This window comes from Carica papaya, chromosome 5 (assembly GCF_054855325.1).
Source record: "Carica papaya isolate Zhongbai chromosome 5, ASM5485532v1, whole genome shotgun sequence".
NCBI lineage: Eukaryota > Viridiplantae > Streptophyta > Magnoliopsida > Brassicales > Caricaceae > Carica > Carica papaya.
In genome coordinates, this window is record NC_142313.1 from 1429988 (window position 1) to 1661370 (window position 231383).

Consider the following 231383-nt stretch of genomic DNA (forward strand, 5'->3'; position numbering starts at 1 on the left):
AAACACACTTAGTGAACTGTAATGTAATCTGATTTTGTTAAAAAATTAATTAATTAAAGTAATTTTGTAATAAATGAAAAATGCTATTTGAATAATGATTTTAAATTAAATACATTTTATTTAAATATTTTTTTTATTACTTATAATGATTTGTTGAATTTTAAAAAAATGTGAAAAATATGGAAGGAAAATTCAGCAATATATTCGGGGCCTTGTAATTTGTGAAATTCAGTAAATTATTACAGCGGTGAAAATGACACATCATCAATTCGTACTGTTTAATAAATTAATTTTTTTCCCACTCCAAAAAAAAATAATTTTAAAAGTTTTAATTCTTTAGATAATATATATTTATATATATATGTTACACGTTTGTATTTAAATTATTGTTTTATTATATTTTTATTATTTTAATTATAAGAATCTAGAAATACAGTCAAATAGGTAGAGTCGAAAGTCAAACCCGTTACGGGTTAAGTTTAACTCTCTGTGATCAAGTAGGAAAGTCCCGACAAATAAAGTCGTTCAAAGCTCGATTAAGGTGGCAAAATTTTTAAATAACACCTGTTAATTTCATGCAGTGAAATAAATAACAGTTCGAAACGTTATGATTTTCGGTAGTGTCGTTTTGTTAATAGTTAAAATGTGTTTTAGCTTCTAGGTGCACATTTATGCTGACGCTTTTAATGACAAATTTAAATTTATTTTTATGAATTTAAAAAAATATGCATTCAATGTATTTCATAAAATAGAAATACATAAATGTTTGCCGGATTTTACGGTCAAGCGTTATCATATAATAACTTTTGTGACGTGTTAGTAAATTTGTTCTCTCGTATATTTTCATTTTTGTTAAAAGTGAAAGATATATTTGATTCAATGTGCTGTTTATACTGATAGTTGTAATACCATGTGCTATATATTTACAAAACTTATAGAATAAATTGCTAAACTAATTCATAAAATTTGATATTTAATATTTTTTTATTATATTTTAGTTCACAATGTTCTCTGTTTGTTTTAAAAATTCGGTTTTATTTCATTTTATAAATGATCACAAATTTTTCTCTCAATATATTTTCAGTCAACTAAAATTATAAAGTTTTATGCATAATAGTTATATACAGATGACAAGTAAATCAAATAATTAATGTTTTTTTTTTCAATAGGTGTCTCAATCATGTTATAGTTGCATCATCTTAAAACGGTACGTAACTATAACTTTTTGTTATTTTTCTTTTATTAAGATACGTTGAATTCAATAAAAATATTTTTTTAGCATAAAAGTTTCTTACAAGTTAAACATATTTAGATTTTTAAAATATGTGTCAAAATAATGATTTTAACTAATTAGTTAGATTTATAAATTAATAGTAATAAATAATATTGTTATTAATTTAGTTAAATACTTAAGATAATTTTTTCTTTTATTTTATGTAAAATAAATTGTATTTTGTAAAATGATTTAAGAGATTAAGTTGTTGCAAATACTTAAATGGTTATAATAATATAATATTTTGAAATTAGTTTTATGAATTTTGAATGATTTATTATTTACTTCATACATTTAAATAAATTAATGATTATTATATTTTTATGATAAAATCCCACTTGGTTATTTACATTGTGGTAAGACTTGAAAAGTACATATACAACAATGGGATTAGAGGCTTTTATGTTATTGCATAGTTTTTTTTTTCTCTAAAAAATAAATAAATATCATATATTTTGGGTTTAGCCTTTTAAAAATTTTGGGCAAACATGACTTTGCAAAAAGATATTAATATTAATATAATAAAGTATAGGGATAGAGGAATTTTACAATTAATTCACCTTATTCTATATGATTTATTATCTTTATAACATCTTTTCTATTTTTTTAATTTAATATAGACACGAAGTTAATATTTTTTTTTTTGTTTTTACTATTGTTCATTTAATCTATCTTTATATTCATATAAATAAACTTATAAATTGATTAGATTGATGAGCGATATCACTTTATATATAGTGATTATATTAATTCATATATTTATGTTTTATGAATAGAAGTCCAAATAGATGAATATGATTCCATATAATGATAAATATGTAAAAGTAAGTTTGATTATATATATTTATAATCTTAAATGAAATGTAACAACATAGAGATCTATATGTAAATGTATTATCTATTTAGACGTGTTCAAATTACAATTTATTATAATGAGAATGTAGATAACCTTATTCTATTTTGACTTTATATGAAATGAAATTATAATCATGAAATCGACTCGATCAGATTATACATTATAAGTTCATAACTTTAGCTTTTTATATATACGTGTTTATTATTATAAATATATTCATATTTATACTAGTAAATATAACATAATATATTAATAAAGTAAGCATATTTATATTGATAAATATAATTATAATTATATTAATATAATAAAATAATTTATTCGAAATCAGGTTGTCTAACCCATAAAATGGACACAGTTAAAAAAACAAAAATTCAAATTTGTTTCGGGTTCAAGATAGATTTAGATTTGTACTTAATAGGAGTAGGTTGTAAAGACCTGAAACTTAAATGAAAATAAATTCATAAATTAAATACGGAAGTGATTAATAGAATGAGGGTTTATATTCCTTACATAATAATTTTAAATGTTCAATAAGATTACGAGAATGTTTATTCTAAAAAACATACGAAAATTAAATAAATAAAACGAAAAGCAAATAACTAAACATCTTAAGATAACATTCACTAGCATTTGAAGGGAGTTCGGATAGCGAACTACTCACAACCCTCTTACTGATTGAGATATAGATATTGATCATCTTGATCTGAAATAGTTAATAAAATGGTGAAGTATACTAGTTCAGTAAGAATATCACACTAATCACAAATACGAAAAACTGGCGGTCCTATGTGGTCGAATTTTTTTTTTTGCACTTTGACCCCCTGTTTCTAATTTTTCTTTAAAAAACACCCTCATGAACCCAAATTTTTACTCGTTTTTTCAAAATTATTTTTGATTACATCCCTAACCTATTTTTTTCAATAATTTAACAAAATTAAATTAGATTAATTTATAAATAAATTTTTTATTTATTTTTAAATTGCCAAAATTGATCATGGACTAAATTTAAGGTCCGGGTAATACAACTCTCCCCCTTTAAGAAAAAATTTGGTCCATCAAATTTGTCACCCTCTTACTTAGTCAAACAGTTAGGGATACTGGGCTCTGAAGTCTGATTCTAGCTCATATGTAGTATATTTTTGTTTGTGATTTTGCCATATGACATTGACAAAGGAAATTTATCTGTTGCAGAGTACTCTGCTTTTTTGTTCTACAATGCCCACTGGTACCTCCTCATAGGATAAATATTTCTGAAGTGAATGGGGCTCGTGGGGCAGGATGTGTGAGGGTCTGAGTTGTACTTGCGTAGCATAGATACATGAAACACATTATGAACCCTGGATAGCTCTGGAGGTAAGACCAGTCTATATACGGTCATACAAATCCTGTCTAAGATCTCAAATGGCCCAGTGAACCGAGAATTTAATTTTTTTCTCTTGCCAAATCTATTGATTCCCTTAAAAGGGATGACCTTGAAGAACACTTGATCACCTTTTTTAAATTCTAAATCCCTCATCCGGGTGTCCGCATAACTCTTCTACTCGTTATAAGCTGTCTAAATGTTCTTTCTGATCTTAACTATATTGGCTGTAGTCTCCTCCACAAGATATGAGCCAAATAATTTTCTATCACCCACTTCTTCCCAACATATCGACGACCTGTTGGGGCAGCCATACAATGCCTCGTATGGGGCCATGCCAATATTTGCTTAGTAACTGTTATTGTAGGCGAACTCTATCAAATGTAGGTAATCATTTTAATAGCTTCCAAAGTCTAGAACACAAGCTTGAAGCATATTCTTCAGTGTGCGAATTGTTCTCTCTGATTGTCCATCGGTTAAATGGTAGAATGTAGTACTAAGGGACAGCTTCATTTCCATAACTTGCTGAAAACTAGACAAAAATCGAGAAGTGAATCTGGGGTATCTGACGGATACCACTGCCACTGGAACTCCATGTAACCTGACTATCTCCCGGATATACATTATTGCTAGCTTGTCCAAATGGTCAGCCATTTTGATAGCCAATAAGTGAGAGAACTTTGTGAATCAGTCGACCATTACCTAGATAGCATCATGCCCCGTGCGTGCCTTATACAATCCTATCACGAAGTTCATTGTAATATACTCCCACTTCCACTCCAGGATCGATAATAACTAAAGTAAACCACCTGAGCGTTAATGCTCAGCCTTAACCTGTTGACGTATTAGATACTGAGAGACAAAGTCGGCTATCTCTCTTTTCATCCCGCTCTACCAAAATCGGGGTTACATACTTTGATACATTTTAGTACTTTTAAGATATATGACGAATTTTGAGCTGTGAGCCTCTATCATGATGTCCTTTTTTTAGTTCACTATCATCTATAATGCAAACATTGTCATGAAAACTCAGCAACCCATCGGCAAAGACTTGAAATTCTAGATGTACTCCCTACTCTGCATCTTTTTTTAGGGTGACTATGGTGGAATCAGTTAATTGTGAGCTTCTTTTATTCTCTGAATTAATTCGGGTTGGACAGTCAGGTGGCCCAAGCGTGTAACTCTCTTCAAGTCCTGAAGTCATATATGTTGTGCGACCCCTATTACCCTATATTCAGAAACCATTAGGTGAGCTAGCATACTTGTAATTTTTCTACTGAGTGCATCGGCTATTACGTTGCTTTAACCCAGGTGATACAAAATATTACAATCATAATCCTTAAGGAGCTCTATCTAATGCCTCTGATTCATGTTCATATCTTTATGAGTGAATATGTACTTCAAGCTCTTATGTTCAGTAAAAATCTCAAAGGTCTCCCCATACAAGTGGTGGTGTCAGGTCTTTAAAACATGGATAATGGCGGTAAGTTCTATGTCGTGGGTGAGGTAATTTTTCTCATTACTCTTCAACTGCCTGGACCCATAGGCGATAACCTTACCATACTGCATCAGAATACAAGTAACCCTAAATAGGAGATATCATTATAAACTGTATATCCACATGTCCTACTCGGTAAAGTCAACAGGAGTGCAGTAGTTAACCACTTCTTGAGTTCTGTAATGCTCTTTTTCCAGTTCTTATTCCATTTAAACTTAACATTCTTCTTTGTGAGCTAAGTCAAAAGAGCGACTAGACTATAAATTTTTTCCACAAACCTGCGGTAATAACTTATTATTCCCAAAAACCTACAAATCTCAATGACTGAAGTTAATTTTTCCCATTCGAGCACTACCTCAACTTTTTTGGAGTTCACTGATATTGATATGATATGTCCTAAAAAAGTAGTATGTTTGAGTTAGGACCCACACTTATTCAATTTTGCATACAATTTTTTCTCTTTAAGAATCTACAAAACCTGAGTTAGGTGGTGAGCTTGTCCTTCTCTGCTATTTAAATAGGCCAAAATATCATCGATAAACACAATGACAAACTAATCTATAAATTATTTGAAAATCCTATTTATCAAGTTCATAAAAATAAATGGTACATTGGTTAGTCCAAAGAGTATGACCAAGAATTCATAATTTCTGTACTTGATTTTAAAAGCTGTCTTGGGAATGTCCTCTACCCTGATCTTTACCTGGTGGCAACTTAAATGCAAATTTATTTTTGAAAAGACCTGGGCACCTTGCAACTTGTCAAAAAGGTCATCAATTATAGGGAGGGGATACTTGTTCTTGATTGTAATTCTGTTTAATCCCCTGTAGTCAATACACAATCGTAATGTCCTATCATCTTTCCTTACAAATGTGACTCCAACACCCCCAAAGAGATACATTATATCGGATGAACCCATTGTCCTACAATTCATTGATTTGTTTCTTCAGTTCTTCCATCTCGATAGGCTGGGTGTTAGGCTGAAAATCTTTAGTGAACTCAACTTTCTTATCCACCGACAGTCTGGGTAGTTCATCAGAAAACACATCAGAGAAGTCTCCTACTATCGAGATATTTTGAATACAAACTTCTTTCTTAGGTTTGCCTAATGTAGAGATGACAATAAAGTTAAAGCACTATGTAATGAGGAAATTACTATGAGTAAGTAACATTTAAAATTTTCATTAACTTATAAATGGCTTTTCGTTATGAGGATTGAATGCAGGTTTCTTGTGAAAGTAATCTACGGTGGCGTGGTACACCGCTAACCAGTTAATCCCTAGGATTATATAAAAGTTTTCCGTGTCAATTTCTATCAGGTCCACAATCAATTTCATATATGTTATGTCTATGATACAAGCTTTGTATGTAACCTTCCGTAGTAGTGTCTTACTTCCAGGAGTAGACACAAACAACACAGAATCAAGTCTTTCCAGAAATACATCTAAATTTTGTGTAAAAGTGTGTGAGACAAACGAATGTGAAGTACTAGTATCAATTATAATATGTGCAAAGTAATTACAGATAGTGTACGTACCTTGTATCACGTCCGAGTTGCCTTCAACATCCTGTTGAGTGAGGTTGTAAGTTCTGCTCTGGATAGGAGGTTTGACCTGATTCTGATTCCGCGGGCATTCTCTCGCGTAGTGTTGGACATTCTAACATATGCGACAGGTATTGTTAAGCTAATAACAGGGTCAGTCGCCATAATAATTACCACAGTACTGACAAGTTCTACCACATCCTATTATTGGAGCCTGAGGAGGAGCTTGAGTCACTGACCTATGCCTCTTGTTCTGTTGAATCGGTACAATAGGTGCTGGTCTCGGTGTAAAACTGGAGGTCTGTGATTCTCCACTGTTGGAGGAAAGATGCGAAGGTTCATCTCTACTAGTTATGCCTTAACTAGAACAATTGAGTACGTACTAAGCTCAAATACGTATAACTGTTGTCTGATATCAAGATGGATGCCCCGCCTGAACTTTTTTGCCTTCATCTATCATGCTCTCAGGGGAATACTGACCCAACTCAAGGAACCTTCAGGCATACTCCGAGACAGTCATATTACCCTAGACTAGGTGTGCATACTCTATTTTCTTCAAATGTCGGAGGTGCTCGGCATTGAAGGCCATCATAAATTATTCTCAAGTGACTGGAACAGGCAGGGTGGCCTGCTTAAGCTACCACCAATGGACTACTTGAGCTACCACTAGCGGTTTGCCTCTCCCACAAGCATGTAGGTGGCAAGTACAACCTTTTATTTGGGAACCACCCCAAGAGTCGCGAAGACCTTCTCTGTCTTAGCTAACCAATACTTGGCCTCTTCAAGAGAGGATACCCCTCTAAAGGTAGATGAGTTTAGTCTTTTGTACATTTCAATGTAGTTTGAGTCCATCATTAGTGGAATTGGGTCCCGCGGAAAAGGAACTGGATTGTGTTGGGGAAGGACCGGGTAGCCTTGTGGTGATGCCAGATAATACGGTGGAGGCACCATATTATACTATGGTGGTGTCGGATAGTATGGTGGAGGAGTAGGGTTGTATCGAGGTGACTCCGGATCTTCTCGCTGTAAGGGTGGCTCAAATTATGACAACGAAGGAGGGTCAAACATCTCTTTTCTTTTCGTTCGGGCCTGCTGGGTATAGCTGAGTATTTCTAACATCTCAAAGAGTCAGTCAACATCCTCTTGAAGTGAGCCATCCCGGACTCCTTGATTTAGTGGGGGTCTTCCTCTCATTGTTTTCTTGTACTTACATTTCACAAGAAAAGGTTGAGCGATAATTTGTATTTTGTATTTTTAAGTTTCTGTGTAATGAATGGTTCCGAGGAACGCGGCTCTAATACCAACTATACAAGGCTCGGAACTTAAATAAAAATAAATTTATAAATTAAATGCAGAAGTGATTAATAAGATTAGAGTTTACATTCCTTATACAATAATTTTGAATGCCTAATAGGGCTACAAAAATGTCAATTTTAAACGACAAATAAAAATTAAAGAGATAAAACGAAAAACGAATAACTAAGTATCCTAAGATAACTTTCACTAACACTTGAAGGGAGTTCAGATAGTGAACTACTCACAATCCTCTTGCTAATCAGGATTTGGTTTTGGTCCTCTTGATCTAAAATAGTTAATAAAATGGTGAGCTACACTACCCTAATAAAAATATCACACTAATCACATATACAGAAAATTGAAGATTAGTAAAAAATAAAAAAAAAACAACTGATGGAGCTTTTGCTTTATTTAAATACATTTAAATTTGAAGATGTTTATTTAATACTTAATATAATGAATTTTCTAAATACAACTTATGAAGATCCATATCCATATCACTTTTTACTTTCACGCATAAAAGAATAAGAAATAATAGCTTTCATTTCTTACCTACTTACTGGTACTCTTGGGGGTCCATAGAGGTGTTCTCCCTACCCGTAAACCCAATATCCAATTTAAATAATTAACCAGTCTGTCTCCATAACCCGTCCGGTAATAGGCGCCAAACATTCTATCGCCTTGATACCCCATTTGGTATGAGGGTAAACCATATCTTCCAAATCTTTCTAGTAAGGGACTTCCCAACCCCGTTCGACTGAGGTAACGTTTACGATAGTGTTTCCTATGTACCGAGTCCGTCCGCATTTTTTCGGATACCTAGTAAATCTTTTACATACATATTTTTATCAACAAACAACTAACAAGCGCATACCAAATATCTTATTGTATATTCACAGATTAATCAAATACTATTTAAGCAAATAGTACGATTTCATACCTCAACAATTAAGAAATGTAATTGGGGCATTTATGTCAAATTAATTGAAAAAGTAATTTAAAAGTAATAATTATAATCATACGGTGAATCAATCAAACAAGTAGAACAGTACAGGAAAATAAATGAAAAATCAAGACAGTTGTAAACTAACCGGTTCTGGTTCCACTAGTAACGGAGAATAGGGTGAGGGATCCTCATCTGGATTAGTGTTTTGAGATGTCTAGCTGTCTATTACACCTCTTAACGGGTATCAGATTTCTTGAATTTTTTATGTGGAATCCAAAACACTCATTACATACTTAAAAATAACTAAAAAATTCAAAATCGGTGTCAAAAACTCATTTCGACCAATTTTGGAGTTCTGGCACGGCGGTACCGGCTCCGTCGCCCATGATAGTGGTTTGCCTCGACCTTACATGTTTTGGTCAGTTTTGGCTGATTTTGGTTGTATCCTTGCAAAAAAACATGTTGAGGACATTGGTTGGCCAGGAAATCACAAAAAAACCGAACCTACTGGAGGGGAGAACCTCCAGGTGCAGCGGCTCTATTGGTCTTCCTTCGCGACTGAGGTTCTTTATTTGGCTAACCTGCACAGAAAATGACGGTGAACACAATGATCGAAAAATTACGAAAAAATGAGAATAAGAAAGGGGCTCATCGGAAAAATTTTAGGATTTTGGCCACGACAGCTTTGGCGAGCTTTGTCCGCGATTTTTGGCTCACTCCGCCATTCCTCTTGCTTCAGTTTGGCAACACAGGTGCTAGGAATCAAATTTCGAGCATATAGGGATAATTTTTACCTTTTCTAGTGTCTGATGGTAGCTCCGGTGCGACCGTGGTTGGCGGTTGGTCTCCTTCTCTAGCGTCTGATTCTTCTTCTTCGATGGGGACTAGCGGATAGGGTTCAGGTTTTCGTGTGATGCGAACTATTTATACTCATTCCGCGTTGATCTGGATTGTTCATCACGGTCGATCTCGTCCGTTTGATCGCGCCTAAAGAATAAATGAATCTGAACCGTTCATTGCGATTGATTTCGATCGTATGATTGCGCCTGAGAGAAAAACGAATTCGAACCGTTCATGTGCGCGGGATCAATCTTGGACCGTCCGATCGTGGGGCACACAGATCGCTAGTGTGGCCTCTTACGTGGCACCGGCGTCAGCGTGCCTTGCCACGTGGCGTGCTCCAGTTTTTCAATGCTGCTGATTGGGGAATCCTACGTGGCCGAACTTTTTTTTTTTTACATTTTGACACGTGTTTCTAATTTTTTTTTCAAAAATACCTTATCGAACTCAAATTTTTATCCATTTTTCTCAAAATTATTTTTGATTACATTCCTAACATATTTTTTTCAATAATTTAACAAAATAAATTAGATTAATTTATAAATAAAATTTTTTATTTATTTTTAAATTGCCAACATTGATCCCATGCCAAATTTTGAACTCGAATATTACATAGGTCAAATTTGGATTTGATAAAAACCTGTTTTGTACTCGCCATGTTGGCATCATTAATTAAAATAGTTAAAACAAGAATTGGATCCACAAAGAGCTTATGATGGGCTTTTAGGCCAATAAAAATATTGTTCAAATAAGGCCCAATAAATTATATAATTACCAATAAACCCCACAATTTGCTATTAACTAAAAAAAGGACGACAAAACAACGAGAGGTGCAAAAATCGGCAACCTCATTTCCATACGTATATTGAAGAGATTACTTTCTATTTGTTCTTTAAGAATTCAAAAAGATTTTTTGATGAAGTAAATAAGATGATGTAAAGAAACCTACAAATTTAAAATTTATTTTTTATCAATAATTTCACGGGTTCAAATCATGTTTTCGCAAAAAATGTAGGGCTTTTCTTTTTAAGCAGGAGGATAGGACCGCTATATTATCACAGACAATTATAATGAATATTTTAAATTATTAAATACATTAATTTATTGTGAATAAATAGTAGGAATCGAACTCGTAACTTCTCATTGACAAAGATAAATTATACCATTCGATTATATTCACATTTTTTTTTTTTTACGATACGAATTTTTGGATAATATTTGTTCAAAATTATAGCAGATACTCTCTTAAAGATAATTTTATCAAATTTTACAACCAAATTAATTACAATTACCAATAATATAATATATTAATAAAAATAATAATAATTTTTTAAATAATTACAAAAAAATATATACAAATATAAATAATACCGACACATGTTGCATAGTAATTTTTCAAAAGAAATTAATATATTTTTTTGTAATTATATATTATAATTAAATATAATTTTAGATATTAATTCAATTTGAATTTTAGTGTAGGAAAATAAAATTAATGTGATAATGCATATAATAATTAATTATTTATTTTTATTTTTAAATATAAAATTTTTAGTTAATTATAAATTATACATTTTTAAATATAAAAACAATTAATGTGTTGTTGACTAGAAATTATGTAGTATATAATTGTTAAATTTAAAAATCATTTTGATAGTATATATACTTATTATATATTTTACGGTCTTACTTTATTTGTTTCAGTATTTTTCATTAATTTTGTTAATATATTTTTTATATTAATAAAATAATACTATTAATTTTTAAAATTTTTGTATAACACGTCCATTATTTTCCTTTTTTTTTATTTGTTAATTTTTTTTAATAAAATTAAGTAAAATTATTTTTTATTGCATGAATATCTATTTTTACATATTATTTGTTAGTTATTATTTGTAGTTTTTTAAAACATAAATTCAAATAAAAAAAATTTATTAAACACGTAATTTTCTATTGGTTAAAAAAGAAAAAGAGGCAAAGAGAGAATCATGGAGGCGCGAAAATCAGTGACCTAATTTATCCATTTCTGCTTCCTCAAGCAGAGGATAAGGAACCTATGCTCTTTGCTTTGCAGTGTTAATGGCCGTATCAGTCGCCAACTGCTGCTTCTCTGCGCTCAGTTCCACCGTTAAAATTCGTTACCCTATCTCCTCCCAATGTCGGTTCGCCGCGTCACACGGGTCACTGAGTCCACTGACTCCCAAAACCACCATTCGTAAGAGACGAGGTGTGGAGAGAAGCCCGTCTTCCCCTGCTAAATCTATATCTCAGGTAAACCAATCATGCTAGCTATTTCTCTCTTCTCGCCATCATCTTTTTTGTGCTGTTAGTTTTGGAATTCACAAGTCGCAGTTGTTTTTTTTTTTTTTAAATTTTATTTGGATAATAATTCGGCATTTTGATATTTTGAGCTCTATTTGCAGTTGTTTGTTTTGAACTGAAATGCCGGATTGATTCAATTTAACTATTTCTTTTTATTTCTTTCTGGTTTTTAATACCAGCAAGACTCGGCTCCCGAGAAGAAATCTCCTAGAAGATTAAAATATGAGAGAACCAAGTTACCCGGTGATGGAATTAGTGGTAGAGGGGATAGGGGAGGTTTTCAAACCGCGGCTTTTAAATCATTTGGCATGCAAAGAAAAGATAAGGAGTTTCAGCTTGATTCAAAGGAGCCACAGGTATATTTTCACGAGGATTACATAGCCTGAGCTTTTGCTTCTTGCAATTATGAGATTGTTAAATCTGGGTTGAGCTAAATTCGTGTATTAGCTAGTTACTTATGTAGGAAGCATCGGCTTGCATAAAGGGACTTGTATTGCTTGTACCTAGTTTGAATTAACCTGATTTATTTATCCAGAAACCTGTATTTTAGCAGTCTTTCCAACTTCAATCACTATTAATGACTTTGTATAAAGCATGTCATTTATGATATGTGAATTCTAATTTCAGGTTGAGCCGGGGAATCTTCAAGACACAGCTTTTCTTAATGCTGTTGTGAAGGTAACACTTGTTTCATCTTGTTCATGATAACATTTTAGACCGGTTGTCTACGTGATCGGTTTACCAATAGATCTGGGACTATTCCTCGTTAGATTTTAACTCTCATCTTATCCAGATCTACTTTATTTTAGAACTTCTATTTTACAAATGCCTTTCCCCCGAATATTTTTATATGTAACATTAAGCCAGAGGAGGGTATGGAAGCTGTTTCATTGGAAATATGCATACTCTCATCAATCTTAGTTTTGGAATAGTAGGTGCTCCAGAGCTGACACAGATCTTTTTAGATTTTAGTCTAAAACGTGATGCGAAGTTTGAAGGATTCTTGGTTTGTAGGGAAAAGATATTGCCGTTGCATTGCCTTGGTTCCTATCACTGTCATATCCGTCCTCTTCTAAAAACAGAGGATTTACATTATCAAAGTTTATTTATTTACATGATTCCGCTTCAAATGCATGAATAACTGAGGGTTTTTTTCCCTGCATTTTGAAGTTTTTATTGGACCCATTCGGCTACTTTTGTTTCTTCAACTCTTTGTCCAGGTTTATTGCACCCATACTGCACCAGACTACTCCCTACCCTGGCAAAAACAAAGACAATTTACCAGCACTGGAAGGCAAGTTTAAAAATCTTACCTGTTTGGAATTAAGCATGTAAAAGGATTTGATGGGAAACAAGGTTGAAGTCTTAATAGTTTTTCTTGTTTGCTACTGACCTGTGCAAAGCTTTGAAAGAGAAAGGTTAACTCTTCTTTTTCTGTTAACATTTTAGTTCACCTGGACGTTCTACTCTGCTGGTTGTTTAAAGTCAAACATTAGATCTTATTCATCAATATCTTTTCTTTTCTTGAAAGGCAGAGATTATATACTTTTTGCGGCATTATTTTGATACTTTCCTTCTTACAGTGCATTCATGATTGGGAATGGAAAACTTTTGACTAATGCACATTGCGTTGAACATGATACACAGGTATGCTTTTTGTAAAGCTTCATTTAACTCTGAATAGGAATTTGAGATGTTTTTATGTCATGGCTATATATTTTAGTCCTCTACAGAACACAATGCTTCTTCCTCTAGAATTGAGATTGTCAGCGGTTTGACTTGCACTTGCTTTTTCTTTTCCCCCTCTCCAAAAAGAAAAAGGAACGAATCAAATGAACAAGGCACCGAGTGGGTGCCACCCAAATACACAAACTATATGTAAAGAAAGAACAAAATATGTAAGATGTTCCCTAAATCCTCTTCAAATAACAGAGGCCGATCATTGAACAAAATACTCGGGGAAGGGAACTACCAATCTCTGATGCTATGAGAAAAAAGATATAATGCCATCAAAACCCTCATGTTCTTTTCCTTCCAAATGACCTATATGATACCCAGTGGAATAAGGGAGGCGATCTTTCTCCTTGTGCACCCGATGGCATCCCAAGCCAATAATTTATCCATATTCAAACAACTGACTTCCTTGGACAAACTTAGTAAGGACAAAGATAAATCTGATAGCATGATACCCTCAACACATTATAGGAGGAGGTGATTGGGGAATTTACCCCCTTTCAAGCACATTAGGCATCCATTAACAACGAGTCCGCCACGCTTCCTTGAGTTATCTAGAGAAAGGATTTCGTAGTTGCTTGATTACAAGTTGTGATGCAGGGAAATTAGGGTGATTTGTCTACTAAGAAATTGGAAGAAAAAATTAGATATCATACTTAAGGTTCTTAGGCATCATACCTAAGAGTTGATCCAATCATACGATTATTATGAGAAATTCTCAAAAATATTATTGATTACTTGCATGATCAATAAATAAAATTACAAAATTATTTATAATAATTTTTAATTAACTATGCTTAACTAGAATTAAATTAAGAAATAGGAAACTAGTAAAAATAGGAATACTAATGTTAATAAGAATAAGAAACTAATACCAATAATATTAAGAAGTACTAATAAGAATAAAAATCTTAAATTACTAGACTATAATAATACTCCTAAATAATAAAATAATAAACTCCTAAATAGCATAGTTGTTTTATATTTAGTATAATTATAATTCCTAATATTTTAATAATTTATACTTTAATTCCCCAAAATCGACCATGATTATGGTCTTTTGAGTATGTAAATATTATGTGTATAAAAAACAAGATCGAGTTCTAATTCTACCTTGCATATGATTGCATGTGAATTCTAATTCCTCAGTGTTGCAAGGAATCTTCAGTCTTCTATGTGAATTCTAATGCTTGGGCATTACTTGGAATTGTCAGTCTTCTTTGAGTTTGGGTTAAAATAGTAAATTCAGTTTTTCGTATAGACAAATATGGAAGGTGAAGGCCCCTCCCAGGGTAGCTTTTTTCTCTTGGAAAGCAGGCGGTGGGTGTATTTTGATGATAGATAAGCTGAAAAGGAGAGGAAATGTTATGGTAAACTTGTGCTGCTTATGCAAGAGGGCGGAGGAGATTTGCAACCATATTCTATTTTGGTGCCCCATTGTGAATGGCTTGTGGTCTATGACATATATGATCCTTGGTTTCAATTGGGTTATGGCGGGTACTGTAAATGATTAATTATGAGCTTGGAAGGGATTGGCTGAGCGAAAAAATATTTGGGCCTTATTCCTCTCGTGATCTTTTGGTTAGTGTCAAGGAAAAGAAATAGGGAGGTTTTTGAGAGGGTGGAAGATGTTATGATACGACTCGAGAGAAATGGTTTTAGATCTTAGATTTTTTGGTTATGGATCAACTGTTATACTCCATGGAGAATTTAGGAGAATTAATTGATATATTTACTGACTTATAAATAATTTGGACATAGGTTTGCACCCCTTTGGTGCCGATACTTAATGATATGTTTTATATTTGTTATTTAAAAGAAAATTAACTTTTGCTAGGATTTTATTTAATTTATTTATAGTCAATTGGATGCTTCTGTATTTGCAATTCTTTGTTTTGTTTGAACTCATGATCTCTTTTAATTGTAGTCATGATTGTGATGACAGGTTAAAGTGAAAAGAAGGGGGGATGATACCAAATACGTGGCTAAGGTAGTTGCTTGAACCGGAAAGGTTAATGCTGAATTTCCGGTGTTTCTTTGCAGTATCTTTATTGGTTTTTCCTAATTCTTTTTGTTTTTAATAAATAGTGGTTTTCCTAATTTTGGGAATTCTCTTTATGTACGTTGACTAGCCTGCTTGAAAATTTTGATCTCCTCTCTTCCCTGCCCTATCAGTAGAACATTTTGAGATCATGTATTTGGATTGACATGTGGAAGTGAATGAGTATCAGTGGTTCTTGGAAATGGAGATGAAATTGCAGATATCAGTATTTTTAGGTGGTTCCATTAAGACTTCATAATGCCTTCCCTCTCCCTCCTCCCCCAAGAAAAAAGAAAGTAAGAAGCAAAGTAAAAGTCCCTTTTAATCAGTTTACCTAAAAGTAATAGAACTCCTTTTTAATTGCTCAGACTATAATAATTGTCTTAAATATGATTTTGTTGATCTGCCATATAGATTGCTAAGTGTTTATAAGCACTATTGATTTTTTTAGGGAAACTAGAATTGCAAACACAAGGCACCAGAGGTTGCCGCATGAAACAAGTATACTTAGGAGAAGCAGTTAGTCAAAATGTTTATCTCTTGATCCTTACCAAAAAAAAGAAAATAGAGGACTAACCTAACAGGGTCCTACCCTAGGTGATGATTTTGATTTTATTTTTTCTATATTTTTTTTTAATTTATATCATATGTTACAGGGGAAAGTTTACTTATCTATTTTTTTCTTCATTTTCTGCTTAATAAGCTTTATTATTTCCCTTTCCCTTTTCTTTGGCATCCCACATTGTGCTTATAATCTAATTAGTAGATGTTTATCCTTTTATAGCCAAATCTAATTGGAAGATTACTTATAATCAAGTATATACTAGAAGCATATTTAGAATCTGTTCTACTACTTCAGTTTAGATACATGTCAAAACAATTTGAGTTAAAAACTTTAAATATGCTTAATGGAAATCAATATGATGTTGTAACTCATTTTTCTCTCAGTGCATTATGTACAGGTTTTAGCAAGAGGAGTTGACTGTGACATTGCTTTGCTTTCAGTAGAAAACAAGGAATTCTGGAAAGGTGTAGAACCACTCCAACTTGGACGGTTGCCACATCTTCAGGTTAATATTCTTAGAGAAAAATACAACTAATAAAGAAAATATTGAAGTTTCTAAATCCTATCTAATCTCAAAATCTCCTAATTCTAACTGATATTAACTATGTAGCTTGAAGAATTTAAAAATACTCAAGTAGCATAAAACTAATATAGAAAATATCAAGAGTTTCTAAATTCTAAATAAGCTCAAATCTTCCTAAATCTAACTAATACTGACTAAACACGCTAAAGAATTTAAAAATACTAAATATATCATAATAATTAAAAAAATTTCCCATCATTAGAAATGTTCCACTTTAACTTCTCACTTTGAATAAGCTTCTGTTGCTAAGGAATTGGTTTTCTTTGTTGATGTTCTGCACGAAACCTTGGTTTGAGCTTTTCCCTTTTACTGGTTACAAGAAACTTTTTGCTATGACCATTCAATTGTGTGTCAAAAACTTCGATGCAAACATTATATTTGTGCTTCAAGATGACGTAGCCATATGTCCATCTGATGCAAATCTTACATCATATGCATAATACCGTGAGAAACTACACCTATCCGTTGAAACTAACAGACTTGAAGTATGGTGTTAGATTGCTTATTGGGTCCTTTAATTTCTTCCTCAAGATAGTTCTTCCTTCAAATTGGAGTAATGTTCTGCTGTCATCTTTATCACTAGTCTAAGTTATTTCGTTTTATTAGTAATTGTTTCCAATTTGATAATTTCTAGAAGTACTTTGCATTCTCAGTTCTGAGTGTATATATATATATTCAGAAAAAAAGGAACTTGCGAACTGTTTTCTAATGCTTTTGATTGTCAGGATGCAGTAACTGTCGTGGGATACCCCCTTGGAGGAGACACCATCTCTGTGACAAAGGGTGTTGTATCCCGAATTGAGGTTTGACCCATCCTGTAAAAACAAAATCACGTTCAGGAATTTCTGTACTGCATGTATAATCATTTTGATGCTCTGATTTATGCGTTTTTAACTTGTTGGTTGAGTAGACTACTTCCTTCTGATACTTCTTTATCACAGGTTACATCATATGCTCACGGGTCATCTGATTTGTTGGGCATTCAAATTGATGCGGCAATAAATCCTGGTAAGTAAATTTTGATATTCGTAAATCTATACTGTTTAACATGAAAACTTCACAGTTTAATCTACTTATGGAAACTGCTTATGTCTACCTGCCTCATATTTAGCAATTCTTTTTTTCCTTAAAAAGTAAAAGCATAAAGTTTGTATCACTGTGATAGCCATTGCCTGTACTTGCTATATGGTAGGTAATAGTGGTGGTCCTGCATTCAATGACCAAGGCGAGTGCATTGGGGTGGCATTTCAGGTAAAAATACCTGAAACTGCATTAAAATTATATATATCACGTTTGATATGTCATGATGTCAGAGTTTTGTCCCCTACTCTTTAAAGTTGTACTGTGTTAATTATCTTGACATATTGGTGTTAGTTTTATCAAGACTTATAATTTCTGGACTTTCAATCTTGCTTTTGACAAATCTTTTCGTTATTTTCCTCTATTGTATTTTTACAAGACATTTCCTTTTAGGTTTACAGATCTGAAGAGGCTGAAAACATTGGATATGTGATTCCAACAACAGTTGTGTCTCATTTTTTGGATGACTACGAGAAGAATGGAAAATACACTGGTAGAATTTTTTCTTGCTTCACACTGAGATTATGGATTTCTGTGAATTTTGTGCATGGTTCTCTTGTGTTGGCAAATATAGTTGTTTACCATGGCTTCCATATTGACCAGCAGAAGGCAGGCATCTCAGAAATATTAGCACATTAGGAATTAAGTGTTTTTCTATCGTCTTCCTTGAGGCTAAAACCTCTTTATTAATTTATGATGCGAGTAAACTCTCTGTGATTCTGCAAGCCCCTCTTGTATTCTAGTAAATCCTAGAAGCTAGGTATCTGTAATAGAGTGCTGTAGGCTTTGTAGTTTATGCATCTAATGCCATCTTTATCTTTCAAATCTATTAGGATTTTTGGCATGTAACTGTACTTTTCAGCTACTCGTTAACCATGCTGATTGTGAAAAAACATACTTGGAATCTATTAACAAGTATTTAATGCATTGCTTTCAAGGTTTCCCTTGCCTTGGTGTATTGCTTCAGAAGTTGGAGAATCCAGCATTACGTTCATGCTTAAAAGTTCCCGGTAACGAGGTATATCACTCAGATTCTTTTGTTTATTTTACTTTTTATTTTTTTAAATAAGTTTTTTTTGTTTATTTTGCTGGTAAAAATTCAATGATATTTATCATCTGCTTGAAATTTAGTGTCATTTTCAGTGTTGTATTTTTCTTTATGTTTGTTACTTGTCTGAAAAATTCATGTGAAGTATTAATGCTTCCTTAGGTTTTGTCTAGGATGGGACGGGAAAATTGCATGAGAAGTGATTTTTTGAACTTTTTGAGGGAAGGAGTTGAGGAACCATGGATAGAAAAGAGTGAAGTGGAAAGTAGTTGAATTTGTTGTGCTGAGAGGATGAAAAAGCAATAGGAAGTTGGTTGCTGAAGGCGCTGGTAGTTGAGGAAGAAAAACAAAAATGTCTAGGCAACAATCTGACATACATATGCTGTTGGACTATCATGTCTTTATGCTCAAGTTTGACCTATTTTAGCATTAAAAGGGCCCTGAGTATTGTTTTAGTTCGAAAAATGGTTAAGATTGTTTTATGGGTCTAAAGTTGTGATATTGTAACATAGGAGTAGTGTGATGAAAGAGTTACATGTTAGATGATGATGGATGGGGTTCAATGCAAGTGGCATGTAAAAAGATGAGGACTTTGTAATGACATTATTTATATTGCCTTTATAGAATCGGTAATGCTTTCATGCATCTGGATATAATTAAACTTCATCTAGTTCAGAAACTTAATCCTTTTCAGGTGATAAATCTTAGATAAGTTCAGAATAAATCTCCATTCCACCTACATACGGGCAATATTTGCTGAGCAGCTCAATTAATTGTAGTAATGCAAGCCTAATTTTGCAGGGTGTGCTGGTGCGAAGAGTTGAACCTACTTCTGATGCAAACAATGTCTTAAAGGAGGTATGCTAGTGATTTTTAACTTTATGATCTTTTCATGCTTCTTGGATGTTTCATGTGTTGGAAGAAAGATATTGCTAATAGGAACTCATGGTGAAAGTTAAAAGAAAGATGAATTAGCCTGCAAGAAGAAGCTTTACAAGAAGTTTTGTTGAGTGAAAACTTAATGGTTAACAGGGCAATTTTCTTCCCAGAAGATTTCAATGGATCTGTGTCAGGCACAAATTAATTGCTTTTCATATTTTTGCTATTAACAAGTGCTTCATATCTTCTTTTTTTGGCATAACTTAAAATTTTTTAAGAATTTTTTATAACAAGGACTTTTCTCACTATTTTTGCATGTGGAATTTTGATGTCATGCAATTGCAGGGGGATGTTATTGTAAGCTTTGATGATGTTCATGTGGGATGCGAAGGCACAGTACCCTTTCGATCAAATGAGCGTATTGCATTCCGCTACCTCATTAGTCAAAAGTAAGGACCCAGTTCTCTATTGAGAATAATTGAAGAATTTCCATATCTTCTTTAGATTTTTCTGTTTATTTGGTTGCTATAAAGGTATTCATGTAAAACCTATGTAGATTAAGAACTTCACTATGAGCATCCCGTGGGTTTTTCACAGGTTCAACTTGATGTATGGTATTTGTCCACTCCTGTATGCTTTTGTTATTTTTGTAATTATGTTTAGTGGACTATCTATCTGTTCGGATCTTTTTTGAAGAGTTCAATAAATAACTTATCCATACTTTTCTAAGAGGCTACTTTTGGTTTGCGCCTTAGCTTATGCAATTTCCAAATTTTTATGATGCCTTCTGTGGCTGTTAGACCATTGATCTTGCTTATGAGAAATAAGTTGGAATGCTTATTAAACTCATGAACAACATGCTGTAGCATTATACTTGTTGTTCCTTTTCCTGGATCTTTATGCTCATGACTTTTCATTAATCTTTTCCCCTTTAATGTCCATCTAGTGCTCCTGTGATATCTCTAGGCTTTGTCAAGTTACATCTATCTTTTAGTTAATGATGCTGTTACACAGATTTGCAGGTGATATGGCAGAGCTTGGTATCATTAGAGCAGGGGCCTTTATGACACTTCAAGTGGTTTTGAATCCTCGAATTCATTTGGTATGTTATTATCTCCTGCCTCTGCAGATAAATAAGATGAAAACATATATTTCTCTGCCAGGTTGAGAATCAAGTCAGCTCCCCCTATTTTTCATCACATAGCAGTTAATAAACCATATGGACCATATCGGGGTCTTTTCCATACAGAGGAGTGTCATGCTGCAAGATGCAATATTACTATTAAGATCTAAGACTACTTGTACTGATTGGAAGTGTTCATCATCTAGTTTCGAGAGTCTATTTGATAATAAACTTAATGTGGTTCTCCTTTGAAGTTGCGAGTTTTCTCCAAGGTTTATGCAAGATGAGAAAAAGGGATTGTTCATAATTGTTCAATTAGAATGCTCTTAATTGGATCACTTTATGAGTTTTTTATGTATCCATCTCTATTTTCAATTTTCATGTTCAGATTCTGTCTTTTCTGAAAAACAATTTACTGCTCATGTTTCAAGGTTCCTTATCATATTGATGGAGGTCAGCCTTCTTATCTGATAATCGCTGGTCTGGTGTTTACTCCGCTTTCAGAACCTTTAATAGAGTATGTCTGTTTCATTTCCTCATACTTAGGAGGATCTATCTCCTATTTTTGTCATTGTGAGAGTAATTTTATCATGTTTTCCTTCAATCTTTTGGTTGACAGTGAGGAGTGCGAGGACTCTATAGGAGTAAGTTTGCAACAAACTTCTTTTAGTTTGGTTTTGATTCTTACCTTTCTATGTTGCGGAATCTGATTTCATTTGTCTTTCTTCTGGAAAGTTGAAACTGCTGGCAAAGGCGCGGTATTCTTTGGCTAGGTTTAAGGGTGAACAAATTGTCATCTTATCACAGGTAAGCTGGATTTCTTTACTTCTGACCATATTGCATCAGTTGACTCTGGCTTGAATGTTGGTTCTGTACCTCTTTAATTGAACATGTGAGATTTTTTTTAGGCTTATTATTTCTTTCCGTTCCTGACTCTCAAGTACACGTTTGTGCTATGACTAGTTGAAAACATTTGATAATTCAGGGTGATACTTTATCTTAACATTTAAAATTGTCACATTTATTCAACCCCCATAAGTTATAAATTTCAAGGTATTTAACACTATGTTTGAGTAAAAATTAGTATAAAAATAGTTATTAGAAATAATAAATAATTCCCTTTATCAGCACAATTACAAAGTTAACTAGTAAGCTCAAAAGAGAATGTTTTCCTTATAAATTTTTTTGTGTTTTTCTCCTTCCTTTCCCCAATTTAAGAAATGAAAAATTAGAGTTTGACAGGCAAAGATATTTGCCTCAATCCAAACATAGTGCAAATGAAAAGTGAAATCCTCAAGTAGCAAGATACTGAATGGACTAACGGATTCAACACATCTCTACTTTGAATTACATGTAAGCTTTTGAAACCAAACTTGGATATAAATACTCCTATTTTAAATTTGTGATGTCAAATTAAAACTTAGTGAGAGTAGAGAACCGTCCTTGTATGCTCTCAGTTCTAAGAGCTGTCATCAAATTTCCCACTGGTCACTTTGGAGGAGTTTTGTGTTGTTGCATTGGTACACGTTGACAAAAATTGAAATCTTTTGGTTTATTTACTGTCCTTTTCTTATTAGGTGCTTGCAAGTGAAGTTAATATTGGGTACGAAGATATGGGCAATCAACAAGTAGGTTATATATTTCTAGCCAACAGCTTTACATCGCTCTGCCAATTTGTGTACGTTTACTGAAGGGAAAACTTTTCAGGTTTTGAAATTCAATGGAATTCCTATAAAGAACATCCATCACATGGCACATCTTGTGGATAGTAAGTGATAACATCCCTTGCAAAAAGTTTCTCTTTATTATTTTTTAATGCTCATTATGAATACTGTGCTCGGTCAGAATGCAAGGATGAGTATCTTATTTTCGAATTTGAAGACAATTACATTGCTGTTTTGGAGAGAAAAGCGGCTACTGCATCTTCCTCTTGCATTCTTAAAGATTATGGCATTCCCTCTGAAAGGTCTTCGGATCTACTGGAGCCATATTTAGATTCACCTAGTGACAACCAGGCTCTGGAACAAGATTATGGGAACAGCCCCGTTTCAAATTTGGAAATTGGCGTTGATGGACTCCTTTGGGCATAACTGCGAAACATCTGGATGTTAAACTGGATCTTTTCGCAGAACAAAAACACAAAGGAGAGTGCAGGACGCCAAGTTATGACTTCAACAGCTTCCTGGTTCAAGGGCCATTAAATTGGGTACTTATACTTCTTTCCTCCTTATTTTGTTTCTCTCTAGGGAGGGTTGGGTTATATTACTTGATTGCAACAGTCTTACATCTATATATCTTTTCAGGGAGAGCATGATTTTGTGCTTAGGTTATTGCATTCAGCAGCCTTGAGAGCGATTGACATAATAATTTTGAATAATAAATTACATTAACTTATTCATTATTTAATTCAATATATATACTGGATAATTTCGTTAATTCATATTTTATCTTAAAGGAATATTATTTGATATCTTACAAATACAAAAAATTATGTTGTTATAATTCAATAGGAATATAGTGTTTTCTTTGGATAAATTATCACTTTAATTCTTGAAGTTTGATATTTGTTATAATTTAATCTTTAATATATTTTTATTATAATTAATTTCTAATGTTTCTATTTGTTTAAAACGTTCAGTTTTATTTCATTTTGTGATAGAAAAAACTAAAATAATTATCTCATGTTTGGTTACTCTAAAAAATAGTTTAAAAGAATGAATTTGATTGATTAATTAAATTGCTTGAAAGAAAATGAAGTTCACCAACCAAGTTATCCAAAACCAATATTTTTGTATAAAAAATGACAGGTGAAAGTGAAGAAAAATATTAAATTTGCACAAGCAGTGTTCGGTGACGATGGAAGGTGCGGAAGCGGGTGATCGGAAAGAGAAGCTCTTTGCGGGAGTGTCCGAGTGATATATGTATGTATTTACCTGCAAAAGAACAAGAAAAGAGTGCAAGAAAACAGAGAAAAATGAAAGCTTTTGGTGTGCGTTAACGGTAGCAGAGAGGAGAGTAGGTTAGGGTTTCTCGGGAAAGAAGACGAGTTTAAATACTCATTATGTCCCCGAACTCATTTGAGCTCGAACGCACCAAATCACTCTTTAGTGAAACGGTGCGTTTTGGTGTGGGCCGGGTCAACCTGTTTTCATACAGGTCTGATAACATCCCCCCTCAAGATGGAGAATAAACGTTTTCTGCTCTCATCTTGATCATATGCTCATTGAGAAGCCAACTAGATAGAATTTTAGTGAAAATATTTGCTAGTTGTTGCTTGCTGCTCACATGCCTCGTAACTATACTCTATTCCTGTACTTTATCTCTAACTAAATGACAATTTATGTCAATGTGTTTAGTTCTTTCACGAAACACAGGATTAGCAACTATATGTATGACATCTTTGTTATCACAATATAGGTCTGTTGCTTCTAAATTACACACTTTTAGGTTAAGTAAGTATCTTATCCAAGTTAGCTCACAACACACACTAGGTATGACTCTATATTCTGCCTTTGCCGAAGATTTATAAACTGTTTGTTGTTTCTTAAATTTCCAAGATATCAATGAATTGCTTAGAAGAACACAATATCATATAACAGGGTTTTTTGTGTTTGGGCACCCCGCCCAATCACTGTCAGTATAAACATTTAGTTTTAGCTCAGATGTATATGAGTAAAATAAACCTTGACCCGGTGTATCCTTAACATGTCTTAGGACTTTGTATGCAGCCTTTAAGTGACAGTCTTTAGGACTCCATGAACTGGCTTAGAACTTGAACAGAGTAAGCCAGATTAGGTCTTGTCAATGTGAATCGTTGTATTTAGTACTGGCTCTCCTTCATCATTCGAAAGTTTAATATTCTGGTCCAGGAGGGAGCGATGAGGTCTTGCTTCTTAGAACCCTTGTATCTTTCAAAACTTCTTATGCCATATTTCCTTTGGCATATATGAACCCCTCTATTTGATTTAGCAGTTTCAATGTCAAAGAAATACTTTAAATTTCATAAATTTTTAATTTCAAATTTCTTATCCAATGTTATCTTTTGTTCTTTAATAACAGATTCATCATTACCTGGTACAATAATGTCATCAACATATACAAGTAGCACGGTAAAGCTTTCACTATTAGTCCGTACGAACAAACTGTAGTCGGCATTGGATTGCTTGAATCCTTGTTGAGTAATAAACTCAGAAAATTTGGTATACCACTGTCTGGATGTTTGTTTAAGCCCATACAAGCTTTTTTGAAGTATGCATACTTTCCCTTCTCTCCTTTAAGGATGCCCAGGAGGAAGCTCCATGTACACTTTCTCATTTAAATCTCCATGTAAGAAGACGTTGCTGACATCTAACTGTTGAAGGTGTCATCCTCTAATTGCAGCTAGAGCCAACAATACTTTTACGGAGACGATTTTGGTCACAGGTAAGAATGTCTCGTGATAGTCTAGACCTTCTCTTTGAGTGAAGCCCTTAGCAACAAATTTAGCTTTGTGTCTTTCAATGGTCCCATGTGTTTTGAATTTCACTTTGTAGACCCACTTACATCCTATTGCTTTATTCCCTGCCAGTAAATCAACTACTTTCCAAGTCTTGTTTTCTTCAAGAGCTTGGAGTTCGTTTCCCATGGTATTTCTCAAGTTTGAGTCTTTGCTGGCCTCTTCATATGAACTTGGTTTATTATGGGATGCTACATTAGGTATATACTTCTTGTGTCCCCCCCATAAGTCTATTATATGCAACTGTGTTTGATAGAGGAATGACACCACCATTGCGGACTTGTGGATCAGACAACTCTATGCAATCATTGTTCCCTTGAATTTAATCACATATGTAGTCCCTTAAGTAATTTGGTGACCTCTTTATCCTCGTTGATTTTCTCCTTGGAATCTCATCGTTATTCATATGGCCTTCTCTTATTTCTCCTTCCCCATCAATCATTTCTTGATTGTTGGATACCTCTTCTATCTGTGTGAGGTCCCTAACCTCCATATCTGGACTATCTCGACCCATCACTTGGTCCCTGGTGTTGTCTTGCACAAAGGTGTTTGATTTTAGTTCGTTTATCAATATATTTCTAGACTTATGTATAGTCTGCATATCCTTTATACACTTCTTTTCTTTGTGAAGAAATATTTTTTTCATGAATTATTACGTTTCTAGAAATAATAACTTCATTGCTCTCTTCATCTAGCAATTTGTATCCCTTTGTACCAAAAGGATACCCTATGAACACACATTTCTTGCTCTTGTATCAAATTTTCGTCTTCCACTCAATAAAGTATATGCGAAGGCTAAGCACCCAAATACTTTCAGGTGACTATAATTTGATTTTTTTCCATGTAGAATCTCAAAAGGTGTCTTCCCACCTAACATAAAGGAGGATGTTCTGTTAATTAAATATGAAGTAGTAAGAACAAAATCGCTCTAATACTTGGTGTCCATTACACTTTGGAATTTTAATGCCCTTGCAATGATGAGTATTTGTTGATGTTTTCTCTCCACTCTCCCATTCTGTTGTGGAGTTTCCACACAACTCTTTTGATGCATGATTCCCTTACCATTATAAAATCTATTCATTTCGAATTCTCTTCGTTATCAGTTCTAATAACTCTTACTTTACTGTCAAATTGAGTCTCAATAAAAGTGCAAAAATGTTGCAAATGTGAACTTGTGTCGGCCTTACTTTGCATCATATATACCCAAGTACATCTAGTAAAATCATCAACAATCGTTAAAAAATGTGTAAACCCATCATAAGAAATTTCATTACAAGGTCTACAGATGTCACAATATATTAAATCAAAACATTGTTTTGCTTTATTACTGCTATCAGAAAATGAAAGTTTATGCATTTTTTCTAATTGACATACATGACATAACTTAGAGTCTTTGTTTGCTAACATATCAAAATCAAGACTAGATTTGAATAAAAGGTGTCCAAGCCTATAATGCCATATATCAAAGTCTCTCTCCTCTTTGCTGGAGCTTTGTAGTGTCATTCTTGTAAAGATTAGTTGACTTGCGTTTTCTAAATTCTTGGGTTGTCTAAGCTGATATAGTTTATCATTAATCTCGCCCATCCCAAGTGTCTTCCAGGTCAAACGGTCTTGGATGACACAATATTGTAAAAAAATTAGACAACATCTTTTATATCCTGTATTAACCTTCTTGCAGATATTAAATTAAATCTAAATGAAGACACACATAACACATTGTTTAGTACTAGCTTATCACTTAATTTTACTACTTTTACATGAGATACATCTACACTTTCTCCATTTAGTAATATAATTTTAGATTTAACATTTGATGTTATCTCAGTATATAATTATGGTGTGTGTACTATGTGATCTGAGGCCCCAGTATCAATTATTCAAGTTGTATGTGTGTTAATATTTCTATCTATTGTGCATACATTAAAATAAGAAAATATATAAGAGAATGTAGTGAATTTCTGATCCTGAATTTGCTCCGAAGTTGTTTGTACCATATTGACATTAGCTTGACTTTGTTGAATAAAGACTATAAGTTGGTGGAATTGATCATTTGTCAATAAATTGTGCTCTTCTCCCTTGAGTTCAATTTGTGCATCAACAGATGATACTTGATTGATAGTGGGTTGTCTGATCGTGTTTTGGGTCCTTTGTCTATTTATTTGGTTCTTATCTCTATAGCATACCTCAGTCGTATGTCTTGATAGATTGCAATTGGTGCATATAGGTCTATTTGGATTGACCTTAAAACATTTTTTCAAAGAATGTCCAGTCTTCTTGTAATAGGTATAATAATATTTCTCCTTGTTTGTGCTGACAATTCTCTGTGATTTGTTGACCTCTTTTATACTTAAAGCCATAACCCGGTTAGTGATAGATTTCAAAGAAATTTCTCTCATTTTCTCTTTTTATTGGATGATAGAAAATGTTTTGTTCAAACTAGGAAGATACTTCCTTGCGAAGATTTGGGATGTTAAGTTGTTATATGACTCATTAAGTTCTATTAAAAACCTCATTGTGTGATCCCTCTCCTGGTACCCAATAATCGGTTTAAGTCCCCTACACGTGCAGATGAGAATGAGTTCATAATTTACGAGTTCATCAATCAAAAATTTGAGTTTTGAAAAGTAAGCCCGTACTGGCTCTTGGTTTTGAATGAGTGCAGATATCGACTGTTTAATTTGATACATACTAGTTGTATTTTGCTCATAATGTTTTTATTCTAGTTCATTGTATAGTTGATGTGCTGTTTGAGTATAAAATGTGTTAATCTTAATATCAGGTGAGAGTACATTCTATATCCAAGTAATCACCATATCATTGCATTATTTCCAGTGTATTCTCAATGGATCTGTTGGATCTGTAGGTTGTGTTAGGATTCCATCTATAAACCCTATTTTATTTTGTATACTTAATGTCCGTTCCATGGAAATTACCCATGTGTAATAGTTGTTGTCATTAAACAATTTTGGGATAAAAATCGCCGTAGAGTTTAGTGATTTATCAAGATAACTATTGACATTTGATGGATCCAGATTTGTTATGGCCAAATTCCTAAAGTTTGGGTTTGGGTTTCAAGTGGTTTGTTAAGAAATTTGACTCAATTCCTAATATGCTATGATACCATGAAAGAAAATGAAGTTCACCAACAAAGCTATCCAAAACCAATATTTTGGTATAAAAAATGACAGGTAAAAGGGAAGGAAAATATCGGATTTGCGCAGGCAGTGTTTGGCGACGGTAGAAGGCGCGTAAGCGGGTGAACGAAAAGAGAAGCTCTTCGCAAGAGTGGTTGAGTGACATATGTACGTATCTACCTTCAAAACAACTAGAAAAGAGTGCAAGAAAATAGAGAAAAATGGAAGGTTTTGGCGTGCGTCAGCGGTAGCAGAGAGGAGAGCAGGCTGGAGTTTCTCGGGGAAGAAGATAGATTTAAATACTCATTCTGTCCTGAGCTCACTTGAGCTCGAATGTACCGAATCACTCTTTAGACAGATATTGTGTTTTGGTGCGGGCCGACTCAACCTGTTTTCATACAGACCTGATAACATCGATAACATATTAGTCAACTCATTCTTTTAAATTATTTTTTAAAGCATACAAATACAATTTAATTATTTTAGTTTTTTTTTTCTGTCTGAAAATGAAAGAAAATTGATCGTCAAAACAAATAGAAAATGTTAAGAACTAAATTGTAAGGAAAAAAATATTAGAGATCAAATTGTAATAAATAAGGAACTTGAAGGATTAATTTAATATGCTATTTATTTTTTTTTAAAAAATGCAATAAGAACATATATAGTAACACATGTTACTATAACACATGATAACAAACCCATATGTGGAGTTGGTGAAGATTTTCATGCTGCTGTAACACATGATATCAAAGCAATTACATACACATGCATACATGTATAAACATATGCATATAGCGTGGGCCAGATCTCGTAGTTGTAAAATATACACATCCCCTTACACAATAAGATTATTATAGGAAGATTGAGTGCATCTATACTATGTATAGATATTTCTTCTAGTAGTATATGAACAATAGAACGTCCAAAAAGTTCTTAGTGTAGGTTCTCTTTTACTTAAAAAAAAAAACTTAATCAAACGCCGAAGACCTCCTCTAATGGTGAAACGCAAATCACAAACAAGTCAATGAACAACTATAATCATAAAACTCTGTTAATCGGTTGGGAGTAAGTCATGGTGACTCGATCTTTGCTTATTGTTTACTTTATTGACGTGTCGGCTTTAAATTCTTTTAGGAAAATATAACTTCACCCATGATGTTTGATTTTATTGTCATTTGTACTTTTTTTGTTTACTTTATATAGAACTATTAGTTTTTGAGAGATATTAGTGTATGTCTTGAGTTTCCAAGCACCAACATGTAGAAGTTCAAGGAGGAAAAAAATTAGAGAAGAGAAAAGGGTTAAAAACCCTTACCATTAACTTACTTGAAGAAAAAAATTTTAAAAAAATTATCCGTGTTAATATATACAATATACTTTTAATTAAAGATACGAGAATTTTAACTGTTAAACTATCGTATGTCTTTATTCCGTACTTATTTAGGTCACCATAAACAGTTTTGCCGAGTATTACTAGCACCCAGTCTACAGTACTTTAGGAAAATTAGTTATTATGTTCATCCCAAAAGTCACCACCATCTGCCTTGACAGAATATGAACCTTCAAGAAGTTTATATATGATATGTAGTATCAAATTATAACAAGAACCACATAACATATATGTATATATGTGTGGTGTGTGTGTTTTTTTTTTCTTTACAGAGGTACGAACAATAATGGAGGTTTTAGCACAATGCTCAGCTGAGATCTAGTGGAATCTCCATCCTAGAATTACCAGAAACAACGACCAAAACATTCTGTTCTTTGTAAGCTTTCCCATTTTTATACTGTGTTGAGTGAAGAAGCTCTCCCTTGGAAGAACTTTAACCCATCAATCTTTGGTGTACGAGGGTTACTGGTTTCTCCACTTGCCACCACCAAAAACCTGGAAGCATACTCCACCTTGCCAGAGTCTCAGATTTCTCGCCTTAATCAGCTGTTTCTTGCTTGCTTCGTCGTAGTTGGCCACTTCAACTCATCTCTGCTATACTGGGTGGATCTCGAAATGCAAAAGCATAGTTTAGGTACCGCGGAAATTGGTTCTTTAGGAGATAAGTTGGGTAGGTGGAGGGAAGCTCCATGGGAGGTAGCTGACGGAACTGTTTAATGAAATATTTCTGCCGAGCAAAACAGTCTTCTCTTTGAAGGAGTATGTAAGGTATTGATTGCACGGTTAGGCATGCTGCTGTCGATAGACCAGAAGGTCGGTCCTGCTCCTACTATGATCACAACTTGTTCTTGTCTCATTTTTTTTTTTCTCAAGTTTTCTCAATCATGTTTCTTTCCTTATAAGCAAAAACTAAATGAATATACACACACTATACACAGAGAGATACATAAATAGATAAATAGATGGAGAGAGAGAGACAAGCAGACAGAAATATATATATTTATGTGGGCATAGAGCATATATATATATATATATATATATATATATAATTGGTCGTCCTGCTTTCTACTACGATCACAACTTGTTCTTGTTTCATTTTTTTGTTTTGTTTTTCTCAATCAGGTTTCTCTCCTTTTAAGCAAAAAACTAAATGAATACACACACTAGATATGGAGGAATAGATATAGAGATAGATAAATAGATAGATAGAAGGAGAAACAGAGAGACAGATAGACAAATATTTTATATATGTGCGAGCATGCATGGAGCATCAAAATTACAAAATTGATATAAATATTTCTCTCAATCAGATTTGCTTACATACAAACATATATATATATATATTTGCATATATAAATATGGGTGACGAGTGTGATATTAAAATATTTTATATCTAAGTAAATAGTTGATAACTCAGGCCAAGTTCTATCTTGTATTCCATCTAACAGAACATAGATATATATATATATATATATAAATGCATACACTCTTTTCTAGGAAACCCATAAAGAAGTTACAAAATCAACAGATTTTCGAGTAGAACATTTTGACTGAAGATATCAAGCATAATCATGCTGGGAAGACAGAGCTGTCCTCGAATAACAAGAATAATTAAATACAGAGAGCATGGGAGAAACATATACCTATAGCTATATATTATGTATTATATATTATATATATATATGTATGGAGAGAAATAGATATATATATATATATATATATATAGTGAGTATCTAGAGGAGTGATTTGATGTCAATGGCTATCCTTTCAGCATCAGCAGCAGCTCCATACAATCCTTTTCTTGCCAATCCAACGCAGTACAAACCATTCTTTCCTTTCCAATGATTTGGGTAACTCTGTTTTGTAGCTCCATCCTCATCTAACATATAATCATCACCCTACACATACGTACATACATACATATATTTATATATATATATATATATATATATATAATTCTAACTTATTGAATTTTAATAATAAATAAATTTAATTACCTTTAGCCACATATGAGTCGATCTCTTGAAGCCAGTGCAGAAAACAATGGTGTCAAAATAATGTGACTCGCCATTCTCAAATACCACCTCCTTATCTCTTATGCTTTCCATGCCAGGCAATACCTACATGATTTAAATATAATATTATTGAATTTCTTCAGCATTATAAGAATTAAACATATATATATATATATATATATATATAAAGAGAGCAGGACGTGTGTCTGAAAGTCAACTCATTGTTGATCGCCAAATTAATTATATCTTAATTATAAGTCAAGTAATAATTAATTACTGATTAAACACTGGATAAGATTAGTTATATCTAACTATAATATATAAATATATATATACATGTATTCATTTATCCAAGCTTATTTTACTTGTTACAAAATTATTATATATATATATATATATATATTACACTAATACAAACCTGAATATGTCGAGATTTGATCTTTTCGATGGTACCGACGTCGAGCACAGGATACTTTCCATAGGCGACTTTCATGAAGAACGGACCCTCTTTAGGCCTCTTTATACCGTATTTACTCAAATCGCCATACACCATTTTGCTCATCACCACCATTATTAAATCTACCATGTTTGCAGAAATGTATTTCAACATTTTCAGGCCTACGAACGCCATCCCTCTTGACAGAATATGAACCTGCATCATCCAAACAATATCTCATGCATACCATGCATGCATACATAATAAATATATATATATATATGTTTGTGTAAGATATATATGTATGTTACGGGGCTACGGATGGCAATGGAGGTTTTGGCGCCTTGTTCTGCAAGCTCCAGAGCAATTTCCATGCCGGAATTACCCGACCCAACAACCAAAACATTCTGATCTCTATACCCTTTACCATTTTTAAACTGTGTCGAGTGTATGACTTCGCCGAAAAATGACGTCAACCCCTCAACTTCCGGCGTATGAGCGTTCGTAGTTTCTCCACTCGCCACCACCAAGAACCGGCAAAAATACTCCTCCACCTCCCCGGTTCCTAGATTTCTCGCTTTGACCACCCATTTCTGCATTGACTCGTCGTAGCCGGCCTCCTCCACCGACCTCCTGTACGCCGGCTGGATCTTGAAGTGCGAAACGTAGTCGTTTAGGTACTGGAGGAAGAGAGACTTGGGGAGGTAAGTGGGGTAGGTGGCGGGAAACTCCATGTGAGGAAGCTGACAGAAACTTTTGGGTAAGTGGAGATGGACACGATCGTAGGAGTATTTTTGCCAGAGAGAAGCGAAACAGTCTTCTCTTTCGAGGATTACGTAAGGTACTGTTTGGAGGGTCAAGCATGCAGCCATGGCCAGACCAGAAGGACCAGCTCCGACTATGATCACCATTTTGTCTTCCCTTTCTTTGCTCATTTTTTTCTTTGTTAATTTCTCTCCATCTGTATACGTGTGTGTGTGTGTGTATATATATATGTGTGTGTGTGTGTGTGTGTGTATCTATGTATGTACGTACATAGAAGACATACACAGATACATATTACAATTATATGAATACATACATATAATGATGGGGCAGGATTGAAAAGAACGGCATCATACATACCCAATTAGTGACATTTTTTAACTTAATTATGTTCATAAGTTAGAGAAGTCTAATTGAATTAATGAAGCCTATTAGTATACTCACCAGTTTTAATTAATTAGTAACTAATAAAGTTCTTATTCATAATTAACCTAATTGAAATTCAATTCCACACGAGTTAATTAATATTAAATCTTGATTAAGAATAAGTAGTTGCAGCCATTTCCTCCCTTTTTTTTTTTTGAAATCTCTCTTAATTCATACTATATTATATAAATATATAAATAAATTATGAGTAATTTAAAAAAAATTAAAAGGGTTTTTAAATTCGAAGTTGGATTTCCTAAAACTAAATTATTAATAATTCTTTATTAATTAAAGTTGGCATTAAATATTATCCATAACCCAAGAAAAAAAGAAATTTAGAAAGTTAACCGCAGGTGAGATCATCTTATATTCAATGTATATATATATATATATAAATAAATTATGAGTAATTAAAAAATTAAAAGGGTTTTTAAATTCGAAGTTGGATTTCCTAAAACTAAATTATTAATAATTCTTTACTAATTAAAGTTGTCATTAAATATTATCCATAACCCAAGAAAAAAAAGAAATTTAGAAAGTTAACCCAGGTGAGATCATCTTGTCTTCAATGTGTATATATATATATATATATATATATATATATATATAAACATTTATATAATCCAATGACATTAAATATAGTTTTTTCAAAGGATAATTTGATTTATTTATTTTTTTATTTTGTTTCATTGAAATTGGTAATTGAAATTGTATGACGTATTTAATTTAATCCATTGGGAATATGCTTTCGACTTATATCGAAGCAGATATGCCAGATTTTAGTCTCGTTCCAAAAAATTAAAATTCATAATAATTTTTTATTATAATTTAATCCATTATATTTTTTTATTTATTTCAAATATCCATTATATTTTCTATTTTATTTTAAATATTTATTTTTTAAAAAAATTATAATAATTAAATTATATTTAATTGTTTTATAAAATAACTCAAATAATTTTAACTAATTATTCTTTAAAGTGTTCAAATATCATTTATCAATTTAAATTTTTTTATTAAAAAATAAAATAAAAATAGATTTTCGAAATAAATAAATAGTCAATAATAATAATTAAAAAATTATTAAAATTAAATTATAATAAATGGAAAATGCTGAAAATTAAAATAATAGAGAAAGTAAAAGTGTAAGTATGAAAAGAAAGAGAGGCAGGCAGGCAATACTGACATTACGAAGCAAGAGTCATCTGCATCTTTTTGCTTTGTCCCCTCACTCTCTGCTTCTTTGAAATTTTTGCACTACACCAATTACACGTTCACACCCACATATACATACATACATACATACATACATACATACACACACACACACACACACATACATACATAATATTTAACTGCATGGCTTGTTAAATTTTTATAATTTTAAAATACAAAAATTTTCAATTATATTCAACATATTTATAAACTAGGCTTAATTTCTATAGAAATTTCTTGGATATAAAATTTCTAAATGCATCGATATAAACAAGGTGTACACAATACAAAGAAATTAATATAAAATAATTGTTACTATACGGTTAATTTTTTATTAATATAGTTTTTTATGATTGTATAAATAAAAATAAATTATTCGTGTTTTATTATACAAAGTAAAAGTAAAAAAAATAATAATTCGGAAGTTTTTCGAGAAAAAAATAAAAGAAGTAACGTAAATTTGTAGAATTTAAAGAGTATTCGATCTAATTTTTAGTAACGAAATTTATTCCGTTATTAAAAGTGATTGTTTTTTTAAATTATTTAGAATGTAAAATTTAATTTCAATAAATACATTTTCATTAACTAAAAAAAGAAAAATGATGCATCCATGATATATACATATACATATATATATATATATATAAACACTAGATAATAGTGTGTTATATGGGGAGGTGTATGTATAACCTAAAAAGAATAATATTTTCGAAATCAAACTTTTTTATCATAATTTTATTTTATAAATAAGAAAAAAAGAAAGAACAGATGGGAAGAGTCAAATGGCATAGTGATAAAGATGAAGAGTTGATCTCGCCACGTTATAGTGATAAAGATCTTGTGTGTGTGTGTGTATATATATACATACATATATATATATATATTATGTATAGATATATGGATCTGTATATGTATGTATGTATGTATGTATATATGGTGGGTCGACTAGTTCAGACGGTTGAAATTAAGGAAGACTTTGAAAAGTTGGAATTTTACGTGAAGTCATCAAATTGTTGTAAGCACGATCCACACGGTCAATGTATGTATTTACGTATACGTGTTTAATTAAAGTCAACATTTTTTTTGTATTTTCTTAATAAATGTGTAAAAAAAATTTATTGAATTCATTACATTAATAATTTTATAATATGATGGTTTAAGTTAGTAAATTATCAGAAAACTATAGATTATATAATTATATACGTACAAAAATCCACTCCGTAAAATTTATAAATTATATTAAATTTATTGGGTCGATTTTTATATATTAAAATTAAATTTTTCTATGCTATAATTAAATATAAATTTTACATATAAGAATAGTTATTGGGGTATACAAATTCATGTCTGCTTATATATATATACATATATATATATATGTGCAATATATTTATTTTAGTTAATGATTAAGTGAATGTCCAACCAATAAGAAACATAAATAAAAATGGGCCTTAACTTTAAATATGAATAGTCCGAGCCCGGCCCAATAATTAAGCTGGCCCAAAAGTGTCTTATGGGCTTTTGATCTAACACGTGGCAACTGGGCAATTGACAACTCAAACCAGATTTCAGATTTTTTTATAAAAAAAAAATTAAAATTCGAAAATACAAAATTTTTAAAATATAAAATTTTATTTAAAATCAAAACAACGTATTTAAAATCTTATCAATTTTAATAAAATTTAAAAATTATATGTGAAATTTCATAAAAGGCAAACGGCTATAAATTTTCAATATTTATAAATAACTTGCACTGAATTTCTTAATTTATTTTAAATGTAAGATAAAAATTTATGTCGATCTTTATTGAAAATTACGTGTATTAGCATGATAGATAAAATAATGACTCAAATTTTTCGAGACGTGTATTTTTCGGTTCATATCTAAAAATTATATCGGATCAAGTTATTCAGTTCGAACGAGATGAAATAAAAAATTATTTGGTCTTATTCTCCTTCACATATTAAAGACCCGAAAAAATTATTTCGTTTTAGTTTGGTCGTATTGTGGTAAAGTCTCATCTTATGTGTTGGTCGAAGTGACAATAATCACGTCGAACCTCAAATATGTTCAAAGATCCTGAAATGATCTTCCAGTTCTGGAGAGAATTTGCAAAACTTCATTTTCATCAAGAATTGAACGGAATTTTCTCGTATTTCGTTGATTAAAATAAATCAATTTGTATTAAAACTATAATTAATTAATTAACTAATAATTAGTTAATCCTACTATATCTATGTTCTCACAATTAATATAATATAAATATAATACTTTTACATATTTTAGTCTTTTAGAATACTCTATTTATCAAATATGTTAGCCCACAAAATAAAGAAATTTTCAAATGAGAAAAAAGCAGAGGTACTACCCCAACCATGTGCTACACAAGAAAATTACACAAACCAATCTTGTCCCTTAGCCAAAATGCAGAGCTGTAGAGGCCCCATTTTATCTTTTCTAACATTTAGCAGCGCCAGCACTAACCCATTCCTCACCATCTTCACCTTCTCAACTTACTTTTTAAGCCACTTAAATAATCAATTTCCTCTCCCCCACCTCTCTGAAATTACACACTCACACAATCTCATTATACCTTCATCATTAAAATGGCTTCCTTTTCTTTGGTTTTCAGAATCTTCAGTATCTTCTTCATGGGTTTCTTTTCTTCCTTAGCTTCCACTAAATCATTACCATCTGAAACACATGTACAAACATTCAACAGTATATCAGCAGCACCTGCATTGTTGCCATATCCTCTTTTAGCTCCATCTCCTAGCTCATTATCTCCAGACATTACTCCACTATTTCCTTCTCCAGTTGGTGACCCTGCCATGGCTCCATCTCCAGCTGACTCTTCCTTTCCCACAATTCCTTCAAGTCCGAGTCCTCCAAACCCAGATAATTTTCTGGCTCCTGCTCTGGAAACAGGCGTTTCGCCATCTGGGTCTGCCTTGCCGGTTTCCTCCTCAGCCTCCTTGGCCACTGGAAACTTCATCATCATTCTGGGTTTGATCATCTTTTCGTTCGTGCAACTTTCTGGTGTGTGAACTGTGAAGTGCTACAGTTGAACAGCCCTTCAATAATTGTTATTAGTGCTTCTTCCACTTTTTTATAGTTTGTAACATTTTGTTTTGTTCTTTTGTTTTTGTTTTTTTCTTCTTCTGTGGCATATGGGTTTATTATAGATGTTAGGTTGATGATGTGTATGGCATTCTTGTGAATTGCGAGAGGTTAATTGTCTTAGAAGATATGATAAATAAATCAAAAGTTAATTTTTTCTTCTCTTTGTATATTAATAAGAAACGAAAAGGCAGAATGAACTTAAAAAACAGGAATTAGATTAGATTAACTTCAATAACATTACAACTATAATGATTCACACCAGAAACTAACAATGGAACTGGGATTTACTTCAGAAGGTAACACTGTATAATCTAATTTTCTAAGGCCTAAGCTGAGTTCAACAGGGAGATATTTCTCCAAGTTTACTACTTTTAATCTGAACTGTGTTCTACATGTCATGTCTAATCTAGAGAGGAACAATTCTAGGTTGTGCCTTCGAGGATCCAGTTAACAGTTTTACTAAATATCCATCTTTCAATTTGTTGAACTCGAAAGGATTCCATTTCTTGGGGGGCGAATCTTTAGCAATAGACTTCCTTAGCTTCTGATTCTCATCCTTGAGCACTTCCATGGCAAGACACAACTGTCTTATAACCTCTCTTTTCTCTTCATCTTTTTGCATCAATTGTTCTTTCTGAGTCTTGTTTTCTTTTTCCACTCTCTCTAGTTTTTCTCTTAAGTTGGTCACTTCACCTTTCTGCATGATCAGTTGCTCTTTCTGAATCTTGTTTTCTTTTCCCAGTCTCTGTATTTCATCCCTTAAATCGGTATCTTCAGCTTTCTGCATGATTAATTGCTCTTTCTGAGTCTTGTTTTCTTTTCCCAGTCTCTGAATTTCATCCCTTAAGTTGGCTGCGCCATCTTTCTGACGGGTTAATTGTTCCTTTTGGGCATTGTTTTCTTCTTCCAGGTAATGCATTTCCTCCCTGAACTTGATTACTTCGTCCCTCTGCATGATCAGTTGTTCCTTCTGAATCTTGTCTTCTTCTTCCAGATTCTGAATTTCTTGCTTTAACTTCGTCACTTCACCTTCCTCCACGATCAGTTGTTCTTTCCAAGTCTTATTTTCCTCTTCCAGCTTCTGAATTTCCTCCATTAACTTGATCATTTTACCTTCCTGTATGATTGATCGTTCTTCATGAGTCTTGTTTTCTTCTTCCAGTCTTTTTATTTCGTCCCTTAAATTGGCTGCTCCATCTTTCTGCATGAACAAGTGATCTTTCTGAGTCAGATTTTCTTCTTCCAGTCTCCGAATTTCTTCCTTTAACTCGGCCACTTCACCAATATGCATCAGTTGTTCCTTCTGGGTCTTGTTTTCCTCCTCCAGTCTCAGTATTTCTTCCCATAAGTTGGTTAATTTCTCATTCTGTGCCAGTTGTTCTTTTTGAATCTTGTTTTCCTCTTTCAGTCTCCTTATTTCTTCCCTTAACTTGCTTGCTCCATCTTTCTGCATCAGTTTTTCTTTCTGAGTCTTGTTCTTCTCCTCCAATCTATGTATTTCTTCCATTAACTTGGTCATTTCATCTTTCTGCATCAGTTGGTCCTTCTTGTTTCCTTCTTCCAGTCTTCGTATTTCTTCTCTCAATTGGGTCACTTCATCTTCTTTCTGCATCAGTTTCTCATTCTGCCTCTTGTTTTCTTCTTCCAGTCTTTGCATATCTTCCCTCAGTTTGTTCAATAATCCATCACAGACCTCACCCAGAACTCTCTCTTCTTTCCTTTCTTGCTCAAACTGAATTCCATCATCCTGCTCCGACTCAGCTTCTTCAGCATCTTTCTCAACCTGGATCTCATCCTCCTGCTCAGGATCCTCAACTTCTGATTCAGCATACTCCTCCTCAGAAATTTCTGAGTACATATCATCAGGTTGATCCATTGCGCTTACTAACTTCCCAAGATAGCTCTTGGTTGAAGAGAATGGAGACCCCAGTGTTGTTACCAGGCGAGCTCCACCATCTGGCTTAACCAGATCATATCTTTCAGCTAGTGAGCGGTGAGCACGATAAAAATCTTCAACCATGCTAATAAGCTCAGGCCGTTTCTTGTAATACATTTCAGCTCGTTGAGCAAAGGAATCAGCATCCTCCTCAATCAATTTCAGCATTGCTTTTGTCTTTGCATCCAGCTCTGCCAAGAATCAACATCACCAGATCCAGCAGGAAATTAGTTTTTAAACATAGGCAAACTGGTAACTCTCAAGATTCAGAGAACTTCATCTTCTAAAAGATTCAATTGCTGAACAAGTCATTACAAAGAATAATCGCTTACTTCTCGAAGACATCAAGCATTTAATTCAGAAAATAAAGATAGATAAGGGACAGGTAATATCATTCGCATCAAAGAAAAAAATTTTTAAAAAAAATGGTGTTGCTTTGCAACATGTATGCCCACATGGCTCACCTAGAAACCAAACTTCTTCAACCACACAATTATTCCCCTTAATCTTGAGGGAAGATTTTTTTTTTAATAGTAGATAATCTTGATAAGATTTACTGCTGGTAGATACTCCAAGGATTAAATTAAAGTTCTTACGTTGGTAGAAAAGAGAAAGCAAAGACAAAGATGCATCTACAGGGCCTAATTGGTAAATAGCATAAAAAATGAGGTCCTACCAATATTTAGTTCTTAAAGAACTTAGATTTTGTTAATAAGTTGAGTTTCTTTTGATGCTTAAGCTTAATTTATTCCCGGTGGGTCCAGAGTAATTATTAGCTAATAAAGAGAGCTTTTAACCTTTCGGAAAATAATACATGATCTTTCAAAAGGACAAGCTAAAAAGTTAGAAAAAATTAATTTGTACTTGTTGGATTTCAGGGTACACAAGCAAACTGAGGACCACAATTTCCTTAACACCTAGAATTCCCACTTAACACAGCCACTCTCTACGTACAATCATCACATTTGTGACTGCAAATCCCCATCACAAACGGGGTCATGAAGATAAGATATCAGCTCTCCACAACAGAGACTTCTCTCTTGGCCTACCACTAAATCATGCCCAGTGGAGCCCTCCACAACATAAAGCAACTTCCTCTGCTCAGTGCCATAGCCAACGAATCAAACTGGCTAGCCTGAGAAAATATATTATGCTTAAGAGGTACTATGTTTCTAATTTTTTAATTTTCATAGTAGTTCATTAACTTTGGGTTGTATTACTTACTATGAAAAATTAGAAGATTAACCAGAAAGATATTGCCTCCAAAAAGTTTTCTGAAAACTATATTAAAACTTGAAAACCTTACAAGTAAATCAAGGTTGCTTTGCTTCCTTTTTATAGCCCATAAATGTCACTATAATGGCATGCACATTCCCCTAATAATGATGGAACCTTCTCCTTATAGCTTTGTTAATGGACAAAGCTTGCATAATGTAATCATCAATTCATGATTTTCATCAGCACACCCCAATAAATAAACTGTGGTAGGGCCCCATCAAGATTCAAACAATATTAAAAGTAGTGGGTACTTTCTTTTCCTTGTCATAAAACACTATTTGAAGACCAGAAACTGTTTGTCTGTATTCACCGAAGTCATCAAGCAACCTACCATTATCCCCGGCCACAGTTTAGTTGTCTACTGTAAACTCCTATTTTATGACACAAACCCGAAATAGTGGGATATTGACAGAACATAAGTTTTTCAAATTTTCAAATTTTCAAAAGTGTATCAGACCGCTGGATTTCCAAACGGTCAAAAGAATGGGAAGCAATGAAAAAAAAGAACAAAAACCCATCTATTCTTTTTCTTGCAAGAAGCAAAAACAAAAGCCAATCAAGCCAAAAATAAAGCCAGATTTTCTCTTTTTTAAAAGAAGATGAAGGGATTTTTACCATTAAGAGTAGATTCCAGCCACGGGGATCTCCTTGAATTGTTGCGACTGTCAAACCACCACCAGTGTGATGTGTCCTTCACCATATCCACCATTTTCTTCTACGTCTTTACCTATCCACACTAAAAGCCACAAGCCAAAATATCTCAATGCACAATTTTTTCTTCCAAAACTCAGAAACCAAATGATCGAGCAAAACTACTCCAATCTCAACAAGTGAAGGAAAAAAAGAATTTCTATTCAACAATTAATTTAATTTCAACAGCAGCAGAAGACGCATTCCGATCACTCCAAATGGCAAGCGAGTAAGGTTTTATAAAAGACCAGTGGGGTTATTATAGTCATTTCAGTCCCCGGAGGAACCATGGCGGTATATCGATGTTTCAAAACGCCAAAACGCCTGCCTAAAAACCGCATCATCCACGGAATCCATGAGAAAATAAATTTTAAAATTACCAAATTGCCTTCCTTATCTGGTTATCGTGCTCAACCTGAACCAGACGAGTAACTCCATCTCCTAAAAAAAAAAAAAAGCCGAGAAACCTATCTTTTCTAAACAACAGAACAGGAAGAGAGTGCAACAACGTAACAACAAACGAAGCTAATACATAATACTCGAAAATGGATTATCAGTTTACATACATATGCATACATATATATATATCGGCGTACATATGTAATATAAAGGAACAGAAAAGGTACCCAAATCTTCTTCGTCTCCGAACTTGTTCTTCGTCGGAGAGACAAAATCTGAGATAACCTTCTTGATTTCTCTGCTCCCCGTCTCTCGCTTCCCTCTCCCTCTCTTGCGCTGATCTATGAAATACAGAGTAAAAACAGAGCAGTCTAGTGATAGAGTTCAAATGCACCTCTTCCCCCCGGCTGATGCGTGGGTTATATATTTTGTCTGCTTCTAGATTCCAGAAAGACGTTTATCCAATAATATTTTGCCACGTGGAGTTAATGACCCCAGCGCCTGAGGCGGAGCTGCAGGGGCGGTGGGTTTTAAAACCTTGCCTTGTACAAATAGATATTTTTGGCTTTTCTTGAAGACATGAATTTACATAAATGCCTTTCTGGGAACCACGAATTTACATAAATGCCCCCACCTTCGTGCCCGCAAGATTATGGAGGGAAAAAAAATTAAGAAATTAGCAATTAATTTTCTTTTCAGATAAATTAGAGGCGCATTTTTAAATTTTGACCATTAATAATGTTGCCATAAATTATTTAATATTTAATATAATTTCAAATTAAATTATCAAATCTACCATAAACATGGAGGTCAGTTGGTAATTTAGTAAATTTATGGGGAGAAAAAAGAGAGGTAAAAAAAAAAAAAAGCCTAAATTTATGCATTGAACCTGAATTGCGTGGAATAGGGTCCCAAAGGGTATATTTGGAATCTCATGAAATATTGGTTACATATATATATATATATATATATCTCTCTCTCTCTCATTTAGGCATGTGGAGCGTTTAAGAAAAGAGTCAAAGTGGACATAACGGTCGAAAAAATTAGATGACACATTCTATTCCTGTCGTATCCTAAACATGGTCAGTATTTATTCTTGTTTGTCTGATTTATTCATGTACTGATTTTGTCGCGTTGGTGATTTTTTTTTTTTTTTTCAAAACAAAAATTACATATATTTTAATTAATTAGAAAATATATATACACATTTATTGTAGTATAAATCTTTACAGATAATTATATAAATATTTTTTCTTGTCTATTTATTCTGATATTTTACTTGTAATTAATTTAGACAGATTTTGACCAAGAAGTCAAAATAGTCAACCAAGGTAGGACGATCTGGATCGTACCATATATATATATATATATATATATACATGTATCTACCTCCTCGGAGATGGAATTAAGAGACACATATGCCTCGGAGTAATGTGCATTATTAGATAGAAGAAAAGCATGGGATTCACTTCCGCTTTACAAACAAAATCACAGTAGTGCCTAAAAGTGAGGGAATGTGCATTTCACCTCTGCCCAAGTATAGACGCAAAAAAGTTAATTCCTCTACATAGACCTATTAAATATAGACTCTGTGCGTGTATATATATGTATATATATATATATATATCTTCCTGTATCTCTCGTTTTGTTTTCCTATTTCTCCAAAATATTTACAGACATAGATCCTCTAAAGATTCAAGTTTCATTATATACTTCCGTAGCATTTTCATCATCATCATCAGTGAAGAAAATTTCCCGTCAGCGAGTTGGGTTCCGGCCGTGTGAATCCTCTGCCGCCAAATATTGGCCGCATGTAGGCGTCGTCGAATTTTCTCCAGTAATAGTGAACTGTGGTTGTTGGGGTGGTGAGGAGCATGCGGAGACTGGTTGGACGTGTAATGCTATTGTGTGCAGTGTCAGATCCTAAGCCCTGTCCGTTGGCGAGAAGTGGAAGAGAAATCGACTTTGGACTGGACAATTCTGAAGATATGCTGCTCGATGCTCTGTGAGGTGCCAACAAGAACTTTACAAGAGGCTTTGTCAGCAAACCAAAAACCTGAAAACAATGTTTATATTCATGAGCATGCTTACATGGTTTTACAGAGGATGCAAATTTATTAGACGTCTCCGATCAGTAGTAAACAACGATAATAATAATAATTTTAGTACGACAAATATTTTCGTAAATGAACGATAGGAAGTGAAGTACAGGGGCAGTAGGTCATTTTCCTTACCACCGTACTAAAAAGAACAACTGTGATGGTGCTAGTGATCATAATGGCATTTCCAGTCAACTGAGTATGCCCTGACCTTGTAAACTGCATCGGACAATGTAACATATACTCGTTAGCAAAAAGAAAATGGAAGAGAAGATTTACTTGAGCTTCACGAAATTTAATAGTATTAGAGACCATCATAAGGTAATAATAAGGGCAATGATATCATTCACAGCCGACAAGATCATAAACCATTTGAAAAGCTCCAATGTGTTCAATCTTTGACACCCCAACTTCATAAGCGGGTGTTTTCAGTACTTGATATTCACATAATAAATAAGAAGCATGATGCTGCTTTCATCTCTTGCTGATGAGAAAGGAAATCGGCACTTCAGTTTTCCAGTACATTCATTTTCCTACCAATCTTTTGTTTTTTGAACAAGAAGACAGCAACGGTATAGCCAAGTCAAATTTAACCAAATAGTCTGAAAATTTTCCAATCGCCTGCCCAACATTACTCTCACCTATGTTTTTCATCTTAGGTTAAAGGACACCTCAGTTTCCATTCAAGTTATACAAAAAATATGAATTTGGCAATGACAATTTAATCAACTGGTGAGCTATTCCTGAAACCGCAAAATGACAACATTATCAAAGATGTCCAAAAACTTACATGATTATACGCAAGCGCCACAGAGACAGCACCGCGCATGAGGCCCGCCCACCATATTGTAACCTGGATTAAGATAGTTAAATTAATATGTAACTAAGCAGCTTATAAATGAATCAAATAAATAAATATTTCTTACACTCAATACCAGAAAATCTTACCTGTTCCTTGAACTTTATTTTGTCACGCTGAGATTTCTTGGCCAAGTTCGATAAAAAGGACAATGAGAAAACAGAAGCTGCTCTTCCAACCATAACCAAGCCGAGCAATATTGAACTCACACCAACTGATGTCCCAGGACTGAAAATAAGTTTAATGATGTTTAAATTATAATCACAATCATAATTACTTGTGCAGCGTGAGAACTATATTTTAAGCTCTTTACTTTAGGATAATGAGACTGACATTCTCTAAAGCGATTGAAAGGGCTAAATGGAGGAACGCATTGGAAATAACATGCAATCAGAAAAGAAGGAACTAACAAGTAACACTTATGTCTAATACACGACTTGAAGTAGAGACAGAGTAGTGATATGCACACATACCTCTTGCTCACAAATCCCCACTTCTCAATGTCCAAGGCATCCATTCCAACATACATGAAGATGAAAATCTCTGATATAAAAGATAATGTTGCAAAAGCATGCCTAACAAGAAAGGTGTAAAAAATGTTAAGAACAATTTAATCCACAGTTGAAAAGGGAAAATAATACCATATGAAAATAGAACACATGTCTGAACATTTAACGTACTTGGTGGTGATTCTGGAACTTTCTGTCACATTATGCCATGTATAGTGCGACATGACAATCCCACAGAAGAACACAGTAAGAATGCCACTCAATTTGAACAGCTGAACAAAGCATAGCAATTTCCAAGATAAATAATGGTAAACAAAGTTGAACTTTCAATCTAAACAAACCACCAAGCAGATTTCATAAAGCTTAGTGGTCAGAAGAAAACTTACTTCAGCTATCATATATGAAAAGTAAGCCATGAGCATCATAAGAGCAACTTCACGATCAGTGGAGTGCCTGAAATGAAGCATCAGATATTTTAGTTTCCAAAACCATTGAATATAATTTTCCTATTTAATGCTCTAATACTTTATTGTTTGGAGGGTACTAAACAAGACAATTTTTCTATAAGATCCAACAGGAAGAACTTTTTCTCTGGCTTCTTCTGGGAGACTAGATTTCTTCTTATTATAAACTCTGAGCTTTTTTGAACAGTTTAATGAATATAAAAACAATTTTATTGAATTTATGAACACCATTTCCAACATATCCTGAGCAGAATATTTTGCATATAAAATCCCAGACAGTATAAGAGTGCAATAGTTCTAGAAATTGATAGTATCAGCAAACTCTGAGAAGCAAGAATATAAGAGGTTCATAATCTCAGCTATCTACAATATCTTACAACTAAAATCAATTTCACCTAAAGCTCCCTATTCTGACTAGATTATTGACCCATAAGTACCTGCCAAAGTATAACTTCTTTATGATGTAAGCACTTATCAATCCAACCTGCAAAAGAAAGTGAAAAACTAATATAAAAGCTGGGATACTTCATATGGATCATCTTTATAAAAAGGAGACAGTACAAGCCCCAGAAGACAGTTGGCTACTAAAGCTAAATATAATGGTGAAGAACAAGACAGAGAAGACAGTAAAACCTATTTAAGAAAAATAAAACTTAAGTAATAGGTGGAAATGATCCATTAATATGCTAACCAAATGGCTACTGAAGGAAAATAAGCAATGAATTATTAAACTAGCTGAATAAACAAATTTTACCATTGAAAGAAGGGCAATATATTTTAGATCATTGACCTCAAGATGACACTCACCTATTGTACACAGCATCGGAGAACATAACAGATATATACAAGGACACAAGTAATGGAAAAGATTAATAAGAGAGACTCACCATTACCCCCAGCAAAGTACTTGTAGTAAATAAATATAAGAAATTTCCAATCAACTCTATTAAATTGCTCGAGGTGATGTGAGTCAGGTCAAATCGCTGGATTGCGTTGAAAAGCACCACCGACGTAGCATCATTTACAACACCTTCCCCAAAGACCAAACTGTAAAGGAAAGGTGTCTCATCCTGATTAATAACCTGCCAAATCAAATACGGGAGTCAGGAACTGAAAGTGGCGAGCTTCTCACCACTTTAAAGAGACATGTTTATACCTGCAAAGTGCAAACAGAATCTGTGGCTGAAAAGATTGCTCCAAGGGCTGTAAGTAAAGAAACAAATAATGTGAAGCATGTGAAGAGGGATAACAAATTGAATAATAAGTATAATCGTATCAGGCCAGTAACGGCTATAAAATTAATGTTAAAGGATATAGCAAGTACCAAGATAATCCCTCATGTCCAGAAAACCAACATTCAGTTTTTGGAATAACTGCAGTGAACCTGAATCAATAGTCTAAAAGTCAAAACCTTGATAAATCATAGAAGTAGAACAATACCAACTCGCAAAAACTAATACATGGACCCCTATCAACAGAGTGTATGCCCTCATTTATAAACAAAAAAGAAACACAAATTTCATGTAGATATCCATATCATAATTCGAGCATATAACTGAATTTTAGAATGATGCATTATCAACTTAAATTTCCTTTTTTTTCCCATCAAGGAAACAATAGGAGGCAAATAGCACCCTGAATTGGAAATCTAATAGAAAATGATCATGTTAACATCCTTAAGAGCATCAATGCGTATATGCTATAGATATATTCTGAGGAGTTAAACATAAACATTGTCTAAGATATTCGTCTCTTTCTATTCTATAAGAAGCAAAGTCATCTCTTTAACCCTCAATATTAACAAGGAAGAAGGATACTATAAAATAACATTTAAAAATGATAGGTTGTCAAATGATATAATGAAGGGAGAATGTCTCTTAAAACATAGAGCAATGTGTGGTTTTCTGCTAAAAGAGTTAGTTTATTATCGTTACGATTAAAAAAAAATATGAGTTCAAACATTCTATCTAAAGCCAAGACATAATGAGCCTGCTGTAGTTCTCAACAACATTCTGCATTAGAACCCATTTATGCATGAGGATATGAAGAAACACGCATGCTTGTGAATGTGACGCCAAGACAAACACAATCAAGTATATCATGGAACCATTTAGCATCCAGTAATGACAAATGCATGTTGAAGGTTTGACAATTGTTTAAACAGATATTCTTGAAAATGCATACTCATCCTTGAATTCTACATATTTGGAGTATTACCTATTGATATGATGGTGAACGATATAAGGGTACCAACAGCACCAAACAAAGTTATTGTCATAAAATTTCGAAAGAACTGCTTCTTTTTTACCTGGAACCTGATGCATAAAAGAAGATCCAAATCATCAAAGACAATAATAATGAAATCTTTTTCCAGTTTGAAAGGTATTTTTCATGGAGAAAAACCATAAAGTGAGCATTGTGAAATATCTATGTGAATTAACAGAACAATTAAACCTGGGGTTCCACAGTCTAATAATGATTTATCTGAATAAGCAAGAAATATTGTTGATAATGATAATTGTAAAGCTACAGACGTAGCAAGACAATCATAGTTCCTGACAACCCTACAGAAGCACCAATATGTTAAGCTCTTCAGCAATGCAAATCATCTCAGAAAGATATAATGGACAATGTAGGACCTTAATAATACTCCAGCTATGAGATGGAGATTGGAATCAGTTGGACTATCAACTCTAAATTCGGATGTAGCCATTGTAATTAGTTGGACTATCAACTTCTATTAAAAAATACGTGTTGAAAATGACTCCATATGGCAAGCCAGTTTGCATAGTAACCAAGAGCTAATTACCCAAAATAAACATAGACTTAAAGGTAATAGACTATATTTTTATAGTTATAATACTTCAAAGAAAAAGTGAAGTAAATCCATTCAACAAAATGACATTTCAATCCTGACTTACTCGAGGTTGACCATGTGGACCCTCGTTCTCAATTTATACCAAGGAGATGAAAAATACATTTTAACATGTTTACAACATCTCCCTGTACGGGAAAAGCTCAATATCCTAGAAACTTCAATACGTCTAATATGATTTACAAATAGAGTTGATAGCCAATATGATAAGCAAACAAAACGCCCGTCATAATAATCTGAAAATAAAAAGGAAATCTGCTAACTAACCATACAAGAGCCTGTGCAAATAGAAGATTCCAACTGATTACAAATTCTTTCAACCTCAAATATTTAAATAATTTGCAATATTTAAGCTAGTTTCCAAAGGAAACCAAAAGGGTCTATCATTAATCCGGAGTAGAAGTAGATAAAGGCAAGCTTACCCAGCATTGAATATTATAGGTGGAAGAAGATATATAAAGAAAAGTTCCTCATCAAATACTAGAATGTGTGAGCTCTTTCCTTCAGTGGTTAGTAGCAGAATGATACCAGTTCCAAGGCCCTGAAATTAAACCCAGAAATAATCATCTCCATTTTGCGTAAAGACAACGAAGCAGTCAACCAAACAAATACAAACTAAATAAATACTGTTAAGAATATTTGTTGCTCGGGATGCAAGAAAAGAAACTCACGATAGCAAGTGCAGTAATTGACTCATTTATCCATCGATTCTTTTCAAGAAGATGGCCAATCACAATGCAAGCACAAAGAAGTGCCACAAACAAAGTTATTGAATGAATGGACGCTGGTTCAGGTTCTGACTCCATTCCTGACCTCATCAGAAAAGAGCCTGCTTTGACAGATTCACTGTTTGTAACACAGATAAACACAACTTGGTGAATAAATTCATGAACAGAGAGAAACAACTAACATGGAGTTGAAAATTCTGACACTGTACGAACTCTCGCTGAGAAAACTAACATAACACTCAGGAAAAAAATATAGTGCAATGGATGCTTACCTAATATCTCCGAATCCCAATATCAATCACCAATCAGAACGACATAATATAAAAGTGAACAAAGAAAATCATGCTGCGTTACATTAGAAGCTGTTGACCAGGCACAATAACCAAATTCTTCATCTAAGACATTCTGGAGAAAAAAAAAATAAAAGCACAGTAAGAAAAACAAGGGTCTCCAATCGATCGTCGCGCGATTGAATTCAGTTCCCGAGATGTCAAGCACCGAACTGTTAGATAGAACTCTAAGAATTGTATTGCCTTCTGTTTCTTTTTTCTTTTCGTATACTTTTCTTCCAGATTCTCATTTCTCAGCACTAAACAAGAAAGCAAAGCCCGCACTGAGGCTATACCACAATTTTGGCCGAAGCTAAGTCCAGTTACAATTACTCCTCTTTTGCATGACAACTCAGTTTCTTCAAATACTGAATATTAAAAAGAAAAGAAAAGAAAAACCAGCAAGCAAGCAGACAAACAAACAAACAAACAAAAACTTAAGAGCGAAGAAACCCTTACTTCCCTCACAACCAAACGAAGAAAATAAGAAAAAAAAACGTTTACCTCAAAATCTCCACGACCTCTTGTATCGCGAATTCTTTGCTCTCCTTTCAACGCGAATATCTACAAAATCTTCTTCTTCAAAATAAAATTTCTCCAAAATTTTTACAGATGAAGAGAGAGAGAGAGAGAAAGCGGGAAAAAGAAAGCGACAGGTTCTGAGACGGAATATATATGGACAGAGCAAGGAAAGGAGGAGGGAATACTAACAGCAAAAGCCGCGACCGAAAAGAAATGGAAACTGTGCTGTTTTATACGGTGTAGTAAAGCACTCGGGAAAGAATCTTATACCGTAGATCGCCACCGCACACTTGTTAATCAAGCTTTTATTGTTCGCGAAATATCTTCAGTGGGCCCGAACTAAATTCTACGCTACGATTAGGCTCCAAATATGTTGCATTGAACGGTCAGGATCCGTTGTTCCGTTTTGACGTGGGAACCATCCAACTACATTCTCATACCAACCGTTTTTGAAGTTTTTAAAATTCAGCTTTAACAGAAGCCGATCGAAATTCGAACTCTTTTCCATATTCGTAGGAATTTCCTTGTGCGATGCAGCGGTTTATTTAAAATATATTATATATTTTTAAAATTATAAATATAAATCTCATATACAATACATATTATAATATTAATATACTTACTATAAAATTAACTATTATATTTTAATATTTATAAATTTTAAATAAATAATTATTATATATATTTTTAAGATTATTTTTTAAAGTATTTAAATATTGTATAAGCATTTTAGTTTCTTTTGTTGTGTAATTAAAACAAATGTTTAAAATAAACATAAAATTCATGTTATTAAATTATTAAAAATTAGATTATAAGAAAATCTAATTTTGATAATTAATTTAATAATTTAATATAATAAAAATTATAATTATTTATTTATAAATTTTAATTAAGTAGTATCATATTTATACTGTAACGACTCCATAAAATTTCAAATGAAATTAATTATAAATTAAGTGCGGAAACAAAATAAATAGTTAGGTTTATATTACTTACATAAATATTTAAAGTATAAAATAGGCTACGAATATTATCATTTTGAGAGAAATATGATAAATTAAAGAAATAACTAGAAAATAAATAAAATTGGCATTCTACTCGCAACCTTCTTGTGGATTGGACTCTGGATCATGTTCCTCTTGATTTAAAATTGTTAATAAATGAATGAGCTACACTAACCCATTAAGAATATCACACTACTCACCGACACAGAAATGAAAGTTGGTAGAAATAATAAAAATAACTAATATAGCTCTTAATTTAGCAAAATTGTTTATCATAAATAAAATCATTTACTGTCTACTTATCGTAACGGGATTACCAAAAATAACTTATAGAGACAATAACATAACACATATCATGATTTCATATGCAATTAGTTTGAACAACAATTTTATATGTTATCAATCTACTGGTATCCATGGTGGTTCGTAGGGATGTCCTCACAACGCGTGAATTATTTTCTTTAACATTTTCAATTAACGGGTCGTACCCATATTCCGTCCGATAAGATCATCAAATTACTAAACCTCAATATCTCGTCTAGTATGAGGATGAAACGGGTCGTCCCCATACACTGTTCGGTATGAACGTCAAATTATCAAGCCTCCATATCTTGTCCGGTATGAGGCAACGTTCACGGTATGATTTTCTATGTACCCGATCTGTCCACCATCTCCCAAAATATCTAGTAGGGTTGTCATTTCATCTATTTACTTAATCACAAAATTTTCCATTTACCTTTAATCTCCAGTTTATTAATTCAACCGTAATCACATAAAACAAATAATACATGCATTCAAAACTATAAAATTGTTCAATCAGATACTATCATGCATTCAAACTATAAATCAATCAACATGATCAACAGTGAATAACTTCCGATTATAACTCAATTAATAACTTGTAATTAATTATGGATATTTTCTAAATTACATAAAATACTCTATTATAATTAATTAGACTTCAATTCCATAATGGATAATAAGGTGATTGATTATTACTCAAATTGATGTCCGAAATGCTAAACTTGTTGACTACGCCTACTAGCGGTCCCCGGGTTCCCTGATTTTTTTTTTCGGTATTTAAAACGCGCTACAGGTACCTAAAAATATCCCCAAAAAAATCAAAATCAGTGTTCGGGCCCCTTTTTGGCCAATTCCAGAATTTCAGCACGGCAGCTCTACCGTGTTCCAACGATGGCACTGCCGCCCGTTGTAGTAGTTTGCCTCGGGTCAACTGTTTTATGTCGGTTTTGTATCAATCTCTGTGATAAAATATGTTAAGGGGTATCGGTTGGCCGAAAAAAATAAAAAAACTGAAACTCACCGGCGGTGGGATTCTCCGGTGCGACGGCTCTACTGGCTCCCCTTTGTGGTTTGATGTTTTGTTTTGGTCAACCCGTAGAGAAGGAAACAGTGATTACAATGGTGGAAGAATTACACATAATAGGAATCAGGAAAGGCCTCATCGGAGGCTTTTTGTAATTTTTGGCGGCAGTGACGCCGAGCTTTATCCGCAGTTTTCAGTTAATCCGCCGATCCTTTTGCTCTGATTTGGTCATGGGAGTGTTTAAAATAGAATTCCGAGCAAATAAAATTTTTTTTACCTTTTTTGCAATCGGAAGTGACTCCGGTATGACGGCAGGTGGCGGCGGCTTCTTTCCTGACGGCTGAGTCTTCTTCTCCGACGGGAGGGGGGAGAGGTCTGTCAATTAGGGTTAGAGTTTGGTGTGAAGAGGGTTATTTATATTTGTTCTCTTTTAATCTATGTTGTCCATCGCATTTGATATGAACTGTCCGATCGTGACTAAATAGGGAGTGACTAAATAGGGCCGTTAATCGCAATCTGATCTAAGCCGTCCGATCGCGTTTAAATATAAAGTGGATTTGTAAAGTTGATCGCATTTAAATCTGACCGTCCGATTGCGTTTGGGGAGGAAACGTATTCGGGTCGTCCGTGCGCGCGGGAGCGAATCTGAGTCGTCCGATCGCAGGCACGTGGATTGCCCGTGTGGCCTCCCGCATGGCACTGCGTCAGTCTCCCTTGCCATGTGACGCGTTCTGGTTCGTTAGAGTTACTGACTGGGCATCTTACGTGGCACAACTTTCCTAAATTATGTTTTGACCATCAGTTTTCGATTTTTCTCTCAAAAATACCCTTAAAACCTAAATTTTCACCCATTTTCCCAAAATTATTTTTAATTTCATCTTTCACCTATTTTTCTTCATTTTTATATTAATTAAATTTAAAAAATTATATTTATAAATTAATTTTAAATATATTAAAATTAATTGGGTATTACATATACATTGAACAGTTTAAATCAAACTCATACTCCTCAAATTAATTTATTTACTTATGATGGAGTTTTTATGAATTGGGTGAATATATATTACGTAATGTATTTATGTATAAAATATTTTATGAATAAAATTTTGGCATCTGCAACATGATGGTCTGGTAATTAAAATTTTTGTATCATATTTAAAAATTACGATGTCAAACTTCACTAAAAACATAAAATTACATTACTTCATAGTATGTTATGAACTGATAATAATTAATATATAATATTTAATTAAGTAAAATTAAAAATTTATTTTACTCATATGTTGATCGGGTTGTAACGATTAAATTTAACTAAATATTAACGAGGACGTTACGTTTATTATTAAAATTACCATTATACATGATTAAATTATTTTAATTTAAATAGTCACTATAAATTTAAAAATCGATTTACTCTTTTACTTAATTAAAAAAAAAACTAATATCTAAATTACATTATTCATATATTCGTAACAACTAAAATAAATTATTACAATTCACAATATTTTAATTTACATATATAGTTAGTGCATTTAAGGGATAATAATAAATATAATAATTATTTTTTAAAATACATGACATAAATATATAAGATTATATAAGATTCGGATATAGATTTCATTAAATTTCATACCAAATTATTTAAATGAGTATCCAAACAAATCAACCCAAAACATAAAAAAATTAAATATTATTAATTAATTATTAATGTAATTCTTATTTTAGTTTTAAAAATAAATTAAAAGGGGGGAAAAGAAAAGCCTTCATATTCGGATTTTTGACAATCAAAAGTCAAAAGAAGAAGAAAAAAGTAAACCTAAAGGTGTTTAAAGACATCCAAACATAAAAGCTAAAGTGAGAGAATCATTAAAAAAAAAAAATTAAATATATATTTAAAAATAAAAATAAAATACAAAATTTATATTAAATATATATATATATAAATAAATTTTATTTTCCATATGTTGGTTTAATTTAAATTCAAATTATATATATATATTAAGATTTTGGAATTCAGAAATATATTGTAAAAAAATTAATTATTTTATCTAAAATTAGAAAAACAAAATGGTAGAATTATACCATTAAAGACAAATTATAGAATTTAAATTTAAATTTAAATTTAATTAAAGCATACAATGTATTTATATTTAATGTTTAAAATATTAATATATATATATATATATATATTAAATATGCATAAAATTAATATTTGCGGATAAATAGAAGTAATTGACCGAATCAATTTATTTAGAAGACAATTTAATTTAATTGTTTAAAACAAGAAACTGAAAACCCGGATTTTACTTTTTGGATAAGGCTACGTGGGAGCCATTTTAGTACATTGCCTGCTCCAATGGCTGACCCAGCACGCAGAGCGAGAGAGAGAGAGAGACACACACACACACACATACACACCCATAAAACTCACCACGTAGGCCAGTAGTCTGTCAAGACGCCAACCCTAACTTCCTGTCTGCGGTCTCTCTCTCTCTCTGTCTCTCTTTCTTCTCTGTACTGGTCTAATATCTCTGCTTTCGTCGGTATGGGTCTCAATGTCCAGACCCGGAGTCTGGTTTCGTCATCAACCTGAGGAGATTATCCGTGAAGTGTTGTTTTTCTCGAGGTTTGATTGTTGATCTGATAGTATTTTCGTTATTAATTGGAAATGATGAGCGCGTGACGATGTTTTCGGTATTGTCACAGAAGGGAGATCTATGGGGTTTGTTTGAGTTTTGTTTTGTTTAAATTGTAATTTACGAGGGTTCGTTGGGTGTTTTTTTAACTTTCTATTGAATTTTTATGGTAGTGGGTTTAGTAGGTGCTCGTGATCTGAAAAGTGGCAGTTGATTTATTATTTATTTTGGGAAAAATTTACTGATTCAGTCTGGAGTTTGGATCTTTCACCTAATGGATTTTGTTAAGTAGCGGTTACCCAGTTTAGATTTTCTGTATATGAAGTTGAGCTTTTGGGGGGTGATTGGATGTGGGTTGACTGGGAATCTGGAGGAAGTGGAATTTACTAGATAGGTTTATTGAGTTGTTTGGGTGGAATTGTGAACTGGGTTGGCATCAATGTCGATCAGGAGTATTATTCAGGACATGAGAGATGAGCTTGGGAGCATATCTAGGAAAGGGTTTGATGTGAAATTTGGGTATGGAATGCGATCGAGGTCTCACCGGGTGGTTCAGGATAGTACCGTGTCAGTTGATGCCTTGAAGCAGAGTTGTTGGGCTAACATGCCGCCGGAGCTTCTAAGGGATGTGCTGATGAGGATCGAGGAATCTGAGGGCAGTTGGCCTCCTAGGAAGAATGTGGTTGCTTGTGCTGGTGTTTGCAGAAATTGGAGAGAAATAATGAAGGAGCTTGTTAAAGCCCCTGAAATTTCAGGCAAATTGACTTTCCCTATCTCTTTGAAGCAGGTATAGCACGTCATCCTTTGTCCCAATATGTGTTGGATGTTATTGCATTTGATAGCTTTGCACATGGATTATCGCTTGTTTGTCATCTTTATGGTATTTGTCTATTTCTTTCATCATTTTTCGTGTTTGATTATTGCATGCAATATTGGATTGCATTTTATAGCGATCTAATCCCTCACAAAAAGTAAGAAATTCTGCAAATTATTTGGTATTGAATATCATATTCTATATTCTTATACGTTGTTTGTAGCATCGCTTTAATGATTGGAATGGGGTTTCTTGTAATCTTTACCGATTTTAGTATCTTGTTGAATTAGTAATCCCGGTTAGTGAGTCTACCATGTATACTGCATCTTATCATTGAGGGATGCAACAAATGGTGGACTAGGAACACTGTAAGCTTGTTCTTCTTTGGAGTTTGGTTCAAGGTGATGGAACTAATTTGTCAAATATTGTATCACCTGATCAATGTTGTTATTACTAATGCTGATTCCTAACGTCCATGATATGTTCTAAGTCAAGCCTTTCAAAGAGTCTTTGGTCTAGTGTGATATTGAAATGATTGATATTAAATTTGAACTAGATTGCCTGGCTTGATATGTTGTTGCTATACTGAATATAAGAGTTGCAAGGTTTTGATCAAGCTGACCATCCTTGCTTCTAGCTTACCCGAGTTCATATAATTAAATTAATGAATACTCTGATGTTCTAGATGGAACATGCATAGGGTTGGAAGAAGTATCTAGTCATACACTTAAGCTTCCTTTCAAAATACCTTCAGGAATTTACTATTTCCAGTCTTCCAAATGCTATCAAATGTTTTTCCTTAAAAATATTTATTTTTTCGAGTGGTGCAGAGTATGCAGATGGATAAAAACTAATGAAATCACATGTTCCCTTTTGGGTAATGTTAGTTTGCATAAATGGCTTATGGTAGAAGGATTATACATTTTATTCCTTTTATTTTTAACTAATGTTTTAGTTTCATGGTTATTATTTTGCAGCCTGGTCCAAGAGGTTCACTCCTCCAGTGCTACATTAAACGGAACCGTAGCAACCAAACGTATTACCTCTATCTTGGCTTAACTCAAGGTATGGAACCGAATTCTTCTATACTTCCATGTGTATCTCCATTTTTTGGTGATATTGTCTCATTTGTTGCAAATTGAGTCATCTGTATGAAGCATATTTGCATGCATGACCTCTTAGGTTCTGGCCAAAGCTAGGCAGGATGGTTCTTTTGGCTTCTACAGCATTAAAAGCTTCTTTGTTCTTTTAGGAGAATCCCAAAAGCTAGCTACCTCTTCCCTAAGATGTTTCTGACAAATGTCTTCACTAGCTGTTAATGTTGAACTCTTTTGCTCTCTTGTTTATCCCCTGGCAGCTTCAAATGATGATGGTAAATTCCTTCTTGCTGCACGAAAATGTAGACGTGCCACTTGCACAGACTACATCATCTCACTAAATTGTGATGATGTTTCAAAAGGAAGCAGCACCTACATAGGAAAGTTGAGGTGTGTTCGATTTGGATGTGATCTTATTTCTTTTTCCTATTTAGTTTACAGGTCTCAATTGTCACATCTCTCTTTGTTTTGTGACAGATCTAACTTTCTAGGGACCAAATTCACAGTCTATGATTCTCAGACGCCAAATTCTGAAACAAAAGTTGTCAAGAGTCGGTCTACAAGGCTTGTTAATATGAAACAAGTCTCCCCTAGGGCCCCTGCTGGAAATTACCCTGCAGCCCACATCTCATACGAGTTGAATGTCCTGGGTTCCAGGTAAGCAGATTCCATAATGATGAATTTCTTATCATAGACATGATTTGAATGGGAAGGATGAATTCTCTCTCTCTCTCTCTCTCCCCCAGGAAGTGTTGATTTTTTTGGTTTATTTGTTAGTTTTCCAATGTACTTACTGAGATCAATTTGTTGTGGGACTAGGGGTCCAAGGAGGATGCAGTGCATAATGGATGCTATTCCTGCATCTGCTATTGAACCCGGAGGTGTGGCTCCAACACAAACTGAATTTCTGCAAAGCAGTTTAGATACTTTTCCCTCCCTCAGTTTTTTCAGATCAAAATCCAACCAGGGGGATGGTTTTCAGTCTTGTCCTTTCCCTGTACAAAAAGATGGAATGCTGGTTTTGAAAAACAAGTCACCCAGGTGGCATGAACAACTCCAGTGCTGGTGTCTGAACTTCAGCGGGCGAGTAACAGTGGCTTCAGTTAAGAATTTTCAGCTTGTTGCTTCTCCAGAGAATGGACCTGCTGGACTGGAGCATGAGAATGTCATTCTCCAATTTGGGAAAGTGGGAAAAGATGTATTCACTATGGATTATCAGTATCCCATCTCAGCTTTCCAGGCATTTGCCATTTGCCTTAGCAGCTTTGACACTAAAATTGCCTGTGAATGACCGAGGAGCAGGTACCATACCTTGAACAAGTGTTGTACAAGGCATTCATAAAATAGTCTGATATTTCTCTTCTTTCTAATTATATTCGGTGAGTAAGATGTTTTGTTTGTCACCTAGAAGTAGATGTTTTCATGCTAAGTTTTTTGATTTCAAATGCTGGTTTCTGCTAGGTGCATTGTTTTCTGAAGTACATGTGAAATTCTTAGATGAGTTGGAAGAGTACGCACTTTTATTCAGTGTTTTTCTTCACTAATCCCAAAAGTTCCTTCTGACTGGCAGGCACAGCAAGAAGTGGCACGAGTTGGTCACAGATCGGGTTCTTGCTACGCAGAATTTGGCCTTGATGCGACCAATCCTCTAGATAGTCCAATTTATTTTCTTATGAGGTCTAAGGTTTTTCACTATTAAATTCCTGTTGTACATAATAGCTGAACCATGAGTGAAACATTCACCTGCGATGTTGGTTATGCTCTCTCACTGACGCGCTCGATTCGTCGAGTGTGAGAAACAAGACATCTTAACCTGAGTGATTCCTTGAATTTTCCAGTAGTCTTCCTGACTGAGGGCCATAGTTAATAAGTTCAAACGTTGCTTCTGCTTTCCCTTCTAATTATGCAATTCAGGACTGCAAAGTCCTGTTAGAGAGGCTTTTTGGGAAACAGTTTTTTCCTTCCTTTAATTTTTAATTTATTTGTTTATGTTTCTTTGTTTTCCAAAAGGAAAGAGGGGGAAGAATGCTGCCTTGCAGTTGGTAAAAAGTGTATTGTGTTTGTGGTGGAGTGCATGCTACTTCTGTTAAATGAGAAAAGAATGTTTTTGAGTTTGCTTGGCAATCATGGACATGAGCCTTTTTTCTTCTGAGCATGGCTGATAAACTGTGGTTGTCCAGTGAAGTATAGAATTGGCCTTCAATGGCATACAGTTTTGTATTTTGTATTTCTTATAATTACTGTGCTGTTTTTATTTTTTAATTTATTTTTCATTCCTTAATGTGGACCGAGGTATTCTTTAATTAATATATAATCAATATTATAATTTAATAAATTATTAATATTACAATTTCAGAATTTTTAGGGGTTGGTTTTGTTACTTTTAATTCTATTAAGAAATACAAAAATAAAAAGTAAGAGAAGAGAAATGAGAGAAACCCTAATTCCTATCCACAACACAACACAGCTTCTGCTTCTTCCATAAACACCCTCTTCCCTAACCAGCCCCACCACCTTTCTTCTGGTAACACCAAGAAGGAATTTTCTCTTCTCTGCTCTCTCCTTGGTAAAACAAACAAGTCTGGTAAGTACTCGTATGATTTGTCATAAAACTTTTGGTAATCTTGATGAAATTTAAATACAGTGTTTCGTCCGCCTCCGACGGACAAAAATATGATTTGTCACAAAAATACAACTTATTCATAGGATAATATTAACTCTAATCCAGTCCGGAGTCTCTTTCCGAAATCACCACAATTCAAACCGGGCGATAGTCAAACAAAAATTACTGCTCTCAGTTAGTTAATTCTAGTTATCAACTACTTCAATGAGAGTTGTCTTGTAGTCACTCGGAGCCAAAAATCCATGCAGATTCATCACGGTTGCAGCTACGTTGGCCAGCCCCCCATCAGGAACATCCTTCCGGAATCTAACCCCGGGTGCCAATCCAGGACCTCCGATAGCAATAGGCACCTGTATGGTTTTAATGTATAATAGTAAAAGATCAATGAGAAAATAATACAGCAATTCAAAGTCCATTTCTAACATAACTGAATCTGAACATTCTGCAGCTAGGCCTCAAAGAATATTTGGGGGAAGAAAAAGAAGAAATACTACTTGTATAAAATGCTGATAATGATTGAAGATGGAGCTTTGAAAGACTTACAGGTTGAAGAGTGTGAGATGTGAGTATCTGAATGTTGCCGTTCTTGTCAAGAAGAGGCTTCCCAGACTTATCTCTCTTTACCATGTCCTCGGCATTGCCATGATCTGCGGTAACAACATATATTCCCCCAACTTGCTCTATCGCATCAAGGATCATCTGCATGAGGAAAAGTTCTGAGTAACGAATAAGAAAGAAAAAATGACTTTTGATCCGTTGGGCGACTCCATGGCATTACATCTTACCTTTACACCATCATCAGCAGCCTTGCATGCAACAATTGTTGCCTGAATGTCTCCTGTATGCCCCACCATGTCACCATTGGGTATGTTAACGCGTACCTAAATAAGTACAGACAGAAGGAGGTGTCATATGTTTGATTCTCAATTTCTTTTTAACAAAACACTTCCAAAAATACCAAATGAAAAACTCATCATTTACTTGGTGAAATTTGCCGCTAAGGATAGCATCTCTCGCTTTCTCAGCAATTTCCTGTGCTTTCATCTTAGGCTGCACATTGAAAGTGATTCCACTATCACTTGGAATTTCCACGTACTCCTCCATGTCCTTGTTAAAGTACCCAGAGCGATTTCCATTCCAGAAGAAAGTGACATGACCAAACTTAACAGTTTCACTGTTGGAAGAGAAGGAAAAAGTGCGGATAAGTAATATTTGTTAGGGCAACTCCACAAACAAGGTGGTGAAAAAATAATTTCGATTTATGAATTATGAGCCTAATTTCCTCATAAAAAACAATTCCCTTGCCTAAACGGACAGGCAAATGAAGCATCCAACCAACACACATGAATAACATCTGGATATTAAAGATTTACTAATAACTCACCTGCAAGCAAAAGTACGGACACCGTTATGCACTAAGTATTCACCAGATGTTCTTTCAATCTCCGGTGGAGAGACAAGATATTTACTTGGAAGCTTCAACTCCCCATCATATTGAAGCATTCCAGCATAATGGATTTTTGGGAATCGAACTCGATCAAAAACGTCAAAATTTTCATACTCAAGTGCCTTGGCAATCATTACCATACGATCTGCTCTAAAGTTGAAGGTAACAACTGCATCACCATCCACTATAGGACCCACAGCCTGCCCCTTGTCATCAACAATAACAAAAGGAGGAAGGTATTGATCATTAGCTTTGGTTTCTTCCCTCAATTTCTTGACTGCTTCAACAGCATTCCTAAATTTGTATGGAGCTTCACCAAGAACTTGGGCATCCCATCCTCGCTTCACAACATTCCAGTCATTCTGCCAGGAAAAAAAAAGAGGAATCCCATGAAATGTCATCAAGCCAACATGTCAATAGAGTAAATATAGCCAAGGGCACATATATATTAGTAGTCGACCCAGAAGTTGTTCTCAAGGAATTACTCAAGAAGGATCCGCCAAATTTAAGTTTTGAATACATCATGATCAAGAAAAATATTATACGGACGACAAAGAGCAGCAAAAAAGCTTTTCATGAAATCAACCACTTCGCTACCCCAAGAAAAAAAAGGTTTAGTTCGAGAAATAAGAAAGGTATTTGTACTATCTAAGACCTAAATGTCAAAAACGTGATTCCCACTGGCAAGGACAATAGAGATTTTACAAGTAGCTTCTACCAAAAAAATTATACCAGAAGTGGCCAGCATTCTACATACTTTCAATTTCAATATCAACTCTTAGAAAAGATATTCACCAAATCCATCTACTATCTTCCTAGAAAAAAACTCTATGAATAGAATATCTTTGCGCTGTTAGTACCTCATAACGATCCATTGTAACATACATTCGACCTCCGCCAGATGCAATCTGTGCATCGACACCCGTCTCACGTAATTTTGCAAGGTCGTGCTCAAGAGTTTCTACAAAGCCTACACTTGAACCATCCAAAACATCACGCCCATCGGTGAGAATATGAACTCGAATTCTTTTAGCACCACGCTCACTGGCTCCCTTTAGCAGCAACTGCATAAAATAAATAGAAAAAATAAGAATCTTCATTTGAAAAAATGAAACTTGCAAGTTGACAGTGATTCCTCAACTAAAAACACTAACCTGCAACTGATCAAGTCGCGAGTGGACTCCACCATCACTCAGTAAACCAATGAGGTGCAATGTGCCGTTTTCAAAACATTCTGATATGAACTTAAAGCCTTCCCCATCGTAGATTTTTCCAGAGGCAAGAGCAAGGTCAACAAGCTTTGCACTGTATTTGTAGATGAACAAACTTAGAAACAAACAGATAACTGAATATGCCAAAAAAGACAGTTCTTGATTTATTGAAACTTTCTATTTAATGTTGACATAACAAAAGTATAAATTCCCTATGAATAAGCTTTAGTTAGAGATATTTGTTAACTCTGTGATACCCTTATAGAATAAGCTTATTTAGAGAGGATGTAGGTCAATAAAAGGCACTACATGATTAAAGAATTGAGACAAATACTGGATTCAAGAGTATGTTTCATTTAATTATTAATTACCGGAATATAGTCTATAAGGTAAGTCGCAAAAGACAGATCCACAAGGTCTTTTTTGGATGAACATCTAGCAACAAAGCGGCAAGAATGCAGAGAGGCATAAGCCTGTCGATATATATGTTTTTAAAGAGGAAAACGTTTGGGAAGCTTACCCTTGGGCATAAATGCGCCCAGCACCGAGAGCATTATGACCAACTTCACTGTTACCCATGTCATCTTCTGTTGGAAGCCCAACAGCCATACCATGAGCTCTAATCAATCTCCACTTCTCCGGCACACCCTTTAAAGATGAACAGAAACAGCATTAACAACTACTACAACAAATAGAATTATTTAAAGCAAAATTTTCAATGCATTTGAAAGGATTTCCACATACAGAACTTTTAATTAAATTCCTTGAATTAGTATCTAAGAAACATTGGACTTTCCTTTCCACTTGTTGAACTTTAGTAATGAATGAGGCCAGTAAGATACTAGTGACTAAATTGTCATTGAGGAAACTATAAACGAAAAGCCACTAGTTATAGGTACAGATAGAGAAAATACAAAAAAAAAAGGATATGAACCCATAAATTGTAGAAGAATGGTAGGCAGTCCAGATCAGAAATACAGCATGAGCAGATAATCATGTAAATAGTTAACTGCAAAAAGAGAAGAAAAAGGAAAGGAAAATACATTTTTGAGGGAGTCCATGGTGGGCGTCTCTGCAACATGGATGCAATTGTATTTATCAGGATTGGCCTCCCCCCACCCATCCAACACCACCATCGCTATGATCTTGCCCTTAGGAAGCTTTGGGTGATCCTCCAATGTCCAGTTCACTTGTCCTGAGCTCCCCATCTCTCCTTATCTGGACTGCAAGGATTAGATCCATTCATCCATTCACCCATTTAAATATTAGATACAAATATTCCATGAAAACGCCCAAAACAATGATATGTAAAATTAAAAAACAACGAAAAACCAGAACAAAATATCATTTACACCACATAAACAAAAAGATTGAGGTAGAAGAAGTCACTTAATTTTGCATACCCTAAATCAGTAAATCAATTAATAGGACCTCTGATGTTAGGTAGAAAAACACAGCTTGGTGGAGAAGACGGATAATAGAAAACAACACTGCCTATAATATAACACTATAATATTATATACATATATATATATATATAAGCAGCCAAATATCAGTATTTAGTTTAACAAACAAAACTAGAGTAGCACACGGTAAACTAAAAAGAAACCGTGTATGATAGTATCCAGTTTATTAACATTATAACCGTTACTAAGGTAAGCCATGCCCACCCCCACCCCCCTTCTTTCTTCCCCCCTTTTGTAATCCATACAAGGAAGGGACACCGATCTGTCTCATTTCCTAAAAGTCAAACACATGCACAGCAACCTAACAAACCGGGGAACATAAACTTATTTGAATACGAATAGAGATTGAAAATCGACGACTAGCAAGGAAAGAGATGTTCATCAAACTCCATCTCCTCACCAATCAATCTGATTCAAAAGTCAAAATATCAGCATCAATCCATGAAACAACTATCAACGAGTTCAAAATGGTATACAAGGAAGGGACACCGATCTGTCTCATTTCCTCAAAGTCAAACACATGCACAGCAACCTAACAAACCGGGGAACATAAACTCATTTGAATACGCATAGAGATTGAAAATCGACGACTAGCAAGGAAAGAGATGTTCATCAAACTCCATCTCCTCACCAATCAATCTGATTCAAAAGTCAAAATATCAGCATCAATCCATGAAACAACTATCAACGAGTTCAAAATAGTATACTCACTATATTGAAAAGAAAAATCGAATGATCGGAAAGGCAGTAGCTTGAGAACGACGAGGAACTCGTGATGCAACGATAAAGGATCTGAGATGAGAGATGGTGAAGACAAGGCTGCAGTTTAGCTGTTCAGTGGTTGGGTCGAAAACTGTCTTTACCTAATTCTAGAAAGTGGATTTATTATTTTCCAAACGGGCCAAGATGAAACTTGGGCTGGATTGTTTGGGCCTTTAAATTTTGGGCTGGACCTATTGGGCCTTTAAATTTTGAGCCTTTTTGAAAAGCTATGGACTCATTATTTTCGAGATGGGCCACAATAAAATATGGGGTTGACTTATCGGGCCTTGAGCTTATTGGGCCTCTTAAATTTTGGGATGGATTTATTGGGCTTTTAAATTTTGCGTTGGACTTATTGGGCACTTAAAATTGGGCCTTGAAAAAGTCGACTTATTATTTTCAAATGGGCTCAACTTATTGGGCCTTTAAAGTTTCCGTTTGACTTATTGGGCCTTTTGAAAATGGTGTGGGCTTATTAATTTTCAAAACGGGTTGAGAAAAAATATGGGTTGGGTTTATTGGGCCTTTAAATTTTGGGTTGGACTTATTGGGGCTTCAAAATTTGGGCCTTTTGAAAAGGGTGTGGACATTTTAATTTTCAAGATGGACCGAGATAAAATATGGGCTGGTTTAGTTGGCCTTTGAAGTTTGGGCTGGACTTATTGGGCCTTCTGAAAAAGGTATGGACCTATGCTTCTCAAATAGGCCGATATAAAATATGGCCTGGGTTTATTGGGCCTTTAAATTTTGGGTTAGACTTATTGGGCCTCCTGAAAAAGTGTGGACTTATTTTAACATGGGCCGGAATTGTTGGGCCTTTCAAATTTGGGTTGGACTTATTGGGCCTTTAAAATATGTGGACTCATTCATTTTCAAATGGGCCAAGATAAAATATGGGCTGGAATTATTTGGGCCTTTAAATTTTGGGTCGGACTTATTGGGCCTTTTAAAAAGATGTGGACTTTTAAATTTTCAAATGGGTGGAGATAACAAATGAGCGGGATTTATTGGGCCTTTGAAATTTGGGTTGGACTTATTGGGCCCTTAAAGTTGGGCCTTGGAAAAGATGTGGACTCGTTACTTTTCAAATGGACCGAGATAAAATATGGGCTAGACTTTTGGGCCTTTAAAATTGGGTTGGACCTATTGGGCATTTAAAATTTGGGTCTTTCGGAAAATGTGTGGGCTAATCAATTTTCATGATGAGCCGAGGTAAAAACAAAGGGGCTGGGTTTATTGAGCCTTTGAATTTTGGGTTGGACTTATTGTGGCTTTAAAATTTGGGCCTTTTGAAAGAGTCGTGGAGGCATTAATTTTCAAGCTGGGCCGACATAAATATGGGTTGGGTTATTGGGCCTTTAAAATTTAGGCTGCACTTATTGGGCCTTTTGAAAAAAGTGTGGACTTATTACTTTTTCAAAATGGGCCGAGGTCAAATATTGGCTAAATTTTTGGGCCTTTTTGAAAAGGTGTGAGTTCTCTCTTCTATTTTCAATTTTTTTTTTTTTTTTGTGGGAATTAACTCAGTGTGAGAGAAAATTAAGAACAATTTATTAAAACCCAAAATTTTAGTCTAAATTTTGATTCTCGAAACACATGCAAATGTTCTCGATCTCTATTAACAAGACGCGATGAGAAAGTTGTCAATCCATTGACGAAACTCTTGACACGATATAATCTGTATACTCAGTTTAGACGAGATCAAACTGAGTTTAAATTCGAGATTAATTAATAGTTTTACGATTTGCATACTCCATTTAGACGAGATCAAACTGAGTTTAAGTTTGTGATTAATTAATAATGAAGAGTTTTGAAGTCACCAAATACAAAAATATATCTATATGTAGACTCTTAGATCATGCCTTTCAATTTAGAAAGAGCATACCCATTTTCTCATAGCCAATTTAATTGTATATAAATTGTTTGGCTGCCCCGAAATATATCTGTATGTAGAAGATGACACGAACAACAATCTAACTGCGAAACATCGACTGTTATTATGCGAGAGCACCGGAGGGGAGAGGCCGGAAAATGATGAACACAGCCAGGATTTTTAAACAGTTGCTATAATACAGTTTACTCAAATATAAACTTGCGGAGATAAATCAAATGAGTAGAAAATATGATTAACACAGGAAACAGCCATTGAGATCCAATGAACCATCGAACTTTTGGGGCGCAAGTTCGCTAGATCAAAAGGGTAGTGGCCCGGCGGGAGGACCATACGGTCCACGAGGCCCACCAAAACAATCTTGCAGCAGCCAACAACAGCACAGGCAGTAGAAGCTGCGGTAGAAAAGATATACAGAAATTATAAATAAAAGAATGAAGGCAATCTTTTTTTCAATTTAATCCAGAAATAAAGTTAGTGCTGCTTAACTCTGGTTGCCATAGAAAAGTGAAAAGTAAAAATCTTGAAAATAGCATGCACGAGAGAAGTAAATTTACCAGGAAGAAATCACACTGCACAAACCATCAACGCACCCACCAGGTCCAGGCCAAAAACCAGGTCCTCCGGGAATGGGACCCCATGGACCGCCTGGCCCAGGACCCCAGCCAGGTCCACCAGGACCCCAGCCAGGTCCGCCAGGCCCGCCAGGTCCGCCAGGTCCCATTTTCAACTTTCTTCACCACCAGAAGAAATGAGGCCACCACTGGCACTGCTACTAGAAAAGATGCCTAGCAAAGTTTAACTAAGATGCTCTGTACAAAAGATATCAAGGTAGACAGACTGCCACTAAACATAATTAACACAAACTTATGAATGCATAGCTTGAATGGGTGTGTTTATATAGTGAATATGAATATCTTAGGCGTTAAGTTTTCATACCGTCAGAAACCTGCCATTCAAAATGCATACCTACTCTTCTATGTTTACCTACTACTCAAACCGTACCATTAGATGGCTATGAGCTCAAGCAAAATTTAAAATGACAAATTTTGCAAACAAACTCTACGGTCAATCACAATATATGCACGTATCAGCAGATTCACTAACACAGAAACTGTTTTTTCTTTAACATCACTGACATATAATGGACATTTTTGAGATAGGATACCGGCACATTCATCATAATAATCCACACGTCAACAGTATGTCTAATTCCTCTACTCAGAATTTTTCTTTCTCTAATTTTGAGGAGGAAAAAGCAATTAGTTCACACAAATCAACGTAGTGAACAAATCTGTCAGTGAATCAAGAAAGGAATGCTTATCCAGAATCGTAGTCCCAATTGACTCGAGCACTCAAACTGCCACAAAATATAAGAGAAAAGACTACATTTTCTGTAAAACTTAGTTCTTTCAACACTAAATCTAAATATCCAGAGAATGAACCCTCCTTGTTGGCACCAAAATGAGATTTTGCCAGGGAGCTTTCTACTTGTTAAAAAGTTAAGCCGACTCATGATTCCCAGATACCCTCAGCTTATGGACAGCCATGGAAGTGAGAATAGAGAGCATCCATAAAGGGAACAACGGAATATGTCGTACAACCAAAAAAAAGTATGTTGCATCTAATAACGAACAGACAAGCATCCATATAGACATTAATCGAATATGCCGTGCAACTAGAAGAGTATGATGCATCTAAAAATATCATCGATTCTACGAAATCCAGAAGTGGAAATTAATGGAAGTCAAAATTTTGTTCCTCAGATTAGCATTTTGGCACATTCTTCCTTGCAACAACAACCCATGTAGAAAATCTAACATGGAGCGCAAAACTGTCGTCGCAGCTCAAGTCCAAAATTGTCATCACAGGCATTTGAAAGCACTAAAAGAAACCAACACCTGTACTATATATGCACCAAACTCAATCGAAGATACTAAAATAAGATCCAAGAAAAACATGAGTAATTAGACAAATTTCTTGCTAACAACACTAGTTTTGAAACTAACAAAATTTTATGCCATTTCATAAATTAAAACAAAAAACTTGAAAATGCCTCAGATTAGCATTTTGGCACATTACCTCATTGCAACAACAATCCGTGCTCTGCTGCACGGTGCGCAAAAAAATTATTGTTGCAGCTCATGCCCATATGTTTGTCCTCATCAGCAAATGATAATAACTTGAGAATTTGATACACAACCCAAAGCGAAATAAACTGTAAAAAAAAATCCAAATCATCAAGGGATTGCCCGACAAGTGCCCCCTTCAGCTCTTGCATATGAATGCTGAACGGAATGGCCAAGAACCTATGTTGATGAAAACCCTAAATCCGGAAAGGAATACAGTTTAAGCTTTTCACATTCACAATCCTTGAAACAAAAAGCTTCTACTTCGATCCCAATTCAGTCACTCGTGAAAAACAACGGATATGATGAAACAAAAAGAAACCCAAAAAAAAAATCAATTGCAACAGTAATGTTCTTGATTTTGTTCCATTTCAAAATACGTCTGGTCGACTCTGCCAAGCAACTCGCAGTACAGCGGTTATAGAAGACAGCGTTCAACACGTTTAAACAAACTATAACCATTAATTAAAGAAATAGCGGTTATAGTCAAATAAGATAATTGAAATACAGATGTAAACTAGGAACTCAGCTCGTAATGCGAAAGCCGGCAAGACGGCGACTGTATTATTAGGGTTTAGTCTCGTCAACATAGAGAAGACTGGGAGTAAGGACCATTTATATTTCGTTAATTTATATTTCTGACCCCTAATTTTATTTATTTCTTACTTTTTACCCGCACCTCTGTTTTTAAATTTCAAGAACACCCCTTGCCCTTTTGCAATAATTGGGCTTCCAAGGGCTTGTAACCCATTTGGGCTTCTAAAAATTTTTGGGTTTAGATCCATATTCACATCTCAGTCATCATCTTTCTATCATATATAATCTCATTTTTCTTATATATATATATATATATATATGTGTGTGTGTGTGTTTGTGTGTATATATTCACGATAAAATATATATATACATATATATATATATATATGTGTGTGTGTGTGTGTGTGTGTATATATATAACATAATGTAAGTTGAACTCTACATGATTGAATTTGAATTTAAGTATTTATTTAACAATCCTCTAATTCTTTTTTAGATTTTGTATGTCATATAATAATTCAATGTTCATATTTATGCCTCTTAAAAAGATAAATTTTTTGTTTTTTTTAATAAATTATATATTTAGTAATTAAGTGATACGTGTACATTAATCATTATAATATAATAAAAATATTTATAAACGATAATATATACGAGAATTTTATCCGACTGAGACTCAATAATTTATTAAAAAATTACGTCTGATAATGTATTTTTAAATTTGGTTATAAAAATTGAACGATTACTTAAATGAGCGAGTAAGTCCAAATTTAAAATTATGTTGGTTGTAATTATTTTTTTTTAGTAAATTTATATATTTATTAATTAAGCAACATATATACTTTAATTATTATAATACAATAAAAATAATTATAATCAATAAATAATACGATAATTATGTTGGATACCGACCCGACCCGACCCGTCTTTTAAATACACCAAAACATTTGAAAATGATTTCCATTTTTCAAAATTGGCGGTGAAAATTGAAGGATTGCTTGAAGGAATATGCAAGTCCAAATCTCAAAGCCAAATTGTTTGTGGTCCATTTTTCTAAGTTCGTAAAAGTTTTTTGTAGTCAAATTTGAAATTTATAAAATCTTTATTTTGAAAATCACTAAGCTTATGTAAATATTATAGCTCATACATATATATATAATATACATATACATATTCTGCTATATATATATATATATATATCTGTGTGTGTGTGTGTGTTTTTCTCTTACCCATTAATAAATGATAGTTGAATTTTGAAAATTTGAGGTTCCTTTTTAAAACAAATGAAATTAAAAAAAAAATAGTATTTAACATGTCATAATCACTAAGCTTCTGTAAATGATTATAGAAGAAAAAAAAAAGTCCACTTATTAAATACAGAAAAATATATATATATTTTCAATTTTCAACTATAATTTATTATTGGGTATGAGAAAAACACACACTTTATATATATATATATATATATATGTATGTATGTATGTGTGTATGAGCATTAAAGCACCATCTTTATCAAACCTGGTTCTCTAAATGCAAAACTTATGTAACGGGCCTTACTTCACCAGCCATCAATATCAACCTCTGAAAATTTTGGTCACATTAATAATTAACCGTCATTATGTGGTCCAATGCATCCACACATATATATATATAATGCATATATATGTGGTTGTAATAATGTCAATATTTTTGTAATTAAAAAAATATTAAATTACAATTTTATTTATAAAATTATTGGGTAGTGAGTAAATGGTCAAATTTTCACATATAATACTAATATTTTTAATAAAAATGAAATATTCTTTTATTTTTAATTTAAAAAGTTAGGAAAAAAAAATATGCTGATAAAGTAAAGATTCCCTCGAATTATAACTTTTTTTATACACCCAATGTATATATATATATATATATACATACACATACACATACATACATATAAGGGTATAAATGTATGTAATGTATGAATGTGTGTGTGTATATATGTAAGTAATTAGAATTTGAGTGGTCCGAATTGAAATGGGCGAAAAGGTTGGGGGTGTGAATGGATGAAAGGGAGTTGTTTGGTTACGGGTGGAGGACCACACCGACCCACGACGGCTTTGAACGAACCGAAAAGCAAACAGGCCCATTCTGATTTATACTTTTCATTTGCTACATATGGATTCCATATTTCACGCCTTATATCTTCCTACGGTCCCTCTTTTTCTTTTTTCTTTTTTTTTTCTCTATCGTACGTGTATATATATATATATATGTACATATAGACATATATATATATATATACATAACAACAAATATTAATTATATTTTTAATATAACGTAAAAAATAATATTCATGAGTCGTTCGCCCGTATATTGACAATAGTTTTTTGACAAAATTAATGTTATAATTAAAGCTAATCATAAAATAAATCAAAGTTAATTAAAGACCACGGGCCGATATTTTCACCAAATTTTGACTGAATTACATACACATATACATATACAAATATGTGGGTGCGCGCGCGTGTGTGTATCTATGTATATATATACATATATATATATAGATATAGATATATAAAGGGAAGCATGCTGCAAATGAATTTGTCATGTAGTAGTGGACAAACTTGCATGGAACTTTCATAAAAGTCTGAACATGTGCTACCACCTTTCTTTTTTTTTTTTTTTTTTTTGTGGGGGTAAAACAATCAACGTCTTGCAAATTAAAAGATAAGATGGTCCTTTTGATTCTTCATATCTTTAGGCATATACAATACATACATAAATATATATATATGTGTGTGTGTGTATATACACAACATGTAATTTAATTTAAAATTTTGAAATAATTGGGTATTAATTAAATTCCATGCATTCAAAATGATAATTTAAAAAAGGAAAGTAATTTTTGTTGGTCATATTCCAAATTTGGACTACCCCAAATAAAAATTCCAACTTTGAACAGTCAAATTAAGTGTAATCAATCACATGGGTGATTTTTCAAGTTTCATGCCTAATTACATCTTTTCACGAACCTAAGTACCTAACCAAATCCAAAGCAATCTACATTTTTAGCAACAAAAAAAAAATAAGAAGAAGAAGAATTTCCAGCTAATTTAATCTAATTAATTACACTCTAATCACCGTAATTAGTTGCTTAATCTCGTATTAACCCACAATTTTAATGTGAAACTAAATTAATTAATCTTCAGAGAAGAAACAAGAATGTCAATTAAGTAAAAATGAATAGTTGATTTTGTGGATGGAAACGATGATTGACTTTTTATAGGTTATCACATCTATGACAGACACATGTTTGTATGTATATATATATATGTGTGTGTGTGTGTGTGTGTGCATATATGTATATATATATATATATATGTGTGTGTGTGTGTATGTGTAATGTAAAGTGAAACTGTGTATAAACTGTAGATGGATTAAGTTGGAGTGGAGGAGGTAGGTGGGTAGGGTAATTAATAAAAAAAAAATGCAGATATACAAGTACAAGCAGTAGCTAGTCGACGTAAAAGGAAGAAGATAAGCTTCTTGTCGGTGATCATCATATCACCTGCATATATATATATATATATATATATATATACATATGATGCGTGTGTGTGTATATATATATATATAGATATATAGATACATGTAGCTGCTGCTGTTTGCTTTTTTGGAAAGCTTTCAAAAATTCAGTCTAGTTTTAAAGCACTTCACTATTTAAATTATAACTACGTACAGGAATTTGATGAATGCATGTAACTAAATTACAATATATACATATATAAATATATATATAATCCTTTCTCCAAACTTATTTTTTGTGGGTTTTTAATAAATTTTTTTTAAAAAAGATTTTCATATAATATATATGAAGATACTAATGTATCTATATAAATTACTATATTAATTTTTAAAGTTTCATATTTATTACCCATTTATTATTAATTTTTTTATTTTACTTGAATTATTAAATATTATAGTGCTATTAATTTTTATTTTTCTCATTAAAAATTATAAAATTGTTTATGAATAAATATTAAAAATAAATAAAAGCTATTCATATTCCACGCCTTGAGAATTTTTTTTTTTTTTTAATTTTTAAAATAAAGTCTACGAGATAGGTTTAATTATGATCGACGACAATACAACTCAAAATGGAAATGACAATTACTTTGACTTGATCTGTAAAATTATATATGATATTTATAATATAATATAATATAATAATATGTATTGTAATTTTAATATTTTTAAATAAATTTAATTATTTAAAAAAACAAAATTAAGTGACAAAAATAAAAAAATTAGTCATTATGGTGTTTATTTTATTTAAAAACACAATAAATTTATTTAAATTAATTATTATTATTTTATTAATATATTAATAAATTAAAATTTTAAATATTATAAATTATTATTCCATAGATTATGGCTGCAAATTGAGGTAAAGTTTTATGGTTCAATGCCATTTTCCTCTCGAGAGTCCCATCACCTTCTCCAACTTGTTTAATTATATAATATATAATATAATATATATATATATATATACGTAATGTTATATTGACATGAGTTTGATGCATATCCTCTTGCAAACATTTTTTTTTTTTTTTTTTTTTTACGTAAATGAATTGTTTTCTATCCATACAAATAAGGTTCTCGTTTTTTTTTTCTAATTGTTCTTTTTGCTTTTTTTGGTTAATTTGCAATTAAATGAATATATATATATATATATACGTATGCACACAAACTCATTTGCTAATGGGTGAATTGTTACAGAAATTGATACATAAATTTTGATAATATCAAACTCATTCAATTTCTAAAACGGATTATTAATTCTAACTTTTTAAAAAATATTTTATCAATGATTATAAATGATTGATTTTTTTCAATCTTTTTAACTTTAATTCCCCGTGTGTAAGTCATAAAGATTGAGAACGAAAATTATATGATCTAATTCGTTTTCAACAGTCATGAGATGATGATTTTAGGGTGGTTATGTTGTCGACAGATACTCCTATGTATAATTGACATCGAAAATTTTAAGTATTATATACATAATTAATCCGATCTTTTTTGTGAAAACTACATGTAATAATAAACTTATAAAATATATTTGTTTAGCATAAAAAAATTCGTTGTTTTTTAGACCACTTCACCTCAATTGTTATTTGAACAAGTCAAAGTCATGTTTTAGTCTGAGTGTAGATATTATTTCCCTTTTCTATGTTTGTAGAATTTTAAAAAATTCAAATATTTCAAAAATATATAGAGATGTAATAATTTATCAAACAAATCACATTCTTTCATATATGTTATATGTTCATTAATAAGAACGCGGTAATAAGAGTTTGAATCTAATTCGAACCGCCCGCATCGCCGCGAGAAGCTCACCGAACCTTATCATTTAGAGGCTGGAGAAGTCGTAACAAGATTTCTGTAGGTAAATTTGATGAAGGATCATTGTCGAAACCTGCACAGCAGAACGACCTGCGAATCAGTTGTGACACTCTAGTTTTGCGGGTCATAGCGAGCCCATTTCCCCCCGCGCAGTCGTGGCGAGATCTCCCTCTCGTCCCTGCCTCGCTCCCGAAACAAGTCACGACGCAAAAAGTGTCAAGGGACATGAACGAAAGAGCGTTCGCCCGTCATCCCGCCCTTTGTGCGCAACGGGCGCTGCGCCGTCCACTGAATTACAAAACGACTATTGGCAACGGATACCTCAGCTCTCGTATCGATGAAAAACGTAGCGAAATGCGATATCTGGTGTGAATTGCAGAATATCGTAAATTACCGAGTCTTTGAACGCAAGTTGCGTCTCAAGTCATCTGATTGAGGGTACGTCTATCTGGGTGTCACGCACAGTATATATTTGTATATTAATAATAAAATTATTCACAATTTTTGAAACTTAATTTTTCTCCCAAATAAACCATTTAGTCAAAAAAAAAAAAACTAGGAAACAATAATATAATAATTTGTCCCACCTATGTATAAATAAAATATTAAAATACAACATAACTTTTTGTATAAATAAAAACAATATTTAATTTTAAATTTTAAATTATTGATATTTAGTAGGTGGCCTTATTTCTCAACTAAAATAATAATAATATATTTTTCACAAATTTAATTTGATTGTCCTTTGCATATTTGAAAATAACTATTAAGTATATAAAATATAGTATAACATAATGTTTTTTTAGATATATAATATAATATAATATAACAATGTACATCAATAAGAAACAAAAAACAAAGTCTTTGTCTAATAGTTTTTATAATTGAAACAAGATTAAGAAATGGTGTAAGATTCACTTTTAGAACAGTGAAATTGATGGTGTATTATAAATTCAAGGTGTGTATATATATATATATATATAATTAACAGTCAATTAAATTGGGATCCACCAATAATTGGTTTAGTGACGTACTCATTTAATATAACTTATTTTGCAATTTATTATTAAGAAAGTTAGATCTTTTAAATTTTAATTTTTATAATATATCATAATATATATTAATTTTGTTTTAATAAAAACATGGCCATCAAATTAAATTAAATTTTAATCAAATATATATATATATATATATAAATATAAAACTTTAGTTTTCAATATATATATATATATATAGGCATTGATTAAGTTTCAAATTGGGTAGAATTGATATGACAAACCTCATTTATAACGTGACCATGACATGAATTAAGTGACCACTAAATGACATGGAAATAAATTTGGCTACTTGTTATTAATTGATACATAATAACAACAATAATAATAATAATAATAACATAATTATATAAAACATATAAAATTTTATTACAATAACAAAAAATTGGTAAAAAAATTTAAAATTTTATTAAAACTAATAGAAATTATAAGTATCAAAATAAAATTATACTCAATTGAAATAACAAATATAACCCTTTAATAATTTGTGACTTTATATTATTTTTTAAAAAATATATATATATACATATACATATGCATGTGCTGCTGTACAATTTTTAACACAAAAATATTATCATACATCTGCGTGTATGTATATATATATATATATATATGTGTGCAATGTGGGTGTGTAGAAAAGGGAGATTAATTAATTAAACTTTAATTAGTAGCTAGCTAGGTTGTAACACTTAATGATAAGGAGGTCGTATTTGTGTCTCTTCCACTAATGAGGAGGCTCTTTTTGGTGAAAGTTTGAAATATATATCATTATAATAATTAATCATAATTAATTAAGTAATTAATTAATTAATTACAACTTTTTATCACGTGCAATTACTTGGGTCTTGATGATGTGAATCATCATCTTCTTACACCATTAAAAAAAGGGTCATGGATGAGCTCATATGATATGGTTTACCATAAAGTAATATAATATATATATATATATATATATATATATATACTGTATGTATATATCAATGAAGTGAGTAAATGTACTTCCATTTGTAAACCCTTGATAAGTAGGCCTCTCTTGTCCCGGTAATAATAAGAAATATATTCACATATGTATGGTTACTTTTTGGGATCTACCTATACATACACACACACACACACACACATACATATATATATATAGTTACTTTTATGATACATTTTAGACGTGCATTTTTATTTTCTTACATTATACTTAATAACAAACAACTTTATTTATTTTTCTTAAAAATATAAATTCAAACTCAAACATATATATATATATATATATAGCAATAAAAAAAAAATACAAATGTTAAAAGTACATAAATATAAATATGTAAAAAAATAAAATAAAAAAAGACCCATCAATTACCCATGTTCCCATTTATGTTAGAGATTTCAAATTTGAATTTTATGTGATGAAAAAGTATTATATTATATTATTGTACACCTATACAATATATATATATATATATGTATATGTATGTGTGTATGTATGTGTGTATGTATACGTTGGGTTGGCAATAATTGAAAATTAATGAAGGTCATTTTCAAAAAAATCATTTAATATATATATATATATATATATAGAAAAATGGTGTGTAGTGATTGAGGAGAATGAATTGAGTAAATGCATGTTGTTGAAGTTTTAGTGATTGAATGAATTAATGCTTCATAAGTTGATTGTCAACATGGATATGTAAACAATAATTGCACTCACGAAGGCAGTTGGAGCTAAATGTGATCCTCTTCCAACCCCACATAATATATTTATTCATCATCAACCTTACATCCCTATACATACACATATACATACACATACACATGCATACAACACCATTCTTGTTTCTCTTTCTAATGTGTATATATATATATATATATATGTTCTTATTTTTAAAAATACCCTTAAAATTTTTAAAAAATATTGGTTTTATTTTAATTTAAATATTAATTTTATTTTATAGAATAATCATCAAATATTCAAACATGTTCAAACTCGTAAAATAATATCAAGATTTCATTTATTACAACTTTTAACTACGAAATTAACGTTTCAAAAATATTTTTTCGATTAAATATATAAAACGTAAAATAATTTAGGTGATAATTAAAGACAAAACATATTTTGATAATTTTAAAATTAAGTCACTTTTAAAAAATAAATTTAATTTTTTACTTAAAAATTTTGAATATCTTAAAATTATTATTATTCAAAATATGTAAATAGACGTATATATTCACCCAAAGGTAATGTGGGGGCTCAACAACGAATAAGAATAACTCGTATTACACATGAAGTCGACTATGTATGTACCGTAACTGGTATACTTAATATTTTAGCAGCTGTGTATATCAAAATCATTAAAAGTAAATTCTTTAGTTTTAATCTTAAACCACTCATCTGGTGAAGCACACTAGTTAATATCATGATTGCTAATGTGGTTCTTCGAGCGAAGATCCTGACGAGTCTAGCGTACTCCGTCTAAAACTCTAAGGCGAATCTTGATCCCTATACGTACGTTGCGTCCGCGAAAATAACTTTAAAATTAGTGGTTTCGTGCATGTTAATCCCTATACGTACGTTCCGGTCTATCAATATGTCAAACGTTTAAAATATTAGTTTGAACGAGAGCGTGAATGATTGCTAGATCAGAACTACTCGGTTCAACCACCAATTTTATATGGTAATAAAATCAATTCGCGCGTATATTTTCGTAACTGAAATTCGAAAACTTTACAATTATTGACTCCGTGACACGTATATATCATGTAACCAAATAATAATAATAATAGAATAATATTCCTTTAAATCAACATGAAATAATTCAATGTTTGGAAAACAATAGTCATATTTTCGTATACTTGACAAAAGAATCAAGCCGCTGCCCTAATTTTGACTTCAATAGCAATGTCACAACTCTTACCCATGATGGCCATGTGGTTTTTGGGGCCAAATTTTTTGGATTTACTTTATTTTATCCTAAATATCACATCCATTAGTCAATTCTATAGTTATTTCCGAATAAAATCATATATATATACATACATACATACACATATATACTAATATCTTCGAATAATTTTCAATATCAATTATATAAATAAAATATAATTTGAAAAAAAATAACACATGTTTCTTAATAATTTATGATACGGAATAAATTTTTCTTTTATATATATATATATACACACATATTTAATTTTGTATGGTCAATCGTTATCAATTATTTTCTTATTATAAGCTAGCAATTAATTAATAATCAATTACGTAATTAATTAGAACATGCATTTAGCTTACCTGTCACACATTAGGGAATTCTAATCCTTGCTTAATTCACGTGTAAGGCTCAATATAAATCATAATTAAGACTAAGTTGTCTAATTAAGCTACATAATTTAATTATAATAATATTAAACAATAATCTAATTACCCAAGTCATCAAATAAATAAAACAATGCACACACACACACACACACACACACATATATATATATGTATTTAAAATCGATATTATTATAAACTAATACACTAAAGGATTAATTACAACTTTTGAAAATTATTATATTTTAATACGGTGTAACAATTAATTTTATTTTTCCGAAAAATGTCATTTGAAAAAATTAAATTATAAATTTAATTTATAAAACAGCATTGACCCACGAAGGTAAATTCTTATAATTTTAATTAACGCGTAATACATACTATATTTGCTTTATATATTATAAAGTATTATATTATATTATATTATATTATATTACAAGCTACAATAATAATTTGATTAATTTAATTCACATACGTCTCCAAGAATTCGAATTTCTAGAAAACATTTGAAAATCAACGGGTGGGCGGTATCACTTGCTAGTATGTATATATGTGTATATGTGTATGTGTGTGTGTGTGTATATATATATATATATATATATATATATATATGGGTGTGTGTATATGTAACATATGTATGTATTACAGCAAAGTCCAAGCCATTCCATTCCACTCGAGGGGGAAGAGAGATTCCCGGAAAAACCGTGCGTGGGCTTAATTATCAAATCTTTTTTAAATAGTAATTAATTATAAATAATAATAATTTTTTTTACTTAATCACGATTTCTTACCAATAAATAATAAACTTTACGTGCAAGACAACTCAGCTCCCTGCTACTTTATTTTATTTGATTATTTAATTATTTAATTATTTAATTTTTCACCACCTAAATTTCTGAGCAAAATTTTTGAATAAATAAAAAATAAAATTATTTAATTTCTAATTAGTTTTCAAAACTGTAGAACGTAAAGACAAGCTTTGCGTTTGCCATCGATAAGGATGCCCGAATAATCAACGGCTGAGATCTCCCCTTTACTAGCTTCAAATCTTCACCGTTGATTTTTTGTTCTCAGTCTTTTTAGACATAAAAGGGACAGGTCCATGGAGTCCATGCTGAGACAGTGCACCCCATAATACCATGTCCTTTTCGTGCTCAGACAACTCTGCCCCTAATTTTACAGAGATCCCCGGCCATGATGTGAGGGGTATTTTTGTCATTTAAGTAACGAGAGAAAAGAATCAATAATTTTTCGTGCATTGCCATGTACGTACACCTGAGGTAATTGTAGGACGTGGACCCCACTCTTCCCCCTTCGACTTTTCTCTCTTTTTTTTTTTTCCCTTTTACCATTAAAAATATATTATAATTATATTTATTATTATTATTATTATTGTTATTAAATCCTGGCGTATGTATGCGTAACTCATTGCTGTCCGTACACTGCCAAAAGGCCTCTCTCATCTGACGGCCTTGATTAAGATGCAACGTGCACTTTCTTTTTTGTACTTCTCAATTTCTATTTTATAATTATTTATAATTATTGTGATTTATTTATTTTGAGATTTAGGAGGGAAACTTTAGTGTGTGATTTAGTTAGTGATATGAATTAATGATGGTTCAAATCAGAAACCGTTGGAGTTGGAGATAAAACAGTGCCGGATCAATAATGCTGTGTGTGCTTTAGTAATTCTGAAAAGGAAATCTTGACCGCCAGTGATGGATAAAACAGTCAAACCGTGATTGGACGGTTGTGATGTCATGATTAATACGGATTTTCACATCAGATCATTCCTCAGTATTTATTTATTTTTTAATTCACTTCTCTTCTCCGTTCTCCCGCCAGCTTGTGGTCCCCGCATTATCCGATGCCTCAGATCCAGCCGTGCAACGCGAATCATGAGATTCCTCCTCTCCATTGTTTCTCCTACACCACCACTACACTTTATCATTTCCCTCGTGCTTACGATAATTTCAATTCCTCGATATATCGGCCACGGTAAAATTTGACCGACGAGATTCTTCAAGTTCTTTGCCACGTCTTCCTGTTGGTTGGCTCCACTCTCTCTCCGACTCTTCTTACATACACCCGTTTTCTGCGGCTGCCCTTCGTTGCCAACGGATAAGATTTCGCCCACGCACCGCCAATCCAACGGCCAGCGGTCCCCGAGTCATCCACGTGTCAGAATATCAGCCGTCGATCGGAATCCCCACAAAACCTCGCATGGACCTTATTTAACCTTGGTTAAAATCTAACCTCACTGAAAGGCGTAACATAAATCCTTATCCCATCTCTGTCCTTCTCTATCTCGTCTCTCACTTCACCTTCTCTCTCTCAGCACGCTATAAGCTTCTTCCTCTGCAACTACGAGCTCCGTTAATGGCGTCTCAGATCTAAACTAAGCAATCTAGAAAAAATTCTCTTATTTTTTGCGGTTTTTGTAAGTTTGTACTGCTCTCTGATAACGACAATAAATCAACCATTTCTGTTCTCGCGCTCGTCGATTATTCAAATCTTGGGGTTTTTTCTTCGAGTAATCATTAATGCAGAAGAGAATGGCGGTGTCGTTCCCCGAGGAGGTGCTGGAGCACGTGTTCTCGTTCATTCGGACGGACAAGGACAGGAACTCGATATCGCTGGTGTGCAAGTCGTGGTACGAGGTCGAGCGCTGGTGCAGGAGGAGGATATTTGTGGGGAACTGTTACGCGGTGAACCCTAGGATGGTGATTAGACGGTTCCCGGAGGTGAGATCCGTGGAGCTCAAAGGAAAGCCGCACTTCGCGGACTTCAACCTCGTGCCTGAAGGTTGGGGCGGGTACGTCTACCCGTGGATCCTGGCCATGGCTACGGCGTACCCGTGGCTTGAGGAGATACGTTTGAAGAGGATGGTTGTCACCGATGAGAGTCTGGAGCTGATCGCCAAGTCGTTTAAGAACTTCAAGGTCCTTGTGCTCTGTTCCTGTGATGGCTTCTCAACTGATGGGCTAGCTGCCATTGCTGCTAATTGCGGGTATGCTTTTTTTTTTTCACTTACATTTTTCCTTTTTTAAGGTAGGTGGGGTGCTCATGGAGGAAGTCATTCTGGGCGTGTTTGTGAGCTAGTTTTTTTTTTTTTTTTGAATTTTCATTTCGTTTTAGCTTTTGCTACTTCTAGTCTGGCTGAGCTACACGGTTGTTTAGTGGGCTTGGCTAATCTCTTAAAATGAAGCTGTTTCATTTTCTTTGTAGCCAAGGAGAGCATTGTTGTGCATTTTGGTCCTTGCTATTTTTGTTGACTTGGATACTGAAATTTGAGCTGTATAATGCTTTGAGTGTTTAACTGCGTTAACTACGTGAAAAGATCTGATCTTTGGTTTCTTATTTCATTTCAAATTGTCGTTCCATTGGGCAAATTATGAGACTTTCCCCTATTCCTCCACCCTCAGAATCGTGCATCTAATCTTTGTAACTTTGAGCTTTAAACCGCTTTTAATTATTGTGATTTTGTTGCTCCTTCGCGGTTGATTTGCTGTGAAAAACTTGCAGTGTGGGCATTTGCTTTCAGTTTTACTTGCTGTCTTTTTCTGCTTTTGTTTCCGCTAGATCTGATGCTTGTTCTTGGAATCTCTTGTGTAGAAAATCTAGTTGAGATCACTGGGTTTCTTTTTGTTCACTACTTTCTCTGTTATGGACGAGCCTGAGGTGGGGCTCTTTTAAGATTTTGGATGTTTTCTCGTTGGATAATGTGGGTATCTGAAAGATTCCTTCTCTTTCTCTCACTTTGTGTTCTAGCAAGGAATGAACTTCTTTATCCTTGGCTCTCAAGTGGAAACTTATAGATTCCGATGTAGTTTCTGTTCTTTGACTTCTGGTTGCTGGAATTGGTTTTTGAATGTTTTAGGTTACCATTAGTGTGTGAACTGTGGAATGTTAACTGGAAAATTTTATTTCCTCAGCAGTAACTACGTTGACTGAATGGATTGAACCAAGCCTGAATATGAGTGTCTGACTTGCTTTTTTTTTTTTTTGAAGTATATGATTGTACGAAGTAAAGTAACTTTGATAACGCAGTTCAGTCATTTTCAGTAATAACAATAGTAGCTGACTTCTAATATTTTACATTAATCTGAACAATTAGTTTCATTTTATTTCGTGAATGAATTATGTAAGATAAATCATTTTATGCTTGAAGATTTTGCTCGTAATATTTGCAGCTTTATTGTTTTTTGTAGTTAATGAGAAATTATCTACTGTTGCAGAAATCTCAAAGAGCTTGACTTGCGGGAGTGTGATGTGGATGATTTGAGTGGACATTGGCTCAGCCAATTTCCAGAGACATGCACATCTCTGGTGTCCATTAATATCTCTTGCCTGAGCTCCGAGGTTAGTTTCTCAGCCTTGGACCGTCTGGTGGGCAGGTGCCCCAATCTAAGGACTCTCCGGCTCAATCGCGCTGTGCCTCTAGATAGGCTTGCTAGTCTACTTCGTCGGGCACCTCAACTGGTTGAGTTGGGCACGGGTGCTTATTCTGTTGATGCTGCTGAGCTGCGGCCAGATGTCTTCACAAAGTTAGCTGGAGCTTTCTCGGGATGCAAGAAATTGAAGAGCTTGTCCGGGTTTTGGGATGTTGTCCCAGGTTACCTCCCAGCAGTTTATTCTGTCTGCTCTGGAATAACATCATTAAACTTGAGTTATGCCACTATCCAAAGCCCTGATCTTATCAAGCTTGTTAGCCAGTGCCCAAATTTGCAGCGCCTTTTGGTAAGTTTGATCTCATACAAAAATTAAGTCTCACCGGGTTATTTTTGTCTGTTGGCTTCTCAATGTTGGGGCTGACTTGCACATGAAAGTAAAATTAGTTTGCTTGCTTGTTTGTCACTGGACTTTAGTGCATGATACTTATTTAGTCTCTATAATGATTCTACTCAAATTGCTGTATCGCTTGATATGTTCTTTATTGTGCTCGAGCTTGCTTCATATCCACTGTTCTGTACTGTTCTCCTTTTGAAGCTATTGATTCTTAAAGCTGATGGAAAATGTATTCGCAGGTGTTTGATTACATAGAAGACAGTGGCCTCGAGGCTCTTGCAGCTTGCTGCAAGGACCTTCAAGAATTGAGGGTGTTTCCATCTGCTCCTTTCGCTGCAGGGCCAAATGTAGCCTTAACAGAACAGGGTCTTGTCTCTGTGTCTGAGGGCTGTCCTAAGCTCCAGTCAGTCCTGTACTTCTGCCGCCAAATGACAAATGCTGCCCTAGTTACTATTGCGAAGAACAGCCCAAACTTGACACGGTTTCGTCTTTGTATTATTGAACCACGAACCCCTGATTATCTAACCCTCGAGCCACTCGATGTGGGTTTTGGAGCCATTGTTGAACACTGCAAGGATCTCCGGCGCCTATCCCTTTCTGGTCTCCTTACAGACCGTGTTTTTGAATATATTGGGACTTGGGCAAAAAAGCTAGAGATGTTATCTGTGGCTTTTGCTGGAGATAGCGATCAAGGCCTCCATCATGTGCTATCTGGGTGTGACAGTCTACGGAAGCTAGAAATCAGGGACTGCCCATTTGGAGACAAGGCTCTTTTGGCCAATGCTGCAAAGCTGGAGACAATGCGATCCCTTTGGATGTCTTCTTGCTCTGTGAGTTTCGGAGCATGTAAGCTGCTTGGTCGGAAAATGCCGCGACTCAATGTAGAAGTTATTGATGAACAGGAATCTCCAGACGCGAGGCCAGAAAGCTGTCCTGTTGAGAAGCTCTACATATATAGAACAGTTGCAGGACCAAGATTCGATATGCCTGCATTTGTTTGGACCATGGATGAAGAATCCGCATTGAGTCTCACTTGACAAACAACCAATAGTCAAGCCTCGTCTATACCAATCAAACCTGTTGGATATCGTAAGTGGATACAGCAGGTACACGCTCTAAATGCTGCTCATTGATCCACATCTAATTTAAACGTAGCTCTATATAATTTGCAGCTGCAGCTTGTGTTGGTACGAGAGATGGTGAGAGAGGAGTGAGGTGGGGTGGGGTGGGGGGAGGGGAGATATAGGGAGGCTCAAGAGCTCAAACTGCCATCATATTTTACTCTTGGCTGAGCTGGGGGATACCAATCATTAGCAAGTAATAAAAAGGGAATGAGAACTCCTCTTTGTTTGTTGTGTATTAAATTTAGAATTGTTTGTTTTGCTTGGGCTTAGTCACCCGTGTATACTGTTTTGCAGACTTCTGCATATCATCTGTATCACTCTTTCCTATCTGGAGGTATTAATTGTCGTATGAACTCTCCAACTTTGTCTCATCAAAATAGCTTTGTTGGGGAAATAAATTTCCAAAACTTTGATACTTAGTCGAGCAAATCTTTCCTATCCACCATTTACATTCCAAACTAATCATGAGCAGAAGAACGGTCAGAGGATTCAAGACCCATCTTTTCTTTTTCTTGAATCAATGTGATTCTGATGAAAGTGATTAGTTCTTCTATATAGATATCCATCTCCTGCTCGAGACCTTGTCTGATGGCAATATTTGTGTATGTAAATCTTGATTTAGACACCGAGGAGGAAAGAATTTGTCTGGTTCTGAAATTAGGAGTTTGGTGTTGTGAGAAGTAACTGTGGGTTTGACAAATTGGGAGAGATTAGATTCGAGTGGAAAGTAGAAATTGAAAATTGTACAGACACTTTCCCATCATTGTCTAACAAACAATTGACCAATTATTACACCACAAGCTCATTGTGTTTTTGCAGAAACTTACTGTTCCTCATGCAACCACCCTTTTTATCATTGAATCCAATACAAATAGAAGATACACGTATACATAACTAAATAAATCATACAAAAAAGAAGAGGCAAATTGTGTGTGTTATGAAAATGTAACCCTCGACTGCTGTGCCACGTGATAGATTCGGTGGACATTGGTTAGTGTCCACAACTTTTTCGCTACATTCACGCTCTCTTTTCTACTCCTCCCGATCATATCTTCTCACCCCCTCCAAAATATTTATTTCCTACTCCAATAATTAATTTTTTTTATAAAAAATTTAAATTAATTATTATTATACCCATAATTATGCTGTGAACAAATTTTTTTATTTAAAAAAATCCCAGTTATTATTTTTTTAAAATAAAATATGGGTATATATTACCCAATTATTACATAAATTCACGGTTTAAAAAAAAAAAAAAAAAAAAAAATTCAATGGGACTTGGGGAAGGTGGTGTAATCAATAATCCCATTCAAAATATTAAATAATTACAAATAATATTATTTTTTTAATTGATTGATGATGGCCACACGTTTGATGATGATGATGATCATCATCATCATCATTTATATTCTCTGTCACTTATGATTGTAAATTCTTGATCATGTATCCTCCTCTTAATTCTTTTTCTTTTTCTTTTTTTTCTTTTTTTTTACTGTTTTTTACCCTCTTCCACATCTCTCTTCAATTACCCACCCTACATATTTTTTACTGCTTATAAACAATTTACATCATTTTCTACTTTGAAATAAACATGAATTTATATATACATATATATATTTAAAGGTGTATGTAATTTAATAGTTTTCATATACAAAAGTGAAAAACAGTAAAAAAAAGAAAGGTGTTTGTGATTAGTAAATCATGATTGAAGGATGGTGGATTCTGATTTCTGAGCAACACCAATAATGCTTCGTATGATTTTGCAGCGTTGCATCTCACTTTAATTTTTATTATTTTACGTTTTAAATAATATATAATTTAATTATTATTTTAATAAAATTTCATACGTTCATTAATAAATATTAATCATAATACAACCACAAAATAATAATAATAATCCTACTCAAAATTATAAATTTTTTTTATAGAAAAATAAACATATCAATAAAATTATTTAAGAGAGGAAGAAGGAGAAAATAAATAGAAATATTTAAGAGAGATAAAGTGAGAATAGCAAGAGGACGAGATAGAAAATCAAAGAGAAAAGATATAAATAAAAAATTGATAGAGATAATAATAACGTATTCAAAAATATTTCATTAACAATTAAACAAACAATCAATATTTTACGAAAGTGTAAAAGGGTTGTAGAAGATATTCTCAAATTCGTCCGATGAAAGACGGAAGAGGGAGTTACCGATTAACTAAGAATTTGAAAAGATCAAAGACCTCTTGGGTTTGAATTTCCAACGGACATTTCTACAATTCTTTTAACGCACCACGTGTAGATCTTATATTTTATATTTTCTAGTATATTATTCTCTATTTACACTCAGATCTTTACAGTATTTTATAATTACAATTAAATCAAAATACCAATTATTTTTGAATAAAAAATACAATAATAATAGCGAATTTTATATTTAATTTAAATCAAGTAAATTTTTAATTAATACATAACAAAAACACTAAAATTTCATCACTATAGAATTTATTAATACGAGAAAATAGTTGATTTAATTATTAACCAAATATGAATTGGGCCGGGTCGGGTAGTCTTATCTCTTAGGATTTAGTAGTTATTATAAAAAAAATTTTCAATGTTTTTATTATAATATAGTTATTGATATTTTCTGTTTATTACGAGTTTTTTTTTTTTTTTTTTTTTAATTTTAAACACTTTAAAAAATAGTTTTGATTAATTAATTAAATTATTCAATTAACAATAACAAAAAGTAAGTCTAATATTATTATTAACATATTAAAATTAGTTTAAATTATATTTTGAACTGTTTTTTTTTAAAGTATCTGGATATAATTTAACTATTGTGTATTTAAAAATAAATTATAATAAATATCAAATTACAGAACTAATTTGATAATTTATCTTATGAAATATATAACAAATTTTTTAATTTTACGTTATATTTTATTTTATAGAAACATATAATTAATATTTTTTAATATAATTTAAGATATGTTAATCTTGCAATAAATAAGATTCAAAATGTGAGTATGATCAGAAACCTGTTAGTTTATAAAAAGTAATTTAAAAAATATTAGAATATGACCCAGTTACGTCAAGCTTTAAGAAAACTGACTTTTCCCTACGGTGATTATAGTCATATACATACAGTCAAGCTAGTCACCCATATAGTCATATACATATACATACAGTACAATGTTTAAAATGAAATTAAGGCCACTTAGAACACGTAAAGGTGGTTGAAGTCAAGTTACGGCCACTTAGAACACGTAAAGGAATTTTCTGAGTCGTCTTCTTCAATCAATGACGAACCAATACGAACCCATGCGAACAATTTTGAAATGACTTCGACTTTTAGAAAAAATCAACACAAAAAAGCCATAAAGCTATAAAAACCAGAGGTGAAAGGAAGAAGAAGAAGGAGAAGAAGAAGAAGAAGAAGAAGAAGAAAGACTGTTGAGAATTAATATGGGGAAGATAGTTTTCTCGCCGATGAAAGAAGTCATTGCTTTCGACTTCACAGGATTTCTCATGGCTCTGCTCGTTGCCATCGCTGTTTTGATCACCTGTCTTGTACCTCGACGGAGAGCCACAGTTGTTCTGGCGCATCGCTGTTTTAATCTCTGATTGTTTTGTTAGTTCATCCTAAATCATCCCAAATGAATGCTTGATTATAAAAATATACTACAGTGAACTTCTGCGTTATTCAATTATCGTTTGATAATTACTGAGATAAAACTCGTTGATTAGTGTTTGCTACTATCAACTCCACTCTATAAATCAAACAATGTATGTGTTCCAACCAATTTTACTACACTTTATTAGGAAACTCTCTCTCTCTCTCTCTCTCTCTCTATATATATATATATATATATATCATTTATGTAGAAGTCAATCAACTGTAAGCTTCTGAGTTGCACTAGGAATACGGAGAAGTGCAGATACGGGCTTACATTAGCATCTCCCCTGAATTCCAGCTGTTTGATTTTGGCCGGGCTTTAGATAATTACGAGCAACTCTCTCGCCCGGACGTTCACGGCCTAGTGACTCAGTTGGTTAGAGCGTCGTGCTAATAACGCGAAGGTCGCAGGTTCGAGACCTGCATGGGCCAACCTATAATTTTTTTTTTAACAAATCTCCCCTTATGTTATTCTAAATTTTCTTTAATTCTACATGTTCTTCATAGAATAGTTTTCCAAAATGAAGAAATATTTTTTTTTTCCTAAAATAACTTTTATATAAGATTATGATATAAATATATATATATATATATATATATATATTAAATTATGTTAAAACAACTTAATCTAATTTGAAGCACAACTTCATTATAGAACAATCTCAAATAATTTCTAATACAAGCATGCTAAAAACTAAAGAAGTGATTTGGACACAAGCACAACTCTATCTAAGTTGTCATTAATGCAACTATGGATAATTCATAGTTTCAAGCTCCTCAATAATGTTAGATCTAGGTATGAACTAAGCTTAGAAACATCGGCAAATTAAGTTAGCGTAGGTACATAACAATCTTATGAATAGATGATCTTAAAATTCTACATTAAAAATGTATATAATTACTAAATTTTATATAAAAGTTCAAATTATGATTCAAAGGTAAAAAAAGTTATTCCGTCAATGACACGACAATTGTATTAACTTCTTTTATCCAAGAATCATTGATTTCTTTTCAAATAATTGTCGTGTTAATACTGTTGCATAGATCTTGAAAAATATGAAGATCCATAAGAAAAACTGTAGCAAATAATCTCTGAACTGCAAAACAATGGCATTTTAAAATTCCAAATTGTGAACTTAATCTCCAATATCCAATATGCCAAGAATCAAACAAGTGTCTGTCATTCAATTCCATTCAATGAACAAAACCTTCCCTCGATGTTACTGTCTACAACACTACAGATGCAGGCTTTTCCTAGTCATGTTCCAAGCAATTATACCTTTACAGGAATCCTATTAATTTCCCATATGGTAACTCAGTTAACAGTATAATCATGAATTGTAATTGGGAAGAAAAGAAAGATGGAGATATCTGAGTTCTTGTCATCTTTTCCTGACTGATTTTAATTTGAATTTTGAATTGACTGCAAAAGATGCTCAATTCTGTATTTCATGACAGGCTGACCAAATCTCGTCTTCTTGAACATCTTCTCCCTTGTTGCTTTCCTTTGGGCTTCAGCTTTTTCTCGCTTTTCCCTCTTGGCTTGAAAAATTGCCTCCTTCTCAATCCTTGCTTTCTCCTCCTCTTCGCGTTTCTTCTCGTACAAGTCCTTCAAACTTGTTTTCTTCTTTATCTTTTTGTCCTTTACATGCATCTGACTACCATATCCTGTTTCCCGCTCATTCTGTAATAACAACACGAGTTCTAAAAATCAGTTCATCAAGTTCTACGCATGCATTTTGATGTCTATTGTTGCATGGGTGCAACGTGTCCAATTTGCAATTTGGGTCTCCAATACCCACATTATTGGGTTTAGAAGATAATAAATCCAGTTGTTTGCCACAATAAGCAAGCACTAAGGGAATTCATTCCAAGGAATATATTTGCATTAGGTCCATTCCCCTGCTGAAATCCAAAACAAATAACCAACAGATTTCAAAATCACCACTAAAAACTAAGATTGGAAATCCAGCATTCAATTTAAAGCCAATTGAACTATTTCTAAATTCTGATACAACGCAGCTTTGACTAATATATAACTACGTGGAACCCAAATCGCATACGGCTACTAGTGTAATAAAAATTCTGAAGACAAGCAAATGAAGGTGACCTCTAAATAGAGGTAAATGGTGCCAAACCTCTTGTGGGCGTGAGGCTGAGGAGAGATCATTTTGCCGGCTTTGCTGCTTTAGAGATTTCTTATACTTGCTCACATATTTAGCATTCTTGTAGAACTCCCTTTGCTTTTCTGATGTAAATCAGGGAAAGGAAAAAAAATTAAACAAACATAATAAAAATTGCAACATGATAAAAAAAAAAAAGCAACCTTAATCTCCTTTTGATGCGCACTATGTTTCATAACCGAACAATTGGATGTCAGATGAAAAACAGAGGCTTAAAAGTTTTTTGCCCTTTAAGCATTTTGGAAGTGCTTTACACTCCTTTCAACAATTTGAATCAAAGTGATAGCAACATATAATAGACTGACAGACCAGACCATGTCTCGAACTGACATTCCTAGAAAAGCTGCACTCATAAGTGGTTAGTGAAGAAGCTCTGCTATTCTTCTCAGATTCGAATACAAATATTTCCTTACCTAGTAAGAGTTTTGAATCTGATCTCAACAGGATTTGGAAAGAATAAGTAGGGAAAAGAAGACATTCACTGTGAAAAAGTGAAAAGATACCTAACAGTCCCAAATTTCATAATCTCATGAACCCCACATACATCACCTAATTTCAGACCAGGAAACACAGAATGTTTCAATTGATATCAACGATTCCAAGAAAGTTAGGATTTTCCCAGTAAAAAATCACTTGACCCCAAATTTTTCAACAGCATTGAATCAATGGCTTTTCTTTCAGAAGCGAAAAAACATGAAAGCTGAAGAACCTTTTTTTTTTCACAAGAATTTACAATGAGCCCCAAACAATACTCACGTATCCCACTAAGTTCAGACAAATAAAAAGCAACGCTAACCCTCCATCTAAATTTACCAAGCAACAAACACAGCGGTATCAAACTATATCAGTTAAACAAATAGGAAGAAACACAGAACATGAGCACCCAAGTATGAATTTTGAGACAGAGTTAAAAGCTAAAAAAGATCAAAATTTTTACTTAATAAGGCCGGATTATAGTGACTGTTCGTGGATTTCGCATTCGCAAAAGCTTCCAGAGAGAGACCACCGCCTCCTAATCTCTGAATATTCTTCTTCTTCATTCTGATCGATTTTGAGAAATTGGTTCTAGAATTTCTCTCTCCATCTCTCGGACCCCGATTCTTCATCGCTGCAACGAATTATCCGAAAAAATTGCCGGAATTTTACTTGTTCGCTGATGAATTAGGGCAAGTTGAATAGTAGAATCGGAGAAAAGGGAAGAATCTTGTAACCCTAATTTTACTTGAGGCATAAGAGGACTTGGGTGTTGCCCGGGAACAATATAAAACATAAGTAACTACCAACCAGAACGTGCCACGTGTCACTGTACATTAACCAACCAGGAGTTGCCACGTAACTTATTTTGAATACCCGCTATATCTAACGCAATTATAATATAATAACAAGGTGGAAAATTTTGGAAAAATCAATTTAATACTTTTGGAAAACAATTTTATTATATATTTATCCTTTAAGTCTCTGTACATAAAAGATTAATCGTTAATTTAATTTAATCTAATGTAAATTTAGTTCGATTTATTCTTACTATATAGCATTAAATTTCGATTAATCAATTTATATTACAAAATTAAACTTTAATTTGACTATTATTATGTAATTAGCTACGATTTAATTACTTTTAATCGATGTAATGGTTTTATTTGATATTTTTTTAATTTAATGATAAAAATTTATTTTATAAAATTAAATATCGATAGTTAAATTTTCTTAAGTGATAATAATAATAATAATTTAATTTATTTAAAAATATACTAATTTTATTATTTATTTTTTAATTTAATTTAACTCTAATTAGAAATTATAATATTTACGAGAATTAAAATATAAATCAAACAATATCAGCACACATGAATCATAATCAATATTAAAATGTGGGGACGACCGTCCATAATGAACGGTTACGATCATCATCTGCAATAACTTTTAGGTATAGAATAGATGATGACAAAGGTCTGACTCTCATCAACTACTTCAAACGAAGACCCAAAAATTCCGTATGCTCACTCAATGTATACGTATATTATATAACTATATATATATATAATATAATATAATTAAAAAAGATGACCTTTAACAGATATATTTATTGTTCTTGTGTAAATATGCCATAGAGAGAATACACTCACATGAATCTATACCGTATATGGTATATTTAGTCACCAATTTCTCTATAATCTGTTATTGTATATGACTGTACTGACAAAACTGTATGAATGTGTGTGTGTGTATATATATATTTATAGACTTCCTGTTTCTCATGTATGTCAATTTCAAACATGGGTCATGCTCATTGTCCATGATCTCAAGGTGACTAATGGATGATGCATGTGTACTCATGCATGCTCATATATGATACATACATGATACATGCACGTACTAGGTCTCACACGTTGCGTTCATCACCTCCTTGGTCAGCAATGTCAACGGCAGCCGTCGTATCGTGGTGATTATCATGATTAACATCAAGATCATGATCCGCTTGATTGAGGTCATTAGTCTCCCGCCTTTGATCCCTAACCGACGTCGTATTCATCATTTCTTCTCCCGGCCTCGTCGTCTCTGGCAAGATCTCGTTTCTTGATCTCCTCTTGTAAAAAATATACAACCCCATTTGCAACACTCCGAATGCGAATCCCAGGGTGTTTGGCAACTGTATATATACCGTTGATCTGAGTTTATATAATATACACATAATACATACATACGTACATACATAAATACATATATATATATGTATATAAGGATACTTACGGCAATGTAGTAATCTCTAATGTAAAGTCCGTAGAAGAACCACATTACGGCACATAATGTGAGCGAAAAAGATAATGAGAATGGCAGGAATTCTGGGCTTTTTGTCTTGATCACCAGCCTCTGAAACAACAATAAGCTTACAAGTTATATACGTATATACATATATATATACACACGTATATATTATTAGATATCTGTTTGTGGGTGTGTAGGACATACAATGACACTAAGAGGAGCAGCAAAGACAGAAACAGAGAAGACAGCACAGATCCATCCAACAACAGTTATACGTATAGCTCCCTTGAAGAATATAGACGTGCAAAATATAATCAACCCATATGCTCCAAAGTTGAACAATGCAAGCAGCTTTATCGTTTGTATCTGCATTAATAAATTAGTTTGAAATAATAAAATTAGTGATCGAAAGATGTTGGAGTTGGTCTAAGTTGCCAGTTTCAGATGCCAGTTCAAAAGTGTACGGGTTCATATGTAGTTATGTGTAGGTAAATACGTATGTATATATGTATATACATGTATACCTTGACGGCTGTAGGTGCAAAAATTAAGAAGATAAAGAGGTAGATGGATTCAATGGCAATGCCAATGGCGTTGATGGTGATGAGCATGAAGGCATTGGTCTTGAGGAGAGCATAGTAGAGTAATAGCATGGCACTGAACAGTGCTACTGAATATGGTATTGAGTGGAACCCTTCTGTTGATTTCTTCTTGGTAATCCTATAGAATGTTGGCCTATACATATGCATATATTATACAAACAAAACCCACACAGTATATAATTAAATGATTTCCATGTACATAAAATTGATGAAGGAGACTTCACATATATATTATTAACTTACAATGGAGCAAGATACACTAGAAATGACAAGCAATTCCCTGCATGAAAACAAATCAAGAAAAGATTTAATACTGATTCAGATCATAAAATTAAATAAAACCCATTTGTAATATTAACATAATAATTAAATTACCAGCAAGACCAAATACAAGAGCCAAGTGAGGATTAGACATGGTTAATTGATTTTCCAATGAGGAAGACGATGAGAAAGTTGAAGAAGTAGCTAGCTGGCAGTAAACAGAAAAGCTAGCTGGCTAAGTAATGATGGGGATTGTGTTTGTGTATATGTGAGTTTATATATATGTATATATATGAGGTATAAAGGTGGTAAAGATGATGCCATGCATGACTTGCTTTCAACATATGGCTTTTGTGCTGTTAAACAAACTTGATTTTTTTTTTTTTTTGGGGTGTAGGCTATAAAGATTACCAGATCATGAGCTGTGATAAATTGCTTGTTATATTTGAATACCCATAATGTATCTATATCTCAAGCTATAGCTATATCATAAATATCAATCAAAGTAATCTTTAGTTTTGAGGGTTTAATTAAGCTTCAAAGTTTCAATTTATCTTGATCTTTTTTTGTAAGAATTCTGTTAATTAACATTCTAAATTTATTTCTCATAATTGCAGAAATGTATATGTGTGTGTGTGTGTGTGTATATATATATATAGTGGAGTATGAATATATATATACTTAAAAGGTATTTGTGTTTGGACAAGTTGATGGGAATGAGCCAAGTGGTGACGTGAAGCAAATGATATGCGAGAAGAAAAAGACAAAAAGAGTTTGTAGAAATGGGAAATGGAGAGTTTGTTTACGTTTTGATAAAAAGCAGAAAAATTAGGGTTGGAAAGACAAGAAACCTCACTAGCCGTTACGTTTAAACGGTCTCCACCATATATATATATATATATATATAAACATACATACTCTTTACCTGGCTTCGCTTGAGCCCTTGGCTTTTGTTCTTGCATTTAGTAGATCACGCCGTTTAATTTGTTCGTATTCAACAACTTTTGGTTTCATATATTTATATATATATGGGCTAAATCGTAAATAGATAAATATAAATGTGTATGTATATATCTATATATGAGGTGATATATATACATACGCACACATAAACATATGAGTACTAGTTAATATGGGTTATTTTGTTAACTGATATACATATATATATATATATATGTATGAATTTTTTGATGGAAACTTGGAGAATGGAGATGACACAGTTTTAATTCGATTAAGAGACTTGTTGGTAAGGAGGTATTTCCAGGCAATATCTTTTTATTCAAATCAGTTCCCATAAGGATAAACATCGCAAGTGTTTACATATACATATACATAATTATATATGTATCGTACACAATATTACAAGCATTTAACTTTCCAATGAAAGTATACATTGCATTCTGATACATACATTGGTGCCGTATGAAGATGGCTATAGTTGTGTTTGTGTGTATATATATATATATATATGGGTTTCCCAAGCTAAGCATTAATTGATATCTAATTAACTATATATACACACATATATACATACGTGTGTGTCTTAAGAATCCCTTTCCAAATGTCAGACGGCTGCCTAAGAATGTCTTCATGAGGTAAAATCATACATACGTTAAATTTTATAATCATTCTTACTTGCGTTATATATCAAAATCAATTAGTTTCTAATTTTGAGATTTTCATTTGCATTAGATTAATGAGCTGCTAATCTGTACTTAATTAATTATAATTAAGTAACTAAACTCTAAACCTTGCCTGACTAAGTTAAAAACTATAAAGCTAGGGTGGTGGCTTCTCAAATTCATATACCCTTTTTTGGCTTTACTAATATTAATATGTACACGTGTGTATATATATATATATATATACATATATAAGTTGGTGTATTCTGGCTTATAATAGTGATTTAGTACACCAATAATTATAGTGTACCATGTACATAAAAATTGATGCAGGTTTAAATACTATATTGGTATTATATTATTTTTTAAATATTTAAATTTATTTATATATTAATATTTTTCTATTTTAGTATCATTATTTATTGTACTATATGAAAGTAAAATCCACATTTAATACTAAAATTTACATGATAATCCTCCATTAAATGCTACAATTATTGCTTAATTAAGATCGCATATGGTATGATAATTAATTATGTAGTATTAAATTACTCTTTGGTGATGGTAAGTTTCCTCTTAAGGAATTTTAAATTTCTTTAAATTAGCTAAAATTTTAGTCTAATTAAGCATAATGAATATAAAAATATAAAAATATAATATAATTTTCATTACATTAATGATGATATATATATATGTAAAATAATTACTTTCTTAATGAGGAAATAATTCCTTTTTCTAAGATGGAATATCAGGAAAATAATATTATTCTCTATTTTGGGTTATAATTAATTAAATTAATTTCCATTTATTAGCTCATGCACGGTTCTCTCTTTTGTCTACTATAAATTAGTATTTACATTGTGTGTGCATATGCAATTCTACCAAATAAGATTCACCATCTCTATATAAATCCAAGTTGAAATTGGTTACTACTAGCAATGGGGAAAAATAGTAGTAAGCCTCCACCAACCTATGCATGTCCGAATTGTCCGAATCGAGTTTTTCCGAATCTACATTCACTATCTCAACATCAAAGGAATTGTCTTGTTGAACGGAGTCGGAGAAATACTACGAGCGGGGCAACTCCAGTCCAGTATCAAGAACATACTGTTTATATTCTGGAGTCTAATCCTTTACCGCCACAACCACCACAATCGCCAACATCTACAGCAGAAAGTAGTAATGGTAGAAAATAATTTTTTATGTAGTTCTTCGGATTTCATCAAAATTATCACCATTGAAAATGGTTACTACGGTTATTTAATGTAATCCAAATATAAAGTATATTGCTATATTTACCTAATTTATTTAAATAATAATAATAGAAAATATTTACATTATATGCAAATAAGAGAAAGCCTAACACCTTGTTTGAATAAATTTTATTGATGGTTAATTAATGTGTGATAATGACAGTGATTGGATGATAATAACGAACGAGAATGACAATTTTTTTTTTTTATATTTAGATGATTGTATATTAATGTCATATTTTTATTTGGATGATAGGTTAATACGATTATATTTTCAATCAAATTATTAATTTACCCTTACTTATTATATGTAATAGTAAGTATTATATAAAAAGTATATAATGAAAAAAAAAGTTATTTACCAATATAATTATATTTGTATTTAAACAAATAATTATTACAAATTAAATTTTTATATTTAATAAAATAGATAATAAATTGTGATGATAAACATAAAATTAAATATATTATATGGAGTATAAAGAAAAAAAATGTAACCTGCCAGTCACATACCACTGATTCGGTAGTTTTAAAATTCATTCCAAATTTGTCGGTCAGATACCGTTTATTACATTGGAAGTTAAAAAAAACATAATTTTCTCACACCTGTGGAGTAATATACATTAAAAATCTTATTATTTACCATAATTCAAACTGGGTATAAGAAAATACATGATTAGTTCCTAATGATATGCCATAATATTATACATAATCTACAATTAAGATAAACTTTTACAATCTATGCTCTAAAATTAAATAGTTACATTATTAAATATAATTGAAACGTAATATTATTTCGTTTGGTTTTCAATTCAAAATTCTCGTATCTGTTTTAGGAAAACGTAATTTGATATTCCAATTAAAATTATAAACCGTCAAGATACTGAAAAATTAAAATTAAAATAGGAATTGAACCCACAGATTATACAAATAAATTATTTGTGAAAGATTATTGGTGACCATTTTTCTCAAATTCTAAAGCTATGTTTGGAATAAGGGTGATTTAGTACATCAATAATTAGTTAAACGGATATATGCATAGTTAACTTTGTCTACACATTGTTTATTGTAGTGTCATGTGTACATAAAAATTGATATCGATAATTATATTATTTTTAAATATTTAAATTTATTTTGTATACTAATATTTAGTTATCTCAGTATCTTTATTTTTTTAAAAAAATATATGTATTTACGTAAATATGATTATTTCTTCTAGCTGATATCTAATTTAATGAACTTTCTACTTATTTGATGGGATGGTAAAGAAATTATCTATGGTTAAACTCTTCACAACTTACCAATGGATATAATGTGTTTGATATAAAGAGTTTATCAGTTTAGACTTAGATGTAAGAATTTGGATATCTTATTTGTATTAATGAATTTATGTTGTTAATTTCCTAACGTGGTTATTAGCAGAAATTAATTGAAACTTTAGCATGTGCTCACGAACGCATACTTTTGACAAATTTAATTCGATGAAGAGATAAATCAGTAACTCTTTCAATTGTGCAAACAAGATTGGTTGGATTAGTCCACTTTTGTATAGGCTATATATTCACTTATACGGCTTTCTTGATTGTCTCTATATCTGATAAATTTAGTTAATTTTTATATACGAAATAATATGATTTATGTTAATCTTTTAATGGAGAAGAGAGTATACCTTCTTATATTTCTATATTTCGGATCCGATTTGTGTCATCATCATTGATAATAGAAACTGAAACATTATGACAAAGAAAAGTATAATTCGTATAAAATTTTAATTTTTAATTTTTTATTAAAAATAATGAAATTACAATAATTTTTATATTCTAAACAATACGTGATATGAGATATGAAAATTTATTCAATTCGAAACAATTAAGTGCATAACAAGTGATAAATCCATTAATGGTGTTAATAGTAACTTATGGACATAGATTAATGTAAATATTTTTTAAAATGAAGTAATAAAAAAAATAAAAACTTAGTACAATTGATGAATTCAAATATTTAAAAATAATATAATGATTTAATATTTAAATCTTTTCATATGTGTATATAATATATAGTTGGATATAATAATAGAAACTTGGGTACATAATATTGTATTATATGAACGTGAAATCTACATTTAATACTAAAATTTACATGATAATCCTCCATTAAATGCTGTAATCATTGTTTAATTATGATCAGATATGATATGATTATTAATTATGTAGTATTAAATTACTTTTTGGTGATAGTAAGCTTCTTATAAATATGTAGAAGACCGGAACCTTGGATAAAATAAATTCATAATTTAAATGCGGAAGTATATAATAACGTTAGAGTTTTTATTATTTACACATAAATTAGCATGTCCAATAGGGTTATAAAAATGTCTATTTCATAGTAGTTCATAAACAAAAACGTAATAACGTATGAAAATAGTAAATAAATGTCGTAGGGAGGTTACCCTCCACTACCTTTTGATAAGATTCGGGAGAACATCTACTCACAGCCCTCATGCTAAGAGGATTTGAATTTTGATCTTCTTAATCTGAAATGATTAATAGGAGAGGAGGTGAGCTACAGTATCCCAATAGAATATCACACTACTCACCGATACAGAAGTTGAAGGTTGGTTAAAATCATAAAAATAACTAATGTAGATCTTAATTTAAATAAATTTATTTATTATAAGAAAAATAATTTATTGCATACTTACCGTTGCGAGATTTTTAAAATCGATCTATAGAGACAATAACTCAAATAACATTATGATTTCATAATCAAGTGAGTAATAGCAGCGACTTTCTTTTTTATCTGCTTACTGGTACCTCTAGGGGTCCATAGGGATGTTCCACTATGCGTGAACCCAATACCTAAACTTGTTAACTAGCTGGCTGTCCCCATACTCCCGTCCGGTATGAGTGTCAAAAATACCATCTCTCGATACTCCGTCCGGTATGAGGGTAAATCGGGCCGTCCTCATACCCTGTTCAGTATGAATACAAAAAATATCATCTCTCAATACCCCGTCAGGTATGAGTTAACGTTTATGGTAGAGTTCTCTATATACCCGATCTGTCCACAATCTCTCAAGATATCTAGTAAGACAATCATTTATTAATTCACATAATCAAGCAATTTCTCATTTGCATATTAATTTCATATTTCACAAATCAATTGTAAATCGCACAAAACAAGCGATATATGCATCAAAGAAGCACAACTGAATCATTTAACCATTTTAATATATTATCATGTATTTAAAGCTGTAAAATTAAACAATCAGTTAAACATGACAAATAAATAACCAACCGGTTCTCGTTTAGTTAGTAACATGTAATTATTCTCAAAGTTTTCTAAATTTCAAAAATATCATGTTATTGATTATTAAGCTTCAATTCCATAACAGGGAATAGAGTGAGAGATTCTCACCCGAATCGATATTCGAAACGCCGAATTTTCTACTGCGCCTATTGGGAGTTCCCGAATTTTTTGCATTTTTTTCGAAGATTAAATACGTTTCACACACTTAAAAATACCCTAAAAAACTTAAAATCGGTGTTAAAAATTCTTTTCGACCAATTTTGAAATTTCTACACGGTGGCATTGCCGTGCTCCGACGACGGCACCACCACTAGCGGTGGCGGTTTGCCTCAGTCTGACCGTTTTCGACCAATTTTGGCCGACTTTATACGTATCCCTATGAAAAAATACGTTAGGGGGTCTCAGTTGGCCGAAAAAAATCAGAAAACAGAAACCCACTGGTTGTGGGGTTTCCGGGTGCGGCGGCTCAGCCAGCTCATTTTCGCGGCTGAAATTTCTTCTTCAGTCAACCTGCAAAAAAAAAAAACGATGAACACAACGGTAGAAAAATCGCACGAAACGGGAAACATATAATAGCTCATCGGAGGAGGTTGCAGATTTTGTCTGCCGCTGCTCTACCGGGCTTTGCTCGCAGTTTTTAACTCACTTGTTGTTCGTTTTGCCCCAATATGGCCACATGAGTGCTTGGAATTGAATTCTGAGCTGGTAGGAGAATTTTTACCTTCTTTGGCGGTCGAAGGTGACTCTGATGTAGCAGCGGTCGGCGGTCGGCTCTCTTCTCCAGCGTCTGGTTTTTCTTCTCCGGCAGGGGATTGACGGTTAGGATTCGAGTCCAATGTAATATGAAATATTTATACCTATATTGCATTAATCTGGGCCGTCTATCGTGTTTGATATTGACCGTCCGATTGCACTTAAGGAGAAAACGAATCTATATCGTTTATCACGTTTGATCTCGACCGTCCGATCGCGCATAAGAGAAAAACAGATTCGGATCGTCCATTCGCGCGAGATCACTCCTGGGTTGTTCGATTGCAGGACACGCGGATCGCCAACGTAACCTCACGCGTGACACCGAGTCAGCGTGCCTTGCCACGCGGCCTACTCTGATTCGTCAAGATTGCTAACTGGGCAGTACTACGTGGCCAAAATTTTCTTATTTGCACTCTGATCCTTTTGTTCAAATTTTTCTTTTAAAAACCTTTCAATAATCCAAATTTTCACCTATTTTATTACATTAATGATGAGATAAATATGTAAAATAATTAATTCTTTAATAATTACTTTCATAATGAGGAAATAATTCCTTATTTAAGATGCAATATCAGGCAAATAATATTATTCTCCATTTTGGGTTACATTTAATTAAATTAATTTCCATTTATTAGATCATGCACCGTTCTATCTTGTCTACTATAAATTAGTATTTACATTGTGTCCGAATATGCATTCTACCAAATAGGATTTCAACCATTGATTCACCATCTCTATATCAATCCAATTCTACTAGCAATGGGGAAAAATAGTAATCCTCCACCAGCCTATACATGTCCCAATTGTCCGAATCGAGTTTTTCCGAATCTACATTCACTATCTCAACATCAAAGGAATTGCCCTGTCGAACAGAGTCGAAGAAATAGTACGAGTAGGTCAACTCAAGTCGAGTATCAAGGACATATTGTCTATATTCTGGAATCTAATCCTTTACCACCACAACCACCACAATCGCCAACATCTACGGCAGAAAACAGTAACGTTAGAAGATAATTTTATTTGTAGTTTTTTAAATTTCGTCTAAATTATCACCATTGAAAATAGTTATTAGGGTTATCTAATGTAGTCCAGATATAAAATCTAGAGCGGGTAGCGGGAATCGAAGCCGCATCTCCTAATCGAATTGTTTGGGATTCAGAAGAAGCATATTGCTATATTTATGTAGTTTATTTAAATAATAATAATAATAGAAAAAGGTTTCTATTACATGCAAATAAGAGAAAGCCTAAAAAGTACATGCTTAGTTCCTAATGATATACCATAATATTATACACAATCTACAATTAAGATAAATTTTTACAACCAATGCTGTAAAATTAAATGATTACATCACTAAATATGTTTGAAGCATACTATTATCTTCGTCCTGTTTTCAATCCACAGTTTTCGTATCTGTTTTCACACACGAAGAACAAAGTTTGAGAGAATCGTAATTTGAAATTACAGTTAAAATTACAGAGCATCAAGATACTGGAAAATTAAAAATAAAATACGAATTGAACACACAGATCATACGAATTAATCATTTGTGAAAATTATTGAACTTTTTAATCAGTTTCTAAGGCTATGTTTGGAGTAAATATAGAAATTTAGTAAAATTTATTTGTGAATTTAGAAGTTTAAAGATTGTATGAGGATGATGATATAACAATTGACCATATAAAATTCTATATGAAATTTTAAATGGGGTTAATTTTTTTTAATGTTCTAATAAAATTACATTATCTCATAATTGAAATAAATGTGATGCATACTTACATTATCATCTTCTATGATTTTCTGTTCATTCTAATATTTCATTTTCATTTTAGATAAATTTTAAATATTACAAGAATTAAAAATTTTAAATTTCTTTTTGTAATTTTACTTATCATAATTAATGCCTGTATAAAGGCTATTAGCTTGGGTTTTATTCTTTATTATCTCTCCATGTGTTTGTTTTTTGTCATTATTCTTTCTAATCTATCTCGTTCATTCGATTTATTCTTATATTTTTTCGCATTTATCCCTAATTTTCTTCGGCTTGTCTTTATTCTTTTATTCTCTTCCCCCATATTTTTTTTTTCTATTTATCTACTTGTAGAATAATTCTGGTTCTACCACTACTTGTCCTACATCAAAGTGTTGGTTAGAAAATGATCTCTATCAAATTTGCAATTCATTACATTCACATAACTTATATTACTTTCATCGAATCTTAAAGTCTGAACAAATAACAGGATTTGGTCAAAATCACAATAACTCGGAGATCAAGTGTATGAATCACTAATTTCCTTCAAGACTAAAATCCAAACCAAAACTCATCAGAAAAAAAGGAATATTGCGAGATAACTATGAGTGAAAGTGATTATACTAACAAAATAAAATTCGTACCAGTATTTCCGCGATCCACCTTAGCAAAACGCCCCTTGATTCTTGTCCTACCTTCAGCCCGAACCTTTCGTGATTCATACCTTATCTGCTTATCGTACCTGTTGTTTTCCATAAGACATGTCTGGTTAAGAATTCCAAAGGTGTTAAGCCATGAAAAGTCACAGACATAAAGCAAAGAGTTATTTCCAACTTCACCTTCTTGTTTTCCTTTTTTCCTTATACCGTGAGATTGCAGAATCTCTCTCCTGGCTGTTCAAGAACTCGTGTTGAGCAACCCTTGGGAAAGGCGGTAAGGTCTTGTTACTAATTGGTTCTTGTGAAATACTCTCATGCACATCATTAGTCTGATTTATGCTGCCACTAATATCTATCAGTTTGTTAGAAATCGTAGAATCTTCCCTGATGTACTTTTGTAATAATGAAGGAAGAAAATCTTGATCTGCAGGCTCATCCCTATCTCCAATCCATTTAAATCCAGCTGCCTGCATTAAGGAAAAAGCAGAAGCTAAATTAGACAGAAAATTTTGTAGAATAATTGAACTAATTAACCAAATGGAAGTGAACCCACAAAATATGAGAGTCCTCCACATCCTTTGATCGGTTAAAAGGTAGTTTTGGTAAGAAGGATTCTATATATTTCGTTGACGTGAAGGATGAGTTTTTCTGAAATAAAAAGTATAAATTTTTATTAACAAGCACCAAGAGGGTACCAACCCAACATGAAGGATAAGTTGATAGAGGCATATTTCAATATTTCAACCCAGTGACCGGAAAAACTAATGTGTGAAGCTGCCTCTTATTTCACCAGATATTTGTAAAAATAGCAAGATATTTGATGGAAAATGAAAGCCTTGTGACCAAGAGGTTTACGAATCGGGTCCAAACATGTACCTTTTTTTTTCAATCATGAAATAAATAATACATTAAATTCCTATAGGAGCAAGGCAAAAATCAGTGGAAAGATATTGCTAATGCAACCCAGCTTGTTTCTTTGTTTGTACATATTTGCTAATGTTCTATATTCCTCTGCATTTTGAGAATATAAGGGCATAGTCTAGTATCATAGACTTAGTTAAGCATTTCAACTAGTGTCTGTCCTTTCAAACAATATGCCCATGACTCGAAACTGCTCAGTTACTTGCTGCCATTTTGAAGCCAACTCCTTTCTCAACATAATCAGTAGCAAAATCCCCCAAAAATCACCTTTCACTAACTCAATCGATCAAGAATCAAAGAAGATGAACATGGCAAACCAATCAAATTTGGAATATGTTATGCTGACATGAGAACAACAAACAAGATATAGAGCTCAAATCAGAAGCCAATTTAGGAAGAATAGGAAAGCAGGAATTATATATATAGACATATATATATATATATATATTTACCTGGCAAGTAGGGAAGGAAATCTGATCTTCCTCATGCTGGGAACCTACAAAAGTATTGCCATGCTGCATATTCCATTCTGTTGCCAGCAACTGGAAATTGACAACAGGTTCAGCATCTTCATTATCATAACTCAAATTTTCTGATTTTGCCAGCTCCCGGAGCTGACTCAGTATGTCTTCCTTGTGTTGTCCACAAGCAGCATTTCGATTCTGATTCAATGACAATATCCAAAACCAGGAAAAATTTACAATAGTGTATATGTAGCTTCAATAAATACACACAACAATCAAGGAATCTCTTTCCCTACGAAAAAGATTAAAGCAAAGATATCGGGATCTAATTTATAAAGAACGATCAATGATCCAATTGAACACAAGCAAATAATAAAAATCTGTTAATCAAAAAATAAAAAAATGAAACAGAAACAGGCTTATTCTTATTCCTCTCCAACAACCAACAAAAGCTGTTTTCCACCAATAAACTAAACAACATCAATAACAAAAAGAACTAAGAAATCACGATAGAAGAAGATAAAGATTTATAAGATTGATTGTAGGTGGCAGGAGTTTGCCATTAACACTAAATTTTAGTCCCAATGCCCCCGATCCCTGACCTTACTCCATAGAAATACAAGGCCTCTCACTCTTACTTCCTGAATAAATAGTAACATTAAGACCATGTTTGAAGCAAATAAATTCCACTTAAACTTGTGAAAAATTCATTTGCAAATACACATTTTTATTACTAGAGCTGATGAAATGTGACTTTGAATTCATTAGTTTCCAACATAGCTTAGGCATGTATATGCTCAAACTTAACACGAAATCCAACAAAATTATATAAAACAGAAGTGAAGTAAGTGAAATTAGATATCAAAACCAAGCAACCAACTACCTAAAAATTGAAACTACCCAGCTCTAGTTCATAAATATATACGAACAGACCCAAAAAGAAATAGTAGAGAAAACACAAAATTAGACCCAAACAAGAAGGACCCAACTGGTACTTGCCGGGAGAGAAGGAACATCCATAGCCCGAAAATTGTGATCCAACTCGCCGGAAACAATCAAATCGTCAAGACTAGTAAACGTCGGAGTCTCCCAAACAAGCAGCTCCGATAACCCATCAATATCAGACTGATTTAACCCCGTAAGTTTCCCGTCATCTTCACTCGAAAACAGAGCTTTCTTACCCAACCCTTCAAGTCCAACAATGGCGACCAATTCAGTCACTGTGGGACACCCAGTGAACCCCTCAATGGGTCTCCTATCGTGAACGAGAGAAACAGACAAGTTGTGAGTTTCCCAGTCGCAATTTTGGCAGAGAACAGACTGCTCTGTTTCGCAGAAAATGGAGGCAGGCGAATTGTCACAGACGTCGCATAGTTGCGAGCGGGAGTGCTTGGTGAATAGCTGATTGGCAGAGTGAACCTCTCTGTCGCAAGAGAAACATAACTTGGCGGAATCAGCTCTGCAATACAAGAGAGCTGTTGTGTTGTTACAGTAATCGCATAATCGTTTCTGTTGATTCCGGGATTTCATTGCTGGGTTTTCCGGTAATGAATCTGTGGGTTTCATGGGTTTTCTCCTCTTTTTTTTTTTGTGAGTTAAGAAATAAAAAAGGTCTGTTCACTTTTTGTGGGTTTAAAACTCATTCATGCGATCTTTCATTTTCAAGTTGCTTAATATCTTGACAAGAGGGGGGAGACAGAGAGAGAGAGAGAGACAGAGGTTTATCGTTTCTTGGTGAACAAGCAGGCTTTACACTTGAGAGAGAGAGAGAGAGAGAGAGAGAGAAGATTTGAGAAGTTACAATGAATTTGTACAGAAATGGTCATGGGTTGCTTTTCTGCATTACAAAACAAACAAGACACAGAGAGAGAGAGAGAGAGACACCACCCGCTTTAAATTTGACTGCCTCCCACAAACTTTAAATAAATTAATCTCTTATAAATTATAACTTATTATTTAAAATTTAATTTTTATATTATAATTAGTGTGTGTAAAATATATCAGATATTTATATACTATTATTATATAAAACAATTTAAGAAAATATTATATAAAATACAAATTTGGGTTTTGTTGGGAATTCAACCAAAAATAATTAATGCAAAGATGGAATTTTCTAAGAACAATCACGAGGTATCTTGGCCGCATAAATGTATCGTTAAAGATAAAAGAAAATATTATTTGTACTCGACTTCCATCTTTTTGTCTAAAAACAAGTTTAATATCTCCATATATACACACACACATATATATGAATATATGTAGAATTTTCAATTACAATTTATAATAATGAGGTTGATTATCTCTTCCATCCAACCATATCTAACCATGTATATAGTAAGTGGGTAGTTATTGTATCGTAATATAATTAATAATTAATATTTATAAAGAGCATACTACTACTTTTTAATATAATATAGATCACAGTACCATTAAAAAGTATATATATATTCATTAATTTAATAATATATATATATCAATCATAATATAATACAAATAATTTTTAAATTAAATAATATTATTTAGAATTATAAAGATGGTAATAGAAGAATAGGGTCAAGGAGAAATCAAAATTTTCATTTGTTTAATCACACCAGAGCTGATATTTTCTGTTCTGTGGGGGGCCAGCTACTTAACCCTGCTTTCAACAATGAAATAACTAGAAAGTGATATACATATACATGTATGTATATATATATATATAAATATCAAACACTTTTAGTAAATTATTATTTAATACTTTGCCTTGTCTTACAAAAAGATTTTAATACACAGAATTTGTTATGTACCATTAAATTCAAATAATTAAAAAAGATTAAAGTAATCATCTCAAGCTTAAGTTTAGGTGGGTCAATGTTTTTTTAAGTACACAGATTTGGATAGCCGTAAATGGCGGGTCTGTACCTTTTCGTCCCTTCAACAGAGCTGAAACATGTCTAGCTTAAAGTCACAAAGTCATCCTGAGTGATTCAAAGTATTCCATTTCATTTTCGAAATTTATTGAATGCTTAAAAGTCATCATTTTAGATTAGTATTTGATTTACTAATATTGATAAAATTATAAATTTTTATGTGAAAAAAATATTCTAAAACAATTATTTATATATATATATATATATATATCATTTACACCTCTCAACTAATGCCGGAAGTTTTCTCTGAGAATTGCATCTTCAACCCTTTTATCACATAGAAGGTTAACTACAAGAGCTCAAGCAATCCATTGAGCTGCACCTGCGAGGCATCAAGTTTAGAGAATTCTAAATTGTAAGATATAGTAATAGAAGGAAATTTGTAAAGCTAAACTTGAAAACGGCACAGACACTTGAATGAATCTCAAATGCTGTCAACAGAAGAAACTTCATGCTTGGAAGTTGTTGCAACTGTAAATCTGCTACTGTGTATTGCTAAGCAAAATTCTCAAATCAACCAGAATTGGATTCGTCTGGCTGTGAAATCCTGCGGGTGTTATAGGAATTGCAATATTTGCACTTGAGGCCAAGAATGTGGAACATAACTTGGCTCGATTTGATGCAATCATTGCATAGGATTGAAACCTCATACTTGTACTCCTCGGGCATCTTTGTAGCTTCAATCTGTCCATAAGAGACCATGATGAATCAATGCCAAGATGATTTATACGACACAATACAGTGAGAAATAATTAATACTATACAATTTAACAAGAACCAGTCAGAATAGTAAATTAAAACAAGTAAAAACAAACACAAGAACCAAGGAAAAGCAGCTGTTGCTCTTACGAAGTTTTGCACAATTAGGGTAATTCGTCCTGGGAAAATTGCACAAACATACTTGGGAACACCGCATATCAGCAATCCAAACTCTCAAGCAAAAAAAATCTACCAGCACGTTCAAGTTCCAGCTATTTCAATTCAGCAGTTCAGACTGGTTTATTTTTGGAGCTCAAGCTCAGCTTCTTTTATGAACAAATTGATTAAACAATTTTACAAGATTGTCTCTAGCACACTCATGCATGAGAGAGAGAAACACTCCCTAGGCAGTTCAAGCTCCAACTACTTCCACTAACTCAATCTCATTCTACCAAATTGTGCCAAATCCTTACCTGTGGGGAAAACCTCTCATGATGACTGCCACAAAGGATCTTGCTTAAGATCAAGCATCTTTTCTAGTTTTTCATGTACTTGCATAGTATATTAACAAAAGTAACAAGTAAACGTGCTTAATATTGGGTACCTTTTTCCACTCCAATAGTGCTACAAATCATAAATAATGTCAGTGCAAAAAGAAACTCAAACTTCTGATCCCTTTTCCTTGAAAACGGAAATTCAAGCTTACTATAACCTTTCCAATTAATAAAAGTTCAACAAAGAGACCACTGATTAAGAGGGGAAATTTTCTTACCTCCATATCTAACACGTTCCAGTGTTCGGACATGTCAAGCATTGTCTTCGAACATAATGGGCAGCGATATCTGGGCAGTGAAATCCATTTATATTATACAAAACATGTAGCTGTTGACTCTTTGATGCAAAAATTATAATGTTGAAATAACAGAATCAATTTGAATTTACTGGTTTTGTCTGAGCATTTCTTTGAAGCAATCCATATGCATTGTATGCCCACACTTCATAACTTGTGTGCCTTTGATGGAATCGAACAGATACTGTGAATAAAATGTAAAGCTATTAAAAATATAATTCTTACAAGTTTTAAATAATCAAAAGATTGCACTGGTCACTGACGAACCTCATAACAAACAGGGCAGTAATTCTTCATGGAGTTCTCCACGCACAAGTGATTATTTTGCAGACTCACCACATAACAAGATCCTGTCCTCTTGCAAAAACATTAGTGAATAGGAAAAAAATATAGCAACACTTACTTGGAATTTCTCTAAAGAGTAGGTATTGCACAAGCATGCTTTAGGTTCTGTGCAATGAGCAATACTAGTGAACAGTGTCAAGAAAATAGTACCGAAAAAACAACTGTGTACTATTACCAAAACCTATATATCACACCTATTTAAGATTTCATTTAAGAAAGGTTTTCCACCACAACCACAACCACAAGGACCATAAACTGCTTAAAAATTCTCTTAAGATTTGTATTTTATCTGGAAATAGATACTATGTGTATTTATAAAGCAAAATGAGCTCAGTCCAAATAAGACTTGAAAATCCAAAAGGAAACTTGAAGAATGACATTTATGTATGTATACAGCAAGCAAGAGATGGCAAGCTCCAAGCGAAACTATTAGAGAAACAACCAGAAAATTCCCAGAATATCCAAATTACGACCAAGAGTCCTACTCGCGTGACCATAAAATTACTCCTCTAAACTTGGAAAAAAATATAATTCCCAATCCATGGAATAATTTAAAATAACAGTTATTCCACCCAATAGCTTCTCAAGTCAGCCTGCCCTGCATCAATTATTCATCAGCTTGTTACTTGAAAAACCACCACATTATGGAAGTTCCTTGAATTCTATTCTTAGACCTATATAAACTATACTATGACCGCTAATAGTCTCAATGATCTTAAATTTACAAAGTAATTGCTAAAAAAAAGCACACTAACACGTACCACACTTGAATTCTATTCTTAGACCTATATAAACTATACTATGACCGCTAATAGTCTCAATGATCTTAAATTTACAAAGTAATTGCTAAAAAAAAGCACACTAACACGTACCACACTTCTTGCAATGAAAAAACTTGTCACGACCACCAACCCTAAAAAGCACAATTTAGACAAGAACATGTAATCTGACATAAATTTCATGCTCAAATAGCTCATAGCAGGTTACTCTAAAAATGAAATGAAGGAAGCCATAATTTGTTAACTAACCTACAAATCCCGCATTCATCACAATGGAACTGCCCCTTTGATGTCTGCAATTATCATAGTTACAGTCAGTTGCAAATACTAGAAGGTAAAAAAAAAAAACAAAAGAAACCACACATCCAATACCAGCAAATTCTAATATAGCTAATCTGAAGAATGACTTGGCTGAATTTGATTATCTTACATCGTCATCAAAAAATTTGCAAATGTTGCAAAAATATTCTCCCATCTTGACACCACAGTTAGAACAAGATTGAGCAACCTGAAAAAACAGCGAAATTCAATAAGAATGTAAGCATCGACTATAATCTTCTTTGAATTAAAAACTGCTCAATATACAATCCAAGTCCATGAAATGACCATACCTCCTGCTCAGTGTCACAGAAGGAACAAATAACCTGGAATCGATTCAATCCATCACATTATAATTAGTAGTGCAGACATGTATATATGTATTGTTTAAAAATGAATTAACAAGCAAAACTTAGAACATACTTGCTTAACGTCACGCCTGACCAATTCGTGTCGATCTTTTGGATTACTTAGCAAGCTCTAAAGTAAACACAGTAACCAAAAAAGAGCCAAGGAAAATATTCCCAAAGTCAACTGGCATGAAATAACATTTTCGTGTTTATATATAAGCACGACTTCCACATAAATGCATAAAACCTATGCAGATAGGTACGATTATGAATATTGAGAGAGAGAGAGATACAGTGGCCTCGTTGTGACAATGACGGCAGGAAAATATCTGATCACAGCAAGGAGCTCGAATCTTACATCGTCTCTTGTAGTGTTCGCATCTATTAACAGAAAGCAGAAGCAATTGAAGACGAAATCAATCAAAATAGAAATATAGGGAAGAGAAATGATTTAAACAGTGATAGATGTGTGTATACCCGTATTCGAATTTTCCGGTATCTGGTCCTCTCTGGTGCACAGCATCCTCCTCCATTGGTGGCGGTAGGCGTTTGGGGGTTAGGACAACACGAGAGAGAGGAAAAAAGCGGCTGTTTAGGGCCGGTTTGGAATCTGATTTTCGTTTTTGAAAAATGTAAAATAAAAGCGGAAACAAAAACATAGTTTGTAGAATAATATTTTAAATTAATAAATATATTCATTTATGTAATACCACTTTAATATTTTTAATATAAAAATGAAATATTAGTTTATTATCGGTAATTCTTATATTTACTGTAAATCATTTAAATATAAACTATTATTTATGTAGTATTTTTAACTAACATAGCAATATCATGTTGTTTATATAATATTAAAACTAAAAATATATTATTGAAATACTAGTTGACTCTTTATATTAAAAATTAATTGATTGGTTGATTAATTGGATATTTGAAATGATTCCATAACAGATGTAGCTTTGAGGTTGTATTGGAGTACAAGAGATTGCTCTTTGAATTTCAGAGATATCTTGGACAAAATTAAATAAAAAATAAAAAAAAAAAACTATCTAAATTTATATTCACTACAAATCTTGTTTAATATCATTTTTAAAATACTAAATGAAAGTCAATATTAATATGTAAAATTGTCTCATACCAAAATAATATTTGACAGCGTAAGAAGGCCCCATTTTAAGTGGAGCTCCACTTGTCTTATATGTTCAATATGTTTAAAGTTTATTGTTCCATTGACATTAAATATGAAATTTCAGATTGATTGATTCTCAAATATAAAACACCTAAACTGCCAACCCAATGTAGGGGAGGCTCATCTCAATTAATTCACTAAGTACAGGAACATTTGAACCAGGGCGTCAAACTTGAACCACGGAAGAAACCAAACATAGAAGGAACTTTTGTTGTGGCATAAAAAAACAAAAAACAAAAAAAAGCAAAAAAAACAAACTGCCCCCTTTGGCATTTTACAGAAGAAAACTAATTACAACATTAACACAACTCACCAACTATCCTGACAATGCCATTTTGATCTTGTAACAGTGGACTGAATCATAAAGGACAGCAAGTACACAAAGACATTAAAATTTCAGGAACAGGACCTGCTTCCCAAATTAAAGGATGGAACAGGAGCAAGAATTCAGCTTCTGCATCTCCCCCTTGTTCTTCTTGCTTGCTGCTCGCCAAATCGGACAGAAGAGAGAGAAAAAATAAAGAGACAGTTAGATAATCATAGAGTGTTTAAAAGAGGCACAACCTTATAACATGAAGCACAGAAATATGATTACTCAGACTTATAACAACAGAGGACGAGAGAGAAGAAAGCATATAGTGATGGCAAAACAATAGTTAATTCTTCAACAGACAGAAAAGTAAATCAGGTCTCGCAACTACACAATTTATCTCTTGCTTCTATAAACATACGACATAGATAGCTTAATGTAATCAGTTATCAATACTCCAAAGAAAAGTACCTGAGAAATAATGTACAGATTATGATCTCATCCAAAATATTAAAAACACAATTACCATATCTTTTATATTCAACATGAAGCAAGCATTGATGTTAATAGTAAATAAAGATTTTAAACATTTTAATCTAAATCCAAGTGTATGAACCCTTTTCCATTTGATATCACAGGACCAATGGATACAACTATTCCTGGACAACTTGATGAACTAAACCAGTTATCTAAAGGTAATCCGGTTATCTCAAACAAAATAGAAGGTAACCGATACCCATAAGGCAAGCCAATAAACTTAAAGATTGACATACGCCAATGCTGTGCCTTAACAGGATCAAGTAGTTTCAATTATCTACACTTTAAGAAACTGGATTCATACACGAGCTGTTATCAACAATGCTTTATGCAATATCAGAAAACTCCCAAATCCTTCTGTTCTGCTTCTCTTTTAACAGGAAGAGGAAGGGAACATCATAAAGAAACAAAATTTTGAACAATTTTAACAGGTATTATATTTACAATTTGCCAAAAAAATAAAAACAGTGGGAGAAAAACAAGTACCATAGAAATTCAAAGAATAAAATTGAGGATGAAAAGTTATTGTGCAATGCCTAAGAGATCACCTGCATTACGATGAAGTTTTTCTTTTGAGCAGTAAAACATTACTTATTTAACAATATATAAAAAATACAAGCAACCACTAACAAGTTTTCAAACCAAAAAACACCACCATATTACGATGAAGTTTTATGGAAAAGAACTGAACAAACCTGTCTTCTTTTTAGGTGCAAGTGGCTGTACAACTACATGCATGGTGATAACACCACTAGGAAGTTCCCCAAAGGTAATTCTGGAATCAGCAAGTGTCTTTCCATTTTCCAAAATTTTACCGGCATGTATAAGTTTCAGATCGTTTTGTGACTTTGGTGACACTGTTTTATCTGTGAAGCAGAAAACATGGTCAAAAAACTTGGAAAATGCAGCAATAGAAACCACTCAGATGAGGATATGAGGTTAGATATATTCCATGTGAACTCACAATAACCATGTCCTTCAAAAACAAAAAAAAAAAAAGGAAGAAGAGGAAGGAGAAAATACCTTGTAATTTCAGATCTTTTAGTCACACTAGAAAGATAGTTGAGAGACAAAGAGAGGCAAAAGGGAAAAAGAGAATCCATATGGCAACAAAAGATAGGAAAAAATAAAACTTAAAGCCAGAGTTTTAGCACTTCAATTACTTCATTTGCTCCAAATGATAACCCCAGTAACTCCCCTCCTTTCAAATATTCATTAAAATATTCATTAAAATAACTTCCTTGCAATATTATTGGCTTAACTACATCACTGTTCATCTTTACACATGAAATCCTGTTACTATTCATTTTTTCATAAGACAATACAAAATTCGTCAGCCATACATGTTCTTATAATTCTAACAGTGATCTTTTCAGCTGATTCAAATTAATTTATTAAACTCGTCTTTTTGGCCTGCATCATTCAATAAAATGAGATTGAGCCAAGATAAGCATTTTTAGCAGTTTTTTCCAATATTGACTTGTCCTCTATCAATCATGCCAACAGTCTAATTTATGTCCATAAGATGCAAACTCTTTAAAATTTTAAAATAGATCAAAGGCCGCAGCAGGAGCATCATGTGCCTATTAGTTATTTGAAAATGCATAACAGATAGGAAGACAAATCGAAGAAGATTATAGAAATGGTCCTCAAAATCGACACAGCTCCAAGAGTGGCCAGATAACAGAAAATGTAATTTCGTACTTTGACCATTTCGGGAAAATGAAAGGAGGGAGAGATAAGATGGATAACCTGCCGGCCACTCAGCAACAAGCCTTTGCTTAAGACTTGCTACGGTAGTCGATGATGCGTATTTACGATGGCCTATATCTGTTCCATCGAAAATGCGAAATTTAAGCTCAATACCATTATTCTCATCACCTTCAGCCATAGTAGTCTAGCCTCTCCTTTCTCAGGTTGCAGATCCAAGGCAATAATAAATGAATGGTTCCAGAGCAAGAATTCAGTCTCACTCTGATCACCTGCAGAAGAAATAAAACACCTGATACTAAAAATCAAGATCTCCACAATTCTGGCTCCATTTTTAGAGAAAACTGAGCAAACGAAGAATAAATAAGAAACTAAATTTTGAATCCCTAATCGATTTGAAAGAAAATTATTTAATACGATCTATTACCAGGTCAACTTCAATCTAATGAAAGAAAATTAGATAATAAATTCTGGCTCCTTTCCTGGAAATGTTTTTGAGAAAAAAATTTAGGAAAACCATGAGGCAAAATCAAATTGTCTGGAAATCAGGAACAGAAATATGCATTAAGTGACTGAATCAATTTTAACGCCAAGAAACGAGGAAAATCCAAATTACACATGCTGACTAATACCTCCGCAAATCTGCAAAAATATTTGTTCGATAGAAGAACGTGCAAAAACAGTACATCCAAATCCGTGGCTAGAGAAACAATCCAAGGAAGTAAACACTTCATATGATCAGATGACGTCTCTGGTTAAAAAGCTATCAACCAACCTTCCTGCATCAAAACGCAGAATCTTAACATCAAATAGTTTCGAAGGAAAAGAAGTAGAGAATAATATGTGTATATATTCCTTCTAATTATAGGAGATTTCCAACAAATTAACTGATCAACCTGATAATAACCATCAAATTCATCAAATTTGAAACCAAAACGAAGGACTTATCCTAGTCTTCAATGAGTCAACACACGAGCTTGACGCAACTATTTGAATTAATAAAGATGAAAATCTCAAATTAAATTGTAGAGAAACAGCGAGTCGGGATTTGTGGTTCATAATCCACTTTCTCAACGACCAGACGGCAACAATCAATCAGAAAAATAAAGCAGAACACGAATTCCAAAACAACAAGAGGATTACGAAAAATTTTCTTTGTAGAATACAAAAAATCAAGAAAGCGATTAAAAAACAAACTAGAGAGCTTACCTACCAATCAAGAAGCCATTGATTAGGGTTTTCAAGTAAAGAGCGTCGGTGCTTCGATCAAGAGCAAGAAGAGAGAGATGTTTCCTTCGCTGACTCCTCGTGCTCTTATTTGTTTGTCAGTTAATTTTCTCTTAACGATTCTTCTCTTCTTCTATATATATCTAATTAATTTTTTTCTCTTTCTTTTTCCCCTCTTCTCCTTCCCATTGAGAAAACTCCAGTCCTTAAACCAGAAAAGATGAGGAAAGGGGAAATGAACGCCAGACGCGGAACTGTTAACAGAAAGAAATAATATTTTTGGACAATTATTTGGTATGCTCGCGTCTAGACATGATTTTCCTACACCTGCATCAAGAATGTGCCACGTTTAAATCCCCATACCGTGACTTTTTTAGAGAGCAGCGATTGGGTGCGAGATGTTCCGTTGAGTGGAGCTTGTTGTGTGGGAATAATTTCATGTACGCGCCTCATTGGTAGTTGAAGATCCAACGGTCGAGAACCGATAGGCGGAGTAGAGCATAGACCCCAGACGCCGGGTCGTTAGTCTGTTACGTTTACCGACCAAATATACGAACGGAAATAAAACGGAAACCACCGGTCTAGTTGCTTACGCAGCGCAGGCGTTTTTACTAGCAAATAAATTATTCCAATTTAAAAAACTTTAATTATTATAAAATACTTTTTTTAACGTATTTAGTGAAAATTCAATTTAATCATCATAATTAAATTTAGAAAAATAAAATGTAATAGTTTTTATAATTATAATATCCGGTCGTGTGATTATCACGATTTTTAGGCTTGTACTACAATATTTATATACATCTACGTATATGTAATATATATATATATGTATGTATGTATGTATATGTGTGTGACTGTGGTCCATTTGGGTGGCTAAGAGGAGAGAATATAGAAGATAATGACAACCATAATGCTAAAAAGGTTGCCTGCAAAGCCACAGCAAGGCAAAGACATTGGAGATTGGGTTGGAATTTTGCTGTTTCCACAAATAAGCTCTGTTACTCATAGCTTTTTTATATATATATATTTATATATATTATATATACATATATATATTATATATATATATATATGTGTGTGTGGAGAATTTTTCTTCATGAGAAGGTTTCCTAATTGAGCAAGCTGTACACCATCTATTTCTCAAAGGAACAAAATTAAGTTGGTCATTTTTTTTTCATGTCCAGTGCTTTTTCTTTAGTTTTAGGGAAGTGACATATCAACTTTTTATAAAAAGTAGTATGCTTTTTTTTTTTTTTTTTGTGTGTGTGTGTAAATATTAGATACTGTTGATTTAAGAGTGTGTTTAGTTGGAATTTTGAACTTTTAACATTTAAAATTACTGGGTAAAAATTTAAAATACTTTTGTAAAAACGAAAAGTGAAAATTATTAGATTTCGGGCTGCGAAAATTACAATTATTTGCTACCTTCAATTTTTAAAAAATATAAAATTATTTTTTAAAAAATATTCTTAGGAAGCAAAATTCTTGACAGATAATATTGAATTTATTATTATTATTATTTTTTTTTTTCCAATCAGGCAATCTATGATATAAAGTATACGTATAGAAATATTCTATACAAGTCCGAATTGCTTTTCCTTAGTCTGTGGGCTGAGAATAATGGCTTTTCCCCCCCTTAGGATTTGGACTTGTCTATTGGTGGGGTATTGCCAAGGCAGTCCATAAAGCACTTTTTAATCTCTTCCCCCCGGCATGGATCAATCAGAATCCACAGAGAAAATGGAGGAGAACCATATACTTATATATGTGTGTTTGTATATATATATATATATATATATTCTCTCAAAATCTGCTAAATACTACAAATTTCTACTCCACTTTTATAGCTAAAGAATGTGATTTATGAAATATTTTAAGCCACTCGATCCAATTTTAATCTTATCATGAAAAGTTGCCGGGAGGAACTAATAGATTAGTCACTCGTACATTAAGACACTAGTATAATCTTATTCTTATTATTTATAAATATTTTTCTCGCATCACTTAGATTCGAGAAAATCATTATATCAATTAGTAAGTCATTGGATCAATTGTTTAATAATTAGTTTGTCAATTTATTTTATATAATATGTCAATTTATTATTTGTTACATCTATTACTTTTACTATCATAATATTCTCAATGTAGCTGACGCGCACTATCTCGATGTTTGATATAATTAAAAGTTTAATCTTACATATTTTTGTTTTTAAAGCCTTATCTATAAAAGAAAAAAAATGAGTTTATCATAATTTTACTCGAGTACTGTAAGAATTATATAATATTTATCGGTGAAGCTTATTCGTAATTGTACATTTCTTGCAATAATTTTTGAATTTTTTTTAAAGATAAATATTTTAAATTGAGGTTTGTACTCTTATAGTATTCCAACCAAAGAAACTTAACGACAGAATATATGTTTTGCATGTACTTAATCAATTTAGTCATCAGTCTTATTAACATATTAATGAATTAAGTTTTATATTTTATTAAATTAAATATTAAATATCAACCACCGTCAGATTGTAATACAACTACAAAATAATGATACATTTTAAGAGAAATAAAACTCACGATATTCAAGTAAAACACATGAGTTATAACTACTAAACAGTCGTGTTCTTGATTAATTTTAAATTCTTCTTATTGAAACAATTAAAAGAAGGATGGGGAATTCGAGTAAACTATTTCCAATCTAAAAAGGGTTCATAAATCTTGATATTATGTTTTTCTTACTTAATATTGTTATGCTTGGGATTAGCTTTCTCTATCATGCCTTATAAATATACTACTCTTACCTTTTGAAAAATAATAATAATAGAAAGCCATAATATATATATATATATATATATAACTTTATCTAAGTGTGTACTTTTTATGATAATTTGTTGATGTATATCATTAATATAATTATACTAGATATATTTGTTTTATTTTATTCTTAGATATATATAAACTTAAATAGATATTTTCTATAAAAATAACTTTAAAAAAAATAAAAATAAATAAATGAAGCAAGTGACATAATGATAATTAAATAATTTTTAATCTACCTCGGATATAAAATGTTTATAGATTTAAATTTTTTATCAGTAAAACAAATATGAAGATAAATAAACCTACTTCATGCTATAAACAAAAAAAAATTTATAATTAAAAAATAAATAAATGAAGCCGTGACATGATAAAAGTTAAATAATTTTTTTATCTACTTCGACTATAAAATAGTTATAAGCTTATAATTTTTTATCAGTAAGATTGAGTATAAAAATAGATATATCTATCTCGTTCTGCTCTCCATACACATTACGATTATCGTCGTAGTAACCATTGAGATGAAAACTGCAGAGGAAATTGTAAGGGAAATTCAATTTGAAAAGGCGAAGGAATTGAATGCCTTTCTTTATCTAAAAGTTGGAGAATCAAAATTGGGTAAGTGGATAGTAGAAGAAAGTGGAGAATTTTTTTGTTCTTTCATCAATCTTTTCTACATATGAAGGAATAATAAATGCATTAATATGAGATTTCTTTGTTCATATAAAGAACTTATCTAGTGAAAATTATAATTTATAGTTAATTAATATATAGTTTCCATTTAATAATATGTGATTTAGCTATACATGAATAGATAATCTCATGGTTGTAGAATTTTCAGTTTAATAATCTTTTACCACAAATTTTGATATATATATATATATGTGTGTGTGTGTGTGTATATTAAAAATAGAATCTACCCATGTAATTTAATATTTAATTTTGTGAGGATGTTCATAAGAAATTTTATAATCAAGGTGGCTTTTGTGGGGGGGAAAGTTTAATAATCTTGCTTTAGGCATTTATAATTAAATAATGACTTATAGCCAAAAGCATAGTAGCTTAATTTGAATTAGGGTAAGCTTGGAATTCAATTTATTTGTACAATTTTTTTTTAATTTTAACTAAAGATTTTTACAAAAAAAAAATATAATTTCAAATAAAATTAAAGTAGTACTTACATTTTAATTAAATTGAGAAATAAATACATTATATTAAAGCTAATTAATTTCATTAATAAAGATAAACAGAGATTACACAAGCAAACTATAAGCTATTAATCCAACTTAAACTACCAAGTACAGCTTGAAACCAACATGGGGATGGGGGGGGGGGGGGGGGGGGGGAGAAACTACAAAATACACACTTAATAATAATAATGATAATTTGATAAGGCCCCAGAAGTTTATTCTAATTCCATTTTGGTCATGATAAATTATGATAATTACTAATTTAGGACATAGTTTGCTGCATGTAGGGCTTGAGCTGAGGAATGAGCGAGCCGCTTAAGTGAAGTGACATGACCTCGTTGGTTGATCCGATCAGTTTTCCGGCAATGAAAACCGCCGGTACCGGCGCATTGCAGCCCAACCTCATTAGCGCTTTCTCCATCTCCCGCCCCTCCGGGTCCTGATCAATCTCGTACATCAATGGCCTCACGCCAAGTTCTTGAAACAGTATATTCACAGCGTAGCAGAGACAGCAAGAGCTCTTGCTGAATATCACCACGCCCTTCTCAGAAGCTAATCTCATCACCTTGTCCATGATAATAAGTTCTTTTTCTGGGTAATATAACACAATCGATCGAGATGACTAAGTTTAAGCGAAGTATTTACAACTTCGGGAATGGAGTTATTAGAATCGAAAAACCATTAGATCGAATTCGGGGTGAATTCGATCTAATGGTGATTAAGAATGGAAGGGAGGGTGGGAGAGGGGGGAAGTTAAAGGTGATGAAAAGGGTTTTTGGAAAAAACTTAAAAAGCTCAAGGCTTGTTGGAACTTAAGCTTTCATGGTGGAGTATTTATAGGGACAGTGTATAGTAGACTTCTCTTCTGTTGAACAAAGAACATTCAAAAGGGAACGTGCTTTATTTAGATGCCCTAATTTATAAAGTGGCTTTACAGGAAAGAGACTACTGTTTTCTCATGGACTGAGAACCTACAAGTTGGCTGCTGATTATTCATAATATATATATATATATACACACACACACACGTTTGAGATCCTTATAATTTCTTCATTAAGGCTAATACGTACTACCCATGTGATCAGTGTTAAATATTAGTCGTACATAGACATATATATACATTAATTTACATCTTTTGCCTCAATTTATGGAACCAAAAAGTTAAGCAAAAAAAAATTATTTGCCAGTTGTTTGTCAGCTTTTTGCATAGATTTTATGGGCTGTTATACACCTTCTTAGAAAACTACATGTAACAAAGACAGAAGAAAAATGACTATACATATATATGTATGTAAAGGTATTAGTCAATTACGAAAGGATTCTCGAGATCACCTTCTTTGAATCCCTTATGGAGAAAGATTGAGACAGAGATTTTCTTTCGGTGGCTTCAACTCTTTGTCCTGTGCCCACCCACTAGCTAGGATTCTTCTCCTCCTCCTCCTCCTCCTCCTCCTCCTCCTCTCTCTCGCACGTGGGGAAGCTATTTAGAAAGAAACACCAGTGTATCTAATATATATATATATATATATATATCTCAAATATATATATAGAATACGGTTGTAGCTAGTCTACCAGCTAGCTTAGCTAGAGTGCATTACAAGCCAACAACTAGTGCTGCTTATACACACACTCGTACAGGGACATAAATATATGTGTGTGTGTGTGCGTGTGTGTGTGTGTATATATATATATATATATCATGCTCACACGTGTGAACCACTATCCCAACTCTTACACGTGCGCACGACAAGAATCCAACTCTTGCCTTGGTGAATATACATGAGCACACAACTAGTTAAAGGTCCTTTTTGCTTATCTAGATTCCTTTGTTTATATATTTCTTTAACTTATCAACCCATGCACGCATGTCTCTATGTATGTGTGTATGTATAATCGGGTATGTGAACATGTATAATCAAAATATACATATGTATGCCATATATCTATTCTTAGCGCATATATATACATATGGGCTTAAATATGAATATAAAAAAAAATCAATGCAACATCTCTAAGCCTTTATAGTTTTTTTCTAAATCAACACCTACATTTTACAAAAATTAAGTCAAAATTAATCAACACCATGTGACCCGCCATGTGTCATTGATTTTTATTTTTTTTGTACAAGATGATAAAAAAGATTTTAAAATATTTAAGAAATCGTCATGTACATCTTTTGTTAAGAGATCCACGATATCGTTAATAAAAAATTATTAGAGATCATTCGATATATGAATATGAGAATAGAAATCATTGATTTTTCACTCAATAATGACTGTAAAATTTTTTTTCACGTCAGCTTCCATCTCGGTACACAAGCAAGTTTCCGTCACCGACAAATTAAGTCACACGAGGATGCGATGACTTAATAGTGACTTAACTTTGTTTAAAGATAATTTAAAATAAAAAAGAATAGATACTTTAAAATAAAAAAAAATATATGGGGTTAAATAGAAAACTAAGTTTAAGCCTTTATATATATACTCTCTATATATATTATATATATATATATATAAATGTATGTAGATATGGATGAAGAGAATCATGATATGGCAAACCTTGAGGCTTTTTGGATATGGAGGAATACATGGGGGGGAGGACATGAAAAGTTTCTGGGATTTCACCTTTTTATTTTGTTGGATTGCCCACCAGCCTATATTAAAAGGGTAAGGTACACGTGGCATATACATACACATATACGTATACATGTGTGTGTATGTAAAGATTATTATAACAATTGAAATTTTGTAAATCATGCACGGCTGGTATATATTGCACCATGTGTCCAGGGTTTGAGGAGAGAGTGATCCAAATTAAATAATTAAATATTATTAGAGCCTCACAATTTAAAGATGGAGAATTTGTACTTTTTGTCGTTGTTTGTTCCTGAACAATTTTTTTAAGTTCCAACTATGTCTATAATTGTCTGAGGCATGGAGAAAGTTCTCTGGAATATATACATATATATGTATATGTATGTGTATATAAATGTATCTATAGAATAATTTCAAGTGTAGTCATTTAATTAACAGCACTTTAAGGGATATAAATACATATATATACATATATATATTCTCTAAGATTTCTGTTTACTATTTTTTTGACGTCTTCGGGCTCCAATTAAAACTCGAATCATTCTTAAAGATCAGTAGTACTGCTGAGAAGAAATATATATATATATACACACACACACACACACACACATATATATATATATTTATATATAGAGATCCTTTAACTAATTTAACTAACTGGAGTCATTTTTTTTTGTAAATAAAATTCAGAAAATATAAATTTAAATGAAGTAATAGACCTAAAAATAGTATAAAATTAAATATTTTTTAATTTAGACTAATCCCTCTTCGTGTTTTTGTTCTGTGTAATAATTAGTTCATTTATTTATTTTTTTACAGAATTTCTGGGTATATATATATATGTATACACACACACACACACACACACATACTCGGATAGAATAAAGTCCCTTAAAAATTACAAGGTTATCTATATATCCGAATCTATATCATCAAAATTAAGATTGTATATATCTGTGTGTTTATATATAGTATGATATAATTAAGTTCATGTATGTATAATATTATTTTTTCACATATATAAGCCATATATATATATATATATATATATACAGAAACAGAAACTGTAGAGGATTTGGTTTGAAACATTATACTGTACTTACAGAAAATTATTAACAACCAAACAGTACCTATTCATGATCAGTACTGATCATTTTCTGCACACAATGTGCTCAAGGAACTCAAGGAAAAAACAAAGCCCTTAATACAACATTGCCACCTTTCTCAACATGGTATTAGAGCTATTTTATCTTATACATATATATATATACTACATTCACAATCACATATATACATACACATGTATATGTGTATGTATATATATATATATATATATCTTTATCTAGAACCAGATAGCTTTAGCCTCCATGAGCATGTGCTTGAGAGACCCATCGACATGGAGGGAGATGACATCTTTGGCACAGCCGACGTATTTTCCACCGATGAAGACGGCCGGAACGGCGGGGTTGCAGCCTAAACTTCGCAGAGCCCATTCCATTTCTCTGCCATTAACGTCTTGATCGAGCTCGTGAATTGCAGGGCTTGCTCCCAGCTCGTAGAACAGTGCCTTGATGCTATGGCACATGCAGCATGAACTCTTTGTGAATATCACACATGCTTTCTTTGACGCCAAATCCCTTATTCTCTCCATAACTATATCTCTATACCTATATATGTATAGCACTTGTAGTTTTCTCAGATGGGTCAGTTAGAAATAACTGATCAAGAAAAGATCAAGAACGAATGCAGATACAAGTGGGTTTACCAAAGCTCGAAAGAAGGATCAACTATATATATATATATACACATATACACACACGTACATGCGAATGTATGTGTATAATTATACAAGTGAGGAGGAAAAAGGAAGATGAGTAAGTTGGCTATGGTGGACTTTGGGATTATGCGAGCTCTTATTTATAAGGGGCCTGGTGTGGTGTGGTTATATGATATAACACTTTTACGATATAATATAATTATATAATATAGTATAGTATAATATAATATAATATAAAATTTAAAGAAAGGAGGAAGTTCTTTGAGATATTTGTTTGGATAAGAAAAATTGGCCCCTATAATTTGCATGATTGTGACCCTGATGTGCTTTGGACAAGTTGCATATCTAGCCAGCATCACCTAGCTTATATATACATACATATAGATATATCAATTTGTATATTTATAATTAATCTTAGTTTAATTATAATTAATTACCAAATATAATCATTTATATATAATATATTTCTGATGTCCGTACAACATCAGAATTGTTGGAATATGTATATATATATATATTAGCAGAATACCTTTCGGCTGCTGCCTGGTATATAGCATATCACATGCAAATTAATTAATTAATTAATAAACATGAAATTAATTTTAAATTGCGATACCGTTTTAATGTGTTTCCGCGTCCGTGTATGTACGTGTATATACGTATAGTCACATATATAATTATCTGTGTGCGTATATCTATATGCGTGTACGAATTCCAACTACAATCTAATTATCACTATACGTAATATGCATTGAAAAATATGTATATATCATGAACTTGAGTTTGACAGTTGAAGTTCGTATGTTGATGGGTGATGGCCCATGATGACGTAGCTTTGTAGTTTTACATGAAAAGTGATTGTGATACATATATATACATACACACACATATTTATATATATATATATATATATATTTACATGTACATATTTATTGCGTCGATATTACTGACTGCAGATGTGGAGAAAGATACGGGTTTATCCAATCTATATATACATGTATATATATATATATATATTCATCCTAACTTTGCTCCATATTGGTCCCCAAAAGAAATTACTTCTTGTCTACCTTATATATATATATATTAATGATGACTCTATATATAATTTGAAAAAAATAATAATAATTTAATTAATATTAAATCTGACTCGTGCACAATTTTTAAAAATTTAATGTAAACTTTATAATTAAATTTAAAATAAATTATCATATTACTCTGTGAAATTAATTATATACATATATACGTATGGGGTTAGAAAATTTTAGCAACTTTGTATGTAGATATTATGTGTGTGTGTGTGTATATATATATATACATGTATATATGTATATGATTCTATATTGATCTTTGCTAAATGTCAAAGGGCAATAGTTGAATGAAAAAGCAGAAAGAGGAAGAAGTAAAAGAAGGATGCCTGGTTGGCCCTAATTAAATTCTATAAACAGATCGAATTTTCTCTTTTGTTCTGCATCATCTCTTCATCAACATGTAACAATTCTTTCATTCATCACTGTCGGAGAATATTATGCCACGTATATATATATATATATGTATATATATATATGCTCCATGCCCAAAATATAATATATACGCATACCCATAATATGAATATGTATGTATATGAACTATGGATGGTACAATATTCATAAACACATAATATGCAAATGCATGGATGCACATTGCGATGTCATCATCATAATCATTATCGAATAAGTATATGGCAAAGCTCCCCCAATATTATCCCCATATAAATTTTACCTTTAGATTATCATATATATATATATGCTCAAACACTAAATTGGTGTTTATATTATTTTTAAATATTTAAATTGGCCCGTATCAAAAATATTTATGTGTCTAATTTATTATTACGTGACAAATTTATTAATAATATTAATAGTATTTAACAAAAAAAATTACTAAAACGCACATCGTTCACAAATAAATATACTAAAAATAAATTAAAAATTATTACGATCGCGAATTTAAATATTTAAAAATAATACAAAAACTAATTTAGTATTTAAGTCTATAAATATATATATATTTTTTATAAAATACTAGGTAGCGATTTTTATCCTCCAACTTATCTATTAATTAAATTTTATAAAATAATATATATAGATATATCAATTTGTATATTTATGTACGGTGAGTTTAAAATAATATAACAGTTAATAAAAATAAAATAAAATAGACCCAAAAACTGTGGCCCACTATGGTCCGAGTCGGGCTTTTCCGGGTCCAGTTAATACGGTCAGAAAGCCAGGCCCGCCGGTGTGGCATATTACGTGGACTAGGCCGGTCAACACACTGCATACATTTTGGCCCTTTTGAAATATTATAGTTTAATGGGCTTAATTTTTTAACTAGAAAATATTAAAATTTGATATTTAATATTAATATTTGGAAATTATAAATAGTTTTTTTTTTAAAAAAAATCACAAAATAATATATTTAATATGTAAACTATAAAATTGAACTTATTTATTGATAACAAAATAATATATATCTTGGCAAGAAAATAAAATGGATTATATAACACAATGTAGTTAGCACTGTCCTGTCCAAACTTTGCAAGATTTGTTACAACATATGATATATATACATACACACACACACACACACACACATATATATATATATATATTCCATAGTTGTGCGGCAATCAGCATGCTCCAACAACTGGTTTTTTTTAACAAGATGGGTCAACTTGGTGTCTATATTTCATGATTATAGTCACTACTTTCATGTACATGCACTAATTATCCCAAGTACCTTCACCTTCTTTCTTTTATTATGTATATATACACACATACATATATATATATATATATATATATATATTGTAACACCCAACAATTTATTTTATTTTATTTTATTTTGTTTTAATTTAATAAAAAATGAATAAAAATTTGTTAAAGATTAAATTAAAAATAATTCTGGAAAAAAATGGTAAAATTTTAGGTTCTTGAGTATTTTTAAAAGAAAAATAAAAAATCGGGAGTCAAAACGCAATTTAAAAAAATTGTACCACGTTAGATGCCCGTTCAGCAGCCCCGACCAACCAGGATGCGCTAGGTGGCAGAGGCGCTGACGCGGGAGGCCACACGGGGGAGAGCCACGTGGGTGATCCGTGCGCGCGCGATCGAACGGCTGAGACTCGTTCCCACGCGTATGGATGGTCCAGATTGCGATCGCGCACGGATGACCTAGATTGAATCGCGCACGGACGGTGCAGATTGAATCGTGTACGGACGATGCAGATTGAATCGCGATTGGACGATCCATATTAAAAACAATGGACGATCCAAATAAAAAATGGATGGGTATAAATAACTCCATCAGTACCCAAACCCTAACCCTAACCGCCAAAGCCCCTCACTGGGAAAGACAACCCAGCCGCTGGGGAGCCGACCGATGCCACCCGCCGCCGCACCGGAGCAATCTTCGACTGCCAAATGAGGTAAAAATTTTATTTTTTGCTCAAAATTTGATTTTAAACACACCTATAACAAATCTGGAGCAAAAAGACCGGCAGATTGGCCGAAAAACACTGGCAAAACCCGGCGACGCCGCCGTGGGGTATTTTGAAAAACACCTCCGATGAGCCCTTTCCGATTCCCGTTCGATATAATTTTTCCATCGTTGTGATCACTGTTTTCTTTTCTACAGGTTGACCAGAGCAAAACACTCAATTGCAATATGAGCCAAAGGAGCCGCCGCACTAAAGAGCCCCACCACCGATGAGTTTTAATTTTCTACGTTTTTTCGGCCAACCGAGGGTCCCAAGTGTGTTTTCTCGCAGGAACCGATGCAAATTTAGCTGAATTCGGCCAAAAATGGTCGAAAACAGCCAACTCGAGGAGGATCGCCACCGTACCAGATTTCCAAAATTGACTGAGTAGGCCCTGAAACTGATTTTTAGGTTTATTTGGGACATTTGTAGGTACCGTAAGCGCGTTTCAGTTTTCGAAGAAAAATTTAGGTAACCTAGGGACCGCTCGTAAACGCAGTAATCATTTAGCTTTTCGGTGTCAAATCAAGTAAGGACCCCTCACTCTATTTCTTATCATAGATTTAAAGTTTGAATAAACGGTAATACAGTCTTTTGTACAAATTAAATAGATGTGTATAATTAATTACGAATTGCTAATAGAAGCCGTACCGAACATTATTCTCTGTCGATTCTTGTTAATTTATTTTATAGTTTAAAAATATTATGGTATCTGATTTATCTATTGTATTATTTTAAATGCATGTATCACTGCTTTACTTGATTACTATGTGATTTTGAGATTTAAGATATGATTGCATTACTGGGTGCATGTTCATAGTTTATGTGATTATGTTTGATTTGGTAACGGATACTAAGAGAAAACAAGAAAGGGGTGTGATCTAATAAACAGATAAGATGACAGCCTCACTATATATATTGGGAGATGGTGGACGGACCGGGTTCATAGGGAACCCTACCGTGAATATTGTCTTATACCGGACGGGGTATGAAGGCTTGGTAATTTGGCATTCATACTGGACGGGGTATTGAGGTTTAATGTCTTAGCACTCAAACCGGACGGGATATGGGGACGGCTCTGTAACTAAGATTGTTAAGAAAAATGGTTCACGTGTAGCGGAGACACCCTTATGGGTCTCTATTGATACTAGTAGGTTGGTGAAACGAAAAACGGTTATGATTTAATTATTGTTAATGAATATGAATTTATGATATGTTTTATGTTACTGATTGTGCATGAAGTTATGATCTGTATGATATTATTGTCTCTATAGGTTGTTTTCATAAATTCTACAATTGTAAGTGAACTGTAAATGACTTTACGACTGATGAACGAATTGGCTAAATTTAGTGCTCCATTAGTTGTTTTGATTTTCTACCAACCTTTACTTCTGTGCCGGTGATATAGTGTGATATTTTTACTGAGCTAGTGTAGCCCATCCTTTATTTAATTATTTCAGATAAAGAGAACTTGATTCTAGAGCCCGATCTGCAAGAAGATTGCGAGTAAATGCTAGATATTTCATATTTTCTATTATTTTTTGTATTTCTCGTGTTTCTTTTAAAGGATTCATTCAGTAATGTTTGTTTACTATTTTTAAGTCATTATGTAAGGGATATAAATCTTAACCTTTTATTTCGCTTCCGCACTCAAATTATTAAATATATTTCATTTTGAATTTTCGGGTTCGTTACATATATATACAACGAGATTGAAAATAAATCTCACTTCCCTTGTCAACAAATGTTAATTTAATTGCTAAAAACGTTAATTTATATTTCAATTTGAGTTAAAATATATGTTTTTAGAACCAGGAATATATGCTTGTTCCCTTTATTTACCAAGTGATTAATGTGAGAAATGTGTTCTTAAATTTAATTCTTTTGAAATAAATTTAATTTATACTTTAATAAATATAAAAATAAATAAACGAAATTCCTTTTTCTCCTAAAAATAAAATAAAAATTATAAATGTTTGTCTTATCTTTAATAAATTTCTATTTTATTTTTTCATATTCTATTTTTTCAATTATTTAATTAAAACAAATTTTTGTTCTCGTAATTCATTATGACTAAGTACGTATTAATTACTTTAATGCTATCAATATACGAGTTGATTTTTAATTTTACTGAATTAAATATTATAAATATTTGATTTTAAAAAATAAAATTATTGTATTTTTTAAATTATTTTTAAATATATCCAAATATAATGTAATTATTATAATTTTTTAATTAAAAATACAAGAAAATTATATATTTAAGATAAATATAAAATTTTAAGATCAAATTATAAAATAAAAAAAATATGAATGATCAAATTATAATAAGTGTAAAATTTTATGAACTAATTTAATAATTTTTTTTTTATAAAAAAATAAGTAATACCCTTGAATAATTTTACAAATATATTTGAATATTATTAAACATTTCACTTAATGAATTAATGATTAGGGCAAAACTCTCATAACAACACACACATGTGAGTACATAAATGTATATAATTGTCAGTCCATATTTATTGCACAAACACACCAACATTTTCATTTATTTATATATATATATATATTATCTTTTTTCTTTCTTTCTTTGGAGGCAAGAATCATCATAATTAATTCTCATTATTTTGTTCCCAAAAAATGTCAAAAGTAGTTTCATTACAGTTTATATATATATATATATATATATACACACACACACACACACACACACACATTTTCATACATTTATATATATATATATATAAGATTTTAAATAAATATAAATATATAAAAATATTAATTAGCTTAATTGGTAGATGAAACATCCAATAACATATGCATATTGAAGACTTATTTAATTTTTTACTAATTAAAAATTAAAGAGCTATAAAGCATGAGATTATATAAGACTTAAAAAAAAGGAAAGACTTGAATTGATGGAAGCATGATGACTACTTGATCATCCCAATCTCAGGCTATGATTAACCCAACAGTTGCCACACTATATCCACTGATCATTCATGATTATGATCAAACAAATCACTACTGTATCATCCCATGCATTATTATATGCTATTTCATCATATACACACATATCACATACATACATATATATATATATCTATATGCAAATCTTTATTTGTTGTGCATTGTAATAAAAATTTATTTTTTAAGTTGAATCTTTTGCATGTCTTACACAGAGAGAGAGAGAGAGAGAGAGAGAGAAGAAAGAAAAAGAAATCAGGTTAGAAGTAATTATAATGTATATTAGGAATTTTAAAACTACTGTTAAAATAATTATTTATTAATAATGTTTGTGTTAAAAGTTAAATTAAACTAAACTTTACACAAGGTGTGTGTGTGTGTATATATATATAGAAGTTTTTATTAAAGCTAATATATAAAAAGAAAAGGCTAGTTCAATCTTTTTTTAGTTGGTAGCTTTCATCAAGAATGATGACAGTCTCCAAAAGCAACACAAACCTTTCAGAATTCCTGCAAATTTTCTCTCATGACAAACAAAAACCATGTCAACAAAAAAGAAAAAGGCCATTCTCACAGTCTTACACTACCTTTCACCGAAAAGTGTAAGCACACCAACATGTTCTTGACTTTAGATTAAGCACATTTTAATAACAAACCCTCCTTAAAAGAGCTAATCTCTTACTTCCCTTCTTTAATCCTGCATGGGTTCATGTGACTTTTACCTCACTCCAGCTTAATTTTCTCTCTTTTCTTTCTCTCCAAACAGCAAAAGAGAGGTTCAGAACTTAAATTGGAAGATTCTGGGACCTGTCAAGGGGTAAGAATAAAATACCCAGTACTGCTTTGTGGCTGACAAAGAGTTTGGTTGTGTCCATGGAGGTGGGTTCTTGAAAGGGAGAGAGGATTTTGGGTGGTGGGGGCTGGTGTTGCAGAAGCTTTTAGCAAAATCTGGGAGATGGGTGTTGTTACTATTGCTGAATTAAAGCCAAGTGTATCAGGAAAGAGATCTTTTCGTCCGAGTTCAAGCATAAGGCATGCCACTGAATGGTAATATCTTCTTCCCCTTCTTCTTCTTCTGCGTTTGCATGTACATACATACATTGATATAAGACACACACACAAAAACAAACAAACCCTTTATGTTTCAACTTGGGTTTTGTCTGATTATGTCTCCAATTTCTGGTAGTTGTTCATGTGTGTCTTTGAAAGAGTCTTGAGGTTGAAGTTGCAGGCCAACTGGTTGTTAAAAGTACTAGCTAAATAACCCAGTATTTGAAAGACCAATTTAGAAACTTTTGAAACTTGAGGTCCTAAACAGTTTAAGGATTTAATGGTATGTGATTTATTGGATTAATTGTTATTGTTATTATTATTTTCATGAGATTTATAATAAGCTGGCAGACAAGGAGGAAGATTTCTTTTATCCATAAATGATTGATTAAATGGTCCTTAAACATCTTGAAATCAGACGATTGTGGTAGATTTGCTGAGAAGTGAAGCTCAGGTTTTAGGTTTGCTTTTAAGGCTCACCCTCCTGTGGTCCCTCTAGAATTGGGACATGAAAATAACTCTTCATGAAACAAGTTTGATTGGAGTATAGTTCTGATGTGGGATTAAATCTGAGACCTCTATTCTCTTGATTTTTTTCAGATTAAAATATCTGCAAATTTTCTGCTCTTAATGCTTTCTTTTTCCCTTTTTTTTTTCTTTATCAATAATATTAGAGAACCTCAAGTTTATATGAAGAGTTCCCGGAAACAGTTGGCTGAGGAACTCTATATGGAATGCGAAGGACATGTGTAGTTATATGTTAAATTCAAGGGACCCATATGGCTCCACATTAAATCAACATTGATGAAAGAAATTTGGATGAACTATTTCTGTTTTAAGAACACCAGAAATTGATATTAGAAACCTTAAATTTAGGCTTTTCTACCTTTAACAAACTGTTAGGCTGTTTTGCATTTTGTAATTATTGAGCTGTCATTTTCCCATCTGGGTCCTCCATGTCTAACCATAGGATCAAGATGGATCACACACTGTCTTTAACTTTGAGCTATATATATATATACAAAAAGAAAAAAAATACTTAATCTTTGATACAGCCCACTACTTTAGGATTTCATGGGTTCAAACAAGGGAATCCAGGGATACTGTGCTAGAAGCTCATACATGATTCCTAAATTACTGCCATTAAACAACTTGTATGATGCCTTTGCTTCTTTCCTTATCGCACTTCTTTGCTTAGTTTCCTCTTCGAACTTTCTTATGTGCCATATGAATAATTACTTCAACCGGTTAACTGTATGCATTGCAGGCCAATTTCTGATGTTTCTAGTGATCTGACAATTGAAGTAGGCGGTTCAAGTTTTTCACTTCACAAGGTAAGAGGAATGTGGTTTAGCCACGTCTTTCAAGGATTATTAGTCATTTTTCATGCTTGGTTGTTGTTATTATATACTTATATTTACAGGTCCCAGTTAACGTGTAGTTGTTCATGGAAAACTTTGTCTTTCTCTATCCCCTCCCATCATCATATAAGAAACAAAAGGAAAGAAACATTACCTGTGTGCTACCTGTCTCACATATTGTCAAAATCTTAAAAAGGAAATTTACTTCGTTACCGAATTGATATCATAACTAAATCTGATATATTTCGTGTAGAGAGATGAAGATTCACTACTTCATACGTATGGTTAATTTATTTAATTTTATTTGTCTCTTTGTTTTAAGAATTTTGTTTGAAAAGGATTAAGATTCTGGAAATAGTCCATTAACTGCATAATTTTCTTAATGCTACTAGCTTTATGCATGCCTGACATATAGAGCACAAATAAACAGCAATTCCCTTCACTCTCAGTTTCTTCAAATACAAATATATTGTAGAGAAATTATAATATGTTAATGAAGCACACGGAAGACGAACTCAAGAGAGATGAACTTGAAAGCCAGAGTAGAGAGAAACAAAGAAAATCTTTGGTCTTTATTGGAGAATTTACTCATCTTGTAGCAATTCTTTTGCAGTTCCCTATTGTTTCTCGAAGTGGGAAAATCCGGAAATTGTTGCTGGATGCCAAAGATTCAAAAATTTCACGGGTAAATCTTCCAGCTGTTCCAGGTGGATCAGAGGCATTTGAGCTTGCTGCAAAGTTCTGCTATGGAGTTAATATTGAGATCACTCTGTCAAATATTGCCATGCTACGCTGTGCAGCTCATTTCCTAGAAATGACAGAAGAGTTTGCAGAGAAAAACTTGGAAGCTCGAAGCGAAGCTTACCTGAAGGAGGTAGTATTCCCTAACATATCAAGTTCAATCACTGTTCTTCATAGGTGTGAAAGCCTCTTGCCTATATCAGAAGAGATTAACTTGGTTATCAGGCTTATCAATGCCATTGCAAACAATGCGTGTAAAGAGCAGCTGACATCTGGTTTACAAAAACTTGATCGTAACTTCCCAACAAAACCTATTGCAAATGTAGAACCAGAAACACCCTTGGATTGGTGGGGAAATTCTCTTGCAGTTCTTAGTCTTGACCTTTTCCAAAGAGTTCTCTCTGCAGTAAAATCAAAGGGCCTAAAGCAGGATATGATAAGCAAAATTTTAATAAACTATGCGAATAATTCTCTACAAGATCTTGTTATCAGGGATCCCCAGTTGGTTAAAGGAAGCCCCATTGATCTGGAGTTGCCGAAGAAGCAGAGGGTCATTGTTGAAGCAATAGTTAGCTTACTCCCAACTCAATCAAGGAAAAGTCCAGTCCCAATGGCATTTCTATCAAGTTTGTTGAAGACTGCAATAGCAGCATCAGCATCTACTTCTTGCAGATCAGATTTGGAGAGACGGATTGGTCTTCAACTGGACCAGGCAATTCTTGGCGACATCCTAATTCCAGCAAATTCACATGGCAGCAACCACAGCACGATGTACGATACAGAGTCAATTCTGAGGATCTTCTCCATGTTTTTGAACTTGGATGAGGAAGACGATGACGAGGATAATCACTTGAGAGATGAAAGTGAAATGGTATATGATTTTGACAGCCCTGGCTCTCCAAAACAAAGTTCAATTCTCAAGGTATCAAAATTATTGGACAATTATCTTGCTGAAGTTGCATTAGACTCAAACTTGATGGCATCAAAGTTCATTGCTCTAGCAGAACTCCTGCCAGACCATGCTCGGATAGCAAGCGATGGACTGTACAGAGCTGTGGATATCTTCCTTAAAGTAAGCAACCCTCTTCTTTCTCCTTCTCATTGTTTCATTCTCTTCTAATTCATGAAAGCACCAACCATTTTCCCATGCCCTCATGAGCACTAACAGATTTATGTTCAACATGCTTCATAGGTGCACCCAAACATCAAGGATTCCGAACGGTACAGACTCTGCAAAACCATAGATTGTCAGAAACTGTCTCAAGAAGCCTGCAGTCACGCAGCACAGAATGAAAGATTACCCGTCCAGATGGCAGTCCAGGTGTTGTATTTCGAGCAAATCAGGCTTAGGAATGCAATGAGTGGGGGACATAACCAGTTCTTCTTTGGTGCGTTACATGGTCAATTCCCTCAACGTTCAAGCAGTGGAGCAGGAAGTGGAGCCATCTCGCCACGAGACAATTATGCATCAGTAAGAAGAGAGAACCGAGAACTGAAAATGGAAGTTGCAAGAATGAGAATGAGGCTAACAGACCTAGAAAAGGACCATGTTTCTATGAAACAGGAGCTTGTAAGGTCTCATCCTGCCAACAAACTATTCAAATCCTTTACCAAAAAACTAAGCAAGCTCAATGCCCTTTTTCGGATCAATAGTATTAAGCCTATAGGGGGGAAGGCTAGTTCAGAAACCCGGTTCTTGTTTCAGAAGAGAAGGCGTAACTCTGTCTCGTGATCATGTACAATAAGTGTGAATAAGTAAAGTGAAAAAAAAAGAAAGTGTGTATAGTTGTATTTCTAGTGTGAAATTTTGTCTATTAATGGCAGGCAGAATACTTGTTGAGTTGTTGATTCTGAGTTGTTTGTTGTTGCTGCTTTGTTCAGTGAAATTACTGGCTTGACATTTTGAAGGAGTCTTGATCAGGAAAGTACTCAGTCACAAAACTAGTGCAATTCTAATTGCATCTCCCACTGTGTGAAGACTTGTAGATCATTGAAGAACATTAAACTAATATCTCTTTTTTTTCTCGCTATTCTATTTCTTCCTTGTTTCATCTCTTACTTTGTCGAGTATTTCAAATGAAGAAGCTTGAACATATTAGATAATTATTATATGGTAAAAGAACTAGGATTTTATATCAAAAGTACGCACGCGACTATTGTGTCGGATTTATATGAGTTTGGACTCTCCCACCTTTTAGGGTGTAGTTATCTTGTACCCATAAAAACGATACTATATCAATCACCAACTTCTTCATGTTGCAATAGAGCAGCCTAGGTAATCTTAGAACTGCAATGTTTGCTTGAAATTAGTTAAAAGGAGAGAGTACAAAGTCAATTTGCATGGGCAATGAGACTGTGGATCTTGGTGGTGTAGGAAAATAAATTTGATCATACTACAAAGCCCATAAATTTGGCGTGAGATTTATATGAATTTGGTCTCTCCCACCTTGATAGCTAATTTTAGGATGTGACTCTATTAAACTCATAACAAATATAATCTTCTAATTCTAAAAAATAGATATTGAAAACGACACCTCTAGTCAACATCTTATGAAAATAATCTTTTTTTTAATATAAGGAAAGAAAACAAACACAACAAGACAGAACAGAAAATACATTTAGGTATTACACATTCTAAATCAAAAGACTCCGATGATGTCCTCTGTAATGATGTTCAGTAGTCTCATAAAGGGTGCTGTAAGTGATATAGTTCAGAGGGCCAGTGAAATGCTTGATTTGCCAAATAGTCTGCACACCGATTTCCTTCACGATAAATAAGTTATATATTAACAATATAATTTTTTATAAGCCAAATCTTAATAGCCAGAATAAGGTTAGAATTAGCATTGACAGAGACCACTTTATTGTTAATTACTTTATTCAAGACTTGAAAAGCGAGAGCACTATCCATCTCCAAGATAACATGATGTGAATGATACAACCAGAATATCAGCAAGGATCCCAGTCAAGAATCCCAAGTATCTCTGATTCTGGTATCATTGAAGCAAGCAAAACTTCCTTAAGACCCGGTCAATTATTCAGTATCAAATTATCCTTTGTTTTTTAATTTATTTCTAGTATTATCTTATCTTTTGATTTGTTGAGATTGTTTGGTTGCTATTAACCGTTGTGCTCCTTGGATAACAGGGAGAAGTTGTTGTTTCCTTTTCTATTTAAAGCCCCATCAGATTATGGATGAGGCAAGTATTAATTAACAAGAAAACTGTGATTTTTCTATTCGAAAAATAGAAGCTTTCGTTTGCAATCCTTCTTGTGTTTTCTGGACATCTATCATTTTGGTATCAGAGCCATGTCTCACAAGAAAAAGATTGAGAATTTGGAAGAAAGTATCGGAGGACTGCAGGACAGCTTCAGCTAGATGGAGCTTCGAGTCGCCGATAAACTTCATCAAATGTAGGATACCCTCAAATAATTAACAGAGACTCTGTTAATCAACCGTGAAGACTCCAGCTGCAATACCCCAAACCAAAATGGAGAAACGTGACCAAACCGCGACGAAGGAGCTGAGTGAAATGATGGTGGCCGACAACCATTCTTCTCCAAACTCGCCAAGTTGGAATTTCCTATCTTTTCCGGAGATGACCCGACCGAATGACTTAACCGCGTCGCACAATTCTTTGAGTACCAAGGAATTCCTGAAAAGCAGAAAGTCCAAGTAACTTCTTTCCACTTGGAGGGCGAAGCCAACCAGTGGTGGCAATGGCTTCGCCGAACTTATCAAGAAGAAAGAAGAATAGTGACATGGATAGGATTTGAAGAAGAGGTTTGTGTTGGGCCACCCGAATGTGAAGACTTCGACGAAACCCTATCCAGAGTAAGGCAGATTGGGGCCTTATGAGATTATCAAAAAGAATTTGATAGGTTGGGTAACAAAGTGAGAGGCTGGACTCAAAAGGCCCTGGTTGGTACATTTATTGACAAACTGAAGTCTGAAATTGCTGAAGGTATTCGGACCCAAATCTTTGAAAGAGGCCATCAGCTTGGCCCGTATGAAAGAGGAGCAAGTGGGTCGACAGAGAAGGTTCAATCGGGTCGGACGTAACCCAATCAACCTGCCCCCAACCCTAGCTACAGATTCCGCCCTGAAGTGCCTCTCGTGGGAAGAGATGCAGCACCGTCGAATGCAGGGCCTCTACTTCAACTGCGACGAGAAATTTACCACAGGCCACCGCTGTCGCCGAGCTCAAGTCCTGCTCTTGGAAGGGACCGAAGAAGAAGAAAAAGAAGAATCGAAAGAAGAGGAGTCCAAAATTTCCCTTCATGCTTTCACTGGTTGGTCCACCATAAAAAGAATGTGTGTTGATGCAACCATCCACAGTTAACGCATCGTCATCCTTATCAACAGCGGCTTGACTCACAACTTCATCAGTGAGCGAGTTGCGAGCTTGCTAAAGTTACCAGTACTCCCGGCTCAAGCCTTTTCGGTCAAAGTTGCGAATGGTAGTCCGATGAGATGTCACGGACGATTTGAAAATGTGTTCGTTAACATCCAAGGTATCCTCTTCCATTTGACTATTTTTGTTTTACCATTAACTGGTCTCGATTTTGTTCTTGGAGTTTAGTATTTGGAAGTATTATGAGCTGTTATGTGTGATTAGGATTGGATGACCATGGAATTCTAGTGGGGTGGTCGACTGCGACAGTTACGGGACCTTGACGCTCCACCTCTCCAGATTGCTTCAGCTGAAGAAGTCGCCAAAAGCACGCTTCGACACTTCTCTCTGTTTGCGGTGTAGCTGCAAACAGAAAACAACACCTCTCTGATCCACCTCCATCCAGATATGCAAGCTCTCTTGGATCAGTATCAGGTTCTTTTCAAAGATCCACAGTCAATTCCTCTCTGTCGAGACGTTGATCACCGCATCAGTTTGAAGGAAGATGTTGAACCCTTCAATGTCAGGCCATACAGGTATGCCTATTTCTAAAAAAGTGAAATTGAAAAATAGGTGAATACAATTCTTGATTCAGGGCTGATTTGGCCAAGCACTAGTCCATTCTCCTCACTGGTGCTATCGGTGGGCAAAAAAGATGGAACTTGGAGGTTTTGTACAGATTACCGGGCCCTCAATTCAGTTACCATCAAATACAAGTTTCTCATCCCTACGGTTGATGACATGCTAGATGAACTCCATGAAGTTGCTTTCTTTACTAAACTCGATCTCACTGCGGGTTACCACCAAGTAAGAGTACATCCATCGGATATTCACAAGACGGTCTTCCGCACTCATAACGGTCATTATGAATATCTCGTCATGCTATTTGGGCTTTGCAATGCTCCTTCCACCTTTCAAGCAGTCATGAACAACATCTTCTGCCAGCATCTCTGTAAGTTTGTTCTACTTTTTTTTTATGACATCTTAATATACAGTCCCAACTGAGAATTACATCTTGAGTAGGTTAAGCAGGTTTTTGACATCCTCCGGCAACATTAATTTTTCATCAAGTTAAAAAAATGTGTCTTTGAACAAAAAGAACTTGAATACTTAGAGTACATAGTCACATCGCAAGGGATCAAAGTGGATCAAACCAAAATTAAGGCCATATTAGATTGGTCTCGACCAAACAACATCATTGAACTGAAAGGATTTTTGGGTTTGACAGGCTATTACCGGAAGTTTGTTCGGCAGTACGGAATTCTTGTTTGGCCTTTGACTAATCTCCTAAAAAATGGACAATTTGGGTTGTCCGAGGAAGCAGAATCAGCTTTTTAAATGTCAAGGTTACTCTGACCACAACTCTTACTTTGGCACTCCCGAATTTTAAAAAGTCATTTATCATAGAAACTGATGCTTCTGGCTACGGCATTGGAACCGTCTTTACTCAACATGGGCAACCTATAGTTTACATGAGTCAGGCATTAGGTGTTGCCAAGCAGACATGGTCGACATACGCCAAAGAGATGCTTGCCATTGTTATTGCCATAAAATTATGGAGTCCGTATTTGATGGGAAGAAATTTATATGTGCACACGGTTCAGAAAAGTTTGAAGCATTTGCTGGACCAACGAATTACAACCCCAGAACAATAAAACTCTCTAAGTTATTTGGCTACGAATATGAGATTGTGTACAAATCAGGAAAAGAAAACTCGGTCGCCGATACTCTACCTCGTAGGGAAGATAGCCTCACTCTACACGCTATCTCTATGCCCAAAAATAATTTATGGAACACCATCAAGAAAGCTGCAGATCATCCCTATATGCAGACAACCCGCAAGTTAGTCACTGACTTAGCAGGTGGTTCCTTTTCACTCAAGAATGAGTTGATTTATTTTAAGCATTGAATTGTTGTCCCTTCTAAATCAAAAATCACACAACAATTATTACAGGAATTCCACTCATCTTTGACAAGTGACAACTCAGGTTTCCAACGAACTTACAAAAGATTAGCCCAACAATTTTATTGGTCAGCCATGTACCAAGATATTAAAGAATATGTAGCAGCATGTAACACCTGCCAACGAGTCAAAACTGAGACACTCTCACCAGCCGGCCTTCTCCAACCGTTGTCAATCCCTTGCCAAATATGGAACGATATTTTCAAGGATTTTATTGAAGGACTGTCTATCTCAAACGGAAAGAATACTATCTTGGTTGTGGTTGATCGTCTTAGTAAGAGTGCGCACTTTATCGCTTTAGCTCACCCTTACACCGCTAAGATCGTAGCAGAAACATTTGTGGATAATGTGGTAAAATTATATGGTATGCTCCGCTCCATAATTAGTGACAGGGATTTGGTCTTTACTAGTCGTTTATGGCAAGAGTTTTTTAAGTTGTCTGACACTCCGAATGAGCTCCTCCTATCATCCGTAAACAGATGAACAGTTAGAAGTTGTGAACCGCAGTGTGTAACAATATCTACGGTGCTTAAGCCACCAACAACCACGCAAGTGGAGTTCTCTCCTTCCTTGGGTCGAATTTTGGTACAACACAACTTACCACTCCTCTATCAAGATGACACCTTTTCAGGCCTCATATGCGAGACCACCGTCGCCCATTCCCCATTACCAAGACGGCGAACCCTTGTCAATGAAGTTAACCAACAGTTTTGTAACCGAGATGCCCTCCTCAAACAACTTCGAACTAATTTACAAGCAACCAACAGTAGCACGCAAGCCACCGCCAATGTCCATCGATGTGAAGTCGAATTTCAGGAGGGCAATTGGGTCTTTCTCAGGCTCCGACCATATCGGCAGCAAACGGTTTTTAAGAGAACCTTCCAGAAGCTCGCATGTCGATATTATGGGCCTTATCAGATCCTCCATCGTATTGGCCTTGTTACTTACAAGCTTCTACTTCCACAAGGGTCACGTATCCATTCTGTTTTCCATATCTCCATGTTAAAAACAAATTGGTGAAGCAATTGCCCCTATTGAAAATCTGCCTGAAATATCTGAAGATGGAGATCTACTGCTGCAACCCCAAACCATTTTGGAAACTCGATGGATCAAAAAGAGAGTAAAATTTGTTGAAGAAAGTCTTGTCCAATGGAAGAATTTGCCCCTAGAAGAAGCTATCTAGGAAAATAACAGTGAACTAACAAATAAATTTGGTCACTTGAAACTTGAGGATAAGGTTCCCACAAAAGAGGGAGGAAATGATACAACCAGAAGATCAGCAAGGATCCCAGTCAAGAATTCCAAGTATCTCTGATTCTGGTATCGTCGAAGCAAGCAGAACTTCCTCAAGACCCAGTCAACTATTCAGTATCAACTTATCCTCTATTTTTTAATTTATTTCCAGCATTATCTTATCTTTTGGTTTGTTGAGATTATTTAGTATTTGTTGAGATTATTTGGTTGCTACTAGCTATTGTGCTCCCTGGATAGCAAAGAGAAGTTATTGTTTCCCTTCCTATTTAAAGCCCCATCAGATTATGGATGAGGCAAACATTAATTAACAAGAAAATTGTGGTTTTTCCATCCCAAAAATAGAAGCTTTCGTTTGCAATCCTTCTTGTGTTTTCTAGGCATCTATCAGTGAGCTCAGGTTCCATGCTAATGTGAGACCATTCAGGACCCCCCATAGCTCAGCTTGAAGGATAGAGCAAACACCAATAATCCTGAAGTGCCCCCCAAGCTACTGACTATTACTATCCCTACCATTCGCACCAGCACATGCAATCTCAGTGCTACCACGGAGAGCCCCGTCCGTGTTGATCTTGATCCAGTTCTGGGGCGGCAGTGTCTGATTGATGAGCTTCTCCTTCTTTCGGGCGTGATGGCCAAAGATAGTAGACTCGATGATAAAAGCCTAGAGCATATACTCAGTCATTCTGAAAGTCTCATACTTCAATTCCTCCAAGATAAGGGATCTCCCACCAAAGACGAACGCATTGCGATGTTTTCAAAGTAGCCAGTAAGTGATGTTAAACACAATCTTCCAGTTTTGGAATGATGAACACCAACTATGCTTGTTCTACAGGTTAGCACAAACCTAGTCATCAAAATGTGTGCTAAAGAAGCTATGACGAGCCGTCTGTGGAATGATTTTCTTGCAGAGACCCTTTACTTGATGACACTCCCTCAAGACGTGATTAATGTCCTCAATGTCAAGCTCACAGATAGTGCAAACCAGATCATCCATCATATGCCTGCAGACCTGCTCCTCGCTTGTAAGTAAGCCTTTTCGCAAGACTAGCTAGAGAAAGTGTTGAATGCATTGCGCGCCCAACCACTTTCATGTTAAATACCACATGTTATCTGTAAAAAAAAGAGAGATGTCAATAAACATATTGTAAGCAGATTTAACAGAAAACTTACCATCAGGCAAGAGACCCCAATACGGGACATCCACCTCCATACCATCCTGCAGAGCTCTGATAGCCGCCAACTGAAGGAGAATCCTAGTCAAGAGCCTACTCTGAAATGGTTCCAATCACACTGACCGATGGTCACTAGATCCCTAACTTTTTTGGCCCAATGGATATCATCAATAGGTTAGAATGCAAGAAGCTTGAGAGGACCACAGCCCCCTAGTCAATTATCCTCCCAACATCTCGCTCTAGTGTCATCACCAACACACCAAGCCAAACCATATCTCAAATCCTCTCAGATCCCATGCAACTTCCTGCACAGATGAGAGCAAATATTTAAATTGATGGGAGCCGTATAATGGAGATCCCATTTATACTTATGGCGCAAAATTTTGACCCCAAAAAAAATGCGATTTGGTGATGATGGTAGAACACTTTTATGAGAAAAACTTTGTTGAGTGGTCTGAGGCTTTGAATACCAAGTCCTTTATGGATGGCAAATCGGCACATATCTTTCCAATTAATAAGGCTTGACTTTTTTGCATTGCTAGAAGAACCCTAGATGAAGTCACATACAAGCTGATCAACACTAAACTTTTTAACCTTAATGCTGGATTTAATTAAGTAAAATTGTATTCATGGTCAAGAAAATCAATAATTTACTTCAAGTAACTTGTCACTTAACAAAACGGTGCGTTCACCTCAGTAGAGTGGTTTGCATTTTTTCTATTGTAGTTTTTCAGCCAAACGGTGCGTTTTCTGCTGTAATCTAATATCCACCAAAACGATGCGTTTAATTTTCCCCAGATGTGCCTGCAAAAATAATCAGCGTTCTTCACGAGGAAGCTGACTCTCCTCCTGTGTGCGCAGAACCTGAACTGTGACTATCGGCCGAGATGAATCTCTTACTTTCGCGGATAGGGAATGCTTTTCCCTTGTCAAGAATTTTCAGGTTTCAATAATGACATGAGTATTCTCTTAGTTGGAATTTCATTTATGTCTTCTCTCTTTAGGTTCTGGTCCTGTTTACTCTTCTATCTCAATCTCCTTCATCATGACTAATCATGAGTAAAACGGTTTTGTTTTAACAATAGCGTCCGTTACTGGGTTTTGAATAGTGAAGATTCTTTGCCGGGCGTTATCTATTCTCTTAACAATGTGATTCTGGGTTAGTAAAATTTAAAGGGTATGTCTGGTTGCTTCGTTGCAACTTCAAAAAAATTTTCTTCGAACTTTGTGGCATTTGATTCAAGTGAAAATATAAGAAACGCCCTGGTTGTTTTGGGAAGAAAATTGAATTTCACGGTTACTTAAGATGAGTGTCTGAGATATTGGTGAGTTTTGTTTTCTTTTGTTTAAAATGGCGTTTGTTTTAGTGGGATCTCCAGAGTGGGAGTTTGATATTTTCTTCCTTGTCAGGTGGTCAAAGTTCAGTTTTGTTTTTGGGGGGGTTGGTGTTGAATTTTGATTTCTTGTCTGATAGGCAGCTGGAGCAAGAGATGGAAACGGTGGTTAAGGTGCTACAACCTGGTCCATTGGGAATCATAGAACACAAATTCTCTGCAAAGGAGATTCAAGAGGCAAATGCTACAGTTCGTCGAGCAGTAGAGAACTGGCAAAGGAATGCAAAATCAGAGCAGTATGGAATCTTAAAGGATTATATTAATCACTGAAGAAGTACTTGTTTTAGTTATTATTTTATAGGTCGTTGAATAATCCAAAAGTTTTTGGTGTTTGTAAGTTTGAAGTTTCAAATTGTTTGAAAATTTTTTGACCACTCTTCTTCCCTCCAGCCAAATAATCATCTGGCTCTCTTGACACTTGATTCCGTTTAGAATATGTGATTTCTCCTATTCTCTTCTATTAAAATTTGATAATGTGGAATTGGAAACGTTCAACTGCTTTTATTGTTTGTTTCTACTACACAAATGGCATTTGGAAGTCGAGGATAATCTTTTGGTTTTTAACTCTATCAATTTGCGTTGATGTTTTGATAACCAGATAACCATATATTCCTGCCTTTAAGATATTCATTTCTTTTTCATGGTGAATATGCTATATGGTCCATGTTCAAAAGTATAGTGACCCCTTACACTGATTGTTTCTATGTTGGAAGTGACTTTAGATAGGCGCCTGTTGGCTCCTTATTTGGAGCTATTTCTGCCTACATGTCAAATAAATGCCTTGTCCGGCTTATATCACTTCTAGTATGAATTTCTTCAAGCTTATAGACCTAGGACTATAGAAGCACACACTGGTGGCTTAATGGCTGCAGCTGAAACTCACCACAGACAGTAACATTATGATCATATTGGTGCTATGAGGCCAAAGAATTCGTTTATTTTATTTCCTTTTGTTTCTTTTTCCTTTATTTGCATTCTCATAAAACAAACTCGCCTCACCATGCAACTAACTGGACAAGGCAACATAACTGATATATCAAATTGCTCTCGAGAAATTAATATATAAGTAGATGGTATATATTATATTCTCCAAGTCTAGGACAAGCTGATATGGATAGGACACAGTTAAATTTTTATGTCACTTCAATTCCCCAAGATAGGAATGAGATTATCTTTGTATCCGAATGATATTGTCGTCTTTATTCAATCACATGGCTCTCGATTTTACCTAGTTTCTTTTATTGCGCATGATCTATGGGGTCGGTCGTGCAATAACTATGTTATAGTTTGTTTGTTTGATGAGGTGGCTGCAAAATATCTATCCATATGCTTTTTTTAAGTGATCAGCCAAGCTTGACAAATTGATTAGCATCTTTTTTACATCAAAACAAGAAACAACTTTCAAGCATGAACTTTCAAATCTTGATACATTTGATAATGCATGGAGCTTGTTTGAATCATTAACAACCTTTTTTCTGATTATAGAGGCACTGAGCTCTTGATAAAACATGCAATCTGGAATTCTATCTTCTATGGTTCAAATTATAACAGAATGATAAATCAGTGGGTACCTAAAATCTTTTTGCATTGTATCTGCATTGGCTTTGAAGATGCTGGATTGTGCCTCAATATATTGCATTCTCACTCTTTTTTATCCAAACAAGAAGTTCGACTGAATTCAATACTTTATCAAAAATAGAAAATTACATAGAAGTGAGACTTCCTGTCTTGTAGCTTTCTTTTGCTGTCTGTCATTCACAGGATGCAGAACTGCCTGCCAATCTTTTGGTTTCTGGTACTTTTTTTTCACACCTATATTTAGTTCAAGTGTATTTCCCCATATACAATGTGAAAAAGGTTGAACCATTCTCGCAAATCATGTAAATAAAGTATACTTTTATTTAGCACAATCAAAGGATATTGTAGGTAAAAGCTAAAATACAAGTTCTCTTGAGCCTAACACATGAAAAGTATAACCCTGCTCAGCCCAAATAGAAGGCACAGGGTAAAGTGGCTCTATAGGGTAACAAAAGTGCTTAGCTTTGATCTCATGTTACTATTTAAAGGAGACAGATGGATATCTTCTTATTTGCAGCATGGTATAAGTTTAGAAATGACTCTGTGTTTTAAACCCATATAGCTCCAGCTCTTCTGAGCAAGGGAGATAGCTGGTTCTGCACTTGCAGGGTCATGATCTGATTAGCACCACCAACTAACTGCTGCCCAATGAACACGGCTGGTACACTCGGGTTCAAGCCCAACTGGACCAATGCTCTTTCAACTTCTCGACCATTTGGAAGTTGATCGAGTTCATAAACTGTAGGATTAGCTCCAAATCCACAAATAAGTGACTTAATGGTGTGGCTCATGCAACAAGAGCTCCTGCTGAATATGACAACTGGTCTTTCTGCAATGAAATTGGTCACAACCTCCATTGCTGTTGAGAAGGGAAGAGTATGGAATATGAGTATGTGAGTGAATGCTGAGCTTGTTGAGGGACTTCTAAAGGACTTGCTGTTATGTTCGTGAATCTAACCACCACAAGGAGGTCTATTTATAGTGACCATTTGGATATTATGAATTGCATCTTTCGTGATAGAAACAAAATTGAGAAAAGCATAAAATTTTCAAGATTAATTATATGTTGGATTACCATATTACCCTTGATAACTTCATGAGAATGACCTTGCAGTCTCTGCATTTTGAGTAACAAGTTGTATACAAGTATGCTAACATACATGTGATGATATTTCTTTACAAAATGACCAAAATAAGCTTCTTATGTCTAAGTCGTAGATTACAGTTACGTATTTGCTTAGCATGACCTAATAATGGAAGCTTTTTTTTTAAGAATAGAAATATGATGTAGAGGTGCTTTCTCTCTTCATCATCTACTAATCTTCTATGCTTGACTTGAAAATTCTTCCTTTTTTTTTTTGTCGATATCAGGTGGGAGCCGAGGTCTGAGACAAGAAACTAAAAGTGCTCGATACGAGATGAAACTCTTATGGTCATTTTGGTAATTTACTCTCTCAATCTCTTTTTCTCTTTTCTTTATATGATTTTCTCTTGTGTCTTGCATATGTTCTATCTATTTTGAGCATCTGCTGAGGTGGAAAAAGAATTTGGGTTTATCCAATTACCTGTAACTTTTTTCCCATATTGAAGATTCCCATATTTTCAGTTCAAGAAAACCGAAAGACAGAGAGAAACACAGGAAAAGCAGAAGTCTTGAAAGTGAAAACTACTGAAGGTAAGCTGCTCTTCATAGCCTGCTGACCATTACTGCACCACATTAAGCGGTAAGCCTCTGAGATCTACTTGGAAGAGCATGCTCGATTAAGATATTCTCTCAACAAAACACTTGATTAGTGCACCAAACTATTGGAAATTCCTATTTTACAATCCTTATCATCATTTGATGCTCCAAAAAAAAGTGTATATAATATATAGATATAGTGCATCCTAGTGCTTGTTGCCACATCAAAAGATCTTGCAAAACTTTGCTGAAAAGTCCAGATGGTTGAATTAGAAGCATGTAAATATGATTAAGCCTTTTTTAATTTTTGATTATCTGGTGAATTATTGCCAGCAAATGGCTTTCCAATTGCAAGATTTGGATTCTTGATCCATTTAATTAGCCATCTGCTCATTTGACTAATGAAGAATATTACTAAAAATTATATAGCAGAAAAGACATGATGTGTAGTGTAGGGATCTTCTTTTCCTGCTAGCCGCTGATATAGGAAACCTATATAAACATATGGGCTCCTTTTCTTTGCCTTCTTGGTTAGTTTATATCAAGAAATGGACCTACCTACTTTAATAAGTCAGATTAGAATGATGAAAGCTTGTAATTTATGGCCTTGCAGTTAAAGCAGACAGCCATAGACTACATTTCTAAAGCAATCCAACCCAGAAAAGAAAGCTTAAGACTTAATTTAAAAGTCAAAAGCTACCCTAATTTCTCAATAAAAATTATTTATAAATTTAAAAATAATAACAAAAAAATATATATATTACATGAGCATATGAGTTTGATTGTACTTATGTGTGCTATAATACATAAATATTTATTTACAAATAATATATATATATTAATTATAATATAATTTTTTAAACAAAAATGTACATAAACACAATTTGATTTGAACTTATAATTTATTTTACTACAAGTTTTAGTGTTTACTTAATAATCACTCAAACTCTGTTGACTTATATGAAGTTACCCAATAAATAATTAATTTATAATTTGATGCTGATTTGGTATTGATCACAATTGGATTTTAGAGAATATATACATATATATATATATATTGTGTGTGTGGGTGTGTATGTGTACATATATATATATATATATATGTGTGTGTGTGTGTGTGTAATGTGAGTGTAGTTTTGGGTTATGATGGATGGATTTACTACATCACTGAAAATGATGTTATCATCACTATATCTATATGCATCTAGTTGGGCAATCAGAATATATTCCTCCAATTCACAGAAACAATGACATGAGACATAAACACCAAAATCTTGAGAATTAATCATGAAAGATCACCCCCTACATCCTCACAGAACAAAAGATATTAAGGATCCAACTTTTCTTCTTGGTACTAATTCGAATCAGAGGTGTATATATATATATATATACATATATTTATATATGTAAAAAAATTATATGGGTATGTGAAAAGATGTATAAATGACTCGAGAAAATAGCGAAAGGCCGGTTATATATATATGGGTTTGTAGGGTCACTTGAGTTTTGATTTGATCTACATACATACATATATATATATATATATATATATTAGAATAGATTTGATCTATCAATTCATGGATACATCACTTATCTATATTGAAATCCGTACATGGTACTATCTTGTTATGTACTTTCTCATGCAATTTGCAGCCAGTCAACAGGTTATTTAGGTTTTTCTTTTTTCTTTTTTTTTTAATAATTCAAACAAATATTTTTTAATTAATTTAAAATATGAATAGTTAATATGTATTTAATTTATTTAAAACAATCTTTACGAAGCAATAAATAGGATTAATTCATTAAAAAATTTAATCCCATTTCAAAACTCAGTATCGATTAAACTAAGACCATCCACTAATTTTCTCAAATTGCAATCATACAATCCAGAGGGTAATCTCAAAATCATATTGTTCATCCGGTATATATAATGGATCGGTGGAATTGTTAGGATTCTGAGATATAATGGTTTGATTCTAATATTTGAAACTTACATAGAAATGTATGTATGTATGTATATATATATATATATATATATCTCTCATTAAATTTGTAACTTCTACATATGTATTACAACACAATCTTCCATTAACATTATTCTAAGGTGTGGTTCTCTAATCCCATATCACATTTTATGTGGAACAGTCGGCGGTCGCTCGGAATCTTTGATTGATTTTCAAGAATAAAGTGAGATATTATAATCAACTAAGAGAAAATCTGGTGGGGGGTAAATTCTGAACAATTTTTTTCCCTTCTTGTTTTCTTGTCTTTTTATGTCAGCCTTATTCCAATCTGTGTGATGAAAGAGCATCAAGTAGGCAAGCCCGCGTGTCGGGATTCTATTTGAACTCAGCATGGTTTTGCCACACCTCTGCAGCGACATCTCTCCGGCCATTTGGCCTTTTCCTGCCATACTGGTTTATCCGGTGACAGGAACTTCCAACACCTTCCATTTCCAAGAAGCCGGTGAAGTCTGTCTTCTCCTTCATACTCTCCTCTTCAGCCAGCCAGAATTGTTTTCTCTCAGACATTGGATCAGTGTCTGTTTTTATTCTGACCAAATGATGATCATCCTACTAAGAACCTAATTAACTAAATCAGAGTAACAATTTATTGCAGCTTCGTACAGTAGGTTTAAAGTTGAGCATACATAGATCAGCGGTAACAGAAATCAAAATCCTTCAGAACTAATTTACGACAGCTTTGTGCCTTTGGTGCAACAATAATCTATATGTCATATCACAAATAATCATGCATCAATCATCCTAAGTCACAACAGATATTATCTAGAACTCAAAAGGCGTTTCTTTCTATTGAAGACAAGATAAATCCACAAATTTAGTAAGCCAATGGAAACTTTTTCACAGATGATGTGCTGGCAAGAATACCTATCGGATCAAATTTGGGACCACTGAATTATAATGCTCGCCAAGTCCAAATGCATGCATATGGTACGATAAGATGATACTCGAGCTAGACCCACCATCAGATCTATACTCCTTCCCCATCTCAACATCTGGGAAGGAACCAGAAAATATCATGATATGCTTCCTCAGGCAGTGAGTTAATGCCCCGAGCTCCAACTGTCCACCCCATGCCGCTGTTGACTCAATTTCTTTACAATATTTCTCAAATCTATCTGCTAGTGAACCATCAGAATCACCTCCTATTGTGTTCTCAGAGAGGAAAAAAGGGAGGAAATCAGAAGTATGTGTCCTCATGTAATCAGCTACCATTTCCCGGAGCTCTTGGTAAGTGTAAGGAGAAGAACCACCAGAGAGATGAGCAAGCTGATCTTCAACAGCTCGGTACAGGCAGTGCCCATCTGGCTTTATTTCATTAATGGTTAATCCAAGAGGTTGAAGCTTTTTCTCCAGCTTTTCATTTTCAACTGTTCGATCACTCACAATGTTGCTCTGTTCTTCTTGAATTCTTTGCTCTCTTGCTGCTTCTTGCTGGGCTCTTTTTTCACGCCTCTTGGCACTCTTGCTGGGCTTTGATTGGTCAGATTGGCTGGTAGTGGAAATCCCAGCTATGGCCTTCACCAAGCTGTCCATATTGCCTTCCTCATTTTCATTACTGTTGCTATAACCAACAGAAGAAAGCTCCTCAGCATGTTTTTCTTTAAGCTTGGCAGAGAGCTGAGAGATCTCTTCCTCTACTCGCTTCTTCTTAGCCTTCTGTTCAGCCTTGCTTCCCTTGGCTGCAGCCTTTTTCAGTTCAATCTCCTTCTTTTGCAGCTCTAATTTCTCTTTTCTGCATTTATATCAGAGACATTGAAGGATTGCAACACAAGAAAATTCTGGAAGTGCTGAAACTGAACTAATCATAAAACACATACTTCTATCAAGACCTTGCCATTATTATTGGAAATATAGAGAAGTTATTCCCATATATACGTATCGCCGAGCTGTTGATTATTTCCAAATATAGAAGTAAGGGAAACTATATCCAAGCTATGCGCTAATCGACCATTCCAGAATGAGTTAACTATGTGAAGTAGGATAAATTACATTCTTCACATAAATTTATTTTCTAAAATAACACACTCTTGAACCTCGTGTTTCTTTGACCTAATACCTACAATTAATTAATCTATAAAACTCAATTTAGATAGCTAACAAAGGCCAAGTAGACCAATCCAATTTCAGCCGACAAGACAAAAACTGGATAATAATTCAAGAGCATTCCGATAAATTAAGAGAGAACTGAAATAGTAGATGCAATACCTGTGCCTAGATAGCATTTCATCAAGCAATTCCTCCTTTTGTTGAGATGCATTGACAGGATTTGCTTCAGATAGTTTGCCCTCAAGGTCTCGACTATCCTCCATTTGGCAATTCTACCAGACAGCAACACTGCAAAGAACATGGTGAATACCAAAAAAATCAACCAAGATATCGTGCATACTAAGAAGAATTAAAATTAAAATTGAGAAACATACCAGCAATTACAATGAAGTATTCAAATATAAGTTTTAGAAATTCTTCTAAATAGATAAAAAGAAAAAAAAAAGCATCGTCAAATTGGAGACAACTAGTCAAGTCAAAGATTCCCAATATTGCCATGAATGATCAAATACCATAAAGCTAACATAAAAAACCGGGTACAGAATCAAGCAAAATACATGCAACGAAGTAGATGATCAGCATGAAATCATGCATAGCCAACTCTTTTCCAGTCATATTTCTGTCAAATGAGGTCGAAGAAAATACTTACCTTCGATGCTTTGTTAGATGAAAAACCCATCAAGACACTAATTCAGACCCAAAATTTCTTCCAAAAAATGGATTTGGAAACTACGCTCACACGAGAAGATTATAATTTAGAAAGCTTAACTTGCAATTTAGTTTTATGAAGAATAACAAAATGAAGGAAGATAAATTCTGCTCAATTGTGATGCGAGTTCAAGATTTTAGAGCATTATCATAGACCAACAACTAAAAGAAATAGATACAAGTCCATTTGTTTCTAAACATACCAAAGAACTAGAACTGGGTGTTACATTTTATAACACACCAAAACAGAATTTATAACAAAAATAAAGGTCAGGACTGGGACATCACGGACAGACCACCTTCATTTTCTCATCTCCTCCACCGAGCAACAGATATTCTTCCAGAAAACAAAACCTTATCCATCATCTTCTAGTACTTGGAAAAAAAAGGGAACAGAAAAAACTAATGTTCCCCAAATTCCTTAGATTTTCTCATTTATCAGCAGAACATGAAATGGTCAGCAGCTACACGATGACAAAATGACAGCGTCTGATAAAGCAATCGTGATGAGAGAGGAGTTGGGAGGGAGAGAGAGAAAGAGGTTCGTTTTATGTTTAGGGAAATTCCTGCTACCACTTGCCGCTTGAAATAAAACCAACATCACCAGCACGTATCCAATTTCATCTTGATGATGAATCAAAAACATTTGAAGGTTGAAAGAACTCTATTAACTTTTACATACTACTGCTTATACTTTCAATTAAAAACCAACTTGAAAGACACGAAGATCAAAGCATCAAAAGAGACAGAGCAGCAGCAAATCACACCAGCTTTAACTTTGGACCAAAGAAACAATATATCTTCTGCATATAAAAATTTCTATTAAAAAAAAAAAACTGTTAAATCAGAGAATTTAGCGAACGCAACAGTCAAGCACTTTCATAATTTCCGTCGCTAAACTTATTGTTTAGCCACCTACCAGCAGACGGCCGCACGCGGAGGCGACTGACCGTGAACGATGGACCTCGAGTTCGCAGCGGTGCCGCCCGCAAGGTAGCGTGAGAGCTTACCAGCGGCGCCGGTGAGACTGCCGGCTGAGTAGTACTCTCGTGAGGCAGGAAGAGTGTCTACTTTTTGATGTGGTGGTGCAGAGATGGAGAGTTGTGAGATACGAGATCGGAAAGAAAGCAAATTATATTTTTTTTATTCTAAATTTAGGGTTAGGTTTTAATGTATTTAAATGGGTCGGGCCGGTTACGACTGGTGCGCCTTCCTTTGAATTTTGATTTTTTATTTTTTATTTTTTTTAAGAAAAATCTAATTTCTTATTTAATTTAATTTGAAAAATTCACAATTTTGTCGCACTTGCCATAATTTCTTTTTTAATTTTTTTTTTTATAATTTAATTTTAAAATATTTTTATTTATTTAATTGACTAATTAAATTAAATAATATTATTTTTTTATTTTTTAAAATAAATAGAAAAACATTGAAAGCCAAATTACTTCACAGACCAAATTATAAGTAAAGAATGGGTGGGTCCACAACATATTTCCTCCAAATCAGTCAAAACTCATCAAATCACAAAACCCAAAAACCAGCAAGCAGCATGCAACTCTGGAAAATTTCAGAACAAACTACATTCAAAATAATATTAGTTCAATACAATAAATAAATACCTCAAATTCTACAGTATATCGACAAAACGTAAATAGCTCTTCTCAGGTTTCAACAACAATCTCATCTATATATGAAAATCAATACAGCAAGAGAAAAAGAATGGGCTTCTTCTCAATCTGCCCGGCGGCCGAGACTGACAGCGGACGTTTGGCATCTCAGAATGCTGCAGCAATATGAACTCCCTTCCAGGAGGAGCCTTCAAATGTGAACTTTCCTAACTCTGATGTCAGACACGTAGGTTCGTATTTTACAAAATTGGAAGTTTGTCCCCATGCTCGAAAGCAAGACAACAAAACACAGGAACAATGAGTTGCACAGGGGGGTGGGACGAAACCCACGAACGTACAGCTGAAGAGAACGTGGGAGAGGACTCTACTTTCCGTGGCATGAATGATCAAAACACAAAATTATACATACTATCCAACGTTTTTAAGGGGAAATCATCCTAACCCCACAAAGTGGGCTTCCTGCAATGTTTATTCCCAGGGGTTGAAAAGTCCATAGTGTGCTTTCTAAAAAAGCTTATTCATATAGTTGCAATGGCCATATAGATAATATGAGCATATATCAGTCCTATTTTTGGGTAGAGGTAGACAAACCTTGATGATGAGACTAACCTTTGCACAATTGACTACAATTTACTGAGATCTATGAACAGAAAACATAAAAAGGTGAGTGAAACTGCATCCATGATGTAATGAAGAATGGTTGGATTTTTTTCATTTCTATCAACTTGAATGACGTATGTCACCACCTTGTCTTGTGTTTCTGCTACTGCTTAAAGGAACAGAGGTCTGACCTGAAATTTGTAAATCGGAAAGTGGGACGGACCCAGTCTGTGAGAAAATCAAACCCATTGAACTACTGGAGGTGCTTCCAGACGAAGGAATTCTGCTTAAATAAGAATCCTTTTTGGACCCTGAAATCAGTTCAGGCCGGAGTTCAGAGGAAGTTGATGAAGGGGCCAGGGTAGCCAGTAAAGATCCAACAGGATATGGAGCAACGGGCATGTCAACAAGAGATGATGCTGATGGACTGTACCTCATTGTTCCCAGGGGATGATCAAATTTACATGTACTTCCAAACTTACAGTGCCCATTTTGCAAGTAGAAAGTACAAGCTTGCACCCCCTGTTTCTCAAAGATAAAGATGACATTAATCAATCAATCCAAATACAGAACATTGATAAAAAAAAAGCACGTAATTTTGCGTGGTGAACACATCTTAGAACCATCAAATATTCTCAGAAAAAAAAGATGCCCAATTTGCTCAAATATTTGAAATGCTGCATTACTGCCATGGAATGCAGAAGCCAAGTGCAGAAAGAAACTAGTTAAATGAAATACAGCCAAATATTCAATATCATCATTGCTAAGCATGATACAAGATAATGATCTTCAAGATCTAAATGCAGTACAGTGGCATATGTATTATGCCAAGAGAGAGCAAGAATTGCGAGAAAAGCTCATCCTGCATTAATAAATAACAAACAAAATGCTTTTCTTCACACAGACAAGACATGGTGGAAAGATAAAGTTAGGACGAGTGGCAAGGTCCACGAAATATGGAACAGTTGTTATGTAGCCAATTTCTTCAACTTTATCAATTTCCATGTTAAAATTTGTACATAAATAGTGATTAGAATAAGAGTTTACAGGGCTCCAGTAACACAATTGAAGAGTATCTATATAGATGAAATGTACTACTAAGGCATGAAAGCTTTTTATTAAGGAATTATAGCCACTGAAAATACACAAATCATGATTTTAATATAGCACGAAACTAATATAAGAACCAAATCTCCATGTAGAAGTTAGAATCATCATCATGTATCATTACAAATGCTTAGAAATTTTTTCCTCAACTACAAAAAGATGACACAAGAAAATTTTAGAAAACAGAAAAAATATTACCCAAGGATACGAGACCACATACCGGGCGCAAAGGGAGACCAATTGGACTGAGTGCACAATTTGTTCTAGGAGGAATCCGATCACGAGGATGATGGTACCTACAAGACGATCCAAATTTACAGTCCCCGGTTCTCAAGTAATACTGACATTCAGGTTCACCAGGTCTTTCTGGAAAAGTTTGTTCCCTCTGGCTATTGCCTAAAGGGCCAGCAGAAGAAGGTAAGGATGGATATGCTCCACCAAGTGAAGGAGTAGAAGAAGAAAGCTGTGTTACTCCATAAAGAGAAGTTGCCCCAACAGTGGGTTGTGCACCAGGGGATGGTACAGGGCTCACAGGTGCCTGCAACAGGTACAGCAGGGAAAGAATAAGAAACAGATCGACTGTGGGCAATATCTTAAAGGATGTATGAAGTTTAGCATACCGAATAAGGACTCCAACCCTGAATTGAAAAAACACCTGGGGAAACCAGCATGGGACCATAAGCCCCTTGCACATAGGAACCAGGTAAAAGTGGAGGTCTTGCCACTCTCAGGCTGGTGGATGCTCCCCCATATTGTTCAGGCATAGGAACTGATGGAGACTGCACCGGCGGATAAAACTGAGGTGCAGATGCCGGCATTGATGTGCCAGCAGGTTGAGGATGATGGAATTTACAGGTTATACCAAATTTGCATTGCCCCGTTTTCAAATAGTAGGAGCATTCTTTCTCACCCTGTTAAAATAAGAAGATCAATCCTGTTAAGTTTGTGAATACCACATGAGATGCATGCATATGAATTTTAGGGAAAACAGGAAGGGGGAAAATAAAACCTACTGGTCTTAATGGGTATCCGTATATATTCAGTGGGACATTGCTCATAGATCCACCTGCATTTTTTGGGTGGTGGAATTTGCAGGATGCACCAAATTTACAGGTTCCGGTCTTTAAATAAAACTGCTCATTAAGATGCAAAGTACCATCAGCAAAAACAAAACACTACATGACTTGAAATCTCAACACAACATCTCAGACCGCTGCCTTCCTTTTGAAAAAAAATTTACCTGACATGGGGGTTCCCCAATCCGTTCTGGGTACTCCCCTGTAGCTCTAACAGCGGCCTCAACCTATACATAGTAGAGATCATAAACTTGCACCAAGTAAATCTAAATTGATAACAACTTCATATTAAAGATGCTGAATTTAGCCATGTAAAGATTATTTCACCAAACTAAGGGAGATTAGCATTATAAATGATAAAATCCTATACACCATTGTCAGAAGCTATCAGAAACCACCAAAGAAAATTAGTATCAAAAGAAAAAATGGAAAATGACGCATCTCAAATTTTTTACACGAGTTAACAGTAAGCTCTGGGATTAAAACCACGAATAGAGCATTATTCATTTATTGAATACACATTCGAGAAACCCCATGAATTAACTAACCCCATAATGCAATAAATAACAAAACCAATTCAGTTACCGCGGCACGATTGCGAGGGTGATTGTAACGACACCTGGCTCCGTATCCACAAAACCCGGTTCGCATGTAGTATGCACAGTCGGGAACTCCAGGTCGCTCCGGATATGCTTCGCCGCTGCCCAGTCCCAATTGCCACATCGATTCTACACCAAACACAAAAACCAAATTACAACAAAACCCTAATTCCAACACTACATTACAAAAACCCTAAAGAAAAAAAAAAAAAAAAAAAAAAAACTCCCTCCTATGTGAATAAAGAGGGAAAAAATCAAGTAGACAAACACATATAATATACTAAATTTTAGGTCAAACTAGAGATAAAATGGACCTTCGAGACCAGTCTCGGGTCCCCCGGAGCTCCATTCGGGTTGGTGACCCGATTGCGACCCATTTCTTCCCGCGTTGCGACCGTACAACTCCATCGAAACGCGTTTCTTTAGTGAGAGTTCTGTACAGTAGCTTACAGACTTACAAAAACAGTACTAAATCCGAAAAAGAAGGAAAATAATTAAAAGTAAACTATATAAAAAAACCAAAAACGCTCTCTACATGAATGTTCCTGCAGCGTTCTAGAACGTCCTAGCCAATCGCCGCCGGCCGATCGATTCAACGGTGAGACCCTCGGAGGCGGAGAAGAAATAACGAAAGAAGAAGAAGAGAGAAAAGAGATGCTCTCACGGTACACGAGCTCTTTTAGCTTTCTCTCTCTAATCTCTCTCTCTCTCTCTAAAATACCCTACGGTCACTGGTTTTTGTGCTTTTTTTTTTCTGTTTTTTCTATTTTTCTTTTTGGACTTTTTATTTCTGCAGTAGTAGAAGTACCCGCCAATTCCCAAATAAACCCCCTGGAAATGGCAAATTTTCGCGGAATATAATTAAAAAAATAAATTATTTAAGCGTAAAAATATTACAAGTGCTTTGTTTTTGAGCTTAAAAGCATTAAGCAGGTAACCGACACTTGCCATTTTTGAAATTACTATAATACCCTTCGCACACGGCGAGGGGGACGAGGACAAATATGTCATTTCGGTTTAAAGTACGACCCCTCATTATTACAGGCGTGTCTTTATTGTTGGGCTGCCCTCAATAAGAAGAAGAGTCAGGTGTTGGAGAAATTTAGTGCCCCATTTTTAGAGGGTAACATTTTTTTCCTTAATTTATTAATGTTTAATTTTGGACCGTCAAATTAATATTACTCGAATTTCTTGGATAAAAAATGTACATTTTTTATATTAAAAAAATTAATAATTATATTTACTTCAGATATTTTCTCATTTTTTATTTAATAAAATAAATTTTATTCGAATTTTTTTGGTCTCTTATAAAACATCAAATTTTATTATTTTACAACATTTATTATTAATTCTAAACAACTTTTTTTTTTCGCATAATGCTTTAACAAAAATTAAAATGTATTTTGATATTTTTAGAGAACCCCGAAGTCTTATGTATTATTGGTATATTTTTATTGATTATTTTAACACAATTTATAAAATAAATATATATACGTAATATAACATGTTTAATAAGTAAGTGATATTATGGACTTATAAATTTTTATTGAAATTATGGTGACAACATCTTTTTAAAAATATAGTTTTCGGTTTAATTGAATTGTTTTAATGAGATAGATTTATAATGAATTTTACTAAGTTTAAATTTAATTTTATCTCTATAAATAGCAAGATCTAACTCTCTCCTTGTGATGGATTTTATTTTTTTTATTTTTTTTTTTTGACGTTATTTGTTTAATATATTTATATCAATACAAAAATTAAAAATATATTTTGAATATATAATAATTCTTATTAATTATACTATAATAAACACACTACTAATATATCATATTTAATCATGTTAATATAAATAAATTTATAATAATACTAAATTAAATATATATTATGTCATATTCATATGAGTTCAATAATTTAAATTTGTGAAACTTGTTTATTTTTTATTGTTAATTTAATTCAACCTAACTACAATATATTCTCTTACAAACATTTGAATATAAAAAGTTGTACGTAATAAATACGAGCATCTCAATAATAATGTAAGCCGATAAAAAATTATAAAGATTGTTAAATTACACGATTAATTAAAAAAATAATAATAATAATACAAATAATAATTTATTAATTTTTTATATTATTTATGCTTAAAAATAGTGATTGATGCACATAAATAAACACACATAGGTGAGACTTATTTGAAGATTACCATTTGGTCATTGATTGATACACATGAAACCCTAATGTCATTTTCTTTTGATCCCCATTTGGAAATGGGTACACAGGCCTTTTCTAAAATTACTTTCCTTTTGGAAAGTTAAAAAGAATATGAAAAGTGACATATCCTTTAATCTATATAAATTGAATTACTTAGTTTTATACATTTATAGGAACTTACCTTTAAAATTTATTTAATGCATCCATAATTAAATCAGTATACACGAGCACATAAGATAATGTCGAATAATTAACGTAATAGTAAAAAATTAATAAAAAATAATTAAAGTATAAATATTATGTATTTATTATACAGTTATACTGCGTTCATTATATTAATTAATATTGAAATATAATAATTTTTTGTTTGTCATCAAATTATTTATTCGTATTAAAGTACAAAATTTTATTCGTGTAATATTTTAAATAATTATATAATTAAAATAAAATAAAATAAAATCAAACAAAATTATTGCTCCGTATTTATTGATCATGATATAAATGTTTAACATTTCAATATACTAATTGTATGAGATTTTACTAAAAATTTAATTACGTTAATATTTTATAAAAAATATATATATCAAATATATCATGGATTAATTTATCAAGTAAATTATATTTAAAAGAAAAATAAAATATTTAAATTATACTAAAAAATGAATATAAAACTATAGTAAAAAAGAATAAATGATACTTTAGCTTTACCAATAAAAAAGGAAGGAACGATGCTCTAGCTTTACCAATATAAAAGGAAGATGTTGACATGTCATTACCCAATGTGCGCTTGAACATTTTGTGTATGTATATATTTAATTTGGAGTGAATTATTAAATTATTTTATGAGCTTTTCACTTATTATAATTTTATTTGTTATAATTTATTATTAATTTTTTAATATATGAATTTATTTAATTAGTTGAAGTTATTTGTTTTAATTAACTTTTTAAAATACCCAAATTGATATAATTATTTTAGTTTTTTCATTGAATAAGTAGAAAGAAATTAAATATTTAAAATAAAAAAAATACCCTTGACCAAAATGTAAAAAACTTAAGAATTAGGTGTCAATTTTTGATAATTAGTTTAATAAAGTATCATTAATTTTATTTTAATTATTTGTTTTGAATAAATGAATGATGCTAATTGAAAAAATAGTTAAATTCCATTAATTTTATTAACTTTTGATTAGAATTTAATAAGGCGATAAAAATTTGTGGAGTAATGAGTTAATTATATATTAATTTATTATAAATTTATAAGCAATAATTTAATTACCAATTAAATTATCCTAACTTCAAATGTGATAGTAAGATATGTTTTTTAAAGTGTTATGTACAAACCTAAATGTAATATCCTTAATTAATTTTAATATATTTAAAATTAATGTATAAGTATAATTTTTAAAATTTTATTTAATATAAAAATAAAGAAAAACAGGTGGAGGGTGAAGTTGAAAATAATTTTGAAAAAAATGAGTAAAAATTTGGGTTTTGGTAGTGTTTTTAAAAGAAAAATCGAAAAGTGAATGTCAAAACGCAATTTAAGAAAAATATGTCACGTATGACGCCCAATCAACAGCTCCGATCAACTAGAGCCCGCTGCGTGGCAAAGCAGGTTGGCGCGGTGCCACGAAAAGGCCACGTTGGCAATTCGCGTGACCGCGATTGGACGGCCTGGATTTATTCTCGCGTGTGTGGATGGTTCGGATCCTGACACTGTTTTTTGGATATTTATAGGTACTTATAATGCGTTTTAATCTTCAAAGAAAAATTTAGGGAACCTGGGGACCACTGGTAGGCGCATTCAACAGCTTAACTTTTTAGGTATCAAATTTAGTAAGAATCTCTCACCCTATTATCTGTTATAGAATTGAAGTTCAAATAAATAATAATATGATATTTTGTGTAATTTAAAAAATATACATAATTAATTACGGGTTATTAATTGAGCCATAATCAGAAATTATCTAATTTTGATTCTGTTGAATTATTTTACAGTTAATTGCATGATAGTATTTTATTGATTGATTTTATAGTTTTGAATGCATGTATTGTTTGGTTTATGTGATTACCATTGAATTGGAAAATGGAGACTAAATAAAAATGGAAAATTATGTGCTTAATTGAATAGATGAAACGACAGTCTTACTGGATATCCTAAGAGATGGTGGATGAACCGGGTACAATAAGGAACCCTATCATGAACGTTGTCTCATACCGGAAGGGGTATCGAGATTTTGTAATTTAGCGCTCATACCGGATGGGGTATGGAAATGACTCGTTTCACCCTCATATCGAACGGGATATTGAAGTTTAGTAATTTGACACTCATATCGGACGGGGTATGGAGACGACCCGTTAATTGAGAATATTAAAAGAAAGGGTTCACACGTAGCAGAGACATCCCTATGAACCCCATGAATACTAGCAGACTTATGAAAATTGACAGTTATTGTTTTATTTATTAAATATGAATTTATAATGTGTGCATGTTACCGATTGCATATGAAATCATGATAGGTGCTATGTTATTTTCTCTATAGGTTATTTTTATAAATCTTGTTACGGTAAGTGGACGATAAATAGTTTGATTATTAATAAATGTATTTATTTAATTAAGTGTTCAATTAGTTATTTTGATTTTCTACCAACCTTCCTTTTTGTGTCGGTAAGTAGAGTGATATTCTTATTGAGTTAATATAGTTCATTTCTTATTTAACCATTTCATATCAAGAGAACCAAGATCCAGAGGCCGATCTACGAGAGGGTTGCGAGTAGGATACTAGTTTTATTTATTTTCTGCTTATTTTCTTATTTTTTTTTTGTATATTTTTTAAAATAGTAATTATCGTAACATTATTCGGTATTTTAAGTTATTGTGTAACCGTTAATTGAGAATATTAAAGGAAATAATCCACGCGTAGTGAGAACATCCCTATGAACCCCCATGGATACCAGTAAGCTGATGGAAATGAACAATTGTTGTTTGATTTATTGAATATGGATTTATAATGTGTGCATGTTACCGATTGCATATAAAATCATAACAGGTGCTGTCTCTATAAATTATTTTTATAAATCTTGCTACGGTAAGTGGATGGTAAATAACTTTATTATTAATAAATGCATTTGTTTAATTAAGTACTTTATTAGTTGTTTTGATTTTCTACCAACCTTCATTTATGTGTCGGTGAGTAGCGTGATATTCTTATTGGGCTATTGTAGCTCATTTTTTATTTAACCATTTCAAATTAAGATGATCAAGATCCAAACCTCGATCTACAATAGGGTTGCGAGTATGATGCTACTTTTATTTATTTTATGCTTATTTCTTTTTTTGTATATAATTTTTTCAAAAGGGTAATTCCCGTAACACTATTCAGTACTTTAAGTTATTGTGTAAGGAATGTAAACCTTAACCATTTATTGTACTTCTGCGCTTAATTTATAATTTAGTTCCTTCGGATATTCCGAGGTCGTTGCAGGTAAGCCTTTATTTTTTGATTTTTTTCAGCTAACCGATGCCTCTTAACATGTTTTCTCGCATAGAGGAGTACGAAACTGGCTGAAATAAGTCGAAACTGGCCGAAAACGGCCAGCCCGAGATAAACTGCCGTCGCGGGCGGCAATACCGTCACCGGAACACTGCGCCACCGCTATACCAGAATCCCAAAATTGGCCGAAAAGGGTTTCTAACGCCAATTTTTAATTTTTTTGGGGTATTTCTAGATAATTAGAGCGTGTTTTAATCTTCGAAAAAAAAATTAGAAAATTCAGGGACCACCAGTAGGCACAATTAAAAGTTTAACGTTTTGGACATCGATTTAAGTAAGAATCTCTCACCTTATTATCTGTTATGGAATTGAAGTCTAAATCATAAATAATACGGTATTTTGTGTACTTTAGAAATATCGATAATTAAATGTTACTAATGGAGTCGAAACTGGTTATTTATTACTGTTTGTTATGTTTAACTAATTGATTGATTTTACAAGTTCGAATGCATGATAATTCGATTGTGTTTCCTTGATGCATGTATTGCTTGTTTTACATGATTTACAGTTAATTAGAAAACTGAAAATTAAATGTAAATAAAAAATTATTTGATTAAGTTAATTGATGAATAGTAGCCTTACTGGATATCTTGAGAGATGGTGGACAAACCGAGTACATAAGAAATCCTACTGTAAACATTGCCTCATACTAGACAGGGTATCAAGGATTTGCATTTTGGTACTCATACCGGACAGGGTATGGGAACGACCCGTTTTACCCTCATACCGGACGGAGTATTGAGGGACGATATCTTTTGGTGCTCATACTGGACGGGGTATGGGACGACTCGTTAAAAAAGAAAATTATTGTTTCGACTAATTAAATATGAGATTATAGTATTGTTTATCTTATTGTCTCTATAGGTCAATTTTATAAATCTCGCTACGGTAAGTACGCAGTAAATGATTTTATTAATGAAAAACGAATTTGCTTAAATTGAGAGCTTCATTAGTTATTTTTATGATTTTTACCAAGCTTCAGTTTTTCGTATTTATGATTAGTGTGATATTCTTACTAGGTTAGTGTAGCTCGCATCAGATCCCGATCAACAAGAAGGTTCTTAGTAGTTCACTACACGTACTTCCTTTAAGTGCTAGTGAAGGTTGTTATAGGATGTTTAGTTATTTACTTTTCATTCTGTTTCTTTAATTTTCGTTTGTTTTTTAGAAGAGACATTCTCATAATTCTATTGGGTATTCTAAATTATTGTATAAGGAATGTAAACCCTGACTCTATTAATCACCTTCTGTAACAGCCCCGGAAATTTAAAATGGAATGTATATTAAAAATATCAAATGCGGAAGCGAAGTCAAAATTTGAATAACATCCCTTACACTAGAATCAAAAACGTGCTCACAAAATATAAAAGATTAAACTACCTAAAGGAGAAACTTGAAAGTAAAAGCTACGAATATGACTATGGAGTCTTTAGGCGTCCCCTTCGTCGTCCTCATGCGGAACTGGCTCGGGAACGATGTCCTCTTGATCTGAAATGATTAAATAAGGAATGAGCTACACCAGCCCAGTAAAGACATCACGATATCTCACCGTCACGGAGGTAAAGGTGGGTAGAAAACACAAAAAGACTAATGGAGCATAATTTACAACAAATCCTTTTATCAATAATAAAACCTTTACCATTCACTTACCTCGGTGAAATTCATAAAACAATATACGAAAGCAATAACATCATCATCATCATGAAATCATATATATAAACTGTATAACATAATACTTATCAAGCTTTTCGTAATTCAATCGTTACACAACATATTTTCCTCATTTACCAGCCCACTAGTATCCCTGGGGATCCATAGGGGTCCCGCTACCCGTTAACCCTTTACACTTGAAATCATTTTTCCAAGGCCGTCCCCATACCCCGTCTGGTATGGGTGCCAAAACTATAAACCTCATTACCCCGTCCGGTATGAGGGTGAAACGGGCCGTCCCCATACCCCGTCCGGTATGGGCGCCAAAACACATAAGATTTCCATACCCCGTCCGGTATGGGAGACCACAATCCCGGTAGGGTTCCCTACGGACCCGGTCCGTCCACCATCTCCCAGGATATCTAGTCAGGCTGACCACATTATACAATTACCCATTTACATAATCTTTCATTCTCTCTTTTCCTCAGTCAGCATTATCAATCCACATACAAACAAACAAAACGGTAATTTATGCCAAACAGACAACATACAGCATCAATATCCCAGTCATTCAATCCATAATCAGTAAAACAGTAAAATATGCACACGAAACTATAAAATGAAAACATCAAACCTCATACTGCATTTAAAACTGTAAAACAGGCAAAATAACAGTTAACCGACAAACACACTAGACTCGGGCTCCATTAGCGACCTTAAGCAATTTCACACATTCGTTGATTCATGAAATACCGTTTTATCATTTATTGAACTTTAATACCGTGATAGGAAATAGGGTGAGGGGTCCTTACAAGTTTCGGGGTCCGAACACGGCTTCACAGTGCGCCTACAGACTGTCCCCAATTTTCCCTGAATTTTTTTCGAGGAACTGAAACGCACTACTGGTACCTGCACGTGTTCCAAAAAATCCCAAATTAGGTCCAGCGCCCCTTTCGGCCAATATCGCAACTCCGGCACGGCGGCTCCGCATTGGTTCCTGCGATAAAACAACCCTACGGCCCTCGGGGAGCCAAAAATTTATAGAAAATCGAAGCTTACCGGCGGCGGTGCTCTCGGGTGCGGTGGCTCTCCGGTGAAGTTCGTGTTTTGGTGATTCCACTCCGATCAACCTGTAGAGAAAAGAATGGTGATCACGGTGATATAAAAATTGCATTAAACGGAGGCCGGGAAGGGCCTCATCGGAGGCAAAAATCGAGGAGGGGCGCGGCGGCGCCGCTGGCTTTCGGCCGTGTTTTCCGGCCGTTTGGCCGGGATTTTGGCTCCGATTTGGCCACTGGGGAAATCAGCATGGAAAAACGAGTCGGGGGTATGAAATTTACCTCGATCGGCGGTCAGAAATCCCTCCGGTGCGGCGGCGGGTGGCGGCGGCCGGCTTCTGGTTCGTCTTCTCCGGCGAGGGCAGGCGGCTAGGGTTTGGGGTCTGGTGTGGGGGTCTTATTTATACCCTTTTGCCTTTTGATCTCAGCCGTCCATTTTGATTTAATCTGGGCCGTCCGTGCGCGCGATTGATCTGGGCCGTCCGATCGCGCGCACGCGGATCGCCAACGTGGCCCGTCCCTGGTCGACGTGGTTTTGCCACGTGGCAGGTCCTGGTTGGCCAGGACTGCTGACTGGGTCTGCTGACGTGGCTGCTGACGTGGCACGCGCGTTGTTGTTTTTTGTTTTGTTTTTTTTTTTCAATTTCCCGGGCGCTACACCTTCGCATTTAATTTATGAATTTATTTTTTATTTAAGTTTCGAGCCTTTACATGCAATATGGAATAGAAATTTTTCATGTAAATAAATATGTCAAATGAATAAAATAAGACTTATATGAAATAAAATAAAACATGAGGATGAAACGGAATGGAATAGGCTAGGGCAAAATAACACCAAACAACATAACAGAATAAACTAATAGAATGAGAATAAATATTAGATAAAATAAATAAATATTTAGAAGATAATTAAATAAAGGAAACGAACTCACAAATAAAAGTACAATAGATAACGACAAGTAAGGCAAGACTAATAACGGACAAAAACTCAATTAATTTGCCAGCTCAATTAGCAACCTGTATTTAATTGTCAATGAATCACAAAATCATTTAGACTATCGTTTGCTATTATTTTAACTTCAATTCACCATAATAGAGTAAATGGTGAGGGATTATTACATCGGACCAGCGTTGGAAATATTGCATTTTCCACTGCACTTTCTGGCTGTTACTAGATTTCTTAGATTTTTTTTGCAAAAACTGAAAACACGCGTCATATATCCCGAAATACCCAAAAAGGGCTAAAAATTAGGGTTTTAGAATTTTTCGGCTGGTTTAGGATTCTAGCACGACGGCGTGCCGTGCTCCGGTGGTGTCTCCTCTTGATCTGGTCAGTTTTGGCTGATCCTGTGCTAAAATTTACAAAATTCGAGATTAGGTGGTCTCTGTTGGCCAGAAAAAAGAAAAAAATCGAAGCTTACTGGCGGAGTGGTTTTCCAATGCGGCGGCTCTGTCATTCATCTCTAGCGACCGAGGATTTTCTTCGATCTTCCTGCACCAGAAAAGAGTAAGGAATATAATGGTCAGAAAATGGAAGGAAACGAGAAGGGAATTCAGGCTTACTTAAGGGATTTTAGGTCGCGAGTGCAGCAGCTCAGCCAAGTTACGCCCTCAGTTTCCGACTTCCCTTTTGGTTTTTCAGCCGATATGGGTGTGAAGAGGCTTATAACTGAATTTCGAAGCATAAGAGGGAAAAAAACTCACCTCCTCGGCATCAGCGGCGACTCCAGTGCAGTGGCGAAGGTGGTCGACTTTTCCTTCCGGCCGCCCTTTTTTTCTTATTTGGCAGGATCAATTACGACTAGGGTTATGGTTTATAAGATTATACTCCTCTTCATTAAATTCGGACCGTTCGTTTGAGGACCCGCGATCCTTTCCCAGTCGTCGGATCAGTCTTATATGGATAATGAATCTGGATCGCATGATCGGATGCAATTAGGTCCGTTTGATCGCGCATAAAGAGGAAACAGATATGAATCGTCTATGCGCGCAGAAGTAGATCTGGACTGTCTGTGCGCGCGGAAGTAGATCTGGACCGTCAGATATGTTGGCACACAGATCACTTGCATGGCTTCCTGCGTGGATGCGTGTCCGTGTGTCTGCCACACGGCGCACGGTGATTGATCGTGTTGTTGACGTGGCGGTCATACATGTCCCGCTTTCTGTTATTTGCACTTTTACCTTGATTTTTCAATTTTTTTTTTCAAATAAATCATTTTTTGTTTTCACTTTGGACATGACTTTTGAAAATTATTTTCAAATACACCAAAAACATAATTTTCTTCAAAATTTTAATTAAAAATTTAAAATTAAAATTTTTAAAATTTTTTATTAATATAATTTATTTATTCCGGACCCAGGTGTTACGTGTTATGCTTCCTAAATCATTATACTATATAATAAATAAAAATTATTGCAATAGATTTATGTGCAATCTTAATAGTTGGATATAAATTGTTTATTATTTAATTTTTTATTACCATTTTATATTTTTATTTAAATGGTTAAAAAACATTTACAAATTATAATCAAATATTCGCTAAAGTCAAATTTAATTCAAATTAGCGGGGAAAATTATTTTTTACTTTCAAGTATAATTATTGCACAAATAAAAATAAAAATAAAAAATAAAAAATTGCCCAATTTATTTATTTAAGAAAAAAACAAAATTATCCATTTTGTCGTGACATGTTGACTTAGCATATTTTGCTTTCCATTTGCCCCAATGTCTTTGCACATTAAGCTCCAATAGAAAAATGACACGTCTACATATGTAAATAAAATTATATTTATAAAAATTATATATGACTTAATTTATCCACATAATATAATAATTATTTTAAAAAAGTTACATAATACTTTAGAGGTAATGGTGGGTTCGAGGTTTTTCTTCTCATGTTTTGGAAATATTAATATCAAAATTTTTTATTAGTAAGTTCAGGTACAGAATAATAAATTTTTATTTATATTTATCAATATAATAATTAAATATTCACATTATTTTATTTAAAATATTATATTTATTATATTTTTATTATCACACAAAATAATATTTTTGATGAAATGAAAAATCAATATCAAACCTAGCACGTTTTCTCAGCTTGGAAATACCGGTTTAATCCAATCCGGCCCTGAAGAAATCTCCTCCAGGCGTCCCCTTATCTGAGCACACGTCGTCTCTCATCCTCGGTCCTCACAGATTTTTTCCGAACCATGACCAGCTTAACAATGAGCTCAGCAGCTCGAATTGTTACTCATCCCTATCCACTGCCAATGCGTCACCGTTTTCAGCCACAACCGAGAGGAAGATGCGTCGTCTTCAGGCCTCTGAAGTTTCCACGCAGTGCTCCGAGAATCATTTGCATGGCGGTTCGTTCTCAAAACTCCTTCGTTGTTTTCTTATAGTTCTTAGTTCAGGAATCGAACCTTTGTTTTCAGAATACTGGCTTGTTATGTAGCTGTGATTGATTGCAGGAACCGTACTTGATAACGAAACTGGAGTCCGCTGAGAAGACATGGAAAGAGTTATCGGTATGTTTTTACTGAAGTACCTAATAGCTTCGGAGAAGAACTCTTTGTGCATATGTTTTTGCTTTTGATTACTGAAGAATGAAAGTATCTTGGTAAATTTCCTTAATAGTTTTAGTTTACGGATTATATCAGTCTAATGGTGATCGGAGTAAAGCACCTGCTAATGCTTCTTCCTTATAGTTAGGTAGTCTGAAAATAAGAATCAGGGTTTGGAGGTCAATGAGGCAGGTCTTGTGCCCAAGCTGGTGTTAATATATGTTTTGTTAAATACAGTTTTGTTAGTTTACAGTCTAATAGATGTAACATATAATGGAAAGGAATGGCTATTTAGAACGGTAAGTGAATTTTGAGGAAGTTCCCAAATGGTGAGAGGAGACAGATACTCTTATTCTCGACATTGTTTTCCAATCACTGTTGACTTATTTATAGGTATTTTTCTGTTATTGGTTCCCAAATCCATAAATTGTGTTCTTTTGACATATGCTGTTATGTAATTATTTATTTGAGGCAATTAGATTAATCATACTATGAAATTATATAACTAATTTTTTGTTGTTATCTTTGTGAGAGTTTGATACTGATCATTCTGTTAAACAATATAAATAAAAAACAAACCAACATTTGAACTTTTTTTTTTGAAATAACACCAATATTTGATTTGACTGGACATAAATTGTAGGTCAAGCTAGCTGATCCAGATGTTGTCTCAAATCCCGATGAATACCAAAAGCTGGCGCAGTCTATGGCAGAGCTTGATGAGGTACTGTAGTTCACTTTGCTTCTTACTTGGCATTTATTTGCTGATTGTTATTAAGGTGCTCCCTGCTATTTTCCGATTTATAGGTTGTATCAACCTTCAGAAGATTCAAGGATTGTGAGAGACAATTAGAAGAGACTAAAGGTTTTGTCCACTTCTTTACTTCTGTAAACTAATTTTGGAAGACTGGTAAATTTTTGCTGATAGCCATCTTTCTGGTTCTGCAAAATCAATACACCAGCTCTGAAAGATGATAGCAATGATGAAGATATGGCAGAGATGATAGAAAATGAAGTAAATTCTTTATCAAATGAACTGAAAGAACTTGAGCAGAAATTTAAGGTTAATGTTTTATATCATATACAGGGTGGTTTACTGTCTTCTGTCAGAATGTTTCATTCAATTTCTAGTCACATCAAGGTGGATTATTCAGTTGGTTTTAATTATGGTTGCTTTTTCCTAATGACTCGACTGAAATTATAATATTATATCAATGTTGGTAGGTACTACTCCTTCCTAGTGATCCGCTTGATTCAAGAAATATCATGCTTGAAGGTAAAAGTAGTTCTTTGATGTTTATGTTATGTATCATTTGATTCATGTTATTTGTGAAAAGCTCATGGTTTCATTCTAATTGTCTAGTTATCCTTGTGAAGGATAGAACTATATAAATGCATTCACACGAACGTGTAGGATATTTTGGGGTGTTCTGAAGCAAACAAAACTACACTAAAGATAATGGAAAATCATGTAAAGGTAGGACGAATCAGTTATCACATGTCCATAACTTGTATTAATACGAAATATTCAGTGAGAGCTGGAATTCTCAAGTTTGATGGCTATTCCACATTTTGGAGTACAAGTCTGAAATCTGTATAGCAATGGTCTAACACACTCAAATGAATATATGGTGTTTACAATTTTTGTTTTCCCTTTTTACTCTTCTCCCTTTGTCAATAACAGAAAATATTTATTGATATTATACTGACATCACTTCTCAGAAAACTTATTCCTATTGATACGTCTTGATGTTTTGCTCATGTCCCTTAAGCCTGTCTCTGTTTTGGGCCAACTGACGTGGTTTGTCTGGATGCATAAGATTTCTCAGTCAATTCTTGCACGATCTTTTATTTTCTTTATGGAAAATCAAACACTGGTTTTATTGTATGCCAAAGGAATTTTCTGTCCATAGAGCTCCCCTCAATTTTCTTCTTGGTTTCTACTTCACTCCTACTGGTGACCTGTTGCAGTGAGGGCCGGCACTGGTGGGGATGAGGCTGGACTATGGGCTGGTGATCTTGTAGGTACATGTTTCTTTGTCCTTCCAAATCTATTGCATGGAATCATGCTGTCTTTCTTGACTTGCTTAAAGCATTCTCTTTGTTGACAGGACTTGGAATATCTTTGATGTCCTTTTGATGGCTTTTGTCTTTATATGCTCTTCTGCTTCACCTTTCTTGTTTAACTGATGATAGTATGGGAATTATTTCTTTTTTCATCATATAGTTTCTGGAATTGTATTTTATGCCCTCTTTCCTTTGCAAATATTTGAATAATGTAATTAGGTCGTTTTTCTTTCTATTCTTTTTTATGCTTGGCCCCAATTGGCTTTGCAACAAAGGAGACCAGGACCCCATATCTGCACTCCACCTAAGGAAATTTTCTTTTGCTTTTGCTTTTGCATCTGATGGAGAGAAGCTTTTTATATGTCAGATAACATTGGTTAATGTCCTCTTCTTTTTTCTCTTTCTTCCATGCTCTCTTCGACATGGAAAGCTTATAAAAATTGTCCAGAATATCATTCTTGGAGCATATGAAGTCACTCTTTTGAACTTTCTCTCGACAAACAACACCCTGCTGCTACTTATGCATCCTAATATCCTATCAATGTTTAGGTCTCCATGTATCAGAAGTACTGTGAGCGGAATGGTTGGAAATATACATCAATTTCGAGTTCTGAGGTATATATATCATGCTGCCGTTTCAATAAACTCAAATATAACTTAAAACTTTTATATTGACATGCAGCTCATAGCCAAATGCCACATCATCTTCTTAGGAGAAGAAAGCTTGAATGGGAAGGATTTGCTGCATCATGTGTTATAGTGGGAGCACCCATGCACTTGGTGGTGTGCCATGCACAGTGCATGTGGGATCTGTTTGCCATGATTTAAAGAAATGATTGATGCAAGACGTTTAGTGGTTAAACTAATTTCTCTAGAATAATTTAGAATGGACAGGAGATATGTTGGACAGAGTAATAACAGGAAGAATGAAGAAAGAAAGAGATAATAGGGAGTAAAACCTTAACAAATAATTTTTTAATGCATCATTCGTCTATGTTCCATTGTTTGTATCTACTAGCTTTTAAGAGTGGATTTGTTACAACTAGTGAGGAAAATTCTAAAAAAGAAAATCTAGCAGATTCTAATTCTTGTAATATTCAAATCTACCTAAATTAGAATTTAAAATATTATAATGCCAACATAAGCTAAATAAAAAAATAAAAACTAATAATTATTACAAAAACTTAATTAAAATGTACTCCAAAATAATATCTTTTATTCTGCATCAATGAAGCTGCATTACCAGTGAGGGTGCTTGATTTAGTTACAAACTGAATTCTACAAATGTTCCCATAACGACATGCATCAAAGCAGCATATTTTTGTTTTTTATTTTAAAGGCTGAGAAAGGAGGATTCAAAACATATGTCATGGAGATCAAAGGGAATCGCGTTTACAGCAAACTTAAGTATGAGGCTGGCGTTCACCGGGTTCAACGTGTACCTCAAACAGAAACACAGGGTCGTGTACACACTTCTACTGCTACTGTGGCCATCATGCCGGAGGTAGGATATCATTTCAAATTATATCCTTCGGATCAAGCTTGGTGGATGTACTTTTATGGGCTTTACTGCTTAGTCAACTAAGTTGATTTATCACTCTACTTTTCCAATTGTGTGAATTTGGTTTCATGGTTGCTACCTATGCTTTTATTAATGAGGTGATGACTCAGTCCCACTGAAGTCAATCTGTTAATTTTTTAACCATGACGTATATGCATCTACATCTTGACTGGACTGTTAAGAGCTCAAGTTAACTAGAGCTAGAGCGCAAAGTTAATGAGTTTCCAGCTTAATGATATGTAGTTAGTAATTGCATATACTGTATTTTTTTATTTTTTATTTGCTTGTAGATGCATTTACTTTTCTATCTGTGATGTTACCTTATCTTTTCTGTGCTTAATATATCTTCTCCTTGATAATGGAAGTTCCACATTTCCATCCTTTGTTTTAAAAGAAATTAATCCATTGTGCTTGTGATGCAACTGTGCATAGGCTGATGAAGTAGACGTGGTAATCGACCCAAAGGATATTGAACTGACGACGGCAAGATCTGGTGGTGCCGGAGGTATATAAAGTTGAATCTCAATAATCAAAGAGAACAACTTAACCTAATGGATCTTCCATCAATCTGCCACTTGTGTCTCCTCTGAATTTGGTAATAAAGGGAATAAGGTCATTTTGATTATGATACAGGACAAAATGTCAACAAGGTGGAGACAGCTGTTGATCTTTTCCATAAACCATCAGGCATCCGGATTTTTTGTACTGAAGAAAGGACCCAACTTCGAAACAAAAATCGTGCTTTCCAGCTGCTGCGAGCAAAATTGTAAGCATCAATAGTATCATTTATAAGTATATATTATGTGATGCAGAATACAAAGCTCATAAAAGTAAGCACATTTCAATAATAGGAGATATGAAGCAGAAATAAAGGTCAAGAACATGTTGTACCTTGATTGTAATAAAGGTCAATAATCGTTTCTATGTTTAAATTGCAAGTGACTGGACAAGGCAATCGCATGTTAGTGAGATCTTAATCTGGAAAATGCTTGCAAGAACTAGGCTATATCTAGTGATGTTGGACCTTGACTTTGAAAAATTAATTATAAAAATGTTAAGGCATTCAAGCCTATCCGGCCGCAATGGAAAATATTTTTTCATACATGGAAGAGATCATGATATAGTTTTACGAGAAAGTGATTATATCTTGATAGGATTGTTGTCTCAACTTCTACTTAGTGTTTGAAGAGATAAGAAAAAAGTTTCATTAGTTACTCATGGGTTAATAAGGAGAGTTCTTAAAAGTAGCTAAGCTTAAACCGTCTTTGATGCGTGTAATAAAATCTTCAGGAATTCCTCTCCAGGATTATAGTGATGTAGTGACCACCATATGTCACGACATCTCTTTCTATGGGGCAAGATGATCTCAATATCATTGATGATGATGATCTAGTGATTACTAGATACCAAAACTTATCCATTTTTATTAACAAGATGATCTCTCTATCATTGATGATCTAACTTGTGAGAGCAAGTTAAATAATGAGGTAGCTGAAAAGATCACCACTGACCACCCAACTAATGGTAGCAAGTTCGTAGGTAAGACAATCAAGGAGATTGTGAAAAAAGCTATGATTTCTATCGTACAAATTGAGTCACCTAGTGATGCATCTCTCAATTTTAGCTGCAAACAATAATGTTGCTGAAGTTGAAAATGATGATATTCTCAAGAAAGAGGCTCCACCTGAAGATACTACAAAAATTTTTCCGGCTCCTCATAACAATGAGTAAAGTTCGACTTTTCTTCCTTTTATGGATTTTCCTAGTCCTAACTAGTTCACTACATCTTTAGAACTCTTGATTTCGGAAGCATTTATGTTAGTTTGTTATAATTTCAAGTTCCACAAGCTTCGATTGTTAAGAAGACAAGTTCCAACTTTGACATTTTCTTTACTTCGACATTTCAAAGCTCAAGGTTGATTTTTCACCAAGTGGGGAAGAATGATGCAGAATAAGGAACTCCTAAAATTGATGTCTTTCAGTAATAGGAGATACGAGGCAGAACCACTAAAGAATATAAATGTTTTGGGAAGTTAACTAAAAGGAGTAAGAAAATTTAATTTCCTTTTCTAAATTTTAGAAAATTTTAGAAGAAGGCAATGTATGAAGATTTATTTTCTAGTTCCAAGTTCTCCGATTTCCCTAGCTTTTTTCTATTTAACTTATTATCATATTTATTAGGCTTCTAAATTTCTTACTTTTGATGTATTTGGTGCTGATGCATAAGGTAGCTTAGTTATTGGGTAGACTATTTATGACTATTATTTAAATATTGAGATATTGCTTTGCTTATTGAGATCCAAGATCTTCTAGTTTGCTTCTTAATAAAATTTCTTTAAGTTTGTCTTTAAACTCTTTTTATCGTACATCATTACGTGATTGGTATCTATCTATATTTTACTTCTTCCTCACATGGCAGCTGCCTGCACATAAGATAATGTTTCCTGTTTTGTTGTTTTAATTTCCAATGTAAAGAGAAATTATTTGAGAAAATTTTCATGTGATCTTTAAGGACCAGAGTACGTGTAAATCGAAATTTCAATTTTTGGTGATTTTTAAAATTCCTTTCCTTTTCTTGTCCTAATGGATCATGTTCCTTTTGCAGGTATGAAATAAAAGTAAGGGAGCAACAGGAGTTGATAAGAAACCAACGAAAATCACAGGTAAATTTGGGCCTGGAAGACAGTATTCTTTCTCTCTCTCTCTCTCTCTCTCTGTTATTTGGTAACTGTTATTATACAGCTATAAAATCAGCATCCATAATCAATTTTTTTTCGTTGTTGGTCTTTCTGGTGCATTGATCATCATCATCTTGAATTGATTTTGGTAACTGTTATTGTGCAGCCATAAAATCAGCCCCTGTAATCAATTCTTCATATTATTCACATGTCAGGTTTTTTGTTATAAATAGTTTTTTATAGTCATTGTTGTGGAAACTTTAACACATTGTTTACACACGGTGTGACAGATATGTTGCAGCACATTTCATCAATTCATCATGGAAAAAGAAATTAAAAAAATTCTCCAGATTTCTGTAGGACTTGTATTAATGGAGAATATTGGTTTGCATAAATGTACAGAAATGGTTTGTTGGTTATTAGATAAGCTTCTTATGGTATAATCTGAAACACAGGTTGGTACTGGTGCTCGTGCAGAAAAAATTAGGACCTACAATTACAAGGTAATTTCAAAATGCTGCTTTTTCTGTGTTAGCTTGAGCCTTCAGCTTTACGTGATAGGACCCCTGCCTTTAGAAGTCATTGGATTCTCCTTGTGGGCAAGGATGTAGTAATTAATTTGATGAATGCTTATGGTCAATAAGTTAACTCCTGAATTAATTAATGCTGTAAAAAAGGCAAGAGTTTTGAGAATTTCACAGTTGTTTTTTTGAAGCAAATTTAGTAAGCATAAGGGGTATGATGCATGCATCTTAGCTTTGAATTTTATGCTAACTATCAATATTTCATTATTTAGTGTAGCAATTGAAAACTATTTATTTAGAAGATGTAGGTCTGTCTAGTTGCCTTCTGGAAGACAAAAGAGGTTGTTCACAAGCTAGTTTTTGTCTCAAGGAAACGGAATAGTTGTCGAAATCATCAGTACTTGTTTTGTTGATTAGGACAATCGGGTTACTGACCACCGGCTAAAGATGAACTTTGAGCTCACATCTTTTCTTGAAGGGGATATAGAGAATGCAGTTCAGGTACTATTCTCACCATTTTCCTCATTTAATAAACGAAACCGGTATCCTTTTCCTTTTGAAAAACAGTAAAAGGATTCTCCCCACTCCTTGCCACTGAGATTCTTGGCTCTCGCAGTCTTGTGGTACCATGGAGCAAAAGGAACTTCTTGAAGAACTTGCTGAGTCTGTAGGGGCAACTGCTGGCTGATTCTAAGTTTCCATATCTGTGACAATTTGATCGGAACTTCCAGAATGCCTAAATGAACAGAGACATAGTTGCTGCTTGACAAATGGACAGATGTTCACTGCCATGGTTGATGTAGTCTTCACAGATATGCTGTTTACTTACGCAGCACCCACAAATTTTGACAACTAGGCAAATGTGATTGTATTTCAGGCTACATACATAAATATATATATCTTATCTCCGGCCAACCTACCAAGGAGGCCCCTGGTTGCCACTCCAACTGTAAATTTGTTCTGAATTTGAATCAAGAAATGGCTACAGATTATCCTAGTTAGCCTGTGTGGTTCTGGGTTGAATCAGTTTCTTTTGAATTCTGAAATTGGAGTTTGAAGTTGTATTTTAGAAGAAAAATTTGCTGAATCCGCCACGATGATAATGAAAAGGAATGTGATCTTAAAGAGAAAGAAATCAATTTTGATTCGGGAACGATGAATTAACTTACTAGTTTTTAAAAATTATGCTGCATTTTAGCCTTCCATGCATGCCAACAAATGCCAACTTGTTTCCTAACAAAAAAAATCTGTGTATTTTTTTATTTAGTGCACTTTACCTTATAATCTAAGAAAGAAAGAACACAAATATTTCTATAGAATTACTTTATAATCTAAAAAGAATTAGTAAGTGTTTAATTTCTTATTCATTTCTCTAATTTTAAAATTTATTACTATTATTATTTTAAAATAATAATAAAAATAATATTTAAATATAATAAAAGTATAAAAATATTTATTTTAAAAAGATAAAATTAAAAAATATCTTTAATTTTTTTTTGATACAAAGAGAGACAAAAATAAAAAGAAATTAAGAAGTCATCATGCACGTGTTGAGTCAAGAGACGCTCATGATATCGTCAGTGAAGAACTGTTGAATATTATTCAGCGTTTGAATATAAGAATAGAGACCCATCAATAAATAGAATTCAATATTCACCAACTGATTAATACATTTATTTTCTTTTCGATAGATATGTTAGATCTGGATCTACTAATTCTGCAATAGTAAATACTTAATCGAACGAACGAGAACAACATGCAAATTAGTATCATAATTCTTTTTAATAAGTAACTGCAACGCTGTAACAATATCTATTTTTAGAATGATGCAAAGGAACCCCATAAAAATATCTTTAGCTTTTAGAAAAATAAATAAATAAATAAAAAGCTGAAGATATTTTCAAAATTTTCAGAAATATTTTCTTTTCTCCAACTAAATTGTAAGCAAGGGTGTATCAAACAGCCACATGTCAGGCAAAAGTGCTGCCCCGGCTTCTGACTCATCGTCAACTCAGCTCTCGTCACGCGCATGGCAATTCTTCTCAACTCGTCTTCTTTTTCCTTTTCTACACCGAACTCCCACCGCTTTATTAACAGTAATAAAGCCGCCGGTCTTCTCTTTCTTTCTCCTCATTTCTATTCTATGCTCAACAGACTTCGTCTCTACTCTCCTTTTCTCAGTCGTCTCTCGTTTCTGCCTAGAAGAAGAACATACGCGTATCCCGTATCGGTCGCCCCCGTCCTTCCCGCTTTCTCAGATATCTTCTCTCGACCAATTCACTCCCGTCAAGTCCTAGCCATGGCTCGGCAGACCCCTACGTCAACGTCATCGTCAACTGCACATTCTCACAAGTACACTAATCGTCTGGCAGCTGAACACAGCCCTTATCTTCTTCAACACGCTCATAACCCGGTATATTCCTCGTTTTCGTAGCTTTCTGTTTGAATGATGGTAAATTAAGCTGATTGGAGAGATTGTATTGATGCTAATTGAATTTGATCTAGTTTTCAAATTGAATTTGTACAACTTGATTGTCTCTCAAGCTATAGAAGTTGTGGTAATTGAATTTGATTTGTTGGAGTGAAGGTCGATTGGTATCCATGGGGTGAAGAGGCTTTCTCTGAGGCGCGAAAAAGAGACGCGCCCATCTTCTTGTCAAGTAGAATCTTCTCTTGCTTTCATTATCATTTAGTAGTTTGCAGTAATTTACCTCTTCAATTGTTCTTGATCATTTGCTCATTCGACCTGTGATGCTCTTCTCCTTGAAGTTGGATACAGTACTTGCCATTGGTGAGATTTTTTATCTAGTGTTGGACATTTCAACATTTAATAGTTAAGAAACGAGGAGTGATTTTTCTTTTCTCTGTAATCCTTAATAAGGTGTCATGTCATGGAGGTAGAGTCTTTTGAGAATGAAGATGTTGCAAAACTGTTGAACGATTGGTTTGTTAGTATTAAGGTGAGTCCAAATTTAGTCTTTTCTTACATTGTGGATGTTTTCAACTCATTTTTGCACTGTAAGATGGTACCATTTTAAAATCTACCTGCTTTCGAAGATTCTGGTTTATTTTCTGTATGCAACAGGTGGATCGGGAGGAACGACCGGATGTTGACAAGGTACTTTAATTTTAGACCAATGTGCCTTTCAAATTTTTTCTCATTCACGTGTACTGAATTCTTATGCAATTGGAATCTGTTTAATATAAATTTTTGGGTTTATTTTGTTCAAGTGGTTAAAGTCATATAGTAGCCAAGCTTTTGCTCGACTTTGAAGATTATTAAAGACATTCATAAGAAAAAGCTATTAAATGGACTGATTAAGGTGTGATTCCACTTAGTTTGATGGACGACACTTCTAGATATAAGGAGTATATGGTGTTGTCTTCAAGTCTAACTTACACCCCATCTAGGTCTGTTTTAAACAGAAAGTCAAAAAAAGTGGTCATATTTTCTATAGCTGCTGAGGGAGGTTGTGTCTAGTGAATCTGAAAGTATTTCTTTCCTCAGTTATGCAATGTACTACCTAATACAGGTGTATATGACGTATGTACAAGCTCTGTATGGTGGTGGAGGTTGGCCACTGTCTGTTTTTCTTTCACCAGATTTGAAACCCTTGATGGGCGGAACTTACTTTCCCCCAGATGACAAGTACGGAAGACCAGGGTTCAAGACTATACTTAGGTGAGGAGATAACTTCTCTCTCTGTCTGGAAATAACTTCTCTCTCTTTGTCTGGAAGTGGTGAGGGCAATCCAAATTGTTTGCTTATAGCTTGGCTTTCTAAAGAAGAATAATGCTTGTCTTTGTGCCACTTCTAAGGACTGTTTCCTCCTGTGTTTTCTCAGAAAGGTTAAAGATGCTTGGGATAATAAGAGGGATATGCTTGTTAAGAGTGGTGAATTTGCTATCGAACAACTTTCAGAAGCACTGTCTGCTAATGCAGGATCAAATAAATTGGCAGATGGACTTCCACAGATTGCATTGCACTTATGTGCTGAACAAGTATGCATATCTATTTTATGATAGTTATCCATATGCATAAAATACATGTCTTGATTTATCACTTATTTTACAAGATTTTTCAGGAGCCTGGGCATAGTTTCCTAGAATGTTTTAGCTAGTCTCCTACAATTTCCTAAGGTTCCCCATCCCCCGCCTCAAACAAAAAAAAGAAAAAGAAAAAGAAAATTACTTAATGTTCAAAGGTTGATCTGGAATGTCTATTATAGTATACTTGAAAGAATCAATTAACATTTTGTTGGGAGTAAATGAAATCTTGAATAGTTCTCTCCTTTTTTTGTTAATCCATGTTATTTCAATAAAATTTTCTGTATAGATTAATTGTCCGTCACAAATTCTTCATTTCTTTTCCAGCTTTCTCATAGTTATGATTCAAAGCTTGGTGGCTTTGGATCTGCTCCGAAGTTCCCAAGACCTGTTGAGATTCAGTTGATGCTTTATTACTCAAAGAAATTAAAGGAAACTGGCAAAATAGGTGAAGCAAATGAAGGTCAAAAAATGGTTCTCTTCAGCTTACAATGGATGGCAAAGGGGGGTATCCATGATCATGTAGGAGGCGGTTTTCACAGGTACAGCGTGGATGAGCATTGGCATGGTGAGTTTTCCATTCCTTTTCTCTTCCTGATATTCCCTGATTTCATATCTTACCAGTTCGTTAGATTCGTCTTAGGATGGATCTGTACAATAACGTGTATTTTGGACATCAATGCCATACTAACATTATATTCTTTCCTTTCTACTCTGGTTAGTTGCCAACTTGCCTTTTTCTTTTTCCTCACTTAATGGTGGAGAACTGTCTTTATTTTTGTAATATTGCTGCTTGATATGGTATCTAGTAACTGTTGCCATTTCTTGCAGTTCCACATTTTGAGAAGATGTTGTACGATCAAGGGCAACTTGCTAATACTTATTTGGATGCTTTCTCCATCACCAAAGATGTTTTCTATTCATGGGTTTCGCGTGATATTCTTGATTACTTGAGGAGGGACATGATAGGATCAGAAGGTGAGATATTTTCAGCAGAGGATGCTGATAGTGCTGAGTATGAAGGTGCTAAAAGGAAAAAGGAAGGAGCCTTCTATATATGGTCCAGCAAAGAGGTATGTTTCTCATCCTTTCTGAGTACTTCCGTTTTGTTGTCTTCCTAGGTTTCAACAATTTGTAACTTGTAAAGTAGTTCTTTGTTGTATGGATTTTAAATAGGTAGCTGTTCTAATAACTAACTTCTTCCCGTTAGTTAAGGTACAAATTAGAAGGAATAAGTACCTGTACTGCATTGTAGTTGAGATATGAATGAAACACCTATTCTGGATAATCTTCTTCTTGGAATCAGACTCTCCCTTCTCCCTGTAATTCTTTTGTGCTAAACCTGCGCTTTCCCCTATTGGCCATACCCTAAACCCAAAATCCTCTCTTTTAAACAACCCACAACATCAGTATCAGAGCCACCCACGGCCATGTCCGAAAACAGCAGAGCTCAAGAAGCCAATAAGATGGAGGAAATTATGAAACAAGAAGTGAATAAGGAAATGAGTGAAATGGAAAAGAATTCTGAAAGGTAGTTAGAGAAAGAAATGCTGGGGTTGAAACAATTGATCTTGAATATGGGGAAAACCCCCTTGTCTGAACAGCAAGACATTTGTTCGGGCGGAAATTCTGAAGCTCAGCAGCTTCAACATAAGGGAAGTGTAGGCGAATGGTGGGTGACTCGTTACAAATTACAGAGTTCCAAAAACTTTTCAGGGGGAAATGTAAAAAGCTGGATGAATATAGCAGAAAGATTTTTCGAAGTGGAAAATATGCTTGAAATTGTGAAGGTGAAATGGAGGCGATTCACTTGGAGATGTGAAAATATGCCTTCAAATGGCACCAGCTTTACATGAAGAATAAATGATTCTAAACTGGCCGAAATTGGGGGTGAAGGGGGGGTGGGGGGGTGTTTGAGGCAGAGAGGGAATATGTGTCTACTTTGTATCTTACCATACCTTGATCTTCTATCAGATTAACACAGCTGAGACAGGCAGGAAGGATCTCTGAATGACTATTAATTCCTTTTGTCCAACCATGTGTCATTTGCACCGGAATACCAGTTAAGTTTGTTCCTCACAGGATTGGAACTAGAATTACGGGCTTTGGTTTGCAGCCAAAATGCTACCAACGTTATTGTTGAATGTTATATCTTTTCTATTTTCAAGGTTTATTTAGATGATTTCTACCAATAACTATAATTGATATTTAGAAATCATTATCAAGTATATTTCTTGATATGCTTGATGCATAATAATTTGTACAACTGATTTTCTCATTTGAACTGTAAGTGGCATTTCATATCTGAAATTTTTTTTTTATCATTCTCAATCTCCCCCTTCAATTTACCTCCGCCTTCTCTTATTGCTTTTTCATGATGGTTTTTCTCTTTGGAGTGTGCATGTGTATCCCTTTGTGTTTTGGTTGGTGGGAAGGAAATGCATTTGTTGGTCCCATAATTTTAAGCTGTACACTTTTATGTGGAAAATTAACTAGCACATTTATCCTTATTTCTAGAAGATTTATGGCTTCTTATTGTTGTTAATAAGCTTCACATGTCTTATTTTCTTTCTGTTTCTTTTCTTGTAAGGTTGATGACATCCTTGGGGAATATGCAGATCTTTTTAAGGAACATTATTATATAAAACCATCAGGGAACTGTGACCTTTCTAGGTTAAGTGATCCCCACAATGAATTTAGGGGGAAGAATGTCCTTATTGAAAGAAATGATCCTGCTGCATTGGCATCAAAGTTTGGAATGTCGATTGAGCACTACTTTGATATTTTGGGTAAATGCAGGCAAAAGCTTTTTGATATAAGGTCACGTCGACCCAGGCCACATTTGGATGATAAGGTATTATCTGGTGAAATGGCAACTTGACCATCCCAGCTCATTTCTGTTAGGGTTTCTCTTACTTTTCCTGCAGACCTTAACATCAGGTGCTTACTAGGTAATTGTATCCTGGAATGGACTGGCAATTTCATCTTTTGCAAGAGCTTCTAAGATTCTCAAGAGTGAAGCTAAGGACACCAGATACCATTTTCCTGTTGTTGGTTGTGAGGTAGGATCCAATCATCTTTTGCCTGTTTGAGTAATTCAGAATTATAATATCAGTTATTCTGCTTTGTTCTATTTTTAGGGGTGCATGAGTAGAAGATATTTTCTCATGGTGTGTTGGATATTTCTTATTTTAGTTTGAATCTATGCCCAGAACTCTTTTTTCTCTCTCATTTTTAATGCCCGACAATCAGAAGTCATTCTGTTTCTAGGGTTCCTGATATTTAGCCTTATGCAAAGATTTAGCTTTTTTTTTATAATTATTGGATCTAGATTCTTATTGGGTACATGCAAATAAGTCTGATTTGTAGCATGGCTAGGTGGTTTCTTCTGACAGCTTTGGTTAAAATGGGTTGTGGAACTCATGTTTAGTCCTACAGGGTAGCTTGTTCATTGATGTTTTCATTGTTCATTCCTATAGTGAATGTATTTTTGTTGCAGTCCCTTCTATTATATTAGTCCAAAACTCCCCTCTTTGTAAATAGCAGATACAAGCTTGTTTTTATCAAACCCTGGTCTTGAGAGATGCCTGTATTTATATATTTGTCCCAATGCAGGTGGTTTACCTTTTCTCCTGTAAACTGTTAGGTTTTGAGGCACTTGCTAATGTAGTTAATTCGTGGTGTTAGTTATTCTTCCATGACCCAAATCATTGTTGATTTGTATTTACTTGAGCATTTCTTACGTCTTTGAGCTTTTGATATTTTGTTCCAACATTCCAGCCCAAGGAGTATATGGAAGTTGCAGAGAAGGCAGCCTTGTTTATCAGAAGGCATCTTTATGACGAAGAGTCGCACAAGCTACAACATAGCTTCAGGAATGGCCCATCTAAAGCACCTGGATTCTTGGATGATTATGCTTTCTTAATTTCAGCTTTGCTGGATCTCTATGAATATGGTGGTGGGATCAATTGGCTTGTCTGGGCAAATGAATTACAAGAGAGCCAGGCAAGTTTTTGCAGTTCTTTATACACCTCATGTATTTTTATGAGATTGCCAGTCCGTTGAAATTTTCCTTCCAGGATGAGTTATTTCTTGATCAAGAAGGAGGTGCCTATTTTAATACTCCGGGGGAAGACCCTTCAGTCCTCCTCCGTGTAAAAGAAGATCATGATGGGGCAGAGCCCTCGGGGAACTCAGTTTCTGCCATCAACCTTATCAGATTGGCTTCTATTGTTTCCGGCAAGAAATCTGAATATTACAGGCATAATGCAGGGCATCTTCTGGTCTGTAGTTTATTTTTTCAAATCGATACATGTTAGGCTTACTTGAAGTTTATATTTACGGGTCTTTTGACTCTGCTTGGCTATCCATTTACAGGCAGTTTTTGAGGCAAGATTGAAAGACATGGCTATGGCAGTGCCTCTGATGTGTTGTGCAGCTCATATGCTTACTGTTCCCTCCAGGAAACAAGTTGTCGTGGTTGGTCATAAGTCCACTGTGGAGTTCGAAAACATTCTTGCAGCTGCTCATGCATCATATGATCCCAACAAAACTGTGAGTGCAAGAATCCTACTCTTTATTTACATTATGGCTGTTCCCTTCTTTGGTGCTGAGAAATAACTATGTTATTTTATCTTCTATCCGGGTTTTATGCGCAGGTGATTCATATTGATCCTTCGAACACAGCTGAAATTGAATTTTGGGAAGAACATAATAGTAATATCGCCCACATGGCAAAGACTAATTATGCAGGAGACAAGATTGTTGCTCTTGTCTGTCAAAATTTCACTTGCAGTCCTCCGGCATACGATGCCAAATCTCTTGAAGCTCTGCTTTCGAAATAATAGGGAAAAGAATGGCATGTCAATATGCAAATCAAAAGACATTATATGGTGGCTTAGCATGCAACAGAGAACTACAGAAGGTTTAGCTTATCTTTGTATTTATATACTTCGTTACTGGCAAAAGACTTGGGACTGCAATAAGAAATTTTTCTTAAGGTGGAGGTAAAATTCTCAATTATTTGTTATTTTATATTTAAAGCTGAGGGAACTCTTTGTCATTCTTTGGAATCCAAAGGACATTGATTCTAAATAGGGGGAAGACTAATTCTTCATGGGGTATTATATATATATATATATTTTAACATTAATAAATTTGGAAGAATTAACTTTTTGTAGGAAAGAAAATTTGGTGGGTTATGAGTATTTTATAGAATTTAGTAATTTAAAATATGAAGTTCTCTTTAATAAATTAAAATTTCTATTTATGTAATCTTAAATAAAAACTAAAATAATCCAAATTAAACACTTGCGGATTTTCTATTTATAGGTGACACTTGAACCGAGCAGCAGAAGTATTTGTTATCATCCATCAAATAATCCAAGCTAGCTCCCGTGGCGGCAAGGCAAAACTTATTGACTTTAAGGTTCGAGTACCCGCTAATGTCTTGTTTCTTCACTTTCAAAATCTTCAAAAACCCCAATGGATTCTCTCGGCATTCACTCGTTTCCTTTCGCGACCAATCCATTTCTAGAGCCATCACGTCCAAAATCTCCAGCAGTGAGCTCTCTTTCACCACCACTTACCTCATAAACACTTGCGGATTGGCTCCGGAATCTGCCATTTCCGTCTCGCAGAAGCTCCATCTCGAGTAGCCAAGTAGACCCGACTTGGTTTTGAACCTTCTCAGAAACCACGGATTCTCCAAAACCCAGATTGCAAATCTCGTCAGAAGACGTCCTGACCTCCTTTTAGCTAATCCTAAGGCTACCCTTTTGCCAAAGCTTGAGTTTTTCTACTCCATAGGGTTCTCACAGTCGGACCTTGCAAAAACCCTAGCTTTAGACCCAACTCTTTTGTCGAGAAGCTTAGACAACCAGATTATCCCATCTTACAATTTTCTCAAGACTGTGGTTTTGTCCGACGACAAGATTGTTTCTGCTTTAAAGCGCACCACATGGATTTTCCTCAAGGATTATAAGACAACCCTTGTCCCCAATATCAGTTTCTTGACAGAAATGGGTGTTCCCCAAAAGAGTGTTACTCTATTGCTTGCTCATTTCCCAGAGACCATGATGCAGAAACATGAAGAGTTCTGTAGGACTGTAATGGAGGTTGCAGAAATGGGATTTCACCCTAAAAAAACCGTTTTTGTGCTAGCAGTACACGCCATTTCAGGTAAAGGTAACAAGTCCATATGGGAAAGATGCTTTGAGGTTTACAGGAAGTGGGGTTGGCCTAAGGATGATATTCTTGAAGCTTTCAGAAGGCATCCCCACTGTATAATGTTGTCAGAGGAGAAGATCAACAAGAACATGGAATTCTTGGTGAAGAAGATGGGTTGGCCGTCAAAAATGATTGTCCGGCTTCCTGTTGTGTTGTTTTTCAGCTTGGAGAAGAGAATAGTACCCAGGTGCTCTGTTGTTCAGGTCTTGTTGTCTAAGGGCTTAGTTAAGGAAGATTTAAGCTTGGCTACTGTGTTATTATTGCCTGTAGAGAAGTTGTTCTTGGAGAGATTTGTAGCTAGGTATAAGAAGGAAGTACCTGGCTTGTTGGATGTCTATCAAGGAAAGATAGCTGCTTCAGAGATCTGATGTGTTTTGCTAGAAAAGACAATATAGTATATAGAACATATCCTTTTTATACATCACCAGTTACTTTTTTCTCAAATTTTCTTCAAAAAGTTAAAATATTTGACTGGAAATCTTAAAGGGTTATGCCAAATTTGGGGAGGTACCTTTTTGGCATACAGGAAGGTAGATCCTTGTAAATTGTTATTTGTTTTGGTAGAAAAGTTAAATGTACCATTGTTATTTTCCTTAGGGATGAACTTAAAAGTTGCATTCAGGATTTTGTGGCCAAATTCTCTGCTGGTACCTGTAGAGAAGCTGTTCCTGGAGAGATTTGTGGCCATATTTAAGACAGAAGTAGCTCAGTTGCTGGATTTGTACCCAAGGAAAGATAGATCTTTTAGGAAATTTTTGGTGTTTTGGTAGAAAATAAACTGGTAGGTTAAAACGACTTATCGAACTATCTTGAGTTTATGAAGAATCAGCGCGCTATCCATCTGTTAAAGAGAATCAAAAGTTTTCGAGCTCAAATTTTATAGTTTAATGTTCAAATTTAACTTAACGTATATGATCGCATTATCCATCATTAAAGTGAATATAAGACTTTTGGATTCAAGTTTCGTAGTTCAATATCGAAATTTAACTTAATGTATATGCATTAAAAATATATTAAATAAGATTAGCTTATATAACATATGTTTCTAAGTATTTTTTTGTTATTCAATTATAGTTTTTTACAAATATTAAAATGTTTTTATAAACTTAATCTGTTTTACTAATAAATATGAATTTATAGCATTAAATTTATTCCAAATATAATATGTATAAATTATAGAATTACTATGAAATAGCATTAACTTCGTTACAGTTATAGGCTAAACCTGCTCGATTATTTTAAAATATAAATATTTAATTGAATTTTATAAAATAATTTTCATACTTTATTTCAAAGATAAAATTTCATATATTTATTAAATTAAAAATATATATATATTTAAAAGAGAATTATTTGGGCTTTGTTGGGCCTAGAAATAAAGCCCATAATTAAATCTAACGAAACAAAACTATTTTTATGATTACGTTTGAAACGGTTAATTATGACGTCAATCGTATCGGAGCTGACCAGAACCAGCTTCCTTCATCGATTCGCGTAATCTTTTGCAGACACTCGCATCCTTCTTTCTTGCTCTCGCTCTCTGCATACTGCACAAATGATGACGTAGACATGGATTTGTCTATATATACTTACGTGAGGCTCTCTCTATAGCATATTAGGGTTTTTCTTTTTTCATTCTTTTTGTTTTGTGGGGAACTGGAGTTTCAGTGTCAATGGTGGAGAGAAGGAAGCCTCTGGTGCTCTCTTCCACCAAAATTCTCCTCGATTCTGTTCTGAGCTCGTCGCGGCTCGGTGAAAGTGACAGAGGATGTAAGCTTTTCGGAGATGACGTGGCCCGGAAATTGCGGTTGCCGGCGGGAATTCTCCGGCTCTCAGAGGACGAAAAGGGCATTTCAGACCCCAAGTTAGCTTCCCTTGATGATTCTGCTTTGGTTGGGGTCTCGACTTCTGTGCTGAAGAGGTTGTCAATAACTTCTGGCTCACTGGTACATGTTTCTTCCTCTTGCTTGGTTGCTAGGGAAGTTCAGGAATGGAAAATAAATTATTATTAATATTTTTTTCATCAGGAAATGAGAGAATTAAAGGAGGAAACTTGAGTGGTTAAGCTCTAATAAAACCAGAAAGGCCTAATTAGCAGAACTCAGTTATATATATATATATATATATATATATATTTGTTTATTATTCGGCATCCTAACAGAAAATTTGAAGTTGTATGGTTTAGGGACAGAACACTTGGAGAATGTACCATAGGAACATTGATTATCTCAATGCAAGAGTGTTCAATTGAAGGACATTTTAGAAAACTACAACTTGAACTATGAAATTTTACATTTAGGTGGCAAAATCATGTAATTTATCTAATCTGAAGTTCTGATTTTCAAAATGCAAGGTTCTCGTCAAGAACATTGAGACCAATATGCAAAGAGTTGCTCAAGTTGTTGTTCTTGATCCTCCCAATACCCACAACTACATATATGACAGTAAAGTACCTTCCTCTGACTCTCCTAGCACCATGCTTTTGTTTCCTTCTTATAATTTTCCCCAAAAGGGTCTTCTACTAGTTGATCATGAGCTCGCCTACCTGTCCCCTCTCTTAATTTTTAACCTGAGCCTGCATATTTCATGCTTGAAATCTCTTGTTCACCAAGGGAAAGAAACATTGAAATCTTTATTTGAAGCTAAAGAGGATGACAAGTTATGTGGGAGAGGCAGTGGTGCTTCGCTCATCATTTTAGAGTTGGAGCCTATGGTTCAATTGCCAAGGTATGCTTCACACTTGAGGGCTTCTTTTATCAAAATACCAGAGTGTGGTACCCTTGAATCTTTGAAAAGAAATTCATCCATTGAAGCTGAAGATCGCCAAAAGATGATTGATTTGGCATTACACAAGTACTTTGAAGTGGATAGACATATGTCGAGAGGTGATATTTTCAGCATCAGTATTAACTGGAATTGCAATTCAAGTGTATGCATACCTTGCAGCCAAAGGTTGCAAACTAGAAGTTATGTCACCATATACTTCAAGGTAAATTTCTGTGCATGTATTATTGATGGCACCCTGTGCAGAAGGAATAGGATCTTGTGTCTGGCTCTCATCAGAAGGTAGTTCATGTCCTCAGGTTGTCGCAATGGAACCGTCAGATGAGGCAGTTCTTCGAGTCAATCATTCTCAAACTGCTCTTGTGCTAGGAGGAAGTGTTTCATCACCTGTTCCCCCAGATTTATTGATTGCTGGATCGAGAGCTTTGGCACCTTTGCAGTCAGAGACAGTGAAACTTTTAGCCTCTATACTTACACCACCTCTATGCCCATCAGCACTTTCTTCAAAATTCAGAGTTGCTGTTTTGTTGCATGGTTTGCCAGGTACGTCTGAATGCCTGATAATTGGGGGCGTCTGAAGTACAACTTTTGAGAATGTGAAATCTATAATTGATGATTAAGTCTGACCTTACTGGAGTTTATTGATTAGAGATAGTATATTGACTCCAAAGCAATTGCTGGTAATCATTTCCGCTCATGCATGCATGTTTACGTGTTATCATGTGCTTGCACGATTATTTCAAAAAAAGAACAAATCATATGCTTGCAAGACTATTTATTGCAGGATGTGGGAAGAGGACTGTTGTTAGATATGTTGCCAGTCGGTTGGGCCTACATGTAGTGGAATATAGCTGCCATAGCTTATTGACATCTTCTGAAAGAAAAACATCCGCTACACTAGCTCAAGCTTTCAATACGGCACAAAGGTGAATCAGTTTACTCGTTGTTATGTTTATATGCTTTTTAATTTGTTTTTCATCCTAATATTTGTGACTTAGCATGAGGTATCTTTTACTATCTTGCTCCCAAAATCATTTACTGGTTATTTTTGATGACCTACACCTAATGAATTGCGTCAAGCTGTATTTCATCTGTTATATGCTGAAAACATTATATACCCTTCGTACTTGTGGAATCAACCCTAAACCTATATATAATTAGGTAGATGTGGAAGCTTGAAAAGTTATGAGTATGTTGTTCTAAGTTTGTAATATAACTTTGTTTAATTTTGGCTGTCTCCTAATTTTTTTCTCTGCTTAATGTTCCTCATGTATTGTTTTGTGTCAGGTACTCACCAACAATACTTCTTCTTCGCCATTTTGAAGTTTTTAAAAATTTGGCCTCTCAAGAGGGTCCACCAAGTGACCAAGTTGGCCTTTTCTCTGAAGTTGCATCAACAATTAGAGAATTCACTGAGCCAGTGGCTGATGATGATGAAAGTTATACTGAAGAAAATTCAAATGGTGATTTTGTAAGACGAATACAATTCTTCCTTCTCTTTGTCATGAAAAGTTCGGGAATTCTTTTAGTTAGTTTTCTTCCATGAGAATTTAATGAGCGGTTTAATTTATGTCAGTATGTTTGTTTTCTCATTTGCAGCCATGAATAAATTGGTGCAATGTTGGGTTTTTCTATGGCTTCTCAACCCCTTTATTCCTTCCCAAACCATTAAGGGCATTCATTCTTCAAAAATTGTTTTGTTGATTGTTTGATTTGATTTTTTTAGTCCAAGTTCTGTACCATTTAGTTTGATCACACTATAACCGGATCATTTTTAGCAGGGAGAAAAAAATTAGTTTCAGTAACATGCATTGCTATTTATTTTCAAGCAAAAGAAGAAAAAAAATTGTTTCGAACTTTTCATGATGCTTACTTTAGTACCGTGCTGATGCAGTATTTAAAGGATGCTGGATATTCTGGTAGGGACCAGGTGCTGTTAGTTGCAGCTGCTGACAGTACGGAGGGCCTCCCACCAACCATCAGGCGTTGCTTCAGCCATGAAATAAGTATGAGTTCTCTGACTGAAGAACAAAGGGCTGAAATGTTGTCCCAGTTGCTGCAAGGTGTTCCACAACTCCTCCCTAATGTATGTGATTGGAATGTACTTCCGTTAAAATTTATTTTTTGGGGTAATCGTATGTATATAATGGATTAATGTATGATCTAACGTCGTCAAACTTAAGGTCTTAACTGCCTCATTTCATGCCATAACTGGGCAGTAATGGTGGATCCATGATGAAAGTACTTTGATATGCCTTTGCCACTTATCCCAAAATTAATATTCTTATACTGTTAACATTATCAAATTGGAAAAGGAAAGGTAATCATATCTAATTTTATGTAAGCAAGATAACTCCATGCAAAATTATCATTTTGATTGTAGTTTTTTGCCTTCAACGATAGTGGCTGGCCTTGACACCCAATTGCATCCTGCAGGTCACCTCTGATGAATTCATAAAGGATGTAGTCGGACAGACATCTGGTTTTATGCCCCGGGATTTATGTGCGCTTGTAGCTGATGCTGGAGCCAATATAGTCGCCATGAATAATTTTGGAGTCAACAAGGTTGATACGGAGGACTTACATGGTTCTTCTGAAGTCAAAGTGAAGCAGGACAACCAGTCATGCGATGCTGCTGGTCTTGTTGTGGGAAAAGGAGACATGGCCAAAGCTTTGGAACGATCAAAGAAGAGGAATGCATCGGCACTTGGTGCTCCGAAGGTAAACTAAGTGAGCAGAAAGACATTAAATGATTTTTGGACATTAAATTATTTGCAGATTAAGTGTTTCAATGCTCTCAAAGAGAATATCTATTAGCTAATTTATGCATAAATGTGGGGCAGTTTTTACTCTCTATTTATTTGCCATAGGTTCCTAATGTGAAATGGGAAGATGTGGGTGGTCTTGAGGATGTGAAGAAATCAATTTTAGACACAGTTCAGGTGCGCTTCTTCTCTCAGGACACTCTTATGAATTATTTTTGTTTGATGAAGTCCTTGAAGCATTCTACTTCTAATAACGAAACCCTTTCTGGTATCTTTTTTAAAGGATCTTCTAAAAGGAATTTTCAGCAGGCCCTGGTCTGTGACAGGAATGGATGGGAGCTTTTGGTTTTACTAACTTAATCTTTCTACTTTACAAACTTCTAAAATCTACATATTCATCTCAGACCTGACATCAATTTTCCACCTGATTTGGAAGAGTATCAGTATCTGAATATTTCTACCTCATTTGGGTATTAGAGATATACTATAATTTAAAATTTATGCAATCAATAAAAGTATATTCAAATGTGCTGGCTGTGTTTTTTTAGAAAATAAGGAGATCACTAGATAATGGATAAGTGCACAATTCTTCTAATGAATGTTAAAGTCTCTGACTTGTCAGGATATGCATTATATTATGTTTAGGTAGCATGGTATGGGAAGATAATATATTCTGGGGTCTGTTTCATGTAATAAGAAATAGATGAAAATGGACATGCATGCAGCACTGAAAAGATGATTGTATATTACCTAACCTTCCATCTCTATGCGTCTAAAGCAATGCAACTGACTATATTAAATAGCTCACTTGCCCCAGAATGTTTCTTTGGTTCATGGTTTTCATGTCTGCAGTTACCTCTCCTGCATAAAGATTTATTTTCTTCTGGATTACGCAAGCGTTCTGGTGTTCTTCTATATGGCCCTCCTGGAACTGGGAAAGTATGTTTTGTTATATTATTGTTATTTTAGTTTCTTTAGTTTTTACCTCTGTTTTTCCTTGAAAAAATTCAGTCATTTCATCTATATTCTATTTTTGTTTTGAATCTCAGACTTTATTGGCCAAAGCTGTGGCAACAGAATGTTCTTTGAACTTCCTTAGTGTGAAAGGTCCAGAATTAATTAACATGTATATAGGTGAATCAGAAAAAAATGTTCGAGACATTTTTCAAAAGGTATAGCCCATTTTTTCTTTCTGATAAGCATCCTTCAGGAGTACAATATCTCTTTGAACACAATTTTTCGCTATATTGCATGCAATTTTTCAGGCAAGATCTGCTCGTCCTTGCGTCATCTTCTTTGATGAACTTGACTCTCTTGCTCCAGCACGGGGGGCCTCTGGGGATTCTGGGGGAGTTATGGATCGAGTTGTCTCTCAGGTTAGGAGGACACTTCTACTATAATTTTGGTGGATCATACTCCTTTTATTGAATCAATACTTTTCTTAACGGGGCAATTTCCACCTATGCTAGATGCTTGCTGAGATTGACGGCCTCAATGATTCCACCCAGGTATACTACTTCTCATGCTACTCCTCTTTTACTATTGTATTGCAATGTTTCTTCCCTCTTATTAAGAGGATTGATTTCATTATTTTTCGTTGTTTAGGACTTATTTATCATAGGGGCAAGCAACCGACCTGATCTAATTGACCCTGCACTGTTACGACCTGGCCGATTCGACAAACTCCTATATGTTGGAGTTAACACTGAGATATCTTACAGGGAGAGGTTAGTCCTTTTGTTTTTTGGATTTCTTTGTGTTCTAATATTACATACTACTTACATGTCCTGCTTGTGCATCCAATTCTCTTTCCTGTCTAGGGTCCTTCAAGCACTTACCAGAAAGTTTAAATTAGACGAAGACGTGTCCCTTCATTCAATAGCAAAGAAATGCCCTCCAAACTTTACAGGTGCAGACATGTATGCCTTATGTGCTGATGCTTGGTTTCATGCTGCAAAGCGCACGGTAGAGTCAAATCACTGCATCTTTTTTACTTTTAAGCTATGTTTGTAGAATTTATTTGGAAATCTACACTTACTTTACTTAGGAGTGGTTAAAAATTTCATCGGGAATAATAAAAATTTACATAATGAATTCAATTTTTGTCATTTCTAATAGGATTTGGTATAGTAATTGAGTTTAAAGATAGATTTCAAAATGAATTTCACAAAAATACTGAACTTGGGAGAGATTCACTTTTTTCTTCTAGAGAAATAAATGTATGTTAATTTATGTGCTGCTGGTCCAGCAGTTGTCATTATAGACTGATTTCAGGAGGATGGATGGTTGTTCCTTGGCCAGAAACAGGCCACTGGAAACTGTATCAATTGTTCTTATAGTAGCCTGCCATGGAAGTAGATCCCAATAAATCTCATATATCTAAGTTTAGGCTGAATAGACAGAACCAACAAGAAAATATTACAATAAATTTAAACTTACAACATTTATTATTATCCCCCTCCCAACTGCTTTTATCTATTCATAGTTTGTACCTTTGAGAGAGGTTCTTATGCTGGTTCTGTCATGTAGGTTCTAAGTTCAGATTCAGAATCTTCTTCCAAACACAATGCCGACTCTGTTGTTGTTGAATATGGTGACTTCGTGAAGGTAGGACCTATTCGATCTCTGTTTCATGAAGAATGTGTACATGTTAATAAAGCCATTTTCTTCTGATAGGCTGAATGTATATCCCTGTGATTGCAGGTAGTGGGAGAGCTATCGCCCTCGCTTTCCATGGCAGAGCTCAAGAAGTATGAGTTGCTCCGGAACCAGATTGAAGGGGCTTCCAGCTGAATCCTTGGCTCTCATGGTTGTACAATTTAGAGCTTCTGTAACACAACAAATTAGAGTTTATGGAATATTCGGGTCTGAAATTTGGTCCGGCATTAATTTTTACATTCAAAAATGTATAAAAATCAATTTTTAAAATTAATAAATTTTAATTTAATGTGAAATTATAAAAAAAAAAAAATAGTTTAGAGATGAGATTAAAAATAATTTTGAGAAAAATGGGTGAAAATTTTGGTTCCGATTGTGTTTTTAAAAGAAAAATAAAAAATTGGGAGTCAGAACGTAATTAAAAAAAGTTGTGACACGTAAAATCGTTTAGTCAGCAGTCCCGACGAATAGTAGTACACCGCGTGGCCAGACACGCTGACTTGGTGCCACGCAGGAGGCTATGCTAGTGATCTACGTGCCCTGCGATCGGACAGTCTGGAAATGTTTCTGCGCGTATGGACGGTCTAAATTTGTTCCCTCCTCAAGCGCGATCGTATGATCGCGATTAAATGTGATGAACGGTTCAGATTCGTTCCCTCTTTAAACGTGATTGTACAGTTGAGATCAAATCGCGATGAACGGTTCAAATTTATTTTCTCTTTAAACGCGATCGGACGGTCGAGATCAAACGCGATGAACGACTCACATTGACGCGAGACGAGTATAAATATCTCGCATCACACTGAATTTAAACTCTAGCCGCCAACCACCCCCAGAGAAGAAGAATCAATCACCGGAGAAGGGAGCTTTTCGTCGTCCGCCACCACGCCGGAGCCACCTCTGACCGTCTGAAAGATGGTGGATGAACCGGGTACATAAGGAACCTTACTGTGAACGCTACCTCATACCGAATGGGGTATCGAATAATAGTATTTTTGGCGTTCATACCGAACAGAGTATGGGGACAGTCCGATTCACCCTCATACAATACAAGGTCTTGAGGGATAGTACTTTTAGCGCTCATACTGAACGGGGTATGGGAACGGCCCGATTCACTCTCATACCGAACGAGGTATTGAGGGATGGTACTTTTAACGCTCATACCGGACGTGATATTGAATGATGGTACTTTTGGCGCTCATATCGGACGGGATATGAGGACAGCCAGTTAGTTGACAAGTTTTGATATGGGTTCACGCGTAGTGGAACATCCCTGTGGACTCTTAGAGATATCAATAAGCAAATAAAAATAGAAAGTTGTTGTTCTTGTCACTTGAATGTGAAATTATGATGTTGTTTGTGTTATTACATTTATATAACGGTTTTGAAAATCTCGCTACGTTAAGTATGTAATAAATAGTTTTATTTATAATAAATGAATTTACTTAATTTAAGAGCTCTATTAGTTATTTTATGATTTTTACCAATCTTCATTTTTGTATTTGTGAGTAGTGTGATATTTTTACTGCACTAGTGTGGCTCACTCTTTCATTAACCATTTCAGATTAAGATGACCAAAATCCATATCTCAATCAATAAGGGAGTTACAAATACTTCATCACCCGAACTCCTTTCAAATGCTAGTGAAAATCGTCATATGATACTTAATTGTTTACTTTTAATTTATTTTTTTGATTTTTTACTTGTTCTTTTATAATAGTCATTCTCGTAACCCTATTGAGTATTCTAAATTATTGTGTGAAAAATGTAAATCCTAACTCTATTATTTCGCTTCCGTATTCAATTTATAATTTATATTTTTTTAAGTTCTGAATCTCTATAATAAAATATTTAATAACATAATATTAATTTTTTAATAAATTATGAATTTAAATCTAACTATATATATGTAATTTATATATAGATATATATTTATTAAAAAAAATTAATTTAAAATTATGAAATTACCAAAATTGGGGGCTAAGATCCTAAACGAAGATTTGGGCATAACATGTCTTTGTCAACTTTTTTTTGTAGAGCAAGATTTTATCCTTTGACTTGTTTGACCAACACTTTCTCACCTTCTATTTCCTATTAAAAAGAAAAAAAAATTATTTTCCACGTGGTTGAGTTGACCCAAAAAGAAAAGGTATATTATCCTGTTGCCATCATAAAATACGCCAGTTTAATCTGATCCAGTAGATTGCTGCCACGTCAAAGGGTGTTCTGACAGGTAATCACACGCGTACAATTCTAGCCACCCGTCCATTTATTTCACATGCAATAAATCATAAATCATTACAGTCACAATTTATATTATAATTTTACAGTAAAAAATTTATTATTGCAAAAAAAAAAAAAAAAATCGATATAAAATAAAATAATTGACATAAAAATTTCGAATAAATTAAAAAATAAAATTATGACGTCAAAAATAATATCCAGAAGTATGAGTAACGAGGAAGAGAGAATATTTTTGAGCATATTCCACCAAATTTTGGTTTCTTGTGGATACGGTTTCATTAAATTAAATAATATTAATAGTGGACCCAATTTTCTTTATTCTTCAATCCTATAATAGCCAAAAAATTAAATATTACGTCATAATATATATATTATAAATGGTATTGTATACATTTTAAGAAATTAATTGGAAATTTATTAATTTTTATGAAATTTAATTTAAATCAATTTTTAAGATGATACTTTTGGCATTTACTATAAACATTCATGCATAAAAACTTAGGATAAAATAAATTATCTTATATTAAATGTGTAATTACCAAGAACAATAATGTGATTGATCAATAAATTACCCACATATATATATATATATGTGTGTGTGTGTGTGTGGACATACATACATGCACACACACACCATTAATGCAATTCTTAGGATGTTGCATGTGGTAATATAAATTTAGTTTGTAAATATTAATAATAATTAATGTTGATCAAATTATAATTAATTACAACTATATTCCTAAATTAACAAAATAAAATTTAAACTAAAGTATAGTATTTTTAAAAAAAAAAATTAAAAATGTATATATGTATTTTAATAGTGTTCTCATTAAATTAAACATGAACCTGTAATTAATAATTGATTTATTTATTTTCAGTATGTATATACACACACACATATATATATACACACGTTTTTTATGTTTTCATGTACTTGTTTGGTGATAAGTATAATTAACTATGTAGCAATTACAGAAGCCGTATAATGAAATTAATGTTACCATCATGAATGTCTTTTTAGAGCACTCAATAAATCAGATTGATATAATTTTGTGTGTATGTCTCTGTGTGTGCGTGTGTATATATATGTATATGTATATATATATATATATACACACACACGTGAGAAGATACATATCAAAGTTAATCATTGTATAGATATTGATCCACAAAAATAATTACTTTACCCAATGGGATCATGCATGAATGTGAAGCATGCATGCAATATTCAATAGCATTTGTACCATATCTTCATTGATGCATAACATCTAATTATGATGTTTCCATGGATTATATTTATTTTATAGGAGATAATATAATGACAATTTTATATATATATATATTTATTTATTTATTATATTACATATAAAGAGTACATCCATTATTTATTATTTAATTTAGTGATTAATATATAAATTTTTTTATAAAAATAAATATTATAAATATAAGTCAGATTTTACTATTATACGTATTGTCAATCAGATATTGTTTATATTTAATTATAACGAATATTTTTATATAACTTACTTTAAAAAAATGTATGAATCTACTCAAAAATATATATTTTTTATATTAAATATTGTGTATTTGAATTAATTTTTTATTTATTTAAAATAATTATATGAAATAACGTATGATACTATATTTTAATACGAGATTAAAAAAAATTAAAATAACTTTATTTTCGTTATAAAAGTAATAATCTATTGTTTTACCCTTATAAAATTATTTCAATACTTAAATTCATAATATACAATCATACAAAAATATGATTACGTTTGAGTGGTGAACCCAAAAAAAAAAAAATCCAATTAATCATTGCTTATATGTATGTGGAGGTACAATCTAATGATGTGTATCACATATTTCATGAATATATATTACAATTGTCTTATTAATACTAACCTCACGTACCTTGTATTATATTCATCCAATAGGGTAGTTATAATAAAAAGAATTATAAATATAAAATTGTGTGTGTGTGTATATATATATATATATTTATCTCATGTTACATATCACATTACAGTAAATGTTTGTTTGTAATTAATACAATTTTAAATAATTATATGGTATTAAAATGTTATTTTTAGGGTATGTAATGTAATTATCTATTTGATTTTGACATTATAATAAGGTCATTTGAAATCTTCATTTTGTTTTCGTATAGTGCCAAATTTATATACAGTGTCATGTTTTTATTTCGTATAATTATTTATTTAATTATAAATATGTTTATTTGATGTTCATTATTATTTAGATAGTAACTGTTTTAATAACATATTAAGTAATATTTTAGTCACAGTATCGAATTATTTTAATGATTTGTTAAGTGAGTTTTAGATTTATAATAGTTAATATCTTACCAAATACATGTCGTATATTTTGGTGTTTAAGAAACTTATTTCATATACAATCATTATAGATTTTAAAGATTTTTATAATTTGAATATTAAACATGTACCTTGAATCGTACTTAGTTCAAACTTGTATATATTCATTAAATTATCATACCGTAATTATTTTAAATAAATAAATCGGTCATAATTTTACTTTGGTATTTATTAAACTAATATTATTTATATTCTCAAATTTACAGTGATAATTTTGTATTCCCATAAATTGCAAATCATCAACTTTAAATTAAACACGAAGTTAATTTTATATTATAATAGTATTTTTATTCAAACTTTAATTATAGGTATATTGCATGAATTTTCAAAATCTAAGTCACATTCAACACTGTTTGAATTGACTTACTACTCGGAGAACAAAATAATAACTAAATTATTAAAAAAGAAGTTGAATAATGTATTTTTCAAGGTTTTTTTAATCTAAAAAAATATTAAATTAAAATTTTAACCAATTATTTACCATGCCAACTAAATATACATACATACATATATATATATATATATATGTTTCATATTAGTTGAATTTGGGAGTCTCTAGAAATTTTGAGTGCTACCATAACCACACAAATAGAGGGGTAATTTTGTAATTTTGTATCGGTAGTTAGTCAAAAATGTCTTTTTACGATTCTTCAAAAAAAAAAAAAAAAAAAACACTGTGGTAATTTTCAACAGTAAAAAAATAAAAATAAAAATTAGAAGTAGAAGATAAACATAACATTTTAGAATTATCCAAAAAAAAAAATTTGATTTTTATTTTCTTTTTGTTTTAAATATTTAATATTATTCCACGTTGGGTAAGAAAGAGAGAGCCAAACTTACACGCTCGATTCCGCCATTTGACGCACACTGAAAGCACAGGCGGCTCAACAGTTTCAAACCCCACGCTCTCTTTGCGCGATTGACCTCACTCGACAGCCAAAGATTTAGCACTATATTATTATCGTTCCATATATTTTGCACTCTGTGTTTTTTTTTTTTTTACAATTTTTTTCTTGAATTTCTTAATTTTATTCGAATATTATAAATTTAAATTTTATTAAAAACATAAAATTTTATACTTTATAATTATATTAATATAATATTATACATAGTCTAACCCAAAAAAAAAAAAAAAATCCTAAAACGAAGAGTTTTGCGAGTAATGAAGACGAGAAGAATGAAGAAGGAGCGCGTGAGAGACGCGCGAGAAGAGCGGTTGGTAATGGAGGGAAGTGAAAATTAAGGACAGGGCTGTTTTAGTTAAAGATAGAAAATATGGGGGCCAAAACATAAAATCTGAAAAATATTCACAGTGTAATAAAAATGCTTCCTTTATTTTTTTTTCTTCTGTCATGTGGTTAGATCGGGCCGTTCCAAGGTAGTGTGGGCTTTGAGAAAGGAAGAAATAAAATTTAATTTGTCTTCAAAGAAAAGAAGGAGAAATAAAGAAAGAAAGAAGGAAGGAAAAAACACAGAGAGAGAGAGAGAGAGAGGAATTAAAAACTAAATAAAATAAAGAGAAAAAACGCGGCTGCTCTGTACACCAAAACCAGGGGGGGACTCTCCCTCTTTGCTTAATCGATTCCAGCTATAGAGAGATCGCACGAAGACAATCAGAAAATCTTAGGTTCTGGAACACGATTACGTTATTGTCTGAGATCGTCTTGTTAGATAAATTAATTTTGTTGGATTGAACGTTTTAGGAATTTTTTTTTTTTTGTGCGTTGTGTTTGGTTGTGTCGATATTGATATCTGTGATCGGATTTGATTTTGATTGAATTAGGGCAAATCCTTGCTGGGTTTTCTGTTTTTATTAATGGGTCGAGGAAAGTTGGTTGTTTGGTTTTGTGTCTGTGGAGATGTAGAGGTGAGTTTCAGGGTCTGATAAAGAGGGGGTTTTTGAATGATTTCCGTAGGGAGTAGTGATGCAAGGAAGGGGCTAGGGTTAGGGTTTGGTGTTGGAGGGAGAGAGATGGAGGAGACTGAGCTCGAAGAAGGAGAGGCTTGCTCTTACAATAACAACGATGATTATGATGCGAGCATGGACCCGGATATTGCTCTCTCCTACATCGTAAGCGCTTTCTTCTTCAGTGCTCCAAGTTGTTTTCATAATTTGCCTTTGGATTTTACATTCAAACGTGCTATACACTGTTGTTTTTTTTTTTTTTTTTTACTTGTGGCGTTTCTTAGATCCAAGTCTGGAGGTATTAGTTGGATTGAGTTCTATTAAGCTTGTGGGCTTTGTTACTTACAGTTTGATTGATTCTAGTATCGAATTATCTGTCCGAACAAAAAATAGTATATCTGTTTAAAATGGAAGCTTTGTTAGGACTTGAATTGTTCTGTGACTTTAGTTTGATTGACCTGAAGTTTCCTGTTTAGTGTGGCTGGAAAAGACAAAGCTGTTGAGAATGTCCACTTGAAGTGCAATCCTCTACTTTCTATGTTTTGAAAATAATTATTTAGCAATCGGAAGTTTTAGCACTAGATTTCATTTTGGTTAGTTTAATGCCGGGGATTTCATAAAGCATATTGCGATAATTTTAAGATGTTGATTGTGTGTTCTTCGCTCTTTGCGTAGAGAGACATTGCAAAATTTTGTGATATAATGTGGACTGACGAGCTTCAGAAATGGAAGTTTTGAATTCATTGCTTTAACTTTCCAAAATTTGAGAACATAGAAATGGGTATTGAGTTTATTACTATACCTTTTTATCTATATATATATAAAAAAAAAAAAAAAAAAAAGAAATGGGTATTGAGCGTGGCAGTTCACGCGTTTTAAGTTCCCATATATAATTGGCTCCTGGTTCACGTATTTTAAGTTCCGACACATAATTGGCTCCAGGTTCACGAATTCTAAGTTCTGGTACACAATTGGCTCCAGGAACAATTGCAGCTAACATTTTCATGGAACGATATCATAAACACACTAGATATCTCCTGACATCTTTATTCACTGGTTTTAGTTTCTGGATGATTGTTCTTATAACACTTTATGTCCTGTACATTTTGTTTTTCTTTTAGTAACTAGTATTTTTTTGTGACCCTTTTAAAAGGATGAGAAACTTCAAGATGTCCTGGGACATTTTCAAAAGGATTTTGAAGGTGGTGTCTCAGCAGAAACTCTTGGTAAGTCAAAACACAACAAAGTTCTGGTTCTTGTAAGTTAAAAGAACCATATCAAAGTGGAGTCAACCCTTTAAAATCTGATGGTTTGTGGCTTAAAATTCCCATAGGGGCAAAATTTGGTGGCTATGGTTCATTTTTGCCTGCTTATCAGCGGTCTCCAATTTGGTCTCATCCAAAGTCTCCGCTAAAAGTTCAAAGCTATAACACACTAAGATCACCAAACAATTTGCTGTTGGAGGTAAAAATCTTTTAACACGGTGCACGTACATTTCAATCAAAAAGCATGCTGCATATGCGTGTGTGTATCTGTGGTTCTGAAGGATAGCTGTAGATAGCTGTAGGGTACTATTATAAAGTTTTTGCCGATTTGTGAACCTCAAATTTGTGCAAGTAAATTAACTTTTATTGTTAACCAGGGAGCCCGTCGTAACTTCACAGCATCATCAACTGCAAATCAGTTAAGACTTGGACCTGCTTGTGCAAGTTCAACATTTGTGCCTGCATCAAAAACACCATCACTGAATGATTTGGCCAAAAGAGAAACATGTTTGCCATCCACCCGTGTGGAGGAATCTGCTCCTTTGCATGAGTTTGTAAACAAGAAATCTTCTAATTTGCCAGACCAGAAAAGTTTGAAGGTTCGAATCAAAGTGGGTTCTGATAACTTGTCTGCACAGAAAAATGCTGCAATCTATAGTGGCCTTGGCCTTGATGTATCACCATCATCGTCACTGGAGAACGGCCCTTCAGAAAGTGAAGGAATGTGTCATGAATATGCTTCATTTGAGTCCCCCGCCAAGATTCTCATGGTGAATGTTCTGCCACAATTTTTTAGAACTTTCCATTTTTCAGTCTTTAATGAAGTGATCTAAATGCTTGTTTTCTCTTGATGCCTTGGAGCAGGTCATGACTTCCTTTCACTTGCCTGATGAGATACTGTTATCACCTCTCGCTGATGATCTAATTCACTTGGTTGAAAAGGAAAAGCTTTTGAAAGATAATAAGTACATGCCTATTTCCAGGTTTGGCCTGGAGAGTTCTAGCATCATTGGAACTGGATCTGATTCTCGGAAGAATGATAGGAAAGGAGAGAAGAATGGGAAGTCCATGGAGAGAAGTAATTTTTCAGTGGAATTAAACAGCAGCAATAATAGGGCCACCTGCAATGGGATTGATGAGATACCAAACAAGGAAGCAGAGATTGACACAATGGCATGTGAGGAACTTGTTTTTAGAACTTTAAAGCTCCCACTTTTATCTAGTTCGCAGCCCACTGTTATTGAGACAGGAAAAGTTACTGCTAAGGTATCTGATGTGTCCAGAGAAGCCTCTCAAGGTGTGGTAAAAGAGAAAAATTTCCATGACATGCCAAAAGATGAACTCTTGGAGCCTGTGTTTGACAAAGACACTAGCTGGGACGAGAATCCAAAGGCCAGTTCAGCTGGAAGGGTTTGGGAAGAAAGAAAGGTTAACTCACAAGATGATGCTACACTCTACCCAAGAAAGGATGGCCATTGCAATAGAGAGAAAACTTCTGACTCAGCTAAAAGTGAATCAAATACTTCTAGGGGGAAGAAAGTTCTTAACATGGAAATTTTAGATTCCCCCAAGAAGAAGGCCAGTCAGGGAGCTTCATGGCATGATCAAGAGAGCACAAAATTACCCGTGGAGAAGGAACATGTATCTTCTAGGGGGAAAAAGAAATCCAAGGGAATTCAGAGCCATAAAGACTTGGGCACAGAGCTACCAAAAGAAAGTTTAAGGATTGTTTCATCTGTATCTAAAATAAAGAAAAACACTCATGCGGATACTTATGCAACTAAAAGAGAATCAGATGAATTCAGATCACAGAAGAATGCTGGAAGAGCTGAAGATAGGTACAAAGAGTTTTTTGGTGACATGGTGGATTCCGAAGAAGAGAACCTGACAAGTCCTCTGGAAATGAAGGATTCTGAGAAGGTTGAAAAAGGCAACTCTGCTATGAACAACGTGTCAAAGGAGAGATCAAGTGGCAAGAAAATTGGAAAGGTTGTAAATTCAGAGTATCCAAAAGCGGTTCTGGATGTTGCTTCTCGAGCTACAAATGGATCCATCTCTGATGCAGCTCATACAACTGCAGCTCCTGTATTGATAGAAGAAAATTGGGTAATGTGTGACAGGTGTAGGAAGTGGCGGCTTCTTCCACATGGGATAAATCCTGATGTTCTGCCTGAGAAGTGGGTTTGTAGCATGCTGGATTGGCTGTAAGTTATTTTCTCATTGCAAACATAATTTCATTACTTGACTCCATAATAACCCTATTATTCCCATGATGGACTAAAATGCTAATGTAATAAGATTGTAGATAATTTTCTTTATTTGATGTTGAAACATTCCCTTCCTCCTCTTTCCTTCATAAAAATTTATATGTCCATCTATATGAATGCTTTAGGCCTGGAAAGAACCGATGCAGTACACCGGAGGATGAAACAACAGCAGCTGTTCTTGCAATGTATACTGTCCCTGTCCCAGATGGTCAAAATACCCTGCATGGCAATCCTGGTGGTGGTATATTCCAACCTACTGTGGCTAATATCAGGGACCCTGGTTATAAGAAGAAACATGGTTTGAAAGAAACAATAGATGCAACAATTAAAGAGGCTCCAACTCAGGTTATGAACTCGATGAAAAAGAGCATGCATGAATCAATGAGAAATGGGAGCCTGAATGGTGGGAACCAATCTCCCCTTGTAAGTGAACCTAATTTTCCACAGGTAAATAAGTCCAGTGACTTTCCCTTGGAGAGACACAAACCCAAACAGAAAGAAAAACTGAAAGTTGTCGATCGCCGTTCTGATGGAGGTATTGATTAATAATAGATATTTGCTTCTGCCTGTGAGTCTTTGTCTAAAAATATGTAAAATACTTTGCTTGAACATGTGTTTAGGTGATGTCAAGAGTTTAAAGATGAAAAGCAAAAGGGCTGATCAAGATTGTTTCAGAGTTTCAAAGAAAATCAAGACTGAAAGCTTACGTTCTACTGATGAAGATTATCCAGCTGAGCAGGGTGGGCCTATGAGAAGGGTGGGTCCAATCTCCAGCAATGACTTGCCTTCTATGTCAGCTGAGAAGGATAGGTCTAAATACAATGACCACCCCAATGACTCACGGTCTGACAAAAAGGTCAGATTACAAGTCTGCACGGAAAAAAAGAAAGAAAAAGTTCAGGCCTTGGATGATGGATTGCTAGATTTGGGAAACAGTGAAAATAGATGCGTTGGGAAAAAGAGGAAGTTGAAGGAAAGTCATGATAGTCAGGTTTCTTTGGGGTCACTTCCAGGTGCGGGAAATAATCTTCTGGATGGGAGAGATTCTGTTAAGGAGGCGTTCAGCGAAAATGATTATAGGAAGGGAAAGAAGGCCAGGGTATCCAACTCAGGGGGGAAGGACTCCAGTGTCAGTAAAGGAACTTCCAGATCAGACAAAAAAGGTAGCCATGCTAAGAATCAAACACGAGGAAAAGATTTAGGCAGCACTTTGTCTCAGCGAAGCTTGGATGGAGTGGATTCACTGAAAAGGGATTTCGGAATTGTGCAGACATCTGTAGCAGCTACTTCTAGCTCATCTAAGGTTTCTGGCTCTCATAAAACTAAAGCTAGCTTCCATGAAACCAAGGGCTCTCCGGTGGAATCAGTTTCTTCTTCACCTATGAGAATTCTCAATCCAGATAAGCTAACATTGAACAGAAGGAAATTGGCAGGGAAAGATGAGTCTCATAATACTGGATTTTTCACCACAGGTAGTCCAAGAAGATCTTCGGATGGTGATGATGATGGTGGGAGTGAGAGGTCAGGAACAGGAAAGAAGAAAAAGTCTTTTCCTGTTACTCAGCATGGGTCAGTTGAATCATTTGGGATTAATTTTCAGGATAAGAATGTTAATCACTTAACTAGTAGCAAAGCTAAAACGCAGAGTGTGCCCTCTCCTGATGTCATAAATCACCATTTCACAAATGGTAGTGTGCATGGTCTAGCACAAGATTCTCGATATCCTAGTAAGCCAACAACTTTGGATCAGTGCCGTGATGAAGAGAGAAAAAATGACTACCATTATCATGGTAATGAATCTCGTTCAAAGAAGTCAGGAAAAAGTTCCTCTTCGAGGTCCAAGGACAAGAACCGAAGTTCAAGGTCCGACTCTGTCGATGAACTGCAAGATCGTGCCCCACAATGCGAAGTAAAGCTCAAGGATGGTAGAATCAAATTCCAAGAAAAGTTTGGGCTCAAATCTGATGGAAATGAGACTAAATATGCAGATAAGAAAGAATTTGCTGGAAAGTTGTCCAATGAGATAAATAAAAGAGATAGTCAATCAAATGTAGGACACCAAGGTAATTCAGATGCTAGATTAGATGTAAATTGTGTCCAGGATGGAATGTCTAATCTGAAGCAAGGCATTCCTCAAGACAACAGCGAAAAATCTTCAAAAAGATTGGTGCCAGATAAGAGTGATAAATTGGAAATAGTATCAGAGACAGGGAAGTCACTATCATTGCCCCCTTCAACTGGAGCTCAAGTTGAAACATTGGCTCGTTGTCCGCAGCCAGTTTCTGGATCAAATAAAGCTAATAGAGCTGAAATCTTGGCGGTCGATATGGCTCAAGGTGATGATGCATCAAAGATGCCTAAGCAAACCAGAAAGAATGATCAGAATGGAAGCCAGCGCATACATTCAAGACACCCAACACCAAATGGGCACAGGACCAGGGATCCTGATGCCCCCAGTCCATCAAGAAAGGAATCCTCGAGTCAGGCTGCAACAAATGCTGTGAAAGAAGCCAAAGATTTGAAACACCTGGCAGATCGTCTTAAGGTCTTAACTGACTACTTTTGTTATTATTTGGTGCCTGTCAGTGTCTTTTTGGTGTAGTTTTTAGCAAGGTGGATTATCCTTTGCAGAACTCTGGGTCAAATCTTGAGAGTACGGGGCTTTACTTCCAGGCTGCCCTCAAGTTTCTACATGGAGCCTCTCTATTAGAATCCTGCAGCATAGAGAGTGCAAAGCACGGAGAGATGATTCAGTCATTGCAAATGTATAGTAGCACTGCAAAACTCTGCGAGTAAGTTTTGGCATTATGCTAGGATAATCCATTCTCATGACATTGTTTTCTGTCTTGATGTATGGTTTTTTTATGATTGATTCCAAGCTAGTATGTCATGTTCCACTAGTAACCAGTCTAGAATTGAACTGAAGAGGTTAATTTCTGCTGTCTGTTTCGCACATTATACATTCTGTTGCTTGTTAAAAACTTCACCAATGTCACGTTGACGAATGTGAGACTTAAACACCTAACTTGCTTTTGCTTTTGTCCCAGAGCCTCCTTTCCCTTTATTTTTGCAAAATTTTTAGGACTATATTCTATAGCAGTGAGAAGGACACATTTCTCATTTCCTTGCGGGCAGGATTTCTGCTAACTTGGATTGGGGGAAAATGGTGAACAACTAACTAAAATAGATGCAGCAAACTTGTTACTGTACTTTGATCTTCCAAAGGGTCTTTTGTAATTGTCACCATTCTTTTCTGCCATTCGTCTGGGGCATTAGAATTTCTTTAGGATGTCTCTTATGAGAAGGCAGTAAATTTTATGCACCGTGATCATTCTTGCCTTTCCAGTTAATCTTCTCATGAGTTTTCCTATATAATTGGTTGTTTTTATGTTTCTTTTTTGCTTTTCTTAGAAAATTGCTGTTGAAGGAATTTATGATAATTTTGTTGACCCTTTGTGGTCAGACAAATGTGTCAAAAGCCTTGCTCATGGCTGTCTAATCTGAGAAAGAAAGAAAAGAGAGAAGAGAGAAGAGAGAAGAGAAAGGGGAGAGAAAAAGACAGAAGAGAGAAGAGAGAGAAAAGATAGAAGAACAGAGAGATTTGAGGTAATTGCTGATCTGTTATCCGATGATTACATTTATGGGGTTCGAGACTATTTAGTCTGCAAGTAATAAAGATGAGAGGTGGTGGCGGCGGCAGAAATTGCTTGACTATTATGGAGACGGCGGTTGAAACGGGATGATGGTAATGGTTGGGATTGAAAACCTAACCCTATAATTTGCACACAAAAAGACTATCTTGACAATACCCTCTCCTTGAGCATCAATCTTGTCCTCAAGGTTGAGTTGTGGAAACTTTTTCTTCGAGAGTCTCTTCCGTAACAATCTCCTCTAATACCATTACTGTTTAATTTGAGCAACGTTGTCCTGGAAAATAACGGTCTCCTCACTTGTAGCAAGCAACTGTTGTTCTTCTAGGTTCTGTCTCTTTCCCGCGGCTCGGGATGGTTGTTCATAATCTTTTGTTCCAGATCCTTTCCAAAATTGGACAAGTTTGTCAATAGAATAAGAACTTCAAGACATTTCTATCAAAAAATGTTCTTGGAGTAGGGCTTGTTCAAATGCTTAGTTGAGCGAGTGTGGTTTAAGCAATCTTATCATTGGTTGTAATTATTGTTTGACACCGCTGATAGAAGTAGAAACGAAAAATCTCTTGGGAAGAGTGGGATTATCGGTATTCATTAATGCACGCAAATGTTCGAAATGTTCTCGATATTTAAGGATGGATCCGGTGTGCATCAACTTGTTAGATGTTTCAATAAAAATTTTTTGGAAGGCGCTCCAAAATCTTTGTCAGAGTTCCTCCACGAAAAAATTATATTTGAGTTTTTTCACTTTTGCTAACCATCCCTAGTACCAAAGAGGTATTAATTCCATCGAAAAGTGGAATTTCCACTTTGAGCAGGTTGGGCAGTTGATCAAAGAGTGTGTCAGAAGTCTTAGACATGGCCTTGATCTGTTAAGAAATAATGAAGAAGAAGAAGAAGAAAATAGAGAAGACAAATGAAGAGAGGAAAACAGAAGATTTTTATTGATTAATTTCCATTCCTTACAAAAGATGGAAGATGACCTTTTATAAGCCTAAATGCAATGAAGAAAACGTTCTTATTGGCGGAATCGGCTTGTTGGAATTGTGCAGTGATGGTGAGCACGGCATCTGGCGCTGGATGAGATGAGGGTGGCTGAGGCGTCGGCTGCAGGATTGATGAGCTGATCAGGATTGAAAAACCTTAACTCTAGTTTTCTTATTATTTTGTCTTTTTGTGTGAATTTCCTAACTTACCCCTCCTTTTATTAAGAGGGGTGAACCTGTTTGATTCATGGTGAAATGAGGGTCCGGCTTGATTCAAAAAGTATACCAGGTAGGTCTGAACCGGGTCAGTTTGGGCCAATTGTCTGAGTCGGTTCGATTTGGGCGGGTTTGATCAGGCCAGGTCAGTCTGGGTCATTGATTTTATACCTAGAACCGGAAAAATGGGTTTTGGGCTTCTTTTTAACCACCGAACCCCATTTTCCTCTTTCTTCTTCTTTATGCACGAAGGGTGGGTGGCAGAATCTATCTCTGCTGTTCGGCAAGGATGCTGTCTGGGTTGAGAGGGCTCGGCATTTTGTGGTGCTGTGCACCGCTGTGTATCATCTCCACGTGCGTGAAGGGAGGCGACAGGATCCCTTGCAGCCCAATTGCCGTGGGGCTCGACATCTCCTGGTGCTGTCTACCGCTGCGCATCAACTCCACTAGGTACTCAAATTGTTGTCGTGTTTCTTTCTGGTTCTCGCGAACTTCAGGCACGAGGTCAGGTAGCCACTGGTCCAACTCCTTTGCCATCAGCTCCGGTTGTTCTGCCACAACTACTGCCTTTCCTTTGGATCGAGTACGAGAAGCGATTCCAGCACATGATTCAATTGGCTCCAACGGCTTTGATACCTCCTTGTCAGAAGGCTTGCTCATGGTTGTCTGATATGAGAAAGAAAGAAAAGAGAGAAGAGAGAAGAGGAGAGAAAAAGATAGAAGAAACAAAGAGATTTGAGGTAATTTCTGATTATGTTATTTGATGATTACATTCATGGAGATTGGGACTATTTATAGTTTACAAGTAATGAAGATGAGTGGTGGTAGTGGCGGAAACTGCTCGGCCGTTATGGAGGCTGTGGCTGAAACGGGATAATGGTAACAGTTAGGGTTAAAACCTAACCCTAATTTGTACCCAAAAAGACTTCTATTTTTTTGTGAATTTCCCTTTTTACCTTTAAGTGGTATCCTAACAAAATGTTTCACTTACAAATATTAATACTTTCAGATAATTTTTGAAATTTAAAGCTCTTTTTTTCAAGGTTTTTTTGGCTGTTATTAAAGTTCCTCCTTGAAATGAAGGATAAAGTTTACTTTGTATTATGGAACTTGATTGTGGTATATTCGGTGTTCATCTGAGCTCCCAGGATTAGACGGAGCGAGGTCTCATTTTACCCTCTATACTTTCTATTGACTTCCAATAAACTGGGATATTCATCCGAAGAAAGACAAGAAAGAATTAGAGTTACTGTAGTGTGAATTATATGCATGAAACTTAAAAGTTGTTCTCAATGCTTGGCTATCTCCCTTTTCTTAAGATGTGAAATTCCTGTAGTATTGTCTGGGGGATTATGGATTGTAATAAACAATTTCCATGTCCATCTGTTTGGTAAAAGTATTCTGGGTGCTTTGCTATTTGCACGCTGCACCATGTGTAGCTTGCATCATATTTGAAGTGGCTGCTCTGTGATGACCCATTGCAGCTGGTTAGCTGCCAAAACATGTTTGTGGCAGGTATCTGCCTGGACCTAGTAAATATTTGCAGTCTCAAACAATTTTAAACAAATTCATCCATACTTTTTGTGACATGTAAATGATATCAAAATTACTTAAAATCAAACATCTTTTTATAAATCTCAAATGTTGAAGCTCTTTGATCTACAGTGGTTAAGGTTGAAGCTGTCTGTGCAGCGATACAGCAGAAAAACAACCTTTATATTCTTTTTCTTATTCTCTCTCGGATCATGAAACAGAAAGAAAAACAATCAGTTGATACAATTTTCTCATAGAACTAGTGTTTCAAATTGGTATTTAATTTGACTCTTAAAAGAGAGATACTTTGTTAGTATGGTGTTTTGACATTTGATTGTGAGAATGTGTGCTCTTTATAAATCTACCCGTTTTAGCATGGGAAGATAGGGAGAGAACCTATGAAAACCCGAATGCCCATGTTTGGGCTGTCTCGGAAATGTTGGTTTTATGGGATTTTTTAAAAAAAATAAAAGTGTAGTATGTGGTATTAATATGGGTACCAAAGGGGTGTCAACTCATGTACAAAAATATTTACAAGTCAATTAATTTATCGATTAGGTCTCCTAAATCCTCCAAAGGATTAGGAATATGGCCCAATAACAAAAAATCAAGGGTCTGAAACCATCCATTATTAAGAATGTCAAAACTTTTCACATCTTCAACCCCTTCAAAAGCTCTTTTGTTCCTCTCATTCCACACTGTCCTCACTATAGCAAGCGATATTAATTCCACCAGTTTATTCCTCCCTTTGATGCCCCTTCATACACAAATCTCATCTCTAACTAAGCTAGCCATCACCCGACTGATACCTATCAATCCATACACAATATCGCACAGCTGATATACCACTGGACATCACAACAAAACATGATTACAACTCTCCTCAACCCTCTTGCAGAAGTAACAGGCATTCACCAAAATCTTTCTTCAGATTGTCAATAGTTAAGATGCACTCTTTGCTTGCCTCTTATGCAAAAAATAATACACAAAGAGGCACTTTAGCGTTCCGTATTCATCTATCTGGGAATCTCATCACATTACCATCATGTTCAAACAGCTGCTTGTGAAAAGATTTAACTGTGAAGGACTCATTCTTCGTGAGACTGCAGTGGGGTCTATCATTGCTATCATCCATTGACACAAGTGAGAGTGTATTTAGAAATTGCTTGTATTCCTCAATCTCCTAATTATTCAAATATCTCAACACCAGAACTTGCCAAACCCTCTCTCCCCCTTCCTAGGCCATGAATAGGTCACATATCTTTGCATCTTCCTGCCAAGCTATACCATAAATCTGAGGATACTGATCTCTGAGAAGACCCCCTTCCATTCATTGGTCCTTCCAAAATTTGACTCTGTTTCTTGAACCAATCTTCCATCTAATGTGTGCCAGAAACTTCTCTTTTCCTGCTGCTATCCTCTTCCATATACTCTTCCCATAAAGTCTTGACATCATTCATTCCCATAAACCAAACTACCTCTTCTGTCCTGTATTTAATAGCAATGATCCTTCTCCGAAAATGCACCCTCTTCATTCATGAACCTTCACAACCCTTTAGCACGAAACTACTTGCTTGTTTCCACCAAAGACTGTAATCCCAGACCGCCAAAGGGTAGTGGTTTCTTGATCTCATTCTATGCAATCAAATCATATTTTCTTCTATCCTCTGTATTACTTCATTGGAACCTGCATTGAATAGCTTCCAACTTCTTGGCCACGCTCACTGGTATAGTCAAGAAAGACATATAGTTATAGAGGTAGATTAACAAGTATGCTTCTAATGAGAGTGAGTCTTCTCCCTTTGGAAAAGAGGCCACGGTTCCTTTCAGCAAGTCTTTGTTCAAATCTGTCCCTCACAGAGTCCTATATTTTCACATCCTTATAACTTGCGCTCAGAGATTGACCCAAATATCTAATGAACAGGCTAGCTATGCTACGGCCCAAAGCTCTTGCCAAACATTCGAATCTTCATCGCCTCCCAATCTCACCATCTTTGATTTAGCAAGGTTGATACTAAGTTATAATAGGTCAAATTGCTTATTTTTGACTTAGCAAGATTTTATGGGAAATTATAGGTCCAATTGCTTATATTGGTTTTGGGCTTACTTGTCATGTAAAACATGTTACCTTTCTTGCGTTCTATCTTTTCCTTACCTATATCTTTATTAAATTTTACTAAAATACTTCTTGATTTGCTGTTGGTCTTTCTCATTGTTTGTTTATGATTCTTCCATGTAATTATTGAGCTTTTAAAGCTTTCCTATGCTGATAGTATTTGTATTATAGATTTTGTGCCCATGAATACGAGAAATCAAAAGATATGGCAGCCGCTGCTCTGGCTTACAAATGCATGGAAGTTGCATACATGAGGGTAATATTTTCCTCACATAGCAGCGCAAACAGAGATCGACATGAATTGCAGATGGCTCTGCAAATGGTTCCTCCTGGTAATTCAGACATCCATTGTTTTATTCCAAAAGAAAAAATTGACATCCATTGTTAATTCAATGCCTCTGCCAACTGAAAGCCTCTTGCTGTGTCCTTTCTTTTGTTCTTTGACTTTAAAGTTGGTCACTCTTTGGTAAAAATTTTAGGTTGCTTTTTATTCATGATCACCCAGAAGAGAATCTGTCTCTATATACTAGATGCAAATGGGAAGATAAATATGCATGTAAATTTGTATGGAACGTTTTTTTTTCCTTATTTTAGCTGACCCTTTCTCCTTGATTCTTACTCAAGATTGCTTGCTAGTGACATTAATGCAAACAAGAAAAATACACCATACTAGAGGCATGTAGAATTTTTTAAGGACTTTATTACTTGAGCTACGCAAAAGAAATGACTGGTATAACATGTATTTTTCTGTATTCTAGACTCTAGAACGTAGGATAGAACTTATCTTGTTTCCCATTTTATTGAAATTGCTGCTCATTTTTGTGTATTGGCCTTTGCAATGGGCAAAGAATGAACCTTGTTGAACTATTAGGTGCAAAATTAACTCATAGCAATCCCCTTTGATGCATTATTTTAATGTTAATATTTTCTCTTTTTCTTCTCAAAAGAAAAGAGAGTTAACTCCTAGCAACAGGCCCAAAAGAGGGATGTTGATAATGATGAAAGTAGTGTTACATTGCAGATGGATATGCTGCTTTCTGATGCATGATGTGGCAGTTTTTTGATAATATGATCTTTTTTATGCGAAATATTTTTGTTTTTAGGCGAGTCTCCATCTTCTTCTGCATCAGATGTTGATAACCTGAACCACCCACCCACCACAGAAAAGGTTCCATCATCAAAAGGAGTGAGCTCTCCTCAAGTTGTTGGAAACCATGTTATCTCTGCCCGAAACCGTCCTAACTTTGTACGGTTGCTAAAATTTGTAAGTTTCTTTGCACTTCATGTTATGAATTTCATCATTTATATGGATTGCCGAAAAGATTCTAACAAAGAATACACCTTTGAACATTTCAGTTGCACAAATGTGCTTCAGAAATAAATTAATATAATTTATCTGTAAATAAATCAATAGCCTAAAAGTGACGGCGGATTCTTTCCATATATTGTTGTTTCACCATTCTTAAAACAGTGTGGGCCATTTTCTCCTTTCATGTTGTGTAACTAGAAGGCTTAGGGATTTGGCTCTTGCTCTTCTTAATCTCTCTTGGTTGATTTGTGCCACTATCAAGGTGGAAATTTGGCCCTGGGTTCTAACTGTGGCTTCTAATTCCAGAAAGATCATTTCCCTCACTCCATTGTCTACATTTAGGCTTTATATGGAAGGAGGGAATAGGAGAGCTTTTAAAAATTCATCCTCATATTTTCCTGCAATTGGAGATCACTGGTTAAGGATTTTAAATATTCTGCTCACAGTCAACTCCAATTGAGACGGGATTGACATTGTAGATCTTTTGGGCACACAAGTCTTCATGAATTTTTTTGTAATTGCGAGAAACTAGTTTGGTGGCTTTTCAATGATTATTTTCTTCTCTCAGAAATCTTATTGTTGCACCATTCTTTGTTTTGCAAATTTCATGTTATGAGCCACGAAAAGAGTCTGGGAGAAACTAGCTCGGTGGTTTTCAATGATTTTTTTTTTTTCTCTCAAAAATGTTAGTTGCATTATTCTTTGTTTTGCAAATTTCATGTTATGAGCCACGAAAACGGTCTTGTCCATCAACAATATTGATCTAAACTATGCGCAGATAGTTTGATAGGTGATACTAGGATCAAATTGAGGTTGCAATAGCTTGCCAATGTTGGTATACTTCACTTTACACTGCATTTATGCTTTGAAACAACAGAACCATATTTTTATGGTTAAGAACTTTGTCTCTTATGGATTTATTGTTAACGTTAGACTCTTGAAACATTTCTATTTTTACAGACACAAGATGTAAATTTTGCAATGGAAGCCACAAGGAAATGTCAGATGGCTTTTGCAGCTGCTAATGGAAGCATGGAAGAGGCCCAGCAGAGGGAAGGAATATCATCCATCAAAAAGGCTCTTGATTTTAACTTCCAAGATGTAGAGGGATTATTACGTCTTGTACGTCTTGCAATGGAGGCCATTAGCCGATAAGGGAGTTGAAGTGTGGAGATGATATCAACCATGGAAAGAAGTTTTGCTTCCATGCCCCACCTTTCAGTGTCTAGCCTTTGCGGTGGAAAGAGAGGCTGGCAGGTATCTTTGCTGCTGCACCCATTCACGCTCCTGTTCAGAAATGGTTATCAGCTGATCTCCAACTTTGTATTCTATGTACATATGTGCAATTCGAGAAGAGTTCCATTTTTAGCCTCTTTTCTTGGGCTCACTGCTTTTGGACAGAAATTAAGCGTCTTTTCAAATCAGTACGGCCAGTGAGGATGTATGGTTTATAAAGATTCTACACCAATGATGCTGAGTTTGTACAATAGGCCAATTTACCCTTGAGGAGGATTCTGGTTGAAGGAAATATATATCATATATGTAGATATAGGACCCTATTGATAGATTGATGGTGGTGGGCTTTTAGGAACTTGTAATATCAAAGCTTGCCGTCTTTCTAGAGTTCTTTGTTTCTGGGGGGAGTTCCAGTTTTTCTTGTCCTGTTCATTTGTTCATTTACTATTTATTCCAAATCATCTTATGGATGGGGGAGCGCAAGCATGTCCATGAGCTTCATCATCATCTAAAATTTTCCGGCAGATCCTGCACTTAATTGGTTGAAGCACCAATAGAACTGGGATTATAGAGTTGATGGCCCCAGGTTGGTAATTCCTTTGTTACTCTTTCTGTTTCTGCTCTTGCTAACATCCTCTTTTCCTCCCTTCTCTTGTCTGCTATACTATTTTGATTCATTTACATGGATATATTGAAACTTTCTTCCTCAGCTTCTGTTGCAGTTTCACTTGGATGTCAATAGTAACAAGTAGGTAGAAGTTAGCAAGGTGGAAAAATGGAAAACAGTGAAGAAAAAAAAAAAGGCATGTAGCTCCCTTAATGAGATCGCCTGAATTTCCCTCCTCAAGGTATTGGCTGTCACCTCTTCTGATGTAAACTTTGTGGGACTGGATTAGTTTGGCACATGTGCATCTAACAATTTCTTGACTTTTCTTTTTTTATTTTGTTTTCCTTTTCTGCAGTTCAAATTCATGTACATAAACAGATCATTCAATTCTCAACTCCACGAGCAGAAGAAGCCCTCTCTTTTAATCGGAGAGGAAGGTCTCACATAAACCTTGGCTTGCTTGCCTGAGCTAATAAGTAGGTAAACTTCTCTTTTCTTCTTTGTTCAAACACTAGAAGATTATGAGTTTCTATAAGTTTTTATCTATTTGTAGAAGGCATAGTTACGAAGAACAGATAATCAAGTAACTTCGAGCAATTTTATAGAAAACTACTGTACAAATTGATCGAAGCTATAATTCAACGGAATTAGTTTGTTTCTGGGACCGAGGAATGAAGGTGGGAGAATAAGGATTTGCATTAATAATTTATCACTGAGTACCAAATTCTTTCATATTCCTTCCTCACTTCCCTTCATTTTTCCCCCACGTGATCTTTCTCACTGTGTATGAATTCTGATGGACTAATATATTGCGAGAATGATGTCGATGAAGATCGTCAAATCAATGTTAAAAGAAGTAATTTGGATTTTTGTTGGGAGTTTTATAAGCTAACCAAAGAGGATTGTGTGTTGGCTTCAGGTCGTAACATTTGGCGCAGTTGCATTGACGTGGGCAAGAATTTAATTTGAGATTGAGATTGAGATTGATGAAGAATTTACTCCCCCCCCCCCCACCCAATTTTTCTTTTAAGGTTTATAAATATAAAGATAACAATTCTTACCATGTTACTGAATGAAAATTTTTGACAACTCGTTTGGCAGCTGCTTGCTCCGTTCACTACCTGTACAGTTAAAACGGACTCACTTTATTTCAACAATACAATTAGAAAGAACAATATTTAAACTACTTTATATACCGGCAGTCATAAATCGTAGATATCATACTATTTGTTAAAAATTAAATCTTAACACAAAAGTATTGTTCAGAGGTCCTCAAAAGTTAAATGAGATATACTTTTTCTGAATAAACGTTGAAAAATTATACAGATTTAAAGCAAAGTTTAATTCAAATAAATATTCAAATGATATTGTAAATCTGTGAGCGATTTGAAGGGAAGAAAAGATTAACACTAAAAATTATGTATATTTCAATTTCATCATAAAATATAGAGTAAATTTAAAAGAAAAATTACCCAAAATAATCACTCGAATATAAAATTATTAATTGTTTTTTTCATAAATTTTTTTTTTTTAATTTGTTTTAATGTCGCATGGTTCCAATTCCACGGTAAAACTCTCGATAATCGATGTCATTCATCACGCAAATATAAACCATAAATTGAATGACACATCAATTACGGATGTAACTGAATCTAAAGGAGAAGCACCTGAAAAATATGTGTACGTACATACGTACACCATAAAATGAAAATGAGAGAAGTCGACATAGAGAAGCACTCTGGATTATACCAAACGGATTGAACATCAATATTCCTATCAACCTTTCTTCGACAATGATTGGCAGAATACAAAACTGGCTTCATAGGCAAATTGCACCAAAAAAAAAAATTCTCTTTTAAGCCTTTCAGTAGGCAGCTCAATTACATAGGCATTTACAGCAGTTCGAAAAACAAATTCACATTTGGGGGCCAATAATGGTATTGCAGTGGGCTCAACACCACCTGCTCGAATTTAAGCTAAATACCTAAACAAGTTGGCGTTATCCTTGTCTCTTTCCAGATAGTCGCGGGTGATCAAGTCCTCCATCCTCTTCTTGATCGCCTTAATATCCGGCTGCAAACCAACACATCCAAGCTCATCAACTAAACTTGTATAAAATCATCCAACCAAATGCAAACTCTCATCCAAAAGAGACAAAAATCTTTGCATAATTTACCCTTCTGTTGCATTTTATATAATAAACTGCATGTCTTACTACCTTAAACATTCGGCTTAACTGCTCCACACACTCTGACACCAGTTGTTGATGGCCAAGGACTTTCCGGCTCTTCATTATACGCACAATTGCAGCATCAATTGCATAGCGCCGGTCCTTGTCAACATCTTCAACAACCTTCCTCCGTTCATCCACGGGGGGAAGAGGGATCTACAATACAAGAATTTTATGAATTCATCATTTGAGTCTATTGGTATTAGCCCAAACAAACTTCAGTATATTATTGTCATTATATGACAATAAAAAGGAAAAGAGATAAAAGAAATGGTCAACAATGTAAACACAACAGTTAACCTTAATCCTCCTCATTCGGTCTGTGAACTTCGAATTGAACTCAAAGTAATCAGATTGAGAAACAGTTTTCGAGCTAGGCTCCTTAATAAGGATTTTATACTTGGCGCAGGACAGAGAGTGGAGCAATCTAACCAAGTCATCATGGCACAAGTTCAATTGAGCCATGATCTCGGAATAACTTAATCTATCTGCAGAATTAAAAAGCAGCAAAACAGCAGCCTACAATGCAACAAAGGAAGAAATTAGGTGTTTATGAAAAGAGCATTTTCAGGCATAATATGTCATCTATACAGCAGAGTCCCTGACCCCTTTTTTGTTGTAATAAAAAGAGTTAAATTCATTACCTGGTATGTAGACACAATTAACTCAATAGTTTTCTGCTCAAACTTGCCATTGATATGACAAGTGCCCAAGGAATATATCCATGAAAGCTTCCTGTGTTTTGTTTTTGTTTCATAAAATCCTTTGAACACTTCAACACACTTAACCTGACAAAATTCAATTCCATAATATTTAAACATTAGATAACACTTAACAGTAACTTCAAGATTATACAAGAGTCTAATATTTTCACCATTAGAAAATATAAGTTATTACCATTTCAGTTGGAAGGTTTATATCAAAGGACTTGTAACTCGGCCAGAACCCAGTAGTAAGAACAGTGACTGTCAGATCAATTCCAGGATGTGCAGCTGGATTATTGCTAAGGTAATCTTCAAAGTTATTCTGGTTCTCCCTTGCCAGTGTCAAATCTGTTACCTGTAAGAAGAAAGATTCCGAAACCGGCAATAAGTGATTCATTTTATTTTGCAGTGAAAAGCAGCTTTAGTTTTCCATAAATGTGAAATGAGTAGCTAAAAATATTTCTTTTTATGAAATTTTTTTTAAATGAGATGCAGGAGAGAAATAGTAGTTTTAATGAGAATACTACTAATTTTATATTAATAAATTAATAAGTAAAATTTTAAAATAAAATAAAATATTAACTTATTTTTTATACTTTTATATTTATGATAAATTGTTAAAACAATATTTATTTAGATTTAAATAATTATAATAATTAAAATTTTGTTATTATTTATTTATTTTTAACATTTTATCATTTTTTTATTAATTTTATAAAATATTAATTAAATATATTAGAATAGTGCATAGTAAAAGAAGAAAGATTCAGAGTGAAACAACAATCAGTAACACCTTTTACAAGTGTGTATCAAATAAAAATCCCGACTCACCATCCCTTCCATCTTTGATGTGAACTGTGCTCCACATTGCTGTTTCAACTTAGTAAGAATACTCCTTTCATGATCATCATTAGCGCTCCGATCAAATAATAGCCGTCGAGCAAGCTTTTTCCTGCCCAACGGTCAGAAAACATGGACATTAATTTTGGAAAGAAAAAAAATTCCTATATAAATAATATACACAGAAAAGACAAAGAAATAACTTCAAAATAGTCTACCTATAGAATTCAGCGAAAAGGTCTTTGTCGCTTATATATGCAAGCAACTTAACTACCTGCAGCAATCAGCATGGGAATCACAAAATATCTCAAAAATAATGAATCAACTTCAATATTGGAAAATAAGTGCTTTATTACACTACCTTCTCTAGCGTTTCTTCAATGGCTTCATCACTCAATTTCTCACTTCCACCCTTCTTAAGTATATTGTCACAGAATGTTGCCAGTAGCTCTGCACTTGAACTGCCAGCGACAGTCTTGTTGCAAAATATCTCAAAAGCCTCTTTCAGGGCCTATGGGATATCCAAAAAGAAGAAGTTAAGCAACAGATAACAAAATGAGATATTTATAAACAGACACAAAGTACTGTCAATATAATACCTTATGGAACAATGTGTGGTTTAGGAAACAATCAGTGACATAAGCCATATACTTGTCGTGCAGCTCAATTATATTTCTGATAAGAACCTGAAGACCAAAAAACTCTTGTCAGTTTTAGCCTATTTCATCAATCTCAAGAACATCTAAACAGAGGCCAAGACATCTACCTGTTCCTGCACACCACTCGCATTTGTGGGCTGTGAAACGGACAATAGTCAGAACATAGTACTAAAAAACTAAGAGAAAGAATTTATCTCCAAATTCTGCTTTGCATCTAGTGTGCATAATAATGGGAAATAGCTACTCAAACTTTCCCTCCTCAATTGGTTAAAGTGTATAAAGGCAAATCATTTCTCACTAAAGCTAAGACGACACACAATTAGGCCAAAAGGCAGGAAAAGATTCAGTGTCATTGCAGAAATATAGAACTATACTGCTACCAACAGAGAAAGAGTTCTTTCCATTAAAAAAAAGATGGAATTACAATAATAACTAAGCAATTCATACTAATGTTTCTTGTTTGCTATCAGAAAGCAGAATCAATTTTCATCCGAGCCATTTGTTGTAAGTGGCTTGTTTGTTCAGTTCTATGGCTAATAACTAGAGACAACATAAAAGAATCCAAAGAAGGATCCAGGAGACCTTGTTTTGAGTTGACTTGAAATATATGAAAACCTTACAGAAAACTACCAAACATGACCACTAGTACATGGGAACAGGAAAAGTGAATCAAAGGTACACATAAAAAATGAAGACCCTTTGATTTATACCAACATTTCACATGTCACTTGGTAAATTTATTCTGCTGATCTGCCACAGCAGCAAACCTAAAGACATGCCAGCATGTTACTTTATCACCCATTCTATAACGCCTATGCTTTTATCATAAGGGATATATTGAAGCACTTTCTTACTAATGATGTTCTCTCTCTAAGTCATAAAGGCACAAGTATGTGACCCAAATGCATAATATAAATCATGCTAAGAAAGAACTAGCCATTCCCAAAGAAATGTAACCTTAGCATACAAACATAATTAGAAAAAGGACAGGCGTCAACTCAAGCACACACTGTATCAAAGCACAAGCCAAACACCAAACCTGGTTAGTAGCAGCATCTTCAGCTTGTTGAACAAGTGCGGCACCCTCAGCAGTAATATGCTGCAATGAGAAAACCTAACAGTCAGTACTGCAAAATAATATCATCAAACAGATATTCCATTTTGATAGCATGTTGAACATAAAAAGTCGATTCACCTGTTTGAAGATAGTAGCAACTGGTTCCAAGCCTTTGATAATTTTATAGTAAAGCCGGTACATCCTAGAAAGATCATCCACCTAACAATATAAAAACCAAAGTAAAATAATTATATTAGAAATGAGACATATGCTTCATAGCAAAGTAAAGATTAGCAAATTTTACTACAAAAAAACACATAACAGATACCTTGTCATCTTTAAGCAATGAACGGCACCCAGAATGCTCCTTTTCTAGTAGCTGAGTTGCATAGACCACCAGCAATTCATGTTGCACTTTCTACATGAAGATCAAAAATAGATATATATAAAGTTCCTAAAATCCATATTCATGAAACAGAAAATAATCTACTGAAAAAATTATAGCCGTAATAAATTACATATATATATATATATATATATTCCAGGCAGTATATCCAGCAAAAATTCAAGCAATACTTGATCCTGTCAGACGGAGAAGAGGTCCAATAAACTCCAGAATCACGTGAAGAGGAAAAAGATTTGAATATGAGAGTAACTAACCTCGACTAACTTTGGTTCACTACTTGAGTGCAGGTAATGTGCGACCCTCTCCCTTTCCTTCTTCAAGCACTCCTCAGACTAAAATTTCATCAGATTAGTCAGTGTTAGAACCATGTCCGCTAATCAACATGCAAATGACTTCATGTAAAGAAAGACTTGCTTTTAGTAGATAATCGGGGCAAGAATCCTCCAGAATCCAGTTTGATGCCTTCCGCGAATAGTAAGCACCACTATCTTGAAGCATGTGCCCTTCAAAATCTTCTTCATATCTATCCATTTGTCCCATCCCTATCTCAACAAATATACCCAAAACGTTCTTCAGTAATGCTCTATCTATCTGCTCCCCTTCGCGTTCTTTATCAATCTGATAAAATCAATTGTTTAGCATATCTTTAAACATAAAGACAAAAGCCAGATGCCATAATAGAAGAAACTTACAAGGGTGATAACAGCATCTCTGACTTTACAATGTATCTCTTGATAAACCTAAAATATGAGGAAAGTATAATCAATTAAAAAGTACATTATGTATCTCCTGATAAACCTAAAATATGAGGAAACCATAATCTATTAAAAAGTACATTATCCAAGCTACAAGTACATTAACAAAATTTAGCCACCATAAGAATCAACCCTAAAACAAGTGCCAATTTTGGAGGTTCAGTTGAGATAAGAAAACAGCATATGGAGACTTAAAACAAACCAGGTCACGGAAGCAAGTCAGCCCAACTTCGTTTAGCGCCGGAAGTGACCTTCTAGCAATGAAGTAGCGGTCAAGATAATGGAAGAAGCGTGACAGCCACCTAACCATTACTTTATGATTTGACCATCTTTTGACCAGCTCCCTCAGCATAAATTCATCGTGCTTCTCTTTTAAAGAAGGCAACACCTATAAAACATAATAAGATAAAGAAAATGACGTGAAACAAAAAAAAAGAAATAAATTGGAACATTTATAGATGGCCAAAGAAATTTAAGAAAAATTCGTTATCCAACATTCAATACAGTAAGTAGAGTTCTAATCCATGACAAATCATAAGGAATTACATAAAACACAGAGATTAACATGATAGTTGTAGTTATCCAGCAACAAGATATCATGCGTGATACTGAAAACCAGCAAAACAAAAACATGCAGATGATGTTTTTTCAGCATAACAGGACTCTTATATTTTAAGAAGACTACTAAGAGGGTGTTCGGATAAAAGTACTTATTATTGTACTGCAGTCTAATTAAACAAATAATGAAAAGAATCACAACTGAATTATGAATATTCAAGCTAGAGATAAAGTTTACCTTTCACCAGTGAAAGAATCACAACTGAAATATGAATATTCAAGCTAGAGATAAAGTTTACCTTTCACCAGTGAACACCTGATTATTATGGATAGATTATAAGTTCTTATACAAATGCTAGCCACCAACGTATGAAATAAGCCGTCATAAGATTATTTGAAGATTCATGTCATTTATGAGACAATTCATTTTTTTTTAACTCCGTACAAGCTTAAGGTCTCTGAACATGATAACTAAAGCAACATAATGGTACCCAATTTAAAATTTGACCAAACTTGTCAAAAGAAAAAAATAGAAATAGAAACCCAAAAAGAAATAACACAAATGAATAAATAAAAATATCTGCACTTGAAATTCTTTTGGTCCATGGCAAACCTGACAATGCGATATTAAATACAAAAAATAAGTATATTTTTGTCTTCAGAAGGTAACCTGAGAGGTAGTTTACATATTCTTTAATTAACAAAATCTGTAAACATTTACGTGGACCGATAGGCAGAGATAGGCACATCTAAATATAAAGTCATTATAGAAGTAGATAGTTTACATATTCTTTAATTAACAAATCTGTAAACATTTACATGGACCGATAGGCAGAGATAGGCACATCTAAATATAAAGTCATTATAGAAGTTTTTGTTTTCTTTTTCTTTTTTTTTTTTTTTTTAGAAAGCATCAAAAGGCAATTTTTAATATCATAAAAGGCAATTTTTTCTCACCGTTGCATTAATATATTCTTCAAATGCCTCTCTGTACTTGTCATAAAGCTGCTGTGAGTAATCATGTGGGGGCTTCTGGGTGCACATATTGTAAATCGTCCTGCAAATAAATAAATCTTAATATCATAAAAGGACCAAGAATTCCTTCATATAACTAGAAAATGAATTAAACAGCATGCTTGAGTAAATCAAACAAATGAAAGAAGCAATACGTATAAAGCATCATGTATTCTTCTGAGCTAAATGGTGGCTCCGGTAACCCTTCAAGAATCATCTTCAGCTTTGTGATCCCCTTTTGCATATATTCCCATCCTTGGTCCAAGTCAATAGTCTTGCGTTCCATCCTAGCTGCAAAAATATTTCAGTCACCCATGAACTAATTCCCGTGACGACATGAACAAAAACAGTCATAGCCTCACATAAAATTATCAGAAATAAAAAATAATCATCGGCACTTGATTTTTACAAGTACTAAGAGCGCATCCAAAGAACAAAATCATTGATTCAAATGATATTTTCTAATCATTGGCACAGTAAGCTATCAACTAATCCAGTGAGATAACCCAATTACAATGTATATGAAAAGCCAAAAAAATGTGCCTACTAAGTACTCAAAAGAAGTTGAGGTTTGATGGAAAATAAGCTTTAAGGGTGGGATGTCTGACAGAAAGCAAGCAAAAGAAGTTGGTCTTTCTCATCCCTTTCACTGATTCTGAGTCTCATAGAAGGAAGGGACTAAGAGCTTTTGAGGGCATTTGCTCTCCTTTTGATAGAACTAGATACCTTTAGTTCCAGAACCATATATTTTAATTAAAGGTTATTCTCTCCTTCATGGATAAATCTAGGTGACCTCATAGATATCTTGTATTACCCTGCTGTGTCACCTTTGCGCTGGAGCAGCAACTTGTTGCACCCTAGTGAATGAATTCATCTTCTCTCATAAAAATTCTGGAATATTGTAACAAGGATAATATCTTTCAAAACCCAATATTTATATGTTATGCCTCATATCATAGTTGCATGTGCATTTATATGCATCACTATTTTGATGCACAAAATTGCAAGCACCTCACATATTAGAGAAGGGATCAAGGATGGCTGAGAATTAGGCGGATCTTGAGTGACAAAGCAAAGAGGATGGTGCATAGAGCTGAAGGACACAAATCCATAAAGTAGGGGTAAAAGGCCCAGCAATTAACAAAAAACCAAACAAACATGTAACAATAATTTTGTTGACATAAAAAGAAAATAACTATCAGTAGATATATACGAAGCGATTGATTGCAGAATAAGCTGTGGACTAACAATTAATACATCCCAAAGTATCTATTTGGTCTCAAATTGATCCCAGATCAAGTGGGACCATGCAACCAACACTTGCAATAAATTACGTGTTAACAGTATCATTCTGGACTACAACTAATTCCTGATTAGGTAGTATATAAGCCCTGTGCCAAAACATGAGGATTTGTGCCGATACATCTCTGATCAAGTATTGGGATTCTGTCAAACCCTAAATAGACACGAGAAAAAGAAAGTGCTGACTAAAAATAGTTGGGAGGAATAAAAGTAGTTCTCTTGGTACGAATTTTTCTTTTGAATGATGTAATAGCCATTATAGTAGTATGGTAAAATGATAGGCAGTGATGACAGATGTTTTTTTTAAATAAAAAAAAGTAAAAAGTATCATTGATAATCGGCATCAAGGGGGATATCGTGACAGCTGTTACCGGACCCAACAAACTGTTCTATCTTACCAGACATTCTTATAAATACATACGACAACGATTGAATGATTATAAATGAAATATCCTATAATAATCTAAATATCCTCTTGTATTTTCTCCTTATTTTCTCTCTGCATTATCTTCCTAATTTTTTCTTCCCTCTCTCTCTCTCTCCCCCCCTTACAACATGTTGCAATGAACCATACACCATCGAGGAAGGCTAATTAGATGAGCACTGTCAACTGCTCAATATGGCCCATAAGAGAGTCTGGTAGTACTGGACTTTCCTCAATCCAATTCTGAACCTTGAGGACAATATTTGTGTGAAGAAAGGACAGATTTCAAAACCTAAAAAGAAGTGAAAGACGGAACAAAACGCTCAGCGGTTAGAAACAGTTAGGAGGAATAGAAGTAGCCCTTTTGGTAGGATTTTTTCTTTTTAATGATGTAATAGCCGTTATACTAGTGCATTACAATGACAAACTAAGATAAAAGTTGTTACTGCACCCAATGAACTGCACTGCTGTACCACATATTCCTATAAATACCTAAAGCAATGATTGAATCATTATGAATGAAATCTTCTTACCCCAACTGCTTGGAATTGACGCTATAAGTTGAAACGTGGCAATAACTGAAAAATACTACCCACCAAATTCCACCCAAAATAGCCCCTATTAAATCTTAGTTGAACTTGCAAAGAATAAATTCATATATTATTCTGTGACTAAAATAGATATGAATAGGAAAAGAAAGTCAATGGTATTTGGTTTAGTTGTTGTAAAGAAAAAATATATGAAAATTTATAAATTGTAACCAGTTAGTTATTTGACCAGCTAATCATCTATCAAAGATATAATATTTGGATGCAATACCAGCACAGTATCCAAACTACCTATACACAACAGTGCCACATTCAGATCCTACCATTATAGAACTCTGAACAAAATGAAAGAAAACGAGAAAAAGATGACAAAAACCCTAAAATTGATTCCTAGTATAGAAAATAATCAACAGAAGGGGAAAACATAACTGCAATTAGCATAAAATTCATAGATTCCTTCCTCTCGAATGCTCTCAGGTCACTCTCCTTCCAAGCACTCACATAACGAGATTTTTTTTTTGGACACGCAGGATAGTATTATTGATGATATAAAAGCTATACATCACAGTCCCTCAAAAAAAAGTTGCCCGATCAAATTCTGCCAGAAGAGAAACCCCATCAAAGATTTAAGTCAAAACCACACATAAGGCATTCAAATATATACTAGCATACTCAGTGCACGCATGTGCAAATTTTGAAACAGTTATTCGTAAATGTGCAACATCTATACCAGATACGAACAGAAAAAAGAAAGCCAAGAAACCTTAATTAAAATGATATATATTACGGGGAAAAAAAAAAAGATATGCAAAATGCCTAAACGATAACCTTTCACTTAATTGACCAGCCAAGCATAAATCAATGACCTAAAATTCGGATACAATACCAGCAAAGCATCTGCGACGTCGATTCAAGACAATGTCACATGTCTTGCCAGATTAAAATGCTGAATTAAATGAAAAAAGCAAAGCAAGCAACAAAAGAAATATGAAAACCCTAAAAAACCGATTCCTGCTGCAGAAAAACGATCAAGAAAAAAGGAAACGAAAACAAAAGAACATCAATGCATCATTCAAAGACGTAATCAGAACAACTTGAAATCGAAAATCGACGACACTCAAGCCCTAATAGCAGAGTCGCGATAAAGAAGAGATTACCTACGGAGAAAAAGTGCTCCGATTCGGAGCTGTAGGTAGATGGAGAGTGCCTTTGTTCGACGAGGAATCGGCGAGGCCTTGAATCGAGCAGGGATTTATAGCGGTGAAGTAAGGGGGCGAAGACAGAGACGAAATGCGAGTCCGCTTACAAAGGAGCGGATTTTCTGAACAGAGAGTAGATTCTGTTGAACATAATGAGCAGGCTTTATTTATATATGCTCTCCGTGGTAACAGTTCCTGTGTGTTGCATTTAGTTTATGCTAAAACGGGGTGCCAAATATTAATGGTCGTCTAAAAAAAATATCATGATCATTTAATGATAATAATAATAATAACTTAGAGGTTATCATAATTTATTTAATTATGAAATAATAGTGTATCTAGGAGTCATATATGTATAAATGTTAGAGGATACACTTACCATATCCCACACAATTTTTTAAATTATGAAATAATATTATGTTTTAGAGTCATATATGTATAGTATTGAAGGATACTCTTACCATATCCAATCACGTAATACGATTTTTTTAAAAAATCACAAATAAAAAAAAATTATTTAGAACGACGCAATTTGAAGATTCTGGAGATTAATAGCTCGAGCATACTCTTGAATAGATCATATATTCAACTACTTATGATGTTATCGGTATTTGTTATTATTTTCGTGTATTACAATGTAGCATACGTAATAAATTATTAGATACAAAAAATGATCAATAGATCGAAATTTCATATATTGCTTAAACCTATTCATATAGCTTAGCACCGAATAATGAAAATTATTTTTATATGTCTATAATATTTTTTAATATATGTTGATTACACGAGCAATATCAGGTTACGTAAACATGAGATTTTATAAGTTTTATATATTTATGATAATATAATTAATGAAAATATAGTCATTAAATATAACTTATTATTAAATATTAAAAATTATTTTTACAAATTTAGTTATTTTTAATATATAACGACTACGTAAATATTTTCAAATAACGTGAATATAAGATTTCATGAAATTTTCATATTTATGGCCATGCATACGTGATAATATACGTTACATTATTTTTTGTAGTATATTTGAATAAATTATTGCGACAAATATCTCACATAATTCTACATGTTCACCGTGAGGTTATAATTCTATATGTTCATTGCGAGTTTATAATATAATAAATAATTTTTAAAATAACATCCTATATATGTAGTATATAATCATTGGGAGTTTATCAAAAAATCATGTTACTTATAACTTTTGTAAGTATTTATAATCTCGTACCTAATAGTTTTTATCAAGTTATTATTGACATGCATGTTAGTATAAAAAGTAATTTAGTCTTATATTGTTTGAAACTTCATATCATTATTTTTACTGAGATAATATTTTTTGCTCGATATATTTCTATATAACTAGTTATGGTACAACACATATTTAAAATAACTATACGCTATAAATTAATCATAGTTTTAAACATTATCCACATCAATTTTATAAAAAATGTATTTATAATATTAACAAACTTATGAATGATGGTCTAGAACATCAGCCAGATATAATATCATTGAAAGTTTTTTATATGAAAAAACTTGAATTTTTATTAACTTTTGACAATTTAGTATGCCTTTAAATAAGTTTATATATAAGCTTCCTTAATTTAATAAATGTATAACTATTTGGAGCACTAGCTACGTGATGTTTAATATTTTACAAATAAGTTATCATAATTAAATGTTGATAAAGTCTAATTGACTAGTTAACAAACAAATATTATCTGATTACAAATTAACAAATAAAATAAATTGTAATTTTTACATTAAATTTTAACACACTTATTTGATGTATAAATTATATACGCCAAATTTGTTTTATTTGAACATCTTTTTCTAATATGTCTTATTTAATATTCGTATTTTGAAATACTTATATTAAATTATTGATGCATATTGAAGCGGGAAGTCCTTTTTTTTTATCCGCGAAGTGGGATGGTCACTAGCACATGGTGAAAGCTAAGTGGGAGTTGGGAACAGAACATCGGGTCGAGGTCTCGTATATAATTTTCCCAAGGTCTTTCAAAGCGGGGAAAAGTGAGTGAGCGAAGCCGTGGATCTCATCTATAATCCCATAATGTTATTTCTTTAGTTCCGTGTTCGGTGTCTAAACCTAACCCACAAGCGGTAGAATTTTGTATTCGTAGAAGATATAGATCTCATTTGACTTGACATCCACACGTATGACATAATATTGTGCGCTTTCTTTCACATAACATAAATGTCGAAAGATCGGATCTCAGACTCAAAAGGAGTTGTCTAGCACAGGTGGAAGTAAACAATTCCTCAACCCAAGATCAGGTTCTCATAAATATTTAATTAGTAATATATTTTTTACCAAAATTTGCTATTAATTCGATTGGAGCACCTCTTTCCAATTTTAAAAAAGAAATTTGTTATTTCTGAGCGAAATTTGCTCGCTCGTTCTAATAACTTACATTTTTTTGTTTGTCAAAATTTTTTACAATTAAAATATTATAGTTTATCTTTATTCCAATAATAATTTTCATCACAGTTATTTTTCTCACATCCTCTACAAGGTGAAAATTTATTACTTTTTTTTTGTCGATGAAAACTTGTTTGATGCATGGGTAGTGAAGGCTTATTCAATTGTTTTTTCATTTCTAATTAGCTCTTATTTGATCCATGGTTT

The 231383-nt window shown here is 33.9% G+C and overlaps 25 protein-coding genes, 1 long non-coding RNA gene, 2 other non-coding genes and 1 pseudogene across 61 annotated transcripts; 12 read left to right on the forward strand and 17 right to left on the reverse strand.

The window, feature by feature from the left end:
- The first annotated feature begins 11586 nt into the window (after positions 1-11586).
- On the forward strand, positions 11587-29065 carry DEG2 (DEGP protease 2). Of its 5 annotated transcripts, XR_015818967.1 has the most exons (23): positions 11587-11883; positions 12114-12290; positions 12562-12612; positions 13155-13228; positions 13518-13581; positions 15614-15658; positions 16672-16779; positions 17583-17660; positions 17799-17865; positions 18050-18108; positions 18331-18430; positions 18876-18955; positions 19787-19843; positions 20210-20313; positions 20879-20966; positions 21419-21504; positions 21607-21631; positions 21723-21794; positions 22565-22615; positions 22695-22755; positions 22833-23193; positions 23795-23908; positions 28671-29065. XR_015818967.1 is itself a non-coding variant. In XM_022051023.2 (21 exons), the coding sequence occupies exons 1-21, from the start codon at positions 11692-11694 to the stop codon at positions 23075-23077; spliced, it is 1884 nt and encodes a 627-aa protein (XP_021906715.1). In that variant the 5' UTR covers positions 11587-11691; the 3' UTR covers positions 23078-23423. The 5 variants fall into 5 exon arrangements, 1 of the variants encoding a protein (XP_021906715.1); XR_015818968.1 differs by lacking the exon at positions 23795-23908; XR_015818965.1 differs by lacking the exon at positions 28671-29065 and having other exon boundaries at positions 23795-24399.
- Positions 29066-31448: 2383 nt separating this feature from the next.
- Positions 31449-33443, reverse strand: LOC110821497 (putative indole-3-pyruvate monooxygenase YUCCA10). The gene is made up of 4 exons (XM_022051358.2): positions 32769-33443; positions 32440-32673; positions 32004-32126; positions 31449-31904 (listed from the first exon to the last, which is right to left on the reverse strand). Exons 1-4 carry the CDS (start codon positions 33390-33392, stop codon positions 31740-31742), a joined length of 1146 nt encoding a protein of 381 aa, XP_021907050.2. The 5' UTR covers positions 33393-33443; the 3' UTR covers positions 31449-31739.
- A 3895-nt stretch (positions 33444-37338) lies between these two features.
- LOC110821447 (uncharacterized) lies at positions 37339-37991 on the reverse strand. The gene has a single exon (XM_022051294.2). It carries the CDS (start codon positions 37877-37879, stop codon positions 37451-37453), a length of 429 nt encoding a protein of 142 aa, XP_021906986.1. The 5' UTR covers positions 37880-37991; the 3' UTR covers positions 37339-37450.
- A 193-nt stretch (positions 37992-38184) lies between these two features.
- Positions 38185-42657, reverse strand: LOC110821212 (uncharacterized). Its single transcript, XM_088219844.1, has 3 exons — positions 42517-42657; positions 41816-41936; positions 38185-40113 (listed from the first exon to the last, which is right to left on the reverse strand). The coding sequence occupies exons 2-3, from the start codon at positions 41907-41909 to the stop codon at positions 38393-38395; spliced, it is 1815 nt and encodes a 604-aa protein (XP_088075970.1). The 5' UTR covers positions 41910-41936; positions 42517-42657; the 3' UTR covers positions 38185-38392.
- A 1032-nt stretch (positions 42658-43689) lies between these two features.
- On the reverse strand, positions 43690-50889 carry LOC110821440 (sodium/hydrogen exchanger 1-like). 2 transcript variants are annotated; one of them, XM_022051289.2, is made up of 16 exons: positions 50657-50889; positions 50096-50228; positions 49767-49941; positions 49518-49636; positions 48438-48535; positions 47545-47604; positions 47377-47423; positions 47108-47302; positions 46658-46704; positions 46143-46209; positions 45928-46028; positions 45721-45822; positions 45337-45475; positions 45179-45241; positions 44524-44607; positions 43690-44345 (listed from the first exon to the last, which is right to left on the reverse strand). In XM_022051289.2, the coding sequence occupies exons 3-16, from the start codon at positions 49911-49913 to the stop codon at positions 44028-44030; spliced, it is 1587 nt and encodes a 528-aa protein (XP_021906981.1). In that variant the 5' UTR covers positions 49914-49941; positions 50096-50228; positions 50657-50889; the 3' UTR covers positions 43690-44027. The 2 variants fall into 2 exon arrangements, with proteins under 2 accessions (XP_021906981.1, XP_021906980.1); XM_022051288.2 differs by lacking the exon at positions 50096-50228.
- Positions 50890-55343: 4454 nt separating this feature from the next.
- On the forward strand, positions 55344-59666 carry TLP3 (tubby like protein 3). Of its 2 annotated transcripts, none has more exons than XR_015819230.1 (6): positions 55344-56428; positions 57433-57520; positions 57813-57942; positions 58030-58209; positions 58372-58931; positions 59123-59666. XR_015819230.1 is itself a non-coding variant. In XM_088220282.1 (6 exons), exons 1-5 carry the CDS (start codon positions 56081-56083, stop codon positions 58841-58843), a joined length of 1218 nt encoding a protein of 405 aa, XP_088076408.1. In that variant the 5' UTR covers positions 55345-56080; the 3' UTR covers positions 58844-58854; positions 59123-59666. The 2 variants fall into 2 exon arrangements, 1 of the variants encoding a protein (XP_088076408.1); XM_088220282.1 differs by having other exon boundaries at positions 55345-56428; positions 58372-58854.
- A 486-nt stretch (positions 59667-60152) lies between these two features.
- On the reverse strand, positions 60153-65170 carry LOC110821299 (2,3-bisphosphoglycerate-independent phosphoglycerate mutase). 2 transcript variants are annotated; one of them, XM_088219900.1, is made up of 11 exons: positions 65011-65166; positions 64700-64938; positions 63877-64056; positions 63354-63481; positions 62777-62927; positions 62483-62686; positions 61560-61984; positions 61157-61349; positions 60961-61056; positions 60719-60874; positions 60153-60525 (listed from the first exon to the last, which is right to left on the reverse strand). In XM_088219900.1, the coding sequence occupies exons 3-11, from the start codon at positions 64039-64041 to the stop codon at positions 60361-60363; spliced, it is 1683 nt and encodes a 560-aa protein (XP_088076026.1). In that variant the 5' UTR covers positions 64042-64056; positions 64700-64938; positions 65011-65166; the 3' UTR covers positions 60153-60360. The 2 variants fall into 2 exon arrangements, with proteins under 2 accessions (XP_088076026.1, XP_088076025.1); XM_088219899.1 differs by lacking the exon at positions 64700-64938 and having other exon boundaries at positions 65011-65170.
- Positions 65171-67035: 1865 nt separating this feature from the next.
- On the reverse strand, positions 67036-69679 carry LOC110821530 (uncharacterized). 4 transcript variants are annotated; one of them, XR_015819220.1, is made up of 4 exons: positions 69612-69678; positions 69035-69170; positions 67510-67727; positions 67036-67347 (listed from the first exon to the last, which is right to left on the reverse strand). It is a non-coding gene; the product is annotated as an uncharacterized LOC110821530 (long non-coding RNA). The 4 variants fall into 4 exon arrangements; XR_015819219.1 differs by having other exon boundaries at positions 67510-67740; positions 69035-69679; XR_015819218.1 differs by having other exon boundaries at positions 67510-67764; positions 69035-69679.
- A 5626-nt stretch (positions 69680-75305) lies between these two features.
- On the forward strand, positions 75306-75461 carry LOC148253650 (5.8S ribosomal RNA). Its single transcript, XR_015819584.1, has one exon. It is a non-coding gene; the product is annotated as a 5.8S ribosomal RNA (ribosomal RNA).
- Positions 75462-81605: 6144 nt separating this feature from the next.
- On the forward strand, positions 81606-85683 carry LOC110821368 (protein TRANSPORT INHIBITOR RESPONSE 1). Its single transcript, XM_022051181.2, has 3 exons — positions 81606-82366; positions 83595-84096; positions 84384-85683. The coding sequence occupies exons 1-3, from the start codon at positions 81900-81902 to the stop codon at positions 85179-85181; spliced, it is 1767 nt and encodes a 588-aa protein (XP_021906873.1). The 5' UTR covers positions 81606-81899; the 3' UTR covers positions 85182-85683.
- A 3608-nt stretch (positions 85684-89291) lies between these two features.
- On the forward strand, positions 89292-89365 carry TRNAI-AAU (transfer RNA isoleucine (anticodon AAU)). The gene has a single exon. It is a non-coding gene; the product is annotated as a tRNA-Ile (tRNA).
- Positions 89366-90089: 724 nt separating this feature from the next.
- On the reverse strand, positions 90090-92350 carry LOC110821300 (rRNA-processing protein). The gene is made up of 3 exons (XM_088220293.1): positions 92054-92350; positions 91072-91181; positions 90090-90617 (listed from the first exon to the last, which is right to left on the reverse strand). The coding sequence occupies exons 1-3, from the start codon at positions 92220-92222 to the stop codon at positions 90336-90338; spliced, it is 561 nt and encodes a 186-aa protein (XP_088076419.1). The 5' UTR covers positions 92223-92350; the 3' UTR covers positions 90090-90335.
- A 969-nt stretch (positions 92351-93319) lies between these two features.
- Positions 93320-94754, reverse strand: LOC110821301 (bidirectional sugar transporter SWEET14-like). The gene is made up of 4 exons (XM_088219663.1): positions 94407-94754; positions 94087-94248; positions 93868-93987; positions 93320-93766 (listed from the first exon to the last, which is right to left on the reverse strand). The coding sequence occupies exons 1-4, from the start codon at positions 94629-94631 to the stop codon at positions 93500-93502; spliced, it is 774 nt and encodes a 257-aa protein (XP_088075789.1). The 5' UTR covers positions 94632-94754; the 3' UTR covers positions 93320-93499.
- Positions 94755-102378: 7624 nt separating this feature from the next.
- LOC110821477 (B-box type zinc finger protein with CCT domain-containing protein) lies at positions 102379-107304 on the reverse strand. Of its 3 annotated transcripts, none has more exons than XM_088219943.1 (5): positions 106476-107295; positions 105465-105674; positions 104272-104558; positions 104077-104174; positions 102379-102664 (listed from the first exon to the last, which is right to left on the reverse strand). In XM_088219943.1, exons 1-5 carry the CDS (start codon positions 107040-107042, stop codon positions 102612-102614), a joined length of 1215 nt encoding a protein of 404 aa, XP_088076069.1. In that variant the 5' UTR covers positions 107043-107295; the 3' UTR covers positions 102379-102611. The 3 variants fall into 3 exon arrangements, with proteins under 3 accessions (XP_088076069.1, XP_088076070.1, XP_088076071.1); XM_088219944.1 differs by lacking the exon at positions 102379-102664 and adding an exon at positions 102852-103095 and having other exon boundaries at positions 106476-107293; XM_088219945.1 differs by lacking the exons at positions 102379-102664; positions 104077-104174 and adding an exon at positions 104645-104739 and having other exon boundaries at positions 104298-104558; positions 106476-107304.
- A 1312-nt stretch (positions 107305-108616) lies between these two features.
- Positions 108617-112367, reverse strand: LOC110821472 (zinc finger (C3HC4-type RING finger) family protein). Its single transcript, XM_022051328.2, has 11 exons — positions 112207-112367; positions 112023-112110; positions 111803-111859; positions 111673-111705; positions 111492-111569; positions 111311-111354; positions 111155-111195; positions 110205-110287; positions 110030-110121; positions 109860-109929; positions 108617-109072 (listed from the first exon to the last, which is right to left on the reverse strand). The coding sequence occupies exons 1-11, from the start codon at positions 112260-112262 to the stop codon at positions 108902-108904; spliced, it is 813 nt and encodes a 270-aa protein (XP_021907020.2). The 5' UTR covers positions 112263-112367; the 3' UTR covers positions 108617-108901.
- Positions 112368-113001: 634 nt separating this feature from the next.
- On the reverse strand, positions 113002-116952 carry LOC110821404 (membrane-anchored ubiquitin-fold protein 3-like). 5 transcript variants are annotated; one of them, XM_022051236.2, is made up of 5 exons: positions 116685-116952; positions 116108-116254; positions 115518-115767; positions 114461-114631; positions 113002-113401 (listed from the first exon to the last, which is right to left on the reverse strand). In XM_022051236.2, exons 3-5 carry the CDS (start codon positions 115654-115656, stop codon positions 113340-113342), a joined length of 372 nt encoding a protein of 123 aa, XP_021906928.1. In that variant the 5' UTR covers positions 115657-115767; positions 116108-116254; positions 116685-116952; the 3' UTR covers positions 113002-113339. The 5 variants fall into 5 exon arrangements, with proteins under 5 accessions (XP_021906928.1, XP_021906930.1, XP_021906927.1 ...); XM_022051238.2 differs by having other exon boundaries at positions 115518-115747; positions 116108-116250; positions 116689-116951; XM_022051235.2 differs by having other exon boundaries at positions 115518-115747; positions 116689-116951.
- A 3772-nt stretch (positions 116953-120724) lies between these two features.
- LOC110821434 (Thioredoxin superfamily protein) lies at positions 120725-121528 on the reverse strand. Its single transcript, XM_022051281.2, has one exon. It carries the CDS (start codon positions 121281-121283, stop codon positions 120972-120974), a length of 312 nt encoding a protein of 103 aa, XP_021906973.1. The 5' UTR covers positions 121284-121528; the 3' UTR covers positions 120725-120971.
- Positions 121529-124377: 2849 nt separating this feature from the next.
- LOC110825192 (Thioredoxin superfamily protein) lies at positions 124378-125230 on the reverse strand. The gene has a single exon (XM_022055651.2). The coding sequence runs from the start codon at positions 124952-124954 to the stop codon at positions 124646-124648; it is 309 nt and encodes a 102-aa protein (XP_021911343.1). The 5' UTR covers positions 124955-125230; the 3' UTR covers positions 124378-124645.
- A 6782-nt stretch (positions 125231-132012) lies between these two features.
- Positions 132013-136749, forward strand: LOC110821540 (Phototropic-responsive NPH3 family protein). Of its 3 annotated transcripts, XM_022051411.2 has the most exons (5): positions 132015-132169; positions 132334-132614; positions 133885-133951; positions 134592-135791; positions 135912-136749. In XM_022051411.2, exons 2-5 carry the CDS (start codon positions 132523-132525, stop codon positions 136449-136451), a joined length of 1899 nt encoding a protein of 632 aa, XP_021907103.1. In that variant the 5' UTR covers positions 132015-132169; positions 132334-132522; the 3' UTR covers positions 136452-136749. The 3 variants fall into 3 exon arrangements, with proteins under 3 accessions (XP_088076306.1, XP_021907103.1, XP_021907105.1); XM_088220180.1 differs by having other exon boundaries at positions 132013-132614; XM_022051413.2 differs by lacking the exons at positions 132015-132169; positions 132334-132614 and adding an exon at positions 133645-133771.
- Positions 136750-144276: 7527 nt separating this feature from the next.
- LOC110821229 (zinc metalloproteinase aureolysin) lies at positions 144277-148536 on the forward strand. 3 transcript variants are annotated; one of them, XM_088219969.1, is made up of 4 exons: positions 144277-144445; positions 144977-145132; positions 147846-147915; positions 148065-148536. In XM_088219969.1, exons 1-3 carry the CDS (start codon positions 144390-144392, stop codon positions 147874-147876), a joined length of 243 nt encoding a protein of 80 aa, XP_088076095.1. In that variant the 5' UTR covers positions 144277-144389; the 3' UTR covers positions 147877-147915; positions 148065-148536. The 3 variants fall into 3 exon arrangements, with proteins under 3 accessions (XP_088076095.1, XP_088076094.1, XP_021906686.2); XM_088219968.1 differs by having other exon boundaries at positions 148081-148536; XM_022050994.2 differs by lacking the exons at positions 147846-147915; positions 148065-148536 and having other exon boundaries at positions 144278-144445; positions 144977-145391.
- LOC110821228 (monothiol glutaredoxin-S1-like) lies at positions 146784-147406 on the reverse strand. The gene has a single exon (XM_022050993.2). It carries the CDS (start codon positions 147329-147331, stop codon positions 147023-147025), a length of 309 nt encoding a protein of 102 aa, XP_021906685.1. The 5' UTR covers positions 147332-147406; the 3' UTR covers positions 146784-147022.
- Positions 148537-150817: 2281 nt separating the features above from the next.
- LOC110821432 (Cysteine proteinases superfamily protein) lies at positions 150818-154087 on the reverse strand. The gene is made up of 3 exons (XM_022051278.2): positions 153853-154087; positions 152385-152513; positions 150818-151911 (listed from the first exon to the last, which is right to left on the reverse strand). The coding sequence occupies exons 2-3, from the start codon at positions 152486-152488 to the stop codon at positions 151044-151046; spliced, it is 972 nt and encodes a 323-aa protein (XP_021906970.2). The 5' UTR covers positions 152489-152513; positions 153853-154087; the 3' UTR covers positions 150818-151043.
- Positions 154088-154498: 411 nt separating this feature from the next.
- On the reverse strand, positions 154499-158741 carry LOC110821377 (Zinc finger C-x8-C-x5-C-x3-H type family protein). 2 transcript variants are annotated; one of them, XM_088220229.1, is made up of 9 exons: positions 158479-158741; positions 158258-158377; positions 157930-158072; positions 157509-157571; positions 157282-157401; positions 156889-157179; positions 156489-156806; positions 155595-155683; positions 154499-155472 (listed from the first exon to the last, which is right to left on the reverse strand). In XM_088220229.1, exons 2-9 carry the CDS (start codon positions 158349-158351, stop codon positions 155415-155417), a joined length of 1176 nt encoding a protein of 391 aa, XP_088076355.1. In that variant the 5' UTR covers positions 158352-158377; positions 158479-158741; the 3' UTR covers positions 154499-155414. The 2 variants fall into 2 exon arrangements, with proteins under 2 accessions (XP_088076355.1, XP_088076354.1); XM_088220228.1 differs by having other exon boundaries at positions 154499-155683; positions 158479-158739.
- Positions 158742-169491: 10750 nt separating this feature from the next.
- Positions 169492-177815, forward strand: APG3 (Peptide chain release factor 1). Of its 5 annotated transcripts, XM_022053374.2 has the most exons (15): positions 169499-169790; positions 169896-169952; positions 170632-170712; positions 170796-170853; positions 170951-171051; positions 171213-171264; positions 171960-172009; positions 172605-172670; positions 173395-173559; positions 174049-174121; positions 174250-174382; positions 176222-176279; positions 176750-176797; positions 177236-177319; positions 177435-177815. In XM_022053374.2, the coding sequence occupies exons 1-15, from the start codon at positions 169635-169637 to the stop codon at positions 177504-177506; spliced, it is 1254 nt and encodes a 417-aa protein (XP_021909066.2). In that variant the 5' UTR covers positions 169499-169634; the 3' UTR covers positions 177507-177815. The 5 variants fall into 5 exon arrangements, with proteins under 5 accessions (XP_088075834.1, XP_021909075.2, XP_021909084.2 ...); XM_088219708.1 differs by lacking the exon at positions 177435-177815 and having other exon boundaries at positions 169492-169790; positions 170951-171129; positions 177127-177264; XM_022053383.2 differs by lacking the exon at positions 177435-177815 and having other exon boundaries at positions 169493-169790; positions 170951-171129; positions 177118-177264.
- A 948-nt stretch (positions 177816-178763) lies between these two features.
- Positions 178764-185864, forward strand: LOC110823112 (catalytics). The gene is made up of 15 exons (XM_088220231.1): positions 178764-179231; positions 179406-179478; positions 179588-179609; positions 179700-179778; positions 179904-179936; positions 180352-180500; positions 180664-180820; positions 181193-181433; positions 181697-181938; positions 183456-183719; positions 183817-183927; positions 184646-184870; positions 184945-185148; positions 185243-185419; positions 185524-185864. Exons 1-15 carry the CDS (start codon positions 178848-178850, stop codon positions 185707-185709), a joined length of 2547 nt encoding a protein of 848 aa, XP_088076357.1. The 5' UTR covers positions 178764-178847; the 3' UTR covers positions 185710-185864.
- Positions 185865-186309: 445 nt separating this feature from the next.
- LOC110823104 (uncharacterized) lies at positions 186310-187897 on the forward strand (annotated as a pseudogene).
- A 641-nt stretch (positions 187898-188538) lies between these two features.
- Positions 188539-195596, forward strand: PEX6 (peroxin 6). Its single transcript, XM_022053434.2, has 16 exons — positions 188539-189039; positions 189447-190082; positions 190177-190420; positions 190662-190803; positions 191165-191348; positions 191772-191963; positions 192314-192598; positions 192748-192819; positions 193495-193581; positions 193692-193814; positions 193908-194018; positions 194112-194150; positions 194248-194369; positions 194463-194607; positions 195172-195249; positions 195346-195596. Exons 1-16 carry the CDS (start codon positions 188767-188769, stop codon positions 195433-195435), a joined length of 2823 nt encoding a protein of 940 aa, XP_021909126.1. The 5' UTR covers positions 188539-188766; the 3' UTR covers positions 195436-195596.
- A 5781-nt stretch (positions 195597-201377) lies between these two features.
- LOC110823074 (cysteine-tryptophan domain-containing zinc finger protein 3-like) lies at positions 201378-218125 on the forward strand. 7 transcript variants are annotated; one of them, XM_088220931.1, is made up of 14 exons: positions 201378-202008; positions 202997-203069; positions 203177-203307; positions 203486-203878; positions 203973-205312; positions 205501-205910; positions 205996-207920; positions 208007-208167; positions 214045-214205; positions 214977-215137; positions 216143-217004; positions 217129-217266; positions 217381-217505; positions 217945-218125. In XM_088220931.1, exons 1-11 carry the CDS (start codon positions 201841-201843, stop codon positions 216335-216337), a joined length of 5118 nt encoding a protein of 1705 aa, XP_088077057.1. In that variant the 5' UTR covers positions 201378-201840; the 3' UTR covers positions 216338-217004; positions 217129-217266; positions 217381-217505; positions 217945-218125. The 7 variants fall into 7 exon arrangements, with proteins under 7 accessions (XP_088077057.1, XP_088077059.1, XP_088077058.1 ...); XM_088220933.1 differs by having other exon boundaries at positions 217381-217501; XM_088220932.1 differs by lacking the exon at positions 217945-218125 and adding an exon at positions 217579-217757.
- A 626-nt stretch (positions 218126-218751) lies between these two features.
- On the reverse strand, positions 218752-228882 carry CUL2 (cullin 2). 3 transcript variants are annotated; one of them, XM_088219575.1, is made up of 21 exons: positions 228680-228882; positions 227952-228120; positions 225404-225539; positions 225192-225291; positions 223879-224064; positions 223614-223661; positions 223336-223539; positions 223176-223253; positions 222844-222933; positions 222654-222734; positions 222498-222557; positions 221566-221595; positions 221399-221485; positions 221161-221310; positions 221018-221073; positions 220791-220911; positions 220153-220314; positions 219900-220043; positions 219556-219774; positions 219244-219411; positions 218752-219098 (listed from the first exon to the last, which is right to left on the reverse strand). In XM_088219575.1, the coding sequence occupies exons 3-21, from the start codon at positions 225532-225534 to the stop codon at positions 218997-218999; spliced, it is 2217 nt and encodes a 738-aa protein (XP_088075701.1). In that variant the 5' UTR covers positions 225535-225539; positions 227952-228120; positions 228680-228882; the 3' UTR covers positions 218752-218996. The 3 variants fall into 3 exon arrangements, with proteins under 3 accessions (XP_088075701.1, XP_088075700.1, XP_088075699.1); XM_088219574.1 differs by lacking the exon at positions 227952-228120 and having other exon boundaries at positions 228684-228882; XM_088219573.1 differs by lacking the exon at positions 227952-228120.
- Positions 228883-231383: the final 2501 nt, after the last annotated feature.

Excerpts from the sequence above, each read along its gene's own strand:
- DEG2 (XM_022051023.2), top strand. The coding sequence starts at position 11,692 with ATGGCCGTATCAGTCGCCAACTGCTGCTTCTCTGCGCTCAGTTCCACC. Across the intron at positions 19,844-20,209 it reads CAAACAATGTCTTAAAGGAG|GGGGATGTTATTGTAAGCTT; the intron begins GTATGCTAGTGA and ends ATGCAATTGCAG. Across the intron at positions 22,756-22,832 it reads CATGGCACATCTTGTGGATA|AATGCAAGGATGAGTATCTT; the intron begins GTAAGTGATAAC and ends GTGCTCGGTCAG.
- LOC110821497 (XM_022051358.2), bottom strand. The coding sequence starts at position 33,392 with ATGAGCAAAGAAAGGGAAGACAAAATGGTGATCATAGTCGGAGCTGGT. Across the intron at positions 32,127-32,439 it reads TCAAATCTCGACATATTCAG|GTATTGCCTGGCATGGAAAG; the intron begins GTTTGTATTAGT and ends TAAATCATGTAG. Across the intron at positions 31,905-32,003 it reads CGACTCATATGTGGCTAAAG|GGTGATGATTATATGTTAGA; the intron begins GTAATTAAATTT and ends ACGTATGTGTAG.
- LOC110821447 (XM_022051294.2), bottom strand. The coding sequence starts at position 37,879 with ATGATCAAACCCAGAATGATGATGAAGTTTCCAGTGGCCAAGGAGGCT.
- LOC110821212 (XM_088219844.1), bottom strand. The coding sequence starts at position 41,909 with ATGGTGGATATGGTGAAGGACACATCACACTGGTGGTGGTTTGACAGT. Across the intron at positions 40,114-41,815 it reads GCTGGAATCTACTCTTAATG|AGCTGGATGCAAAGACAAAA; the intron begins GTAAAAATCCCT and ends GATTCTTGGCAG.
- LOC110821440 (XM_022051288.2), bottom strand. The coding sequence starts at position 49,913 with ATGAGGTCAGGAATGGAGTCAGAACCTGAACCAGCGTCCATTCATTCA. Across the intron at positions 46,029-46,142 it reads TTTCATATATGATAGCTGAA|CTGTTCAAATTGAGTGGCAT; the intron begins GTAAGTTTTCTT and ends TGCTTTGTTCAG. Across the intron at positions 44,346-44,523 it reads TTGTTCTTTTTAGTACGGTG|GTTTTTGGTTTGCTGACAAA; the intron begins GTAAGGAAAATG and ends CATTGTTTTCAG.
- TLP3 (XM_088220282.1), top strand. The coding sequence starts at position 56,081 with ATGTCGATCAGGAGTATTATTCAGGACATGAGAGATGAGCTTGGGAGC. Across the intron at positions 57,521-57,812 it reads CTATCTTGGCTTAACTCAAG|CTTCAAATGATGATGGTAAA; the intron begins GTATGGAACCGA and ends ATCCCCTGGCAG. Across the intron at positions 58,210-58,371 it reads TTGAATGTCCTGGGTTCCAG|GGGTCCAAGGAGGATGCAGT; the intron begins GTAAGCAGATTC and ends TTGTGGGACTAG.
- LOC110821299 (XM_088219899.1), bottom strand. The coding sequence starts at position 64,041 with ATGGGGAGCTCAGGACAAGTGAACTGGACATTGGAGGATCACCCAAAG. Across the intron at positions 61,985-62,482 it reads TTACAATGGATCGTTATGAG|AATGACTGGAATGTTGTGAA; the intron begins GTACTAACAGCG and ends TTTTCCTGGCAG. Across the intron at positions 60,526-60,718 it reads CATCTCACACTCTTCAACCT|GTGCCTATTGCTATCGGAGG; the intron begins GTAAGTCTTTCA and ends AAAACCATACAG.
- LOC110821368 (XM_022051181.2), top strand. The coding sequence starts at position 81,900 with ATGCAGAAGAGAATGGCGGTGTCGTTCCCCGAGGAGGTGCTGGAGCAC. Across the intron at positions 82,367-83,594 it reads GCCATTGCTGCTAATTGCGG|AAATCTCAAAGAGCTTGACT; the intron begins GTATGCTTTTTT and ends CTACTGTTGCAG. Across the intron at positions 84,097-84,383 it reads CAAATTTGCAGCGCCTTTTG|GTGTTTGATTACATAGAAGA; the intron begins GTAAGTTTGATC and ends ATGTATTCGCAG.
- LOC110821300 (XM_088220293.1), bottom strand. The coding sequence starts at position 92,222 with ATGAAGAATCGGGGTCCGAGAGATGGAGAGAGAAATTCTAGAACCAAT. Across the intron at positions 91,182-92,053 it reads CTATAATCCGGCCTTATTAA|AAAAGCAAAGGGAGTTCTAC; the intron begins GTAAAAATTTTG and ends GATTTACATCAG. Across the intron at positions 90,618-91,071 it reads CAGCCTCACGCCCACAAGAG|AATGAGCGGGAAACAGGATA; the intron begins GTTTGGCACCAT and ends TTGTTATTACAG.
- LOC110821301 (XM_088219663.1), bottom strand. The coding sequence starts at position 94,631 with ATGCATATGTATAGGCCAACATTCTATAGGATTACCAAGAAGAAATCA. Across the intron at positions 94,249-94,406 it reads TTGCACCTACAGCCGTCAAG|ATACAAACGATAAAGCTGCT; the intron begins GTATACATGTAT and ends TTATTAATGCAG. Across the intron at positions 93,767-93,867 it reads TTAGAGATTACTACATTGCC|TTGCCAAACACCCTGGGATT; the intron begins GTAAGTATCCTT and ends GTATATATACAG.
- LOC110821477 (XM_088219943.1), bottom strand. The coding sequence starts at position 107,042 with ATGAAACCCACAGATTCATTACCGGAAAACCCAGCAATGAAATCCCGG. Across the intron at positions 105,675-106,475 it reads TGGATGTTCCTTCTCTCCCG|AATCGAAATGCTGCTTGTGG; the intron begins GCAAGTACCAGT and ends TCATTGAATCAG. Across the intron at positions 104,559-105,464 it reads TTTCCTTCCCTACTTGCCAG|GCAGCTGGATTTAAATGGAT; the intron begins GTAAATATATAT and ends TCCTTAATGCAG.
- LOC110821472 (XM_022051328.2), bottom strand. The coding sequence starts at position 112,262 with ATGGAGGAGGATGCTGTGCACCAGAGAGGACCAGATACCGGAAAATTC. Across the intron at positions 110,122-110,204 it reads ACTGCCCTGTTTGTTATGAG|TATCTGTTCGATTCCATCAA; the intron begins GTTCGTCAGTGA and ends TTTTATTCACAG. Across the intron at positions 109,930-110,029 it reads GAAATGCTCAGACAAAACCA|ATATCGCTGCCCATTATGTT; the intron begins GTAAATTCAAAT and ends TTCACTGCCCAG.
- LOC110821404 (XM_022051236.2), bottom strand. The coding sequence starts at position 115,656 with ATGGCTGAAGGTGATGAGAATAATGGTATTGAGCTTAAATTTCGCATT. Across the intron at positions 114,632-115,517 it reads TGTTGCTGAGTGGCCGGCAG|ATAAAACAGTGTCACCAAAG; the intron begins GTTATCCATCTT and ends TCTGCTTCACAG. Across the intron at positions 113,402-114,460 it reads TGCACCTAAAAAGAAGACAG|CAAGCAAGAAGAACAAGGGG; the intron begins GTTTGTTCAGTT and ends TTTGGCGAGCAG.
- LOC110821434 (XM_022051281.2), bottom strand. The coding sequence starts at position 121,283 with ATGGACAAGGTGATGAGATTAGCTTCTGAGAAGGGCGTGGTGATATTC.
- LOC110825192 (XM_022055651.2), bottom strand. The coding sequence starts at position 124,954 with ATGGAGAGAATAAGGGATTTGGCGTCAAAGAAAGCATGTGTGATATTC.
- LOC110821540 (XM_088220180.1), top strand. The coding sequence starts at position 132,523 with ATGGGTGTTGTTACTATTGCTGAATTAAAGCCAAGTGTATCAGGAAAG. Across the intron at positions 132,615-133,884 it reads ATAAGGCATGCCACTGAATG|GCCAATTTCTGATGTTTCTA; the intron begins GTAATATCTTCT and ends TATGCATTGCAG. Across the intron at positions 135,792-135,911 it reads CTGTGGATATCTTCCTTAAA|GTGCACCCAAACATCAAGGA; the intron begins GTAAGCAACCCT and ends CATGCTTCATAG.
- LOC110821229 (XM_022050994.2), top strand. The coding sequence starts at position 144,390 with ATGAATCTCTTACTTTCGCGGATAGGGAATGCTTTTCCCTTGTCAAGA. Across the intron at positions 144,446-144,976 it reads CCCTTGTCAAGAATTTTCAG|GCAGCTGGAGCAAGAGATGG; the intron begins GTTTCAATAATG and ends CTTGTCTGATAG.
- LOC110821228 (XM_022050993.2), bottom strand. The coding sequence starts at position 147,331 with ATGGAGGTTGTGACCAATTTCATTGCAGAAAGACCAGTTGTCATATTC.
- LOC110821432 (XM_022051278.2), bottom strand. The coding sequence starts at position 152,488 with ATGGAGGATAGTCGAGACCTTGAGGGCAAACTATCTGAAGCAAATCCT. Across the intron at positions 151,912-152,384 it reads GAAATGCTATCTAGGCACAG|AAAAGAGAAATTAGAGCTGC; the intron begins GTATTGCATCTA and ends ATATAAATGCAG.
- LOC110821377 (XM_088220228.1), bottom strand. The coding sequence starts at position 158,351 with ATGGAGTTGTACGGTCGCAACGCGGGAAGAAATGGGTCGCAATCGGGT. Across the intron at positions 157,572-157,929 it reads ACCCTCGCAATCGTGCCGCG|GTTGAGGCCGCTGTTAGAGC; the intron begins GTAACTGAATTG and ends TACTATGTATAG. Across the intron at positions 156,807-156,888 it reads AGGGTTGGAGTCCTTATTCG|GCACCTGTGAGCCCTGTACC; the intron begins GTATGCTAAACT and ends TACCTGTTGCAG.
- APG3 (XM_088219708.1), top strand. The coding sequence starts at position 169,635 with ATGACCAGCTTAACAATGAGCTCAGCAGCTCGAATTGTTACTCATCCC. Across the intron at positions 174,122-174,249 it reads AAGATCTGGTGGTGCCGGAG|GACAAAATGTCAACAAGGTG; the intron begins GTATATAAAGTT and ends ATTATGATACAG. Across the intron at positions 176,280-176,749 it reads GAAACCAACGAAAATCACAG|GTTGGTACTGGTGCTCGTGC; the intron begins GTAAATTTGGGC and ends TCTGAAACACAG.
- LOC110823112 (XM_088220231.1), top strand. The coding sequence starts at position 178,848 with ATGGCAATTCTTCTCAACTCGTCTTCTTTTTCCTTTTCTACACCGAAC. Across the intron at positions 179,610-179,699 it reads GGATACAGTACTTGCCATTG|GTGTCATGTCATGGAGGTAG; the intron begins GTGAGATTTTTT and ends ATCCTTAATAAG. Across the intron at positions 185,149-185,242 it reads ATAATGCAGGGCATCTTCTG|GCAGTTTTTGAGGCAAGATT; the intron begins GTCTGTAGTTTA and ends ATCCATTTACAG.
- PEX6 (XM_022053434.2), top strand. The coding sequence starts at position 188,767 with ATGGTGGAGAGAAGGAAGCCTCTGGTGCTCTCTTCCACCAAAATTCTC. Across the intron at positions 190,421-190,661 it reads TTTGTTGCATGGTTTGCCAG|GATGTGGGAAGAGGACTGTT; the intron begins GTACGTCTGAAT and ends TATTTATTGCAG. Across the intron at positions 190,804-191,164 it reads GCTTTCAATACGGCACAAAG|GTACTCACCAACAATACTTC; the intron begins GTGAATCAGTTT and ends GTTTTGTGTCAG.
- LOC110823074 (XM_088220931.1), top strand. The coding sequence starts at position 201,841 with ATGATTTCCGTAGGGAGTAGTGATGCAAGGAAGGGGCTAGGGTTAGGG. Across the intron at positions 203,070-203,176 it reads TGTCTCAGCAGAAACTCTTG|GGGCAAAATTTGGTGGCTAT; the intron begins GTAAGTCAAAAC and ends AAATTCCCATAG. Across the intron at positions 208,168-214,044 it reads AGCACTGCAAAACTCTGCGA|ATTTTGTGCCCATGAATACG; the intron begins GTAAGTTTTGGC and ends TTTGTATTATAG.
- CUL2 (XM_088219574.1), bottom strand. The coding sequence starts at position 225,534 with ATGGAACGCAAGACTATTGACTTGGACCAAGGATGGGAATATATGCAA. Across the intron at positions 223,662-223,878 it reads TGACTTGCTTCCGTGACCTG|GTTTATCAAGAGATACATTG; the intron begins GTTTGTTTTAAG and ends CTCATATTTTAG. Across the intron at positions 222,735-222,843 it reads CATTGCTTAAAGATGACAAG|GTGGATGATCTTTCTAGGAT; the intron begins GTATCTGTTATG and ends TTATATTGTTAG.